This window comes from Nipponia nippon, unplaced genomic scaffold (genome assembly GCF_047370975.1).
Source record: "Nipponia nippon isolate SJK-2023a ecotype South Korea unplaced genomic scaffold, ASM4737097v1 scaffold_1, whole genome shotgun sequence".
Lineage (NCBI taxonomy): Eukaryota > Metazoa > Chordata > Aves > Pelecaniformes > Threskiornithidae > Nipponia > Nipponia nippon.
In genome coordinates, this window is record NW_028262290.1 from 148,486,608 (window position 1) to 148,774,965 (window position 288,358).

The following is a 288,358-nucleotide window of genomic DNA, read 5'->3' on the forward strand; positions in this document are numbered from 1 at the left end:
CATCCCATCTCCTTTGAATCAGAACTTTTATTTTACTTTTTCTTCATTTCTTCTCTAATGATTATTTATTAATTAAATTATGCACATTACAGCTTATATGAAAATAATAAATGTTCTGGGATAATTACTGTGCCAAACTGTCTGGGTCATAAGCCCTAAAAATTGCTGAGAAACTGCCAAAACAGTTCATTGTATAGGTACCACAAACTGGGAGCGTGAAGTTGCTGTGACTTATTATTGATCTCATTAGCTAATCAGTCTGTGGATGTAAAGACTACAGTTAAAAGTAACTCTCTGGCGTTTCTGACTTTTTGTCAGAAATGATAAAACCATTGCTGATAATTGGCCACTTTTAAGGGTGGGATTAGCTGGCTGCCAGTTTTCTAATAAGAAAATACCTGTAACAAACCTGACCTTATTACTCACGAGCAGTCGTTATCCTCGCACAGCAGCCTGGGACTGAACAGGACAGACAGTGATTTCCCCAGAACTGAAGCCACTGCTCTGCCACTGACACACTCTTTTAAAAAATTGGACGAGGTAATGGAGCTCCCCCTAATGTTGTTTCGATATTATACATCGCCCGGGCTGCGAGCTCCTGCGGGCCCTGGCTGGGGAGGCCAGGCCAGGGTGGGCGGCCAGCTGGGTGCTGCTATGGGTGCCCTGCGTACTTGCCCCCACAGACGCAGGCTCTGCCCGCAGAGCCCTCGTGTCTCTAGGGATGGATGCTCAGGGTACCGTAGCTGAATAAGGAGCCTTTGTTAGCCCACCCCAAAGGTGTTAGCTGGTTCCACTCTTAAAACTGGGCCATATCAGAGTTTAATGACTATTCCTGCTCCTAAGCCTCCTAGGAAACGCTCTTCATAGCTATTCAGGTTGCTAACTCTAAAGTAAGCAGAAAACGAACACTAAATTTCTAGCCTGCCTTTAAGGATTAAAGGCAAATTCCACTCAGTGACATGTTAGAGGATTGCCTTTTACCACTGCAGGTCCCAGGGTATTGGCTCAGGTAGAATTATTCAGCTGCTCTGTTAGTCATTGAATACAGCTTTATGTAATGTTTCTTTAATCAGCCTTGAGGATCTCAGGCATGACAGCTGCTTTTATTATAGCCACAGATCCCCATGGCAGATCCTGGGAATTATGTAGTAAAGAGAAGCTTTTTTTTTTTTCTTTTTTTTTAATTTTTAAACCTGCTTCCACAAGAAGAAATTAAAAGATTGCTGTTTATGGAGAGTAAAATCCACCCTATTTTACATATACTCAAGCATCTCATCTCTAAAGCCCAATGAAGAGCTCTGAAGTGCACAAGCGTTTCACAGATAAAGATTATCTTATGAAACACCAACAGGTAAGGGTTATCGTATGGAATATTCCTGTTTCCATTCAGAGGTCCAGAAGCCTGCAAAAGTCTGTAAGCTATACACAGCACAGATGGATTTAAGAAATTAGTGTGACTGGGAGGGGGTCGCGTTCTGGGTGAGGTTTGTGGCTGGGTTAGGTAAATGATCTGAATTATGCTGCCTGCTGGCAGAGCTTGATCTGAAATATTGTCATGTGGTGAGAAATATTGCAGAGACTTTAAGGAAAGCCCAAAGAAATGCCTTGGGACAGGAACACTACACACCAGACTAGCGTCACTACTGCATGGAAGCCCCGTGTAGGTAAAGGTATCTGGAATAGACACAAGGCTAAAAAAGTCCCCCCCCTCAAGTTCTGACCTTGGCAACACAACTGAACACCTTCAAAAAATATGTAGGCAGGGCAGGTACAGCATGTAAAGACTGGAGTATTATTTAGCGCCCTTCACTCAAGCACAGTGCATTGACAGAAACCAAGAGGCAAAATAAAGCTGCTGGGGGAATTGCCGGTTAACGTGTCAGCTGTGGCTGGCCATTGGCAGGGCGATACACATTTGAGAAGAGATGCTGTCAGGCCCATTTACTGCAATCCACCTACCAGGACAGAGCATTCGCAGCTGTAGAAAGAGCATAACAAATTCTGGATGCTAATCTTAGCATTAATGGCTTGAGTAAATACAGAATCATAGACTCATAGAATCATTTAGGTTGGAAAAGACCTTTAAGACCATCAAGTCCAACCGTTAACCTAACACTGCCAAGTCCACCACTAAACATGCCCCTAAGCACCACGTTTACACCTCTTTTAAATACCTCTAGGGACTGGGACTCAACCACTGCCCTGGGCAGCCTGCTCCAGAGCTTGACAACTCTTTTGGTGAAGAAATTTTTCCTAATATTTAATCTAAACCTCCCCTGGCGCAGCTTGAGGTCATTTCCTCTCATCCTATCACTTGTTACTTTGGAGAAGAGACCGACCCCCACCTTGCCACAACCTCCTTTCAGGTAGCTATAGAGAGCGATAAGGTCTCCTCTCAGCCTCCTCTTCTCCAGACTGAACAACTCCAGCTCCCTCAGCCGCTCCTCATAGGACTTGTGCTCCAGACCCTTCACCAGCCTCATTGCCCTTCTTTGGACACGCTCCAGCACCTCGATGTCCTTCTTGTACTGAGGGGCCCAAAACTGAACACAGCATTTGAGGTGTGGCCTCATCAGTGCCGAGTACAGGGGGATGATCACTTCCCAGGTCCTGCTGGCCACACTATTTCTGATACAAGCCAGGATGCCATTGGTCTTCTTGGTCACCTGGGCACACTGCTGGCTCATGTTCAGCCGGCTGTCAACCAACACCCCCAGGTCCTTTTCCGTCAGGCAGCTCTCCAGCCACCCTTCCCCCAGCCTGTAGCATTGCATGGGGTTGTTGTGAGCCAAGTGCAGGACCCAGCACTGAGCCTTGTTGAACCTCATACAATTGGCCTCGGCCCATCGATCCAGCCTGCCCAGGTCCCTCTGTAGGGCCTTCCTACCCTCCAGCAGATCAACACTCCCTCCCAACTTGATGTCGTCTGCAAACTTACTGGGAGTGCACTTGATCCCCTCATCCAGATCTTTGATAAAGACATTGAACAGAACTGGCCCCAGTACTGAGCCCTGGGGAACACCACTTGTGACTGACCGCCAGCTGGATTTAACTCTATTTACCACAACCCTTTGGGCCCAGCCATTCAGCCAGTTTTTTACCCAGCGAAGAATATGCACATCCAAGCCGTGAGCAGCCAGCTTCTCCAGGAGAATGCTGTGGGAAATGGTGTCAAAGGCTTTACTAAAGTCTAGGTAGACAACATCCACAGCCTATATAAGGTTATTTGAACTACTTAAAGAAGGGGACCAGACAAGTTTTAGAAAGACTTATTTGGCTTTGTGTGACTTGAGAGCAAAACTTGAACCAAAACTATGAATGAAGGAATCTTGGGTGAAAGAACTGGTGTTGCTTATTCTCTTGGATGTGTTTATCATAAAAAGTGGTATTTCAGCATTTATAGTTCTTTCAGATTAACGTTTAAACTAGTTTTAAAAAGTAGAAAAGTCTCTCTGGTGAGATTTGTAATAAACATCAGTGCAAAAGTTCATATTGTGACCTTAACACGTTGTGTGTGTGTCTGTGCATGTCTGTGGATGGACATCCACCTCCGATAGGTCTTACCTATCACTCAGAGCAAATTCTCACCATTCATTTTACTATGTTGCCCTTTGGGGCATCCTCATTTCCTACAGCATTGTCAGGAGCCACGAAGTTATTGTAAGGAAATTACAGGCTTAACATTAGCTGCAACCTTTGTCACAGGAAAAAACTTAGACAGGACTCTCAGAAAAAACTACCACAGGCAACCAGCATCTCATTAGAGGAAAAATCTGGCCAAACGTGAATTTATTATGGAGAAGTTTGAGCAGTTTGGCCTGAGGGTAGATGCAAAAGATGTGAATAAATCAAAGGGTAAAATAACTGCTATAAAATCTTTTCTTGCAAACATTATACCAGGGATCCCAGATATTACTTTTGCCTAACGCTTATATTTGTCATCTGTCAAGAGTTTTTTCCATGTGATCTAATGCTGCAAATCCTGAAAGGTCACTGGTTGTAGGTGGATTTATATCCTTCTGTTATTTCAAATAGAAATACAGCACTGAACTTTGTGTGTTTGGCCCTTTATATGTCTTCAGGAAATTCTAGAAATGAAATACTGATGGATAACACAAATCCTGTAATTAACCCCTGCTATTTTAGGGAGAAAGAAAACTGCTAGTGAAAATGCAATGAGCTACTTCGAAGTAAAATCTTGTAGACTAGAGGAATTGACAGTGAAACCAAGGGTACCCTCAGCCCAAAGACACTATTAAGGGAATTAAGAGCAGAATTATTAGGAAAAAGTGACATACCCTGGGGAGCAAGGATGACAGAGGAGTGAAGCAAGCATGTTCTATCAGAATTATTTCAAATGCTTCTATATGTATTAACAAGCATTCACACTTATGTTTAGATCATATATAAACCACAGACCTGAGCACTGAGACCTCCTCTCCAATACAGAAGAGTGTAAGTATAAACTTTACTGGGGGATGACCAGACTAATGGGGAGGCAAATGCTTCTCTTCAGTAAAGCAGGGTTAGTGTGTTAGCATGAGTAATCTGGCAGGGAGAGAGATCCTGAGGGACCTGAGGAGAGAACACAAGAATGGTCAGAGCTCTAGAAAATATGACCCAAGAAAAAAAGATTGAAATCCCTGTGGTAGCTCAGTCCAGAGAAGGGAAGGCTGAAAGCAGATATGTGCAAAATCTAAATGGTACCTGCAAAGAGGAAGGAGTGAATAGTTCCCCATGTTCACTGCGTTGGCACGACAAAGATAGGCTGACATTGCACCAGGGACAAGCAAGGACAGGGAGCAAGGCTAGTGGGGCAGGGCTCAGCTTGCTTGGGAAGGCTGCGGGAGCTCCACCACTATGGAATTTTGAGAAATTATTTAATCCTAGAACAAGAAGTATACTTTCAGTGTGCATTCTAGTGGCAAAAGTGAGTGACTGAGAACAGCAGGGCAAGGTTTTAGGGAAATGATGATTTTCAAAACTGACGTAGAGGTACAGACATGGAAAAAGAGATAAACTGAGTGCCAAAACCTCTGGGCCACACAAAATTGATTGGCACTAAAACCAAGGATGAATAAGAAATCTTGGGGCATAAATCTTTTTCCAGTGCTATAACTCACCAGGATCTAGCGAGCTGTGCACTAATTTTAACAGTGTTTGCAATCTGGTATTCTTTGATGTTGAAAGAAAATTTCCTATGAAACAGAACTAGCTAACAGGGCCCTTCTGCCTCTGGGATAAAAAGGAAGGGAGAAGCAGCACAGAAAAGATTAAAAATGATGTGGGGAAAGCTATGAAAGGCACCAGGAAAGCCAGCTGAAGACTAGACTATGCAAATGCAGACCAGATGTAAAATGAGAAGCTGGGGCACGAAAGATGACAGGTGTTGCAGAGAGATGAATAGTTCCTGCAAAGATTAAGAGTGGCCGCTGTCTATAAATAAGAAAAAGGGAAAAAAGAGAGGGAAAAAAAAGCTTGCAAAGCTGCAGAGGGAATAGCAGGGTGCTGGTGAATTCTAAAGATGTGGGAAATGAATATGAAATGACATGGAGAGAAAGTCAATGGAGAAGATAACCAAGAGAAAAAAGGAATGAGAGAGAAAAGGAAGGACTATGAAATTTAAAACCTTTACTACCATGGTATTGCTTCCCAATAAAAAGCGCTATTACCAGGGTGCTGCCACCAGACTCAACGGAAGAAAGGAGAAGAAGGGAGATAGCCAAGATGGAAGAGCACCAGGAATTTACAGATTTGAAGGACAGAGTGTTCAGATGACAAGAAATGGAAGACAGTAAGAAGTGGTGGACTGGCAAAACTGAATGCAGGAAAGGGATCAAAGAGGAAACATCGAAGAGTTGGTGGCAAATGAGAATGCAGAGAGGGAGAGAGAGCGAGCGTGTCTTTTTAGAGAGGTGCAACTGCACTTGAAATGGCTGAATCTATGGGGTGAAAATAGGAAAGACAGCAGCAAAGTCAGATTAGAGTGGTAGGCTATGTCTGCAAAATGGCCCAGGGACCACTCAGAGGCTGACTGGCCCTGGTGCAGCTCACACCTCTAGGACTAAATGCTTTCAGACCACTGAACAGGGTGGCTGTGTCCAGAAAGCCTGTTGGGAATGCTCCCAGGTTGGCATTAATGCCCAAACACTACCACGGAAGTGGTGCTGGGCAAGGCCAGCAGCCTCCCAGGGTCCGCACTACCTGTGCAGGCTGGCTGCTGCTGCTCAGGACTGTGCCCTTGCTCCCCCTGTCACAGATGGCCCCCCACAGGGGCCAAAACTCCAAGGGATGGGGAAGATTAAAGGGCTACGGGGGGTTCTCTACCATTGCTACTGACAGGACCACGACAACTTCCACATCCTCATTCAAAATAAGGTGGCTCGAAGCAGAATATGTTAAGCTGGTGATTGGAGTCATGAGTTAAAATCCTGTTCAGGTAAATACAGCATCATCACACCACTGCCAAAAACAAAGGTAATCATTTCAGCTAACAGGAAGATGCAGAATTGAGTCCAACTGGCATAAATGTAAAATATATGCATAATGCATATTCCTGGGGCAGCAGAAATGAAAATAGACTTGGTATCATTCCACTTTGCTAAACATGGAGCTTATCTTCTGTTTGCAATAGGAATTTATCAAGTCTGATGGCCTAGAGCAAAGTGACAGGTGAACATCTGCAGCGTAGTGAACAGTGGTGGAAAGCACAGCAGAGCTGGCTAGCAGCTACACAGCTTTGTGGCACTCACAGGCTGCAGAAAAAATAAAAGTACTGCAAGGTTCAGTCAGAATATATGCCTTGGACCTCAGCTGACTTAACCCTTACCTCTCAGCACTGCTGTCTTTGTTATAGCCAGCAGGCACTAGTCCTGGGCATAATGGGAACGCTGAAAGAGCTCTTCCACCTGTCATGTCCCCTGCTCCTTCCCAGCTGTGCAAGCCAGCTGCACCTCCCTCTTCTCGTCCTCACAAACGGTTGCTGTGACATTGCCTCAGCTGAGCAAGTGAGTCTTTCAGGGTTAAAAATGTAGGTGGGATAAGGGGGTTGGAGTAGAAAAGGAACATGGTTAGGACAATGTCATAGGGTTCAAAGTGTGTCGGAGTGTGTGTGTGTGTGTACACACATAGATGAATACATAGGAGTGCAATGGAAGAGACGAAAGCAGAGAACTTAATTAGTTTCAGAAGATCAGAGCTATTAAACAGAATATGAAGATAAGGGCATGGGAAAGGGATTTTTTTTTCAGTGTTGGATTATTTTTGCAGTATTGGATAGTTTAATGGAGGTACCCGGAGTGTTTGGTATGTGGCATTTCATTAGTACGAAAGCATTGTCATTCATAGCAAAGAAAAAGGCAGGAGGAGCACCACTCCCAGACATAAGTCGAGTGGTGTTCCCTGTTCCTTTAACAGTGCCTGGGTCTTGGGCAGATCTCGGTGAACCCTAGCCAACAGTACACAACAGTACACAAGAGTACACTATCGTGTCCCTGGGTCAGGGTGGGACTGCTGGGATATATGGTCCTAAAAGACAGGTCTTTCCCTGGCTGAGCCTGTGGGAAGTTCACAGGTAACCCTGAAACTGGGACACTGAGAGCCTGCAGAGAGCAGGTATGATGGGTTCTAAGCAGATGATGTGAATTTTACCCAACAGGTACATCAAAATGACAAGTGAAAATTTTTCATTTGGGCAGAGGTGGAGAAAGGAGACTCCTACTGCCTTAAATCGCAGAGATGGTGGGACGCAAGCCAGCTGCAGGCAGCTGAGTTTTTCATCTTTGTGTAGCATAAGCTACAGTACTTTTCATGCTCTGAAGACATCCTTCCTTTCTCTTCCCATTTTTAGTGTAATGGGGCCCTAAAGCCAGCTTGTCTTCACCCTTCAATCTTCATTTGTTGTGATTGTTTCTATACGGCCTTTGTGGAGATTAAAGTGCCACGGTTACAGAATGTTTTTTTCTAGAGTTAGGAGGAAAGCTATTACAGTTGATTTTAGCTTTAGGGAAAGAATGAACTCACCAAGTATCGCAGCTGATTTTTACAGAGAAATGTTTCTTCACAAACTAATTGAGCATATTTAATTAAAAAAAGCATTAAACCCCCTTATGTACAATATTTCTGCCTTAAATAAAATCACAGAAATTCAGATGGAATGGCTGGAAGAGGAAAAAATTATCAAGTCTCATATTTGATTTCCCTTACTGCTTCTTGTTAGCTCACTGAGCACATTCACTTTTTCATCAAAATGGTCACCAGAATTTTGTTCTGCTCTGTTTGTTACAGAGCATCACAGACACTGCAGATCTTAGGAAAAATCTATTCTCCCTCTTTCTCCTGATGTATTAAACTGCCATCTTGTAAAATGAACTAACCTTGCAATTTGGTATTAAAATAAACTGCTATACGAGTCATTTTTACAGCAGGAACAAAATTTAAGAAATGAATGCTGATACGCCCACACAAATACACATACATGCACACACTCCCACACACAGCCATCCAAAGTGAAGATTGAGTTCCAGCTTCTGTATAAATTTGATCTGGGTTGTGCTCATTTCGGATGTGGAAATCTGTAGGTTTAGTGGAAAATGCCTTAGAACAGTGTGCAGGGCAGTGATAACACATTTGCAGAAGGGCAGTATAAATAGCAGGTCTGAGATAAGATGGCTGATAAGTTCTGGCTTATCAAACAGAAGATGCCTCTCCTCTTTGTGGAAGAGAACGGATGCTTTACATATCTTTTAACATAACTCTTTGAGATATGTGAGGAAAAAAAGTAATGTGTTGTGAATTGCCCAAGTCTAAAGAGTCCAAGTCTCATTTTCCAAAATGATTTTTAGCTAAAACATTGTGATTCAAAAGAATCAGTGGCATGCAGGCTGCTTACACTTGCTGAAAATATTAGCTGCAAATGATTGATGCTGAGAGCAAAGCTGAAGGTTATGTATCTTCTAATCACAGCAGCGTAAAACTAGAAGACATTCTCTTGCAAGTAAGTAAAAAAAGGTATTGACTGGAATTGTCCTCAGCATAGTTATACATGAAGGGTGCCTACTTTCCACAAATCCTCCTGTCCAGCAGCATGGGATGGATGTACTTGAGCTGTCTTTACAGTACTATCCAGCTGCTGTTTCAACCTACGTAACATGCCCCAAGGGCGGACAGAGTGAGGGACTTAGGACTTACAGTGTTGGAAGCTATGTTATCCATATCTTCCACTCCCTTTCATTAAATGTTTGCAAGGGACAACATCAGCTCGGTAGAGAGCTTGATGGTGTGTCTCCTTTGCCAATGTATGCTAAAATACCAACTCTGGAAAAATCTGTGGGTGGTTTACTATTGATTGCAGTGTAGATAGATTTTAGCCTTTGCATCCACTTGAAAATAAAGATGGAGTTTGAACAGAGCAACTGAAAAAAAGTAAATTTTGAATAGGGAAGCAACACTAACAACAGTGCACTTGTGAAAATAGGTCCCCGGATTATCTTACTACCACCAGTCACTGTATTTTTACCTCTCTGAAAGCTGTAATTCATGTTTGAATGAATTATCTGGACCTGGCTGGTTTCTCTTATAGCTACTGAAAGTCTATTTTATATGAAGAACTGTATGTCCTTATGTAGGTTGCCCAGAATCTGTAAATTTACTGTACCTCAGTAAAGGAAAAGGAAACTTATGCTTGGTAAAAATATTGTATGTCTATGAAAGCTGGCGGACTGCCTTTCACACCAGGTAGAGCAGCATAGGGGACACGAGTGTTTTGCAAGTCCTCTTGCAAGTCCTGTTACCTATGTATTGCTACAGTCACAGTGGCCCATTACTTACAGTCTTGGAAAAGGACACACTGATATGGCTTCTGATGTTGTCCCTTGCAAACATTTAATGAAAGAGAGTGGAAGAAACGGATAACATATAACGGACAACGGATAACTTCCAACACTGTAAGTCCTAAGTCCCTCACTGTGTCCGCCCTTGGGGCATGTTACATAGATTGAAACAGCAGCTGGATAATACTGTAAAGACAGCTCAAGTACATCCATCCCATGCTGCTGGGCAGGATTTGTGGAAAACAGGCACCCTTTACAAATTATGACTTGTATTAAGCAAATATCAACAGTCTATTAGCTGAAAACTGTATATGAGCAAAAATGTCCTTGAATCTATAACTTAACATGTAACTCACATACCTTTGTTTTGACTTTATTATTTGAATTGCCTTAGGAAAGGAATTGAGATAATCAATGTAAAAACTGAGCCACTGACTATAATATGTCTTAGGGAGCGGGACTGCTGAATGAGGTTAGGTGTAGAAAACGAGTTATCCTTCTTTTCTGTTTCTGTGAAGTAGTTCTTTTTTCTCCTCACGGGAAATCATCACTCTTTCTACAGAAGGTAAATTGAAATGTTCCTCTGAAATAGCTTTCCTCTTGACAATAATGGTTGAATTCTCCCTCTACCTCATCCGCATTAGCTTCCAGTCCTTTTGGAAACCACCAATTTGTAGAATCAGTGGGGAACAAGCACCTTCTCCTAAGTGTCATCCTTGCTCAGTTGAACCATAGATTCGAGTGTCTCCAATTTTAGAGAAATGTACAGAAATTCTCTTCTGCTTTTGAGCTGACATTAATTTTTAAGAGGATTCTAGGGGAATGCTGGATTGGCTGAAGAGATTTCTTCATCTATAGGGATTTTTTTCTGAGTTCAAAGACCAAAAGCTCTTATCCCCACAAGACCTCTTTACCATTTGTATGAAGGATGTAGCTCTGTGCATCGTTATTCATTACAGGTCCTAGTGACCAGTGATCCACATCAGGAAATATGAACACCGCAGTTGAAAATAAAGGGCATTAATGATGACAGTCTCAGTGGAGACCTGAAAGTGTATTTGCTAGTCTGCTCCTATCCATTGTCTGCCTTAGTTCCTCATGTCATGCCTCCCTCTTCAATGCCAGAGGAATCTTGAGCCTGGATCAACCCTACAGAGTTCCCACCCCAACACTGCTGTGGCAAATGGCTGTGTAATCTTCCTTGTCTGTTGTCCTTGCTTTATTGGTTTTGTATGACTATCGAAGATTTGCCCTAGGGTTATCCAGCCATGTGCCCTCTTGTCCATTAAAACTACTTTTGTAAATCAAAAAGATGGGTGTTTTGGTGTTTTGGAGCCTTGTACATATGGCAAGAGGCTGTATTCTTATTCTTATTCTTATTCTTATTCTTATTCTTATTCTTATTCTTATTCTTATTCTTATTCTTATTCTTATTCTTATTTACTATTATAATAATATATAATATAATAATAATAATAATAATAATTTCACTGTACTGCCTTCCAACACATTACCTTTCTTCTCCAGAGTGCAGTCTAGATGACATATAGTCAAGCAGAGCCTCTCTTTTTACACATTATTAAAAAAAAAAGAGTCAGAAACTGAAATGTCCTTGGCTTCTCTTTCTCATTCCCTCTCTAATATTGTTGGTATTTCCCTCTCATTCACTGGTAATAGGAGTCAGAGTATCTACCGTATCTCTTATCTCATGGCTTCACTGTTGAATGTGGCAGGGGCAGCAGGACAGGAATAGAGAGAGGGTAATCTCATTTTCTTGGGGAAATCTTGTTTTTTCCAAGAAGAAAAATAAAAAGCAGCATCTTAGAGTTTATTTTGAATACTTTATCAGCATGGAAGCAAGGGCTGCCTCAGACCTCGAGGTCCACGATCAGTAGCTTCTGCTATTTACTTCTTATTTCAAGTGGACAGCTCCGCATCAAACAGAAGAGCTGTTAAAAGGCTAATACGCACTTAACAACACAGTATAAAGCAGCCAGTTCCAAACAGAACTTATTTTGAGATTGTGATTTAGCTCCCAATTAATTCCTCCCTTGAAGTTTATTTTCATTAGCTGACATCTGCAGATTCTTAGAACAAAATGTAACAGGATGTAGGTTTTTGAACCATTTTAATAGGAGTTCTGGATTTTGCCTTCTGTATGTAAGGCGAGTGGGCAAATACTTATCTATATAAATTCATATAATTTCATTGGCTTCAGTAAAGATATGCTAATCTACATCAGATGACAATTTGTTCTACTTTATGTAACTGAAAGCAAATACAAGATGATTTTAGTTTTGAAAAGTATTTGAAAAAAAGTAATGGTAGAATAATTGGGAGGAAGAACATTGAATCCAGACATACAGTTAAATCCAAAGTAGTTACCATGTCATCATATTGTGGGTCACACCTTTGAAAGTTCAAAAAAGTTTACAATGCCCTAAATCCCAAGCAGGGAGAAAGCAAGGAAGAAAATAACAGAGAGCATTTTACTGCTGTACAAACTCGATTAGGATAGGAGGGTAAGACTTTGGCAGGATAGTGTGCATTCATGATTTATGGCTTGATAAAAGAATTACTTTTGTTGAGATATTGTTGGATACTATGATATCCAACCATTATGATATTATGAATGTTATTCTTGTCATAAGAGAACAAAGAAACCCACCTTGCCTGTGCTCTTATCCAGCAGATTATTCTTCCCTTGTAGTTCTGAAGGATGTATATTAAGCTGTTAAAAAGCACTGTATTGATTAGGATGCTCATTGTAATCAACTGGTTCATTACTGAAGGCAAGGTGCTCAAAGGAAACTTAGCTACCCCATATAACATGTGCTAGTTGAGATTTAATTTTCCCGATGCTTATAATTTTTTTTAAACTTTACTTTTCAGGTGATTCCTCCTTTATCTTGTCTTAGTGCATTTACCTTTTATTCATTTCTTGCCTGCTCCATTCTGGCCCTGACCAGCTGCCAGCCTGCTGTTGGGATGTCTTCTCAAAGTTGTGGTTTTGAAGCTCTTCTTGAGAAGGGCCTCCATCTCTCACTTGCCCCAGAAATGTTCTAGGCGCTGGCTATGAATCCGAAGGTGAGCAATACCACCACCTCTGGCTGGGCTTTAGTGGACATCCATTAATCTGTACCCAAATATATGACTGAAGTGGCTAAGCGCAAGAAGTATTTTTACTCCCTGAATGAGAGGCTGCAGTTAAATGCTGTTCTTGCTGCAGCTAAAACAGATTAACAGGGGAGCAAGCACTCCTGCTCCACGTGTGTTACTGCTCTCCCAGGGATGGCTGAGGGGCTGAGCTCAGCTGTTCATTCTGCCGGAGAGGCCAGGGATTTAGGCTAGCTTTTAAGCTTCATAACAGTGACTTAAACACTAATATCTCCTTTTGGATACAGCACTGGGTCTTCTTCTACCATTATTAAGAGTGTTGCCCACTTTATGTCCTTATTTAGACAACATTTATTCTGGAAATTAGGGGGAAGTGGGGTTCACTCTGTGAAGGCAGCCCTGGTACTATGCTAGTAATTTATTCCATTTGCTGTACTCTGCCTTTATTGCCACAGTCGTTTCTGATTTACTTTTGTTTTAATTTAAAATAAAGAAATTTATGGAAACTGGCTCAGGGATCTGACTGCTGTTGGTATGTGTCCTGAGTTACAATTTTGCTTTCCTTAGTGTAAGTAAGTGCATTACACTGTGTGTCCTTGCAACAGAGTCTGAAGGCACCAACAGCTCTCAGTATATGTGGGCAGTGTCTCCCAGCATTGAAATAATTTCTGTAAAGTACAGGCAGAATGGACTGTGTTTGCAACCTTAACTTCAGCATCCCCTTATCTTTTCCCAACTGTGAATAAGCTTACAAAGCTCTTCAATAGTGTTTATTTAAAATGCAGAGTCTGCATCTGCATATTAGATACATCTGCATATCACATGCAAGTTCTCCATAAACAATTAGGAGTCAAAGCCATTGATATGTTGTCTGACAGACAATATTCTCCTAATCTGGAATAACATTTTCTGTTGGAGATAAGACGTGATCTTCCAAACATATACTACCACTTGCCATTTCAAGTGTTTGGGAGGAAGATTCTAAAGTTGGAAAAAAATCATACTGTCTATTTTCAGAAAAAGAGAAGAGATTATAAAGAAGCTCATGAAATAAATATCACCAGGAAGACTGAGAACAGAACTATTAAACTACTTTTTAGTAATCACCTAGAAAATAATAAATGGATTAAAATTAGCCAATGTGGGATCGTCGAGAAAACTCCATATGAAACAAACTGGATTTTCTTCTTTGACCATAACTGACCTCGTGGACAGCGATGAAGCAGTAGATGTGCTATATGTCTGCAGCAGCAACATTCATTACATACTTAGCATAAGGTTCTCATCAGTAAGCTAAGGAAATATTGTGTAGGTGGGTCAGGAGTGGGTAAGCAACTGCCTCTGAAGTCATTCTCAAAAACTAAGTATCAGTTGTGTACTATCAAACCAGGAGGATATTTCAGGTAGGTTCCCGAAGGGTTCTGATCTCAGCTACATTCTATTAAATAGGTTAATGAACAAATTGGATAAGGAAATAAAAGGTCATAAAATTAGCAAGTGACTACAAAAACCAAGGAGATAGTTAAAAGCATTTTGAAGATCAGAATAGGAATTAAAGATAATCTTGAAAAATCAGAGAGATGGCCTAAAATCAGCAAGGTAAAATTCAACAAAGACAAGTGCAAAGTACTACCCAGAGGAAGCAGAGCTCAAATCCTCAAATAAAAATAGATAACTAGGAAGCAATATGCTTTGAAAGGTTATGAGGATTACATAGCATTACAGACTCAAGTAGTGGTCAATACTGTGGTGAAGGTGAAAAAGCAGGCAGACCTCAATGTGGGGTGTATTAAAAGAGAATTTTACATAGCCTGTGGAAGATGCATAGCAGGAGGCCTTGTCTGGGACACCTAGAGAAACAGGCTAACAAAATGGGCAGTCAAGAAGAGAAGAGCAGGGCCAACAACAGTTTTAGAAAGCATAGCCTGTTAAGAAATTTGATTAATTTAGCCCAGAGAAAAGAAAAAAAGAGTAAGTCAGAGTGGTCTTTTGCAGACAGATACTAACTTATGGTGATTGCACTCTCAGAAGAAGAAAGCAAAGAACCAAAGAAAGTAAAGAAGACTTTGGTGTATTAGGGAACCCCCTCACCCTACACTTGGTGCTAAGGTGATGAAACCTGGAAGAAGGTAGGTAGGGTGGCTGTGGAGGCTACCTGACTGGAAGTTCTCTGAGAGAAAGGCAGCTAAACTTCTGCCAGAGACAGTCATGCTGTACATAATCCTGCCGCAGTGCAGGAGTGCTGTACTGGGTAACCTCTGAGTGATTCCTTCTGTCTCAGTGTTTCTAAAAAAATATCCAGTGGGTTTGAACTTCTCACTATAAGTGAACATTAATTGACAGGTAAGCTCTTGCTGCTTCTTCCATCAGCTTCTAAGTAAGAACTTTTATACTCTGCATTTTGGCTATTTCATATTTTTTTTTCTCCCTGCAATATTTAGGTGATGGTTTTAATTCATTTGTGAGAGGAAACAAGAGAAGCAATGAAGCCTGGTTTCCAACGGATTTGTGTTCACTCTCTCTCTCACCCTCTGCTGCAATAAACCCAGCATCTCTCCCAGCCCCTGTGTACTCTTTGCATTGTACATTAAAGCCTCGTGGCACTGTGTCCACCATCAACAGTGCCACCAGCTCCCCCCTGGCTTTTTGAGTTGCCCTCCACTAGCCCCCTCCACTGTTCCCTGTCTATTGGGTAGGGAGGTAGCAGCACATGCTCCTGTTGTTTTGGGGTGTATTTACACTTCTTGACCAATATGAGCGGCCAAATGAAAGACCAAAGAGACGATCTAACGCTCGAACTCACTCTGCAGCTCTTCCCCCAGCATGAAAATGAACATGGGTTACTTTCTTTGATCCAGCTGTGTTTCACCACATTTGTAGAAGTTTGCAGAAACTTTGAGACCTTCATACTACTGTCAAACTTAGCTGAAATGAACTAATGGGATCAGAAGTTATGGGCAGACAGAAGGGACTCATCGGACAGACAAAAAGTATGATTGCAAGAACATTATTTCTTTAGGTAATGAAGCTAAGAGTACTCTTATTTTAAAAACACTATTTTTCATGTGCTTTTTAATACTATAAGCAATGATTTTGATAAACATTTTCCTTCTGTTTTGTAAGAGAAATAAAACGCATCATTCTCAAAGTTTTAGCCCTTACTCTTAGTGAGTATACTCTGTATATCACCTCATCACCTTAGGAAAAAAAATAATAAGGAACTGAGTTTTTAAATACATCTCACAGCTACAGTAGTCTTTCCTTCATTCCAATTGGTTTTAATAATGCAATAATTCTGATGCTTCTAGCATTTCAAATAGTTCAGATAAACCAAGATCTTTTTGTATAGGCTGTACTTGGAGAAAGTAGGTTACACTTACTCCAGTCTGTAAAAAACTGCTAACATTTTGCACTGCTATTTTTTCTACTCTGTAATTAGACTCAGGTTGAGCTCACGTGACATCTAATGCAGCCTTCTAGCCTGATAGGTAATACAATCAATCAAGACCCCTCGTGTACAGGCACTTTGCACACAGCAATTGCGATAGCTGTAACAACTCAGAAATATGCAGGACAGTGGAGAGATGCCTCCTGATTCCTCGCTGGTGGATGGCTTGAAGCAGCACCTCTGGCAGAACTGAGGCAGAAGCAGAGGAGACATTATTCAGTCACAGTAATCTTGTGTCTCAGGGACTCCCAGTCCATTTTTACATTGTACTGGTCACAGCTGAACGGATTTCTGACACGGTCAACTCATTACAGATGACAGGCCAGAATCATTAGTGCATTTTATTATTAAAATAAAAATACTATCATCAAAGGTTCCTACATCTCTTCCAATCCCTACTAACACCATGTAAATAAAATATTTGACGGACTTCTTTAATCTAAGAGGATACTATCTTTCCATATTGCCAGCTCCCTGGATCTGGGCAATGAATGGTAGGCTTTGGGTCCCGCAGCATAGTTTTTAGAAAGCCGTAAGGAGATGCACATTTGCAATGGCTTAAAATCTGTTTATGTCTCATTTTGGCTGTAACACAACAGCTGTCCGGGAGCAGGTCTGAACTGACTGCAGGAGGAAGCCCTAAAGGATAAAGAAAGGCTCTTTGAACCCTCTGCAACGCAGCTGCACAAGACTGAACAACGAACCTGGCACCCTTAATGGGAAAGTCCTCCAGCTAACCTCTCATCCTCTCCCTCTGACTCGGTGGCGCAGAGAGCACAAACACAGAGCAAACCGATGAGACAAGAAAAAGAGAGCCTCCTCACCCTGAGATAAGGGAGAGACTTCCAGCAGCTGGAGTTGTGCCCTAACCCCTTTGCGTCTTTGCTCCTGGCAAACCTTTGGGTTAAGAACAAGAGCTTCTGGGGGTGTTAGTGAAGGACAAGGGTGCGGGGCAGCGGTGGGTGCTTCTGGAGAAGGGTATTTGGAAGGACTATGAGGAGATCTGGAAACAGAAGGAACTTGCTATGCAAGTACATTAAAGGGATTTTTTATTACCCTGAGAACGTGTGAATGTGGCCATTTAGCAGGCCTAGTGCAACCTAGATAGGTATTAACAGTCAGGCTACAGTAGGGGAAGCGAATTCCCATCAGGGACTGACCTTTCCTTTAGAGCAGCCTGTGACAGTCAGTAAAGAAAATCAGCGCAGGCACACTGTTAAAAAAAATGCTTGTTTATTTATGTTGCCATTGATATCTCCCCATGTAACTGATCCCATGCTCGCTTAGCTCAGTCCTGACAGCTGCTCCTGTCAAAAGCCCCGCTTCTCACTTATCCACAGCAAATGATGCATCTTTAGGTATTTGTTCAGTGCAGACTTGGAAGCACAGACTCTCTGTGCTGTGCTAACCTGTAAATGCGAGCTTCTGAGTTGCTCAGTATATGCAGTTTCTAAATAATCTCACAGGCTATTCACTTGAGGGAAAGTTCATTCCAAGTAAATTACTCTTAAGCAGCGAATATCCTCTTCAACCGCATGCAACTTTCTCTCTTATCCACATGTGATATTGTAACTATTAAAGGTGACCATAGGCAAAGATAAAGTGCATTAAATCACTAGGATATATGGACTGCAAATGTAATTTACACTTAGCTATATTAGAACAACTTTTCCTTTAAATATAGTTTCAAATAATCCTAAATAAGAGTATGCTTTAAGGAGCAGATATATCTTGTCAGTGGTTTAAAATTAGATCATATACTCTGCATGACTGAAATCTGCTCCTTATAGGATGTGCATGCACATGTGTGTGGGAGAAAGAAAAAAAAAAGATCCTCTTTTTACTACTCTCTTCATCTGCACTTTTGAATTCCAAAAGGGAGTTTTATACTAAACCAGAAGGGAATGAATTGTAATTAGATTTCGTTGTGGACCATCTTCTCTGAAATTCACCCTTTGCTAACTGCCTCCTGTCGCAAACCCTTCACCCAACAGTAAGATACTGAGCAGGCGAATACTTCTGCCAAAGAAAATGCACAAAGGTAAAGGCGTTTAAAGGCTTTGCTGAACTAGGTTGGCTATTACTGATCATCATGGCCCCACAACTGACGGCTTATCCGGAAAATCGTAACTACATCTTCAGCGCACTTGGGTGTTTCCACAGGCGGTTTCGGCAGAGCAGGAGGAAAGCCAGGTGATTAGCCAGCGCTGCTTCGGCTCCACGCAAGTGCTCCACCGGTCAGCGTTGAAAGCCACTGGATTAACGGCTTAGTTTTGAAGGCAGCAGTAGGAATTAGCATCTTGGAGTTAAAAGACAGGTGATGGACAAAACACCAAGGAAAAAAGGGAAGAAAGATTATGGCTACACAAGCATAACCAAGCAGCCACTGCAGCTGGAGGGAGGGGGAAGCGGGACGCGCTCTGTCCGGGCCGTTCCGGGCCCCGCGCGCGGGGCGGGGGAGGCGCGGGGCAGGCCGCGCCAGCAGCCCGGGGAGGGCGGCAGCACCTGCGGACGACGCAGATCTTGGCCGTGGGCCCCGAGGCCCCAGAAGCCAAAGTTGTCCGTTCCCGCCCAAACGCCGTGCCCTCCGCCAAGCACCGCCCTCCTCCCTGCCGGGGCAGCCCGGCTGGCCCCACGCCTCCCGCGGGGAGCCGGCCTGGGCCCCCCCGCCGCCCGCCCCCAGAGCCGCCCGAGGCAGGAGCGCCTTCCTCACAGCGGCACGCAGCCCTGACAGGCGTCAGCCCACACTCTGCGGATCCGGCTGCAGCTGCCCTCCCCCGGAGCGCCGGGCCTCTCCCGTCCCCCGCCGGCGGCGTGGGAGGCGGGGATACTTTTAACAGCCGGCACCCCCTCCTCCCCTCGGCCCCGCCGGCCGCTGCCCGCCGGCGCCCAGGCGCAGAGAGCGGCGGCGCCGCTCCGCGCCCGGCCAGCGGGTGTCGCTGCCGCACTCCGCGGGCAAGCCCTGCGCACCGCCCGGGCGCGGCGGGGTCCCCCCGCGGGCCGGTTCCCCGCCCGCCGCTCCCGCCCCTCGGCCGCGGAGGCGAAGCGGAGCGGCTGCCGGCGCGGCGGGCGGCTCCCCCGCCTCCACCCCGAGCCGAGCCGGCGGCAGGTGAAGCGAGGTGCCTCGACGCCTCTCCGCGGCGGCGGCACCGCCTCCCTCAGCGCCGCACGGCGCCGTCCTCCTGCCCCGTGAATGGCTGCCGGCTGACTGACAGGCGAGGCGGCCACACAGGGCGGCAGCTGCCTGGGCTACACCTATAAGGGCCGGCGGGGAAGGGGCGCTGGGTGGTGAGGGGCTGCCCGTGGCGGAGCCGCCCGGTGAGCAGCCTCCCACAGCCGGGGGCGGGGGTCCTCCCTCGGGGAGCCGAGCGCCCGCGAAGGAGGGCGCCCGCCCGCCGGCTCCTCAGCAGCAGCCCCGCCCGCCCGCCCGCCGATCCCCGCAGCAAGTGGCAGTCCCGCGCCGCGGGCCCCCCTCCTCTGGCAGCGGCGCCCGAAGGATGCGGAGCGGCGGAGCGCGGGCGGCGGCGGGGCGCCGCGGAGGGACCCGCCGCTGCGCCGGGCGCGGGCGCCGCCGCCCCTGCGCGCTGCGCTGGGCAGCAGCTCAGTGAGCGCGGTGGCCGCGGCGGGAGGAGGCACCGGCGGGCTCGCTGCAGCCGCTGCCGTCGCCGGAGGGGCTGGGAGCCGCTCCGCGCCGGCGGTGGGGCTGCGCGGCGCCCCGCGCTGGGGAAGGCGCGGGCGGCGCCGCCACAGGTGACTCGCGAGCCGGGGGCCGCTTTCCGTCCCGCTGCCGCTCGGCCGCCCCTGCGCGTTCGTCGTGCCCCTGCGCCGCGGCCGCCTGCGCGGAGCCCGTCTTCAGCCGCTTCGCCGTGCCTGCGCGACCGGCAGCGCCGGGGGACATGGCTTTGCTCCGGCTCCTTCTCCTCCTGCTCCTCGCCCCGCGGGGGCTCGGGGCCGCCGCCGGCCAAGGGCAGGCGGTGCGCGGCCGGGAGCGGGCGCTCAGAGGGAGGCAGCCTATTTTCGACCACATCAAGAGCCGGGAGCCTCCGCCGGCCCCGCGGAGCCGCTCTACGGAGAGCACCATCTTGGCGCAGCGGCTCGCCGAGGAGGTGCCCCAGGACGTGGCCTCGTTCCTCTACACGGGCGACTCCCGGGAGCTGCGGCGCGCCAACTGCTCCGGGCGGTACGAGCTGGCCAGCCTCGCCGGCAAGTCGCGCTTCACCTCGCACCCCTCCCTGCACGGGGCCCTGGACACCCTCACCCACGCCACCAACTTCCTCAACATGATCCTCCAGAGCAATAAGTCGCGGGAGCAGAACTTGCCGGAGGACCTGGAGTGGTACCGCGCCTTGATCAGGAGCCTCCTGGAGGGGGACCCCAACATCTCCAGGGCAGCTATCACTTTCAGCACAGAGCCTTTCTCCCCCACCCCCCAGGTTTTCCTCCAGGCCAGCAGGCACGAGAGCCAGGTCCTCCTGCAGGACTTGTCCTCCTCGGCTCACCGCCTGGCCAACGCCTCTGTGGAGACAGAGTGGTTCCACAGCTTGAGGCGCAAGTGGAGGCCACATCTGCACAGGAAGGTCTTAAACACGGGCTCCAAAACTTTGGAGAACAGCTGGAAGAGGAGGGAGAGCTTCACTACTGATAAGAACCACATCAGGTGGTCGTCGCCTTACCTGGAGTGTGAGAATGGGAATTACAAACCCGGCTGGCTAGTGACCCTCTCGGCGGCTTTCTACGGGCTGCGGCCGAACCTCCTCCCCGAGTTCAGGTAGGAGGAGTGTTCCCCTGCTTGCTTTCTGTTGAGAGGGGTGTAGGATGGGGTTTTGGTTCTGCCCCACCGCCCTGGGGAAGGGCACGCTGTGTCTCTAGAGTGACCTGGTCACCCCTTGCAGATGGGCTGCTCAGCCACACCGCAGAGCAACCTCAGGCCTTCCTGTTGAGCTCTACCTCCGCGTGCCTCAGGGAGCTGTTGCTCGGTAAAAGAATCGCTTCCACCTCTGTCTGTAAGGCAGCATTTGCTTTACCTGCTCCCATTGAAACAGGTGTGCACGGGCTTCCTGGCATCCTTCGGGGCGGGAGAGGAGAGCAGCAGTTGCCAGTTGTAGCTTACTTCTGACTGCAAGAGGAAGATATTTACTCAGGTGTTATTTCTTACTATACTGCATAATTAAAACCAGCTTGACCCCAGCTATGATTTTAACCAGCTGGGAAACAATGTTGTTATACAGGTAAACTGCCATTTCTGGTCTCCAGAGCACATCCACTGTGGGGTGCTCGAGCCTGGTCAGTGTGCTTGTAGGTAAATAAGTGTTTGTGACTGCAGTTCTGTCATAGTGCATGTGGCTACAGCCTGAGCTGGCAGTGGGAAAGCTTTTCTTAGGATACTCCCCTGTAACATAGCTGTGTAGCTGATACCTGGCATATGTAAAGAATTGCTTATTTTTTTTATTGCTGTTACCCCCAGGACTTTGCAGCTGGGCTGTGATTAGCAGAGAGGAGGGTAAAAAAAGGCCCATTCTTGTGTCTTCCTATTTTGACAGCAGAGAGGGATGTGCCTGAGGAATGATAGCAACGTATGGGGCATGGGATGTCAGACTTTTCCCACTGGCATTTCTGTGGTGGGGTTCATGGGTAACTCTGTTCCTCAGGGAACACCCACTGCCCAGAAGCAGCTGGCATTTGTCAGGGGTTGAGAGAGCACAGAACTTGCTTTCAGCTCTGATTCAGTAGTAGTTAATGATAGACAAGAACACAAGACACCAAAGAGATTTTGCCACACCTAGGTGGCCAGGCAATTGTGTATGTGAACACTGGTTGTCTTGGCTTAGTCTGAAATCCAGTGGGATCAAACAGGTATGAATGCAGTTGTGCATCCTTGGGGGAAAAAAATAAAAAATCTGCTGAATAGAGAACGGCTGATTATTTCTCTGTGGAATTATGTTTTGCCCTGAAATCCTCACACTTATGAGGCTGGTAGGGTTAAGGTAAAGTGAGCTCACCTGCAGGCTGTTTGTTGCTGAATTCCTCTCAAGACCAAAACCCAAGAATAGCTCTGCTGCAGAGCTCTTCTGGACCCTAGTGGGGGGTGTGTGATGTATGTCCAGAAAAGTTCGGGAAACTTCTTGTATTTCATTGAAATGCAGTGTTTCACGCTTGATGAACTTCAGGATGCAGACGAAAGCTAGTGTAGGCTCATATTTTCTTGTTAGGGATAGAGGTTCATATAACCTAAAGAACCACCAGGCTGGGGGTGAGGTGGCAGCCACTAACCAGCTGTCTGAGGACTTAGTTCTTGATATAAAGCTTAATGCAAAGAAGCTTTGATCTTGATTTCAGTTAAGAGAAAAACAGGTCTCTTAAACAGAGTCTAAAGCTTCACCCTTAGTTCTGTGCCAAGATCCTGTGATGTCAGGAAGCATCTCAGTGGTGCCGGTTTCTGCTGTGGTAGCTCTGGTGTGCAGAACACACCAGGTCCATTTTGGAGTAGCCCTGGCCAACCAAGGCAACCAGTAGAGGTCCTCCTGGGTGCAGTACGAAGCCCTGCCTTCACTTCCTCATCTTCCCAGCCTCTGCTTACCATGTGGGAGTCACTTCAGTTGAAGAAATAGAATAACCTGTTGTAACTCTGATACTTCAAAGGGCATCCGTTCAGTACATCTAAGCTTGGAGATCCTCTTCGTATTTAGAAGACCTTGCGATGGGGTGTGCTGTGCAAGTTCAAAGCGTTGTATTGCTGTTGTACTGAACAGTTAGGACAAAACTAACAAAGCTTTGTTGTATCAAAACCAGAGATGGTAAGCATTTCTAAGAAAATGGGTCACTATGTTTTTGGTGACTATATAAGGAAGCAGGTGGAAGAAGTACATATATATGTACATATTCTGGCAAGGCTAAATGATGGTTCCTGCGTGCCTAGTATGAGGTATGTTATGTGAAAGACGGGATTCTGTTGAAAGCTTAATATTTGGGATATTGAAAAAGTAACTGCAGCTACATAAGACATAGTATAAAAAAAATACACTTCTCACAAGACTTGTGGGATGTCTTAATATTTGCACAATATTTTCTATACTTGATAGGCACACTGCCTCAGTGTGCGTTCATAAGAGAAGAAATGGTTTAAAGTGTAAGCAAGTAATATAAAAATGTAAAATCTAATTTAGTTATTAGAACATTAGTATTAATTATTATACGGTACCTCTTGAAATAAGCTCTGTTTCCCCTCACCATCTGTCTTTGAGTGACACAATGATTTAACTTCAAATTCCTGTTTAAGGCCCATATGGTAAAAAGCAGTATGTATTAACCTCCATCTTTTGAGAACACTACATTGGTTCTCCCAACAAAGTACCTCTGAACCATGTTAGGAACATGTTAATGGATCAGTTTACATGCTCCTGCCATTTAATAGTCTGGCATGAGGTCATTGATGGTAATTTAGTGCATGCCCCTTTAATATTCTTCGAACTGTTTATGCACTTTCTTCTTTGCTGACATTAGGTTTATGGCATGGTACATTAGGGCAAGAGACATTCAGGAACACAATATCTTCATGGAAGAGAGTTCTTTTGGATTACAGAAGGAAAAGCCAGTGCTCCTGCTTCTTGGTATCTCTTCTGTTGCGGTAACAGATGGATATGTTGTGTGGTGTAGCAATGGAAAGAGTTTAATGAAGGCAATACTAATGATTACTACTGGTTATGTTCAGTACGTGCTACTACTGCAATGCTGTTGTCAATGACATTCTGGAAGCGCAGCAAAAAAAAAAAAAGCTTTGTTCTTCATGTCGTGAAGGCTTAGAGTGCCTCCTGCCAGAGGAAGCGAAGGGGGCTCTTGCAAGCAGCTTGCTGTCTGTCTTTAATTTCACATCCCGCCCTCTCCCTCCCCTTCCCAAGAGATGACAGCCAAACTGTCCAAAGTGAAGGCCAAGAAAGGTGAGAGAATATGGTTAAGTTGTCTTGCCAAGGCTAGCACTGTAGGCCAATACTGAGATGAGGTGGAGAAACCAAAGACAACTTGACTGTGCTGATAAATGTGCCAGAAACTGTTCAGGCCCCATGGAACCACATTAGCCCGGCACAGTGCTAAGCCAGTGGTGCTGACTGTCTGCCGCTTCTTAGCAGTGCTTGCTGGTGGTGGTGTCTGCATTCATCGGCCTTTGGTCCGCCCAAAGTGCAGGGAGGGAACGTTCCCACTTGCTTACAGAACACAGCGTAAGCTCTTATTCAGGAATGAGGAGCCACAGAGACTAGAAGTAATCACTTGGTGATATTAACCATTCCCTTTCACCTTTCTTAAAAAGTCTAAGCTGATGCAGTTTGCAGCTGGAATTCACCATCTAATGTGTCTAATCACTCTGCAACTCTAGTGCTGCAGAGGATAGAGCATGATAGCATTTGTCACTGATCTTCTGTGACCTTCCTCTGCTACTCCCTATTACATGATGAGATTGAACCATATTACGTGGTACATGGTGATCCAGCTGGTCTCTTTGCAGCCCTACTGTGGAAGTGGAAAGGTGTGAGAAGCTGCATGTCGTGAGTACATTTCCCCTCTAAAAGTACTCGCTTGGCCTCTGGAGAGGAAATGGGAGCTTTTCATTGCTTCAGCAGTCTAGGAGGCCAGCGGGGAGGGTTACTCCTTGATCTGGAAGAAAGATGTGCAAGGAGTCAGCTACTAGGAGCATATGAGTTTTTTTTAAAAAAAAAAAAAAAAAGTCCTCCGGGGTCACTATGTCCAATCTCTTGCTGTTACATGCCCACTTAATGTCACCAGCTGACCAAACTCCATCTTAAAAGTAGGTGGGTTTCCCTCTTGGCTGTCCAGTCCACTGGCATGCCAGGCCTAATGTTTGGATAGCTTCTTCTGATTTCTGATCTAAATTTATTCCCAGTCAGTTCTCATCCATTTATTCCTGTTCCAGAACTGCCTTCTATCTGAAATAGCACTCTTTGCTGATGTTTACTGCCCTGACCTATTTATAGGCAGCAGTCCCTTCTCCACCTTTGTTTACTAGACTGCACATTCTTTAGTCTCCTGTCAGAAGCTCTCTGTTGCCATGGTCCCTCTTCCCAAGTCTTATTCCAGTATTTCTTGAATGTGGTTAGTCAGATTCATGTGCAGTGTTTCAGCCTTGTGCAATGACATCAATTATCCCCAAAGTCTGATGAATGAATTGCTGCTTTTGCAGTTCAAAATGTTCTCTTGCATGCTGTTCTCATTTTCTTTAATGTTGTGTTGTAATAGTTCAACATTTTGGAAACTGGTCATTGCTCTCACACTGTTTTTCATCTAAGAGGTCAGAATATCTTTAGGGTACAGTGACACGTTTTTTTTTTTACCACCCGCCACTCCGTTCCAGCGAGGCCAGGTGAATTGTTGTGTTCCCCCGCCCAACAAATCCAGGGCAGTATTTGCAATCTTTTTTAAGGACTGTTGGGAGAATGCAATGGAATAATGGTTGTTTTGGCAGAAAAGAGAAAGGTCCACAATCAGCAAGCTGAGTAAGTTTGTGCGTTTTTTTTTTTTGTTTTTTTCTTTAATGATGTGTTCTGGAGCATTTGCAGATAACTTCATTCTGAAGTTTGGCTGAATCAAATGTTACCACTTAATATTTTTTGTCTCCTTGACATTTGTTCCTTATCTCTTAATTATTAGAAAGGTATTCCGTGGTGCAAAGATTAATCCTTATTGCACAGTTAAATGTAGCTGGTTTTCCCTAAAGGCAGTGTAATGTAGTGATTTCCACTGTACTATTAACAGTGACTTGGGCCACACCAGTGTTGGGCCATAATGGGGCTCTTAGTTGAGGAAACATTATTGAAGGCAAATTAAACCATGGACATAGAATTACATATGACAAATAAGTAATTTCTTAGGGAATATATGTGACTTCCTCTTCTGCCAAATATTTCACAGATATTAAATTGTTTGGTAAAATAACCATAAAAGTAGACATAAAAAAGAGAGATTATAAGAATTAGTAACTTTTTTCTTTTAAATATGGTTTAATTTCTTTCTTTAGCCACTATTTTTAGCTTCCACCCTAATCTCTCTTTAATCTAGTCTCAGTACAGAACTAAGAAAGAAAATTCATTTTTATTGTTTAAGGAGGCTTTCTAATTTTTTGTGACATGATACATTAGTTGTATAATCCTGAAAATACTTTAAAATGGTGAGGCTGACATTTTTTCTATAACGCGCCCTGGCCCATATAACATGATTGAAGGTGTGGGTGGATTTAGAACAGGTTGTAAAATTGAGAAAGAATAATTTATTTCCTGGAACTTCTGAAAGTTTGGGATTTATGTTCCTGAAAAGAGGTGAGAACAAAGAAATGTCTTCCTATGATTTACTGTCTGCTTATAGAAACCCCCAGTATGTTATGAGTATTCTCTAGACAATCAATTATGTCTGTGCCTTTTTTGTACGAGGTCATGGATAAGGACAGAAAACTGGATGGTGGTGAAACAAGAGGAACAATAAATAGGGATTTCTTTTTTAGAAATGTGATTCAGCTTTCTTCACTATTGGAGAAACAGAAGCGTGTCTTTGAAGAAAGATGTTAAACATGGCCAGAAGAGGACTGAAACACATACTGCATTTATGTCAATAATTATGTAGCACATGGTAAGCTGCAATAAAAGGAACTAGCTTTTTGGGTCAAACTGCTGTTTCCACTCCTCTGTTCTCTACCCTCATCCCCCTTGGGCAAGGCTTCCAGCACAGCAGGTTATCAAAGCTCTTTTGAAGGGAACAGACATGTGACAATCCTTACTATCTGAGATGCAACTCCAGGACTGTCACCTTCTGTTCTGTCTATTCATGAACCTGGGCTGAGATAGAGAAATGTTACTAAAGGTAAGAACAAAAGCATTGCTGTGTTAGGTCAGATGCAAGGCTTACCTAGCCTTGTCTCCAAAAGCAGCTTCTGGCAGGTACTTAAGGAAAACGTAAGAGCAATGGAAGTGCTGAATTCTCTTATCTTGGTTATATCCCATTTGCAGATAATAAGCAATAACAAAAAAAAAAGTTTTTCAGACTGTCTCTGAATGAGTGTTGATAGTAAGTATAGATTAAATTGACCTCCATGATTTTAATTTCCTTTTTAACCCATTTTTGTCTTCTGCAATGTAGTTTGGCATTGGGTTCCATAATATAATTAAGAACTGTTAGGAGAAAATAAATTATTTTCTGTTTTTAAATTTGTTCCATGAATCTAAATTCATTGGGAGATCCCAGATTGTTCTGATAAAAAAAACACTTTGGAAAGTGTTCATTCATCTTCTCTGTGTCAGTCAGATTTAGTTGTGGGTTATACTAAGTATTTTTATCAACTGCAAACTTTGTCACTGGTCACCCATTTGGGTCATCTGTGAATGCGTTGAACAAAGCAGGGATAGTTGTGGTGCCCAGCTTGTTAACATCCCTGCATGTGAAAGCTGACTTTTGTCACATTGAGACTCTCAAGAGCGGCTCAGAGGTTGGAGCCTTCCTGGCTCTAAAGTGTGCAGTGATGAAAAGAATTAATTTTCTGCAAAGGCTGTCTCTACTCTGAGCAGTTTTTATATCTTGGTTGGCTATTGGCCTTACAGATTCTATTTCAGGCTTCCTTTTTGAGGCATTTGAAAAGTTTTTAATTTGTAGAGCCTATGCTTTTAACATGCTGCTTCTAAAAATGTCTTTTAGTTTTGTCTTACATTCTTGTAGTTTTGTATGTTCCTTGCCCAGATTTATGCTTCTCCATTTTCCTTTTTTTAATGTTGGCTTCCACTTATTTTTCAGCTTTAAAATTCCCTTATTACCTTTAAATAAATCTTCAGTGTCAGAAGATTGGGTATAGTTAGGCTGGGGCCATCTCTTGTGTGTAGGATCCTTCTAATTCAAAAGCTTTTCTTATTCATAACCTTTTTTTTCCTTATATCACTTTCTATACTGTTCCTTGAGACCCTTTCTTTCCACCTGTCTCCGACGCCATGGATAGTAATGGGAGCATTAAAAAAAATATGCTGGTTTCTTACTAAATAGCTTGAATTTGGCTCCAAGACATTTTTTTCATAGGGAGAATCTAATGCAAGTGGTACCCCACCATCACTGACACCTCAGTGTTCCTGTATAAGGTAATGCTTTGTGACAGAGTTAAGATGCTAGCAGCAACTTAGACATCCTCAAGCAAAAAAAATACCACCACCCCTCCAAGTATCTAGGAAGCTCTCTGATGAAACTGTGGGGAAATTCCCAGAGAGGCGCAGCACTGCATGCCATAAATCTGAAGGCAGATTTAAATCTGAAATAATTCTTCAGACAATAGAGGATTCAGCTTTAAGTATTCCACCCTTGTAGTACTGTTCCAAATGGCCTAGAGGGATTCTCTTTGCAGGTGAATCTTGATTCATGTGCCCACACTCCTATACCTTACTCTGCAGTTAAGTTTATTTTTAGTGAAAGCTGGTTCTCCTGTGAAAATGTGTGCTGAAAAGCAGCAGTCATGCTATGGCTGAGGAATTAGGTAAGTCTGTCTCTGTCCTATTAGTAAGGAATTAGTGGTAACTGTGTGACCAGATCAAAATTACGTTGTATGTAACATCCCAGTAGCCTGTTGTCAGTCTGGCTGGGTGTGCAAAGGTAGTAGTTTTAAAAATGTCTAAGTGATGCAGAATCCTAAATCTTAACTTTCAAAAGCAACTTGAACCTGCAAAAGCTGTTGATTACCAGTAAGACTCATGGCTGAAAGTCACTTGTGAATTTAACACCAGGATTATTTTAGGATGCTCAGTTGACAGTATATTGAAGGAGCCTCAAGTGTCAGGTAGTGTGCACTGTTTGAAGATTAATATTCTTGAAAGTGCCAGCCTCCAAAATGAGAATGGTCAGAAAAGGTATCTGCCCTGAAAACATTGGCTATACTAATTACGGTATGCATTTATCTAGAGGTGTGGGCATTTGCAGATTTGGGACGGCTGTAGAGAATTTTTTTCCTATCTCCTTGTTTTGTGGTAAAAAGGACTTAGGAAGGACAGCATGCAGGGGTGAATGAATATGGCAGCAAGAATCTAGGCAGGCATTTAGATTTGAGGGATGATGTCTGCTTTAGCATGTGATATCCATGTCTTACATCTTAATTATGGCTGCTTGCAATGCTTATAGGTACAAAAATAAGTGTACAAACTCAGAAGGCAAGCTTTGAATGCCTGTTTAGCTGAGCTGTGATGACCTCTGTGCCAAAAAGCTTCTGAAGATCTAGAGGACAAAGATATTGTTTATCACCATTTAAATGTTGGCAGGCTATTATTCTGTGCAGCTCTAGCTTAAGCTGTCTGGGAGAAAGAGAACATGCTCCTGCTTTTTTTATGAAGTAACAGTACAGGCAAAAAAATTCTTCTGTAGATATAGGTTTTACAACACGTTGTTACAATGAAATATTATAACTACTGAAACTATCAAGATAGCTAGTAGGTTGGGAAAATAAGCTTAAATCAATTTCTGGCACAGATTTCAAGGCAAACAGCATGCCAACAAACAGTGGTACTGGAAATTAAGACAGACATGAAAGCCTCTTAAATCAAACCTCTGGCCTGACAGAAAATCCTTGATGACATCATTGTTCAGTGATTATCTATTATGTACAATTCAACTAATTCTTTCTTATCTACATGTTAAACATAAATGTGTCCATTGCGGTTTAACCTGTCAGGCAGCTAAGCACCACGCAGCCGCTCGCTCACTCCCCCCACAATGGGATGGGGAAGAGAATCGGAAGGGTAAAAGTGAGAAAACTCGTGGGATGAGATAAAGACAGTTTAATAGGTAAAACAAAAGCTGCGCATGCAAGCAAAGCAAGGAATTCATTCACTACTTCCCATCGGCAGGCAGGTGCTTAGCCATCTCTAGGAAAGCAGGGCTCCATCATGTATAATGGTTACTTGGGAAGACAAACACCATAACTCCAAATGTCCGTCTGTGTCCTGTCCCCCCACCCCCCTTCCTTCTTCCCCCAGCTTTATATGCTGAGCATGATCGCCATATGGTACGGAATATCCCTTTGGTCAGTTGGGGTCAGTTGTCCCAAATGTGTCCCCTCCTAACTTCGTGTGCACCCCCAGCCTATTCGCTGGTGGGGTGGTGCGAGAAGCAGAAAAGGCCTTGACTCTGTGCAAGCACTGCTCAGCAATAACTAAAACATCCCTGTGTTATCAACACTGTTTCCAGCACAAATCCAAAACCTAGCCCCATACTGGCTACTATGTGGAAAATTAACTCTATCCCAGCCAAAACCAGCACAAATCCTTAAGTATCTTTTTTTGTGTAAGGACTGTAAAATTGTGGCAGAAAACAAATATTTATTGTTATAAGGAGATTAACAAAATATACTTAATTGCCAGATGGTCCACAATTACTAGTAATATTGTTATTAACTTATCACTGTGGCTTGGGTTCAGCCAGGCAGCGTTGTCATATGGATGAATGTGTTATGCTGACAAGCTGAGTCTACTCTTACACAGTTGGTATTTGTCTTGATCACTTCTATCAAGATAGCAGAGCTGCAATTATTCCCAGTTAGTTCAATAAATATAACACAGGTAGTTGGTCTGTATACCTTCTAGGAGGATGTGTTCTTCCATATGTTCCATTTTCTGAATGCTGAATCAAAAATAACTGAAAATGTGGGTGGCGAACCAGGCTGTGCCAGCTACTGTATTAATCACAGATGAATTTCAGAAATATATCATGTATACTTTGGTGTACTTTATGTGTAATAATGGTGGGGTGCATGTCTGAGATGGTGTTTTAAAATGGCAAAGCATCCCAAATGAATGCAGTAAAAGTCTTGTACAATCATGATGCTTTCTGTAAATGCCACATAGAATCATAGAATGGTTTGGGTTGGAAGGCACCTGAAAGATCACTTAGTTCCAACCCCCCCTGCCATGGGTAGTGACACCTTCCACTAGACCAGGTTGCTCAAAGCCCCATCCAACCTGGCCTTGAACACTTCCAGGGAGGGGGCATCCACAGCTTCTTTGGGCAACCTGTTCCAGTGCCTCACCTCCCTCATAGTGAAGAATTTCTTCCTTATATCTAATCTAAATCTACCCTCTTTCCATTTGAAGCCACTACCCCTTGTCCCATGACTATGTGCCCTTGTGGAAAGTCCCTCTCCAGCTTTCTTGTAGGCCCCCTTCAGGTACTGGAAGCCTGCGAGAAGGTCTCCCTGGAGCCTTCTCTTCTCCAGACTGAACAACTGCAACTCTCTCAGCCTGTCTTTGTAGGAGAGGTGTTCCAGCCCTCCATTCATCTTTGTGGTCCTCCTCTGGACTCGCTCCAACATGTATGCTTAAAGAAATTTTTCTTTTGAAAGCATTATATCCTCAAGTAGTTGCAGACTCTGTTACTACCTCAGCAGAACTGTGATGTTACCATGAAGCATGAGCATACATTGCAGAGGTCTAGTGAAAAAAGAATAATATGTACCATGGGGGGAAAAAAAATGGAAAGCCTATGGTAGATTGTAACTGCCAGGAGAGATTGTTTTCATATGCCGGCTTCTGGACTGTACTCTTTTTCCTTACTGTAGATTTTCACCCCAGAAATTCATAAAGCTCTGAGAAAAAGCAGAACAACTTAATCATATCAGAAGTTCAGGCTGTGCTACAGAAGAGCTGCAGACAGAAGAGTGTAGGTAGAAATGTTTGGATTGAGTTCATGAAGACTGGGTTTTGTGAAAGGCAAATGTTCTTGTAAGAAAAGTTTTAACACAAGACAAGCAAGAGGAAAATGCATTCAGTTTCAAATTGAAGAATTTTGTAGTGTTTCTGGAAAAAGTATTATGAAAATATTTTTAAATGAGGTAATTTTCAGGCCTGCATGGCTTAATAGGGAGCTCCTGACAAAACTCAAGCATAGAATGAAAGTGCACAAGAGGTGGAAGCAGGATCAATTAACCTGGGAGGAATATGGAGATACAGTCTGAGCATTCATGGGAGGAGTTAGGGAAACCAAAGCCCATGTGGGGCTCAGTCTGTTGAGGGACATGAAGGGCAACAAGAAGTAAGTACACTGACAAGAAAATTGGGACAAGGGAGAATGTGGGCCTGTTGCTGAATGGGGCAGTGGACTTTGTGACAGAGGACATGGAAAAGGCCAAGGTACTGGATGTCTTCCAAGAACTACAGGCTGGGCAGCCTCACATCAATTCCTGGGAAGGTGATGGAGCAAATCTTCCTGAAAACCACTTCCAAAACACATGAAGGAGAAGAATGTGATGGGGAGTAGTCACCATGGATTTATGAAGGGGAAATAGTGTTTAACCAACCGAATAGCCTTCTGCATATAGATGACTCTGTGTCCACATCTGGGCTCCTCAGCACAAGAGATGTGGCTGTGCTGGAGTGAGCTTATTGAAGGGCCACAAAGATGATTCTGGAGCTTCTGACAGACAAGAAGGGCTGAGCGAGCTGGGACTGTTCAGCCTGGATAAGAAAAGGCTCCAGGGGGATCTTACATAGGCATGTAAGTGCCTGATGGAAAAGTGTAAAGGAGACAGAGGGGTAGGGGTACTATTCTCAGGGGTAGCCAGTGAAAGGACAGAAAGTACAAGAGACACAAATTGAAGTACAAGAAATTCCATTTCAACATCAGAAGACTATTTTTTTGGCACTGTGAGGGTGGTCAGACACTAGATCAAGTTTCCCAGAGCTGGTGAAGTCTCCATTATTGGAGGTATTAAAAAACCCAACTGAAGTGAGCCTGCTTTGAGCAGGTGGTTGGACTGGATGATCAGAAGAGGTTCCTTCCAATGACAGCTGCTGTATGAATCTATGATTTTCACATCTGTTTTGAACAAAATAATTGTATCAAAGAGTTTTCAAAGGATACAAGTTATTTAATCAATTCTGATGTGAAAAATCCAGAAGTACATTTCCTTTCTTTCCAGTACGTGGCTCTGAGCGGTAGGATGCTGTCCTGCCTCTTGGCCCACTAGAACATGCCACTAATTCTTGAAATTGCAGCATGTCTGATACAAGCCTGTACTCAAATGCTTGCTCAGTGCGCTTACTGTCCCTAATTCCTCTGGCTTGGGTGTGTTGTCTTTCTCACAAGTAACCTCTAGGTAAGGTTTGGTTTTGTTTTGTTTTGTTTTAAATGTTTATAGCCCTTTGTACCGACTGTGCTTCTACAGGGCCTGCTCATGATACCACACAGCAAACTCTTAAAGTGTTTCTCCTCTCCTAGCAGTAATTAGTTTACCCTTAATTTTCAATCTGTACCTCTCTCTTCACAGAAGTGTTTGTAGAGGTAAAGTGGAGTTTCCTCTCCTATCAGTTAAAAACGAAATGTGCATGAGGGAAAAGCTTTCCATGCAAAGGAAATAAAGACCTGCCTCCCTAAGGTGCTTAGAGAGTCTCCCAGGTGAATCTGATGCAGTCCGAATAAGGATGAATCATTACTGGTTTTCCTACTGTATAAACTGATTTCTTTAGAGTAGTCAGAATGATGCTAATGCTTGAGAGACCTTTGCCAAAGTGTCTGGTATATAACATGAACTAGGAGAGCAAGGAGTAGCGTTGGTCCTGGTCCTGCTGCCTGCTTCATGCCTGTATGCAGCCACAGTGCACTCTATGAGCAATGGAGACAGATACCTTGTTATCAGGTTAAGATAAGCTTGTAATCCACTGACATCAACATCTTATAAAGAGTTAGTCTGTACAGTACAGCAGTTTTTCCCTTAAGATTATTGGTCACCTGCAACATGGAAATAACAGTTCATTGGAGCAGAAGTGTAGTTTTAGCAGTCCCTGAAGAAGCTTTTGTCCAAAACAAGAGTGGAAAGGCATAAAGCTGTAAATTAAAAATATTTCTGAATATTCTAGAAGCGTGGTGTGTGCTATTTCAAGTTGAGCTTGCTAGAGCCAGCACTTAAACATTTCAGGTCATTTCTAAGTGTGCCTAGTGTCAGGTATTTAGGTTCTAGGCAGGAGACGGAGGGGGATGAAGCGATCAGATCATTTAAATGACATGCTTGTGTTTCTCTGATGACTATAAAGCATGTCTGAAGATAAATGTCCAAATATAGCTGTTGTGGACACTTTGCACTTGGTTGTACTGGGACCGGGTATGAGGGAGCAGTATTGTCCTGGTTTTGATCAAGCTCATTTCTTAGACCTGTTCTGACTTTGTTCATAAGCGGCCTCCCAGATGCATGGCTCTGTAGCTCTGTTATTAGTAGAGTTCTTACTTATGTATACTGAGCTTTAACTAAGAGAGTCAATATGCTTTGAGGTGAGTGAGGTATTCTTGACATAAAGGTTGGGTCGTGCCCTTGGTAGTCTACAGCCTGAAAGGGTGATGGTGTTTGTAGTCATGGAAATCAAAACTTTTGTCTAAAGTGGCTGAAACAGTTGACTTAAAATAAGTGGTACTCTAGATTTAAGAAATCAGTACAAAGCACTCATCAGTTATGAGTGAGTCCGTGTAATGATCTAACTACCAGAAGTTGCATACTGACATTTTTGCTAAGTCCGGACAGCAGTGAAGCAGCCACAGATACGTGCTCTCATGAGGTGATGCTATAAATGTTCTATGTCCAAAGCCATTCTGGACATTATTTTAGAGAGAATAAGGAAATTTTTAAAGGCTTTTTTTTTAAGATAAGCAACTACAATCTTATAGCTTTTCTTTTTCTGGTGATTTCCAAGTTGTTTATAAAATGGAGCGTTGGCTTTCAAATGGGGTTGTTAGCTTTTCATTCAAAAAAATTTCTGAGGGAAGCAGTTGATGACGAAAACTTGAGTGTTCTTGGCATGGGACTACTACAGTTCAGACAGTCCTTGAAGACCTGTTTGTGTAGGGAACATTTGTTTTAGTTTCACAGACATCAGTGGCCTACTCCTGGCTCACGCTGCCCTTCTGATGTTGTATCAAGTATTATACCAGCACCGGCTGGCAGAGATGGGGAGAGAGGGGTTTGGACCACCCTGCCTGCTGGAGGAGGTGCTGAGCCACGGAGGAGAGGCCTGAAGTCACTGGAGGCTGGGGTGTCTCTGGGGAGAGTATGGAAAAAGACTTTTCCCGGTTGTTTTGGCAAATTGCGTTCCCTGGAACAAAGGGAAGGATGTTGTCGTCACTGGGCATGGGGGTGAGGTGTGGCACCTGGTGCTGTACTCAGGGTCAGCCGGGGAGGTTGCTGGCCTCGGGAAAAGTAGTGCAGGTCATTCATTGTATTTATTTTAGTTCTTTGCTGCATTGTAAAATGTGAAGGGCATTAAATTGTTTGAGTATATAACTTATTTTTACCTGCCGCCTTACACTTAGTGCATTAGATTTACCGAGCCCTTGTTGTAATACATCTCAGTAAGGTCTAACATAAAAATGTGTCTCTGCAGTCATGGCTTCGGGAACACAAAAATTCTCTGTTTTCAGACATTTAATCAAATGCCGTATTTAGAAGAAAGATGTAGTTCCTCTTTGCAGGCTACAGCATCATAAAGAAGTTTAACCTATTTCTGTAGTCACTGTATTCAAGGCTGTTTTTCTCTTATTTTCAGAGGTGTTGTCAAAGTCGACATCAATCTGCAGAAGGTGGACATTGACCAGTGTTCGAGTGAGGGGTGGTTCTCGGGCACGCACAGATGTCATCTCAACAATTCCGAGGTACGTCTGTCCCTAAGGGACCGAGCTACACTTCAATAGCAAGTCTTTCCACCATGAGTAATTTTCCGTAGTATAAATGCTATCTATTTTATAGACTTTAAATGTGGTTTGTAGGCTGAAAAAATCTTTCCGTGCAAAGCGTTACGGTATGCATGAGTTTCAGGAGTGACTGCATTTCAGGAATATTGGCCTTAAATAAAACAGAAGCTAAGTTATTGTGCAGAAATAACAGCTATATGGAAGAAGAATATTACCAGATTTATGAAGTTCTGCTTGCAAGTCAAACAATTATTTTACACTCAAAATCAAAATAGGCTTTTAATGTCAGTGTGAATTTTGACTGGACAGCCTTGCAAAATAGAGTAAAAGTAGCTCAAATGCTAATAATAATTATTCAGAAAAACATGGGCTTTTGGTGGAATGATGCAGAATAACAGGCAGAATTGGATACTGTAATTCTTTCTTAATAGCAGTGCCAACATTTTGACAGAGCTGACTAAATGTTTCTGTTCAGCTCCTTCCTGCTTCCCCTTTCTTTTGAAGGTCTGTGTCTGGCTCTGTCTGTCAGTATATCATAGATCGTTCAGCCTGGCCAGTCATATGTGTTCAATGAAACTTTAAACCAAAATACATTCAATGATTTTTCTTTTTATTATGGCATACTACGTTGTTTTCAAAGGCACCCATTTGTTTTCTGTGAGAGTAGGCACCTCATGCACTTCTGTGCTTTCAGAAAGGACAATTAAAATGTAGGGAAAGTTGACGGTTGTCTGCCAGAAGTCAGGAGATGTTTGCCTAATTTGTTAAAAAAACGCCAATTTCTCAAAGCCAAATCTAAATTTAGGAAAAGAGTTGGTTTTGATGAATTCATTTACTAACATTTTTGAGCAAGAAAAAACTCAGGATTTTGTAAACATCCTTTTTGGTATTTTTCACTTGAATTTTTTTTTCTTAAAATAAACTTGAAATGAGAAATCAAGTAGTCTTTGATAAAGACTAATTTTAAATGAAAAATTTCTGCAAATGGAAAAAAAAAAGATTTTTTTTTTTTTTTTTCCTTTGTCAAGTACTCTTTGACTTCTGAATTCAAGGGAACACTTTTTCAATATCTGATGTTTCTTCCTAGAAGAAAATATTGTTTGCCATGAGGTCTGGTAAACCTTGTTTTTTAATATATGCTAATTATCCTGAATGTGATTATATATTTTGTCAAGTGCTCCTCCTTTTCCTAATATCTTATGACCAAAATTGTCAGCAGAGGGATGGGATTGTAAGTTGCATCTCTTTGTGCAACCAAGAAGAAAAGTGGAAGCAAAAAACCCCTATAAGATGACTAAGAAAAACGAAGGCAAAAATGGAATGTAGAAAACGAAGAAAGGTCAATGGTGGGCTTTAACACACATCTGGTCTGGTTCAAAACCCATTGCTCACTGTAATGGGCTCTGCATCATGCTCTGTATTCTTAATATATAGGAAAACAGAATCTGAGTCAAACCAAACTGGATATAATTCTACAATTACACTTCCCTTCTAAATCTAGGTCCTTCAGAGTATGTCCTGGAGAGCACAATGCAAAAAGCTACTCTCTCTGGAAGAATTTGTTGGAGAAGGGGTGGAAATAAAAGGATTTTTTTAACTTTTCACAAGTCATTTTCATGGGAGTAAAAAGTAGGTTTTATTTTTCTGTAGAACTCACTTTGATTATGAAAAGGGGTTTTCTTCATGAATATGACATTCAGTAAAATCTACCTTCCATTTTATTATCGCACATGAGGCAAGCGTAGCATCATTTAGGAAACTGAGTGCAGAAAGAAATTCTGCATGAAAGACAACCTTGAGGGTTACAGAAAGTTTTCTATGACTTGCAAAAAACATTTTAATTCCACAGTCTTTAGTGTCTCAGTGGGCAAGCTGGAAAATCTCACCGCTATGATTTCATCTCTTACTGTGCATGAGAAACCAAGGTGGCTGTCATGGACCACTGATGCAGAGAAGGTGTCTCCACCAGCTTTGAGCCAGGACTGGGTTCTTGGCATTCTGGGCTTCATTCTCCTGCTGAGAGGGTGGTGGCCGTTTCCTATCTGCTGAAGGAGGGAATAACATTTCTTTCACTTAAAAAGTACGTTACAGATCAGTTCTTCATGTTGGGATTCTGGGGTGTGTTGTTGTAAAGCTGGCTGTGGTCAAGTAAGTTTCTTTGCAGAGCTTTTATTTACCAGACTCACTCCCACTGTTGTTTTTACTTCCTTTTTTCCTGTCCCTGTTTATTCTGCATAGTGTTTTCCTTGTTCTTTAGAGCTAACAAAGACTGCTGTACATAGTTTACTGTAATCTCTTTTTATACAGCACTTCTGCTACTGTTGAGTCCAACCTGATGTATCAGTGTAATACCAGAGCTGCTTTGTGCTGTTTTGACAATAGGAAGCACTACGTTTGCTGATGTTACAAAGGATGTTTTATTTTTCGTACTGGATAGTTGCATGTTTTTGTATAGTTGCATGTTTTCATACTGGATAGTTGCATGTTTTTTTTAGTAAGCCTGCTGCAATGCTGTAGTTCATAAGTGAGTTCCTGTGATGCAAAAAGACATTAAAATATACATTCTAGGGCAGAAGTTCTTTAATGAGTGTTGCTGTATCTGTGAGAGTGGCTCATGTTCACACCTTAAGTTGTTAATAACACGGGTAAGGAGATGAATGTCACTTCATGAATGGCTTTTCAACTTGTATATAGAGCAAAAACCTCCCAGCTGTTCTTCCTTCTCCATGGCTCTTATTAGAGTGTTAAATCAACGAGGCTCTCATGGCTAAGAGAAGGATATATAGGTAATACGAACTTCCCCCGAAATGAAACTTGGAAGCAGGGAGTGCCTTTCCTTATTGCGCCTGAAGAGGATGAGACTCCTTGCTTAATAACAGTGACCCTGGGGATGGGGAGTTGCTGGGAACAATCTATAGAGAAGATTTCTCTCCTTTTGCTCTATGGTCACCACTTCAGGAGAGTTCAGTCTGATGGGGACTTCTTTCTTTATAAGCAGGCCCCATATGCTGCTTTTCACACTTTGTTTAATTGGAATCTACCCCGTGGAATAAGGGTAAACTACATAGATGTGCAACAATGCTTTCTGCACAGTTTGCCTTATAAATGCTAATGAAATGATATTCCCCATCCTCACTTTTCACTTCTTAGAGGCAGATACAGAAATACCTGCTGACGCTGGAATGCTCTGCCCCAGATTACAAAGTCTGTCTCCAGCAGAGTAAGGAAGAGAACGGAGATCTCTGGGTTTCCAGTTCTGCTTAAGTTAGACCCTCCTTCCTCTTGTCAGCTTTGTTAGGTGACTTGCATATTTAGTGCAGCATAGCCTTTCCGCAGACCGTTTGGTAAGGCTTTGCCATAGTGAATTTCTGATTTGGCTCTGAAAGTCTGTTTACTGCATAGCCCATACTACGTGGCTGGGCTACCAGTGCCATTAAATCTAAGGCATAAAGCTCAGTATTTCAGAGATACAACTTTCCTCTTCCCTAACACTATGAAAATATAGCAAGTGACGGAGAAGGGGAAGGGAGTGACTTAGGGAATGGACAAGAGGAGGAAAAAAAGAACGTACAGGTTACTAAAATGCTTCTTTACTTTGTCTTATGTTTCAGTTAATTTTATAGTGGCTAAAATCTGCTAGACACATTGCAGACAAATTTTCCTACTTTCTGTGCTGTCCTGAAGTGTTCATGTTCTAAATAAAAATCACTTGAAAGGAGGGAGATGGAGGTGCACTACAGTGAATGTAAACATACGGTAAACCAGTGGTCTGTATGTGCTAGACAGAAAAAAGGAAGGAATGGATGGCACCCAACTTCTACCAGAAAATAAAGATATTGTCGTTGAAAGTACTGTGTTGCCTTCACGTGCTCTGGCACAGAATCACTAGGAGATGATGCTAACTGACATTGGGATTTGGCTTTGGAAGGTCATCAAGAGTAACCTGATTATGTGATGGAATAGTTGTAGTGCTAGTCCTTGCTTGAAAGAAAAATAGTGTGTGGTTGGGGAATTAAAGAATATTACAACTTAAATACACAAAATGCTTAGACTTAGACATACTATTCCTCCTTTAACTGCCATCTGTCCTTAGATTTAGGTGTTCCGCAGGAGGTGGATTGGTGACTCTTAAATATCTTGCTTTATGTATGGTGCTCTCAAATTGAATACAAAATGAAAGCAAGCACTGTGAACTTTAGATTCCCCATTTTTAAACTGACTGCCTAAATTCCTAATATATAGTCATATTTTTCCCTGATTTGTTCTCTTTTGTGCACAGGACCCATATATCCCTGATTTCATAGCAGCCTTGATGAACTGGGAGAACAAGAGTGCCCTCCTTCAACCTCAGGATGACTGGAAACTGCCCAGTCTAATTAGGCAGGAAGTTAGGTGAGACTTTACACAGGAAAGCCAAACGGCAGCAGTGGCTAAAGTCTATTTCATTTGTGATCCCCCCCTGCCCCCCCCCCCCCTTTTTTTTTAATTGTATTGGCCAAAAAGAGGCTGATGACCAGGTGTTCTTTTCTTGACCTGGAGGAAGAAGAAGGGACAACTCATGGTAAAGCAGAGGGTGCTACATTCTCTTTCCTGCCCTCTACCCTGACACCCAAATAGGCAACCGTTTCCTTGAAAAAATACATGGACATGAGATTTGGATTCTGTGGGGCTGCGACAGACGAGGCAGGTAGTATCTGCAGGGTTCGAAATAATTAAAATTAATTGGGTAGAGAACAAAGTGATGCAGATAATTCTGAAATTAACGAATGTACAAAAAATATTGTTACCTAATAACAAATCCAAAGTAATTTCATTGTACAGGCAAGGCTGGTTATGGGGGTAAGAAAACATGCCTTTTACCCTGTTTGAAACCTTTGAAGATTTTTCTTTTAATATATTAGATTCTTTCCCCATACATGCTGTCAGCAGCTGCTGGCACTTCTAGTAACAACTCTAGAGTCCTTGTTGAGACACCAACAATAAAATCAAGGCTGAGGAGCGTCTGAAGAAATCAGCTGGCATAGCCCGTTGAGCTCGGCCAAACGCTTCCAACCAGCAGCATCAGTCTGTGAAAAATGGCAGTGGACTCCACGCTGTTCCCCCATCTTTAATGAGACTGCCAACAGCTTGCAATACGAGGCAGGCTCAGCTGACATCCCTTTGGGTTTCAACAGTATTCCACAAATGACAGCGTGCAAAAATATCTAGAGGGAATGAGAGAGGCAGAGTAAACAAAAAAGCTGCATTGCTGTCTGTATACAGTGTGTGTATTTCTGTGTTTGTAGAAAGATGCATAGGCCTACTGTGTGTGTATTTACTCTGCACAAACACAAAACCAACTGAGAAAGGAAAACAAATGAGCAGTACAGCCAAAATCTTTTTTCTATTGTTTAGCAAAGCGTTTGGGACCATCATACTTATTATACTGTATGTAGTGTTACAGACAACTAGCTGAAAAAGGGGGAGGCAGGGGCTGATTAAAAATAAAATTGTAATGTGGACTGAGTTGAGAGAGAGGAAAAAACCCAGTGCTTTCCAGGTTTCTCAAACATGCTTTCCAGTGCCCTTGTCAAACTGGGAAAAGGCTATTAACGCACATACTCTCTGGGAGGGGAAGCATGACAAGAGATTAGTATCCAAAGTCATAATGCAGTGGGTCATATCCAGTATCATCAATTTTATTTATTATTTGCATGTATTTTCTGTCCCATCCATTAGGAAAAATGCAGTCAGAATGAGAAAGATTTGAAAAGAAAGCTGTTTTTTGGTGATTCAATCTGAGTGAACAGGGTTTACAGAACATAGTTAACTTCTAATTTGGAAATAATCATCATCCTTGGAGCTACAGATTGCATCCAAGATAGGGCAAGAGAAGCGTAGAGAGCATATGTCAGGATATATTTCCTCTTAGAAGAAAACAAGATCTTTAGTGGTAGAATACAAATACCAAATGCTGTTATCAAATCCTGGGCTAAAAGGGCAATCTAAGACAGAAAGGGGAGCGGCTCGGTTCAGTACACAGATAAAGAAAACATAGCCAGCACTTATTGGATCCAAAAGCAGAAAGGCATATCTGTTCTCTCAGGCTGATGGCTGCTCACACAGCTCAGTGTATTTGAAGAGCATGCAGTAGACACAAAGAACATTTTGGATGCTATTTTAAAAATAACTTTGCATCATCTGCATTCATGGGAAAAGTCCCTTTATGACAGTGTACCAGATCTAATCTGGCACTCCCCCAGACATGATTACATAAAATAAGGTGGAAGTTTGTCAGAGCTTTTGGTGATAAACAAGGTGCTATGAAAACCAACTTTCAGTTTAAGGAAGAGCCAGGTTGCTTAGCTACAGCATCTTTGCCTTTTTAGAAAAAATTTTACATGACTCTGTGTTTTGCAGGAGCTAATCTTGGTTAGCAATGCTTTCTTCAAAAGAAGAAAACCTTTGCAACAATTCCTTTCATCCTAGTTAGCAGTGTTTACTTCAGCATTTAAATTCATCTGAGTCAGTTCTATTTGCTGCTGTTTTCCTTCCCTCCAAGTTAAAAAGTGAAAAGCAGTAGATGACTGCTTGAATGATGCTCTCTGACAAAAATGAAAGTAGCAGGGAGGTATTTGGTTTCTCTTGCAGTTGAGAGGCAATGATAGCATTGCATCAATTACCAGTTCTTTCAGACCTATTGCTACAGCTTTCAGGTCTTTCTCTGCTGGACAGAGCATCCTATTAGGCAACGCCAGTTATCTGAACTGGTGGTTCTCCCCATTGTGTTCGGGAAGGAAAGAGGTGAGGCCCAGAAGTTTAGGTAGCTGGGGGGACATGGACAAAATATACCTGGTGGGAGCAAAGGGGAAGTTGGAAAGAGGGGGACGGGTGCAGGGAAGAGCTGTTCCCTGGAAAGAGACTGAGAAACTGACTGTGTGGCTGAGGCAAGAGATGAAAGATCAGGGTTTATTGGGAGCCACAGAAAACCTTGCAGCAAGGAGCCTGGGGATTGTAGCCAGGCTGGACCCTTCTCCTTTGGCAGGCTGGCTGTGAGTTACCTTTCACAGATGTGAAGTGGCAGTAGGTGTATCAGATCTAGGTATAAACAGAGCACAGCTTCATTCAGGGCTCTCATTTGTTATCACTACATTCAGAGGACTGTACAATAACTGAAAAATGTCTCTAGTAGCATTAACCACAATTAGATATATGAAATTAGATAAATATACAGCATTTTGGTATCAAAGCATCTGCTCCATCCTTTGTGAGATTTGATATGCTTATCTTGGAAGATACACAAGTACTCCCATATCATGTGAGATAATATAAAGACTGTTACCCCCATCTTACAGCTGGGACGCAGAGGCAAAATGATTATCTCTAACCTGATAGACACCCTCACTCAAATTGAGGTGTGATCTCCAGGTGTGCGAATTACCCTTTCCACAGTTAGGTTTCTGCAGAAAGGTATGCTGAGCACATGAGCATAAAGGGAGTCCTGATGTGCTTCAGCCAGGGACCAGGCTGGATCATCCTGAGAGTGGGATTTTGGGGTGCGTTACAGCATGCATCCACCCCACACTTCAGATACTTCCAGGAAGAGTTAAGCATCCTGATATATTTTTGAAACCTGTGTCTGACCAGCTTTGTAGTTTTCTTAGTAATCTTGATTTGTGATAGCATTCTGATCAAAAATGAAGCCACCCAACCTCCTCTTAGCTAAACACACTGTTGCTACACTTGCTGTCATTGCAAAGGACGCCAGCTTCCTATGAACTGTGCAGACTCTGTTCCTGACTTGCATACTTAGCTATTGGCTTACTCAGGCAATATACTGCAGAGGGTTTTTTGGTTGTTAAAATACAAAAATATTATGCTCATGCACATATTCTACAGTTAATTATTTTTGTTGAAAAAACGTGGACTTGTGAAACAGTAAACTAACGGAAAAAACTTGTCTGCCTTTTTTTTAAAAAGCTTTTATTAAATGTAGCAACTGTTTCTCCTTTTTTATACTTTGTGATACTGCACAAGAGACAAGTTTAATTTAGCCTTGAGAAGAAAGTTCATTTCTCTTTTTCTACAACAAATTAAAATTAGATTGAAAACATATTAAAGATCCCAGGATGAAAAACTAGAGAGAATAGCTGCTGAATCTTCATATTCAAAGCAATGTACTGAGCCATAGTAATAGCCTTAATGGAAACAAACTCATTTAGTTTTATTTTTGGAGCACAATTTTATAGCACTAGACATTTAAATACCATCATTTTTGTTGGTGACTTCTGTTAGGAGGTGAATGTTTTTTTTGCAAATGAAAGAGCTGCTTTTGGTTTGCTTATGCTTTTGTTTAGATCTCAGTAATTCATATGATTTGTTCTTCTAGTTTGTATTTGACAGTACTGTAAACTGATGGCTATCAGGTCATCCATTCACTGAGCAGGGGCCGGTCTCCCTAGAAATTTCTCAGTCTTTACTAACTTGCTTAATATCATAGAATCATAGAATGGTGTGTGTTGGAAGGCACCTGAAAGATCACTTAGTTCCAACCCCCCCTGCCATGGGTAGCGACACCTTCCACTAGACCAGGTTGCTCAAAGCCCCATCCAACCTGGCCTTGAACACTTCCAGGGAGGGGGCATCCACAGCTTCTCTGGGCAACCTGTTCCAGTGCCTCACCTCCCTCATAGTGAAGAATTTCTTTCTTATATCTAATCTAAATCTACCCTCTTTCCATTTGAAGCCACTACCCCTTGTCCCATGACTATGTGCCATTGTGGAAAGTCCCTCTCCAGCTTTCTTGTAGGCCCCCTTCAGGTACTGGAAGCCTGCGAGAAGGTCTCCCTGGAGCCTTCTCTTCTCCAGACTGAACAACTGCAACTCTCTCAGCCTGTCTTTGTAGGAGAGGTGTTCAGCCCTCCATTCGTCTTTGTGGTCCTCCCCTGGACTCGCTCCAACAGATCCATGTCTGTCTTATGTTGGCGGCCCCAGAGCTGAACTCTGTACTGCAGATGGGGTCTCATGAGAGCGGAGTAGAGGGAGAGAATCGCCTCCCTTGACCTGCTGGTCATGCTTCTTTTGATGCAGCTGAGGATACCGTTGGCTTTCTGTGCTGCAAGCACACGTTGCCCAGGTCATGTTGAGTTTCTCATCAATGAACACCTCTGAGTCCTTCTCCTCAGGGCTGCTCTCAATCCATTCTCTGCCCAGCCTGTATTTGTGCTTGGGATTGCCCTGACCCATGTGCAGGACCTTGCACTTGGCCTTGTTGAATTTCATGAGGTTCACACGGGTCCACCTCTCCAGCCTGTCAAGGTCCCCCTGGATGGCATCCCTGCCCTCCAGCATGTCAACTGTACCATGCAGCTTGGTGTCATCGGCAAACTTGCTGAGGGTGCACTCAATCCCACTGTCCATATCCGCACCAAAGTTGTTCAACAGTGCCAGTCCCAATACTGACCCCTGAGGAACGCCACTCGTCACTGATCTCCACTTGGACATCGAGCTGTTGACTGCAGCTCTTTGAGTGCGACCTTCCAGCCAATTCCTTATCCACTGGGTGGTCCATCCATCAAAGCCATGTCTCTCCAATTAAGAGACAAGGATGTCATGTGGGACAGTGTCAAATGCTTTGCACAAGTTCAGGTAGATGACGTCACTTGCTCTTCCAATATCCACCAATGCTGTAACCCCGTCGTAGAAGGGGTTGCATATATCTTCTTGAACTGAGATATATAGTGTCTTCTTTTGTGTTTCTTCATTGCTTTGTCGCCCTGTGCTGTTTTAGATCATGAATATATTAAGCACCAGTACTAACATGGGAATGCAGAACATTTGATTTTTAATCTTTATCTTTTTGAGTATTTCTTCTCTTCTTTTTTTTATGTTTTGGCTAGTTCATAAGCCATTACTGAGCTTCATGGTATTACTGCCTTTCTTTCTCATTCATCTCCTTTAAGGGTTTTACTCTTCTTTCTGACGGTGAATAAGTAATGAAAGGAAAAACACTTCTTCCCAACATCTTATGCATGTAAACTTCTTAAGATAAATAAGATATTTACTGTCTTTGATTCCTCCTTTACTTGGAAGAGATGGTGAGGAAAAGTAGGTATTACTGTAGAGACAAATAAGACAATTTTATATTTGTAGTACTGCACTGTTTTCTTCTTGCAGCAGGATCAGAATTCCTCTGCAGTTAAATTTAGTCCCTAGATTTACCACAACTGTTGTTTGCAGGGCAATCAGTTTCCATTTACTTGCATAAAATAGTAGGATTTGCTTACTGAGCTCCACTCTTTCTGCCAGAATATAGTAGTTACTTTTTTTTACACAACCAATTCCATCTAATCATTCTATTAATTTTTTCGTCTTTCAGATATGGTTGGCTAGGGAAAAAAAATTCATGGAGTGGTATAACTATGCATTCTAGTTTAGGCAAAGTGAGTCCTGTAACTTTCATCTAAAACAGTTATGGTCTTACTCTTCTATTTGAAAATAAAGCTAACTAGGTTGGCCTGACCTGAGAAACAATATAGCTGATAAATTGAATTATTTGCAAGCCTTAAATATTTTTTGTGTGTATGTTTTTATATATACATTTATTTACAGCTAATCTATGTATGTGTGCACGTATGTATGAATATCATATAAATGCACACGCATGCATGCCTGTATATACATATACAGGGAACTGAATGACTTGGTCGTTTGCACATAGGCATTTTGCTAGAACTGTTCTGTGATGAGGTGTTACAGAGGTTGGGGAGATACTGGTCCTTGTCTTGCACCTAACCCCGTAGAATCATAGAATCATTAAGGCTGGAAAAGACCTCTGAGATCATTGAGCCCAACCTGTTAACCTAACTGCCTGGTCCACCTCCAAACCATGTCCCTAAGCACCACATCCACATGTTTTTTGAATACTTCCAGGGACTGTGATTGCACGACTTCCCTGGGCAGTCTGTTCCAATGCCTAACCGCTCCCTCTGTAAAGAAATTTTTCCTAATATCTAATTTAAATCTCCCCTGGCACAACTTGAGGCTGTTTCCTCTTGTCCTATCACTTGTTACTTGGGAAAAGAGACTGACACCCCCCCACCCCACCCCCCAACCTCCTTTCAGGTAGTTGTAGAGAGCAATAAGGTCTCCCCTCAGCTTTCTCTTCTCCAGACTAAACAACCCCAGTTCCCTCAGCTGCTCCTCATAAGGCTCGTTCTCCAGACCCTTCACCAGCTTCATTGCCCTTCTTTGGACACGCTCCAGCGCCTCGATGTCCTTCTTGTAGTGAGGGGCCCAAAACTGAACACAGTACTCAAGGTGTGGCCTCACCAGTGCCGAGTACAGGGGCACGATCACTTCCCTGCTCCTGCTGGCCTGATTCCTGATTCCATGCACCAGTACAGGCTGTGGGGCTGAATGGCTGGAAAGCAGCTTTGCAGAAAAGGCTCAGGGGGTCCTGGTGGACATCAAGTTGACCATGAGCCAGCAAAGTGTCCTTGTGGCAAAGAAGGCCAACAGCCTCCTGGGCTGTGTTAGGCAGAGTATTGCCAGCTGGTCGAGGGAGATGATCTTTCCTCTCTACCCAGCCTGGTGAGGCAGCATCTGGAGGGCTGTGTCTAGTTCTGGGCTCCCCAGTTCAAGAGACATGGATGTACTGGAGCGAGTTCAGCGAAGGGCCACCAGAATGATGAAGGGTTTGGAGCACCTGTTGAATGAGCAGAGGCTGAGCGAGCTGGGACGGTTCAGCCTGAAGAAGAGAAGGTTCGGGGGATTTTATCTGTGTCTGTAAATACCTGATGGAAAGGCATAAAGGAGACGGACTCTTCTCAGGGGTAGTCAGTGACAGGAGAAGAGGCAATGGGCACAAACTGAAACAGAAAAAGAAAACTTTTTTTTTTTTTTTTTTTTTTTACAGTGTGAGGGTGGTCAGACACTAGAACAGGTTGCCCAGAGATATGGTGGAGTCTCCATTGTTGGAGGTATTCAGAACCTGAATGTATGTGGCCCTGGGTCAGCCTGTTCTAGCTGAGCCTGCTCTGAGCAGGGGTTGGGACTGGATGATCTCCAGAGGTGCCTTCCAGCCTCAGCTGCTGTGTGATTCTGCAGTCAGCTCTTCTTTCATCTTTCTCATGATTTGTTTTTCCTGTCTGATTTATATCTGGAGAATATGGTATCCCTTATGAGCTTTGTATTTCCACTCTGTTTTATTCATGCTTATGTCAAGGCTCTCTTCCATTGCCAACTGCTTTTGCTCGCCAGTTGTTTCTTTTAAACTCCTCGTAAGTTTGTGAAGATGTGTATGGGAGTTTTTTGAGAAATCGTTTACTTCCGATACTTTTTCTATAACAAGTTCAACACTTCTTTCTCCTACTATGATAGAAGAAATGAAGTAAGTATATTCAGATTGTTATTTTTTAGTTAATAGCTGCAAACGTATCTACTTATTTACTTTCAGAACTTCAAAAGCTGATCTAGCAGGGATAACACTAAGATTTTGAGTGATGATACTGGCTTGCTGCTTGGGCTAGGGTTGAAATATTTTTGTCCCTTCGTATATATTATCTAAGGATATAATGGTTAAAGCTCTGAAAGGGGGGAAGATCTTTAACATAGATATGGTAGTGGGATTTATTTGGATAATATACACTGCATTATAAAATGTGAGTTTTCTAAACAGAGTAAATTAGTCTACAATGTATAGGATACTGTCATAGAGATAGAGGAGAATTGCTAGGGTTATTCAGTAAATTGTTATTGGCTTGTTTGAAATTAGGATGTTTTGATACTTTTTTTCATCCTGAAATGGAGTGAAACTGACACCAGCAGTGCATTTTCCTGAATTAACATTTTAAAAAGTATTAATTTGAAAATATGAAAATATGTATTTCAGGGAGCTGCTCTAGGAAATCGTATATCTTGAAAGACTGATAAAACTTGATTAAGAATGTGCATTAGTTTTAATCCTCTCTTATGGGAAAAAAATGAGAAAAAGACATTTTGAGAAAGTCCTGTTGTATGATAGTGGAAAATGGCTTGATCATAAAATTTTGAGAAATTCTGGAAACCTGTCTACCAGTCAAAGCCCCACCAAAAACATGTCCTTTATTCCTCTTGAAAGGCTGAGAAACTTTTGATACCATTTGTCCAGTTCCATCACTAATCCCATCTGTCTTACGCTGTTGGACAGTCATTGTGGTTTTTAGCTCAGCCAAAACAGCTTGTCTCTCTTCCAAGAAAGGAAGTCAAATAAAGCAGTGCTCCAGAACGTGTAAACTTTTACAAGACATGATAAAACATCTTTATATTCCAGTATGTACAAGACATGGCACAAATTGGTTTTAAGCATGTGAGAGCAACCATTTGCCCTGGAGAGCTTAAACTCCTGAATTCGTATTGCTCCAGAGCCCTTCAAAGTGAGTAATGCATTACACTAACTCAAGGAGGCATTTCTTGTAGTTCAATTATACAGAATTTTTATATGGATAACTAATAGGATGCTTGTTTGAAATAAAAGTCTAAATAAAATGCTCCAATCATCCTGATATGAATCTTCTGGAATATTTTTGTGAAAAAGTCCAAGACTGATTTTTTTTATCTTGCTAATGGAATGAAGTTTAATTTTGAAGTTTGTGTTTTCTTGCAGGATAGGACTCCATAACAGTGATTGCTTTCTAAGGGGCCACTTTATTGCTATATAGTCTGTGTAATTATAAAAAGCAATTTTTATGAAGTATTACTCAGTAAGCCACTTGAAGAGTTATTTTTACAGGTTTAATACATATTTCAGTTACGTTTCATTTCCATAGGTGATTGAGAGTTGCTTTTAATTATGCATCAGTGGACTATTCTAGCTGATTTCTAACATTGCTTAACAAAAATGTTACAATGATACAGTATAACAGTCATTTTTGTTACAAGTGTAACCTAAAAATATTTTCTTCAGTGATTACATTGTTATAATGAGCCACATTTTGCATCTTTATCATTGTATTGTACTGCACCAAATTTAAAAGTATTTTCCCTATTTGTATATCTTTGTTATTACACTGCTAAATGGTGAAAATGTTTGCACACCTGGAATAGTTAAGAGGTGCATCAATTTTGAAGTCTTCACTTCTCACTGAATTTTCCATAGCTCTTGAGTTAATTCTAAGTTTAAATGTATATGTACATTACACAAGAAATGACTGCCATGTCTCACAGATGTATGACAGAAAGCAAAGTTCATGTGTATGTGAAGCACCATGTATGTCAGTGGGATCCTGTGGCCGCAGAAGGCTCCCCTTAAGCTAGAGCTACAAGCTTCAACGTCCTGTCAAGAAAAGAGCGATGGAAGAAGAGGAGGGCTTGAAAAGGATAAATTCTATACAACGGCTGAATACTTACCTTCTTAGGAAGAGTTACATGACAAGAATAACACTGTTAACATTGTTAACATTAGCTCTTATTTACAATGAAATAGCATCTCACCTGTTGGTTGTAAACATCAAACATTTGACTTTGTCTGCGCTCTTATTCCACTTCATTTGTTTTCTCCAAAGATATAAACACTATTACAAAGAACAGGCCTGTTTCCCCCCCCCTATTATTTCTTGTCTTGATTAAGTCCCAAATAATTTTGGGTTGCAAGTGTGAGTATGTTTATAGTTATCTATTCAGATGTTCCATAGCTGTATGATTTCATAGCAATAGCTTTACACTGGGAACTGGTGTTTCAGTCTGGAGCATGCAGACAGTTCTCACTAATATGATTTTAATCCTTTTTTGATCCTGAATAACAGAGGCAGTAGTCTGTGATCTCCGCAAAGGTGAGCGGAGCTGCTGACCTGTTGCGCTGGCCCTCAGAGCCCCTGTTGTGCTTTGTTCTATGACCAGCTTTTTCGAGTATTCTCTGTAGCGAAGCATTTTAGATCTTGGAGGGAGAATGAAAGCAAATGGGATATGTTCTTCCCTCTTGCAACAAAGGCTAATCAGCTCACCATTCAGTGGATCATTCTCCTTTTATCACCTTCTCAGGTACTATTGGTCGTCTTGTTCAATTTAGCCATCAGTACAAGCAACATACTCTTAGTAAGTATAGCTCTGTGGACATGGTCCAAATCGTTGAGGTCAGACTGGTTTCTGGCAGGCATTCATTCTGAGTTCTGGAGCACCTCTGTGCAGGTTAAAAAAAGTCTTTCGTTTCTGCTTCCTCTTTTGGAAAGGAGAACCCTTTTATTTTCTGAAATAAAATAACCACTTACCTTACTAGTGGCATTTCTCTTCATTTTTGGAATGACTGCAGACATCACAGTGGTCATATTTTACCTTTCAAGAATCAGCTTTGTATTGATAGCCACTGTAGTGATGTGTTTTTAATGTTTTCTTTCATTGCCAATTTATTTGAGCGGAGGTGAAATCTGACTCTGTCTAGCGCCTGGTACAATGGGACCCTGGGGCTGTTTGGCCATCTTGGATGTTACCAATAACTATTTTTGCCTTTTGATACAGTGTCATAATTGGGACAATCAGACCTTTTCCCTTTTACCTTCTCCTGCCACCAAATCCCACACTGCACTTTGCCTTTTTGGAAAAAAAAAACAATCCCAAACAACTGTATAAATTTGTGCTCTTGAGTCTGCAGTCTTATTTTACATGGGAGTCTCTAGCTTAGCCTAGCCTTAGTTTTAGATTGTATTCCTGGTTTTGGGAAGTATGCAGATGTAAATGAAGCTATTTGTGTGCAACTGTTTGCCTTAAATCTGTTTTTGCTTTTCTCCTCTCTAGATTGACTATCCAGTGAAATGCTTTGGAGTTTCAGCTTTTCTTTCTAACTTATTTCTGATCTCTTCTATTATTCTCTTCATATTATTTTTGTTTTCTTACCAGCTTCGGTAGCGCCTCTAGTAAATATGCTGGAATGCTTTGGGTTGGAGCGAGTTTTGAAACTAGCAGAACCTTGTGTATTGTACAAGTGTGCAAGTGTTTAGGCATGCGGGGAGCAGCAAGCTGCTGCACCCTCCCGTGGGCCTGGGCCTTCCGCTTCCCCGATCTATGTGAAATCCCTTCTGCTGGCTGATAGCCGGGCCACTGTGGGGGGTGTGTGTGAAGGTATAATTATGCATTTGTTTGTGGTGTTTATTTTGCCATGATGACCATGAGCGCAAATGCATTGTAGGCTGGTGATGTTTGCGGAAAATCAAATCCAAATACGCTCCAACCTCTTCTCTCTCTGGTTTTCAAATGCAGACCAGATACCTTTCTGGAAGACCCTTATTAGCCATTCATATGCTGTTGAGATCCGGGCAGAGGTGTTTTGTTTGAAGCGGTGTGGTCTCTGTTATATAGTTGGTCAGATTATATTATCTAATGCTCCCCTTTGGCTTAAAATATAGTCAATAAAGTCACAGAAATGCTGAATCCGTTCATCACATGTACCTTTGGTCCTGTTACTCTTTCAGCTGCTGAGAGTTTTTGAAGTATAGTAAATATCTCCCCCTTTTGATGTCTTTTCTGAACTAAATTTGCTGAGAGTCTTCCAAACCGAGACAATTATACAACAGTCTGGTACAATTTTATTTAGTCTAACCCCATTAGAGAGCTTGCTACTGCAGAGCTGATTTGCTTTTTGCTTCAGCCACTCACATTTGTGAAGATTTTGCCATTTAACAGCATAATGCATGTGAAAAAACCCTAAAACTTCTTTAAAACTCTAAAATGTTACTACTCTGTAATGAATTTCAAGAAGAGAGGATTTAACGTGGTTGCTGTAAAACTCCTGGTTGCGGGACTGTGGAGCAAAGGCCGGTGCGTGCCCAGGGCTGTGCAGGATGGAGTGGCTGCAGGTGGGTACCACAAAGGTCTCTGCCTCTCCTGGGAGAGGTGAAAATGCAGAAATGGCAGCATCTGGCTCACCGAGTCGGCCGCTTGTCTCTATTTTGAGCCAGTTCTGCTCATATATGTGAAAACTCTTCTTAGCACAGCTGAACAAAAATAGAGCAATAGTAGAAGAAACTTTTTTTCTTCCTTCATGCATCCTCCTCAGACTTGTTAACTTGGGGGACAGTTAAGAGCCTAATTCTTATTAGGCTTATCTCTGTAATGAAAATCAAGGAAAGACGTCCAGTGAACCTCTGACAGTTTTCTTTGTGCCTTCTTAAATATCCCTGCTGCATTTTGATTACAGACTTAGTCTTGTTTATTTGTTGCGTTGCATCTTGTTGAGAGAAATGAGGCAATGCATTGGGGTGCTGTGGCAGCCTGAGAGCCTCGTGGGGAGCACCATTGGACTGGTCACGTCTCTCTCTCCCTGAACATAGTCTGTAATAAGAAAAATGACAACTAGATTTTGGATGCTTGCCTGAGACTGTCAGTTTGGCTTTCGGAGAGGAAAAGCTACAGACATGTACTGGGTGAATCTTGTTCAGGATAGACACAAGAAGTGTGGAGCCTCATAATAACAGTCTTAGGCAATCTTTATGCAGAAGACAACGGGTTTTTAAAGAAACAGCACAGCTTTTTTAAAGCAACTTGCACAGTTTGCACATTCATCTCAAAACACTGTGGCCAGACATCTGTAAGGAAAAAGTCCAGGTTCAGACCAGTGGACATTAGACTTCTTTAGCTTTGTCTTTTTCTCTTTTTCTCCCTACTTGTATAAAGTAGGTTCTCCCTTAAACCACTGCTAACGCTGATCTTGTGAGAGTTGACTCAAGAAACTGCGCTCTGACTGAAAGGTAAAGATTACGTATTGGAGGGATGGTGAGTGGTCAAAACATCTAAAGATATTTACAGTGCGTTTACTCCAAAATGAGTATTTTTTCAGCACTGCAAAATAGTGTTGTGTTTATCTATTTCCCTTTCTCACAAAGAATTGCTTTTTCTTATCTCTGTCAAAATGCCATTAACTGACATTTCAGATCTGATGGTCCTGAATGTTGGGGCACAATTTGATCTTCACAGGAAGGGCCCCTGGTATAGCTTCTTCAGGAGGGCCGATGATGAGGATGTGTTCTGTAATGTGGTACCGTGTGCCAGAGTTGCTCTGGTTCTTATGGAGACAAATGTTAAGAACTTTCCCCCAAAAAGCCTACTTGTACTGGGAAAATGTGTGATGGGTTCTATATCACAGATATAAGGAATACAGACATGTTTATTGTCATGTAAAATACTCCTAAAAGCAAATGTAAATCAGACTTGAAGAGTTTGCAATCAAGTAGACTGTGTTCCATTCTAGGAAATGGGATAGGATGATAGGGAAAACATGCCGCTTAGTGGGAAAGGCCTATGGTTTTCCTGTTTTTCTTCCTTCTGGGTATTTTTTTATGTTTTGTAATGAATCAGTTTATCAATAACAAGGCAAGTCATTAGGGCAGTAATTAACAATACTGGGATGGATTTAGGCCTGGCTGGGCAATTTTTGATGATCCCTTTCCTCATGCTGGATCAGAAGTCAGGGATGCTGGATAGGAAGCTTGGAAACAAGCTGCTCTTTCTTACGACTTGCACTGGAAATGTTTATGACTAAAGCTAACGTTTGTTGAACTACTTTGTCAACCTCTGTCAGTGAAAGTCATGCCATTAAGTTAGTTGTTGTATAAGGACAGTAATTTAAAAGCGGGGTTGTATTTGGCTGTATACAGTCACATTTGAAGTGATTAAAGCATTAACGCCCAGTTTGTCAGTACACCCAAGCGAATTCTGGCTGAGGAGCCATGTGCTCCTGCCGTATTGCCAGTGCACCTTGCTGTGTGCTATTGCTCTGTAAAAGACAGGTCAGCTCTTCTAGGTCACAATGAGAAGATCCTTTCTTAGTTATTTTTTTTCTCCTAGAGCTTAAAAATTACAACAATATTCTGTTCATAAAATAAAAGGTGCTTTCAGGTGTGAGAAGTAATGAGGAAAAGAGATCAGCAGGCTTCTTAGGGAAAAAAAAATAAGTGTAATGAAAGATAAATAACAGGAGCCTCTTACTTGAGGATGTAATTATCTGAGAGAGCATAGTGAGGATATTAACTAAACAAATCAGATGGGGAAAAAGCCATTTTATTAAATTTCAAATATGTAAACACTGAGAAAAATGCAGTCCTATTATTTTAATTGTTTTCATTAAGGTGAGCAAACCATTTTTATTCAGTTGAGTACTATGTAGGAAGCTGTTATAACATAAGTGAGAACTAACTTATATTTTAAACTCTAAATTTAGCCTTCTTCTGTATATAAATTTCTATCAGGCAGGTTTTTTATTGGAAAATCCCTGGGTTTAATGTTAATTTTGGATTATCCAGAATGAAAGTAATGCCAAAGCTGTTCTGTAATAAGACATTCTTTTACCCAGTATAGTTCTGCCATTACAAGAGACAAGGAATCCTAAGAAATTTTCAGAAAAAGCAGAGCAAGAAGCTGTTTCCATAGAGATGATAATGAACACCTATAAAGTTAGTTTGCCCACAGGTGATTTCAGGGTTTTCAAGTACACCATATCTGCCCACACGCTGAATTCCTACATGAGAGCCACGGTAACACTTTGGGCAGGCCAGGCAGTCCTCTTCAGGTGCTGGACCAAACCTTCTGAGGGATCTGGTACTGACTTTAAGCACGATTTGAAGGACCACAGAAATTTGGCAACTGTTAACTTACATTTTGGGATGAAATGCGGAGAAAAATATCTGCTGTGGTTGAAGAGTTGTGTCTTGTTTTACTCCTTTCTCACTGATGTTTGGCTGTAAAAGTTCGTATTACTAAGTCATTTATAAATCTCGGTGTTCATGGCTGAAGATGCTGGGAGCAAGGAATTAACTGTATGAGCCTAAACGAATGCAAAAAACTATTATTAGTGTGTAAACCTGGCGTTATTACTCAGAGTATGAGATATTTTATCTTAAGGGCACTTTGAATTGTAAACCATTGAAAACGATTTTTTATTTCTGGGCATTAATTTTAACAGTAATCTAAAAAAAAAAAACCAGGGGGAATAGTTGCCACAACTATCATGTAGGGAGTTCCAGAAAAAAAGTGATATTGAAGTGAGTGTGGGTAGAAAAACTGGTTGCAATTTCAGAGGAAATTCCTCTTATCAAAAAGGGTCTTACTGTGTTCAGAAGTGCCTTTGTTTTCCTGACAGATTTCTGCATAAATACTATGTTACTTTATATGAAAGTGGAGTAACTTCAGTTGAGAAACTGAAAATCCCTTCCCCTCTGCAGAATGTCCTCGCAGACTATTACTGCAGAAGAGCCACAGAGGAAGTGTGTCTCTTGGTTTTGAGGTGAATGTCATCCTTTCAAGAGTAGTTTAAAAGATTTAAAAGAAAAAAAAAAAAAGCAAACCAAACAAAAAATCCCAGACATAACAATCTTTGTGATTATTTTTGTGGATAGTGCTTTGCTTTCATTTTTGATGTTTCAAACAAAAGTAACACATTTTATTTATCTTGTGGTGGTGGTGGAAACTGGGAAAGCTTTTTTTCAGCAAGAAAATCAGTGTTCCCCATCCTCCTTTAGCCCTCCACAGCCCAAAGAAGATTTCAAGCCAATCCAAGCAAAATACTTTTGGTTCGGACACTTGAGTCAAAAAGTATTTGGAGAGGTCTAAATGCAGGAGCTCCAAGACCTGTAGCTTTAAAACCATTGCAATTGTGTAAAAGTTGCACTAAGACCATAGGAGCTGGCAGTGCCATGCGTACCTGCATAAGAATGGCTACTACGTGTAAAGTCACCAGAAGCTGGTCTGGTGTAGGTCTTAGAGATGTTCAGCTTCGCTCCTCATTGGACAGTGCTGCCGTTGACTTCAGTTTAGGACTGAACTTCTCGCTGCAGAGCTTTGCCCTGCAAATGATTGAATGTTATCAGTTGGCCTTCAAATTCAGAAAGTAATGACTAAGGCTTTTGAAAGCATTTAGAAGTTTGCAAAGCTTTCTAAAATGCTTATCTGGGGAGAAACTACTGTATTAAAAGTTCACAAGAGTATGGGTTGTTTATGGGTAAAAGGACACTAAATCCATTAAAATAACCTCTCTGAAATACCTTTGTTCTTTACTCCCCTGTGCAAATTCTTTCTTTTTGCCATCTGAGCACACATGGACATTTGTCTGCCACCTTCTGCATGAGTGCTTGAGCTTCTCTCATTAAATCAGGCAGATGCCCAGTGGTTGGTATCTTTCCAATGCAAGTGGCAAAATCTGCATGAGTTGCTGAGGACTTTCTTGGAAGAAGGTGGGAAAACCATTACTCTTTACTTTTGCTCTGCCTGAGAAGTCAAAGTAGATCAAATAACACCATTATGCAAACAAGTAACAGATAGATTATTCATCTCTGTCGCTCCCAGTTCATGCATTTTGTATATGATCTATTTCCTTCCATTTAATGAAGAAGCTAAAAACGCCTTGATCCTGTACTAAGTAGCTCTTTTTTTTATTATTTTTTATTTTAACAATGTTCTTGCCAGTGCTGGCTTATAAGAAGCCAGATCAGGGTCGCGGTGTCCAGTTTACCCAAAGTGAAAAGGCTGGACCTAGTTTTAAAATTGGAAACTCCAGCAGTGGACATCATTTTTGAGAATTTTTTTACTGCTACAGTTAGTAACTGAGTTTGCTTTTATATAACTGCATGCCTGGATGGGATGAGAAAAACTTCTGATTTGAGAACTAGGTATTGTAAGAAAGAGCCCAACTGAAATGTTGTGTGGTAGGGAGCATATCTTGCTGCTTTTTTCATGTCTTACTCTTACCCTGACAGGAGGAAATAGAATACTTGAAGATTATTGAAGATTAGTACTGACAGGTTAATAAAGGGTTACTTTTTCCTCGTGCTTACACAGGGTTTACTTGAATGTGATTGCATAGACTCCAAGGAACTGCTTCTGAGTTAGGCTGTCAAGTCATCAGTGAGCCTTGAGTATCTGAGCAATTTCAACCTGGGGCATTGCTCTAGCAACTGTCACATGTAAGGTGTTTAGCTCCCCCAGAAGTCCCAAAATATGACTCAGAGTTTTTTTTTAATTATTATTTCTTCCCTTCCTTTCTGTTTTGTACTTGTGGCTACTACCTAATTTCTGTATTCATGATTTTTTACAGATGTTTTCACTTTAACTTCCACCCATACAAACTCAATTTGAAATCTCAAAATTAATATGTGCTCTTGCTTCTTTTTATGAGACAAAATCAGGTTCATGTTTGTCCGACTGTATTAGTGTATCATATAGATGCAAATGGTTGAATTCAGAAATAAGAATGAAATTCGTTTATCCATTTGAAAATAAGTTACTTGGTCTTGAAGGTACTTGAGGAGCACCTTTCTCCAAAGCGCTGTGTGTTTGTTACTGCTAAAATTAGGGGAAAAAAAATTCCTGGGTAAGAAAGTGCCATCTTTCTTCCCCTCTAGGTCTGTAGCAGGACCAAACTTCTGAATAATTTGAACAATTCTGTATTGTGTCTAACAATGAGTGTTAAATGCAAGTATGTATCTAAACAATTTCCAGTTCAGTGTTTTAATGTTTCAGGTTTAAATATTATTTTGACCTTGCTTTTCCCAAGTATTTTTATGCACTTTGTCTACAATATTTGTCAATTAATTGGTAGGTAGCAATGCCAATAATGAAACGTAAGCAAACTAGTATGCATGTGTAGTCTGTGAAAAGACTTCCAGAGCTTACCCTGTCAGGTTGAGTGTACCAAAATGGAATTTTTATTTATGAACCATTACTATAATTAAATTCCAGTTTTTTTAGGTTGTGTATTCCCACTGGAAAATAAGAAAAGTAGGTCAAAAAGCATGACTGTAAATACACAAGCTGTTTTTGGAAGCAGAGCTCAGCTCTTGGAGACTTTGAAAGTTCAGTTTTCTTGTGACTGATAGGTGCTGAGCACTTTAAAGGTTTTTTTGCTAAGAATGTAGTGAAAATACATTTGGGCCCCTCACTACAAGAAGGACATCGAGGTGCTGGAGCATGTCCAAAGAAGGGCAACGAAGCTGGTGAAGGGTCTGGAGAACGAGTCTTATGAGGAGCAGCTGAGAGAGCTGGGGTTGTTTAGTCTGGAGAAGAGGAGGCTGAGGGGAGACCTTATGGCTCTCTACAACTACCTGGAAGGAGGGTGTAGCGAGGTGGGGGTCGGTCTCTTCTCCCTAGTAACAAGTGATAGGATGAGAGGAAACAGCCTCAAGCTGCGCCAGGGGAGGTTTAGGTTGGATATTAGGAAAAACTTCTTCACCGAAAGGGTAGTCAGGCACTGGAACAGGCTGCCCGGGGAAGTGGTTGAGTCTCCATCCCTGGAGATATTTAAAAGATGGGTAGCCGTGGTGCTTGAGGACATGGTTTAGTGGTGGACTTGGTAGTGATAGATTAAAGGTTGGACTCGATGATCTTAAGGGTCTTTTCCAACCTTAACGATTCTATGATTCTGTAAAATTGAGGAATTACATTTCTCAGGAATTTAATGACAATACCTGTGTTGTCTTTAGTGGCTATGGGGTCGTTAGACCTTAATAACCTTATTTTGAAAAAACAATGCTAGGAAGAAAGGCTTGAGAGCCTTGTTTCTCTATAACAGTGCAAACAACAATAAGAGAACCAGCAATAAAGGAGCTAACTATAAGTCTTTTGCCCTCAAATGAAGACACTGACCTTGAATCTGTTCGCATATTGGTTCAAGGTCCTAGTTCAGGAAAACATCAGGAACAGGATTGAAGGACTTAAACCTCAATGGTACTGAAATGCCACCTTAATTTTCAGCAGAAGCTTAAGTGCATTCCTGATATGAAGTCTGGCTTGGAAGTGATTGAAGAAATGAGGTCAGTACATTGTAAAACTTGTCTTCAATCAGAAAAGGGTACAAGACCACTCTCTTTGGATGTGTAGGCTACCTATCTTTTGTAGTGAATTTTTTATACTCCTCTGGGAGATGACTTGCAGTACTGAAAAGGATTGTTTGATAGGTCCATCTTGTGTCACTCTTTTCTGGCAAAGGTATTTTCACACTTAAAGGATAAAAGTGACAAAAGTTGGTTCATAAGACAACTTTCATCTACCTAGCCCAGGCAGCAGTAGTAGCAGAGAGATAGGTTACACAGAGTTTGGGACAGATCACACCAATTTACAGATGCCTGTATGTTGCCTGAGTTGTTTCCTCTTCATGCTGAAGACATGATTTCCCAAGTGTTGCATAAATACTTAAGGGACACCATACCTCGTAAGTAATATCAAGAAAGTATGAACTATATGATGAGAAAAAAAGCTGAGGAAAATGCCATGACGGATGGCATAATCTTGCCTGTGGTAATCAAAAGGATGTGTCAGCATTTGTCCACGTAATTGAACACTAGAAACCTTTCTGGTCTGACAGACACAAAGCAAGCCATTTTTATTTGAAGACTGATAAAGGCATACAAAGAATGCTAAGAGTGCTTATGAATCATCTAGTGAGCTTGGTGAGACTCCCCAGGCAAGGAAAACAGTGGGTGTTTGGGGTTCATATCATGGTGGGGAGGGACAACAACAGAGGTTTGGGGAATCAAACAGATGGGTTAAGCCCTGTGGATCTCATTTATTACCTACTGAGAATCTCTTCAGTCTCAGTTTTCTTGCAAAAATGATAATTTTCCTACTGAGTAAAATTCACATTTTTTAACTTGTCAGCATTGTCACAGCAGTAGAACTGATTATTAGTTTTAATAGACTGGAATTTTCTTGTTGATGTGGACTGCTGTGTAGGTCCCTACCAGTGCTTAGTAGAAATAGGGAAATCTTTTTATGTCAGTAGAAAGATGAAATGATGTGCAAATTGTATCACAACTCTGTTAGAGGCATGATGAATATAAATTTAATGAAATGCAGGACCATTCCCATTGCATTCTCTGAGAAATAATTGCCCTTCTCTACTTCAGTTACACCTCAGTTCACAGGCAGCTCTACTGAGTATAGTGAGGTGATGTTAGGAAAAAAAGTGCTATTTAATGTAAGAGTCGCAGAATCTAGGAATCCTCACTTCTTTGTCACCCACTATAAAGTATATTTTAAAACATCCATTTTTATTTAATCAGAAATTATTAAAAGCTGTTTTCAAGCATTTTTTTCTTTTGTCCTTCCACCTTCAGTCTCCATCTCGGCAGTCTCCAGCTTTCTTGCAATGTAGAAACATTTGAGTCTCGACAGTCCTTCTTGCAAGGTCTGGTATTAGCTGATTCCAAGGGATTCCTTGCTTAAAAGGGAAAGAGGAATGTTTTTACTGGGTGGTTAACACAGGTAAGAGCCATCACCCTCTGCATCCACAGCTTGTTCTGATTAAGATCATTTGGCTCGCCACTGGATAAAGACACATTTTTCATTAAGGCTTCATAAAAGCAAGAAAAATACATAGTTTTATGCTTGTCTTTTTGGCATCTAAAATAATTTATTTCTTTCCTTTTTTCTTTTAATGAATAGTGATGCTGAATAATTCATTACTTCTTAGGAGAAATGATTCTTGTTGTCACCCTAGTCCCAACTAGCCCTACCTACCATGAACATTAAAAGCAGAGTCATGTTTTTAACTCAAAAAAAGCTAAGGGATTCTGTCATCCATTTTTATAGAAGGAACAGCCATATTCCATCAGTCTGCTGTTACTTTTATTTCAGATCATTTTTTCTCTTGCTTTCAGAAAAGTCTTCATGGTTGTGTTCACTGTATTATCATTGTAATAGACTGCAGCTACTCTTTCACAGTCTTCTACCTTTGCAGAATGCCAGGCTTCTAAGTATTTCAAGGTGAAGCAAACAAAAATCAAAGGCACCAGCTGAATTACTAACTGACAGAGTTAAAAATCATGCAGTGGTAGCAGGGGTAGGGACTGAACAAGAAGCCTTCTGGTCTTATGTTATTACCCAAAGAGAGTACCCCAGGCTTTCTTTGCTACATCTTTTGTGAAACAATTCTGTGCCGTAATTTCTTGAGAAAATAAATCAAAAGACCAAGCCCTTGTGCAGCACAGGTTACCTGGAGTTACCTATGAATTCCTGCATGAAATTGGTAGACCACAAGGCAATGACTTGGAGAGGGAGATCCCTTCTTGTTTTTGCATTTCAAATGGTAAATCATCTGTTTGGTAGCATGATAGGTTTTCCAGTGAAAATAAGTATCTTATTCCATATTTGCATTTGTCTAGCTTCGTTTGTTTTTCATCATAAATGTCATACACAGATTCAGAGATAACATGTAAATATCAGCCTCATCATGCCATGTGTCTAAAGATCATCTTTACTATTGATTAACTTCTTCCACTATAGATACTTGGTTGGTAATCAAAATTTGCCTTCTTTGTGAAAATGTGTTTCAATGTGAACAACTCGGGCTTTTTTATCGTGAAGAATTGTGTCTGTAAAGCCCATTTTCTGGTGTTCAGCTCATTTTTATGGATCTTTTCCTGAATTTACTCCAGTGTACCACTGATCCTTCACAAAATGTATATACCAGGAATGGGCACACATCCCAGAATGTGCTTCACCATTGCTGAATTCAGAGATTATATAAACACCTTATTTCACTATTTTTGATATTTTTCCTGGTATTCTATTCAAAGATTATGTTCTCTTTTAGTCTTTCAGGAGGCTGGAATGTTTACCTTTGTTCTTTTAACATGTTTAGACTTCTGAGTGGATCAAAACTTCTGGGAAGAAAAAATTGGTTGGTGTCTTTACCCAAACTGTGAACTGAGTGTAGCCTTTAGTGAAATAGGAAGTGATTTTTGTGAATTTTGTATGCATCGATATTTTTACTAATTCTTTTGCTGCTGTTGAGAATTTGAAATGTGAAATACATGCAAGTAGCATGTTTGCATATCTGTAACTAATATGAAAAACAAAAATAATTGGAAATTTGAAGTGAACTGAGTTTGCAGATCTGTGCTGCTTCAGTATTTACTGAGGATGCTTCCCTAAGTGAGTTACTTACTAGAATCAACAATGATTATTTTTTTGGTTGGCCTGTTGCTGGTATGTCTATTACGTCTTGCTGCACTTAAAACGTGCCACTGAAAATAGCAGATGGCATAATACCAAGTGGTTTTCATTAACACTCTTCGGAGGCAATATTCAACAATATAGCATGCCTAGGTATCAGTTTTCCTTAAAACTTTCCAAATACGTTTACTTCAGTTTGAACTGGATGTTGTAATCTTTGGTGTGTTACTGAGAGTCACTGTGCCAGTGCTTGATGTCAGCTGTGTTGAAGTGAGTCTTGGATAAATGATCTGAAATCAGTGGAGTTGCCCTGACGCACTGAAATCTGAAACTTTAAAAATAGCTTTGTCAGCTAGGGGTGGGAGGAACCACTGTCTTTGTATAATTCTGGCTAAACAATTTCATTTGTCTTTACAGCATGTTTGTAATTACTCATTCAGTTTCAACAAGGTTTCTATAAAGATATTTGATCTTGGTGGAATTTCTTCCAGTGATCTATAACCAACCACATGAGATGGCAGGCTGTTCCAAAAGTTTGTGACTTTAATTGGCAAAAATAATAAACTTATTTCCATTTTGAGGTTATGTAACTTCAGTTTCTGTTAATTAGAATGAGACAGGCCATTTTGTTGGATAAAGAGGCAACTAGTGCTAGAAGTCTGCCTGGCAGGGAAGTTTATTTATGAAACTAATAGATTATTATTTTATTTTTTAATAAATTAGACTATCATTGTGCATATTTCCTAACCTTTGACTCATTCCTATAGCTGTTTTTGACTTCTTCCTTTTATTTGTCCGTATCTTTTCTGAAATTTGGATGCTAAGACAGGACACTGCCTTTTAATTACGGCCTCTTGAATGCCATAGTATGATATTAACGTTGTGTCTTTGCTCTTGCAATATTCCCCTCCTGATATATGCCAGGATCAGCTCTGCTGTCTTAGCAGTCAAGAGTAATTGGTGATTAATTCCGATCACTAATTTCTAATCCTTCAGAAATCCTTGAGAGTTTCCTTTCCCCGATTTCAAGTTCAGTGGTTATCAGATTCCTAAGTATTTTCTGAAGCTTTGAACTTCAGTCATGTTCTGCGTAACTGCTTTCCCTAGCACTGTCCTTCATCTACCTTAGCTCTTCGCTCCTTTAGGTATAAAATTTCAGGTAGAGCTACGTTAAATTTTGTGTTCTGTGAACCTCCTTAACTGTCTGTGAAATTCCTATTTTTTCTGTGTAATCTTAGTAGCATATGTTCTTGATTATGCCTTCCTTTTAAACAGTGGTTTTCCAAGTTTGGCTTTCCATTTCCCAGGACATCAGGAGGAGTTTCCCATATATTAAAAAGGGAGAAAATGTCTCTGCTCTTCTTTCAAACTGAATGCTTTTTTACATTAACTACTTATGCATTTGATATTAGGTGAAGAAGGTGACTGAATTTATTCATTCAACTTAGGTATCTTCGGCATATTATCTGCATTACCTGCCCAAGCCTGTTTTTAGTTTAGGTGTCAGAAGACTCAAGTAACCCTACCCAGACTGTTGGCCCTGGATTTCTTGCTTCTAAGAGTTAATGCTTTTTGTTATTCAGAACTGAAGCATTTTACATCATCATTTTGGGTAAAATTTTGTTCTGCTCATATAAATGAGAAATTTTTGCAGATGTTTCTGTAGCAGAAGGGCAGTGTAGCCTATTGGACATACACTCTTTGTAGTTTCAGCAGTAGCTTGGCAGCACGGGCAACTGGGATGAAATTTCACGTTTGTAGTAGCTACATAATGTGTCTAGACATCCCTGGGTGGCTGGGACAGTTCTGAAAACAGCATGTCCTGGCATCCTAATGGAAATGGTCAGGATAATTTTGTCCTAATGTTTTCTCAGGGCAAGAGATTTTCTTTCTACAAACTCTGGCCCCCCGTCTGCAGCTGTAGGAGTTAAGCTGTTTCTGAGCCTCGGCTGGGAAATGTGATCACTGCGTTGGGTTATGGAACCTGACACAGAGCAGGTCCCTGTCACATGCACTAAGTGCCCATATAGGATATAGAAAAAAAAAATTTACAAAAATCCCAAACGGAAAAAAAAAGCTTATGTATTTAGAAACAGAAGAAATGACTTTGAATTCCTATTGCAAATTCCTGAAGTTATTCATCAAAGGCTTGAATTGCCTCTAAATGTTAGCTGTTACTGTTCATTATAAATCTTTCTTGATAAAACTGATTATCACATGTTCTGTGGCCTTTTAAAATTGACAGCACTTAATTTTTGAAGACCTGCAAATTAGTAAGGTCCAGCCAAATGAATGACCAATTAAAGAGATGCAGCGTCACAGCAAGGCTGAGCTGTCTTGTTCCTCTGTCTGCTTTGTAGCCTGTATCACAACCCTTTGCTTCTGCATTAACACACCCATAGGCACTGCTGTGCAGTGCCTGCGTTTTTCTGCAGTCAGCGTTTTGGAGAGTGGAGATCACAATAAGTGGTTAAAACTCCCATCAGCTTGAATCGTTCATGGTCAGCAGTGGGAACGATTCACAGGGTGGTTAGAAGTACATCTTTTCCAGTGACTTTTCTGGGTATCTTGGCCCAGTACACTACAAATAGAGTAGCTGGATCGCCGTTACCCTGAAGATGCTGATCTGCTTCTGCCCTGAGCTACTGTTGTCATCCAAATAGAAAGTAAAATGCTTCTCTCTCTTCTCTGTGATACAGTTAAATATTACCAAAGGGCTCACTTGGTGGGTGAAAATAAATCCTGTAATAAACTTCAAACTGAAGACTTTATGAAAAATGGTGAATCCTTTTCAGGCTGTACAGTTAGGACGGTTCTTCGTGCTGACGTGACTGTTGGCCTGGGAGAAGCAGATCTTCCTCTCTTAGCACAGAAAAAGTAGATCTACAATCTTCATAAGTATTCTTAGCTTTTTCAACCAAGCTCTGAGAGTTTGCTCTGTTCATATATAGTGTAATATTTCGCTTCAAGTTAGTGACCGTTGCCCATCTAGAGCAAGCATCAGCATTTGTTGGGAGCTGGATGTGTTGCCTATGACTGTATTTCAGTTATATCTGGAAACTTGCTCACTGATATTTTTAGCCTGTTCTTGTCTTAGCGCATTTCTAATTTTTGATCTTTTTTCTTGCTTGTGTCTGAACAGTTTTGCTGTTTCCTGCTAGCTAATGGCTTCTAGTAGGAATGGCTGCTGCTGATAGACACATTTCAAAGCTTCAGGAAAGCAAAATATGATCTTCTTAGGTGGTCACTAACATAACAGAAGAAAGATAATTCTGTAGAACAAATGAAAGCCCTTTAATCTTGTGAAGTTTTGTTTCTGCTCTTCTGCAGAAGTCTTCCTAGAATTGATTGATACTCTGCTATCTTGAAAACAACAAAACCACTAACTTTACTTATTAAGATTCATGTCCGTGATTTCTCTGTGAGAGCCAACGCACACAAAATCCTACAAGGCTAATCAGACTTAAATGCTCACTCACCTGGGGTGAAATGTCTCAGCTCCCTGCCCCTGCTTAGTATAGCATATTTTGCGGGGAAAAAGTAGTTTTCTTCTGCCTCTAGCTGTGTTATAAGAAATTGTGAATAGTCCCTCCCTGTTCACTTTCTCCGTGGCGGTCATTTTATAAACTTTGATCGTGCCTCTAGTGAAGCATGTCTTTTCCAAGCTGGAGAGTCCCACTCCGTTCAGTTCCTCGCACTCATATACTTTTTCTCCTTAATTTCTTTTTTGCTTGGTCAGCGTTGCTTTTGGTGCTGTCAGCTGAAGGTCCCATGAGAAGTACAGGTCAGAAGCACTCAGCTTTCTCCGTCAGGAGCGCTGCCTAGAGGCGGCAGGGCCACAGGGGTCAAAATGTTTCCATCCCTTTCTTCTTTGGACTTGGATGCACAGTTGTGCCTCACCTAAGAAGACACCAGGAGCCTGTGCTGACCACTTGGCTTCCATGAGGTGTTGGCTCTGTGTTTACAGAGGCCAGGAACTGTAGAGGTTCAGCTGCAAATGGCAGCAGTTTCCTTGATGACTGTGGTATAATTCAGGGTATACATTGATACACTGTATTCTGCTGTAAGAATATAGACTACAGCATAGAGAACAATGCCTATCTGTATGGCAGCTGTTTTTCTTTTAAATTAAAGTAGCTATCCCATAGTTCATTTTAATCTTGAAAATATAATCTGAGCTATTAAGTATTTCTAATTTTAGGGCAGATGTTAGCATCCTTACCCAAGTAGCAGATCATGGACGTACATGAGAACTAAGATTAAAAGGGTTGTAGCCTCCTCCCTTTGCCTCCTCGAAAGCATTGCCTGGAGTGGTAGGTGCATCAGGTGGTGTGGTGGTGGCTGGCTGGCGTTGAAGTCCACTGTGACCCTTACACCCCAGTCCACTGTGGCAGTATACAGCACTGAGTGTATAGAATGGAATCACAGAATCATTGAATGGTTTGGGTTGCAAGGGACCTTAAAGATCCCTTCCAACCCCCCTGCCCTTGTTTGTCTTTAAACTAATGTTTAAAAGGACTTACAATATAAAGGCTGGTACTTTAGCATTGTTTTTTAAATACATTTTTTCAGTTAATGATCTTTCTAGTTTAAAAATAAGTCAATGGAAACACTACTGGGAACACACATCTGGTATGGTAAACACCAGCAGAACCCACTGGATAATGTTTGAAAAGCAGAATGTACAATTTGTCAGCAAGCATCGTTCCCAAATTCAATCAGCTACTAAAAAAGTAAACAGTAATAGGAACTAGATCAAATGGAAAAAAAATTCAGAATGAAAAATCTGAAATTATTCTAGTTATGAATGTCTGGTTATTATTATTTTTATTTAAGCATTAAATTGAATTTCGTGTTGGTGAAGCACATAGTGTGATGTGCTCAATAAATTAATAGCTAAGTGAGATGGTGTGTAAGAGGAAAAGGAAGAGATCTTGGATTCCTTAGTAAATATATCTGTGTTCTTGTTTGTATTAGTGAAAACAGCCTGATTTTTCATTAAATGGATAGGGTGTTGAAAATCAGCTTGAGAATATTGTTAATTTTGATTGAGGGCTGTCTTTAAAACAGTGGATGTGAAAAGGCATGGCTTGGTGTGTGTATGTATGTATACATAACATAGCTGTTGAAGATCTAAATTTTATTTTGGAGAAACAGTTGTTCAAAGAAAGGTTAACAGAAAAGGACATTTACTCCTTTCCCCAAATAATGAAACAGAAAAATGCAAAAACATTAAAACTTAAAACATGATACGTAGCAGAATCAAAGTGGAGCTTTCTGTTTAAAATAAGTGAATATCTCTTAAATTCAGAGTTTTTTAAAAATAGTTCTGTACAGTATGGACTAGATGTCTAATAGGGATTTTGTGTACGAGTGTGTAAGAAGTGCAGCCAGGCTGCACTCCTTGTTGGCATGGGGGAGGAACGCATGTGACGGCAGACATCTGCCTCCGAGCCCAAAGCGTGTTATCTGTCACCAGTGCCATCAGACAAGACTGTGCCTTTCCTAGGCTCTCTGGTACAGATCATCTCTGCTTATCGTGTGTTCATAACAGTAGTTACTTTTAAGAAGGGTCTATTGTCTGTCTCCCAGCATTATACACCATTATATGACCATACTGGAAGCCTGTGGTGACAAAACCTCTGCAATTTTGCTTCTTGTTGTAGAGTGGTTAGGCCCGCTGGACTGCTCAGTCTGGGGCTGTGCTGCAGGTGATACAGGCTCTTTCATACAACTCTGGTTTTCCAGGTGAACCAGTGAGAAGATGAGAGTTTCTTGTTTTCTCTTTGCATTTTTGTTGAGCTGGCTGTCCTGAGCTAGTAACTCCTGTCGACAAAGGGCCTTACTAACTTGTCTGCGACACTTAACTACATGCAGATACTCTCTTTGTGGAGCTGAGTAGTAACTCTGCATGATACAGCTTTCTACGGCAAGGGGTGAGCTTTCTCTTGTCTTAAAGCCTCTACAATTTCAGAGCCGTTAAGCCATGAACATGATTCAATAGCAGAATTACCACTCACACCCAGTAGCACCTCAAGCAGCCCACACAGGTCCCGTTTAGCTGTCTAGCAGCTTGATTTATAGCTCCCCTTTTACCGCGTACACATCCCAGTATATCGCATCGTGCATTTGCTACTTCTTTTTAACTAAGGTTTTCATACACTACATGCATATCTGTGCATGGTGTAAAAAGGTGCCAAATTAGCTCCTTTTATTCCTTCATGTTTTGTGTACACCTAAAGTACACAAGTCTGTAGCTGTTTCAAATTATTATGGTATGCAAATAATATGTACTCTGATTCCAGATATAGTTATTTTCAGTTAAAACCACAAATATAGCAATTTAATTGAAAGCCTCCTATTCATTGTTAGCTTTGTTAGTTCTACCTGCTTACTCAACCCTGTCAGTACTACTGGGATCATCATTATTAGTGATTAACTCATCTACAGGTTTGTGCAATTAGCATAGTCCCTTTTCAGTGCAAAGCAATTTTGCCTCTTGGCAGATGTACTGTATGTTATTCTAATGCATGTAATATCAAGGTGCCTGAGACCTTGCTGAGCTATCATAATAACACAGCCAAAAATCCCACTGCTTGATATCCATATTCTCAGCTGGCAACATCCCACAGTCATTCTAAGTGGTTTCTTTTGATGAAAATGGTCAAGAGATCGCAAGACCTTTGATGGTCCTTGCAGTAATGTAAAAGTGGTGACAAATCCTTTTTCTGCTATGGAGAGGTGCTCTGGGTTCTCCTATGGTGTTGCATTTGCGCTGTGTTTGAAAGGAGACTTGAGCATAGTTACTCACAGTAGCTTGGATTGGACAGTAGCACTACAAAATTCAGAATATCATTCTAGACCATTGGTGGAACAAAATGAGACTGTTAAAGTCAAGGTGTTAAATGAAAAAATTTTTTAAAATCTCTGTGTAGGTACTGAAACACTAGAGACTTCAAATTTTCTATGTAGTGGTATCACTGGAAGTTTGCTAGAACTTCTGTATTGGTTCTATGAAATTTTTAAAAAGTTTGTAATCTTTTTTTGTCAATTTTGAGAATCCTTTAGAGTGGGACAGAAAGTAGGAAGATTTTATTTAACTCCACTGACTTCAATTTCCTCTAGATCAGACCCAAATAGAGCCTCATATTTATCCCCTTTTGCTGCTACTGGAGTGTGATACTCACAGAAGGGCTGAGTTTGGTCCCTGTTTACTTCCCCTGGTCAAATTCAGCCTTAATGAGATTTTTTTTCATTGCACTGGTTACTGCAGTGTAAAAAGCAATGAGACAAGGAATACATTGCAGCCAGTTGCATCATGCTTTATGGTGCTGCTACTGAAAAAGATTATAGAGTACAAATAATGCTTGGAAATTCTTATGTAACCTTGTATTATTTATGCCTTTGCCAAAGTATTTACTGTGAATTGTGAGATGTGACCCTTGATATCTGATTCTAATCTTGCCTCCTCCCATTTCAGATATGACTTAAGGATCCAATATATAATACTTCTTTTGAAGAGTTAAAAGAGAAGGTTAATGCTTCAGAGCCTTTGAAGTGTTTTTTAAGCTATTCTTGGATAGTACAAGGATCTGATTTCTATTTCTGGCTGCTCTTGAATTATTGGTTGCTAATATCACATCCAAATTGAAATGAGGGGGAAAGAAAGTAAAAATGTTAGAAAAATGAAATTATGTGATTTTAATGTCTGATATTGTGCCACTTGCCAGGAATAGAATAAAATGCTTTCTACCATTTGGTAATTGAGAATTGCTGTATTGCATTAGTGCAAGGGACGTTCTGCTGCTGATGGCCTGTGAGATATTAACTTCCTCAGCCTTGACTGATTTTCTGTGGGGAGCTGTGGAAATTTGAATTCACTGAGTCTTTCACTGGTATAATTTTTATTCTTTGAGTTCTTCAAAGACATAAAAAGAATACAGTAAAGATTACAAAATCACTTAGTATTCCTCTATCTCAAAATAACTGCAAGTTAGCAGTGATAAAAATTAATGTATTAAAGTTATTGAAATAAAATATAGGTGGGTTTTGTTTTCTTTCCCCCATACAATCTAAACCTGATTATTACTTTACTTTAGGGCTATGGCTTGTGCGTACATGAAACGTTTCCTAATTTTGGACTTGAATTAAACCAAAGCTGAGAAACATGTTCCTGTCCAAGAATAATAAGAGTTGGAATCAGTCAGGACCTGGTAACTTGATGAACTGTGCAACCTTACAATTGTTTTAGGCAGAGACTGGTCTGTAAAGTGAAATATTCATTTGGAAAGTCCAGGCCACATCAAATCAGATATCGTAGCTTCAGCCATGACTCACCAATTTTAAGGCCATATAGAGAAGATATGAATAACTGGTCTGATCACCTGCATAATTCAAAGCACAAAATGTCACTCGGTAATTCCTGCTGTGGAGGAAATTCATCTTTCTAGGATGTAAGTAAAAGCTGTCAAGTCTGATAAATTGTAGCTGAAGTATGTCTTTGAGAGAAACCTACAATCTGAAATTAAAGACTCTAATCAATGAGAAATTCCTTAGTTCCTTTGGTAATCTATCTCACTGTGTTACTCATGGCTGTGACTAGCTCACACTCTGCTGTTGGACTGAAGGGAGGTGTGATTTGAGTGGATTAAATGTATGCTAATGCTAGCCTTTCTCCATTTCTGCCTTTCTCCTCGTGCACTTTTTTCAAACTGTAATTCTCAACTTGATGAAAAATGTGCAAAGTGAAATGAAATTACTAAATTATAGTAGACCGAAGACTAGTGGGAAACAAAATTACCAGTGAAGAGACAATGAAAGGAGAGAATTTCAACTGCAGAAAGCACCTCATCCTGTAATATAGTGAATATTGCAGCTTCTTTGCCAACGGGCAGAAGTGATGCACATCAACCGGGATAATTAGGGTAGTAGTGTTGAAATCACTGAAGTTGTTTAAGTTTGATTGAGAACAGAATTTGGCCACTTATGATCCATTTTTAGCATATTACTCATATAAAACCACAAAGATTGGTTCAGTTTTCAGAACAGATGTCCTTAGTGTTTATTTGAGCAGTCCCGTCCAAATGTTCTAGAACTTCTGCTTGTCGTGCAGGGTATTTCTTGAAGCTGTATTTGCAAAACTCTCGGATAGGGAGGAAGATGTTAGTTCTTGCAGAGTAAGTGGGAATTTAAGACTGCACAACCAATCTATATTTTGACCTGGAAATTGTGGAAAAGGTGATAGGAAGGTATGTAGCTCATCTCTTTATTAATTCAGGAAGGCTTAGCAAGGCTGAATTTTGAAAGGCACATCTCTGACTTCTGGGTCTAGCAGGATTCTTCCTTGTGTGCTGTGCTCAGTAATTTGTGCTTTCTCCCTAATTCTTACTTGCCTGTTTGGTAACTCTTTGGAACAAGTGGTTACAATTTCTGGGTACTGAACTCAAGAATGCTTTGCAATAGAAAATACTTTGGGGGAGTTTGTTTTTCCTAATGTCATCCATCTCTCTCACACCTCTCTCTTTATATATATATGTGAAAATCTGATTTCAAATTAGTATCATGCTGTAATTCCAGCCTGCAATATGGCAGCGTTTTTGGTACACCCAACTTTGTCAGAACTAATAAACTGTACAGGTGGTTTTATAGAGATAATTTCTGAATTTTACATACTGCTGGTTTCCACGGGTCCTTCCAGTTGCAGTGCAGCCCTATGTCTAGGATGTTGAGAGGTAAATTCAAATATGTTGCTCCTTTATCCGCATAACTTTGCATTGTTTCAGCTGGCTGTGTACACAACAAAAAGCACAATACAATCTACTTATGCATCTTTATTCTTGTAGTGAACAGCATTTTGTAAAAAGTATTACTTTTAATTTTCTTTAGATCGGAACAAACGGTTACAATTATGTATATGTTATGTTTACAACTGTTGTACCAACTGTTGTATTCTCAGCTGCATTCGTAGCCAGTGAAAACTGAACAATTTACTTTCATTTCCAATTTAACATTATACTGCTCTAGTACTTTAAGGTGTAGGCAGTTGTCCCTAACAGCATGCATTTATTTATTTATTTATTTATTTATTTATTTATTTATTTATTTATATTCAAACATGATCGCAAGCACAAAGTCAACACTTCTGAACTTAGTTTTGAGAGCAATGTTATATTGGAGAAGATGAGTTATCCTGATCCCTGAATGCAAGCGGGATCCTTAACGTCCATGTGCTCAGCAACCAGGCCTAGGCAGAAGGGACTTAGTTTTATCCTCTTATCAAGGCTATAAATAACTTTATAATTAAAATATATAGCCTTTGTGAGTTGAAGTTCTGAAGTAATTTCAATGTCCAATAGTATCAGTACCTTATCATTAGACATACGGTCTGCTCGTTATGTCTGATTTGGGCTGTGTCTGGAGTCTCCTGTAAGCGATGACTGTGAATTTTGGCCTTAGTTTCATGGAGGCTGTGAATTAATAGAGGCATTAGCGCTGCTGTGCAGCAACGCCCATTTCTGTTGTTGATGTAATTCAGGATCTTATCAATTGCCTGCAGAAGCAGCTTGTAAAGGTGGGGTGTGGCGCAGGGGATAAGAAGTGTCCTCGCTGTTCATTCAGCATCTCTGAGTGATTTTTCCCAAGAGCTAAGGGAAAAGCAAAGGTGCTTGGGCACTGGGAAACAGGGGGGCTCATGGACTGAGCCAAGAGGATGGACAAGCCTGAGCCTAATCCAGGTTTTAGCTCCTGGAGTCACTGAAGTTCCCTTTATCGATACTCCTTAAGAATATGCGTGTACCTGTCTAAGGTGTAAATATGTTTTCTAAGCTACAGTGACTACATTGTTCCCACATCCAGTCTTACCTTGTGATAGCTCCTGAAGTCTCATGTAATCATTCTGGGTGAGCAAGAGAAATAGCAGCAGCAAGACATGCAGTGGCACTGGAGACGCTTAAATATAAGGGCACCTGATTTAGGGAAGAGTCACTCTGGCTTGGGAAACTTTTGTGCTTTCTTGGAGCAGCCTGGACTTCAGTCCTGGGTGTGCTGCCTGGCTGCTCTGCAGAGAGCCTGGGTGGGCAGCTCCCTGCCTCTGCCACTGCTCAAACCCTCTCTGAGCCCCTCCGCAGGGCTTGCACGCCAGCTGAGAACAGCACCATTGCAACCTGCTTCAGCCTGCTCCCATCACATTCGCTTTGACTTTTAACACTACAGTCAGGGAGCCAGGGACCAAAGAAAAAATTTTTTGAAAGTGTTAAGGAGTTAACGTGCAAACCTGGGTGGATATGCTGGTCCAAACCAGCGCTCCGTGCTGCTGCGGCAGCGCAGTTTTCCAGTGTGCAAACCAGCCTGTTTAAAGATGGTATCTCTATGCTGCACTGCGTCCTGCAGCATCAACACACCCACTGTCTCCTGCTGTTTGATTCCTCCTGTGCTCAGGGAAATACGACTTTTATAAATATAAACGCAATTGTGTCAGAGGAATTTGTGGATCTCTAATCAATTGCTTCTCTTTCTGAAGGCAGCTCCCAAACCACTGACTCTAATAGCATACGTCAGAAAAAGTAGCAATACCGTATAATCACGTATATACACACAGATTAGCAAGTCCCTTTGTCTTGGTTTGTACTTCTATTTTATGTTTATTCTTCTAAGCTGCCTTTACTTGCTGCTTCAAGATAAGTACTCTGTGGTGTGACCTCAAGTTTGTTTCTGAGAGGTGACAAAAAATATGGAAAACTGAGAGAAAACTGAAGGGCAATATGTCTGTGACAACTGAAGTAGAAAACCTGTAAGAAGATGGTACTAAAATTTCTATGAGCCAGCAGGAGTTTTGCTGATTCATGCCTGCCACAGATCTTGCCTGACGAAAAGAAAGAGTCAGGGAGACGGATCAAGTGTTTTGGCTGTGCGAAGGGACCAGGGAGCTCAGCCTCCTCAGCATGACCTGCTTCTGGAGAGAGCTGGCACTCGGTGCGTTTGGTAACCGGGCCTTTTCAGGTGAATCGAGCTGAGGCGTCCTGAAATCAGAATATACACAAGAGCTGGCCGCTGTGGAAAATGTTGCCAAGATCTATAAATACCTTTGAGGCAGTAATAGAAATGTGGGTGGGGAGCATTGCTCCACCTGCATCTATAGAAAGACAAACAATTATCTGAATTTAAGTCCAGGGAAATTCCAGGCTCTGGCAGATGTTTGCTGGCAAACCTACACATGGTAGATTGAAACACTGCTGCCCCCAGCCCTCTCCGTGTCCCGGCTGTCGGAGACCTGCACCCCTGCGGCAGGTGCCAACAAGGGATCATGGGCAGGTAAATTACCTGCATCAGTTCTCCATCCTGAGCTTTAATGCAAACCCACCCTTACCAGCTGATGATGGTAAGGCCAGAGTGTAAGCTGAGTAATTCAGCTGTGGCCAGGGCAGAATAAACACCCAGGGCAGCAATGACCTCAGCAGCAGCAGGTAGAGCCAGCCCTGCTGGCTGTCAGGCTAAATATTCAAAATAATTTACAACAAGTGGGTTCTCTGGGGAACATCTGCGAAACCTGTCTGTTTTGCATGTGTACGTGCTGCTTCTCCTTTTGAAGTATCTGAACACTGACAGCCTTTTAAAGCGGTTCTTTGTGTGACTGCCTGTATGGTAGGTATACGCTCTAAGCTGTGTCTTCAAACGGCAATGTGGTCTCAGACAAATAGGTAAGTTATGGTGGGGTAACAAACTGCTGCTCTTTATTTAAGGCACTGTAACTATCAATCTGATAGACTCGCAGAGAAATTCAGATTGGAAGGGACCTCAGGAGTTCATTTGCATGTTCCTGGTCTTCCCAAATAAAATATATTAACTTAAACCTTTTTGCTGATGTTTTAAATGAAGCTGCATTACTACATAACTCTAAGACAAATACAAGGAATCAAAATACAAAAAGAAATTCGAGGGAATGGAAAGCGGGTTGAAGAGAAGATATTTAGAGACAGCCATTGATTAGTCTAGTCCATGCAACTGTACTTAAAGGACATGGCCAGAACAGCCATGGGTAGGATGGTCAATTTGAAGCAAGAAAAATAAGATTTCTGAAGCCAAATCTGGCAGCAAGGGCTGAAACTTGAAGAATAAAGTGATTCTAACACTGAAAGCACTCAAAAGACAGTTTACTCAACAGTAGTGCAGATCCTATTGGCAGCAGTAAAAAAAAAAAATGAATGAGACTGTCTTCACAGATTTTAGAAAAGGAAACCAAAAACTTTGAAGGTGAGATCACAGAAGAGACTACCTAGAGAAGTGTTTAAGGACATATGGAAGGAAGACAAGACAGACAAAAAAGACAGATAAAGAGCATGAGGGAGCAGAGTGTGTTAATCAGGCAACAAAATGAACGATGAACAATTGCATGATGTGGTTTAGTGTGCCCTCAGCTTTGGCATAGAGCTATTCATCCTGGCAGTGAGGTCCTGGGTATGAGAGACCATTTTGAGGTGGATAGGTTAGCTGAAATTTGATGGATCAAACCAGATAACTAGATGGAGTTTTCTAACTTACCTGTCTCTGTAGCCACCGAATTTTTCTATTTCATGAATTTTCTTCCTTCTGTAGCTCTATGTAAGATCCTGACAGAAAAGCCTCATAACCTCTGTAGACAAAGACATTGTGGTTGACATAGCCTGGACCACATGTGGTCCATAGATGGAAATTTGCTTGACTTGCCATCACATTTGGGTGCTTGCTAATTTAGCTCTTTGCACAATTTCTGATAAGCAGAGTTATAATTTATAGTTTATATAAAAATTATGACAAGCAGACTTATAAGTTCATCCTGTTTGTTTCAGATGATTCAGTCTGGTATTTCTGCTACCATCAAGTGAAGTATGATGGATAAATGCCTTATCACGTTTACATCCCAAAACATTACAATTTGTTATTCAGTGTGTCATATTTATCCACTTCTGCTGACAGCTTTAATGAACTGTAGGTCTTCTAAGTTTTATTTTCTCTGTGGTCACTCATTAAATCATTATTGAATGGTCAATGAAGTCAGGCAATCAAGCTCTTCAACAAAAAGCCTAACACAATTTAATTTGCCAGAACAAGAAAAGAAGGATATTATTTATTAAATAGGAGGTCTAATAATGAAATTATGGTGAGTCACAATGTAAGTGGTGGTTTTCTTTTATGCTATTAATATACATGTTGTCCCTTTACTTTTCGATGAAGTAATTCCCCCTCACTCCTTGCCCCCCAAATCTACCCCTATGGGAAGCTCCTCTCTGAGTTATATATTTGGAAAAGTAGGACAGTTTCAATTCTTCCTCCCAGAAAGGTGCTGTCTCCTCAGGCTTCTGAGTCATCATGGATGTGACTCACATGGCTTGCTTTCATGAAGATGAGTCACTCCAAATTTTCTGGCATTAAGACTATCCTACTGTCTATCAGTGTGTTATCTGCCATACACTGAGAAATGTTCTGAGCCACACAGTTTTAAGTAGACATTAGAGAGGGGTAACAAAAGAGAGGGAAGATCTTTAAGCAGGTGATGGTTAGTTTGATTTATCCTTTTGGGGGAGAGGGGAAGGTGGAAGAAGGTGATGGTGATAAAGTATAGATTATTCTGGTGACATTAGCAGATATTATTCCTTTGACTGCCAAGTTCCATGGGCAGCAATTTCGGAGACAGTGTTAAAAGAGAGACTCTGCTGGTTAACTGCGAGAAAGAGAAGTCTTTAAGAAGCTGAAATAGCTGATGTCTGAAAATAAGAAGCCTTTCCCCCGTCCAATAGCTGTAGGAAGTGTGTCAGCAGCTGTAGCAAAAGCCAAAGAAGCTGGATAGCGATCACGTGCTATGTAAACTGCAAGAGTAAATATTCGCTTTTTTTGTGAGCTGTTATTTCTTTTCTTCAAAGGACCCAGAGAAGAGTGGTAACAGCAAAAATGGGTTTGCTTTGATCATTTGACCGTAGACATGCACTCTGAGAAGGCTCCCCAGAGGCTAGGCAGGTTGTCTCTCAAAATCTTCCCCCATTTGGCTTTTTCTCAGCTTTGTACTTTTCTTCAAAGTAGGGGAATGGCACCTAGACATAAAACCAGCAGGGGAGGAATAATGTGTGTATGTCTTCTTAGATTTGTCCAAGAGGAAATGTGCTGAAGGACTTCAGCACTCTGCTAGGCAAACTCATGTAAAGTTGGGGAATCTTGGGTGGCTGAGGTCTACTTCAATGCCAGAAGCTGGGAGCTCAGAAGATGCAGCAGAAGGGGCACTGGGTTAGGAGGCAGATTTGGATTCAGTTCCCCACTCTGCTGCTGACCCATTGTATGACTTCTGGCAAGTGACCGAAGGCAGCAGAGAGGTTTCTTTACATGCTGCTGAGCCCCCCTTTCATTATGGGCAGCCTTTCTTATCTTTTCCCATGGAACTCACCATGCCCTCACTCTTTTAATTTAAAACACAGCTGGAGGAAGAGCTGCTGCTAGTGTCCTCGTTCTGCAATGGCTCAGTAATTAAAGCTCTCACCCAGGATAAAGGAGACCAGATTCCAGTATTCTTCTTTCTGAGTGAATACAAACCCACTCAGATCAGAGGAGTAACATGCCACCAGGCTAATGCTGTTCTTAGCTGGGACACTCACCTCTTCTTGTTGACTTGATGCCACTGTGTAACCAAGGATTCAAGGTGAATCGGACAGGAGAAAAGGGTTGAGGAAAGTACTATTCTGTAGCCAACTGGTCAGGGACCTCACTAGATATGGAGGAGACTTACTTTCTTCCTGACACATATGTAATTTCTTTGTCTTGTACAATGAATCTTTAATTCGGTTTGATAATGCTTCAGCTACATGGCTGAGGAGCACTCCCCACCACCTCCTGCCCTTCGTCTCCTTTCACATGCACAGAGTCCAGAGTCTGGTGGTTAATGCTCTTTCTTGGGATTTACAAGGTGTGGATTTGAACCTTGTTCAGACAAGAGGGACCTAAACCTGTGTCTTTCCACGTCCCGTGCAACTGCTGCAACCCAAAAACTATGGGGGAGAGGGGCAGATGCAACTGCAGCAGCTGCCTTCTGCAGGGAGCCTGCTTCTGTCGGTACTTGCGTGCCTGCCAGACTGCACACCAGGTACGGGGGGAGTGAGGTCAGGAGTACTTGGCTTCTGCACCTTCCTCAGATGTCAGCATCTGTTCAAAGAGTGTAAAAGCCTAGTTAGTTCTTGTTAAGGGACACTGTCAACAGGCTTAGGGCCTTCAGTATTGTATGACCCAAGTTCTGCACTTTTTTTGCAGGGGATGGGTGGGTGGGTCATCAAGGCTAGTAATGGAAGACATGTTAAGGCTGAAGTCCACCTGCCAATTTTGGATGTGTTCCTGAGTGGACTGAGGTAATGGATACTCAGAGCTGAAGGTGGGGGTCACCTTCTCTGAAGGTTTTGTCACCGAGACTGAAAAGCTTTCAGACTTAACCAAGATGCTTGAACTTTCCTGCAGTATTATCTTTACTTTAGAGCCATCTTTTCAGAAGATAGCAACAGCAGAATAGACAAAGATCTTTGCTTGGGGATGTTTCTGCAAAAATAGAGAAACATTTAAAGTAATTTTTAAAAATTACATCATTTTGATTATATTACAGAGTTTGCAGGGTTCTTTCTCCTATATTCTCATTTTGGCACAGTCATGTTTTGGAAGGGGCTTCACAACTTTATGGAAGATAATTTGAAAGAATTCAAATTATTCTGAATTAAAGTTTAAGATATTTGTTGCCACATGCATTTCTGTAGTTATTAGACTTGTTTAACACCCAGCACCTCCAAACACACATGCTGAATTTGAGTCAAACCATTTTTAAGGCCTCAAACCAGTTGGCAGTGTCCCTTTAAATTTGCCATTGCATTGCTTTCATCAAGCTAACTAGCACAATAGTCAGTGCCACGAAGAAGCTTACAACATGCATATTTTATGAGTATTTCAGAGAACTGCCACACAAAAGCAGAAGTAGGCTATGTCTACAGTATTATCACTTCACCTATTGTAACCTTCTCAAGGATTCTTTTAGATAAAAGAAAAGCTGCAGCGTATGATCGCTGCAGAGCCGGGTCAGAGATCATAGGAAGGGGGAGGAAAACAACGACTCATGGTGTCTGAGGACACTTCTTGTCACCTTGCTGCATGCCATCTGACCATCAAACTCTGAACAGAGCTTTATTCTAAGGTTATTATTGGAGTCATTCAGAGCATATTAACCCCCAACACTTGTTTCTGATTTTTTTGGCTAAATTATATGAAATGTTGGCTGGGTGTTTCCCATTTTTTGTTAACTCTGAAGGCTTGTGAAATCTGGGAATTACATAGAGGTCATAAGACATATCTATCAACCCCTGTGAAAACAGCTTTTCCCTTTAATGAGAACAAAGAGAAATGTTTGCTAAAATGAAATGCAGTAGTTGCCTGTTTAAAAATAAAGCAGCACAGTCTGCATCCTTTTAGTGTTTTGACTCCTAGAATATTTACAGGTTAATTCAACTATAAAACACCATTGGGAATACTAGTTTAGATGTAGCATTATGCAAGTAAAACTAAGTGTGCAACACCCCTTGTGTTTGCTAGGCCATGCAGAAATATGTGGAGCAGTATTGTTGCATGTAGATATATAGGAAGAACTGCAGCAGATATTATCCATTGACAAAGGTGGCAGCCAGGGACAGAGGTGGCCTCCACGCAAGATGTAGATGATGTGTGCAGGTGCTTTGGGACCGGGTGGGTGTGCAATGAAGCCAGCAGAGCCTGCTCCTGCTGCCTGGGCCAAGTGGTGTCAGGATCTGTGCCTCTTGCTGTGCAGCTGGGAGGGCGAACAAGCACCCTGGGAGGCTGTAAGCCCCAGTGCTCGGCGCGCAGGATGCTTCCAACCTGCAAATAGCTGCAGGCTGCTGAGCACTCTGACTCTAGCATTTATTTCAGATTTCTTGTGAGGCGGCCTTTGGAGGACTGTTTACACAGAAGTTTTAGAGGCACTGTTAAGGCAGCTCTTGCTGGAATTATTTTCCATTATTTTCTGTGGCACCTTTTCTTCTTCCTGCTCCCATCTGGCTAACCATTGAAGCTGCTGATCGTACCACATGTGGTTATCAGACTGCTTCAGCTGCCTTCCCTCCCCAGCAGCAAAAATGTATGAGTCCAATGTCACCTGCTGGGCGCTTGTTTCTTTCTTCTGATCTCTGCCGCTTTGCTGCTTTTGATTTTGGTTTAACCAAAGTCCACTGTGCCCCGGCTTGAGCAGATCTCTGCCTCTTGGAAAACTTTTTTGCTTCTTGTCTTGATAGGATAGCTGTCAGAACTCAGGAGAACTGCCCTGAGCAGTGCACCTTCCTCCTGGCAGCTGTTGAGACAGGACACGAGCTATCCCTCGGTATGATGGGGTTCAACTAAATGGACCTCAGTAGAAAAACTCACATTCTTAGTAAATACTTCACTCTGCTGACTTTGGGCACCTTACATGCAGCCGAGTGCCTGACTTCCTGCGCAGGGCATATGAGCCTGGGCTTTGTGCTATGGTTGTACATGGTCTTGGACCAGCTCACCGGCAGGGTGAGCTCATGTTGACTTGGAGAAAGAATCATAGAATCGTTAAGGTTGGAGAAGACCCTTAAGATCATCGAGTCCAACTGTTAACCTAGCACTGCCAAGTCCACCGCTAAACCATGTCACTAAGCACCACATCTACCTGTCTTTTAAATACCTTCAGGGATAGGGAAAGGGCAGGGTGAGCTCAAGTCTGCCAGAGCAACTACACATACCCTTTGCAGCTTGGGCAGGGATAGAAACAGGATCTTCAGGGAAGTATGTAGTTATCTGAATCATGAAATCATCTTGCAAGTCCTCTAATGCTTTGCCTCGTTTTCAGTGCACTGCTCAACTACTGCAACAAATGAAGCAAGGGTTACTCAGGCAGCAGGCACTGTCAGTAAGCACCAGGATTTGTCCCAAGTCGAGATCTAGCCTGTGCCCTGAATGAAGAAGGGGTGACAGCCTTGGATTGTACAATTACAGATAGTATCCTGTGATTCTCTTCTTTGTCTCAGTGTTTGCTGGCCCATCCTAAGTTCCTCTCCTTGCTTCTGGTGTCAGATAAAGCAGTGCTGCAAGGGTCACAGAAATATGAATTTCAGGACCATGGGGTGGAGGTAGAATACAAAGTCAGACAAGTCATCCCAGAAAGTCTATTGCTATGTTCAAAAATAAATGAAAAGAAGGCCAGGTGGTTTAGCTGGAAATGGCACCAGGATAGAGCTGGATGTGATTTGTAAAATGGAACAATCAGTCACATCAATTCAGAGGCAAGTAGATGTGTAATATTTATGGTGCACGGCTTGGTAAAATGGTAGAGAAAGGAGCCAGTGCAGGGCATTCAGAAATGCAGCTAATGACATGGCCATGAAAGGACAGTCCAGGGAGCCTGCAACGGAGAGGTGCATGTGGCTCATCAAGGCTGGAGTGCCACCAGGAATGTCACAGGGCGGTGATCAGGAATGGCCCCCACCCCCTGGCGTGATGTTGGTCTTGGTGAGCTGTGTTGGAAAAGTCAGAAAGCCAAGGGAACCACAAGGGAGCAGCGAGGCTGCAATTTGCTCTCCCCAGCTTTACCAGGAGGCGCTTTTCTGAGTGATGTCCCCCGTAGGAAGGAGCTGTGACTGAGCAAGCGGGCTCCTGGGAGCCACGGTACAGTGCAGCACCAGGGCTGAAAACACATCCTGAATTGTTGCCCCTTCCCATCAGTCAGAAGCTGCGGCAGAGCTGCTCAGAACTTGGAGCAGACAGTTTACAGTTTATGCGGTAGTCCTTTGAAATACAACCTGTGAGGTATATATGGCTTTTGAGACAGACTTCTGTCTTCTTCAAGTAAAGTGTGAGCAAAGATTCAAAGTGTGGGAAGAAGATTTTCTTTAGTCTAGAAGTGGGAGCATAGAGACCACTGGTCTCTCCTTCCATGGTCCTCTCCTAACAGTGGATAGACCTGGATCTCACTACAGCCTCTCCTTCCTTGAATTGCTGTGGGTAAAGGTAAAGGTCATTTGGCTGTTCTCTGGAGAGAAAGTCAGGTTTCTTTTTCCTACAGAAGGTAAGTCAGGTTTCCACACTCCAGGATCAGCTAGTTACAGGGAAGCAATGTCATTGCCCAGTTTCACCATGCTGAACACTTGCATATTTGTACCAGTGAAACTTAAAAAAAAGCCTTTTCTTTCATTATTTATTACTGTTATTAGAGTTGTAAACACTGACCTCTTTTCAACCTAGTCTTTGCTGTCAAATAAAATACAGAATGGTTTATATACATAATGCCACTCCTGACAGCCTAATAATACAGTTAGTCGAATTACATGAGTTACGTCTATGAGCGAGATCGCTAGGTTTGCACCATCTGTTGAACGAGCAGAGGAGCTGCCTCTGCAAACTTTCTAAGAGTGGTGGTGTTCTTGTTGCTGCCACAAACTGCTCAAATGGCAGGAGGCAAACCCTGTCATCCCTGTGATGCAGGGAATAGATAATACAGGATTTCATTTTTATGTTGAGTAACAGGATGGGTAACAGCTTCTAATGGGAATGAATAGCCAATAATGACAGAAATGGACCTGGGGCAGATTGAAATTATTCCCATATGGTCTGGGGAAGATTTGTGGTAATATATGAATATGCAATTAATCTTGGGAGGGAAGGAAAAAAGAAAAACAAAAAAAAGGAATCTACCACTACTCGAGTAACCTTAGCCTAGTGGTGTAAAGGAGTGATGAAATGGGGAAGGAGTAAGCGACAAACAGCAAAGATGCTGTGTAAGCAGGTTATCTACTAAAGCAAAAAGAAAACACAGTTAGAATGCTATGGACTATATTTCTTCAGAAAACTATGTAGTGTCTTCATGTTGATATTTATTTAAAGCTTGATTCAAACACCATAATAAGGCAAGAGGAATTTTTCCACTTTGACTGTATTTGACTTAAATTCTTTGTTGCACAACTTTGGTATTTTTGGTTTTTTTCTTTTATTTCATGTATAGTAGTTAGAACTGAGAAAAACTGAAAAACACACGTTTGTTTTAGAAATTGACTTCTTAGGTATGTTTTTTTCAGAGACATTCATGAAATATCTTGGTGGGTAATTCTTGGTTTACCTTAGCTTTTCTGCACAATTTAATATTCCAAATTCAAGCAATCTCTTTTGGTTTTCTTAGAACATGTTTGTCACATATGTTCTGTACCCTTATTTGTATTACAAATGTCTAGCTATTAGGCATTTGTCATACAGTTTTTGCTGTTTGCACCATTATTTCTGTTGCTAAACTGCTTGGCTGATTATATGTGGGAGTTTGGATAAGGGAAGATTCATTGAAACTTTTAATCATTCCAGAGTATTATGTGAAAAATATAATGAAAAGATATGAAAATGTGCATTTAATGGTTTAAAACCATTCTTATGAACAATAAAGATAATGCATATTTGGAATGACATCTATTTATATTGATAGATAGTTAAAGAAAGCATGAGTTCTTCTTTATGAAAGCAATACAATGATCCTAATATAAACACTTCATTAGTTTCTAGATAATTGTGTTTTTGAACTGAACAACTGCAAATGAAAAAGGAATATAAAATTTAAATCCTTCTAAGGAAAGTCACTTTGAGAGAAGTATCAGCATTGTGTGCTTTCAGTCCACAGCCAGTGAGAAATGAAATGAAAAATCATGTAATTCCCAGACAAAAACCACGTCCTTAATTTAGCTGAAAGTGTAAATACATATCTGCTAATTAAAAATCTTATTAGAGTGTTATTAGAATTTCCCAGCACACCAAAAAGCAAATCTTAAATTCAAACAGAAGGCTAAGCGCAAATGCAAATGTGTACCCATATCTTCACTGGAAAGAGTAGCAGCACACAAATCAAAGACATTTTCATCTGTCAGTAACGATAATGGCAAAACTCAATAGTGGTTTATTCAACCTTGAACTTGATTTTATTTTTTTAAATGAAAAAATGACCTTAGTGACTTGACACTTCGAGTCCTCCATTTTCTTGCTATTTATATGTTTCTGTTCTGACACTGAAACTCCTTCTTAGCGAAGGCATCTAATAATTATTAAAACACTGGAGACTTACTAATGGGAAAAAGAAAATAGATGTTGCCTGTGTGCTAGACTCTGACTCCTGTTTCTCCTAGGAATCTTTTCACGCTGTTGTTGCACTGCTTAGGGAACAGCAAAGACATATTCCTGGTGTGTGGGGAAAGAGTATAGGTTTCTTGCTGTGTGCTTGCTTTTAAACATAGCAAATCAGAATGTCTTGAATTGAATCCATTGGGACAACAGGATTAGAAAGTATATATATATATATTTTTTTTCATAAGCAGTTCTCTGTAGTCCATCTTCGTATTATATCTGTAAAGTTTCAACTGCAGCCTTGGTTAAGATTAAGGACAGTCTGATTAACAATGTCTGTCTCAAAAAGGTGCAGCAGCCCCCCAGCTGTGAGGAAATTTCCACTGATTCTCAAATTGAAATGATGCAGGTCAAGGCTGCCCAGCTTGCTATCAAGGCTACAAATGTGGCAAATGATGGATCGAATGCTACTGTGTTTTCTGGCTGGGTGTAGGTCAGTGGTGTTTGCCGAATTGTTGAGGCAGCTTTGTATTATCTTCGGACCTTCGGATTTTGGGGCAGATTCTTTTAGGCTGCAGACAAGTGACCTCCCTGCTTGGGAAATATCCATGAAGAAACTGTTATACTCTTGCTTATGGTGATTATTAATGCTTTTTTTTTAGGAGGGAAGGATAGAGTATCTGATGGTGAGACCACTGGGTAAATTTTGCTCAGGAAGCTGTTTTCTGCTGATGGTAATCAAGTTAATTATTGATCAATAAGCAGTTAGGATTATATCATTATCCTTGCTTAGCTGCTGCTTTGAGCGGGACAGGAGCCATACTGGGAAGGACAAGTCATGGCAGCGGTGGTGGGCATGACTACCTCAGAGTGCTATCAAACAGCGCAGCTGACGGTTAGCTGCGCGGGGTCAGTGGTCAGCTGGTGCCGTTGACTTCCTTGTAGCTGACTGAGAAGTGGATGGAACTGATTGGCAATGATATTATACTCCCCTTGCTCAGAAAGCATGAAGTGTTGGGCGGTTCTCTGTCTTCTCAAGACACCATCATTCAGCAGGAGCCCATCTTCTTTCTGCTGTTGGATGGCTACAGAGGCTATTGGCATGCTAATGTCATGATTTTTATCTGTTGTACTTGACTGAAATAGCGGTACCGGACACAAGAGACATGCTTTTGAATAGCTATAGTGAGATTAACCTATCTGCAGCTGTGGCAGTGCTTGTAGAAATGTGGAAGCTATGGTGGAGATAAATGAACAAGAATGTTTTTTTTTTTCTGGATGATTTCTACTTTTAATTGGTAAAGTGTCAAATATATTGGAAACTCCTGTGTTTCTACAGTCACCTCTCTATTCAGGTCATACAGTTGCAGTTGTGATTGCAGAGATGTGCAAGCTCAACAGCAGAAAAGTGCTGAAATGGAGCAATCTCTAATGGTGTTTAGTCCTGCCCCGGGATAAAGAGAGTCGAATCTTGGCAGACTTGTGGGCACACTCTCATACCCCAGTGTTGCTAAACAGGAGTCTGCTTGGAAGTGTTTTGGAGGCCAGCCATCCAGGTTAAGTAGGGACAGTCTTGCAGCTCGGTGAGTAATGATCACAGAATCTAAGGTCTGCAAGTGATGGGAGTGGGGGGAAACTGTGTTACTGTTAGATAAGTTTCTATTGTAATTTTAGCCTGGCTTCCCATGGAAGAGATGCATTCGCGACTGTGTTGTGTGATGTCAGGTCATCTCACGCAGAAAATTTTGAGCCAATTGGCTAATATGATAGTGGGGTGGATGTCAAAAATATGTTCTGGTCCTGCATGTTTTGTGAAGAGAAAGGAGCGGAGGAGAGTGAAAACTCTCCATGAGGTGAAAGAAGTGGGGTGACTTACTCTGTTTCAGACAGGGGAAGTTGCACAAGTGCAGGAGATGTTGTAAGTGTCCCAGCCATGTGAGATGATTTAAGTAGAGCTCACAATGAAACATGAGGTACATCTATTAAGAAACCTGACTTCCTTCATTGTACTGCCTATAGAAGTTTTTTTTGGATGGTAACAAAGGCATCCAGAGTAGCAAAAGAGATGTTAAATCCTATTGTCACCCACCCTTTATATAGTCTAAGGTCTAAAAGCAAGGACTTTATATTCTGTCAATACTACAAAGCACTGCACAGTCTGGGCAGGCATTTTTGAGAAAACTAGTTTCTAACACAATTCAAGGGACAAAGCCTTGCACCAACCCACGAGCTTGCTGAATTCTTGCCTACTAACCACAAAGGGTACCTCTGCAGATTGCTTTGATGGCGCTCTGTTCCCCTGTGGCCTTTTAACTATTTGCTATTCCAATAGCACACAAATGGGTAGTAAAGTGTTATACAAAGCAGCATTTCACTTGTCAGCTGCACCCCTGCTGTTGATGCTTCCCACTAGGGAGCCATTGAGTTAAATGGTACATAGTCAGCTGGCTGTATTTTTCTTCTCTCCAATGCAATGACTTCACCTCATTACCTCCCAGGTGAAACTGGAGCCGCCTGCATCAGCAACCTGCTTCTGATTTCAAAGAATGAGTTAGGATTTATGACTGTTGACTGTGGAAGGCAGGGACATTGGAGCACTAGCCTATTTTAAATCTATTATACCAACCTTTTGTTGCAATCACTGCTTCTGGAATTAATTGTTGGGCTGTCTTGGTCAGTTTTGTTTTCAAATACTGCAGTAGAAAGTTGAAAAACATAGGAAAGGCACGGAGAGCAACACTACAGAAAAAAATATGCATTAAAAATCTTCCCTGTGACTCCTGAGAAATGGCACAGTAATCCTAGATGTAACATTCAAATAGTGTTTGCAGCTCTCCATTTGTCAATTTAAAAAGTATATAGCTAGCTATCTAAGTATGCAGAACATAAAAATGCATTAGTAAAAGAAGGGGGAATAATACTGGTTTGTTTGCTTCTCTGCTCTAGCAGCTTTTTAGATAACACAGACTGAATGGTTTTAATTGTCTTTGTAAGACACATTTGAAAATTCATCAAACCCTTACCTATTATTCTAAACCAGTTATTTAAAAAGATGTAAATCCTTTCATTTCTATGGAGATGAGCAGTTACAAATAATTACAAGTGTAAGCTAGGATCAAGTGTATCTGCAAGTAAAAGCCTGTGCTCTCCCAGGGCATCTGCAGTTTGAGAGTGCCTGAATCCAGGCTGCCCAGTGAGAGGTTCCTTGGCATTCATCTCCTAGTAGGCTAATCCTATGCTGACAACACTTAAGAAGAAGAAATCTTTTTTCTTTATTCTCCTTCAGCATTCAGCATAACCTATTTAATACAGAGCCAACAACTAAAGCAAAAACTCACAAGCTCAGCTTGTTCTGTTACTCTAAAACCCAATGCAGAAACTGAGGAAGTTGGATCACGTGGAGCAATTTCACGTGTATTTAAGGCAGCTGCAGGCAAAGAATGAGCAGAGTGAAAAAACGTTCTCAAATTCTGTCCCCAAGCATAGTTTCATACTTCTGCACATGGTGCTATTTGCAGCGCTGTTTCTCATGGGCCCCAGGTGGGAGAAGTGCTTCCCACAGAGCCCTTGGGAGCTCTTAATGTGATGGTGCTCTACCAGGTTGCATGCCTCATTTCTAATCCTCTTGGAGGTTACCAGCTTTCCATGAGCAACTGCTCTGAAGACAGAAAAAGTGCTGAAAATGTGGTAATACAGATCGCTTGAGAGGAAGTGCCTTGAGAAGCTGACAGAAGGGGTTGTAGGGAGCTGGTTCGTCTTGACTGAGGATGCCCAGCTTCTCCAGCCAACCTAAAGGTGCTTCAGAGTTAGTGTCCTTTTCTGATTGCATAGGTTTCTCTGGAAAAATGGTTAACTCACATAGACCTGCTTGATGACTTCTTAATTCCTAAGCATTTCGTGTGTCCTGTGTTACAGGGAAGAACAGTGTGATCATATTAAAAGTGATAATAGGTTTGATTTTAGTCATATCAAACTGAGCTAACAAAGGAACAGAAAAAGAGAGAAAAACAAGAAGCAGAAAAAGGCACTGAAAGAAAGTTAAAAAAAAAGGAAAAAAAAAAAAAAGCCCAACAGCAGAGCAATTCCTGCAGGCGCAGCTCAGGGCTGTAAAGATGCCTCCCGGAAGGCGAGGGCTGGGGAGGGCAGATAGGAGAGGAGCCAGGACTAGGTGGGAAAGCCCAGGAAGAGCATCTCCCAGAGCTCAGTAACTGCAACACCGAACTCCCTCGCCCTTGCCCGCTGCTCTGGGCTGTACGTTCCTTGGGCAGGGATCATGTGTCTCTGCCATCCGGCACTCCTGTGAGTGCTGTAAAATATTTCAGTGCTCAAGTGTAACATGTGAAAACCTAGAGGGCACCTTGAACAGGAGAGAAGTTTGTGGAAAAAAAATGTAAGGGGGGTGTTTTGGTGTGAGGAAATAGGAAGTAAATTTTACGCTTTGACTCTACCCCACTAGTGTCACTAAATAAATCACTTAAATAAAGTGCTGACATGAGGCATGGAAGCACTGAGGAGGTGTGAATGGATCAGTAGCCTGGTAGCTAAAGGGTGCATCTGAGAGCTGAGATACTGTTTCTAAGGCACATTCAGAGACCTCAGCTAAAATGCCCAGAGATCAGTATCTTGCAATGTTCTGGCTGAGTCTGAGAGAAACCACTCCCGGAACAATTTTGAGTGCCAGAGCAGTCTCTGGGGATGCAAGATGCCAGTTTGGGTCCTTCGACACAAGGGAAGGACTTTGACCTGTGATGCCTGCTGCACCACAGTAAGTGTAGGTGCTCCTGGTTTTTCAGTGCCCAGTGGGAGATGACCGTTTCTGCAAGCATTATTGAACCCGTGTTTTAATCATGCAGTATTTAAGCTCTCCCTCTCCTCACCAGTGTTTTTCACTGAAGTGGATTCAGATATTTAAGTAGTTTAAATATGACCCAAACAATTCTTATTTTGTAAATAATAGTTGAAATGTATTTGCTCAGCCCTGCCTGTGGTAGTGCTAGAGCTTTCTTTCAGCCCACATCTCATTGCTGTAAGTTAGCAAAATAGGAACGACCGCAATTTTTCGACGGAGGCACTAGATATGTGCTCCTCAGTTGGTAGAATTCAAGTCTTTGTGATATATTCATCACATGACATAAGTTTGTTAGGGGGAAAAAGTGGTGTCACAGCTGTGTAGCTGCCGGCAGTGCTCACGGGCAGAGCTGGTGGACTTCCCCAGGATAGGGCAGGCGGCAGCTGAGCAAGGCAAGGGGTGTGGGAGGGGTCCTCTGTTGGATGTGCTGGTTAAACTGACTGCAAAAACCACGCGTGAATAGCTGGAGATGGTCCTTGCCTCTCAGAGAAGGATGGCTGTGGTCTATGTGTGGTCAGTGGGGACGCCCACGCGGCTAGCAGCTGGGGCGTGAGGGCAGGCGCCCGAAACCTCCATCAGGCCAGAGGGGAGGGGGAGCAGAGGAGAGGTCGGGAGCAGCCGTGGCTTTGGCTCCCTGCGTACAGGCTTGGCTTCTCTTTGAAACGGAACATTCTCCTCTTGCTCCTGTTGAAGCAAATAGTACTCATGTCTCCCAGGCATGCTTTTTAGCCAGGATTTTGTCTGATTAAAAGTGGGGAGGACACTGAACCACAGCCTTTGCCACTGGGTGGGACCGATGCTTTCAGGCAACTTACTACCTCCTTGTGATCCATATTAAGTAGGGCAGAAAGTAACATTGTGCTGTGCTAGGTATTTTTTGACAGAAAAATTGCGATTCGCTAATGGCCTTTCCCCAGTTAAATGCTGTACAACTACATTCTTGTAATTAATATTTAATCAGACACTAATAGCACTTCATGCAGAATTCAGATGTGCTGGTGAGACCTTGCTGCACCTCGGAGCTTCGGGCTGTTGTGCTGCTTAGAGAACGGTTGTGCGCGTATTTTAAAATGATACACCGACAGATAGCTCTGCTTACATTTCTGCAGTCGGTGTAGAGGAAATATGTTATAACATAGGTAAACATGACTGCAAGTTGTTTCACTCTATGAAATTTTACAACACTGACAGCAAAACAAGACCTTTTGAGGCCACAGTTCCTTCAGAAGACTGGACACTATATTTAGGAAAATATGATTGGAGTGGAACTGGCACTTACATTTCTTTTTAAAATTTTACCTACCAAATTGAAGGTTTGTAAAAATTACAGTAAGTTTTTCTTTTTCTTTTCTCTCCTCTCTGACCATCGGATCTCTTAACTATGCCATCAGGCGCCGTGGCTTGATCTCTTGTGTTCCTGAGTATAAAAGTTTGGACTGCACTGCTAAACAGAAAACCTTAAAGCCAAGGCGCGATTAAAATCCTGAGTGAAATTAAATTGAAAGCTACATGTGTACAATTAAGAATAATAATGGAGAAAATCAATCTTCCTGGTGAAGCGAGTGTTGACATACTAGATATTACCTTTCAGGTTTGAATGAAGCCACTTATAATGTTTTTCTTCAGTTGTCATTCAACCCAATGTTAATTACACTGTAGGGTTTCCCCAATGACATGTTCGTTGAGCTGTATGTAAGTGACAAGATGATTATGTCTAAATGATTGGTAAATGTGTTGGCTTTGAGGACTTAAATATTTGTATAAATGATTCTTCCAAAAGCTGAGGAACGCTTGACATCTCCACAGATAACAGGATAACAGCTTTGTTATGCACCTTATTTTAGGGCTATATTTTGATTGTCTTGCTCATTTTGGTAATTTCTCACTCCAGCAAAGCAACCATGAAAACCTGAGGGGCTGTTTCAGAGTAAGAAGCAAACCATTATAGAGAAGACGACAGAATCTCCCATGCAAAGAAGGAATTTTTGTTGTAGCTTTAACACGTATGCAGCTAGGGCACCTGCTTCTCTGAGAGTAAATGAGGAGAAAATAGAGATGAAGTTAGTGTCTTCAAGTGGGGAGTGCCTCTTACCTCTGTGAAAGAGGTAACTTGTTTGGACAGTAAGTTGAATAGAATTCTGCAAAGTTATTTTAAAGGATGAAATTTCATAATAAACATCCTGATTGAAATCTACGTGATCTTAATAGGAATAATATTCTAATGATTTTCATTTCTAAAGAGCTGCTGACACATTCAGTTAAGGAGATGTTTGTAATGAATGTGAATGCCAGGATGATGGCCTAAAACCATTTAGCAACTTTCCCCCAATTTTTCTATAAATCAAGAAGCATGTCTTAGACCAGAAAGAAAAGTGGAATAAAGGAATATGTGAAGCAGGGCAGAGAAGAGCGAGCTTTAACTGGCACTGTTTCAGGTTGCTCAGGCAGAGGAATCTCCCAAGGAAGCAAAAGGGGCTGCAGGCGGGAGGGGGGAAAGGGCAAACCCAACCTGTGCGTTGGGGAGACGGCCTTTCCAATCCAGCAGGCAGTTTGCATGAAAGGTAAGTTAGGACATGAAACGTATGGGGGTTTTACACAATAAAGGGAGAGGATGCTGTCTATAGAGAGATCTGGGTGATTATGGAAACGGTGAAATTCTCATAGGTCAGCTACGGGTTACTGCTGTGTAAAAATCAGCTAATTCACTGAAAGTGAAAAGGTGTCTGGGCTGTCAGAAGTTCTGCCAGTGGAACTGCTTTTTTGAGACAGGGGCTTTTTGCAACCTAGTAACTATTTCGTAACTTTGTTTAATAAAGATGTGAATCAGTTAGTCCATAGTACAGCATTGTGTTTGGAGCCAGCTTTTTCTGTAATCTCAAGTGATGCTACAAATAGGTATTCCAGAGGATCTTCAGTTTTCTTGGAAGGAGCCTCTTTGTTAGTCCTACCAGTGAAGTTCAGGCTGTGTCCATAATCTCTCTGGCATTGATTATGGTGAGTGGGGTGTTCAGTAAAAATAATAAAAGTCCTGTTAACAATCATACAATCGTATAACTCTCTTCCTTCATCAAAGATCCCACAGTGCACTTTATTGACTTCAAGAATAGCTCAGGGATTTTTTCCACCTGCTAACACTGAAATCCAGCTGTTTCAGTGGTAAAACTTGGCAATCGGTTGGCATCTCAAGGCAAGTTTACTCTGCACTTTACAGCAAAGAGAGAGGCTTGCTGAAACTGGATTGAAAAACAGAATTTGAGGATTAAACAGTTTTAGGAAAGTATTCACTGATAAAGCTGGAATTTGATGAGGACCTGGGAAATCACGTGGCTAAATGAGTGTTATTTTCTAATTGGCAATACCTTTTGGTCCTTCTGGAATCTGCTGGAAGCTGGCATTGTGGGTGGCACTTGAGGCTACACTGGTCTTCATTCTTAGGTTTTATAACTTCGTAGTAGTCTCAACAAATGAATTTATATTAAAGGAATTGAGTATAAATTAAAGTATAAAAGTAGAATGAAGCGAAGTGGATTTGATTCTAGTATCATTAGCCAGTAATTTCAATGAGGTGACTGGAACCACGGAAGCACTGGAGTCCCTGGAATTTTGTTTTATTTAAAATCAAGGTAAATGAAAACAGAATTGGATCCTTCTCATTTTGTCTTCCAAGTGTCTGTTACAATAAACTTCATGTGACAGAGACCATGTATGTCTTTTGTTCTGTGCAACTCTGAGCATGTTATTGTGATTCTGAAAATAACCACTAACCATTTCCTGAAGAATTGTCCTTTTTGATGAACCGCTGTGTATTTTCAGCTGCTTTTGACATTATGCCACTAAAAGCTGGTTTGCCTTTCAAATGTGTTTCCTCAGCTATAGTTTAAGGTTCAGCAGCACAACTGCCTGTGAGGATAAATGGCTTTGGAAGATTTAGGTTACAAAGTTGGGGAAGGAGTATGAGGGAGGAAGATAGTGGATGGGGTCCTTGGGATAATAAGATATACTAAATTTTCCCGCCTTCCTCTGTATTGTTAATTTTGACATGAGAGAAACTAAAATAAGAGGAGCTTAGCTACAGTTTTCTGATGGAAGGAGGTTTTCATAAAAATGCTAGTTCAAGTGATGTGATTTTTTTGAGGGCACATGTCAGCTCTGTTCAACTTGGTGCAGAAGGGCAAGGAGACCACCCCAGTACATGGCTGGGCTGCAGCCCCTGTCTGATCCTCTAGCGGGCTGCCTTCTGGCTGCAGACTTGTTGCTGTCTTCTCCACCCCAGATTACATGTTTATATTAGATTGTATCTACATTTTGTTGGAATTTTGCTTCATATTGTTCTATATTACACTCTTACAGTTAAAAATTTCTCATTGCCAAACCATCCTTTAATCCAAATTCTGACCTGAGTATAAGAAGTAATCCATGAGGGTACTGACTGAGCAAGTCAGCAGTTACTGATTACAACAACCATTTTGAAATTTGCTGATTTATAACCTAGAGATATTAAATGAAAAATACATAGACTATATACACTTAAGGTATGATTCAGTGAGGACATATGTTGCAAAGTGACTGCTGTAGTACATTGCAATATAGACTTGTTACTAAAATCAAAATGAAATTTTGCAAAAAAAGTGTTCATTATTATTAATGTCATTAATAGATCTGATAACTTCTGCTGTAAAGTATTTTAAATTCCTTGTAGTTCAAACAGAGACACATTGTTGCTTTAGCTATAGCTAACTGATGGTGATCTTAAAGATCCACTCTACTTGTTATTTCTGTTATTTTCAATGCAGATTTACGTGCAAACACATTTGGTGGCTGAGAGTTATGTATTCTTTTTGTATATTAACTTCATTCGGTTGGTATTTATGTAAATTTATATAATTCATATTTACTATTCTAAATTAACAGTAGCATTTACTTTTATTACTAAGAGATTACTGCAAGATAAGATGTCTCTTTTTTTTCCACTCTCTGTGTACTTATTTCAGTCTTATAATAGGAGTTAGTTATGAGATGTGGCTGAGGAGCCTGTAAGGTATCTCTAGGGAGGGAGACAGTTTTCAGGATACTAATAGTTTCCATGAATATCTGGGTAAAATTTTGTAAGGGGCTAAAGAGTGCCACTGAAAGTAGTGTTTCTGTGTTCAGTAATATGTCTTGCAGCTGTAGAAACTGTAATGAGAAAAAGCATGATGGGTGCAGTATATAAATGCCCCTCCTTCCCCTCTCTCACATGTTACAGCTGGAGGTGGATGAAGGGGCACTGGCACTCACCTGGCTGCTGGTGGAAGGATGCGTTCTGTAGGTGGAGGTGTTTAATTGCCCACTCCTTTACATTTGGTCCCTACCGAGGAAACTTTTCCGTCACAAAACTGCTAATTAGAATCATAGAATCATAGAATTGTTTAGGTTGGAAAAGACCTTTAAGATAACCAAGTCCAACCGTTAACCTAGCACTGCCAAGTCCACCACTAAACCATGTCCTTAAGCACCACATCTACACCTCTCTTAAATACCTCCAGGGATGGGGACTCAACCACTGCCCTGGGCAGCCTGTTCCAGTGCCTGACTACCCTTTCACTGAAGAAGTTTTTCCTAATATCCAACCTAAACCTCCCCTGGTGCAACCTGAGGCCATTTCCTCTCGTCCTATTGCTTGTTACTTGGGAGAGGAGACCGACCCCCACCTCGCTACAACCTCCTTTCAGGTAGCTGCAGAGAGCGATAAGGTCTCCCCTCAGCCTCCTCTTCTCCAGAATAAACAACCCCAGCTCCCTCAGCCGCTCCTCACCAGACTTGTGCTCCAGACCCTTCACCTGCCTCATTGCCCTTCTTTGGACACGCTCCAGCACCTCCATGTCCTTCTTGTAGTGAGGGGCCCAAAACTGAACAATTGTCATAACAGAAGCCTATAAAAGTTCACTGGGGAAATGTTCTGCGTTTACAGTAGATTGTAATTTGAAAGGTAGCCAAATGCTGAGTGCATCCAAATATATTTCTCAAATTTACTTTAGTTTGAATATAATTAACTTCAGTGTCTATAACTTGCTCTGCCAGTACCAGCATCACTGCCAATATTAATAGGGTTTTTTTACAGGTCAGGATAGTCAAGAGCAACGTACCAGTCTCCAATGAGCTAATAAGGACAGCAAAGAGTTATAGCAAAATCTAAGTACAATTTAACTTGTCAGGTAACTTTCTCTATGTCGCGGGAATAATAGTATTTGCATTATAGCGAGCAAGTTATTACATTTTAGAGCAAGGATTCTTTTTTTTTTTTCTTTTTTTCTCTGTATTTTCTTATGGGTGTCATACTGACTAAATATCCTGGTATTTATACGAGTTCACCAAAACACTTCTCATGGTACAAAGCTGTATGAAATGCCTCATCTTGAGATGCTTTGAGGATTTGCAAGTGGGATCAAAAAAACAAAGTCCCCCACGCCCAAGAAGTCCATAGATAAGAAAAAGATGTATCATTTACAAGACAAGCAAAAAAGAAGCCTGTAGATAAGTAAAGGACCCATCTTCCTAGTGAGAGATGGGTAAGAATTGTTAGTAGGTAAGTCACATTGACAGTCTGCTGAAGTATTTGTCCTGGAGTGACCATGCAGATACCTATGAACTTCTGATCTTTTTGAATCTTATCAAGAACCTCCAAACTTGACCTGGAAGCATGTGGGCTCTGCAGGCTGGCAAGGCTGTCATGCTGCTTACAGAGAGTGATTTGCTTCTTCAAATGTTTCTGACTTTTTTGAGCTTTCAAGACATTGCTTCTGGGTTTTAGGCTTTTCATTACATTTTCTGCAGCTGACTCTCTGGGAGGTTGATGTGGGTGGGAGTAGGATTACACCGTAAGCTTCTGCCATGGTCCATTCATGTGGCTTTATTTCTATAATATAGTGAATGCAATTCTGTAATATGATAACTATATAAAAAAAACCTTTTGGATATAGTTATCGTATTATAGGGTTATATTCACGATATTATAGAATTACAACTTTTGGATACAGAATCCAGAAACTTCCTGGAAACTCTGAAGCAGTGACAGTACTTGGGAAAGTTTGCCTCAGACTCGAGAAAACTCAGTAGAAACTCTTGTCTTCAAACTTGGCTGATTTATAATTCACTTACCATACAGAAACATGTTAATACAACTTACCTTCAGGAGGGTTTTTTTGTTTGTTTTAATGAAGTCAATGGTCGAGATGGAATTTTAGAAGTCTCAGAATAGAAATTTGGAAGACCCAATCTGTGTCCCATTTGTGCTGTTAGAAGATTTGGAAAAGTACTGGTCGATGTATTTGAACTGGGAGGCTCTTCAGACTACTGAATAAGCTGGTGCCTGGATTTGCCTTCTGCTTCATAAGCATTGGGAATAAGTCTGTTGGAGTGAGGTGAACCCCATGTCGTTCCTGGGGGTGAGATGGGAGACTTTTCTGGGGAGATGGGTCACAAGTCTCATGTCCTTGGTGAGGTGGTGTGTTCTGCAGCAGAATAAGAGTAGAAAGGACAGAGATGGGAGAGGAATAACACAAAACACAACAGTAAGTTAATTTTACAAGACTGTGTGCTATAATGTTTTTGTTCTTGTGGAATTGTTAGACCAGGAAAACAGGTGAGCGTTGTTTATTTATAAATATGAAACAAAATCTGATGCTATGAGCTGCAGGTTAATGAAGTTACTAACCAAACTTTTTTTTCTTAACCTGAAAGTTGTTTCCTTTTCCATTGTCACCTGTATAATATCTACATGTTACCAACTAAAATCTATGTATGTGTGACAGGACCTGGTTCTGCCTTCATTTGTTCTGGCTTTAGCTTCACTGGTCTCAGGGATTTTGCCACTTGATAGAAGTGAAAACTGTGTTGTAGCCTCTTCAAGTGATTTCAAAGTGAGAGTTAAAAAGTGGGATGATGTGGAGCAAGGGTGGGCTTTTGCATGTGCGTGCGTGTGTCATGTTAAGGCTGGCAGGTCTTTGGTGCTATTTCTGTAGTGGCTTCCAATAAAATGCGTTTGCTCTGTCAGATGGAAAGTAAACCTGACATTTTGTTGAGTCTGAGGCAAACTCTTCCAAGCATCTTATTGTCTGCTGAGGTTTATATGTCTACAACGTACTGCTACCAGCTGCTGTTTCACCACTTATGAGAGCTCTGAGAACAAGAGGTACACTTCTATAATTAATAATAGAAAACAATTTCCTTTTTAATTTTAATGATGTCAAAAAAGATCCAGTCCATCATGCTTTGTGAACCAGCTCCTGGCAGCTGCTGAATAATAGAGAGAAAACTCCAGCTTGCTTTCTCTTCACTGGCTCTACCATGTTACTTGTTATTCAGTAGTCCCTGTTTTCATGCAAGTTCATGAAATAGAATTGGTGGGTGATAGGTACCTTACTGCCTGAAGGCCACTTTGATTCCCGTGTTTTAGTGTTACCCTTCTGCCACCGTATACTTGCAAGTACCAGAGGAAGAAATAATTACAGTGCAGATAAACTTGCTGAATTTTCTGACATTCTTAATGATCCCTATGAAATTGGCTTCCAAATTTGCAGTCACATGCTTTTCAAAGAGTGTTATCAGTAGTTACCCTGCCAGGAGAAGGAATACAAAGTTCCAGAGTTTCTGCTTCCAGAGATTGTTTGATGCTTTGCTTTGGCTTCCCGCTGCAAGCTGGAACAACTTCATCTTTCTTGTCTCTCTGTGGTGTTGCCATCTGCCATTGGGGTTAGCAGGGAACTCATTTTAGAATTGGTTAAGCCGTCTGCCAGTTTGGGCCCTTGGCTCAAAAACGGTGCATTGCTGAACCGAGGGAAAGCAGAGTACTCAACAAATTAAAACTAGAAGTGTATTTCATCCTTCCAGCTTAGATTTGAACTTAACCTTCATTTTGGTGTGTGTGTTGTTATACATCTTGGAGGATTAATTAAATGTGGCTATACTTCTGTGGTGAAGATTAGTTATACTTCAGATTTATACAAGAGGAAAGCTGTCCTGCTTGAAGCTCTCACAATGGAGGAGAGCTGCTACCAAGACTTTAAGCCACCTTGGCACAGTTGTGAGTCTGGGCTGCTCCATGGAGGTCCCTGGCATAACACTGACACAGAGTCCTGGCAGGGCTCTGGGACCCGTTAGGCTATGGGCAATGTGCTCTAGCTGACACCCAGCTAAAATTTCTGTGGGTACAAGAGGACTCTGTAACACACGGGCTCCCTACTGGAGTCAGGACAAGGGAATAATAGCTTTCATATACATGTCTAGACACAATAGTTTATTCTCAGTCTGTTAAAATAAGAATGCTTCTTATAGGTCTGTATCAAAGCTGGTGTTATACCATGAGCTTCAGAGAACATCTTTATAATGGGTGGCTTTTGTAATGTTAAACTGAGGGTGGCTGTAGCTTTGTATAAAGGAGGAGTTCAGCTTGGGCAGGAAATTGCAGTCAAGCAGAACAGGGAAAAGTGGCTTTTAATCACCAGGGCACAAGAATAGCCTTGTTGGATTAAGTGCAAACCTGAGGGAAAAATAATGATCGGCAGAGAGAAGCGTCATTAAATATCAAAAGTGGTCATTTAGAGAGAGCCTTCCAAGGAATTTACATTCACGGCGAAACCTTCAAGCTCCAGAAGGCAATGGAGGAGTGAGATATGAGTCATCAAGGCTACATTGGCTTTGGATAAAAAGTAAGAATCTGGATTTGAGATAAGGGAAGCAGAAGAACAAAGGAAAGATTTTCAAGGTGTCTGTCTAGAATATGGTGGCTCCATAGAGGGAGCTGGGTCACTAGCCTTCTGGCTAGCCTTAGACCTAGATGTGAGGGCTTACCTATAGGACAGTTACTACTCAAAATTAGGGCTTTTTTCCTCAAAGCTGATAAAGGTTGCAAGATGAAAGCAAGTGTTCAAACCAAAAAATGGGATTACATGGTATACCCTCATGGCCGATCTCTCTTTGGTGTCCTGGATGAGAAGGCACAAGCAACTAGGCAGGTATTCATTTATTAAGTATATTGCTGTTTCATATTCGTTTTAGTTATAACCTTTTGTTTCTGATTTATTACCCAAAAGTATAACTATATGTCTTGCCCAAGTGCATATTTTAAAACTCTTATGCTTGCCTAGTGCTAAAGAAGAGGCTGAATGAACTAGCAAATATTTGGCAAATAGCACGTGCTGTATTTTCATGGTTCTAGCAGGACATGCAGCACCTCTGTGGGACTTGTACCTTGTAATGAGTGAGTGTACGGCGCCAAGCTGTGAAAATGAGTGTGAAGCTGGTATTGTCAAGTAATAGGAGTTTGGGGGGAATTTTTTTCTAACAGCAATAATATGGTGGTGCTTCTGACTGTGATGTGACCCTTACGAGGGTGCTTAAACAGCAGTCTGACAGACTGTGGTCTGCAGTCCTCTTGGGCAAGAGGAGGAATGATGGCTTTGTCACAAAATCGTTGTTTCCTTTGACAGATGAAATTGTGAAAGAAGCCAGGTGATGAGATTGAAAGCAATCAAGAAGGATCTGTGGTTTAACAGAGCTCAGATCATAGGTTAAACCTAGAAACTCTGCTCTGAACGTCAGTTCTGAGAGACATCCCAACCTTGAGGCTGGGAGACTTGTGGCTGGAACATGGAGATACGTTTGACAAGTAGAAAAACTCAAATTCTGATACTATCTTGTAAACAAGATTAACTTTCTTGATGAGTTGACACATTGTCAAACTGTAGAGGCTACAATCCAGAATAAAGCAAAATTAATGAAAGGATATTGAGCAAGTTGTGGACAGAGCAGTCACTCTGCTGCAGGACTTGTCTGTCTTCTTGCATGAAAGAAATATGCTTTTAAAATGCATGCTGCTGATGGACAGAATCTAGCTGGGAGTTTTGTTTTACCAATGACCACAAAGTAAACACAAGGACTCATTTAATAGACTGTGTTTGACTTGGTTTTGTGATAAATAATGCTGTGTCTTCATTCCATTACCAGCGAGGTGGGTATTTTCCTTCAATTGCTGTCTAATGTTGCACTAATATAAAAGTAAAGAATGCTGCAAAATTGAGCAAAGATACTAAAATCCGGATCCTTTATGCAGCCATCTTCTCAATCATGTTTCACACAAAATACTCAAGTAGAATTTCAGTAAGAAATGATTTTCTGACTAGGAGCATCTTTTATCCAACTTCGCATAGTTGGACTCAACTCAAAACTCCTCCTAGCAGTCCTGAGTAGTAAAAACCTCTGGAAAAATGGGCCAACTTGTCCTAAAACAACTGAATGCCAAGGAACAGGAACAGCAGATTATTGTAGCCTGGTTTCCTAACGCATTTTCTTATGCTGTTAGCTGATGTCTAAGAGGGCACCAGTGGCAGCTAAAGCTTTTCTTGTGACTGTGGCGTTTCAGAGAGCATTCTTTAGTGTCCAATAAAAGATATGTCCTCATGATGTAGTCTATCCCTCAGCAGGGACGCTGATAAGGTATCTCTTCTCTACCAGATGTTATTTTCATGAAGCTTGTGGGAACTCGGCAAGTTTCTCACTCCTACTGCACTGCCTGGAACCAGCCAGTAGGTCCAAAAAGTTACTGTGGGTTGGGAAAACACACACAAGCTGTTACACACCTTTTCCAATGTGATCACATATGTCTTGCTAGTATGTGAAATCAGCCTAAAAATAATGTTTAAGAGTCAAGAAGTAACTACATTAATGGTTGCTGGGAAATGCAATAGAAATTACATAGCAGCTGGCTAGAAAATGTTGGTTTAGCAATGTTGTCCATGTTAACTTATTAAAATATTGTGCACTGCTTTCCACCACTTTATTCCCCTCTTTGAATTATGCATCTAAATTACCCATTGATTATAGCATCTATTTGTTAGCTTTTGGGTGAACTAGAGGAAATTTTTCCCTTTCCACACAGCAGGGCCAGCAGGCTATCCATGCTGGCAGTACTGTAATAGTCAAGCTCTTTCTAAAGAACGGTGCAGTCTACAAGATGTTCAGCCATGCTCTTCGATGAGATGAGCTGTGCAATTCCCGTGCGCCCTCTATTGCTCTTTCCTATTCTGAGTGAGTTTTCTTTGCTTAAACTCCACAATTGTCTTGATTGAAGAAAATGTGAATGGCCAACTGTGAAAATTCAGTTAAAAAAATTAGCATAAGTAACATGAAATTGATTTTTTTCGCATTTTTTAAAACATAACAAAATTCTGCTAGTTTGTTAATAATTCAGGGAAATGTGAATAGGTGAGAAAGACTACTCCACTACTCGGAACTGCATCCTTCATGGGGATCAGGAATAGATCCAGCCTTTCTTCCCACCAAATGTTTTTGGAAATGCCTCACATTCTTGCAGGTTTCGGCAAGCTTTCTTAATCCCCTGTCTTACTGTGTGGCCCATTTTCTAGGCCAACTTTTGCAACACTTGCTGCCAGGTCACAGATGAATGCAGAAGTAGTTGGCAGAACCAGATGTCCAGAGGTAAAGGACCTATGTGTATTTTAGCATATTCCTTGACAGCTTCTGGAAGGTCTTCTGCAGATAACGTTTGGTATTTTCTGTATTGCCCATGTGTAAAGCACAAAATTGTCCTGGTGATAGGAAAAAAGGGGTAGAGATTCGGTGTGAAGAGAATTCTCTCTAAAGTAGGTAAGACACTAAGGAAATGAATTAGACTTCGCTCTAAATGCAGTTTAACCTGTGCTAATAGTAAAAAAATTATCCTCAAAGCCAAGGAAATCTGGCCCTGAGAAAGTGCCTTCAAATTAATCACACTGCATTATTTAATGGCTATAAAATTATCAGTCCCTTTGGTGTTCCCCTGTAATTGCTGCACAGTTTTCTAGGAGAGGAGAAATTGTAATTTTGTTTATCACGTTAATCAGAAGCAAAGTTTGATGTGTTCTAAAATGATATTCAGGTTACCAATGACAATTCCAGTCTGCCATATAATTTTTTTTAAAGCAAGCTGATTGTAGCCTGCACAGGTATTTTCAGCAGTAATGAAAAATCTGTCTTCAACACTGTCATTGCTGAGAACTTTTGAGTGTCCACGCTACCCATCCTCTGAAAATTGCTGTAATTGTGCTTTCATCCTTCGGTAAAGGGTCCGGACTGTGGGGAGCACTTTGTAAGCTGAGCTTAGGTTCTCCATATGCATGACAACAGCTGATTATGAGGTTTTTTGCTGCTTAGCCCCCCCACCCCAAGTAACCTGCTTTCAAACACTGCTAAATTCACCTTTTTTCCTCTCTCACTGTCTTCTAAGCAAGTACTGTGATTTGTATATATTTCTGATCTTCTCTCTTCCACTTCTTTGCAAAACGCTCCATTTCCACCAAAGTTATTTATTTTTTTTTTCCCTAGCACTTGAATTTTTGTCACTTTTGTCCAGGAATGTGCTGATAATGTTGGCATCTTGGGAGTGATGGAGAACCAGAAGGGGATCCTTTAGGGTTCCTCAGACATACAGCCTGGTAACCAAAGTGATTCACGTTGCAAAAGGGGTTAATTAGAAGTTAATAAAAAAAATCAGACATTTGAACTTGAACAATCACATGTGGTTTATAATTATCTGTGTGAATGAGCTGAGACTCCTTACCATCAGTGTTTCTCTGGTCCCATAGCATAACAAGACCAGAATAATGAAAAGTCACATTAAAAAGCAGTGGGAAGTTTTTAGCAAAGCTTCAGACTATTGAGACAGATACTGTCCTGATGGCTACCTTTGCTCTGAGCTGAATCAGATCAGCTATTGCTGTGCTTTGTCTGACTCAGAATTTAAACAATTCAGTGTCATTTCAAGTGCATTGTTGTTGGAAAACACATTTTTAGACTTGAATTTAAACAAGAATTAACTCCACCGATGAACTCAGAAGGGAGGAGAAAAGCTTCGGGGGCCTAACAAGTAACGCTGCGGTGTAAATTATCGAGTAGCCAGCCCTGTCCTGTCCTTTTGAAACGAAATGTTGTGTTTGAAGGGAAGAAGCTTATGAGTAGCGTTGTTGGCAGGCTGGCTGCCTCCCGAGCTGGCCGGAGACAACCGGGGGCTCCCAGGTGATGCACCAGGACCTTGGATGCGTGGATGTGCTTGCTGTTCACTTCTGAGGCTGCAAACACACTTAACACAAAACTCTGCTCTTGAAGGAGAAATTAAATGAGAAAATATAACAGGGAAAGCCTTTTCAATGACAGAGCTGTCATCGACTTCGGCGGGCAGAATTTTTCTCTGACTTTTATCTTCTTTCATGTATTTTTATGAGTGAGTGTTCTTGACAACATGGTAAACAGGACCAGAAAGGACCTCTTGGGGTCTCGCAGGACACCAACCTGCTCCAGCTGCCACCATGTGCCAGGCACAAAATGACTCATCTGTACGTAGTGTTTTCTAAAAATTCCCTACATGCTGCCCCAAACCAGAGCAAAGAAATGTGGGCTTATTTGTATTATTTGTGCTAAGCTGCTTCTATCATGACTTTGCTCTTATTCCATCCTTTGAACAAGGAGTCAGCTTTAGAAACGGGAGACATCCCCATCACTCTATGCATGTGGAAATATGGATTTTGAAAGATGCTCTTTGAAAAATTTGAAAAACCCAGGTAAAGGCTGACTGCATTTTTAGTCTTTTTTCTTTTCTTTTTTTAATTCTAAAATTCCTGTTTTAACCCCTCTGCTCCAGAATGCCATGGGCCAGATTTATTTGGTTGTTTATCTAAGTTCCTAAATTACATGTAGGACATGATGCCACATGCTTTCTCTTTTAAACTACTAGTTTCTTTTTGCCTTTTTCTTCTCTTCTATTTTCTGGTGTTGATGTAACTCCTGCTTTGTGTATCTGCTGAATACTTTGTCACTTGGGTTCTGGCTAATCAGATCTGATGAAGGGCTTTGCCTCTCTTAGGCCAGAAGATTTGGCTCAGACTTCCAAAGCAATTGCACAGGTTATTTGAAGGATTTATTTTCTTTCCAACAGATCTATTCTTTATCACAATAGATTTTTCCAAATGCATCCTTTACAACAAGCAGCATAAAAATGAAATCAATACAAACTTCTTTAACTGGTTTAAGTGATGTGTCTGTGTTTATGCAGGACCTGTTTATTTATAAATAATTTCAAGATAAATATTCATTGAATATCTTATTTTTTGAGCTGACTGTATAATTTAAAGTATACTATGTTAAACTTGGGAGTCATTACCTTATACAAATATTGTAAAACTGAAAGTATAAACTTGCAAAGCAGGGAACAGACAGCTGGAATAAATGTGCTGTGTGAATTGTACAGATGCCTATTCTCTTTTTAGCAAAGATTATGATACAGCTGTTCTGAATTGTAACCAAGCCATCTATAAGTACTAATGGCTGGAAGTTAAAGCAATGCAAATTCCATTTAGGAGTATGATGTTCTGAAGGGCACATCAGAGGAAGGCTCACTCGATAGCCACCCTGCATCTTTCACTGTTTGCCTCGGCACTTGCGGCTGGGCACGTAAGAGATGTGATACAAGCCTAAATGGAGCTTCTGGTCTAACCTAAGGTAGCCAGAATTAAATAAAGCATGATTTTTAAAAAGCTGATAGCCACTAATGAAGAAAAAAATACTCGGGAATATGGTGGGTTTATTCCCACAGCTTTGCTTTCTCATTTATAATGAAATCTGAAACCAGGTCAGTTTTATGCTTCCTTTTTTTGCTTATGTGAAGGTGGATATTTTTCACACATTTGCTTTTTTCAGTGCTAAGTTCTAGATGGATCAAATCTTAAGTAACTTAGCAGCAGATTAATATTTTACTGGCTGTGCCTGCACGGTCTGTTGTGGGCCGCTCAGTCTCTGTGCTCCTGGCGGTCTGGAGCCCATGACCGATCCCGTGTGCTGCCGCGGCAGAGCTCCTACAGCTTTGCAGGGCTCGGGCTCTGGGGGTGCCACTGGGGTCACTGGAACCAGGGTGCCACTTGCCAGGGCCAGGACAAAAGTTGATTGCATGTGCCTGCCATGTATTGTGCGGATTCACCCGCAGACAGCCAGGAAAAGCCTCTCTATCTGATAAAAGAACTTTGATTAAATAAATCTGGACTTTGTTTGCTAAACTCCTTCTGTACACCAGCAAACTCTTACTCAGTTTATTTATTACCTTTTTCACCATAATATTTACCACCATTTGTTAATATGACTGTTAAATCGTTAGTAAAAAGAGGGGAATTTTTTCTTCCCAGGAAAAGTATTTTCCCCATTTTTGGCCACATGATATTTAGTGTTCTTCCCTGCCTCACTGCTGCAATTTCTTAAAAAAAGTGAGGCTGTAAATAGTTCTGTTTCCATGCAGTGTTGAGCACGGTGGAATTTCAGAGTTTGAAGCTGCATCTAGAGGGATCTAGGCTTGCTTTCTCTCCTTCCCTCCTTTCAACAGACTGATGTTCTGATCCTTGTTACACCTTTGCATGGGATTATACGGACTGCAGGAAACAGAATTTGACTGATGGTTTTTAAGGTGTGCATTACAGCTGCCAAAGACTGGAAACAAGGATAATATCCTAGACCAAGGAAAGATAACAGCGTTTGAAATATTTTGTTTATTTTCAAGTTCTAGACTCGTCAGTGAAATAAAATAAAAGTTATGGACTTTTATTTGGTGTGAATATTGGATGTGTGTGAAAGGATCATCAGTAAAGCATTTATTTTAATGCAGAACAGATTAATGAGCCTGTGACACATTTTATATGAATTTGTTCAGTGGCAATGGATATGGTTCTAGGGGTACTGTGGTGTTTGCAGAATTCAGTTGAAGCTGCTTCTTTTTTTCCTTGCCTTCAGAAAGAAAATGCAGTCTTAATAGCAGCGTGTACCTTCCCATTACAAAGCAAGAGGCCAAAAAGGCAGAACAGAATTTTCCCCTGAAAAATTCTTTTTACTACTTTAACTGCTTTTCTGTGCTTGGTTAAAGAGGTTTTGCTGTCAATGGACTTGCACACACACTCATCCCACTTCGATTTCTTCTGTCCTCCACCTTGTCAACAGCCACATTTCTGCAGGGCGAAGATGAAGTGTGAAGAAAAATGATTTGTGCCTTCTCTTCCCGTTTTTTTTCTTGCTTTCATGTTTATACAAAGGCTGAATGAATTTTCAGTGTTCTCGCATGCCGGTTTCCTGCTTCTTAGTTGTTTTCCAATAGCACCTGCAGGCCCACGCTGCGTGCACGGACATCAGATCAGCAAAGGGTGCGAGACAAGACGATGCCATCTGGGAGGCGTTTGTCATTTGCCATTTGAGGCATTTGCCGTTCTTTGCCAACTGAGGCACGGAAAAGCAAAGTGGCTTTCCCAACATCAGGCAGAATTATGTCACAAAGCTGAAATTTGAGATTAAATGAGTTTTTCTTAAGTGTCAGTGCAGACTGTCCTTTCTTGGTTTGCATTTGATTTTTGAAACTGAGATCTTTTTTATTAAACCCTGTCCTCTGCATCTTGCTCCCAGTTGCAGGCAGTTAGAGATTAAAGCATATTCTAAAGGTACAGTCACAAACAAGTGAAACGTAAGGAAATGAGAGAACAGAGGGTGTTCTAGTTAAATCCTTCAGTTGCTCACTGAGGAACTACTAATGTCTAGTTCCTATTCATGGAGGCATGTTGGTATAGGTACACCTCTACTGATGGGAAGGGCATCTAGTACAGTAGCCTACTTTGATCTGATAAAGTGAAATAAGCTATACTGGGGAAAATAATTTCACCAGTGTTTCTACCCTTATGTTGCTGAACTATTTCTTCCCTCTGTACTAGGCAGTCTATTTGTTGTACAGAAATGGTCTGACAGTAGATTTTCTGTCACTGTAATAAATTTGCTGTGGTTGTTCTGATGTCAAAATCAAGCAAAAGCGAAGTTGAACTAAAAACTTGTTTCATATATTACATCCTTGAAAAGGGACAAGAGAGCTTAGAAGTATGGGCTCCCATTGGCGTAGGTTTGCTCTCTTTCACCTAGGTTCTCTGATTTAGGTCTGCAGCCATTTTCTCTAACCAGTTGTTGGCTTTGTTTTGGTTGGGTCAATCTCCACTCCGGTATGGTTGTTGGTGCGGCGGGGGCACCAGCACCAGCACGTGCTGCCTGCAGAAGGTTGGTGGCTTGGCTGCAGGTGTCCATGTTCTCCCTCACGTAGCGTGAGCTCCAGCCATCTGAACCCCACCTGCCCTGCTGGGGAATAGTGCTGGAAACTCTGCAGGAAAAAACACAGCCGTCTCATGTCCTACCTAGAGCCGAAGTACAAGAATCAAATTTGGCACTTGCTTGGTTTATCAGTAGAGCAGGCTTGATTTATAGCTGTCTTTGCTAGTGATGGGCAACAAAAAAAAAAAAAATTGGAGTGATAGATGACTATGGGAAAAGTCGCTGAGAAAATACTGTCAGACTGGAAGGGGTGCCTGTTTATTCTTAGAAGCCTGCTGACGGTGCCTTGTAATGTGTTTATGCTTGAACGTACATCTGAGGATATCGTTGTATGATCATCTGCGTGACTTTTCTTTTTTTCTTTTCTCACAGTGCATGCCAATTAAAGGCCTTGGATTTGTGCTCGGAGCCTACAAATGTATTTGCAAGGCTGGATTCTATCATCCCAACATCTTCCCAGTGAACAGCTTTCAGAGTAAGTGCCTTTGCTTGAGTTTAAAAAAAGAAAAAAAAAAAGAAAACAGAGCTAGCATTAATAATGCAGGGCTCCTTTTTATCCTCGTCAGGGTTATACAGTAAAATCCCAGTGGTTTGCAACTCTTGGATTATATAATCACTTAAGGAGTTCTAGCCCTTTGGTTTGTCATTCGCGATACTCTTGAGGATCCTGTAAAACATACCCACTTGAAGAATATTTGATTTGTAAATAAATTTAAAAACATGAAAAGAAGTCTTGCTATGGGGAAGTAGAGATTTCTGGCATCTGTGCTCAAGCACAAGTATTGAGAAAATTAATCCAGTAATTTTCTCTTTGGTCAGGGAAAACTAGAATGCCCTAGCCTCTGGCTTTCTACGGACTTTAATTGTTTTCATTTTACTTCATTTGCAAAGGAGAATCCAAAAGAGCACCCAAACTCTAATACTTGCTGATGAGGTATTAGAGATGGGTCAGGCCTGAGAGTCTGGTTGGCTGTATGATATACTTGCCCAGGACACACGTTGTATGGTACTTAGATGGAGTTGCCCACAGTAAGGGAAACAGAACTCAGTTGATACTCAGCAGGGAAAATATATAAACTGCATGCCCAAAGTTGATGTCTGTTATTTTCATCATATGACCGAAGCGTAATCTCTGCGCAGATTTTGTGCTGAAATCGTTGCGGTTATACTAGTAGAACTCGTGCTGCAGTCACAGGTGTAAATGTGTTGCTTGAAACTGTAACAGGGCATCCTTCTCTGCCTCCTGCTGTCGAGTGAATACCATCCCAGCTTCTTCGCACCATCCTTTAGCCAAAGGTTCGTGTTGTCAGCTCTCTGCTGCAGGAGCAGTTTGTATGAGATGCCCAGGGAGTGGTGATGAGTAGCTTTCACCCAGCTTGGTCCAGGGCTGCATGTATTATCTACTGCTCTGTGTGAACACAGCTGTTCCCGTTCCACTATAGAAGTACGTCTGGTAGTATTCAACACTTAACATGCACCTCTGTGATACTCAGAGATACAGATTCAGGTGTTTTGTACTGGTAAATCATGTGCAGGATTATATGACATGGTACTTGTAAAAGCATGCCCCCGTGCTACAGAGTACCTCATAATTGGGTTAAATAAATTATTCAGTGTGGACTCAAGAGCTTCAGATAAAGCTTCCAAGTTCCTTCCTATATTAGTTACTCATGAGCTCTGCTTTCTTACATAAAAAGTGACAGGGGTTATAGATGAAGGGTAGGTAACTTTTAATATTAGGAAAGCTTTAGAATTCTCTGTTTGTTCACAGCCCTGAGTTCCAGATATTAAATACTTTGATCTGTGTCATGGGTTGGCCTGTTTTTTATTGATTTGATGTGATTTGGATATAGATTGGCCAAGATATCTTACCCCTGACTCAGTATATCTCATACTTATATATATACATATATATATGTATGAGATAAATATATATGTATGTCGTCTCCTGTATGTATATGTGGCATAAATAGCACAGCGTGTTTGTTCAACAGTTTACCTGCTGAGTGTTTGTTTCCCTTCTCTTCTCATGTTGTGGAGTGTCGCAGAAGGCAGCCTTCTGATAGCACTTTTTCTCTGGGCTCTGTGCAAATTTTTTGAGAAAGTAAGGATGATGTTTGCTTGCTCCTGCAGTGCAGTGAGTTACGATGGAGTTGGGATTTAACTCCTTCAATGAGCATATAAAAAAAAATAATTCTTAGATTTTTGTCATGCCAAATGCCACAGAACACACAAAAATAATGTGGATAGAGATTGTAACAGCATTGATCATTAGAGATGAGATTCATTTTATCTCACATCAGCTGTCTAAAATGTATGTGCTTGGTATGTATTAGTCACCTAGGTTTCAACTGCAGTCAGCAGCAAGAGCATGGCTGCCCTGGAGGGTAATTCTGCTGCTTTAGAAAGGCAGTATTTGTCTTTAGATGGGAAAAGTAACTCTTCAGGCAAATAACCTTTTTTCTCCATTTACTATAGGAGGAGGAGCCTATATAGCTACCTAAGATTGGATATTTAGCTTCTAAATATGAAATTTGTCACATGAAAGTGTTTGCATATGCTGATATTTTAGGGGGAGTAATTACGTGATCTGGGGCCACTTTAATTTGAGCATGTGTTACTGTGAGTTAACATAAACATGAGTTTTCAAACAGTCAGTAATAAAGAACTGCTTTAATTCATCCAGATGCAGCTCAATCTGCGAAGCTCAATAGGTGAGTTCAAAAAGTGAATGGTGAGACAGCTAGTGTGAGACTGGAAATGACTGTGAAGCAGTGGGAGGAAAAACCAGTGGTTCAAGGGAACTTGGCCCGGTCACCCAGCTGCATTCTGTAAAAAGAAAAAAGGAAAAGATGATATGGTTAAAATAGCTGTAGTATGTGGATTGAAAAATTGGATTGAATGTGTTGTGTCTTGAAATCGGAACATTTCTCAATGGTACTGGGATTCTGCACCACAGCAGAATATGATTAACTACAGTTGCACATGGTGCCTGAAGTGTCAGAGTTTTAAGTGGGGGCAAGGTTCTGCTTTAGGTCCAGATTAATGTTTTGGTTTGAGTCTGAAACATGGCTGTATAAAATGGCTTCGCAGGGATGTTGGACGTTCTACACGCTTTGCTGGTGGAAAGGCTTAAAAGATTCCTTATCTGCCTCCTCTGCAAACTCAGCTGGGGCCCTGAACGCCAAGATGCAATGTTGCATAAACAGTGTCCTCCATAGGAAAGATTCAGCAAATCTTGTTGTTCTTCTGATTTAAAGCAGCACGGTGTTGCTACTCACAGGGAGGTTGCAGAGGTTCCCAAAGTGGGTGTGGGACAGGGGCACGGCTGAAATTTAGGCTGTTCTCGTACTGCGTAGTAAGCTGGGTAAGAGAGCATTTCCCTCCCAAGGCTGAGTTTGTTCTTCAGAACGGACAGTGCCAAAATACATAAAACCTTTCTATTTTTTCTGCTTTAGTTAATGAGGACCCTGGGTACTAGTGGGGCGCAGAGTTATTGCCATATTTCCACGGTCTCTTTTGAGGATAGAAATTGATTTTAGAAAAAGATTTATTTCATGTATGCAAGTTGCATTAACCTGTAAGTGCTTGAGTACATGATTATGCACTTTCTCCTAACGGCTCATTTTTAGGTAGCACTATTGGTACAGGTAGAATAGACTAACTGCTGACTACATACGTTTTAACATTTTTGTAACACCTTTCTCCAAAACACTTAACATTCTCTGCCTCATGGGGTAATCAGGATTGCATTGGAAGATCCTTAGTAGAACAGCAGTGCTTTGTTCAACCTAAAAGTTGATTCTTTAGCAATGCATCATCCATATATTGCAGAGATTCTGCTCAGCTCTTGCTGTTTGGATGTGGAACCTGCCCTGTGCAAAAAGGTGCTTGCACCAGGCTCTTTTGTCTGGATAAAGACTTTACTGTCTATAACAGTGCTACGATCACATAAAAAGTCCCAAGAGGGGTTTCCAGTTCAATGGGAATTCCCATTTTTCACACCTGCCCTTTGGCTTTGGTTCTTCAACAGAACTCACGCGTGCAGATCTTTGCTCTTATGAAGACTGTCACTGACTTCAGTGATCCCTTTCTGAGGTGAGGATTATGACCATGGATGATCACCAGGTTTTGATGCTAACAGGTCCAGTTACATACACACACACTGAGTTACTGCAGCATTGCTGATGCTACTGGTGTTGTTCCTAATTTATGCTATAATAGAACAGGAGCAGAATCAGTCTTTTGTTCTGCTCAGCACTCAGCATGCACTGTGCTCTCTGTGTTCATCTGCTGAGTTTTGACTGGGGTCTGGAATGATTTTGTTTGGGATGGTAGCAGTCCCTGCCCTGGCACTTAGCGGTCTGTGGTGCCACTCTTACTTTGCAGGAAGGTCTAAGCTGGCAAGGTCGCAGCTGCCGAGGCACCCCTTGCGTAGCAGAGTGTGCTTAGGAGAACCAAAGCTGATGAAGAGTTACCCTCAGGAGACCATTTCAAAAACAAATGGGCCAGTCAGACAGCAAAATAAGACTGGGATAGAAGAGAGAAGAACTAGGAAAAAAATATAGTAGAGGGGAAATAGCTGAAGCATTTAAGCTTTTTGTTTTATTTTTCCAGTACTCAAGCATTTTCCTTATTATACTTCATAATAGTTTGTGTCCCTATTCCTACTTTCCACCAATTCTTTGTTCTTTTCTCCTTCCATATTATCCTTTTTTTTGTTACTGCATTTTATTTTTTTTCCTTTTCTTTTTTGCTTGAGGACATAACTTTTTTACACCTTCCTCATCTTCAGTTTGAACTCCTGCAGCACAGTCAGTCTTTCAGTGTTTGCTTCCGTCTCATTTGTGTCAGTGCTAAAACCACTGCTGTCTTACATGGAGCAGAATTGACTTCTTGTCCACCTACCTTACCAGTGTCTAAAATCTTTTGCCATCTTTTGGGGAGGAAAAACTGATTTTCTTCACTGGAGGAGGCATGTGTAATCTCAAAGAGCTGCTGAGATAGGAGAAGGCATGGCACAGTGAAATCTCTAGCAGTGCTGTAAGAGGCAGTAACTTCATGCTTGGCTTGGACTGTCTATGGTTTGAATTGACGTTACTTTGACTTTGGTGAGGGGACAGGGTTGGACATAAAGGGCAGAAATGTTCAACTATGCAGTGGGCAGCGGTGCTCTGAGCCATATAGTCAGGCCAAGGGTGTAGGTGGACAAACAAGTTTCCACTCAATGGTAAATACAATGATCAGTTCTTTCCCAAACACTTCTTTTAGAGGATCTGAAAAATGTTCCTTCTTTTTGGCAAGGAGAAAAAAAAAAAAAAAAAGATGGGGATTGTTAATAATTCCTTATCACATTATGTAAAATCTCAAGTAGATCCAATTTTTTGTATCTTTCTTATATCAACTATAATGAAGAATCATTTCAAAGTCAAAAGATATTCACCAGATAATCAGTCATAGCTGGCAGTGCAGGATATGCATATCGATGGTCTTCCTTTGTGTACAGCAGACAGCATGACACCAGACGCATCTAAGCAAAGGCTTGGTGTTGCATTATGAAGTCATATCCTTGGGATATTTACTGCAACATGCAACTGTTTATTGGCTGTTATCCCTGTAGTATGTGACGAGCATACACATGAAGAAACTTCCATGCATGACTCGGATAAGAAAATGCTTGATAAAATGGATTCTAATGTATTTGCAACAACTTTCAAGGTTGAACATTTCAGAATTAAAGTAAGAATATCAAGTTTAGGACCATGCAAAATTATCAAGCCATATTCATATAATATTTGTGACTTAAGTAATCTCATAACTTTAGGTTTTAAATGATACTTTTTCAGTAGTTAAGTTTTTACGCTGAAAATAATTTATTTAGTTACCACAATAAAAACTTATTAAGCAATGGCTCATGTGGCTCAGAAATGTGAGATTTTAAAGAGAGTAAATAATCTCTTTGGAGATGGGCTAATTGAAGGGTGACTCTTTACAGAAATTATAAAGGAACAGGTGGGTGGTGGAAAAGCAGGTTGACTTGAGTGCAAATGTTGAGGAAACAAAGTGGAAAACTCAGACAGTAGGGAGTGCACTCTTAATTTGGGTATGGAGATGGGAGGCTGTGACTTCTGTCTCTGACAGAGGACAGTGTGGGTCTATTGCTCTAGCTGTAATTTAGAAAACAGAGAGATAATGTTAGATATGGAGAAGGTGGTTTCTGGCAAAGCTCTTGGAATGATAATGGGCTGCGGTCCATGGGCGTTTGCTCTGAAAAGAATTTCCAGTCCTAGGATATCTTCAGGACTAGTGTTCCTTAGAGGTTCTCCTCCTTCTTGGGATGCCCAAGCGTGGTTATTTTCCAACATTTCCATTCCTGCCTCCCACAGTCTGGGTCAAAATGACACAAGATCTCTTCTTGCTGTCTGCTTGTATCTAAGAAAATCTGGCTACCAGCATGAGTCAGCACTACTCTGCTATATTCAGGTTTCCAACATCTTTGTTTAGAATAAAGCTCCAAAGAGAAATCCACAATCTTCATGAGAAATACCAGCCTGTTCTTTGCTCACTGCGGGATGCAGGAGCAAAGCATCCTACACTGAAGACGAGGAGCCACAGGGCTGCTGGAACAGCATGCCAAATAAACAGAGTTGGGTATACAGCCTTTCCCAGGCTTTGCCTGTCAGAAGATGTGTGCTCATGCACGTTCGTAAGTAGATTTGAGAAAGCAAGAAATAATTACCCTTGTAGATAACCTTCTGCTTCATATGTTTCAAGCTAAAAGTCTGAAGAGAGTTTCATGAGCCAATATGCATGTGCAACACCAGTGGAATAGGCTCTCTCTTGAATTAAGACTAAACAATGCATGATTTACCACTTTCACTGAAAGAGGAGGAGAATTTTGATCAAAGATATTTGGGCAATTCTCTAGTCTTGTGAAAAGTGAGAGAGGTTATCACACATTTTAACACACCATTGATTTGACTTCAGCCACATTCTCTTGTTTCTCGAAGCTCCTAAGCCTGTCTTGCTTATATTAAACATTTTCAGTAAATTCAGTTTTCCTTCTTATTTAACAATACTCTTTTTTGCCCCCTTTTTCTTTCACCTTTTTATTCCATTAATTGCCTGTAAGGTAAGCAGTCTTACAGGGGGTTACAGGCAAGTGTTCATGGATCAGAAAAAGTAGGAATCCTGTGTGCTCTGTTGGTGGGTTCACTTTGATGGACGAGATGTCAGCTCAAGAATCACTGATTTTCATAGAGAAAATATTAACTTGCCAATAGGTTTTCCAGATTTTCTGGTGTGCTTGTGTGAACAATGGAAGATTATACTTAGTGTACATGCACTGGTTTTGCTTTGCGGACAGAGGAGTGCAATCATGCAACAGCATGCTGAACAAATGTTAATTAAGAAGGGTTTTATCTAATTTGAAGCTAATTAATTCACTAGATAGCATCTTTATGAAATTGAGGAACAATCTGAAATAGGATCAGAGCTTGTACTGTGAACATTAAGTAGTTAATGCATCTGCTCTTCATGTGTCTGTGTAAAATCCTTTCCTTATTCCCAAATTTTTGATGTAATTTTTTCCCCATTCAGAATACTCCTTCAAAGAATTTCCCATGCAGATTTAGCCCCCAGATTTAGCTTTAAATACAATGGGAAAGCATTTGGCATTTTATAAGCTCACTAAGCATATTGTATAAATTGGTCTGCATTTTCTGAACGTGACAAAGGAGGGTGAAATGAGAAAAGCAGCCCTGGCAAGCCATTTTGTAATTTAATGAAAGAAGCCAACAGGGAGGGAAAGGGAGTCAGCAGAGGACTGGTTTGCACCTGTATGGATGAAATGCCCATCCTGTACAACTGAAGTTGTCTCCCCTTACCCTTCTGATACTTTCAGGAAAGGATGCAGAAAATCGCTTTTCAGGTGGCGAATTGTCAGAGGAAGACTACACCTGCCTACCCTGCAGGGAAGGATGTTCTTACTGTACAGATGATACTCCCTGCTATGCACAGGAGGACAAGTATTTACGGCTGGCTATCATCTCATTCCAAACGCTCTGTATGCTGCTGGACTTCATAAGCATGCTGGTAGTCTACCATTTTCGCAAGGCAAAGGTAAGCAGACATGTTTTACTTTGATATTCCTGCTCATTGTGTGGTACAGACTCATTCATGTTAGGTGTATAGCTTCTCATTCTGACAGTCAATGTCTCAGGTAAGGAGCTTAACTCAAGGCAAGGGTGGGATTTCCAAACAGGAATGCTTTGCTTTAGGCGTGGAAGTACCTAAATTGTTTATGTAGTTTTTGAAAAAAATACTGAGCAATTTGTGTCTCCCAGTGAAATCTGCTTACATTTATAGATGGTCAGCAAAAATCAAGGAAACCTATTATGTTCAAAGTAATTTTGGAAAATCAGGCCAGTTACACAGGTATCTAAGGAGATGGGGGTATTTATGGTATCGGGATCTTGAAAGTCTCTGTTCTACCACTGCTGGGAATGATGTTTGGTTTCAATGTATTGGAGAGACTAGCTGGAAAATAATTATATCAAAGAGAAATCTTTCCAAATAATTGTAGTTCTTGGAGAGTTTAAACTTGATTCTATGGTTAAAGATTTTTTTTTATTCTCTAAAATATGAATATATTAAGGAGTGTCTGTAAATTGCTGATGCAGGCTATGGTTACGTTTTATGTGCTAACCTAATGAACTTTCTGCTTTTATCTCACTCAAAATCTTTTAACATGTAAGATCTCATGAAATCTCACTGTTGCCTCAGTAAATTCAGAATATTCTCTGCAACTTCCAATTTACAAAAAAAAAAAAAAAAGAATTGAAGCTGGCGTATATTCACTACCTACATTTGGGAGACGTAGGTGTGCACACAGCATGCTACATTGTTGAAATTAATAGCTTCATCCACTTCCCATAACTAGATAAGCATTTCCATTTTGTTTTTTGGAAGACTTGATCCCCCAGTCTTCCTAATCCTACAGTGTCTGTGTTACAAATGTGTGGCTTATTTTGAAAGACTTTAATATCCTGGCAGGAAATCACAGAACGAGCAGTTACGTTCTTTTTTTTCCCCCTTCTGTTTCTGACATAGTCTTTGTATTTAATGATATTGCATAAAATGATTCAAATTACAGACTTAATTGTATTTATAAAGTTTTTCATTATGAAAAGTCTGTTGTAGGCATCTGGTTAGTTGCCTAACATGAACTTAGCAGAAGAATTTCATTCCAGTTTTGGGAGGTTTTAGTCGGCGTTGTAATGTTACTTGCTTTTAATGTCATAGACAGCATCATGAAAGAAGCATTCTTTGCGGGTAAAAAATGTACTCTCTATACCTACAAAGTGAACAGAGTAGATTACTTCGTATGCAGCGATTGCAAGTTTGGCTTGATTTTTTTTTCTCCCACACTGAAATATTGATTGTTTTATAAGATATTTCTGTATTTTCTCATAAACAGCTTGAGATCAGAGATGAGTAAAATTGCATACACTCTTGCACTTGTACACTTACATATGTTCTGATATACATATCCGCTACAGTAAACAAAAGAGACATCTTTATTAAACATACTGCAGAAATCTTGTATTTCACAAAACCTGCTAGTAACGAAAGGTGCATTTGTACTTTTGTGATAATTAGCCATTTCTCCAAAGTAGGCTATGAATAAAGAACCAGACGTGATCTGAATATTTAATATCAAAGCAATATCAAAGAGGCATATACTCACCTTTCCTTGTTTCTAAAGAACTTTTCAGTCTTTATAAGAAAATTTGAGCTTATTTTTCTCCAGATTACCTCTTACCATTAAAGATTCATCATGACATCTGAACGAGTAGGAACCAGACATAATACAAAACATTCTTTTGTCCAGACAGAAAAGTGATGCCTTTGAGACATTGCATTTCATTCAGTTGGACAGAGATGGATTCAATTATAATTTTGCTACCTTAGAAGAGAGTTGACTTTGCTCTAAATGTATATCTCACAAGGAAAAGAGGAGGAAAAAAGAGACAAAAAAGTAATACGGTGATTAACGATCCTTTCCTGTATGATCAATGTTTTCAAGGAATAGAAACTGACAAATAGATGTTCCATTGCTTTTTATGTCATTCAGCTGAGCTTTTTCTTGGATTCCTTTTATGTTCTTTATCTTGTTGGTACAGCATGATTTTAAAAAGAAAAAGATCTTGTGTGATTACCATGAAATGAGAAGCTGTGTGAAGGGCAAACATACTGAGAACAATGAGTATTTGCATAAGAAAACTGCTGGTTACATTGGATAATGACAGAAATTTGGAGGGAATGAAGAAAACTAGTAACTGACTGTGTACTCTCCGCCAACGGGGGAAAGTCATGAAAATGAAAGAACAGCTATTGAAATATATTCACCCTATCTGCATTTTGAGAATTTCCAACTGTTAGTGAAACAAACCTCAATTAGGTTAGTATATCTGTCTGTGATTAAAGTTACTGTGTTAAACTGCTCATTTCCATTGTGCTGGGTGGGTGTCAGAGAAGAGCATTTTTGGGATTCTCTCCCACGTATGGCACTACAATGTTCAAATAGATACAAAAAGTAATTTTTAATACAGCATGTTAACAGAAAGAACCATGTACTGCTACCATATCAGGAAACGATCTTCAAAGTCTTTAAAAGAGCAAAAGACGGGGGTTAAGAATTAAAAAATGCTAAATTAAGGCCCCAGTGCTGAAAAGAGTGAAGAGTAGATATGTGGCATTTTGGTACAGTTGTTGATCAGTACAATGAGCTCAGTAAAATGGGAAGGCAAATGGGATCAGGTTACCACTCTAGTAAAAGTGACTGTGCAAAACACTACTTAATGCTTGTACTTTATGGAGGCTCCTCGTAAATATTAACTTCAAAAAGCTAAGGTCCTGAAAAGTTTCAGTCTGCCAACAGAAATCCCCTTGGGAAGATACACCCCTGGCACCTTGACTGTCATATTATGAGTGCAATAATCCAGACCTTACATAAGGACCCTTTAGATCGTGATGGAGGTGACCGCCTTGGTCTCAAAAAAATCAGCATATCACTAAGAGCAGATGCGGATCAGAAGTATTTTAGAGAAGAAATATCTCAGCTATTCAGATCATAGTGGTTACACAGATTGTGACCAAGCAGTACTTATAATGGAAACTGCTGTGGAAGAGTCACTCATTGGCTTAGTTTCATCAACAGTGCAGAATATATGCTAGATCTAAGCCGGTTACTGAAAGAACAACCATTGGTAAAAGATCTACTGCTCCACAGCCAAAGAACACAGCAATGAGAACACAGATGTTTTTGACAATTAATTCCAAAGTATTATGGGCAGATTGTGAGGATATGACTTTCATTTTGACATCTTTATTACTGACCTAGGTTGTAATAATAATGATCTACAGGGAAACCTGGTAAATATCAACAAAAGTGGTTCCACGAGTGAAAGATCTTGAAAAATGAATGGTAATAAATAGGCAAAACCTACAGCAAAGCGAGATGACTGGCTTCTAAAAGCCAGGCTTCTCTTTAGAGGAACTTTTAGAAGTCTCTGAAGTTTTGAGTCTCCTCTTCTAGAACTTCTAAAGGTTCCTCTAAAGAGTCCTTTTCAGACTTCTGAAAGAACTTAACAGTTGGACTTGATGATCTTAAAGGTCTTTTCCAACTGACCTGATTCTATGATTCTATGAACTCTACAAAACTGATGAATTATTTACTGTGGAGTAAGCTACTGTTTACATTAAAAACAGTAGAGGAGGAATGGAGGATAAGAAGTGTGACTCCTGTGCTTATAAAGACTTCACGTAATAGTGACAAGAACTAGAGATCAGTAGGTCCAACTTACATGCTTGCAAATTCATAGAAACGGTAATAAAAAATACAACTACTGGGTCCATGGGTAAGTGTGGGAAGTGGGCTTTTGTGAGAATGTGATGCCCTACAAATGTACAGCTCTGTGAAAGTGGATTATGAGTATGTGGATCTGAGAGTACTTTTTCCAAGGTCTTCCACTAAAAGCTCTTAAAAATCATGATCTCAAGGGACTAGATGAGCTACACGTCTTGTAGGTAACCAAGAGATGACAGAGGAAAAGACAGTGCAGGAAATATGGTATAAAATTGTGTAAGGCAGGGAGACATTGACATGTGACCAAATATTCATGGTTCCTCTTAAGATATCATTAGAGGGTGTTCAAGTGATGTCTCAAGTAGTTAAAAGAAATCAAATATGTGTTTTACACAGCTTCTAGTTGCTTTATGTCCCTCATTGGGAAAGAATGTCATGAATCCCAAAGTATGAATCAATTCAAATAGAGTTTAGAAGGAATCATGAAGGATATTTCCATTACTGGCCGTTTAAACACAGTGTTTTTGGTGAAATATCTGGTACAGGAAGTCCATAATTTTTATTGTTGGAAACTGGGAGGATAGACCAGGAAGGATCACTCTGCTGTCCTCCTTCTTTAATAATGCAGGCTAATGACCTGAGGTGGGACACTAGAGTCTGAATTAGAAAGCCATTCTTTTGTTCTCTTGGCAAAAAGTCATTAAGTTAGATTTCATGTCTCTTGAAAGCATTCTAGTTACTCATACAGACTTGCACGTTTGATAGGTGGCAAAACAAAATTCAACTCATTTGCTCAAGACACAGTTACTCCAAACTATCACTGGTACTACTGACCAAAATCTTGGCATTGCCAACCTGTAAATGAAACTGCAAATTAGTGACTTCAAGCAGTAGTCAGCATTGGCAAACAGTACAAAATGGAACTGCAGAAAGATACTGTGAGAAAGCTCAGATCGATGCTGAGGAATTCATTTGAGGGTTTGCCAAACACAGGTGAAAGTGATTCAGCAGCCTCAAGACTAGCTCAGCAGCAATGTTATTAAACTGCAACAGTCATAACTAGAGAAAATCACAGGCAGAAAATGTGGTCTTTTGCCGAGAGAAGGGAGTATGCCAAAATGCTAAGAATAAAAAAAAATTTGGAAGAAGGCACAGAAGGAGTAGCAGAAGCTAAACCATTAGTGAAAAGCATTGTAGGGAAAGACAGAAAAAGATGAAAAATGTAACAGATAAAGCAAATGCTGCTGCTATAATGGGAAAAGACAAAGTATTTCAGCAGGAGAGTAAATGGAGGAAATGTGCCAAACAAAGAAAAAAAGGAAAAAATATTCACAGCTAATACAGAAGGAGAAGCAGATGTGTGGGTCACTTCAAAGAAATCTTTAACCACTCTAGACAACCCTCATGCAAAGCAGCAGTGAAAGCTGGAAACCCTGAGCCTGGCATTGACACAAGCTGCAAGAGGCTGAAAAACCCCTGGGAGATGGAAAAGGATGAAATCCCATCAGAAAAGCTGACGGCACCTGACAGCACCAGTTTAATGACACTGAGGGAGTTGTGCAATGAAGCCTGGGAAAAAGAGATTTTTCCTCAGTAGTGGAAACATTGGAGTTTTATGAGACTGCCCCAACAGGGTGATCTTGCTGAATCGTGCAGCTGGAGAGATGTTGAGGCTTCTGCGGTGTGATAGTAAGAGGGGACACTGGATGCAAAACAAGGAACAGGCTCAACTGAGGCTCTCAGCACTTTGGATGGACTAGATATGTGTCCTAGCAATTGTAGAGGAGTGTATAAAGGAATAGGCTCCTCTTATTTCTTTGGTTTTGAAAGTGCTTTGACAGACTATGAGAGGATCTTGCAGAACAACTTTCAGCCCTACGGAGTCAGATCTTCATGGCTGTATACAGCGCTGCAAAACATTCTCGAAGTTGAACAACAAAGAAACAAATCAGGTAAAGGTGAACACTAGGAAACATCCTTGTGTGCTGTGACATTATTATTGATTGGATAATGCAAACATTACTACTAAACACACGTCCAAAAAGTATGAGGCTAAGCTAACAAAAGTAGCTGGCTAGGCAAGGACAGAAATCATTGATGCTAAAACAAATATTCTCAAAGATGAGAAGCTGAACAGTGATTTTGTAAGAGAAAGCATCAACAAAATAGGAGAATTCATCTGTGTGAGTAGTGTTATATGAACCAATGGAGAGCTCAAACAGGGAGTGACCAACTGCATGATTACATGCAGCGTAAGGGTAGCACAGCTATATGGCACCAGAAAGAAACAATGTTTAAATAAATATAAATAAAAAACTTTTTTTTTTGTTTCAAAGTTAACATAGGATTTCAAGGGCTAAAGATCTACCAAAGCATTAGAGAGGAAACCAGCTGCGTTGTAAACAAGTTCTTGCAAGAGTACTGGACCGTTGAAGGACATTACCTGCAAAGAAGCTAAAGAGCTCATCAGTTATCAGGCTGCCGTTTCAAATGAATCAGAAAGAAGAGCTGAAAATAACTGACCCTTGCATAGCAGCATACCAACTCAAACATGGAGCTATCAGGTAGAATACAACTGCTGTGAGGAATTGTAAGTGCCCTTAAGAAATGCTAAAAACCACCACTGGCAAAGAGACCAGAGAAGCTGATACCAGCCGCAGTGTGGAAAAGGCTAATTGCTACTTCAGTGATGAAGGAGAGCTGAGAATCTGATGCTAGCCTTGACTCACACTAGACCTATTCCAAAGGATTTTGCTTGCTGTGAATTCTCATTCAGATCAACGCTGAAGGCCTCAGAGGAGTTGCACTAAAGCCAAGTTACTTTCCCATCATCTTTCCTTGTCATGCACTGCGGTGCTGCCAGGTTCTGAGCGGGTAGGGGAACCGTGGGCGTGCGGGAGGAAACCTTTGGGGGCTCTGGGTTTTCCGTCTTCCTAATGTATCTGTGGCCAGCTTCTCTGGATGTAAATCCAGCACATCAAGGTAAAATTGACAGCAACCAGAACACTCGGAAAAGGTTGTTTTCAGCTGAAAAATAATGGAAAAAATGCTTAGAGGAGAGTCTTCAGAACAGCAGTTCAGAATGGTGTTGTCATATGACATTAACAATGATGAAGGACCGTGATAGAGCCCATTGAAATGATGGGCTTTGCTGCATTCAAGTCCATTTCCAATCCCAAATATTAGAAATTTATAACTAAATGCCCTTTTATTGTACTGGTCTTCCCCCCCCGCCCCCCCCATTTATGAACACTCAAGAATTGTTGGAAATACAGAAACACAAATACTTTGAATGAGAGGAGAAAAATACATATCTGGAACACTGATCAAGGAAAAAACTCAGAGTGAACAAGACCACATGACTAATCATGATCAAGAATAAATCATTTTACCTCTCTCGAGGGAACGGTGGCAATAACAGCAACTGACTTTTTATATGGTTTTTATTCTCTGTTGAATACAGATTTCCAGTGTTTGGAGATCAGAGTGGCCAGATATTCTATGCCACCACTTTCCTATTTTTCCATTTAGTGTAAATACATTTAAGTGTTCTGCTAAATATGGTTTCAAAACTGCTTGAAGATAGTCCCTAAACAATGCAATTTTAAACACTGCGCAAAACTGCACATAGATGGAAAGGCAACATGCAAATTCATGCTGTAGTTCCCCTTTCTAATACTGAGAAATCAAGAATGTCTTTTCTCCTTTACTGCAGCCGTGATAGGATGCAGTAATTCAGAGTGAGATAATCACAGGCTATTGATGTGTGATACATCTTTAAATATTAAAGCATGCTGGCTTTGCAAACATACCTTTTTTGCTAATGTAAATCAGCCAATCCTTTCTTTTTTTTAACTCTACAGTGACATCTTGATGTGCTTATGCCTGCATGCCTTTCATCTTTGGTGCACATTATGCTTTTTTCTCCCTAGACACCAATTTCTGACATTTCAGCTGAAGTGGAAACTTGATAGAGGGAAGAGATCTTGCACAGATGGAGCAGCTGCCTTTACATGCTGTGCTGGTGGGCATACCTGACAGTTCACTCGGCACATACACATTCTGTGCAGTGCTTTATACACCCTTTCTTCATCATATCCTAGAGCGAGAACCTAGTTTCTTGTGATTTCTCAGGGAAGTTTATTGTAGTCTCGAGGTGTGCAGCTTTAAAGACATTGGTGATGTTGTTTTTAAAACTGTTGTTGTTTTTAGTGGAATTCTCATTTCCTGTATTCATAAAACAGAACTCATAAAATGTCCTTTCCCATTTTTCTGCGCATTTAAGATACGCCTTTAGGGATGGTGTACTTTTTCAACTCGCACATAAATAATTGCAGAGTGCCGTACTGAAAAGATAGGAAGTGCAGGGGCTGTTAGCCTGCAGCAGCACTTGAGAATGGGAGATGGCGTACTGGCTGCTGGAGTTCCCCAAGACAGCAGGCATTGGTAGGCAGAGCTGCAACAGTGGTATTGCCCTGTGCTTGTAGGGTGTTGTGGCATTCACTTCATAAGCCCAGAGGTTTCACATCTGTATATTTGCATTCTAATACATGGTTTAGAGGAATTAAGTACTTGTGAATAGAGGAATAAACCTGGTTCCACTACAGACAGCTTAGGCCTAAGGAAAAACTGAAGTGTGAAGAAAATAAAGATCTAGATATAAAATATGTCTGTTGATTTCAGTTCAATTTCGTGAAGAAGAGATAATGAGAAGAGCAGGGCAGTAGGAAGCACAAAAAGGCTATGTAAGTGTTCACTAGAGATAGTCTACCCCTAACGGACAAGGTAGATCTTAAAAATTACTTTTCATCAGTATTCAACGGTAGTGCTAAGGATCCAAAAGCTACAATCTTCTCTATATATCTTTATATTAGAGCCAACATTTGTCTCCACAAAGTTGAATTACACAGCACCGTAGGGCCCATCTAGAAAACATACATGGTTGATCGGGGAGTGTAGTGCCTTTGAAGTGATGTGACTCAGCTGTGGACTATGACACGTTTGCTCCACTTCGGTGTTCAGACTGATTCCTGGCCTTTACTTTGTTAACCTTAATGTCTTGTTATTGAAGACCTTGCAGTCTATGAATCATTGTCATCTTCTGTTCCACCAATACTCCATAAAACTCTACAACATAGAGACCCAACATTCAAATTAATGGAGCTGATAGTAAGGCACTTTCAGGGTAGGGAGCTGGCCCGGAAGATAGCTGTCACCAGAGACAAGTCTGTAGTAGCCTTGAAGGCATATGTAAGTTTAATTGTATTACACTATGATTTTGCTTTTAAAATAAATTGTGTAAAATAAAGGTAATTGAATCCTTGAATTTCAGCATATATTTTCCAACAATGAGAACTATTACAGCATAGAATAATTTTTCCAAAGCTGTTTCAGAGCTAGAAATTAAACTGAGCAAACTGCTAAGATTTTTGGTTGTGTTTTACTCTCTGTCTTTGATTCTTGCTGAGTCTTGTATTTGTGGCCCTTGTAGGGAAGCTGAGTAGACCAAATGGTGTGTCACATGATAATAAGCTTTTCCCCCTGATTCTTTGATGCGGTAACTTCAGGACAGTTGCATTTACCTGAAATTTAATTTGGGTTTGTGAATGGGCATTTACAGATTTGCTGGGAAGGGACTTCTAGGATGTCAGCAGAATAATGGCGACATTATTTATTTATCCTGCTATTTGTCTTGGAGTTGTATGCTGCTGTGAACCTTCCTTGTACAATCAATAGCAATAGCAAAGTCCCCGGTGGCTTGCACAAGGTCTTTGGCGTGCCTTCCTTTCCAAGAGCAGACTTCTGTCTGAAGCAGGCCTTTCTTTTTGTTTTAAGGGTCTAAGTGTAGGCTCAGAAGAACTATTCCAAGTGTGAGCCAGGTTTGTAGTGGAGGAACTTTTCAACCAGGAACGCTTGCAGAATTTCATAGTGACAATCATTTGCTTGATGAGCTCTTTGTCTGAAAAGTATTGGCCAATAGACAGGGCCAAGGTCTGGGGACTGAAACGTGGTTTTTGATGCAGCTGGGATTTGCATTCCAGTGTGCCCCTGTCTGGACCCCGTTTTGATGCTGAAAACCAGTATACCTAAGGAGAAACACATTTGAAGATGAGAAAATAATTTTTTTTAAAAGTTCCACTCAACGAGAAGGAAGAAATAAATTAAATTAAGAAAGTGGGAAAACAAACAATATCAGAAAAAATGTGGCATGAGAACTTTCAAATAATAGAAATAAAACTGTATTGGAAACCTTATTCTAGGAAAAGTCTTGCATTTTTTACTAATTTTTTTTTAATTGTAAAACTTCTGTTTAATGGTAGCATCCTCAGAAACTTTATGTGCTGCTTTTTATGTGTTTTCTGGGCTGTATTATGTGGTGGAAGCTTAACACAGATCATTCAGACTAAAACATATGCCTGTTCTTCATTTTTTTCTTCATTTCCTTGGGCAAAACTTGAAGGTTTATAGCTCACAAGCAGCAGCCTTATGCTGTCAGCTTCTCTTTAGGACTTTGTGCTGTGAACACAGTCAGATTGCTTTCTGCCTTCCCTGTCCCAGACATGCCTCCCTCTGTCTGGAATAAAATCTTGACATTTTTCTCTGACATCTTGTCATCAATATCAATATAGCTGAAGAGAAACCTTGATCTGCTCCTGCTTCCCTCTAAGACATCCCAGCTACTGCTTTCTTAGTTACTGTAGCAACCTGCTTGTTATCTAACATCACTTTGGACTCTGGAGCTCACTTTGCCTCCGGCTATGTCTAAGCCTTACTGAACTTCCTCTGAGTTCCCTTTTAATACATGTTTTCTGCCGGTCCACAGACCTAAAATTCCTGTCTCAGCTTGTTATCTTGTGTCTTGACTACTGCAATGTCCTTTCAGCTGGCCTTGGCAAATGCAGTCATGGCCTGCTCCTAACTATTCAAAATGATGCTGCAAATGACTTTCTGTCCTGCCACTTTGTGTTGTCCTCATTGCATCTCCCTGTTGACATCGTATATGAGCTATACCTCTTAGATTTTGAACTCCCACATGAGCTTTTCTCTATCTCCTGATGCCATTTCTTCGGCAGAACACCAGCCTCCATCATCATCATCATCATCATCATCATTATCATCATCATCTTGTTACATTTTTCAGAAAACACCCCTTGTTCCCTTCATACTTTCCTCATGCTTGGTAGAGGCTTTTTGAGAGCATCCCCTGCTCTCCATATTATGTCTTCAGATTCTAGTGCTGACAAAGTATGTGACTACGGTAGACTGGCACTACTGACTGCTTGTTATGATACGTGATATTGCCTTGTTGTTCCATTGTTCTTCCCATCTGTTCTTATCCATCTGTTGTCCCTTATCTTAAACTCTTAACTTTGTGGAGGGAGGACAGTCTTTTTTACTTTCTCCTTGTGCAGGGTCCCCAATAACTTGAGGCTGACCTGAGGCTGGGGCTTTCAGCAATACAGTGGTAGGAAGAAAATTAAGTTATACATAGCAATCTTTCCTTCAAAGGCAAATGTGTTTTTATTTCCAGTGAAACATACAATCCATGATGAAACTTAATTAGAGATTACTTAGTGTAATAAATATTGAAGAGCTGAAAAATCTCACCATTTTTGGGATTAGCATTTCTCAGATCCAATCATAAGCTATTAGTTTGGAGCAGTTTAGCCACTTGGCTCTTGTAAAGTAGAAGTGAATAAAATAAACTGCAGTTGGATTTAAAATCTTCAGAATTATGAGGTTTTTGTTTAATTTGAAATTAGTATAATGATCTTCATCTATAGTTCATTTGCCTTCTCAATCATGTGAATAATGAGGGGTTTTTTTATCTTTATCAGATTTATTCTAACCGTTCTCTTCTTACATCATTCTCAGTTTGTTTCCTCTGAGATCTTGAGCTTTGCAGTCAAGTTGTTTTTTTCTGCTATAATTTACCATAAACTATTTCTTTCTACATGATTGAACTACCATTTATACAGACTGTTCTAGCGAGCTGTGGTATTTTCTCCTGTAATAGGTGATGCCATGTTGAATAAGAAAGCTGAAATTCAGTTCAGGTGTTCTGAAGCTATTTGTAAACTAAATCAGGGGAACATGCTAACTGAGCTCCACCTCCTGCTCATGAAATTTGGGGTTGTATTCCATCAGATTTTTTGTATATTCCATTTGATCTCTTGCTGATTAAACAACTGTTGATATTAAAGTGCATTTTATTCTTGAAGACCATAATTCCTTTGCATCTTCCTTTCATTTCATTTCTGCGTTACTTAAATCATAACCTAGTGAAACAGGCACTTTAAGTGATCCAGAATTTTGATGATCATCATTTTACATATTCAGCTTTTAAATTAACCATAAGAATGTGAATAGACTGAAACTGAACTTAGGCATTATTTACCTCATTACTGATTTTCCTTCATCTACATATTCATCACTATTTGGTGAGAACCGTGTATCTCAATCTAAGCAGTATGTCCCCAAGGAAGGAATTCCTGCTCTTATAAGAAAAGAAGTTCCTGGGACATTAACCATTTTCACTGTGAGGGTTCTTTACCACCAAATGCTGGTTTTTCAACTATCTGTCTTGTAGGTGGTGTAGTGCAATTTATATGCAGCAGGACCCGTGCAGAAGACCTTATCTTCATCATGATATATCGTAACAGGTTTTATTACTTGTATAACAGAAAGGATCAAGAGCCACATGAATTGAAAAAGAAAGTGTTTGGGGATTTCTTGGGTCCCTGACATCTTGTGCACTTTTAATGAAATTGATTTATGATTGACGGCTGCTTGACCTTTGCTTTTCCTGATTTTTTTCCGAGTAAAAAGTAAATTTAATAATTATATTCTATTTGAGTTCAGCTATAACTAGTAATAGAAAAAAAATTGACCTTTGTGTAAGTATTCTTCAAAGGGAAATGAAAAAACATGAGGATTATATTTATTTGATTTAGGAATACTGCACAAAACCTGCAAATGCCAGAAAATTCTGACAATTTGCCAATGTAGCTTAAGTGGCAGCATGTAACTGTAGGCCTATCTTTGGAAAATTGGCCTTTGCTATGAAATTTGCTGTATTTGCAATCCATATTCTATTAGGAGGCTATTATTCAAATAGAACAATTATCATTAAAAGTATTTATCAGTGTGGTAAGAGGTTGAACAGGGCCAGAATTTCATCTTGAATATTTTACAAAGAAATTTTCAAAAGGGGCACAACCATTTCTGTCTTGAAGTGAAGAGTGTTTCCTGCAGTTAGTTGGGAATGAGTTGCTTGAATTCTGTACGTCAGCCAGCAATAATAAAATGAAAACATAGCCTTGTTATGGCATTTGAAATTTCCCTTTTCCCAGTTAGCAGTCCTAATCAGTCCCTGAATTTATTATTGAGAAAATAAAAAAATTATGACAGCACCATTTCAGGGTACCTAACTGAGGCTTCAGGGGACTCCTTCCAGTTGCTTTTGTAACTATTCTTTAGTCGCTAGCAGTCCTCGTTCAGGTGTGAACAGTATTAAGATAACCGCGACAACTAAATGCATTTCCACTCTTTTCTGCTCTTTTTAATGTCGGTGGCTGTCTGGGAACTGGCAGGTCCAGCTTTTGTCTCTTAACAGAGGAGCCAAACATCTTGCTTGCTGTAGTTCAGCCTCAGGTACAGAAAGAAGGATCTCTATATTCTATTTCTTAAAGGTAAATTTCAAGTGAAATAATATTTCTGAAAATTAGCACTTTAGTTTTTCCATACAGCTTCTTCACTGAAAAAGATAACAATGTGTTTGTAATTGGGAAAAGTTCTATGGGATGAGAGGCAGGGAAAAGGTTCAATGGGCTTTAGAAAAACAGCGCATGGAAATCAAAGCAAAAATATAGTCATACTGAAAAAATTGTTTGCTGGGAAGGCGTATTTTAGTAAGAAAAGGAACTGGTAGTAAAACATTTCAACCAGCTCCACTTCAGACCAAATATTTTCAACTTGACAAAATCTCCTCTCCCTTTTGTCGTTTGATAGAAGAACCACCTGTACCAGGAGACAAGAATTTGAGCAGGGAGGGTTTTCAGAGAAGTAAGAGACAGATTTAGGAATACCATCCAGTAACTTCTCATCCCATCTCCTGTGTCCTCATGTGCAGAGTAGGATGGATCTGCCAGACCTGCACCACGAGGGTCACGCCAAAGCTACTCCACCTGGGAGCACCGGAGAGCGAGCACGCTGCCATCACATGTACCTTTAGCTAAGCTTTTTGTTTCACTTGTTTTGAGACAGTTTTACATCGTAATTTATCTAGTCACTTCAAATACATTAGCTTAGCACAGCAGAGCAAACCTGTATCTGTTCCCTCTTTCCTTGCTTCTGCACCATTCTGTCATGTATCCGTATGTCCTTTCCAGCTGTACGTTGAGTGGTGGACACCCTTTACAGTTTAATAAGTACAAATGTATCGTATTCAAAGTTGAGATCAAAGACAAAATCTCTCTTCGCTTTTTTTGTAATAATTTCTTGTAGGCCTCATTTATCTGTAAGGCAAGTTTACTTTCTGGTGGTAAGCCACCTGTGCAAAAGGAAATTTTCTTTAAATCACAGTTCCACTTGGCCATTCTTTATATTGTAAAAATGGCAGAACTGTTTAATTAAAGTGAAAGAAAATCAAAATATGCCAACCTTTTCCCCTCGGTAGGTTTCCATGGTACCATGTTCATATACTACTCAGTGACATGTGGCCCTGGAGAAATCTGCAGTCTTCTGGACTGACACCAAAAGTGTACAGTTCTGTTAATTCAGTAATATACAATGTAGCAGATACAGAATGACTTTAATTTTATTTTGGCTTTTAATTTCTTATTTTTTCTCCTCTCTGAAAATACTTTGATACTCGTATCACTGACTTTGTGTGATGACATTCAGAAATTCAATGCTAATTAATGCTGCTGTATTTCCTGGATTGCTTAGACCACAGAGAATTGAAATGCAATATCTTCTATGCTTGTTTATCCATCATTTTAGCTTTTTGTTTTGTTACATTTGATGCAACTTGGCCGGCTACGTTTTTTTTTTTTATTTCCCTCATGCAAATAATTGTTAAGCATTTATTTATGACCCTTTAGCAGTGCCCAAGAGGCGCATATGACTTTCCTTTCCTAATGTGATTTGCCACAGAAATGGTGTTACTTTCTGAGATCCAGGGATAAGGAATGACTGTTGATCTCAAAGGCTACTAATGTGGTCTAGATGGTATGGGTAGACTGAAGTCTGAGCAAATCCCAAGGCATAAAGCAGCCCTTCACAAACAGTATTTTTTGCAGGCCTAGTTAAGTAAATGTGCTCTGCTAAGGCAATTGGAAGGGGGAAACAGAAGGTAAGATGGGGGATACTTGGCCTGCGCTACCTAGGAACTCCCTGCCCCCTCATTAGTTTCACAGACAATCGACAGTAAAGCTCTAAGTTGAGAGGTGGACTGCCAATAGCATGGATGGAGCTGACAAATAGTTCCTTCCCGCCACGGAGAAAGCCTCAGGAGCAAACCAAACAGTGCAGTAGCACTGAAATCCCGCTTTTGAAGTGTTGTCACATGAACGTGATCTGGCTTTACCTGTTCTTTGCCAGTGACATCTGAGAGCTAGACTACAAATGCTTGTTCCTCAGCTTTTGTAGTCACCATTTCAGTTTTTCTCCAGGAGCTGCCCTCTTGTTTTGGTCAGTTTCTTTATGAAGTAGCTGAAGGTAGTACCAAGACTAGAGAATGAAATTCCATTTTTATGCTCCAGACACATGCGGTTCCAGCTCCCTCAGATCCAAAACTGGAACCAGTAGTCAGATAGATAAAAAATTCTGGCTGAAATGCAGTTTTGGAATGAGATGGATGAGGAAGCTTGATGAAAACCCCTTGCCTTGATACCATCGTCTTAACAAAGGCATCTGTTCATATGTTGTATGTATAAGTCTTTATCCTGATCTTTTCATTAATTGAATGCCCTGATTAGCAGCCTGGCTGACGAAGAGCAGGAAGCTCCAGTGGAATCAGGCTGAATACAAGCCAACAGTGAGCTCTCATCACAATCCAGGAAAACTGTGTACTGGCAACAGGAGGATGGCTAGCAGGCAAAGGAAAGCTGTTATTCCTCTCTACTCAGTGCTAGTGAGGCTGCTCCTGAAATACTGGGTCCAGTTTTGAGCTCCGTGTTTCAAAAAGAGTGTGGAGAAACTTGAGAGAGTCCAGTGGATGATTGCTAGTGGGGACTAGAGCATATAACCTACTGGTAGAGCTTGAGGGAGCTACGCTTCGATAGGATGGCAAAGAGGAAGCTAAGGGGCAATCTAGTAGCAGCCTACTTGAAGAGTGGTTGCAAAGACAGATCCAAACTCTCCTTAGCAGTGGCAAGTGATGGAAGTAACAAGGGACAACAGTAACAAATATGGCTTTGGAGGTTTAAGCTGGGCATTAGGAAAAACTTTCTCACTAGGAGAGAAGTGCCAGACCAGAGTCAGCTGGGTAAGACATCAGCTCCATTCTTGGAGTTTTTTAAGACTTGTATAGACAAAGCCGTGGCTGACCTGATCTTGTGGTGGCAGTACTCGCGCTTTGACCAGGGGATGAAACTAGATGACCTGTAGAAGTCCTTTCCAACAAACGTTTCTATGAGTCAGTGATTCTGAGACTAGTTAAATTTTATTATGCACATTGTGGCATATGAGAGTGTTTATTGATTAGATACAAAGCATGCATGATAACAGAAACTGTGAAAAGAAAAGAGCATCTCAGTCTTCTTTCAGCTGATGATTACTTGTTTGTAAGGTTCATTAGGGTATCCTGGAGAATATCAAGACTTGGAACTTACCTTATTTGCTTTCCTGTGGATAAAGTAGATTAGAACAAGAAACCTTTATTTGTAAGAATATTTCTGGTAACTTTCTTCGACATCATTTTAATCCATTGTAGTGAATAATATTGGTTTATATCAGCTAGCTAATTGATGTTTTACCTTTGTCAGTAGTTACAGCTTTACCTGTCTGTGCAGTATTACTTCATCTTCTTTCAGTTTCTCCAAATCCATTCTGTAGATTAGTAGGCATTTTTGCTCTGTCACCCTATCCAGACACCTCCTTTTCTAATATATTCAAGAGAATAAGCGGTGGTGATCTTGCTATGAAAAGTTGTGCAAATCTCAAGTTTCACTGGTCATTTTTCCTGTCACAAGACTTTGCAAATGAATGTTTGTTTGCAGATGTGATCCCTAGGACCCATATTACTTCTAGCTTTACCTGCCCATTCCACCTCACTTTTTTTTTTCTTTTCAGATGAATAAATCTGTGTTTTCTCTCCGTATATTTGTAACATGCTAGCTGCTTGCTTAGAAAAGCTACACACATCAAACTCATAACGGAATCAGGATGATCTACATGTTAAACACCTGCATGGTATTGAAGCAGCTGCACCTCAGTCATGTTACTTTTGTTCGGGCACTGACGAGTGGTCACAGTCTTCTGTATTTTGTGGAGCAGGCATTAGCTCCAGTCCTGCTGGTTTGGATGAGTCCCATGAGTTACTCTGTGTTAAAAGGGTGCTTCTCTCTCAGCTGGGCTGCCATTCACAGAACAGCACGGACCTATGGTGAATGGCTTCCCTCCTGTAATAGTGTTTTTGGGTTTTTTTAATTAATAAGAAAAGACATATGAGAAAGAAAATAGCTGTATTTCTGTAATAAACAGTGAATGAGGCTTTCGGTAAAGGAATTGCTCCAGAGACACTGCTATGTTTGCTTCACAGAAGAGCAGCAGTAATGAACCAGCCTCTGCTTCTTTGTCTTCCTAATTCAGAATATTTGTACATGATGAACTGAGATTTCAGTATTGAAAACATAGTTAATAAGAAAAATGCCTCTGACTGTCTATGTGTTTGGACCACACCAAAGTCTGGCAAGCTCTCCTTTCTCACAGGGCTCCCTTGGACCCCAGCACCCTGATTTTGCTTTCCCTGCCGTTACCCCAAGGCTCTGTCTCCTCTCCATCAGTGCATCTTGCTTGACTGATCAAAAGAATCTGCCATGGGGTTACCGTGATCCACTATTATGTCTTGTCTTCCAAGGAGAAGCCTACAAAGGCAATTTCACTGTAGCTGCTCCTCAACTTGTTTATGAACTGAACATGCCACATCATGTAGCATGATGTCATGTGCCATGAATCTGACCCTATACCTGGATGCAGAGTTGCAATCAAATCCTGAATCTCACACGGAGGTTATATCTAACCTCTGTAGTTTTAGCAGTTTACTTTAGATCACCAACACTCATTTAACTTTGAGTAGTCACTAAAATGCAAAACAGTCAGTAGCATCTCACAACTGTTAGTAGCTACATCCCAGCTGAGAGGAGCTGCTGTGAATATTTCTAATGTCTTCCTCCTTGAGTTGGAGTGCTGGTCCAGTCTGTAGTGGCTGTATAACATCAGAATGTGTGCTCAGCTATGAGTCCTGTGCCAGTGCCTAAGTCACACTAGTTTACTTGAACTCACTTTTTCCATAAAAGCTTCTCGATGTACATTACATACAGATGCAAGACATTTTACTGTTCTAGTATGCTAATTTTTCTGTGTAGGTGTAGCATTACATACCCAGTGATTCAGAAGTTACCAAGCCTACCAAACAGGGGCCTTGATGTCCTGTGTCCTCACACTACTTCATTATTTGCATTTGCTACCAGGTACCTAAACCTATCTTGCATTTTGCCAGCTGGCCCTTTTGATAGCTTCCTATGGAACACCTCATTGCAATTCACTTGAATTTCTCTCATGGCTGGCAACTTGCATCAAATTTGCTAGAATTGTCTTAGTGGACCTTATTGTTCACTGCAGAACTGCAGGATGGTAGCTACTCTTTAAAAAAACTCTGGCTCAGGGTGAAGAAGATGGTAGAGACCAGTACACACCTGGTCTTGACCTTTAGTGTAACACATGCCATACTATTTTAATTGCTTCCTTTCGGTTTGATTCCAGTATTTCTGAATGGAGGCTGGGTTCAACCATTATTTTTCCTCCTTTGAAATAATAATAATAATAATAATAATAATAATAATAATAATAATAATAACAATAATAATAACAATAATAATAATAAATATTTAAACCAAGATCTCAGTTAATTAAAAAGCAAACAAACCTAGTCAATGTGGAAAATGTATGGTAGACGTAGCTACGCTAAGTACGACAGTTAGTATGATGCTAGAAGCAAAATAAATTGCAGTATCACTTAGGTGTCAGCAATGTGTAACCATTAAGTGAGACAGGGAAAACCAGAAAGGACAGTTTTACTGACACAAATAAGTAAACATAGAAATAAAACCCTGAAAGGGAAATGAGCACACAGAGGAAGCAGCAATAAACAAACTGTACACAAGATGAACAGCCAGAGAAATAAATAAGCAAAAGCCAAAATAAATGCCAACAAGCAAGGCAGATGCAAAAAACCATGCAGCTGTTAAGGAAGAGAAAAAGAAATTGAGCAAATGTTACATGCAAGTGGAAGAAAATCCCACTGCATTGAATTTCAGGGCTCTATCCTAAAATGCCCTGATTTCTGTGAATTCCATCAGAGAACTTTAATTGTGCAGCCACTATAGGTGGACAGCAGTTGGTGGAGGCTTTGGGTTATCATTTGTTTCCATTCTTTCATTTGTTTTCTTAAAAGAGCAAAGTTTTTTTTTCCTGAGGTATGTGAGCATATTCACTGCTATGTATGTTGGAGATTCCATACAGTCAAGCATTTGTGATGCTGCCCACAGCCATGCCTTAGGGGCCTGTATTTGCAGTCTGTACAGTGAAGGATTCAACTTTTGGTGGAAAAAGTGGTGCTCAGAGACTGGCGGAAATACCGTCTATCAAATATAGAATATCTTCATCTAATAAATTAATTTAAAAACGTCCTGCTATAGTTTTGGTTTTCCCCTCTTTAGCTATTCCTTGTTATTAAAGCTTCAGTGCTGAATGGAGACTTTACTTCCTGGACCGGACCTCTTGGGCTATCATGGGGGTTGTTGAAAGAAAAAAGTCATATATATTTTTTAAATCAATGTATGTGTGTTTTCTAAACCAAAAACTTTCAGGTTACTTTTTTGTTATTAAAATATCTCCTTTTCTTTGCAGTAGAAAAAATTAACAATTAGAGTTTCAAAAATGTAGTTTGGGAGAATTCTGATGCTTCCATTTCCATCTCATTTTTTTCTTTTCTCTACACTTATGCAAAAATAGTTCCTTGGTTGTACTGTTTCTTATTTGAAGTTTTGTGCTTTTCATCATCACTGTGGGTGGCATTCATCTCTGCCAGAATGTCTACTCCATTTGCTGAAAAATCCTATTAAGAAGAGCTGTGGTATCTGTAAACATTGGGTTAAACCCCCCATTCTTCAGGTATCAAAGACTAAGATAAAAGCACAGTCAAAACCTGGATTCAAGCTCATTTTGAATTCCAGTGTTGCTCTGTAAGGCATGCTTCTTTTGGGGCAGGAAACAGAAGTGCATAGACAGGATTCACAGAGAATGGTTCCTACTGGAACACAGGTGAGAAGAAAATCGTGGGTTCATTCATTGTTTTGGAAGAAGAGCTGGAAACACTGAAGTTCTTTGCCCCTGCAGGTTATCTTATGATCACGCCTCCCAGTAAAAAGCTTGATAAGAAAAGACTGAATAGGATGCGAAACAGTTGTTTAGAAAAGCATGTTCACACAGAAGCTGTTTGAAGACCAGCTTTTTTAGATCATTTCCATCTTCCCTATGATACCTATTTCAGCTGCTTTCTCAGCCATTCTGTCATACCCAGATACATTGTGCAAAATAAGAAAAAAAAGCTTCTTCAGTGGTTTGAGTATTGATCGACAGCGGGAGACTTGAGTCCACTGACCTCTGTCAGTGTCTTGTGTGGTATTGGGCAAGACCCCTCTGCATTAATTCCCGGTGAGTCAAGTGCCGTTGTCTTACTAAGATGTTGTGAAGTAAAACTGTATCAAAACATGTGGAGCTCCCAGCTATGGCAGAGTCAGGGCCATATAAGGAATGTTGTGGACATGGTCCTATAGTGCTTTTTTCAAATTTATGATATAGTGCTGGGAACTTTACATCACAAAGTGTGAAACCTGGGTAATAACAGGCAGATTTTAACCTTTTCTAAGCTTTCTAAGCTTTTCTTTTTCATCTGCTGCACACAAGATTTACGTCTCACTCAGGCTAAATTTATGTGTTCATTAGAAATGTGAACTAACTCACACTGCCATTTATAGTTTGTAAAAATATTTGCACTTTCTATTATACATGTCAAAGCAGTGTGCATGATCCATAGCTTCAAATGTTTAAGCTATAAAATAATTGGGATTCTAGTCACTTCTTAATTAAAATAACCTGGAAGCATTCCATTTAATGACTTTATAACTGGCATCTAAACATTTACTTCCAGCTTTTTGATGTTATCAGAACAGAAGCGTCTGCAGAAAGCAGTCTTGAAAAGGTGTCTATATGTATTGATTTTTATAGTGCTATTTGAAAAAGTTGAATGCATCTGAATACAGAAATATGGGTACATCAACAATTTTATTATAGCAGCCATAAAAGATAGTATCAGCCCTTCAGGTCTTTGTTTATTGTTTAGGGATGCCTATAACAAATGAGTGTCTCACAAATACAGAATCAATGTGTTTTGGGCAATTTTTTTTTTCTCTTGATATATATGCTTTGTGAGTGTCTCTCCGGAGCATCCTTCTAGATTAAGTGAAGCCGGGCTGTTACATGGGGAAATGCAGTATGGGAGCGCTGGACCATCTTTATATTAGCATAGTAGTGGGTGAGGCTGCCCATCTATTCAAGTAACAGAAATAAATTATATAAAGTACCGACTCAGTTGAATTTGATATGTCATTGAACAATGGGATCACTTGAGCCTAAAAATCTGACACTGGCATTTCAGTTACCAGTTTCCCAGCTTTTTGCATTTGGGATTGTGTTTATACTTTACCCAACATCATAATAGAGAAAAAAAAACCCAAAAAAACCCCGCTTTATTTTGGTTTCTTGAAACAAATGCCTTGCATTGCAAGAACCCAGTGTAAGTATAAGCCGCACTTGTGGGTCAGTATTCAAGTTTCAGCAGTTGCTAAGGCAGGCATTGCATTCTATTCGGAAAGATAGTTACAGTATTTTAGCTATTTGTTGGTGTTTTGTTTTGTTTTGCTTTGCTTTGCTTTGCTTTGCTTTGCTTTGCTTTGCTTTGCTTTGCTTTGCTTTTTAAGAAACATTTCATGGAAGTGTATCAGTTCCATGAAAATTTTGCTAGAAATATATGTCTCAGTTTCAGGGCGCAATTTTAGAGACTGGTAGCAGCACAGTTTTGCAATCCTTCATATGAAAGTCTAAGGTTAAGATCCACAAAGAAAAGTGAAAGAATTGGAAAAGTCTAGAAAAGAGGAGCCACACTAATGATTCTCAAATACATGAAAAATTCCAGCCAAAAAATAAGGAAATCAGGTGTGGTCTCAAGATTTTCCTGGGAAAAAAATAATATAGGAAATCTAAGATTATAGATTCACTGAAAAGCTGAATTTTTATCTAGAAAATTCCACTAATCTTTTGCAAGCAGAAACTGGACCCCAGGGCACCAAAAATTTGTCTGTCATTCCATTCAGATAGAGATTCTTTTTTTATGATTGCCTTACTTCTGAAAGATAAACTTCTCCCATCTAAAACCATTAGAGAGATTACCACAAGTCATTGATTCCGGCCCACAAGAGGATTTTATGATGTGAAAGAAGCGGATTTTTCAAAAGATTTTTGGCAAAGCCTCTTCTGCTGTCCTATCTGGCTGCATTGCTTGCCGCTGGGAAAGCACTGCCTTCTTCCAGAACAGCGTGTGAAACAATATCTCAAGGGAAGGAGATGGTTAAAGGAATGGGAAACAGTGTTCATGTTTTGTCTTTAAGATAAGGCACAGATGCACTATACATAAATCATCAAACTTACTGGAATACACTTTGTATTAGGAAAAAGAATTGATTTTTTTTTTTTATTTTAAAATGTAAGAAAACTGTGATGGAGCGACTGCATTAGAATCAGTGAGAAAATGTCATGATATTTTACAATCCTGACAAGTTAATGTCTGAATCAACATCTTTGCACAGAATTTCAGGAAAAATAAAGGCGCTTTCAATTTTAGAGCACACTCTGTATTCAGTAAAATTGTAGATTATTCATGCGTATTATAGAAGCCAAGTCATTAATATTAAATAATTCAAAATGTTCGAAGGACTTCTTGAAATTTAAATAGTACAGAACAAATTCTACAGTTAAATTCATATCTGTAATTCCCATGATCCGTAATTCTTCACACTTGAGAGCAATTTTAGCAGTTTCAAAATGTATCCAGGTAACGTGTGTTGAATAGTATTTAACATAGGAAAGAGTGATTTTTTAAATTGGATTTTGTAAAACACAACCATTGTAATGGGCCTGTGAATTAAAGAATGTGGAGCACGCCAATATGACAGACAGCTTAATATTGTGCTTTAATAAGCATTACTGTGGAGGCATTATACTGACAAAAGTGAAGGTACCTTCTGCAAAGAACTCAGCATCTAAATGGCACAGAGAGAGAGAGAATTTTCTAATATTTTGTATTGTGTTTTGTCTTCTAGAGTATCAGAGCTTCAGGGCTGGTGCTGTTGGAAACCATTCTTTTTGGATCACTTCTTCTGTACTTCCCAGTAAGTCAAACTATAACACTTTGGAAAAATGATATCCTTGCTGACATGAATCACATTGGTGAAAATATAAATGTCAAAACTATTTATGTAATGATTAGCTTAATCTGACTATAAAATGTGCTGTGTTCTGTAAATATTCTTAAGAACACTTGAATGTTTTGCTATATTTGTAATAATTCTTCATTTTCAGTTTAGGGAACTTTCCAGTGTTTTTTACTTGGAAGTTTTTAGGTGTTCTGGGTTAAGCTGAGTTTTTGCTTTGAAAGACGATACCTCTCTAATCTATGCTATGGGAAAAATATGCAAGGTGTGTAAAAGGAAGACACTGATTATACCAAGTATTTCTCTGGAATGTTGTACAAAGGAGAGTAATCATTTCAATGTATTAGTGGCATATATTTTGATGTTTCTGAAGCTATGTGACATCTGCAATACCATGTATTTGGCAAAATGAGATGGTATTATCCCTACGCTGTAAGTGGAAAAAAAAGTAATTTCACAGTCGCCTGAGGAATATATCACAAAACTCATAGAAGTATAGATCCTTTCTCTTTTCAAAAATCCCAGAAAACCCGAGTTTGTTGATTGCCACGTAAACCCAATATAATGACTCGATAAAGCAAGACATCAAAGTGTAAGTTGAATTAAGTTGATAGAAAGCATGCAGATCAGGAGATAGAAAGAAGGATGGAGTTATGGATTATTTTAAAATACCTTTACCTTCTCTTTTCCTCAGTAGTCACAATCTTCTGTGCTTTTACAGACCATCGTGTAGTTACTGAGAGACTAGCTGGAAAACAAAACTCCTCAGCAGTTGCAGAACAAGTAGCAAGCAAGCTGTAGTAGAATGTGGTGTGAATACGATAATAAACACAAATCCTGATGGAATTTTTATACATTATTTTTTGAATCATATGGGCCTTTCAAGTTCTAAAGAAAACATGTGTGCATTTCTAGGATAGTTTTATGTGGTTTTTCGTCTTTCACTTTGCAGATGTCAGGAAAAAAGAAGTTTTGTGTTTTTCCATATTGTACAAATGCTTTTTACAACTTGCAATACGTCTCCCTGGGATTTTCAGAGCTTCTTTCATATTCTTTTCCAGTGAGCAGAACAGAAAGCCCATGCACTGCTTCCTCAACGGGTGTAGAAATGCTGTGAAACCTTTACAGAAATTCATAGCACAAAGCATAGCACGAGCGGTTTCCTTTCCATGGCTGTCTCCTCTTTGCTTTCCTGGAGAGCCCTGGAGCCATATAGTGGCTTCCCCAGGTAGAGGCTCCATAAGAACCAGTCAGTGTTTGTACAACCTCAACTCGAAAGTATGCCAGAAGCCTCATCATAGCTCTTGCTGTGTCTGCAGTCTTCTCAGCTGTCACTAATTCTTCAGTTTCTTTCCCAGTTCTTGTCTTGATCTGCTAATTGTTGTATTTCACAAAGGACGAATGTCCTTTGGTGGCTGTTTATCTTCAGGCTTCAGGTGCTTAGTGTCAGGGATACTTAGATAGTGTTGGTGGAAAAAGACTTCTCTCTCAGCAGTTGACTTGAAGAAGAACCATCCTGTATAGAGGCAAGAGATGGCCATCCACAACCTTTAAATGCAGAGGGAGAAGAGAGGAAAGGAAATGGAGCTGGGAGGGAGGGGTTCGGTAACCGAAGCATCCCCTCAACTTTTTTTGCCGATGTTTAAACATTTCCCCCTTTTTTTTTCACTGACATTAACTATGTTAAATGTACAGCAGTTACCAAACGACAATTTGGCATATTCTGAGGAAAAATCTGTTGCTGAAAATTCCTGATTAGCCTGTCTCCCAGTTGGGGTGTAGATACTTGACTGGAGCTTGTACTTCTCTGCACATCTCGTTCTCATACTATATAAAACTGTCCACAGAGAACACACTCTGTTAGAAACTAATATGGAAAGTTTATGACCTGACTTCTCTCTTATAGCAGTTTTATGCTCCCACACTCTTTGCTGGGGCTCTCTTTCTTTCTTACACAGGTAATTACTAATCAGGCTGTTCCTCCTACAGGCTGAAACAAAACAGAGAGAAATATTATCATTTCTATTTTCAAGGTCTTAGGGGAGGCATGTAGAGAATGTGGTAGTGGGAGGCCATATTAATGTTCACACAGAGAAATTAATCCTGGTTTCACCAGCCGCAAGAATATGGTTTTGTAAAAAACGAAGAAGACTGGGACTGATACAGAAATATCAGCATTTCAATATCCCTGTCCCTCAATTAACTTCAAGGAAGATTTCATCCATTTCTGATCCAGGACAAGACAGTGGAACAATAAATGTGTGAGGGCTATAAAGCATAGCCAGAGAGGTCTATTTTATAATCTTTAAGAAAGAAAAGCCTGTGTTTCTGCAAGGTGTGAATTATGGGGTGTGAGTCCTTGGAATGTGAACTCTTGAAATTTTGCTGTACGTGGAAAGTATCTAAATATGTTCACCCGCTTCTTTTCTGGAAGAGGAGTACAAAGCAGAGCAGGATGGCGTGAGAGAAAGAAAATCCAAGCTCTAAACGGAGGGTCTCGTTTGCACCAGCTGACATTCACACATGGTCATTCATAGCAAGGTGTAGGGCATAGATTATCAATTATTATATTGTTTATAAGTCACATACAGGCAAAGCAGATCTTCCTTTTCCTGGGTCATATCCATTGTTTATTTACTTCTTCTTGTTATTTGGTGTTTTTATTTGTTTCTGAGAAGAACTGGGAATATTCTGTAACTCAGTGAGGTAGTTAAAGACTTAGTAATGTGCACAGAGGTAGAGTTGTTTCAATGATTTAAAACTTGTTTTACTATAGAGGAGTACATTAGAGCTTTAAGACCAATTAATATAGATCTCACCTCTTATACACCCAATTTAGGTTATGTTTTCCACAGCTAGCACAAAATGCAAGTTAAAATACGGAATGGAGTTCACCAGTTTGGTCCAGACAAGCATCACTGCAGTAAGGTGTTCTCCTTTAACATAAGGCTGTTTTCCTTTTTTGTATCATCTCTTCTTTTGTGATTTGGAAGGTAAAACCAAAAAGCTTTACTTTCACGCTCAACTAAGTGCAGAATTACACAGCTTGCCTTAGTGCATATACAATGTAACAGGATAAAATGACAGCATTTCAGTTCTAAATCAAATCTAAAACTCAAATCTCTGTTTGTTGAAGGATTACATTCTTATTTAAAAATCAAAATCTCCTTAGATTTTCTCAACACTGCTTTAAGTCTTTTGCACCTTTACTCTCCGCTCCTCTACACTTTCCTAATTCTCGCTTTTTCTGAATCCATTCACCCTGTCTGTCTTGGATTGTTTTGAGAGCCTTCAGCATACAAATTTTGCTGTGTCCAGAAGGGCTTTATTGCATCTCTGACTTTCCTTACCCTCCAATTAAATGGAAACCAAAACCTACTTTGTTACATTGCTTAATTTCTTTCACTAATTGTCATTGTTTTCATGTCTGCATGCAGTAATCTATTCATAGTGTAGCATCATTAATTGAAAAATAATATCACCAGCCAGCTGCTTTTGGTGAGAAAAACAGCTGTTACAATGCCCTTCTAACCAAACGGGAAGTGCAAATGATGGTCTCCACCAAAATTTATTATTCAAATTCTGCTGTATTGATAACAACACACTGATCTTCCCTGAATTATAAGCAGGCAGATGAGCTTTGTCTATTACAAATACATAGATTTTACCCAGCAGTTGCTGGGCAGCTCTGATTTCTGAGGCTCTTACTTCTTATGTTATCTGTAGTTCTCACAGTGACATCTCTGATTTCCCTTTACTTAGTCTTTCCAGTTATTGATGGACCTCCTCTAAATGAACGCTGGGCTTTCTAATTGATTCACTTATATTTCTTTGTTCTTAGATTTTGAAGAGAGGGGCAAAACCTGACACCCATCATTTTCTTGTTTCACAGTAGCTAAAGAACATGCCTGTCTTCAGTATAGTATTCATGTCACTGAAGTCCAAGGACACTGTAACTACCTGTTCTGAGATAATCACTACAGATTTCCCTAGTACTCTAGAAAAGGGTCTTTCCATTTTATTTGGATCATAGTGGATGAGATGTCAAGCCAATAGGAAAGGCAGATTTTAAAAGCCATGTTGCCAGGATTTTACATGTGCCTTGTCTTGCTTGGACAGAGAAGTGAGGGAACCAGGCAGAAGATTTGTCTCTCTCAATGTCCTTGTCAGATGAACATGCTTTTTGAAGTTAACATGCAACCAGTAAACCAATAGCTTTTTTTTGAGAGTCAGCTTGCTTTGAATGCAAAAGCCAAAACTAAGATGATGTAGCCTCTGCATTACAAGCTTTTTCTTCAAAGTACAGAAACCTCATAGGCACTGGGAACACTTATGTCCTTGCCCTGAACCTCACTAAGAAAAATGTTTATGACTGTTTTTATTAACAGGAAGCAGGCACTGAAGAATTTCTGCTTTTTGAATAAGTGTATTTGAAATAGCAGAAAAACAAGATACACAGTGTAATAGTTTCTCATAGTTCTGTTGTTACTAGTCTACATAGCTGTCCTAAAAAATCTAGTGGCTACTATCAAGGAGATATCTAGAATCTGTTGTATATATCCACATCTAGAACTGTGATTAGCCACAGCTGTATGTCTCATGACCTTGATTTGATACTGGTATCTCTGTGTAAATGACAAATGTTTGGGATATTGGAAACTCAGTAGAGCTATGATACCATAAATTCTAAGAAATTATAGAAGTGGAATTTGGTAAAGAGATTGTTCTGTGTGTTTGTGTATGTCTGCATGCTGTGTTCACAGGGTACCTCAGGCTGGAAGGGACCTCAGGAGGCCTCTAGTCTGACTTCCTGCGCAAAGGAGGGTCAGCTATAAGACTAGCTATAAGACAGGGTTACTAAGGGCTTTATCCAGATACTATAAGACTAGCTATAAGACAGGGTTACTAAGGGCTTTATCCAGATAGGTCTTAAAAACCTGCAAGGATAGAGACTACCCAACTGGGCAGTGTGCAGGCACATAATAAAGTCACATGGTTGTAGATTTTGAATCTTGTGATGAAATATGTGATGTTGGAACATATAGTGGGATGTTGGAACATATAGGGGGTTTTATAAATGACAGGCTGTAGATAGATCAGTGAAGGTACAGGTACTGATGTTACTATTCTTTCACGTCTTGGACTCCCACGCTCATACTTGTGACACGACTTGCAATACCAAGACAAAACCCGATCTCCTCCTTCCACAGATCCAAAGGTGCAGTACAGGATTGTAGGAGGGCAGTGTTATTTTTGCTACTCAGAAAGCTTTTTTGAGAACTGAGTTTGAAGGACACATTTATTAGAATTTAGGTTCACTGAATAGCCAAGTATATGCATGCACGCAGGGCTTGAGAGCTGGAGAGAAAAAGCAGTCGGTGACCTGAACCAACTGCTGCATTGGGTTTTCATTGACCTTTTTATTTTAAATTGCTGTCTTGCACTGCTGGCTTGGAGGGACTTACGTGATACAGTCTTGTCAGCCCTTCATTCAGTGAAATTAATCTCATGGTGAGGGAAGCAGGACAAGATCTTGTGGTCTTTCCTCTTTGCTGATAATTCCACTGCAGTAACTTGCACAAATACACTACTTGTATATGTAAGGATTTGTAGGTAAAGACCCTATATTAACATCTTCTTTTCAAAGTAGTATTATAAAACCAGACCACAATCCTGAAAAACAATGCACAATATTTAGCCAGGGCTTTTAAACTTTTTTGATACAGTGTGAGCAATAATGTGCACAAGTTAAAGATCTGCTACATGTGAAAAATAAAAGCTGTGGGGAGCTCTGTTCTGATCATAGAAAGTATTGACACACAAAAATTACCGAAGGCTAAAATGTGGGTAAATTCATATGGAGGAAAATAGTGCTGGAAATATTCATGGTATGCTCCTTACTGATGCCTGGAACCATGCTATAATAATCCATCTTCTTGCTCAGCTCTCTAAGGCTAAACCATTAGGGGCTTGGCTAGCAATTGGGTGGGAGACCACAGCAGTGCTGTAGGCAAGCCAAGGAATTACTGAGGAACACCTGGTAGAAAAAAAATCTAATTAGTGAAAGTCTTCACTTGTCCCCCCTGTTTCTCCTGAATTAGAGTAATAAAACAGGAAAAAAGTCTTACTGAATGATTATGTACTTTATTTTTTATAACTCTTGTTGGATCTCAGTGGCATATAAGTTAGAAAGTATAGGAATATTTTTCTCAGCCAAACGTGTTTTGATGATCACATTGACCACTGCGCAAGTGAACTGAGTTGATACACTTTTAGAATATATTCGAATTTTACTGTAGTGACTTAAGTTTATGAAAAAATCAACACATGAAAAAAGGCACTCTCATGTATTAGTTCAAAATATAAATGTGATAGAACTTTTACAGGAAAGATAATGAAAAACAATGATGTCCCACATTTTTATTAAACTGTAAAACTAAAGGCAAGAGGTTTTGATAGTATAGATGAGCCAGGATTGAACTATGTCAGAAAGAAAAATATTAAAAGTTGTAGTCAACATTTGACATATACTCAGTAGGGCACAGTCCTAACGTCAGTGATTTACCTTCACTAATTAGTTTAGCACCTGAGAGACTGCAAGTTGGTGGGAGATAAATTTCAGTCATTCTTATTCACTTTCCCAGGTGTCTTTCAATGAAAGCTAGGGGTATGTTCATATTTTTCCACCAAATGTCTTTTCTCATTGTTTATTCATGCTTTCATACCCGAGACCCGAGGAGCAACAACTGTAGTCAAGTGAAAGGCCTGTAGCTTGTCGTTAAATTTTGCTGAACTTGCTAGACTCAGCTGTTGCTTGCTTCTGTAGCTCAGGGTTGTTGTGATCTGCATCAACAAGAATCAGAAGCAAAATGAAGGCAGAAGCAGTTCATGCCTAAGGAAGACTTGACTTAGATAATCTGGTGCTACCAAGCTGTTTCTGATATGAAATTGAGTGCAATTGTAAACCCATGCTGCCAGAGTGAAACAGGCGGTATGATAACTCACCATGCCTTGGATACGAGGTTGAGATATTAAAGGTAAGACACAGACTGGTAGAATATGTACAACTGAGTGATAAAACATGATATCTTACCTATCAACTTGACAGAGTACTCTGCATCAACACAGAGGAAAAGGGAAAGACAATCTCTATCTCAAAGTCTGTTCACTGTTAATAATACAGGAGCCGAAATATTCTTCTTTGCTCACTCGGTTTTTCTTCTCAGTCCTTCTTTTATGTATGAATGCATTAAGTATTTCCTAACCATCTACTTAGAGTTTAAGTGTCACACCATGGAGGATGATTAATGGTTAATGATTAGGAGGGATGAGAAAGTCAATGCATTACAATGGAGAAAGAGAAAAGTTGATGTTTTTGGAAGAGGTCATTAAGAAAGGAGATTTCATCCATCAGAGATAAGACTGCCCTTATTCGGTCATTCTACATGCTGAGAACCAAGAATATGCAGGCAATGATATCTTTATGGTTTTTAATACCAACTGCTAGATGTTGGTAAGCAGTTTTCAGTTTACAGGCAAAATGATATGGTAACTACTGAAATCTTTGCACTGGAAAAGTCTTATAGAATTATAATAGTGATAGTGGAATGTATCATACTATGTAGCACTTTTAAACTTCTCATTTCTAAACTCTGGTAAGAGATTAATGGGATGTAAATCAATGCTTTTACCCAAAACCACTTATCACCTGATGTAAATAAGAAATCAGCTTTTTACTTGTAGAGAGGAACTGGAAAAAGTAATATAAATACTTATGAGAGCAGAGACAAGTTTACAACATAAAATATAAGTTGCAATATAAAATTATCCAAACACATCAACAAGTACTAGTGTATAAGATATGCTGTATTTCCTCTATTATTGATAATAATAGAGTCATCTGGCAGAAATATTCAAAATTTTAGTTTGCCGGGGTTAAAAAAATGAAGAGTTAGGGGCCAGCAGGTAAAAAGTTCGCTATGAAACTAGCCAGCTTGATTTCTGAAAGTGAAACATTTGAAAGAGTAGTGCCTGGGTCTAAATCTATATGACATCAAGTAGGGAGAGATGAGATTTCTGTTCTTAGAAGTACCAGTAGTACTGGGGATGGAATAGAAGATGTTCACTAGAGCAAGCAATTAGTCTTTACAAAGAACAGCTTTTTCCTAGGTGATATAAACCTGATTTATTGCACACATCTCCCTATGTCAGGACCACATAGAAAAAGTAATATTATTTTCAGCAAACAGTGTTTTATACAAACTATTTGATTTCGAGATCCTCTGCTTTTGTAGGACTAAGCACGGGTCTGCAAATATATGCAGGTTTTGAGGAAGCTATTAAGGAATATTGTGTCCTTCATAGCCAATACACAGCATCCATGTGCTGATCTCTCTTTGAAATCTGAATCCAAAGTAGATTTCTAATAGTGGCATGATACAGTTCAGTAAGTTCTGTGCATTCTTGAAAAAAAAAAAAAGAAGAGCAAAGAGAGAAATATGTCAATTCAATCAAAACTCTTACTGGAAATGGATGGGAGGATTTCAAAGCTAATAAAAATTTTAAGCAATTCCAAGGTAATATATATGGGCAAACCCCATAGAAAATAAGAGGATGAAATGAGACTTTCTTTCATCACACAAAAAGTTGCAAGTGGAAGAAAATAACATTTTTATACAGTTCTCTTACAGTGTATCATTTATCAAATTTATATTAAATTATTTAAGTTATCCACAATTTTCATTATTCTTTGATGTTAATCTTTTAAATAAGCCGGGGCGCTAAAGCCTTATTGCATATTGTTTAGTTGCTGAAAGCGATGTAAAGAGAAAAAGGAAAGGATGATAGTGAGAAAAAAGAATAGAGAACTTTGCCACTGGGAATTAAAACACAGCAAAAAGTCTAATATAGCAACAGGAAAATTAATCCAAAATTGAACAACCAAACAGTATAGAAATGAAAACAAGACAGAAGTGACATCTTGTACCTTGATACAGTGCCGACTTTTCTCTCATCGTCACGATTACATGATATGGAAGATATCTGTAAAACCACGGATTGGACATTCAGTGTTTGTTCTTTGCTTGCATACAGTTATTTCTCACTACTCCTTGCAAGCTTTCTTCTCCTTTCCTAGACCACCACTTACATAATTGTAGAAGATAAATCTTTTATTCTTTCCTTGTGCTTCCTCTGTATTGACATGTGGTTTCTCATCTCATATTTAAATTATGAACTCTCTGGTACAGGGATGTTTGGCATAGCTGTGCTGTGCACAGCAGGGTCCTGATCAATGAGTGAGAATCACATTACAAATGGCTGTTACTAATAATAACAATGAAAGTGTTTAAAAATATTTTATTAAAGGTGTGAGCAAGGACACATTTGATGGTGAATTTTTCATCTTCTCAAAGGTTTGGTAGCATGCAACTGTTTTTATACTGCTAGAAGTGATAGGTACTCTGTGAGAATAATCTGAGAATATTTGATTTAGTCTTGAAAAGATTAAGCCATAAAAATACTAACAGGTAAAAGCCTGATTCCAGTCCCACACGGACTGTATTTCAGAGCTACTCTACTAATTTCTATGGAGCTGCACCCAACTTGCATGACTAGACATTAGATGACAAACAAAGCAGCGGGGAATAGTAAGAAGAAAATCCATCACTCCCACTAGATAGCCTCAAACTGCAGGATTTAATATAATGGGGAACAGTGGGAATGCTTGCAATGTCAAGGGGCAAGAGCAAGAAGAAGTCCGAGTTTTACTCACATGAATATTTCAGTCTTCTGCTGAATAGTCACGGAACCATGAATTTGCAACTCAGGTTTGTCCGTTTTTAGGGGACTGACCTGAACTCATAAGGTACTGACTGTCCTGGTGAATGCATTCAAGCATTCCATGTAAACTGGAGCAGCTCTGCTAGCATGGGTTGAGAACAGGCCAGCTTCAGACCACTGAGCTGCCTCACAGTTGGCATGCTGTTACAGATAAGGGTCTTTGAACTCTCTCAGACTAATCAGGGATTTAAAACTGCTTTTCCATGGCTTGAGTGAGGTCACTCAGTCTCCTGGTCTGGCCTTGCCAGCAAGCCTGGCTCCTACATGCTAGCAGCTGAAGAGGGCTCAGAAGGCAGTTAGACATTACATAGTTTGGCAATGGCATGAGTCAAATGGGTTTGTTTGTGTGGAGTGGTAGTGCTGGAGGGGGTTCAGATGCATGCTAGGTTAGGCAAGGTTTTTGTGACTAACAGCAATGCATAAGTCTTGAAGTTAACGTAATCCTTTAGATGCCTTAGTCCCCTTGGCAAGTAAGGACTGCCAGTTACTTGTCTTCTTCCCCTCTTAGATATTGCAGACAATAGAAAGTCCTTGCTTTGTATGTCCAGTGTGAGACTGAATCAAGGGTAGAGAGAAAGGCAGTAAGCCAAAAAGCAGGCAAAAGTAAGCCTAAGCAGTCATTTGCAATACCTGGAAACTTTATTAGTGTCAGGGTCATTGGTTTTAAAAGTAATCTGAAAGGCCAAATCCACTGGAAAATGCAAAACCATAGTCATAGTGCACATACACATTAATTCTGACATATTCTGAATGTGTCGGACTGGTGCACATGGGCAGATCCACTGTGAAGGCAGAGCGTGTTCCCTGGGTGTGCTGAAATCTCGGTGCTTTGTGATGGAGTAAAGTTGTGTTATGAATTTCTTGTGGGAAAGCGTGCCCTCTGCTGCTGCCGTGGCCGGGCTCCATTCAGGCGGCAGCACATCGCCGCTGTGGGCATTTGCTGTCTGAGAGCATATTGCAAAGAGGTTTGGTTCTGCTCCGTGGTGTGTGTACAAAGTTTGGTGAAGAAACATTTTTGGATAAAGGGAAAACTTAGTAGTCCTTTGTTTAACTTTTTTCCTGTTAAATGCATATTGATACTGCTTTTCCTGTGTAATCAAAACTTTTTTGGTCATTTTCACTGAAAGAAATGTTTAATCCTGTTACATGTATATCCAACAGGTATATGTTGTATAGCATATGCTGGTACTTATGCAGACTATAATGACATTCAGGAAGAAAAATAGAGGAAGCTTTGTTAGCATAAGGAAGTTCTTTCCACTTTTCGTTCAAATATTGTATCTTGTTCAGAGTTTTCTCTTCCTTTCAAATATGGGAATTTTCTATAGGAAATAGTTAAAATAAGCACTGTTTTTAAACATTGGAGCTGTGATTTACTCTTCAGATCTCTTCTTCCATGTCAATCCAAGTGTGCAAGTTGTCACATTAGTCAGAGTCCAAAATAATTTTGTATATTCCAGTAGTATGTTGTTAAATCTACTAATCCTGCTTAATTTGTTAACTAGCCTAATTCTCTCAAATACAGCATGTATTTGGGTACAGAGCAAGTGTTCTCAATGTTCAGCTCACTCTCTTAAACTCCTAATCCAAAAACACCAGCATGCTGAACCATTGAAATGTTTTGAAACTCTGGCAGAGCTTCCTGGCCCGTGGAGTCAGCTCATCCTTTTTTCTGTCTTTATTGATGGCATTGCCTTGAAATCTCTACAAAACTAATCTGTAGAAGTCTGTGTGCTGGGTTATTTAGTCAGCTATTTATATCCATATTTATTAAACTTGTATCTACTTTCCAAGCCTCGAGGCATATTTACATCTTTGAAATCATAATCCAAATAAGTTACTGCCATAGTAGCAGTCATTCTGTGTTCAAGTAATCACCAGTCATTGCTACAAGAGAAGGCAAAATGCTGTCATAACAAGTCTTTTAAAACCCTAAGGAACATCTGTATTAACGATTAATTCAACATAAGGCTCTGTTAGACAATCATATGCTCTAAGAATTTTGGAATATAGCTGAATCAGAACATACCCTAAACACCTACAAATGTGAGTCTTAAGCAAGATTAATAGATTTAGTAACATTAAGTTATTTGCCAATTATATTGGTAACAATAAGGTATCTGCCAATTTCAGATGTCACCAAGAATATTAAAAAAATCTAAATTTAATTTTTAGCTGCTCTTTATATAACTTTTCTGGAACCAAAAGACATGCCACACTACTAGGTTTACAGGAAAAGAAACTTGCTCTGTTTTGAGCCTGAGCTGAGATGACTTTCTATATGCTGTACTTACTGCTGTTGGTTATGGGAGTAGCAAATAATACGGAGCACTTATTTTCTCAGGCAGGATGTCCTCTCTGTTTAGGATAAGTGCCTTCAGTGCTTACTACATTTGGAAAAGAAACCTCTAGTATATTAGGCTTTCCTCAAGTGTCTATAAACTGGGCTAACCTGATAACATCAAAAGCCTTTCACATCAAGTGATGTAGCTGTGAAAGGCACTCACTTCTGTTTTGACTCTCCAGTGTGTATAGCAGACATCAGAGGTGATCAAGAATTTGTAGACATGAAATTAATTTCATAATAGATAACTAATCATATTTTTATACCATAATTAGCATGTGTTCTTGTTTATATTAATAACAAGGCCCCAGATATGGATCAGATGAAACAAACAAGCAAGTTGACAGAGAATGAATTATTGAGAAGACACTAAAGTTGGGAAAAGTCATTCTCTATTATTTTCAACAAATGCAAAAAAAAGTTAGGAACCTTGATCTAACTTCAAGTAATGTTTAGTCTTAACTGATTAAGAAATAGGTTAGAGAACAGGAAAAAAAAGAAAGTTGAAACCACTCAGAGTGAAAGAGAGAAAAAGAAATAGAGGACAGAGAAGTCCCTTTTGCTAAACACTATCTGAGTACTCTGTTGGTCTAGAGAGCATGGCAGACATTCTTGAGATTTTGTAGTTACCCAAGCAAGTTCAAAGAAATGTGTGGGTTTTTTTTCCCTCCATATGTTTCTTTCATAAAGTAGATGAAATTTTGTAGCATGATATAGTGAATCTGCTAGGTTCATTTCCTTAGATCATCTGAAGTAATGCGTTTTTCTCAGACATGTCACAAGCAATCCTGTCAAAATTTGCCTGAATGGGTTTGTTTTAAATCATAAATAGTTGTGATATATATAGTAAGTGTTCAAGAACATTGAAGAAACGAAGGTCATGGCCTTCTGAGTGCTCTCAGCTCCGCATCTAAATGTGGGTCTTGAAGTGTTTGTTTTGGCCAGTCTCAGATATAGGGTCTCACCACTTGGGTGTTTTATCTCATTGCTATCTGTCTTTCTATCTATCTTACCAACCTGACTTCTCTTTTTAAAAAATGCTGTGTGTCTCCCTGGCCTCTTGGAGTTCGGTTATTTTTGGTTTCTGGTTACTATCTAATTTTTAGTTCTGGTGACAACTGCTCATTTTGCTCTTAAATATTTTGTCCTTCTGCTTTTATGCTGTTTTTATTGTACAGTTGTTTCTCCAACACCCCAAGCAGCTTGGTAGGGAGGATGGAGAAGGAAGTTCATAAAAATAAATAATTGTTAAATGCAGAGGACTGCCTAGCAACAAAATGCAGTAGAATATGTCTCGCCTTGTAGAGGGTGGGCTTTTTCTTTGATAAATTGGTAGAATGTTTGGAGGACTCCCCCTGTGCTCAGAAAGGAGTGGAACATTTGAAGGAAGCCTCCTTCTGCTCTTTTGTCGCTCTGTTAATGAACGCATTTTGTGGACCATGCAAGTGAGATGTGTCGGGACTGCAAATGAGAGATCTTGCCCTGAAAGACTGGTATTTCTAATGCTTTATTTTTACAGCCGCAGCAGCAGGAGGGAAGGAGCAGGTACTGGTTATAGCTATTTTGGTCAGTGTCTCTGAAAGGAGGAGACCAAAGATGGTTGAATAGTTAGGCCATTAGCAGGGAATGTGTTTCCTAACATAGCTTTTATGTTAGGAAAAAAGCATTTTTTATCATGGCAAGTCTTTTAAGGACTCAACTTACCATAGGGTTAGGCATCGCAACTCCAGATTGCAGTGCCTAAATTTGGTGCCTTGAGGTCAAGTAAGATAGTCTTTACGTTAGAGGGCTGTGTACTCACAGTCAGGGACACAGAAACCAGCATGCCTGCTTTGGCTAGCTTGGAGAGTTGGACGTGCTGAAGACAGAGAAATTTGTGGTTTATGATCTGCCTAGTTTTTGTGCGTGGAAAAATGCCTGCCTTCACAAAGGGCTGCAGATTTGAACCCTGTCTTCAGGTGCACCATGGAAGCCTTACTTTCCTACCAAGTGTAGGTGATAAAAAAACCAACCTATACATAGGTTTTTTTATCCAGTGTCCCACTTATTAATGTTTTCATTCTGGATGTGACACTCAGGTTCAGTTCTGGCTCAGAATATACAAACTTGTACCACCTTGAAGAAAGTTTTAGTGCTTTGTCTCTAAGATGCTGTTGCATGAGAACTGTTCAGCCTCTTGTGCTCCTATTGTTCCATTTCACATTGCTTCGTTAAGCAGTAGTAAATGGGTATAAGCACAAATATTAATCTAACTCTACAGTGTAGTAGGGAAGGTATTTTACCTATTGGTTAGGTTACCTATTGGGTAGAAGGGGGAGACCTGGCATCTAATACCTGCTTCAATGAATGCTTAAGTTATTTTTAGGTATGAGCATACGGACCTCAACTGTTATCACTGGAAGAACATAGCTTGAAGTTGGTTGTTTTCCAGGTTAAAGCATTAACTGTCAAGAACTTTCCTCAGAAACCTGCTAATTGTTGCACTAAGGACAGGTGTGGTTTTTTTGTCTAATCCCACTAAATTGTCAAAAGAAGAAAAAATTGACTCCTCTGAGTTTCTTTTTCTTATCCACAATTTATTTCTCTATAGTTATTTTACATGTTTGAAATAAAACGCAATTTTGATCACAAAACCCCAAGCCCTAAGTTACAGAGAAAGCATAGTTCAGCAAAACAAACTGCAAGTTCTAATGCTGTTCTGGGTGTTTGAGTTCAAATCTTTAGGACCTGAAAAGACTGATATGCCCATCAAATACAACCTTACATCTCAAATGTTTTTGTGGTTTATCTGTTTCTTTTTGAAAAAGAAATTGCCCATGTCAGACAATTAAGAATTCATCAGTATGTTTACTTGTGCATTTGCCAATGCAGTTTTATGGAAAACCAGAATGTATGCAAAGGTTAGGAAATGCGATATTTGGAAGATGAGATGTGCCTATTATTGCTTAGGGATTTTACTGTTACTGATTTTTCAGGTGATGAGCAGCAATACAAATTGCTGAGGTGTCATGAATCTTTGTTTTCCAGGAGAAGAGAATTCATCAGCCTTGGTTTTCCCCAGTAAATGATTTCACAGTTTGTAACTCTCCTTTGATCTGACTCCTCTCTTTCCTGCACCATTGTACTCCAAACTTCTCACCGACTCCTCAGTGACCTCCACAGACTCTTAAAAGTTTTTCAAGTCCACACTCAATTTCTTGAAGATCTGCTCTGAGATCCATCCCTCCTACTTTCCACTTCCATGCAGCATTTCCAAAGGGAGATTTCTGTTCTGAATTGTTGTACTGTTTAGTTGGTTGCCACCTACATGTGTTGAAGCTTTTGAAGACTGCTCTTTCCGAGTTGAGTCTGTTGTTCTTGTACTATTACAGAAATATTCCTCCTCAGGTCTGTAAAGAAGAATTCTTCTCAAGCTTCTCTGAGTTCACCCAGCTATGTTGCTGATGTATTGCTTCTTGATAGCTTGTGTTCAACATGGCTAGTCTGAGATCATTGCTTTTCATTTTAAGGCTTTTGCATTTTTCTTCTGTAATGGAACTGACACCTGTCCATTCAGAACATAGCCCTCAATGGGCTAATGTCTGCGTTACTTTCATTGCCATCTTATTTCTGTGTTTCTGCATTCCCTGATGGTTACCTTAAAATTCATGAAACATACCTTGTGTTCTAGGCCCATTTCTTTCCTCAGCTGGATTCTTCTAAAGTTTTGTTTTGTTGTTTTTTTTTTCCTTTGAGATCCCCAGTTTAAAATAGTAGTAAATATTAAATTAGGCTAAGTAGTTCTGAAGACTTTTCCAGCTTGTTCTCTGTAGTATTTCAGAGTTGAAGGATGGGCTTTACGTGGTCTGCCAGGTTACTAGCTGCATGTGAACTGTAGAAAAGTCTTTCTCATTTGAGAAGGAGAGCATGCTGAGAGTGCTGAGAACTGTGAGTAAAACTTTGGAGCAGTAATTTACAGTGCAGGGTTTTTTTTAATTGATTTTAACTCTGAACATCACATTTTACCTTTAGGCTCCCTTTATAGCCTGTGGAGAAAAGACTCTGGAGGCTGTCCTCTGGAGGACAGCGCTTGTAACCCGCCTTAGGTGCCTGTAGAAGGATGCTGTGCATTGCCCTCTGCCTATGATGCTATCCATTGAATACAGAGGGAGCTTAGGCTGCCTGTCTTGGACTTAGGTGTTTTACTTGTCTTCCCTAGCTCAGGTGTGTAGAAGTTCCACTCCAGATGTCTATTTCCTATAGAATTATAGGGATTATAGAATAAAATCACGCTAGTTGAATGTGGTGAAGGAGAGTGAATATAGAGAATATGACTTTCTCACATACTGTGTGAAGGAGTATTTTGTGGCTCATGGAGATGCTGTGCGAACCCTTTTGCACTAAAAGTCCATTTCAGGGTTGCTTAGGATTGCAGCAGACTGAACTTGATGAAGTTCTGTGTTGCTTTTCATAAAGAAGAAAACATCAGCACGGATATACTTAAATTGAATTATTCTGCTATTTTGGAATCACTGTGCTGTAGAATTGGTATGTAAAGTAGCTAACTTTTGAAAGAGAATCATGATTTTGCAGGCAAAAAAGAAATCACAAGGAAAGCACCATATCTATTTCTGTATATAAATGTATAGATATATAAACATTCATACAAGCAAGTGATTAATTTTATATGTACAAACACACATATGCACACACATCAACTGGAGAAGGGATTAGGAAATGTCTGTGTATGTAGTACTTACACTCAAAAAAAAAAGATTTGATGTTTTATTTACAACTATCCCCTCATATGCACATGCATACCCATAAACACAGAATCAAATTCTGCAGCACCATGATATCAATATATATCTATAGTCTACAGGATCTTGAAGTTTGTGAAAGCATTCATTTTTGCACCATCGAAGTATCTATTCTGTACTGCTTTTATTTATTTAAGAATATTTTCCTCCTCTGAAGCTCCATGACAGGTGGAGAAGTAGAGCTCATGTCTCCTGATGTCTATTTGTTCACCTTAACACAAGAACTTGAAAGGCTGGTGAGTCAGACTTCTCCGGTTAAGGGTTAAGTGTGCTGGTTAAACTCCATGAGCGGTATGAAATCCTATCTCTAAAAGGCTAAGAATGCTATTAATTAATTGATCTGGCAGTATCTTGCATGTGCATGGCAAGGAATGTAAGGGCCCAGCTACCTTTGAATTCAAACTGAGATGCCAAGAGCTGGGAGCTCCTACATGAAAGAGATGCTTTTCTAAGGAGTCTTCAACTCCCAGCACTTCTTAGGTAGCAAGAGCAGTGGTCAGAAATGTGCTGGATCCTTTACAAACCTAGACAAATGGCAGCTCTTGTGACAACAAATGTGCGGTAGCAGAATTTGTGTCTAGTATGTTTTCAATGGCTGACTGACAATGAAAACAGGAAGACAGGCATTGTGCTGTAGTCTTCATTTGCCTGCATCTTGGAACCTAAATGCAGTGAGGAAATAAGAAACATGTTTCCTTGAAAATGCTCTGTCTATAGTCCTTCCAGTAATCTCAGCTCTTCTCTAACTATAGAGCTGATTGAGTTCATTCTTTTCCGTCCATGCTTAAGAATCAGAATGGCAGAAATACATCAGAGAATATAAGTTCTGTGAAGAAAAAGTTGCTAATGAAAATCTGGAAGCAAAGAATTGTCTTAGGAACATATAAGAAAGGTCTCCTCCTTCACTGAGATCAGTCCCCTGCTCTTCCAGGCAACCATTGTAGTAATCCCACTCATACATTTATCACGTTCACTTCTTCTTTATTAGGCCATTATTGAACTACTACTTTGCAGCATCTCTGAGCCCCCTGTAGGTAAGTAGTGGCTTACCCATGGATGAGTCTGGGTTTCCAGAGAAGAGGACCCATAGTGCATGTGCCTATGCTCTGCACAGAGGAGGGCTGGTTCTGCAGGCTGCTCTGCTCCAGTGCTGCAGGGAGGAGTGGAGCTGATTTATGCTGTTCTTTAAAAATCACCTAGAGGTCATACATGACTGAGAGAAAATTTCTGAAGAGCCTGATTGCTTTGAATCTAGAAATTTCTTTTTTCATTTCTCAGTCATAATAATTTATCAATATCTGATCAACACTGGATAAATATTTTTCTTGTCTGGATTTATATTAAAAAATAATTTTCTTTTGACTAGAACGAAAGCACGTGAGCACTCTGGCCCTCTTAGCCAAGAAAACTGTTCACAATCTTTTGGAAGGGAGCAACTTTCATATCCGTGTGATACGAGAACTGTAAGAATGTCAATAGGAAGAGAAATAGTATTTCTTTCCTATTGCTATAGTTTCCACTATGGAGTGAATTTTGAGTTTGCAGCTGTGGCTGGTTTCTTCTGGACTTTGTTAATTACCCATAATTAATTATTTATATTAATGACATAATGTGTTTAGTATGGTTAATACAGATTTAAAACCAGTGGGATCATAGATCATGTCATCAGAGTATGTCACTCATTTTCACAACTCACCCAGTTACCTCTCTACTGAAGCCAATAGCTTCACCTTACCTGAAGCAGATTTCCCAGACGGGCATCCGTTCTTGATTTGGGAACATTATGAGGTGGAGCGTTCCCACCACTTCCTCTGGAGGTTTGTCACACCGTGGCCTTTGGCTTGTCCCCACTGCTGTTGTTGCTACAGGTACATAGCTGAAAATGAAAAGTCGATAGTTCCAGCAGTGATGTCTGCAGTAAACTAATCAGCACTGGCTGGATTGAGATGTCCGGCTGGTATTTTGTGGAGAGGTTTTCTAAATTACTGGTTGTCAAAATAAATACCAACAAAAACTTTCCCGCAGACGGTAACAGCCAGTTTTGTGTCCTACTCTTTGCTGTGGTTTAACAGGATATTTCAAAGACCTGCTCTGTCCCTACTGTCTTTTCCAAGTAACCACCTTAAAAGGTGGTGTCAATAAATTTCCTGCCTTAGCTCGTGAACCTGCCTAACATGTAGTTCAGAGAGAGCATGCAACCAGGAAGGAGGTATTCCTGAAAAACCTAAACCAGCGGGTAGTTTTTTCTCACAAACTTAGTGTTAAATACTTCACTGGCTTTGTTAGATTAAGACCAGGAGATACTGTGGTTTTGGAACTCTAAATAGCTGCATGTTTTCTTTTTCCCAGGTAGAAGTCACTATTTGAAAATACTCACATAAAACCCTTCTCTGCACTGTATATTTGTAGGGATTTCAGCCCTATTGTAATGAAATGCAAAGGTCTATGTGAGTGCTTTATGACCTGTGTCTTGCATTAAGTATACTTGGCAAGTTACTCTGAATAATTTAGTCTATTATGTCTTGATTTAGCTGCAGCTCTTGCAAGATTTATTTTAATATAGACTACTTTGCCATTATGTTTTTAAAAGGTTCCTTTTTCTTAAAATCACAGACAAGGTCTTAAAATGAATTGGTAGATTTTCATTGTTTTTAACAAAATACTGTGTTGCGTAGTGTCCTTCTTTATTCATAAAATGAAATTAGCATATTCTTAACCCTGTTGTTAAAATGTGTCAAGTATTTGGCAAATGTCTGGCCTGAATAGATATCTTTTTCATTTTAGATATTTCAGCTCCTTAAAATGATTATTTTTCTGCTGCTGGGGTGACCACAGCTTTGTTAAGAAAAGATGATAACAGTGCATCCAATAAGAAAGTTTTTTATTGTTTCCACATCTGGAGTAGGTAAACTAGACATTCGGTTGAATGCTGTCATCTACCCAATGCCATGTCACACTGAAGAAAATCTATTTGAACTGATGAAATAAGTAGCTGGATTGAAAAAGTTAACTGGTGGAGGAAGCAAATATTTTAGAAGATATTCTGTCTTTACAATTTCCTTTGATTTCCCACTTTCATAATTTTGCATTGGTGTGAACAATTTTTGAAATGTGCCTATGCATATATACCTGTTGCCTAGATAAAACGTTCTGATGAAATTACTTCTATTAATTTTAGATTACATTTTTTGAATGAAACGATGAAAATAGAAGCATTGAATGGTTAAGGAGCTCAGTTTCTCCTCTACACTTCACTTGTGCTTCTTTTCTCATCCTTAGCGTGCATGTGGCTGGAGCCCTGAATGTCCCACCTGCTTATCTTTGCTTTTAGTGTTGCTGCTAGCAGAGCATGTCTAATAATCTCCACTCAAAACCTGACCGTTTGCTTCATCAGGAAACCCACATTTTCACATATTTTTCAATATTTAACTGGAAAAGTAATCCAAGGCCTTTGTGTATAAGTTTAGGAAGAAGAAACATCAAAAGAGTGCAGAGCATCAACGTGATCTACACTGCTCTTAACATTTGCAGGTCTTTTTGAACACAGAGAGCCAGATACTTTTTTAAATATTTGGGTGGTTGCCTTTTAGTGAAGTCAAAGGCTTCTAGTTCCCTGGCTAGTTCCTAAGTATCTTTAAAATCAGGTCAATGACTAGACATTAATTTTGTGCTTCAAGGCTGCGGCTGGTGACCTACGTGAGTCAGGAAAAACATTTTTCCCCCGTGCACAGTTAGCTACATGGATTCTGGTGGGCTTTAAATTTTCAAACACAACAGTTGTTTCTGTTTTTAAAAATCTTGTTTAAATAGATTTTAAACCTTCTGTGGTAATGTGTTGATTCCAGTGGAAACTTCTGACTTTCAGCCAAGTCCACATCTGGCCAACTTGAAGTCTCTGAACTGCTGAGATCAGCCAACTCTCAAGTCATCAGGGACTGACTTCTGAGGCTGTTCAGGCTGCTGTTAGGGTAACTGTATTAAAGAATGTGAGGCTGTCAGAAGTGAGCCAATATATGTATGAGGGATACTTACAGACCAAAGACAGAGAAATAACTGGCACATCAAAGCAGATGGATAAGAACATCCATTGGGCCAATCAAGCCCATTTCTCTTTGGATTCCCTGAAAAGTATTTTTTTTGTGGCTTTTGCTTTATAGTGGTGGTGGAGCAGAAATATATTTGAATGAGAACAAGGAAAGAGTAGTATACAATTCCGACTTTATTTTCTCTTCTCTCTTAAGATGGAATGTGACTAGAGCTATTGTATAGATTTTTATTTTGTTTCAGTGTTGGGTTTTTCAGTGTTAGGTGTTTTATTCATTGTGCTACACCTTGTCATGGTCTCAAGGGAACTTCTGAGCTTCAGAGCTTCTCCCTGTCTTGTATTGAGTGCTGCAGAAGCATCCAATAACTCACAGTGGTCAGGAAGACACCTTTCCTGGGCAAACATTTGCCACTGCCAGCAGCTCAGTGCCTATAGCCCCTTAGGCTGGGAGACCTAATACTTCCTGAATGACCATGTTTTACTGTTTTAGGATCACCACTCCCTGGGCCAGTGCCGTTGAAATCTCTCTTTGTATTTGAGAAGTTTACAGTTAAAGATAAATAGTTTATTCTGTTAAAGTGAAAAGCTAGGCATTAATTTCTGTGTTTGGAGATAGATACAGAGAACGTATGTGATAACCCGTCTCTTGATTTAGCTTGGTTTCAAGGTGCTTTCTGTTTCTCAGTTCCCCAGATGATTCCCAGAGCTGCCTGGGGCAGGGGTCTAGTCCTTTTGGTAATACTGGTTCTTACATTTTTCTTTCCCCGAAGAGGATACAGACTTAGTGTGTTGTCTTTCTTTTTATCCCCTTTTTCTTCTTGGTTGTGAATTCACCCTTGGGGAACCCTACAACCCTTAACATTTATAACTGATTCAGCCAAGGCATCAATTTATGTCTCTCATAAGCTAAGGAAGTGTTTTCTGACAAAGTTTTAGACATTATTAGAAAAAAAAACTGGAATGCCCTTCTCTACTGCGTGGGCCTTGTTAGGCGAAACACTTCATTTGTTGTGAACAAATCTGTTTACAGAGTGCAAGCATGTCTCTCTTTAGAGACATTGTGGATTATATGTTAACATTTTATTACTTGACTTTAGAATAGTATTCATTAGGCCAATGTAAATAGGAATAGTGAAGCTGGATCATTAGTAACTCTAAGTAGAAGCTAGAATTTATGGCAAATAAATGCGTTTGTAGGCCATGTGTTCAGGTCACTTATAAATGAGTATTTCCAAAGCTGGTAGGATCTGTGACATATAACTTTTTCACTTCAAATTGCAGGAAAGACATGACGGCATCTTGGAAGTCATGTGGACATCTATTTTCTGCAAAATAACCTATTCAGAGATGCCCTGTCAAGCATTAGCTGAGATCTGCCTCATGAACAGGAAAAAAAAAGAGGGAAAATAGTTGAAGACGTATCAATAAAAAGACATTCTAAGTATGCAGTCTTGTGTCAAACTAGAATGATCTCGAAGGTTCTGTTTGCTTAATCACCAGATAAATCTCTCAGGAGGCTAAATGAGCTCCACTGTAAAAAATACGTTCCATAAAGAGCTTTAGAGATCCGCTGTTACTGCCTGATGGGGATGAATCCAAAGTATAATAACACTTAGTGATAGCAAAGCATTTTGATGAATCAAGTTCTAGAAGTCTGTCCTTGTATTTTACACCAGTGCTGGTGGTTATGCGCTTATACTGCATCGTGGACTTGCAAAAGACTTTACAGGCAAGACATCTCTTTGCTGAAATACAGCCAGAGGCTTAATATATGTTTTAAGACAGGTGATGGAGAAAACCTATCTACAGTTGAAAGTATAGTGGGAGGGAAAAGAGGAGTTCAGTAGGCAGAGTTTCAAGCTGGACTTTGTGTGGGCGGCTAGGAAGAACTTACCTTCTTTTACGAAGAAACCCAAAAGATCATAAATGGCCGTAAGTATTTTGACTTTGACATACATCTTATCTGAAATGCATTGCCCCCAGCAGCAGAGTGCCTCCAACGCTGTGTACTGGGGAGTTGATTCAGTTCCAATTCAGAGGCAAGAATAAACCCTACTGCAGCGACTGTGTGCTTTATAAGGCATTGAGCTAATGATCCAGCACAACTCTGCTTTAAAATTGTGAGATTTGCAAGGGTAACAGGGTTTGATGGTACTGTGTGTCCATAGGCCCATTAGAGTAAAATGTTATGGCTTAAAAAGCACATGTGGTTTAAAAACAATGGGATGGAGATGGAAGGAAGTGTTCTTATATAATTAGCCTAAGTACATATTCAGCTGTTATCATACCTCTAAAATGTTTTGTGTAGTTGCACCGGAAATATTTGTTGGTAGTACAGGATTGGATAATGAGTTGTGCATTCACTAATATTTAAGCAGATGCTCTGAGCTGTGAATCATGTTTCGAACAGTGGTATGTGGTGCCCGTAGTGTACACAGGCTCATGAATGCCTTCATTCATGCCCATCTGTTAAGATGGCAGCATGCCCACCTACAAGTGGATTGGTCCCTTTTCTAGAAAGCATAGTGCCAGACTGTTATGAGTTTGGATGGCAAGCTTATCTAACATTGCAAACAGCATCTCTGTTGCGGGAAATCCCTCCTCAGTATTAGGACTGAAGCATTATTAGGTGACTTGATGTACTAGGTTACCCTGGAGGATATTTTGTGTGTTGAAAGAAACTACTGAAACATGGCAGAAGAAAGAAGAGTGCCCATCTCAAAGCACAGCAGGATACCGAGAGGAAGCATCTGACGGCTTGTTCTGTAGCGGAATTGCCTAGAGACAGCCCAAGACAGGCTATTGCAGTCAGGCAAGGGCAGATGGTGTTGGGCAGTGGAACAGATCGGATGGATCTCTTCACAATATCTCCTAGATGCTTGTTAATGGAATTAGCCCAAAAGGCATTATCTTAAATGCCTGCGTCATGTCCTGCATTGAACTGTGCAGAGTACTTGCAGCAAATTCTGAAGTTAAATAAAAAAAGTAGGTACTTTTCCTGTAAAGCTTTTTGCGTTAACTGGGCACAATTTTAAGAGAATTTTAGTTGTTTGAAAATGAGAAAAAAATTAATACTTTTGCATGGCTTTTATCTAAAGTAGGTGACTTTCACCTCAGATCCATAACCAGATGATGCTGATGCTCAAATTTTAAGCCCTGTATCTCATTTCCATGTATTTAACATGGATAACATCCCTACCCATGGCACTGGGAACTAAATGATCTTTAAAGGTCCCTTCCAACCCAAATTGTTCTGTGATTCTACAACTGAGGGCAAAAATAAGAAGAGTTCAAAAGTGAACACTTTGGGTTTTTTTGAGTTAAGGTCCTGCTCAAAATTTTTCATGCTTAGGTTTAGGATTTGTAGGACTGACAATTCCATGTATTTTTTAAAATATTTGTTCTTTGACTTCTGATCTTTTGAGACATTATAACATTACCCGTTCCCTCTCAAGGTGGAGTATAGAAATTTGATGACTGAAAAGGAAAATGAGTTTTTGATCTATTCATATGATTTTTATGGTTTAAGAATCGAAGTAAAAAGCAACTTGTCTTAAATACATTACAAAATTGTTAGAGCTGGCTACAGAGTGTGTGGCTTAGTCATTCTAGTGCAAATTATTAATTGACATATAGTGAAGCAACTTCCCTAAAATAAATCCGAAGTACCTTCCTAGTCAGTGAAGATGTGTATGTGAAGCCTTTAGGCCAAGATTCTGTCCAAGTAGCTGAAGTCCTGAACTTCTTCAGGGTTCTTCAAGGCACCTGCCTTTATCCATGGGTTATCTATGGAACTCGCATTAGTAGGACTGATTTACTAGACCCCTACAATGTAGGTGGAAATTGTATGCCTGATCTAGGCAGACTGAATCCCAGTCAATGCACCTTGGAGAACTGCACAGTATTAATTAAAATATTTTCGCCTGGATCTGGTACCCAAGGTGAAGGGCAAAATTAATCATCTTATAATGCGCACAGTAAAGTTAATCTGAAAAACAAAAGAATATTTTGTGTTGTGTGGAAGTATTGCTCACTATTAACATTATAAAGCTCTGATTTCTTTTTCCTTTTGAACATTAAATTGTTCAATGTTAGTTCTCTTTGCACTTTTACTGTCCTACCTGTCCTGATAACAAAAATTTGCCGTAGTGGGCGAGGTGCCTGTATTGACTTTAGCCATTGTCTTTAGAGAGCGTGTGTGCCTGTTCATCATGTCAGCTGAATAACTGAGCTGGCTGAACGCTGTGTCAGCAAGCTAAGTCTCTCTTCTGTGTCTGTAATTCTCCAGCTCTAAACATACTTGACAGTTGTTTCTGTCTGCTCATGACCTTAGAAAGTCTTTTCATCTCTGACTCCACAAGTGGTAGCATGACTACTGGGGCAATGTTTTGGCAAGGGTAATAATAGCTTAAAACATGTTGAGGTTAAAAGCAAACATCTAAATGCGTTTGTCCAAATGACAAAGAGGAGCCACAGTTTATGAAGTCTCACACACAGCTGCAGTAACTGCTACATGAACAGGCACTGTCTGACTTCTCTTCTTCTGGTTTCCAAATATTTTTTCCCCAGATCTTTGTTGTTTGAGGAATAGAAACTGGTGTCTAGTATTTAAATGGATTTCAGGAGCTGGTGAAACAGAGGATATCACATTTCCTTAGGTACAGTAAATAGGTTTTGTGACATGCATCAGCAAAAAACTACAGGCCAGTCAGCCTCACCTCCATCCCTGGAAAGGTGATGGAACAGCTCATTCTGGATGTCATCTTTAAGCATGTGGAGGAAAAGAAGGTTATCAGGAGTAGTCAACATGGATTCACCAAGGGGAGAAATCATGCTTCACCAATCTGCTAGCCTTCTATGATGGCATGACTGGCTGGGTAGACGAGGGGAGAGCAGTGGATGTTGTCTACCTTGACTCCAGCAAGGCTTTTGACACTGTCTCCCATAACATCCTCATAGGTAAGCTCAGGAAGTGTGGGTGAGTGGACAGTGAAATGGATTGAGAACTGGCTGAATGGCAGAGCTCCGAGGGTTGTGATCAGTGTCACAGTCTAGTTGGAGGCCTGTAGCTAGCGATGTTCCCCAGGGGTCAGTATTGGGTCCAGTCTTGTTCAACTTATTCATCAATGATCTGGATGAAGGGACAGAGTGTACCCTTAGCAAGTTTGCTGATGATACAAAACTGGGAGGAGTGGCTGATACACCAGAAGGCTGTGCTGCCATTCAGCGAGACCTGGACAGGCTAGAGAGCTGGGCGGAGAGGAACCTAATAAAGTTCAACAAAGGCAAGTGTAGGGTCCTGCACCTAGGGAGGAATAACCCCTTGCACCAGTACAGGTTAGGGGTTGACCTGCTGGAAAGCAGCTCTGCGGAGAAGGACCTGGGAGTCCTGGTGGACAAGAAGTTAACCATGAGCCAGCAGTGTGCCCTTGCAGCCAAGAAGGCCAGTGGTATCCTGGGGTGCATAAGGCAGAGTGTGGCCAGCAGGTCAAGGGGGGTTATCCTCCCTCTCTACTCTGCCCCGGTGAGGCCACATCTGAAGCACTGTGTCCAGTTCTGGGCTCCCCAGTTCAAGACGGACAAGGAACTACTGGAGAGAGGCCAGTAGAGGGCTACGAAGATGATTAGGGGACTGGAGCTTCTCCTATGAGGAAAGGCTGAGAGAGCTGAGTCTGTTTAGCCTGGAGAAGAGGAGACTGAGAGGGGATCTTATCAATGCTTACAAATATCTTAAGAGTGGGTGTCAGCAGGATGGGGTCAAACTCTTTTCAGTGGTGTCCAGCAACAGGATAAGGGGCAACAGGCACAAACTGAAACACAGGAACTTCCATCTGAATATGAGGAAAAACTACTTTACTTTGCGGGTGACAGAGCACTGGAACAGGCTGCTGAGAGAAGTTGTAGAATCTCCTTCTCTGGACATACTCAAAACCCACCTGGATGTGACCCTGTGCAACCTGCTCTAGGTGAACCTGCTTTAGCAGGGGGGTTGGACTAGGTGATTTCCAGAAGTCCCTTCCAACCCCAACCATTCTGTCATTCTGTGAAAACCTCCAAGCATTTTTAATGAGATTTATACTGCTGTCATGGTCTAATGCATTATGAAAGCAAAAAGGGAAAATGAATTCTTGTCAGATTTTTGATGGGCAAAGTAGTCTTGTAGAACTGCAGAGGGATTCCCTTGTTCTCTTCAGAGAAGCCTGGGTATGTGGGTGAATCCTGTGCTCATCCTACGCTCTTAGCTCAGAGCTCAGCAACCTATTGCTGCATATTGTGTATCACTTTAAGGAAGGCTTATCTCCGGGAAGAACAGTAGGGAATGGGGGTTTTGGTAACCAGAAGGTAGAAGAGTCTGATATGAAACAAAACCAAGACTTCTCTGTGTTATTTTTCTTTTTTTTGTGTGTTCTTTAGCTAGGGAGAGTGAGGGATGGAGTGCAGCAGCCGTACTTTTCACCAGATATATATTCTTTGCAAGAATGTGATTCCACTAAGATGAAAAACTTGAGCATGGCGTACTGAGCTTCCAGGTGTACTGAGCTTCCAGGGCAGTGTTTCTGTAGCCCCTTGGCTCCAATCCATTAAAGATTATTCAATTTAAAAATTGTGTCCCTAAAATTCACTGTGGTTATAAGAGACTTAATGCTGACAAAGGCTTAGAGAGGGCAGTCAACTGAACATCCTGCCTAGCCCTGATGGGAGGGACATACTCTTTGAATAATCTTCTGGAAAGCCTAAAAAGCAAGGAAAACATAAGTATAGCAATTCTTGCTGTTCAAAGACTTGGTCCATGCCAGACCACATGCAAGTTATTGAAGAATAGGTAGAAATGGATGTTGACCCTTGGGAGGGCATTGCAACTGTTCTCTATTGTACAAACATAGGAAGAGATTTTCGAAAGACCCAAAAGGGAATCAAACTTGGATCAAGTCTTTGACAGCTTATGCAATGTACTTGACCACTGGGAAAAGGAGTAGTTCAAATGTGTCTGCATTCAAATGGGGAAATGAGAACAGTTTTCGCCAACAGAGCCTGCCTCTGCAGCCTTCCCGGTGAGCTGCCACATGCCAGCTCACACCATGCTGCATTGGAAGTGGTGTTTTCTTGGTTGATAGCTAGCCAAATGCCTCAGCTGCTCATACAAATGGTTCAATGCAAATCAATGAGATTTTCTAGACACAAGCAGTTAATATTTCAACAAGCAACTGCAGATAAAATTGCTGTGTCAGATTTCATGGCAAAGAGAACTGTTGCCCTTGTTCAGAAAATTCTGTGCCTGGAAAGTTTTCAGACCTTCCCATTTCAATCATCTGAAAAATTCTGCTTTCAGATCAACTTTGAAATGTTTGGAGCCTCTGCATGCTAGTCTTTTTTGGCATTGTTTTTCTAGTTTGGAAGAATCGAAGATGAAACGGTGTTTTTTACCCCCTGGCAAACCTCAGGAGGCAGGTTAAAGCTACAGACTTTGCTCTGGTTCTGCAGCTGTCTTAATGTGTATAGCTGTGTATTAGGATAAGAGGTCACTACTATCATTCAGGTCTTTCTGAGAAATTTCTTGCTGGATGCTCTATTTACACAAGCATGTTCATGCGTGTGTGGATGCATTTTGGTTTTCCAGCTGATTTTCGAAGAAGTGGGCCTTTTGCTGCCCGCTGTTCCCTTCCCTACATGCAGAATTTGTCAGATTACCAGAAAATGTCTACCTTGAAACGTCAGTCCAATAACAGTGAAAAAACTGGATTAAATTTTGCACCATGGTTTGATTCAACAAGCCATATTTTTTAAAGAAATAGCTTGATTTTGCTGTAAAAAAACATGCTAGCGAAGCACAGCAGTTTCTTCTATCTCTCTCAGCCCACGTCTGCCATTTTTGTCCCCACTCTCCTAAATATGTCTATGTCACCCAAAGGACATAGTCCTGGGCTTTTGGCCAATATCCTGGGCTTGAATTCCCACATAGAAAAGCATTTACTTAGGAAAATAATATCATGTGGCAGCCGGTAGGCACAATACTACCTCTACTGCCAGAATGCACTGACTCTAAATGAAGCTGTGGCAGATGGCCTGAAATGTTTCGGTGTTTTCTTCCTCTAGACCAGGATTACCCAATTGATTTGTACTACAGTGCATTGGGTCGTTTTACCAGGTTCTGGTCAGATGGGTGGGATGCACTGGATCTAGCTTTGCTGGACCAAGCAGGGTCTCCAGGTGGGGTGAGGGCAGTGTACAGCCAAATCCCTGGGGCAGCAGGCTCCTGGTGGGGCCAGGCAAGTGGGAAGGAGTATGAGATCATCCTTCAGGACACCAGCGACAACATCTGTTGGAATGAGAAGAAATGGCCTCCTGGTTCAGATCATGACTGAGTCTACCATTTGAGCAGCTCTGTTTTAGATAAGGGTGGCATTTTACTTGGTAATGATGCTTTTATATGCACCATACCTGCAGAAGTAGCTTTATGTCACTGTTCATTGAGTGTTGTCCTCATGCATGGTGCTTGGTAGATAGAGCAAAAGGCCAGTAGGACCTTTCTGTTGTGATCAGAGAAAGCCATAAGTGAACAAAAAGGTTATTTTCACTAAGAAAGTGGTGATACCTAGGGTGATTTGGTATAGCTTAGAGAAAATATATGGGGAAGAATAAGAAATATGACATCAAGATTTTGGGGGTTTGGACAGAGAGAGGCTAGTGCAATCATTTTTAGTGTGGCAGGATAGTTGGCAGAGAAGAATGAGCAGCTGTCATTTTGCTAGGTTTATTAGAAGGAGTGACTTTGAAGTGTAACCTAGTAAATACAGTCCATCAAACAAGAATTAGGCCAGCTGCATATTACTGGAATAGCTCAAGGAAAATGTCCTTGTCTGTTCTATCCTCTTCTCTGGGTACATGTTTTCACTCAGTTAAGAAAAGTCAGTGGAATTGCATTTAAAAGTGTTGTCACTTCACAGTCTGTCACAGGGCTTTTGCCAGCTCCCTTCAAAAGAAGTTGGTGCCTAGAACTGTGCCAGCTGGTTGATCTGATCATCCCGTCACTTTACTAGAAAATCTAAATATACAGCAGTATGAGTTGAAATATGTCTGCTGTCCTGTTTTGCAACTATTCTGCATTTGAATGAATAACTACTTTCACATTAAAGCGGTACTGAAGCTCTCTCTGTCTTTCTGTTCTATAGGTTGTCATTTTGTATTTTGAGCCAAGTGTATTTCGCTGTGTTCTCCTAAGATGGGTTCGTCTTCTGGGCTTTGCTACTGTTTATGGAACTGTGACGCTCAAACTGCACAGGTATTTCACATATTATTAATTTCCATCTCTGTGGGAGTATGTGCAATCTGTGTGGGTACTTAGATGGAAGAGCTGCAAACATTATGATAAACAAGCACCATCTCTGATTTTTAAAACCACTGTGTATTTCTCCTCACTGTTCCTGCTCAAATTATATGCTTCTAATCCCAGTACAGAACTATGACTACAGACAGGTTTTGATGAAAAATGTATGTCAGCTGTAAAATTGTGCAATAACCCCTTTTCGCAGAAGGTGAATATTATCTTACTTGAATATAGGAAAATACAAAAGTGTTTGCAGAGTGTTCAGAAGTGTTCAGAAGTTTCCCTGTAAAGTGTTCATAGAGAGATTTTTTCTAAGTGTTTAGATGCAGCAGTGGTGGGTAAAACAGTACACTATGGTGTATATACTTACTCTGTTTTCTTACGCCTCATAAGATGATTTGCAGATCATCTTGAGTGCCATTACGTGGCACGTGCAGGACAACCAGGGGACCAGGCTCAGCCAGCATGGGTTTATGAAAGGGAGATCCTCTTTCACTAACCTGGTCTCCTTCTATGACAAGGTGACCTGCTTAGTGGATGAGGGGAAGGCTGTAGATGTTGTCTACCTGGACTTTAGTAAGGCCTTTGACACTGTCTCCCACAGCATTCTCCTGGAGAAGCTGGCTGCTCACGGCTTGGATAAGTGCACTCTGCACTGGGTTAAAAACTGGCTGGACGGCCGAGCCCAGAGAGTGGTGGTGAATGGAGTCAAATCCAGTTGGCGGCCAGTCATGAGTGGTGTTCCCCAGGGCTCAGTACTGGGGCCAGTTCTGTTCAATATCTTCATTGATGATCTGGATGAGGGGATTGAGTGCACTCCCAGTAAGTTTGCAGATGACACCAAGTTGGGTGGAAGTGTTGATCAGGTGGAGGGTAGGAAGGCCCTACAGAGGGACCTGGCCAGGCTGGATCGTTGGGCCGGGGCCAATTGTATGAGATTCAACAAGGCTCAGTGCTGGGTCCTGCACTTGGGTCACAACAACCCCATGCAACGCTACGGGCTGGGGGAGGAGTGGCTGGAGAGCTGCCTGCCGGAAAAGGACCTGGGGTGCTGGTCGACTGCTGGCTGAACATGAGCCAGCAGTGTGCCCAGGTGGCCAAGAAGACCAATGGCATCCTGGCTTGTATCAGAAATAGTGTGGCCAGCAGGACGAGGGAGGTGATAGTGCCCCTGTACTCGGCACTGGTGAGGCTGCACCTCGAGTACTGTGTTCAGTTTTGGGCCCCTCACTACAAGAAGGACATCGAGGCGCTGGAGCGTGTCCAGAGAAGGGCAACGAGGCTGGTGAAGGGTTTAGAGAACAAGTCTTATGAGGAGTGGCTGAGGGAGCTGGGGTTGTTTATCCTGGAGAAGAGGAGGCTGAGGGGAGACCTTATTGCTCTCTACAACTACCTGAAAGGAGGTTGTAGCAAGGTGAAGGTGAAGGTCAGTCTCTTCTCCCAAGTAACAAGTGATAGGACAAGAGGAAACAGCCTCAAGCTGCGCCAGGGGAGGTTTAGGTTGGATATTAGGAAAAACTTCTTCATCGAAAGGGTAGTCAGGCATTGGAACAGACTGCCCAAGGAAGTGGTTGAGTCTCCATCCCTGGAGGTATTTAAAAGAAGGGTAGAGGTGGTGCTCGAGGACATGGTTTAGCGGTGGACTTCGCAGTGAGAGGTTAACAGTTGGACTCGATGATCTTAAGGGTCTTTTCCAACCTTAACGATCCTATGATTCTGTAAGTCAAAGGCTGCTTTCTGCGGGCAATCAGAGCAGACAGGCTGCATACTCATGAGCCTGCCAGCAAAAATGTGTGGGAAATTCTGGGTTCTACGGGGTTCGCAGTGCATTCACGTGCAATTCAGACTTTAAGATTCAGAGACCCAACTTCAAATTCCACTTCTACAGTCCCCTTTAAAGTTGAAGCCTTTTCTGGCTATGCTCGATAAAATCCTAATGATTTTTCCTCTCTAAACTTTAGTGAAAAAAAATTACTGATACATTCTGTATTTTTAGTGAAGCCAAGAGAAATGCAGTATGTGTTTATTGGTACTTAGACATCTTGAGTGAAGTAGGCTTGCTGATCTTCTTATCCTAGTTTCATTATGGTGTTGGCATGTTAGATAAGGAAAGTTTTGATATTGTGCTCGTAAACTGAATGAGGACTGATGGTATCTTGTGTTTCATGTTGCATTATTGGCTTGTCACATTTCAGGTGGGAAACCCTGCTTTCCCATTGAAATAGAGCCTCTTCGTGCAGCTCTCTTTTGTTTGTGTCCCTGGTTACAAGTGTACACTTTGGCTGGTAAACTCTTGACTGTATAATGCTATGTCTGGCCACATCTGCATATTGAAATTCATCCAGAAAATCCCACACCCTCATGGTATTTTCTGGGTTGAACAATTTCTGATGCAAAAAGAATAACAACTAGAGCACTATAGAAAAGATGTAACACAACTGGTGATTTTGCTTGTGTGGTTTGTTATCTATAGCTCAGATATATAGAGAAACAGCCTAAGACTATGGAAGACTCACATCATTGTTGCAGTTTTGCTACCCTAACAGGTTGTTTATGATTTTACATGGTGAGAGGAAGCAATATCGTGACAGGGGAGATGATCTTCCATTTATATGAAGTGAGGACAGGCTGCAAAATTGGGCAGAAAATCTTGCACTTCTGCTTTGCTCATTCAGCTCTTTGGTGTTACTTGGCACCCGTGCTGACAGGCTCAGCAAATGAGACCAAGATTGAACAAGAAACCAAGAATGAACTACATCCTCATCCTTGATCAGCACAATACAATGAAGGCTAGCAGCAGACTGGACTGTATCAATAGGACCGCAGCCAGAAGATTGAGGGAAGTGATAATTCTCCTTTACTCAGCATGCCTTAGGCCATACCCACAATGCTGTGTCCAGTTTGGACTCTCCCAAGACACCAGTGAACTTGAGTGAGTTCAGTGAAAGGCCATCAAGATGGTCAGGGATTGGAGCACTTGCTCTGCAAGGAGAGGTTGAGGGAACAGGGCTTATTCAGCCTGGAGAAGAGATGGCATTGGAGGGACATAACAGCAGCTATCCAACACCTACAAGGAGGTTACTGAGAAGATGGAGGCATGCTCTTTACAGCGATGTATATTGGGAGGACAGAAGACAATGACAAATTGAAATGGGAGATTTCAACTTTATACAATATAAATTAACATCAGGGTCAATGTTACACAAGGAAGACATTTTCACTATCAGGGTAATTAAGCAGTGGAGTGGGGTGGCCCATGAGGTTGTGAATTTCCATCCTTAGAGGTTTTCAAGACCCAGCTGGTTAAAGCCCTGAGCAACTTGGTCTAGATTCAATGTTAAGCCTGCTTTGAGCACTGGATGGCCTTTTGAGGTAATTCCAGCCTGAATAATTCTATATTTCTTTGTGAAACATGAAGAGAAAAAAAACTATTTTGAATATTAATCTAGAATTACTTTCTCTAGGAATCTATCTTTGTTTTCCATCCAGGTTTCCTGCCCATTCATTTCCTTCATTCATTATATTGTGGTCTTTTTTTAGTACTGAATATTTCAGACAGGGAGTGTGCCTTGCAAAAGACTGAGTCAAGTTAGATGTATGTTTTATTATATACATTTGCAACAGTTATGCTAATTAAGAATAATATGACGTTAGTAGAAATTCGGTAGAAATTTTTGGCAGATCTAATTTTATCCACAGTCACTGCAGGGCTGAAGAATGGCTTGCTGCAGACACCACAAATACTCATGACAACCACTGGTTCCCTCCTGCAGGTAGCCTATGTCTTGCCTGGGGGAAGAACTGATTGCTAGCAAGGAACTTGTGATTTTTCTAAGTTTAATGGGAAAACCAATATTGTGTAAAAGCAGCTATTAATGATAACCAGGAAGTCTAAACCTGTATTTTTCAACAAATGAGGTGCTTTGAGTAGCACTGGAGCATGAAGGTTATCCAAAGCCAGGTAGGAGGCACTGGAAACACTTGTTTTCTTTGTGGCTTTTTTTTCCCTTAGCTCCCCACTTCCCGAGGAGGTCTTTGAGGTTTCGTTAGGGTCAAGCATCAAGGAGAAATCAGAAAAGGAGCCAAAAGCAGATGCTTAAGGAAGAGTAAAAGAACAGGGAAGTCATGTACTGATTCATTCTTTGAACACCCGTCACAGTCAATTTCTACAGTGCCTCATCTTAAATTGCCTCTTTCTTATTCACTGTGCATTTTTAAAATAATGAGCTGATGTTTATGGGGGTGGAAGGATGGGGGTAAGGAAATGAGCTTAATTTAAGAAATCTAGCTGTAGAGCCATGAACATAAAACTCAGTACTTTCCTCAACAATGAATTCTTCAAAATAATTCTCTCAAGAAATAATGATGTTTCAAATTTAACCTTTTGGGTTTAAAAGAGCTGCTGATGTTGCATCTTTCAGTATATTTCTGTGACTGAAGACATTCTGTGTCCCTTTTCAAGTCCTGTATTTTCTGAACAGGTTATCTCGTTATTTTTAATATTTTGTGAACTTCTACCATCTTGGTGTCAGGATTAAAACAGAATCCTTAATTCTGGATTAAAGCATAAGAATGGAAGAAAGCTATAGGTATATACATACAGACATATGTATATGTGTATGTGTATACACAGGATAGCTTACAGACATTTTAGGAGAATGAAACCCAGGAATGGCATCTCTAGTTTGTGGGAGTCCCCATTTCTTACATTACTAAGAGAAAAAGAGGAGAGTGGGGAAGTGAGGAGAATGAGAAGGTATGGAGAAGGTAGCGTTCCAGGTATGGAAAACAAGACAATGACACACTGGCTTTTTTGTAAGTAGTGATGGTAGATGAATGGGTTAATGAGGGGACAAGAAGATGTTAACCCTGTGAGGCAATTCTGCACTTCATCTAAATGCTATGCTAAGATTACATTGCCGTGCCTTGCCATCTGGTACAGTCAGAGCAAGTAGTGGCCCTTCCTACTGATCTTTGTAGGTGATAAAGAAAGGAGGAGAAGAGCAGGGTGGGTAGCGTTCATGTTGTGAACACATGCATGTTGTGGTTCAGTATCTTACAGAAGAGGAGATTCATGCTAGCAGAGAAACCAAAGAAGATGTCCATTTGCTTCTTGAAGCACTTGGGTGGACATGTGCATTGATGGCAAGAACATGAAAGGGGGGGACATGGTGTAACCTCCTCTTGTAGCTAGGGGAGGGGAAGAACATACAGATGATCCTGTCTAGAATTGGCTGGTGGGAACATGGTGCAGAAAGGTACAGAAGGTACCTCGGCAGCTGGAGCTGGTACAGCTGGGTGGTCCCTAGGCCAATATTTCACAGTTCCGAGTACCAATAGATCATAGTTCCATAGTACCAATACGCTACTACCCAATGTTTCCATGAGACGGGGGCTTGTGATGAAGCACTGCAGAGAGAAGTTTTGTCTTGGAGTAGTGGTTACTGTATAACCTCAGCTTAGGTGGGCAAGAAAAGTGAGATGGGCATCGGCTGTAGTGGTGAGCTACTCTTTGTTTTTGAAACAAGTCAGGCCCTTGTGGTCATTTTGGTTGAACACTCCAGAAAAGTGGGAGATTTAATTTCTATCAAATTATTTGCTTTTTTCTTATGGAAGGCAAGTGTGAAGTGGCTTCAGGTAGATGCACACAATGTTGGATTTTGCCATTGGATGTGGTCTTTAATGGTTGTTGTCCCATGTGAAGCAAAAGGGGGAAAAATTGTTTTGGAGACAGATGTTGCTGTTGCAGAAATGCAGTGTCCTGAGCTCTGGTCTCATTCTGCCTTGTGGACTTGTTTGGGTTTTTACTGCTTTAACCTGACTGGCCCCTGTACTCAGCCCCCGTAGGGGCTTGCTGTAATCATTCTGGCCATTTGTCTTTCTCTTCCCTGGAAGTAGTGTGTTTTAGCACCTGAGAAGTTTGATCTTTGTTATATTTATGCAGCTCTCTTCATTTTGTAAATCCAGTTCCTGTGATCTTATGGTAAATGCTCTGGGGCAGCTATTCCTGTTTATTATATTCCCATGAAATAAATCACAGCATCAGCTGCAAGAAAGCCAAGTGACCTGTCACTGTGAACTCCCCTCTAAAGACCAACCATCCTGAGACAAACTTGCTGCGAACAATATAGGGGTGTGTTATAGGATATATTCCATGGTTCTTTGTGCTGAAACTTGCTATAAATCTCCCTCAGGCCCTGGAAGGAGATGTTATCTGCCTCTCCTTCCAAGGGATTTGTGGAACTGTCCATGAATGTGTGATTTTCCCTTTTCTCCACCTGAAAGCGGGCAAGCTGCAACTGCAGTTAGATTTGACCCCAAGACTCATAAACTTAAAAGTACTCCTCTCTTGAGTGAGATAGTTTTTTGTAGTAATCTTATATGAATTAAACCAGATAAAAACTCATGTTAGTTTTGTGCAGTTACATAACAAAGGTGTAATCTCAAGTTTCCTTATTAACTTTAATTCCTGATAATGCAAATGAAGGTCTGATACCATGTTTCTGTGTCTTCCATGCAACATCACGGAAGGAGGTTTGATGTGCAGTTTCCTTGGTCTCTGACTGCATTGTCTTAAGCAAGAGAAGGGAAGGGGTATGTGGTCAGACATGAAGTTGCAATCAGTTGTTCCTGCATAGAAGCAGTAAGTGCTGTCTGGCTCACAAGTCTGTGCCTCCCTGCTGAGAGGCAGATGAAGATGTGAAGACATTTTTCTGGAGAGGGGAGAGACACCCAGTCTGAAGCCTTGGCTGAACAGAGTTGCCCGAGCACTGCTTGTTATTGTTCTGGCTTTGGGAAGAAGGGCATCTGGACTTCTGAAAATAAACATCCTGCACTGAGAAGATAGTTGTTTTGTACTGCCAGTTTCTCTTCTACAAGGAAAATTAACTCAAGAAGCTTCCAAAACTTTCCAGTGCTTGGCAGAGAAGGGCTCACAGCCATATACCTTTTGCTGTGGGCTGCTGGAGCTCCATGCCTCATGTCACGAATGAGTGATTCAGGTCGCTTAAAGAACCACTGTCAAAGGTATTAGCGAAAGTGGTATTAATATGATGTTGTAGAAGTGTGACTTAACCAAGTTCAATGCCAAGGTTCACTCTGTTACTGTACGGCTCAATCATTTGAATGATGATTCAAAGTTACCAAGATACAAATCAAAGTTACCAAGACACAAATCAAAGTTACCAAGACACAAATCAGTTACCATACTGCAAGGTTATGCGCAATATCAGTCGCTTACCAAAGATCTGCCGTTGGTAAAAGGTCTCTCTGCCTCGAGGAGCAACCTTGAGAGGCGTCCCAGTTCAAGGGGAGATCACTGCCATGCAGCCATGCTGCCCAGCAGGGAGAGCTCAAAGAAGGCTCACTTAGGCTGTCATATTTATGGGATAAAGTGGTTGGCTCGTAGTCAAATCACACGAGTTGGAAAGGTAGGCATGAGACTCCTTGTACCCACAACTTTCTTTGTTCCTTGATAAATGAGTCTGGGAAAAGCCACCTGCTATTCATGTGTCAATCTCATGATTGGTGTTCCAAGCTCATATGCATGGATGCTCACTGTGTCACTCTGCTCCTTTGTGGGTTTTCAGAGAAAAGATTGGAACTAGAAGAGTTCTTGGCCTGGCTACAGCTGAGGCCTTTACCTTCTTTGGAGCCTGCACCAAACTACCGCTAGTTTGGTTAAGGGGTCGAGTACATCCATCACACCTCTCTGATGCTCTTGTAGCCATAGCTCCCTGTTCTGCCTCTTGTCTTTAATTTGTGTTCATGTGAGAGCTCCATGATGCTGCTTTGAATATCAGAGCCAGCAGCAGTGCAGAAACTGTAAGGACTAAAAAAGAGCCTTCCTGCATTACTGTCACCTCGCTATCAGCTTTATTTTCTTGTAGTGATGACTCAGATGAGAGGGAGGTACCTAGTTTCAGTTAAAAGAGAAACACGGTGAAAAAAGAGGCAGCAGGTACTTTTTGCATTTATTATGAACTTAACTTAGTTAGGAAAAAGTAAGTCTTCTGTGAAAGCGGGGCATCTCTGTCCTCTTCCACTGCTTTTTCCACATGTAGCAGTTTGTTGCCATACACACATACCCATCTTTGTTTAAACAAGTAAAGCAGTAAATGGAAAATGCATGTGGATTCTTATGTCATTTGCATTATTTCAAGCTCACATCACTGATGCTTCTTTTTTATGAAAAGAGATAGTTCAAAGATAGCAGTGAAGAAGAGGTTGTACGCACTAAGTCCTACAGAGCTTTGTGAAAAACAGTGTTGGGGCGGAAAACAGACCTTATGAATGTTCCCGCAGAGCAAAGGCTGAAACCCGCAGCATCAGCAGGTCCCTCTCTGCCTGATGTGCCCCAGGTGGTCGGCGGGCACGAGCTGCTGGTGGTGCCCATGCTGTGCCTCGTGCCTGGTTGCTGGGGGAAACAGCAGAGAAACGGGGTTTTTAAGGGCTGGGGGAGACTGAAAGGCTGGGAGATGCAGTTTAGGGAGGAAGGGAGTTGGACTTGCTGCAAAAATGTATTCACATACAGTAGGAGTTCATAAGGAACCAAGTTTCACTAATTAGGCTGGTCATGGAAAAATCTGTTTTCTTGTTAGCATGTCTTAACCTAATTCATTCATTTCCTGAGTATAATTCATTTCTCTTGCCTGCTGCAAACCTTTGCTAGTTTGTTTATTCTTATAGGCCTTAGACAACAACTTAGAGAGTTTAGTAATTCCTGCGTGATGCACATTCAAGATGAAATTCTCATTTTGGTAGTTCTAGATTAAATAACAGAGTCACATTCTGTTTTATTGTGGCTTTTTTCCCAATAAAATCTGCATTATTAAAATCCTATTTAGCTCCTTTGTATCCCTGCCATGCTCAAGCAATAACTAGCCTTAACTAGACAGCATAATGGTTCTGTTTCATATTTCTGAATAAAATATCTACTTCCATATGTATAAACTAATAAAATGTAGCACAACTGTTATAAAGACACTCAGTGCAGAATTAATCTTGATGGAGCACAGTGTAGAAGTGGGACTAATAAACATTATCTTTAAGCAAAAAAATCAGCGGCACATAAAGTACATAAGATTATTAGAGCACTGTGATCCTGAAAATATTCTCATCCATATTCCTATTAATATTTAATTTATATAAAAATATTGTAGATACAGCTGTACAGTTCCGTGGGGTGTTTTTTTTTAATCACCTTAATATAGCACGCATCCTGCTTTATCATAGTAGACGGAGTTTGGCTAGAAAAGTTCAAAGAAAAGATAAAGAAAGTATCTGGTGTTTTAATATTAAATTATATACCCATCATGATTAGGAAAAAACCCAGTGGGTTGGAAGGCCCTCTACAATGATCCACGGGTATTACAAGACCTTTGAGATCTCTTTTGTGTTGATGGCATACAAGAGCACCATGGCAGATAATGGCAGAAAGGACTGGTTTTGCACATCAGATTACATGATAGTAGAAGGGCTTCAGAATTGGAGCTGGAAGGTCTCTTCTCAGAGACCTTATCCAAGCCCAGGACCCCATCAGCTGGCAAAACTTTGTGCTGTGGTGCAATACAGCAGCATCTTCCTTCCAGGTAGGCATGCATTTGTGCATGCATTTGTGATACAAGTAATGTAGCTCTACAGACTGGTTTTTTCCTCATTCCATGGGAAGGACAAAATTGGTCGGTGGAACAAGGTATCTGCTGCCCAGCTGTCTGCTGGGTGGGATTATGGCATGAAAGAGAAATGAGGCATTGCACTGCAATACATGAGTTATAGGCTATTTGTGGAGGAGTGTGAAGAGGGAGTTAAGTGTGTGACTCACACTCCACGCACAGGGGCTGATCACAGTTAAGTGGAAGCAGAGATCTGCAGATCACATACGCTGATTGTCAGTGAAAAATCATGACTGGAGGGGAGGCTTCTGGTGGGCTACTGTGAAGGATCAGGAGTAAGCCTGATAGTATTTAGCATTTTCAGTTGCAATGAAGAACCAAGCACAAAGTGATTACTCATAAGATTTGTGGATAACACAAAGCTTGGTGAAATGGTAAATTTTGTTTCAGAAAGGATAGTAATGAAAAGTAATCTTTATTGCTTGGTAACTTGGGCTTAGTCAAAGAGATATACTTGAATACAGCCAAAAGGCAAATGATAGTGAGGGACTAGTTAAAGACACAAAATTGAGGAGAAGAGGAGTTTTAAAGGTTATCAGTAGAGAATTGATTTTGCAGCAGGAGGTGACATTTTTGAGACTAATACAAATGCATTATGTCCTGTTCCTGAGATGCATTTTTAAAGGAGGTACACAATAGATGGATGTGGTTCAGAAAGTATTTGAGGGCTGGGAAAAGTGCTTGATACTGTGAAACCTAATCTGGTTTTTAGATCAGCAAGAAGACTGAGAGAGGACTTCTTGTGTGGTGTATGAACAAGCAGGGAGATGAAAAAGTAGTCACAAAAGACTCTTTAATCTATTGGACTGAGGTTTAATAAGATCTGGTAGCTGGAACCCAAAGCCAGAGAAATTCAAATGAGCAATCTGGCACAAATTTTTCTCAGAAGGGTGCTTAGCTATAGAAAAACCTAACAAGGAAAATGAGGAATTTTTTGTGCTGCTTTCAGATCAAGACTGAATCCCTTCTTGGAACATATTCTATAGTTAAATACTACTACAACTTACAGGAGTTTCTATAGAAAAATGTAATGGTCTGTGTTATACAACTGATCAAGCTATATAGTTTAGGGGTTAGTCCTATATTTGGCCTTATTTTACAAACATGCAGTAGAAATGATAGCATTCGTGTTAGTATGGGTCTGTTGAGAAATTAAGGATATTTATAAACTGAAATGACATATTTATAGTTGTACTGTTTAATGGGACACACCAGCTGCTTTGAAATTAGTCCTGATCACTTACCCTTATGCAGATCTTTAGTACTGGGAAAACCGGTGCTTGGACCAAATATTGTCAGATATTAGTTGCTCTTCTCTGGATTTTTGTGAAAGCCAAAAATTGCCATTATGTTCTTGAAAAATTGAGTCTTTATCTGGCCAGTGGTAACCAACCACGGGTGACACAAAATGCTGTGTTGCCATGCTGTAACATACAGAGGGGTAAAGCTTGTCAGCATTGTACTAGTCTGCACATCGGTGAGTTATCCTCATATATGCTTTTCTGAAAGATGCCCAAGGTGCTCTAACAATTTTAGATGCAATGTATTAGATCCATGATCTGAACTGGAAAGGCCAAGACAATGCTGCCTTGGCTGCTAGAAGTTCAGGAACACATAGACAGTAGGTCCTGAAGAAAGCTTCAGTATTTATTAATTCAGTTGCAAGTATCAAGCTATTCCTTTTAGAGCTAATCTGTAATATTTTCAATTAAAAATTACCACCAAAAAATTGTAGTAAAAATTAAAACTCTTTTGCTATTGCAGAGTACTACAGTACAGTGCACTGGCAGGTTTTACATGCAGCTGAGTTTTGGATTTTCTTGACTTGAGTCCTACCTCTTTCATGTGCCCAGTGTGAGCCTCTGCACATAATTGCAGTCAGTTGTACACAATTCAAGCTGGAGCCTCTGTTTCTGGGCAAATCTAAAAATACTAGCGGTTAATAATCAGTGTAAAATTTTGAGTGCCTGTTTCTAATGTGTGAATTAAGTTAGCTAGCAGTGCTGAGTTAGTCAAGGGCCTCTGGGTCTCTTCCCAGCCATCAGCACGGTTATGCTCTGGCAGTTCATAGCAGCGCAGTCATTCTGGTGGAGCCATATTCTTCACTTGGCCTCTGCAACAGCAGCATCTATTATTTTTCCAAGATCTTCTTCAGCAAAACGATCTCTCTCCCCCTCACTGGGATTTCAGGGAGATGCCGCCTGTTCCTCCCGGGTGTGCGTAGGGGAGGTTACAATTCTGCATGTGTGCAGGGCTGCTGGTAGTGAAGCCCCTGCTGTTGGCAGCCTCTGCCTTAAGCATTGGCTTGCACAGAGTTGTTGAGAACTGGCAGTCACTCTTGTGACCACAAATCTTCCTAAGCTTTTTGTTTCTCCTTGCCTATCTTTTTATATATCCATTAGGCCGCTCTGACTCTGGCATCAATTTTCTCCAGTGCAGGCATTCTTGGTTTTGGCTTTCTGTTCTACAAAATAAGCAACCAGGGATTCATTGGTGCTGCCTTGTTGCTATATGTGGACCAAGGTCTTTCTCCGATATGTTTTTCAGCATTACTTTGACATCATTTTCTACTGTTCAGTTGTGGATAATGCAAATTGGCATTACCTGTCTGAAATCATACTTCAGTTCAAACTATGTAAATTCACAGCCTCCAATCAAGAGCCGATGTCAGAAGGCACTGTGGCAGTTTCACCAAGGCTAGTAAAAAGAGAGTTGATAGCTCTAAGTGTGGAATTGTTTGGTACCATTGCCTCACTGAAATAAGGCTAAAAATCTATGAGCTGTTTTTTCCAGATGCTGCAAACAAATTTGTGCTCACAGTTTTTCAGGAGATCTTCTGTTCTTCTGCTTGAATTGTCTTTCTAGTTTTGGCATATGTGACAATCTTTTAGAACCTTTTTCATGCCACTGTTTGTATTTTTTTCATAAAGTTCTGTATTGAAATTTGTATTTGATACTAGTTTTTATTAAACCGTGTATTTTCTAGCTCTCCTGTGGTTTCCTTCAGTCCCTAAATGACCATCATATATTCCTTCTGACATATTTCTCTAGAACTTCAGAAATTACTCTCTTGTTGGCTTTGAACAGAACTCCATATAGTGCTGAGAGCCTTGAAACTGATAAAAGGGCTGGAATTACACTGTCCCAGCCATCCCTTAGTAACAGCCTTAATTACTTTATGCAGGATCTTTCCTCAGCAGTAAGTCTGTCTTCTCTCCTAGACTGGACAGACTTTTTTTTTCTTTTAAATCGGATTAACATAATCCAGCTCTGGACTTTGCTCCTCTGCACTTTTTCAAATGCTTTGGAGAATGTGGCTGCAATGACCAAATCTCTTCCAAGTTTTTATTCAATTTGCAAATCATACTTTGCTAGTTGAGAAAATAACCTATGTATGCTCTGGGAACCTGTCATGTTTTAACCCCAGCCAGCAACTAAGCACCATGCAGCCGCTCGCTCATTCCCCTCACAATGGAATGGGGGAGAGAATCGGAAGAGTAAAAGTGAGAAAATTCATGGGTTGAGATAAAGACAGTTTAATAGGTAAAACAAAAGCTGCGCATGCAAGCAAAGCAAGGAATTCATTCACTACTTCCCATCGGCAGGCAGATGTTCAGCCATCTCCAGGAAAGCAGGGCTCCATCATGTGTAACAGTTACTTGTGAAGACAAATGCCATAACTCTGAACGTCCTGCCCTTCCTTCTTCTTCCCCCAGCTCTATATGCTGAGCATGACATCATACAGTATGGAATAGCCCTTTGGTCAGTTGAGGTCAGCTGTCCCAGCTGTGTCCCCTCCCAACTTCTTGTGCACCCCCAGCCTACTCGCTGGTGGGGTGATTTGAGAAGCAGAAAAGGCCTTGACTCTGGGTAAGCACTGCACAGCAATAATGAAAACATCCCTGTATTATCAAACACTGTTTTCAGCACAAATCCAAAACCTAGCCCCATACTGGCTACTATGAAGAAAATTAACTCTATCCCAGCCAAAACCAGCACAGAACCTTGTAGGTGATGATAGTCAAACTCTTTTTAGCAGTAGCAGTTGATGGCTTCTGGTGAGTATCAGCTAGCATTGGCCTCTGATGAATAAAAACCTATTATACCCATGAAAAAGAGACATTGACCATTTTACCGTTTGAATGTATTAAAATGTAGGGTTTTGCAAAGACATATATTATGTAATGTTCAGTTTTGTCTGTGGCTCAGTCTCTTGTAAGGGAACTTTGTCAGTGTGCCTCCTCAGAAATATTGGCTGGCGCTCAATTAAATTTGTTTACTTCCTACGGTGATACCTCAGGGCTGGAAGCACCATGACCAAACTCATACTGTTTTTCACATTCTTTATTGAGATTTGCACTCACATCTGCTGCACAGCTGCACCATCAGGATCGCTGATACGGGCAAGACACAAAATCCTTGTTCTATGTGTTTTCATATCCTTGTCTCATCTAGGGAGGAAACATGATGGTGATGGCCACTGTCTATTTATACTCCTCTTTGAACTTTGTTCCTGTGCTTGCTGTTTCTCTCATGGGGCATTCTGGTATTCATTTATCCTTGCCCAGAACCCCTAGATCTCATCAAAGATACTTAGATCCTTGGGCAACTGTTCTAGAGTTCTTCCTGTACCAAAATGACACCTACATAGATTAATGGTTTTTGTGCTAACAAATGGCTTTTGTGTTTCTGACTGAAAATTTAAGCATGCCCAAGATAACCTATATCTCACCCAGAGGAGACAGTGGGCCTGTACCATGCATTGAAGCATGGTGCAGGAGTACCAAACAGGTGCTGACACTTGATTTTCTCCCACAAGGTACAATGTCATGCAGATACCTGAAAGCAGTAGAGCCCTGCAACAGTGTGCCAAACATAGAATCATAGAATCATTAAGGTTGGAAAAGACCCTTAAGATCATCGAGTCCAACCGTTAACCTAACACTGCCAGGTTCACCACTAAACCATGTCCCTAAGTGCCACATCTACCCGTCATTTAAATACCTCCAGGGATGGAGACTCAACCACTTCCCTGGGCAGCCTGTTCCAGTGCTTGATAACCTTTTCAGTGAAGAAACTTGTCCTTAATATCCAATCTAAACCTCCCCTGGTGCAACCTGAGGCCAACTTGAGGAAAAAAAATAACTCCTAACAAATAGCTGAGGTGTGCACCTCACTAACATAGTCATGGTGCTTCCAGTCCTGATACTGGTGTGCTTTGTACTAATACAGCATCTCTGTGCCATGTCCCATAATGTCTCCTGAAGATGAGAGTATTGCACAGTTGCCTCAGCATTTGGCCTAGTCCATTCCCTCCGGGTTTTCCCTGGTTAGGGCATCCAAACGTTTCTTTCAGATTCTTACTTATATTGTAGCCTTAAAGGGGCAGGGTTGCACTTTTAGCTAGTCTGCATTTCCCTTCTGGAGAACCGGAACTACTTAATCCCTTGCTTGTTTGTCAGAACAGCAAGTGACTCTCACTCCACTTAAGCTGTTGCCATGTGGTAAGCACCATAAATCACTGACGTCATGAAACTATAGGTCATTTGGACTCTTACGATGCTGCTACGTTCTGCCAGGATGTTCCTCAGTTGACTGTTCTTTGCATCTCCAAAGAAAGGTATAGCTGAGCGAGACCAAGAGTGAGGCACGCTTTTATCCTCTTAATTTATACACGTTTTGTTGGTAAAAGCTATAAACTGTCTTTTCCAATTATCTGTTTATCCATATGTATATTTAACTTAACAGCTTACAGGATGTTTGCTCACCACTTAGGTCCAAAACTACACTTGTTTTTCATTAGCTGTGCATTTACTTGGAGCACTAGACATTATTTCAAATGCCATTTTGGCTTGTGTGCCTTGGACCGCCTTAAGGTTAATGGTATGATACATTGTTGGTTCATTCATCATTGAGTTGCTGGTTTAGTCCTGTGCGGGGTGTGAGTGCTCAGCTGGAGTGGGCAGACTTGCATCGTTCTTCAGCCTTCCTTCGAACACCGGGCATGGCACTAGACAAGGCATCTGAGTTCTTCAGACACCATGCCTGGTGTTTAAAGAACACAGACGCCTTGTCTAGTGCCATCAGGTGCAATGCAGTGTTTATTGTAGATTCCTCCACATGCCTTTTTGTCCCACAGGTCTTCTGATCCCAAGTTCTCTTTAGGTAATTTATTTGCTAGACAAATCCTAGTGGCTTTTCACAGGGCTAATTCTGGGTTCCCAGTAATTCCCTTCTGAGTTTTTTCGATCAGATGTCATCCACAACCAGGTCTGTTACTCAGCTGCTCCACCTCAAATATCATTTGACATTTGACAAAATGTCATTTGTCATTTGACAAAAACTTGTCAAGACCAGTTTTTCACTGTAGATATGTTACAAACTCTCTTGTTCCCACCTTCTTTTGGGTGTCTGTTTAAAACACCGCTTTTATGAAGAAAGTCCTGCACTTTCAAATTTCAGTGTAGCAGTTTCATACCTAGCTGCCTCTGCCTGCTGCTCACTCCTCAGTGCTCCTGGTCATGTGCGGACAGCTTGCCTGGGTTTGAAGGGTTTGCCAGTTGCAACTCCAGGCACCATGAAACACCTAAACTGCTTCTTGAGCTGAGAAAGATAGGTTGACCGCAAGAGAACTAAGGGTTGTATTTTGCTTGTTTTCCTTCTGTAGTGTTCAGAAATCATGCAGAGCCCATGCTTTATCCAGTGGGCACAATCCAGTCAGCGCTGCACGACAGGAGGGGCACAGCCACCAGCTGCAGTCACTTTCTGCCAGATCTTCCTAAAGGCGCAGTTCCCCGCAGCTGGCAAGCACGTTCTTGTACAGAGTCACATAGTGGCCAGAATGCGATGTGCCTGTTAAACCTGCACTCCAGCCAGAGTGCACAGGCTTTCTGGAAAAAACAAACAAAAAAAAAACCCAACCCGAAGCTCTTTAGACTTCAGCTGTGAGTCTTTTTGTAAGAAAAAAGGTAGAATTTATAAATGAAGTCAGTGAACTTTGTAGTTGTTTTCTGCACCTTGTTACTAGAAGCGTAGTGACTGTATTAAAGCCACTGACAGAGATCATCCTGCAAACCCAAACAATACTATTTATCCTAAATCCCAAAAGTGTTTCCTGAGTGGGCTCCCCAGCTTCTGGAATGAACCCAAGACTGTCGAGAATAGCAAAACTGAGTACCCTGAAAGATATTTGAAATCAAAATTAGTGAGATGGGTTTTGTAGCTATCTTCTCAGAAGGCAATGAGCATTTAAGCTTAGCTCTTTCCTAGTTTATTGCAGCCTGGATGCAGCCCTAGCAGGCTGGGATGTCTGAAGAGCTGGCAGCACGCCCTGCCCTGGGAAGCCTCAGGTCTATCATCATGCATCTGCATTACCATGCAAAGGCAGAGTCATCTATGTCATTTGCAAGACTTGTCAGATAGAATACAGAAACCAAATGATGGTTCTCAAGACTATTTTTAGTCAAAACAAAATAAACCGTTTTCTGTTCCCTTTTGTCTCCATTTTCAGTTAGACTGGGCTGATTTGTTTTATTTTCCTCTTCATGCTATATGAAACACCACATTTAAGCTGCTTGCTATATTCAAGAGTCCAAATCTCTTTCTTGTATGATTAGCTCTTGTTGCATGGATGTCACCAAGTCTGAATTTGGGTCAATGTCTGACTATTAATAAGAAAGGAGTCTTTTTAATTTCCCCTTTTTCCCTATTTGTTTCTTTGGGTCATTTGGTTTTGAAGCAAGGTCATTGCCACTGCATTTCTTAGCGCTATTTGATGTCTCTCTGATTGGAATATTTCTGTTTAAACAACTACTCTTTAACAAAAACTCATGGCTATCAACACTTTTCTAATGTGCAAGTGACCTCAGAGTGGAGGTGGGACTCTTCCTCCTTACTTCATCTTTGCAGATTTTATGGAGCTTTGAGTTTATTGCATTTTCCTCTCATTCTGTTCAGTCCATTTTGTTGTCAGTATGGTCTCATTGCTGTATGTGGGTAGATTGCCTGGGTCTGCATCTTTTACATCTTTTACATTTGATTTCAGTGAGAATCTCTGACTGTTTTATCTCTCTCATAGCAAGAAAATTTTCCTCTTTCTTCCTGAAAATTGTGGAATTCAGATTAGCTCTCCTGTATCCTTGCTTAATGCTCCTTCAGAATGGCAGAATAATTTTAATTCAGTTTATCTTTAAATAGACACATTATTCTTTTTTTCTAGATTGACTTAGAACCCTCAACAGCTAAACCTTTGACCGTAATTTAAATTTTTTTCATTATTTTATGGTGAACACACAAAGCAACACTTCTCAGAACTCAGACAACTTGTCAGATGATGCTATTTCTTCTTGTGCATCTGAGAGGAAACGTAGAAGATGAGAGTTAGTGTTTCTTGCAGTTGACTTTTAAAACTTGAATATTTTATTGCAGAATGACAAATGAACAGAATGTTTCATTTATTTATTGAAATTATATGTTGCATTTATATATATAACCTTGCAGGGGATTATGAGTATTGCATTACGCTCTTCATTAGAATGGATGACAGTGTTGTCTAGTAATAAATTTGGAAATTAAATGGTGTACTTTAGTGGGCCCCTGAGAACAGAATTTGTGATACTTTGTGGAATATTCAGTCAAAGCTCTGAAGAATTTCATAGAACAAGTTATACAAAAAAGCTTCTAATGCTAACTATACCTTTAATGCTAGTACACTTCTATTCTAAGAAGTGTAATTCTAAGTGTATTAAATCTTAAGATTTAAGGTCTGAATAAAAAGCTTGTTGCAGAAAGCATACTAGGAAAATAGTAGTGACTTCTGAGTTTCTTCCATCTATCTGTATATCTGTATACTGACTGCACAGAGATTACAGAATCACAGAAGAGTTGAGGTTGACAAGGACCTCTGGAGATCATATAGTCCAACCCACCTGCTCAGAGCAGGCTCAGCCAGAGCAGGATGCTCAGAGCCATGTACAGTCAGGTTCTGAATTTCTCCAAGGATGGAGATCCACAACCTCTCTTGGCAACCTATTGCAGTGTCTGACCACATTCACAGGAAAAAAGGTTTTTCTTAAGTTTAAATGGAATTTTCTGGATTTCAATTTGCGTGGATTACCTCTCATCTTGCCACAGGGAACCACTGAGAAGAGTCTGGCTCCATCTTCTTTACTCCCTCCCATTAGATATTTATATACATTGATAAGATTCTCCCTGAGCCTTCTCTTCTCCAGGCTGAACAGTCCCAGCCCTCTCAGCCTCTCCCCTTATGAGAGATGCTCAAGTCTTTTAATCATCTTTGTGGCCCCTCACTGGGCTCAGCTCCAGCATGTCCGTGTCTCTCTTGTACCAGGGAGCCCAGAACTGGACACAGCACTCCAGGTGTGGCCTCAACAATCCTGAGCAGAGGGATAGGACTACCTCCCTCAAATTGCTGAACATACTCTGCCTCATATCATCCACAAGGCTGCTGGCAACCTTTGCCACAAGGGTACATTGCTGGCTCGTGGTCAATTTGGTGTCCACCAGTATTCCCAAGTTGTCTTCTGCAAAGCTGCTTTCCAGCCAGTTGGCCCCCCTACAGGTGCATGGGTTTATTCTTGCCCAGCCGCAGGACTCAGCATTTCCCTTTGTTGAACTTTGAGATTACTCTTTGCTCATTTCTCCAGCCTGTTTCGGTCCCCCCAAATGGCAGCAAAACCATCTGGTCTCTCAGCCACTCCTCCCAGTTTTGTACCATCTGCAAACTTGAGGGTGTGCTCTGCTCCATTGTCTAGGTCGTCAATGAAGAGGTTAAACAGTGTTGGCCCCAGTATTCACCTGTGGGGTACACAACTAGTGACTGGCCTCCAAATCAACTTCTTGCTGCTAATCCACAACCCTCTGAGCCTGGTAGTTCAGCCAGTTTTCGGTCCAGCTCACTGTCCATTTATCTCACCTGTATTTCATCAGCTTGTGTATGAGGATTTTATAGAAAACAGTGTCAAAAGTCTTCCTGAGTCAAGGTAAACAACATCGACTGTTCTTCCCTCAGCAAGCCAGTCATCTCCTTGCAGGAGACTATCAGGTCAGTCAGGCATGATTTCATCTTTATAAATCCATGCTGACTACTCCTAGTCACCTTGTCCTTCATGTGTTTGGAAAAGGTTTCCTGGAGGATTTCTTTCTATCACCTTCCCAAGGACTGAGATGAGTTTGACCAGCCTGTAACTCCTGGGATCCTCCTTCTTGCCTTTCTTGAAGGTCAGAGTGACATGTGCTTTCTTCCAGTCAATAGGAACCTCCCCTGATCACCATGATCTTTCAAAGAGTATTGAGAGTGGCCTCGCCATGACATCGGCCACATCCTGTCACGCCCCATGCATGGACTTCTGTATATCCAGTTCACTTAAGTGTTCCCTAACCCGATTACCCGATTCTTCTCCCTCAAGGTTAAATCTTCTTTGCTCTAGACTTTCCCACTGGTCTTGGACACCTGAGATTCCTGAAAGCAAGTCCTACTAGTGAAGACTGAGGTGAAGAAGGCATTGAATATTTCAGTCCTTTCTGTGTCATTTGCCACCAGGTCCCTGCATCATTCAGCAGTGGGCCTGTATTTTCCCTAAGCTTTTTTTTTTTTTTTTTCTGCTGTTATACCTGTAGAAGCCTTTCTTGTTGCCAGCTGAATCTGCCCTCACCACGTTGAACCCCAGGTGGGTTTTGTCTTCCCTAAATCCAGTGCTGTATGCTCAGACAATGTCTCTATATCCCTCCTGGGTCACCTGGGTCCTCCTTCCACTTATTGTACACTTCCTTTTTATGTCTAAGTTTAGTCAGGAGCTCCTTGTTCATCCATGCATGCCTCCTGCCACCTTTGCTTGATTTCCTGCACATTGGTATGGTCCGTTTCTGAGCTTGGAGGAGCTTGAAACTTTTTTCCCTTCTCAGTATCCTGAACTCCACCATTCATGGTCACTGCAGCCAAGGTTGTCCCTCACCTTCACGGCCACAGCAGTTCTTCCTTCTCTGTAAGCATGAGGTCCAGCAGAGTGTCTCCCTTCCTTGGCTCCTCAGTCATCTGCGTGAAGAAGTTATCATCAGCATGTTGCAGAAACCTGGACTACCTGTGCCCTGCTGTGTTGCACTTCCAGCAGATATTTGGGTTGCTGAAAACCCTCATGAGGACCAGGACCTGCGAGCAAAAGGCTTCCACCAGTTGTCTAAAGAAGGCCTACCTCAGGACCTACTGTCTTTGTATTCCTGGTCAGGCAATCTGTAGCAGACAGCCACCACAGTGTCACGATAAGCTCTCAGCTGGCTCAGCCAGTGTCCCAAGGCAGAGCTCCATGTATCCCAGCTGCCCTCTCAAAAACAGAGCAACTTGCCCTTCCAGTCTGTCCTTCCCAAAGTGCCTGTACCCATCCATGGAGCACTCTAGTCCTGTTAGCAGCAGTTATTTTTAGGGACACCATTAGTGCTGTTGCTTCAGGAGGGAGGCCTGGCTGTTGAGGCAGATTCCTAGCAGTGTGGTATTATGCAATGCAGGGGAGGGAAGAGCAAGTATTTGTCAAAACACACAACTTTTAATTATTTTCACAAAATTTAAATTCAGACAGACATTCAGAAACTGGTTTCCAGGAAACTGCAGCTTCCTCAGAAGTGCTCATGATTAACCTAATTAGCAGGTTTTTTTCTGATTGCTACACATGCTTACACATATTGAGAGTAAACATAGTTGAATGAGCATTTACCTGGCAATAGAACATGGAAGAAAGGATTCATTTTATTTGGATATTGCTGATACTATACAATGATTCTGGACTGCGATTCTTGAAATTTACTTTAACTGTATGTTGTATTTTATATGAAACATTGGAAAAAGAACACACAGAATGCAATTTATCTCCTCCAGAGCACGACTGTAACTGATCTGTTTCAATAACAATAGTCAGTAGCATGCCAGATTCGTGCAGAAATAGCATATGGAAAAACACAGGGCTAGTCTGCACTGCTGCACTGCTGTGTACCGTGCTGCTTGCACGAGCCAAGCTGAGGCTAATCAGAGCAGAAGAATCCACGCTTCTTCAACAGTTTATCAGATGTCGATTTTATACAGCTGGGGCTTTTTGGTTGCTGGGTTTTTTAGTTTTTTGTTCCTTTATTACAGTATTATAGAAGAGATGCATTCTTCTCATTCTTCCCTATTTGACTTTGCTCTGGCCAGAATTTGTTTTCTGCTTTAGCTGAGAAACTGCTGTGCACACACTGGTGTTCATTTTCTTACACGGTTCTTGTTCACCTTGTTCTTCCTTCAGGAGGGGTGTTTGACATACTGGAGTGTGAGTAAGATTGGACCTAAAAAATTCTATTTTGATCTGTTTACAGTAAAATTTCCTTTCTTCTGTGTCAGGGAATTTATGTGACTAGCAGCTTGGTTACCAACTAATGTCTGTTTGTCCTCTGCATCATCTGCATTGAGAAGAACAAACAGGGGTTTTGGAAATATGAAGGCTTAGAACCTTTTGTCATTGTTGGTTTTGAGACTGGAGAACTTGAAAATGTAGAATAAGAAGACTACCAAAGCAAGGGGAGGTTTGAAGTACTACTACTACAACATTTAATAGCCATATCTGCACCTCTATATTGATAGAGTAGAGGTGTATTAACATGTGATTTTGTTCCTGCATCTTAAGTATCTCCTGTGAGCCTGGAAATTGCACCAAAGGACATGAAGCTGTTGTGGAAGCCTTTGGTATTTAACTTGCATGTTGGGCTTTTTGTTCTATGAGAAGGTCGCTGCTCCTCCACACCAGCAACTGGCCTCTTCCTTTCCCCACTGCAGGAGATGCTTAACATAGACCAGTAACTCAAAACTCGACTGTACAAGGTCCTGAGCAACCTGCTGTTGTTGATCCAGCTTTGATCAGTAGAGTTGGATTAGGCGATTTCTTAATCTCTCCCTTCCAACCTTGACTATTCTGGCATTCTGTGAATTAATTGACCAGAGCCACAATAACTCCCCAGATGCCTGATGAGCTTTAATACCCTTGCCAGGATTTTCATTCCCTTCAGTGTAATCTACTCCAGGCATGCATTTGCAGAGGAATATTTTTAATAATAACAATATTTTATCACATGGAAATTTTATCCAAAGAATTTAGCATTGTTTATGGTCTCAATTTCTATTGGTGGTAACACTGCTGTATCTCGTGACAGGTGAAGATGTTCCTGATTTTATCTGTTGTAAGAGTGGTTTGAATCTTATCTTTTGCAGACAAGTTGAAAAATAAACTTTCCTTTCAAATACACATGAAGGTCTTAGCCATGATACCTGCATGCACAACCACGAGATAAAGTTAATATTTATTCCACAAGTGGAAGGAGAACACAATGCTGATAAAGAGCTTTGTTTTCAGTAGAGCTGATATAAAATGCTGTTGCCTGTCAATCACATTATAAAGTGGTTAACATTTATTTTATTAAAGTGGGCATGAAGCCCTCAACAAATATAACTAAATATTACAGTTATGTGTCTTTCTGCAGTTTTCTGTTCCACATTTCATTAACCCCTGTCAGCTTTGTATCATGTAATAAGGGTGCTGGCAACCCAGTATCTCTTCTTGAGCTCTGCTGAAGTATGGAAGTCTGCATTGTGGATCTGAGAGGAGGATTGTGTCCAGTGGGTGTGATTACTTTTTCTTACACCTAAAAGAAGTAAAATAGTAGGACAAGTTCTTTCTGTTACATCTGTGCTGTTTGATTATCTGCCATGGTTATACATGCATGTAAATGAGAGCAGAACACATCAAAGACTGGACCTTTCAGTGCATCCTCCTCCTCAGTGCCCCTGTGGTTGAAAAGAAATGCAGATTTGGATTGTTCTTGTTCATGATTACTTAACTCTTATTTTGTTAGGAAAAGGTAGATAACTTCGAGGGCTGATATGTAAGAACTCTGCATGGTTAGTTTATATGGACTAGTAGAAAAAGAGATTTTTCCACATATTAACTGTAGTAATTTGAGGGAAAAGCATGAATCTTGGAAATTCCACTATGTAAATTTCATCAATGTTAGATGCAATTCAGGATTTTTTTTTTTAAATAAGGTTTCCATGTCTGCATGCGATAAGCAATGAAGTGGTAAGATTGGGAGAACGACGTGATAAAAAAATGTGAACATTTCTATGGCTCTGTTTGGATATGTAAAGGTGTACATCCCTCTGGTCATCCAGTATTGAAGCAGCTGTATGAACCTCTCAGCCAATTCACTGTAACTTCCAGCACTGAAACATTCTGTCAGAAGGAAAGTGAAAGGAAAAAAATACCCTCCAAAAGATATGGAAGAAATAGAAGGGCATTAAAACGGTGATGTGTTACACTTTATAAAGATGGGAGAAGTTCCTGTCCTTTCAATTGCTGATGTTTGCTTCCTGCATCTTTAATAATGGATTGCTATTTTAAAGTAGTGTGTAGGAACATCATTTCACAGCAGAAAAGGAAACAAGTGCTTGCAAGTAAGTTGGTGAGGAGATACTTTTGTGCCAAAAGATTTTGTGTATAGCACTTTAGCGAGTGCTCCACAGATACAGTACTTCTTCTGGTCTCTTTCTTTTCACTGGAATTTTTCAAGGCAGTGTACTTAAACCAGTTTATTTTGAAAAATACTTCTCTTGAATCTTCTCTGACAGTCTTTTCTAGACCCACAGTCAGCAACAGCTTTGAGCTGTATGCACCTTCTCCTGCAGGAACCCCCTCCAAAAAGGCAAAGAGAAAACTCTGAAAATTAGGGATCTGTTTGACCAGCCGAAGTGATTGTTTTTTTTTAATGGAAAAAACTCAAGGCAACTAGATATATCAGACTAGAAATAGCAGTGTTTATGCCTAATACTTCACTTGTGTATCGTGCCCTTGCAGGGCAGGTCTTGATTTGATCCAACTCTAGTGAATTTTGAAATTGCATCAAGCGCTCCACAGTCTTCTCTGGTTCTTGGGAATTTTGTTTCCAGGCTCCTGGACCTGCTCTAGCTCTCCTACTGTCACCCACTACTGTCTCCCAGATCTCTTCCTGAGCTTGCTCAGCAGTCCATTGACAGACAGGGCAATATCACTTCTGTCAGAGAAGTCTACTGACCCCATCATTGTTTAAAGAATTGTATCTTTAGTATCTTGGAAATAAAGCTAATACCAGATGTCACATGGAGCTTGACGATCCTCAAGTAAATCTCATCAGCATGAGAAGCTGTCTAAGGAGAACACAATTCAACTCCTAAGGACAAACAAATTTTGCTCTGTTTTTCATCTCCTCATACCAGTGGAGTGTTCAGAGAAATTGTTTGGTCCCTGAAGCTCCTGTGATGACAAATCCAAACTGAAACTCTGTGATTAGACCTTGTGAATCAACTGATCTGTTCCTTTAGAGAAGGGATGGGGAACCTTCTCATTGCTGGGACCCGGGAGACCCTGCCAACACCTGTACTGGTCTGTGCATTAACAGGGTCCCAGGGTTGTCAGCCAGTAACTGCCCAGCCTGAGTGAAATGAAGAGATACATCTGGCCTTCAAGCTGCAGGATCTCAGATCCTGCTCTAGAAAATTCAGTAACAGAATTGTATGATATTATTAGAAGAGCACCATTAGTAGTTTTTAATGTTGTTAAAGCAGCTAATAAGATGAAAGGGATCACATAACAGCACATTTCATTACTTGCTATGTAATAAGAAATAAAAAAAGAAGTAAATTAATGAGATCTTTTTATTGAAATCTGTTTATCTTGTTCAATCCACAATATAGCACACATGAACTAACAGTTACAGTATCATGTTAACCACATGTGTAATGGGATACAAAGGGGAAAACAATGAAGCATCCGTCTATGAACACTAAGATATTTATCTATGAAATTATGGTTATGTTATGTCTCTTCAGTTGCTGACTACTCTTTACTGTATTTCTCAAAAAACAAAGTATAGTGACCTGTAAATATGCTATGGATATATAGTTCAGTCCTCACAATAAACAACTGCTAGCAGAGTGAATTGTAATTCATTCAAGTTCACTAGATTTTTCTTCACTGCTTTTTGATCCAGAGAAAAGCCTTGCATTCTTCTTATATAGTACCTTAATAAATTTAATAGCTTAAATTTATAACAGTGCTGAAACACGTAGTGCAGCTGCTATTGACTGCTAAATCTTACGGTCCTGTTGAAAATTTCATATGCATTTTGTTTCTTAAAGCTGCAACTTTTCACATCATGCAAATGGATCAGAGTATCTACTGTCTTTAGCTTAAAAGTAAGGAGGTATTTTGGTTTTCTGGCCACATGAAAAATGCTGAAAAGATACTGTCTTTTTTAAGTGGGGCTTATCATGCTCACCAGTGAACTAAGGAGAAGCAGAAAGGAAAGAAAATCTTTGTGTATCAAGATATATAGCCACCCCCAAATTTACTTTGGCCTGGATTTGGGCTTTATCCGTGGCAAGATTTTTTGCTTTCTGTAGTGTGACTATTTTAAGAACAAAAATACAAGCTTTGGCATAAGGTTTTGACCAGCTACCTTATGGCTGATCACTAGAAAATGCCTCTGACATTCAAAAAGCTTGTTGAAATTGTCTGTGTATGTTTTCAGCGGGAGAGGATGCATGTATGGAGCAGCACTAACAAGGAGGGGAATTTGTGTCGTCCCCGCTGGTTTTACTCATCAGCCTTTGTTAAATGAAACGTTGTGAGCTGGGCTCGCGAGGGGAGTTGGCTTTTGTACGTTCAACTCCACAGCGCTCTGTGAAGCAAATTTTGTAATGAAAGCCTTGAAAATGTTCTTGACCTGTTGTAGGAAAGGATTACCAGGAGACAGTTCTTGCATCTATTTTCACAGTGGAAGCTCCTGATAAATAGTGACCTTGAGACCATTTGTACTGCCTGTTCTGAAAGTCTTTGATAAGGGTGAAGAATTGAATGGCTTTAGATTTACAAAAAGATAATAATCACCTGATGATTTTTAAGAAGCAAATAATTAGCTTAGCCAAAACTTGTAAAGGCCGATGGATTTATAATCTTCAGTCTATACTACTAGCAGCAGGAGTCTCAAGGATTTATGAATTAAGGTTTCTGCCTCAAAACCACCTCAAATTTGAATGAAGAAAAGAGCTTAACAAGATTGGTTTGCTTATGGAGAAAAATGTCTGAGGAGCTGACCTCATTTTTACTGTGTGAGGGATGTAGTTATTTAAACATATCTATCAGAAGGAAATTATTAAAATGGCTATGTTAACCATTTGGTAGCAGACTCAGAATGAGATGGTCTTGTGCCTATCCCAGTGCCCGGGGATTTTCAGAATTTTAGAAATCTTCTGTAGGATTCTGTGGTGATGAGCTCTCGATTTTGGTGCCACCAAAGCAACCATGTGGTGTAACCTTAAACGTGAATAGGTGACAAACAGAAGACATGTCATTGCTAGTTGTCTGGGGGCAGATCGATGGGCTTTTTGTTTCACAGCTTACACAGTCACAATGTGCTCTGTAAGAGCTCTGCCTGGTCAGTTTGACAGTGGAGGGTCAGATGTTTCACTGACACTCTGTGTAGTTCTGCTAATCTCAGCAGGATTCATGGGGGTATTAGTGCAGTAAGTGGTTTATTAGAAGAGATAATTAGCACAAAGCAGATGAGGATTTCATAAATACGGAGACTGGGTCTGCATCACTGAAACCTAGTTACGTGACATGGCAAGTCCCCTTGTTGAGCCTTCTTACCTCTCAGCTCCCTGGTGCTTGGTACATCCATCAGCACACATCCAGGGTGGGCAAATCCAGTTGAGGAACAGGCATTTCTGATGAGACCTGCCTGGACGATACGGTAATATGAACAAAAGCACTTCAAAAAGCAACACGTGCGCAGTTTCAGTGTCTCCTGCAATGGGAGCTAGCAGGCAGCCAGAACAGACGTGGGCAGCAGGGCAGTGAGCTGGGGAGTGAGGAGGCACTGGGGAAAAGCAAACCTCAGCTGATCTGTCAAAAGACTCCAGCTACAGTCCTTGGAATTGGCTGCAGACAGAGAAGGCTTTTTGATCTGTAGTCCACCAGGAAATTGAGCTTTCCTCAGGTGGGAATTTAGACTTGCAGGTGAAAGGAGAAAATAAAGCATATTTATAGCATGAAAAATGTCAGAATCTAGGCTACATTTAAAAAAATAAAAAATCATCTTGATTGCTCATTTCAGGCTTACCTACAGATTAACAGGCAAACGCTACTTCAAATCAATACATTTTCATCAAAGCAAGTCATATTTTTAGACTCTTTCCATGTTATTAAATATGCGTGAGACTGAGAGTTCAGTGCTGCTCAATGGGAATGAGTGAGTGGTTCTGATTGCAGCGGGAGACCTATTGGACTCCTATTGTCTCCCAATACCCGGAGCGTTCCCTTGAATGGCATGTGATTTCCCTCCTAACTTCCTCAGTCTGGTCAAACTCTTGGAAATTGTGGCAGCACAGTTTATCTCCTATACTTTGATCCAGAAGGGAGACTCTCATCGAAGCACTGTAGATTACATTTATACATGTAGTACTAAAGCTAATCTAGGAAACTACTGTACTGAGTAGGTTAGCATTGTCATGACCCATGTGTGTTTGCTTACTAATGGTATTTTTTACCAGGCACTGAGATGAAATACATTTTTAAACTCCTCTTCACAGCTTGCTTTTCTAGCCATACATCTGATAAAATTGTGTTACATTAGTTTCCCACGAGAGGAAATCACTTCAAAACTCTGGGGAAGGTATCAAGGAAACTGTACTTTCAAAATCACATTTTTGAAACTAAATATAATTTGTTAAGGAAAAAAGACACCACTGTTTCCCTGATCACTCAGTACACAGGACTATCGGATCAGTAATTTGTTAATGTACTGCCAGGATATCCTCAGATATGACTATTGCCATTTATTGACCACAGACCCCCAGAAGAGGATTTGAAGCGAGGCTTGCTTCCAGTACAGAGGAAACAATCCTGCAGCACAATCTCCCTCTCCATGTTTCTGGTACCATGGGTACCTAGGGTTTACCTTGTAACTATCTAGCAAGCTTATCATAGAATCATAGAATCATTAAGGTTGGAAAAGACCCTTAAGATCATCGAGTCCAACCGTTAACCTATCACTGCCAAGTCCACCACTAAACCATGTCCTCAAGCACCACGTTTACCTGTTATGATACCATAGTTGTCTCACTGTGCAGACTAGCCTTCAGCCAACTTGTGCTGTGTTACCAATGGCAAAATCCAGTGCATTTGGAAGGGTTAGTCAGTTCTTCTAAGAATTTATTGCCTTTCATGGCAATGGTCTTCTTGACAGTGTATTTGCTATTAGAAAATTCTTTCCTGAATTGGAAATTGTGGGAGATATCCTATTATCTACACCTTGATTTGTTCCAAGTGTGGTGTGAAGGAATTGAGATATTTTGATGGCTATCAGTGATATGTGGCCAAGTTTGTTGACTACACATAGGATGGGGACTCTCAGAAGTATTCATACACCCAAATAATTGCCAGAACTTCTTTTTCTAGTTGTTGTACCTTTTCAGTGGACAAGATGTGACGTGTATGATGCAGGTCTCGCCATGCCATTGTCATACTGTTGACATGGCATGGCCCTCAGCCCAGGTTTGCTCAGGTTCAAGATGGTCAGACTCAGTAAAACAAAAGATCATCCTGATTTCAGTGAGTATCTTCTGAACTTCACATCTATTCCATGCTGAGGTCTTGAGAAATCACTTGGGAAGTAGATAATGACTAATTTGGAGACTTTCATCTGGGATGTGGTTTAGAAAGCTGTTCATTTCTCTCTCTCAGTTGGGTTTTATCCTTTCCAGCTGAGAGCCAGTAACTAGTGGTATGAGTGCATCTAAATATGAATTGAAAGGTCTTGGGCCTTAAGTGTTGATGTTCCTTCTTCAGTCATCTTTCCTGATGTGGAAGTAAAACCTGCGCTCAGTGTTTGTGTGTGTGCCTGCGTGTCAAGTGTGAAGGCTAGTCTCTCATTTGTATTGGAATGGTGCCATACAAGTGCCATTGGTACATTTTTACTGGTTTTAGTAGAATCACATCAGTTTACAAACTCAAAGTAACTAGTGGCATGTTTGCTGTTACTCCAGAAAAAACAGTAAGACGTAATCCCTGCACCATAGAGGGCAATATACTTCATAAGAGCTTGACCCGTTATCTTTCTGATGTAGCTTTCATATCACAATAAAAATCATCAGTCTGGAACAGAACAGTTTGACAGGATGACTCAGTAGAGCCAGAAAATGATGGATGCTAGAAATAAAAAAATAAACAAACCGTGCCAGGTCATTGCTGTCAAAGCATGATCCTTCACCTGTTGTTCCTGCCACTTATGCAGTCAGCTGATAATTTGGGAGCCCTGTTTTCTGTTGACAGGACAGATTATTGATATGACATGAAAATTTAGTATGGTTTTATTTATTTTCTAAGATTACACATTACATCTCAGGATGTAACTTCTACAGCAGCAGACACATGCTTTGCTTGTGAACCAGCATGCTCTGTCCCTCTGCTTCAGATCCACTTGCAGCATCCCTTCTCTTCCTGGCTGCTGGGCTTCCCTTGGCTCTCAGCTCTCAGTGTTTGTAACCAAGTTCTCCCCTCATCCATTTATATGGAGCCATGCCTCGCAAAAAACACCCTCAGACCATATAGCTCAATTCTCCCCAGACTTGGCGGTACAGCCAGCAGAGTTGGGAGTTACCGGCAGTGGTCTCTAGGCAGTTCATTCAGCCTGAACTGTGCCTTCTGTTTACTCTGTAAAAAGGATGGCTGTTGCATATCAGCTTTAATGCTGTCTGCAGGTCAAAGCTGTGCTTGAAGGCAGCTGTCTTACAGCAAAGCAGGTAGAACACATTGCAGTGTTCTGTTGGATCTGCCTGTAAACAGAGCTGATGACATTTCACTGAAAATGATGGTTTGATTATCCAACAACGGCACATAAAAGTGGATTGCATATGCTGAATGGTTTTAGTTGGGAGGAGAGCTAGAAGATGCTGAGGAAGATGGTTAACTTTCCTCTCCCGCCTTAGATCAGAGGCCATACATCTCAAACAGTGCCCTAAGCTTCTACCAGGGCACTGCCTAGCACTACCAGGCATTTGGGGGTTACACAGGACAGGAGGAGGAGTCTTTCTAGTTGGTATTGCCTTACTTGATACTCATAATTAAACATTAATTTGCTCAGGGATTTCAATCCAGAGCTACATCTATATTCATAAATTAAGTAGCATCAGAGAACATTCCTGGGTGCTGGAACTCCATCATCTGTCCTGCTGAACTGTTCTAGTGGTCCTTGGCCTGCCCTTGGCCTGTGCTAACCTGAATGCTCCCAAGCCGTTTCCCCGCGTGGTTCAGGAGTTGGCACAGGCCACTGCAGTGGGTAGTTTGCATGCAGCCGCCCTGTGCTGGACAGGAATAGTATGGATGCTGTCTGTTCTGTGTCCGTTGGCATCACTGCCAGGGACAACCCTGGATGTACTTATTTTCCCGGTATAGATGCAGCCCACCAGCTCCAATGCTTACCTCCCTGTGAGAAATCTCTCTCATTTGTTCAACAGGTATTTCAACCCAATATATAAATATAGAACAGTACGAAAAAGGGGGATTAAGCATTGTCTACCCAGAAGTCAGGGCAGGGATTTGAATCGAGAACTCCCCAGTTTTCTGTTGGAGGGTACCAGTCATCAGACAATACATGTTTGCTGAGGCAATTTGGTCTCATGTTCTGGTTGAGTACTTTTGTGCCACAGCCTCTGGAAAGGAGATTTTCAACACTACACATCTTACCCAGCTTTTCTTACAGCTTCTCAGAAAAAGGATTTTTGAAAAAAAAAAAAAAAAGTGTAAAGATTGGGTTACATGTAGGCCTACATGTTCAAGGTAGAAACAGTGGTGGTGGTGGACACTTACTTTTGTGAAAAAGATGAAAAAAAATAATGTGGTTTGATCCAAATTGGAGGGTTTTTGACTGCTGTACTGCTAAATGTTACGTTTCACTGTGCTTAGATCAATAATGTGATAGCAGCCCACCCCTCTCCCTTAGAAAGCTGTCTCACAGCAGTTAATGAGCTAGTACTGGAAAAAACGTAATGCGTCCTGCCTTGTTACGTCCAGAAAAGGCTCACATGTTGGCTTTCAGTAGAATCACCAGGAATTGACCTTGGAGAGCCAAAATACAAAGAAAAGTTTCTAGTTGTTCTCAGTTGGTTTGTACTATTTCTGCAGTTCTTAAAGCTTCATAAACATATGTGATATTTTTCCCAAATGGCAAACTATATCTGTGAAAAGATGGTGTTTTCCAGTGCATTACAAAAAGAATACCTTTTCCTTCCCTTCAAAGAAGCTAAGTATTGATCGGCATTCACAACAGGGAGGAGGAAAGCCTTCGCTTATTGATTTTTAGTGTTCTAAAAATGAGGATTTACTGGTGCTGCCCTGGAACAGTAGTGGTGTGGCTGAGCAATGTGGAGGGAGTCGCCTACCTTGTCACTGTGGAGTTGTCTGTCTGTCCTGCCTGAAGTCTTTGGAAAGCTCCTTCCAACATAAAACACTTAGCATCTGTAAAGGGAGAGCAGAACATCTATCAAACACGGAAAGATCAAAAACTGTGACTCCCTGTGGAGTAACTGTTGGGAGGGAAACAGCTGAATAATGTTGAACATATTCAGATCTCTGACTTCACCTAATGCACACTGTGAAGGCTGTGTTTGTAGTCAAACGATGATTCATTTTTATGGATGTGGAAAAGCTTTTGTGCTTCTGCTTTAAAAGACAGTGCCCTATTATTTGTTTGCGAGGCAGCGCCAGTTGCTTCTGCCTTCTCTTAGACAAATATAAGCATAAATATTAATCTGGAGTGTGATTTTTTTTTTTTTGCTGAAAAGGCGGGCCTGGCCATGGAACGGCCTGGGAGGTGGCTTGGTGCTTGGTACGCTGAAAAGACTTGAGAACAGACGAGGGCATTTAAAAATTCAACTCTCTGGAAAAATTCAAGTTTCCTAAACCTCAGTGATAATTTGTCCCTTCATGGATACCAAGAGTATTCACTAGACATGCTCATGCTCAGGAATCAGGAACCACCAGGGTTTTGAGGACAAAATCACTGAAACAGCTCACCTTTTCACTTCGAAAGGCTCCTAACCCCAATCTCTAAAAAAGCCTTTCAGCTTCAGCCCATCTGCTTCTAACCGTTTGGGTACATGAAAACTTCAGTGATAACCTTTCCTCACTGCCCAGCCTTAGTAACTTGGCAGGGCCAAGGCAGGAGCACTGCAATGGCAGCAGCAGCCCCTGCAGCTCCTTATGATGGTTCTGTCCCAGCTTGAAAAACATGTTGTTGCCTCTAAATGAGTTAGAAAACACTTAATTAGCAAAGTGCCTTCCACAGTTATTTCTACTAGGAGTAAGGTATTGTCTCAGAAGCATCAAACTCAATGGGGAAAACATCCAAGAAGAGCTAATTTTTTCTCTGGAAATAGTATGATTGGGGATGAGCAGACAGACAGCCTCAAAACAAAATGAAATCTCACACACGTGGTTGCTATTTTATGGAAATGACCTTCCCTTTTCCAAAGACAGAAGTCTTCCACGGGGAGCTAGAAGGTACAAAACAGCTTGCGAACACAGCATGCGAATCCATGTCTCTAACATAAGCATAGCTAATATTTTCTGTTATTGCTGTGTAGCACTCTCTGGGCAGCAATCAGTTCCATTTAAATACGATGAATGTGAAAGTAATAATGTTTCAAATTTCACTCTTGTACATACTGTCAGGGGAAAGAATGTTGATAATTTTTTTCAATAATCTGATAGTGAAGTAAAATGAAAGTCTAATTCCTGCAGCACAGCTAGTGCTCTTTTTAATTCTGCAATGTCTGAATTTTGCAGGGTTTTGAAGGTATTCCTGTCCCGAACTGCTCAGCGTATTCCATACATGACAGGTGGGCGAGTGATGAGGATGCTGGCTGTTATTCTCCTGATAGTCTTTTGGTTTCTCGTTGGCTGGACTTCTGCAATAACCCAAAATCTGGAGAGAAACATTCCACTTATTGGCCAAGGGCAAACATCTGACCACCTGATCTTCAATATGTGCCTCATAGACCGCTGGGATTACATGATGGCTGTTGGTATGTTCATCTTCTAGTTTATCTTTTAATTTCTAAAATAAAGCTTGGTTGCCTTTTCATTTTTCTTCTTTTAGAATATCTTAAAGTTTTGTCAGACTGCATAACATCACGTGAAAAGCTTCTAAGGGATGAAATATTGGTATATATGTTTCTTAAAGGGGCTGAGAAGTAAAACATATTTAAAATATACTGAGACTTTTATGACTTTCAAAGGTTTGTAACTTGGACTGTAGTAACAAAGTGATGGGTGCTCAAGAAATTTCGTCTTTGAAGGCAGAAGATATCGTGCTCTCCTACACTATTAAAGTGATAAATTGTGGCTAAAATAACAGAAGCTTTTTGCTTCTGCACCACAGAACTGGGCAGAGCTCTTGTGTGTGAGGAGGGAAAGAACCTGCGGGACCACTCTTTCATAACCTTGCAGAAATTAGTATCAAAGTAATGGGAATAGGAAATGCACATCAAACGTCCCGACTTAACGCATTTGTTAGATGTGCTCTCGATGCATGGGATAGGCAGGAGCTAAAAAATGACGCCCTGCAGAACTCATATCGAGGAGAAAAATGACACATTTTGTTTCCTTAATTTTATAACAAAGAGTGGATTCCCCATGCCAGTGTTCAGTTACACAGTATAATGTGCTTCCTCCTGATGGCTGGGCAGCTTTGATGCTTCTGCACCTAGAGCTGGTCTTTCTAGTACAGCCCAGGTGTGCCACCCACTATCCCAAATACATCAGTGTTTTGAAGTCTGAAATACATTCTTACCTTTCTGCCTTTTCCCTGCTCTTAATGTTTTTCAAAATGCACCCAAGGGCAGTAGAGGCAAAGCCAGCTCCCAAGCCTGAACAAATCTGGGCAAAATTTCTTATGTTCTGTCATTTTGCCTTCTTACCCAAACTAGCTTATAAGCAAAGTTATGTTTGTGCAAGTCTTCAGTAAACTATGCAGCCACATTAGTGGTACCAGGAGATGTATGCCTACAAGTCTGTACTAACGTGTGTGTCTATATATATAGACACATATATATGTGTGCGTGTATATGTGTGTGTATATGCACTTCAAGATTTTTATTGTTAATAGCAGTCTGAAAAGCTTACAGCCAGTAGGAACTAGTTCCAAAATTAGATACTAAGTCTCAGACATATGTCAGGAGAATTACCCATAAGGCAGAACCCCTTTTATTCCTATAGTTGACTGGGAGCAGCCTTGCAAAAGATTCTATGTGATAAATTAATTGATAGATTATGATATTTGATTTAAAATGCGAAAATAAAAATGCTGAATGATAATTTATGAAAGGCTTGTTATTTCATTTAATTTAGTCAGGCACAGTATTTTATATAAAACTGGTGAGTGTTTTGGAATATATTCTGTCACCTGTAGCCGTTGCTGGAATACCTCCCTGTTTCATTCAGCTGTCAACGCTTTACTGAAATGTGGAGAGGGAATTTTCAAGGTCGCAGATTAGTGAAGTGAGAATTAAGAAGGCTCTGTTAGAAAGTCGTAATGAGATGAATCCTTTATGCTACCAGAGATTACTGGAGTTAGGATTCATGAAGCATTTTCCATACTAATCATGCTACTTAGGCTCTATCTCCGGAGACTTTTGTTGCAGTGAATGTTTTATATTTACATTTCCATTAAGTTTAAGAGGATGCTCTCTGTGAGAGAAGTAGGGACTTAGACACAAAGGTTGTCACCATTTCTAGCATTGCCTCTGTACTCTGTGATATGCTGATGAGAAAAATTAGCATTCAGTAAATCTTATTTTATCTACATAACATAATGGAAGTTAGTGTGCATTTTCCTTGAGGTTGGATACTCGTGGGTAGCTTATTTGTCACTTGCCTAGATTCTTTTATTTCCTTTGTGTTCATTTCTGCATCACTTTCAAGGTTGGGGCATCTGTCTCATTGACAAGCTGTGGCATGGTTGACAATTTGAGATTTTAGAGAAAGACCTGAGGACTTGAAAATACTCACCCACAAAGCCTTTTTCCTATGGCCTGAATATATTCTATACCTCTACCTGTCAAAGTCAGATTCCAAGTTAGAAAAAAACCCAAGCAATAAACTTTTGGTACCTAAGGGCTTGCAGTGTCACAAATCAAACTATTATTCTTTATCCTGAGGGAAAAAACCTATAAGTGAAACAGATGTCAGCACAGGATTTAAAAGAAATTCCCACAAACTGGGAAAAAAAGCAAAATAGTAAGTTTAATGAACAAAGCCCCAGGCAGGAGAGAAAGGCAGGCAGAGAGATAAACAAGCATACAGAAACACAAATAGAAAGCAGAGGTGAAATCTTGGCAGGTGGATGTTCCTGACTTCAGCAGGGCCAGGGTTTCACCCAGCACAGATAGGATTTGATCTGTAGTTTTTAAAACTCCCCATGCATTCTGTTTTTTTTCAATGTTTTATTTAAACCAGAAGCGAATGGCAGGTATTAACTAGGCGCAGGAGGTATTTTTCCCCAGCGCCTCTTTGATTCGCGGCTGGCAGGAGCTGGGCTGCTCCCACGCAGCTGGCCTGAGCTGCTGCCATAGCCCGCTAATCGGTGGGTCATGCTCTGGCTCCTGGGCATCCAGACGATTTCAAACACAAGGCTGCGCCATGGTTACTGCATGCCTTCAGCCAGGAAAAGGAACAAAGTATTTCAGGCTGTTCCCAAAAGAACTCCCTCCCACTCGTTATTTGTTGATATTTAAGGTATATAATCTTTGTATCCAAAGAGGGTATGAGTTGCCAGGACAGGCTCTGACAGATTGGGCATTAAGACTGCCTGTACAGTTTTGAGCTAGGGCATTGTAATACAGCCTTACGAGGCCCTTTATTAAATTTTCTACAGGCCCTCTGCTGCATTCAGCAGATGAGTGATTATTATTTCTTTTTGTTATGCCCATTTGATGTGGCCCTATGCCATATTCAGGGTGTGTTGTTCAGAGCATGCAATGAATAAAGAACTGTTTGTTTCCAAATGGACGTTTTTAAGCCATGTTCTCCTTAGCATCGACGTACAAAGATTGAAGCCAAAATTGTCAATAGTAGCTATCCATTTTGGGTGTCTGTCTTGAGACATCTAGGGACTGGTTTTTCAGAGTACTGTTTATAGCCTCCTCTGTGTGGAAAGCACAACCAGGAGGCACTTGTTAGGATTCAGCACTGATGAAGATCTGGCTTTAGTTCTCACATTAGATACTCAGAAAATGTATCATGTAAAAATAGTGATCACTTGTGAAAAGCTTACTCTAAGTGATAAGACCAGGGCTGTATAAAATGTTTGCAGCAAAAATAGGAAAAGAATCCTGGTTTATGAAGGAGCCTTCAGCTCTGTCCCTTTCCTGCTTGTAACCCACTCCTCCCGCTACCATGTACACCTCTTTCACAGTCCACATCACCAGCACTGTGTGTGGTTTATGTCCCTTATCTCTAGGATATAGTAAATCTGGAAAAGGTATGGGGAAGAGCAACAAAGATGATGAGTGGTGCCGGAATGCCCAGGCTGAGCAGTTGGGGTTGCGTTACCCTCTGCAATAATGTTGTTTTTTCTTGGTATCTGTTACATCACAGGTGAGATCCCATAGCCTTTATTTAGACACCATTCCTGAGAAGTTTTTCTGCTAAGGAAATCATTTGAGTTGCCTGAGCCGCATGTGTATTTATTGGTAAATGCCATATTCAGATGCTTCTGCAAGCCACCCAGGGAGGAGATGGCGCTGGGAGAGGCTGGAAGATGCTCTGACTTCCTCTTGTCTTTGCACCACCCTTTTTGGAATCTACTTCTTATACTGCTCCAAGTCTTTCCAGCCCTTCAAGTACTTTGGATACCATTGGCATTTGCTTGCATCCTCTTTAAGAAGTGAGAGAAGAGGTTCCACATTCAGCTTGCTTTCAGCTGCTGGTGGTAGATCTTTCTGATCCTATTCTCCCTCTTTCATCCATGCACAAGTGAAGAGGGTGATGGGGCACATGGAGACAGAAGAGTGGCCAGGCGGCTTTAATAACAACAGTGGGCTATGGAAAGAGTGAGGCAGGACAGCACATCTGTGTAGAGGAAGAAATAAAATGCATGTGTGTAAGGGCTGAGAGAAGTGCAGAAATGAGGGGAGTTCCTGGAGATTGTAGACCTGGGCACTGGCATATGTTTTGTGCAGTGAGACTCCTAGGCATGTTGCTCACACTCAAGTCAGTAGATATGTCCCCATTGCCAGCAAAAGCTGGTCACCCTCAAGCCATGGGGCCCGCAGACCGTATGTCAGCATGTCCCTTGCATTACATCGAGTGGACCTGCAAGGCAGAATTGTGACTGTGTGGGTGGCAGAGCATGCTGTTCCCCCCGCCAGCCCATGGACCCCTGCTCTTCTTTCAGCCTTGCACAGCCACAGGCCATGGAAGTTCTGGTAGAAAAAAAGTCAGGATTTGGTACCATTGGTTCCTACTCCACGCATAGGTTTCTGTATTACTGTGCCTAGCTAATTAAAATGATGCTGAGATATGGTAAGAGAGACAGATAAACCTCTGGTAATTTATACTTTGCTAGGAATAACTCAGCACTAAAGACTTATACATGTAATCACAGTTCATTGAAATAGATTAAAATCCTTTCAGTTGAAGAAAAAAACTTGTCCTATGACATGGTGCAACTCTCCAGGTGGGATATTGGACGCAGTGAGGCAGAAAGAGACTGTGCTGGCTGGCAACATGGAAGCAATTGAGGACACAATTTTATTCGTATTTCAAAATGGTGCATGCTTGGCTCCAGCCAGCACCCTGAGTGAATGAACGGATGGAAAAGCCGAGCTTCCAGATCCATAGCTCACTTCGTTTCAATAAAGGGGATTTAAAATGTAAACATTAGTCTGACAAAATGAAGTGTGATGGAGAAGCAGATAGTTGTAGCTGTGTTACGGATGTAAGTAGAGTTGTAATCAGTAATTTGTGTCCAAAACCTGAGGAAAAAAATTGCATGTCTGTGGGAACAGTACTGTTTTGCCAAGAGTGCAAAGTTCGGAATACCAAATGAACTTAGTCAAGTCTCAGCTGTAATGGGCTCTCCCTTATTAGTGTAAGGAAAGGACGCAGAGCACATCACAGTCTCTGGAGAGCAGCGGCCTGTTCTTGGCCTACGACAGTGCTTTTTAAGCAAGTGAGTGTGGTCAGACACAGAGTCGTACACAGTCATGAAAATGGGCTTTAATCCTTCAGGGGTGTCTTCTTTTTTCAGGTAGCTTTTGGACAGCAGAGTGCAAGCGAGCGCAGGGATGGGTATCCTGGCTCCAGGGAGCTCCTTTCAGCAGCTTTAGCCCACTGCCCTCTTCACCCAGAGGCCATCCTGAAGAAGCACAAGAGAAAGGCATTTCTGCCAGGTTAGGAGAGCTGAGAAGCAACCAGGACAGCCTACAGTAACTCACTTTCCTTTCCCGACCATGGCGGGAAGGAAACTCACAGTTTAGGATTTAAGCTCTTCACAAATACGGGTAAATTTATTTCCACTGTCATCTTGCAGTGACAGGGTGGCATTATCCCCATTTTACACAGCCAGAGCTGAAGCACAATAAGATTAAGGTTATATGGTCCATTTAATCTGGGTGCCCATTTTGCAATGCCTTTGGCTCAGTTACAGAGCTTAGTCAAATCTATATATAACATGTTATATATGGTCTCACTGGCTACAAATACAGCCCTGTGTGCTTAGTTCTGCTGCAAATTGCAGCAAAAATGCCTAGGTTGGCACCCAAATAGCAAGAGAAATCCTCTCCGTGATCACCTCTGCAAAGTTTGGCTTGAGTAGGGACTTCTTTCATATGCACAGGAGCCTGAGGTACAGACAAAGTTAGAATTCAGTTGCGCATGTGCACAAGACCACTTTTTTCCCCCTGCGATATTTTCTGTCATTCCCTAGACATCTGAATGTCACTTGCAACAAATTACAGAGCTTTCTTCATTAGCCAACCTTGATTTATCTCTGGAATTTCTCTGTCACATGCATTAAATGAGTCTGGTCTCTTAAGAAATTATATAGTTAACTGAAGATTATATATGCAAAAGAGACCAAGTTAAGGCTGCATATGTGGTATTTTTATTTTAGTGCTGTCCAATTCTTAGAGACAGCAAAGCTGTAGAAGTAAGGATGAAGTACTTTCCTAAGGCTTCTAAGAAGAGGGGGTACTGATAGACGAAAAGCTGGACATGAGCAGGCAATGTGCGCTCGCAGCCCAGAAAGCCAACTGTATCCTGGGCTGCATCAAAAGCAGCGTGGCCAGCAGGTCGAGGGAGGTGATTCTGCCCCTCTACTCCGCTCTGGTGAGACCCCACCTGCAGTACTGCATCCAGCTCTGGGGTCCTCAGTACAAGAAGGACATGGACCTGTTGGAGCGGGTCCAGAGGAGGGCCACAAAAATGATCAGAGGGATGGAACACCTCTGCTGTGAGGAAAGGCTGAAAGAGCTGGGGTTGTTCAGCCTGGAGAAGAGAAGGCTGCGGGGAGACCTTATTGCAGCCTTTCAGTACTTAAAGGGGGCTTATAAGAAAGATGGGGGCAGACTTTTTAGCAGGGCCTGTTGCGATAGGACAAGGGGTAATGGTTTTAAACTAAAAGAGGGTAGATTTAGACTAGATATAAGGAGAACATTTTTCACAATGGGGGTAGTGAAACACTGGAACAGGTTGCCCAGAGAGGTGGTAGATGCCCCATCCCTGGCAACATTCAAGGCCAGGCTGGGCAGGGCTCTGAGCAACCTGATCGAGTTGTAGATGTCCCTGCCACTTGCAGGGGGGATGGACTAGATGACCTTTAAAGGTCCCTTCCATCCCGAAGCATTCTGTGATTCTAAGAGTTGGTGTGTAAGCCATATTCAAAAATCCAGCTTCACATTTCTTGATTTTTCATGTTTCTTTATATGATCTTTGCTTTTCTGAATCCATTCTTTCTTACCTCTCCTGAAGTCATGCCCTTACTGCCTTTACTCCATTTGCCATCTGTGGGTGTTCTCTTCCCATACCCACTCAAGCGTAAGGAGGCTCTCCATGACTTTTCCAAATCTTGAAAGAGAGAAAAGTGACTTTGATCACTGCTTTCAGTTCATCATATTTTGCTCTGCAGTTTTGTGCAGTCGGGTGAAGTACAGACATCTGCAGAGCAGGCTATGAGAGAGGATACGGGTTAACGCAGGAATTTACTTGTGCTGGGGGCTGGACAGGCAGGAGCAGGTCAGTCTGCATTTGCTGTGCTGTGCAAGGCATGGCACAACTTGGCTAATGGACACTGAAAGAAAATGTCAGAGAGACTGTCTCTGGACACAGCTTTGCCTTGTGCTGGCTTTAAATATGAAAGAATAATTTGCAACACAGACAACTGCATGTTTAGCAAAACCTAGTAGATATATTAACCCAGATCTTCTGAGGAAGTTTGATTAAGTCAATAATGCCAACACTGAGTTTGCCCTTTTCTATAGAGCAGATACACGTCACATACTGTGAACGTATATCATTGACCTTCGTTATCAGAAGATGCAGAGTATGAGCAGTGGCTCGCACAAATCCCAAGTGAGCAGGCATGGCGCAGTCTTAGTTGTAACAGGCTGGTGGCATCGGGCATGAGTCTGGTCCAGTGTATTGGATGACCGAGCTAAGAGTTCCAAAATGCTCCCTTTTCTACAAACATGATGGGCATTGCAAACAAAATGAACAATCATGTTTTTTAAACACCAAAGAATATCACTAAGCAGGTTGATTAGATAGTGCAAAGACCAGATAAAAGGTTATGTAGATAAGAAATATGTAGTGACCTGGAAGAGATGTATTTAAGGATTAATTAATTTGTGCACATGACATATTGAGGCCACATTTTCATCTCTTACCTTCCCTTCATATCTACATCCATTTATGCCTTTTAAGCAATTGTGCCTTTTCTTACTCTCTTATCTATGAGAGATTTGCACCTGAAATCCAAATGCATAGTTTGGACAGTTATAGAGTAGCTACTGCAAGTTTTTTCAGAGCTCTTTTATGCTTTATTTTTTTGGCTTCACATTTTCTGTCCAGATAGCTGTTGACAGCTCTCTCTCCTAGGAATTTCCATCATTTTTCAGAAGGGGAAAAGGAGGTATTTCTTGTTCTTGTGCTTAATATGTGAAATGGGCTAATTTATAAGCCTTATGATAAATACTTAAAGGAACAAGCTCATGTGTTTTCAGCTTTGAGTTTGGTCTTGGCAGGTTTGCAATATGCTAAGATATTCCTTTAGTGGTCAAGAAGTCACTCATCTACACCAGGCTTGTAGTGGAAAATTATTCAGCAAGTCAAATAGGAATTTCATATCACATCTCACAGATTTTAATCATTAAAGATATTTGGCGCAAAACAGTCACTAGTGTGCCATAGACAGAACTAATAAGACTTGAGAGATGAGTGGTACATAAGAACCTTGCTGCTTGGTGGCCAGATGTGCTCCATCATCTCTCTCTCTCTCTCTCTCTCTCTCTCTAATCTGTCTATTTGAAGTTAGCTATATATGTGTTTTTCATCAGTATAATAAATACATGAAAATGTCACCTTATTTTATATTGAGAAACCAAAAAGGCCATATAGAAAAACAATACAGCAAAATTTTATAACACCTTCAGATTTTTGTTACAAATTGCACCTGTAGTCTGTAGCTAATTATATGAACTTGATTCCCTCCCTTAAGCATAGCTTCTACGTGATACATTTAAGCTGTGTAATTAGTGGTTTAGATAATAAATTGGTTTTCTATCAGTCTGTTTTGTTTGTTATTGCTAATGAAATTATTGTAGTTCTGGACTTAGCAAGTACAGGAACTCTGTTATTTTACCTTGTGTTTTAGAAGCTATTACCTATTTGTGTTGCATAGCAGATGTCACACTAATTATTATCTGCAGACAGGAATGCCAGCTCTGCTCTAAATGTAAAGCTTTTATAAAAGCATTATGCATTAAATGGTGCTAACTACTGTTATGCTCCAGTATATTAATGTTTTGAAATCTCTTGATGTCTTAGGAACTCCTTGTAACTATGATTGTGAAACTGAAAACTGTGAAATTTTCAGAATTAATCAGATGTGGAGATCAAATGCTACCTTCATTCCTACTTAGCCCAGCTCATTGAAATTGGTTTTTATTATGGAGGTGTGGCTTTTTCACTTTCACTTGCTTTCTGAGATACTTATATACAAATCTGTATACAAAAAAAAAAAAAATCTTGTAAAAATTCAAATTTAGAGGAGATTTTTTTTTTCTTCTAAAAATAAGAAAAATTTGGCCCACACTCTTTAGTTTAAGCAGGAATACTTTCAGCACATGGAGTTTTATACATGTATTTTCACCTCTTTAAAAGCCAAACTTTTTCAAACTCCCAGCCTCTGTTAGCACTTGTAACTGATCTTTTCAATCAGTAAGAGACTTGGGGCTCTTCTCACTTCAGTTGAGGAAGAGAAAGAAGAATGGACCATGGGTAGTTTTGTGGAGTATGCCTGTTATTTCACAATTAGCTCATCTGTTCAGTTCTGCTACTAATGTTGGGTTTTTTACTGCAGGGGGACTTTGGATGAAAGGCAAAATGAGAGGAAATAGGCTCTCTGGCATGTTCTGGGGAATACCTGCTGAACTGTATTAATAGGAAGAGTTTCCATAGAACATAGGACAGTAAGATACAATGATTTGGCTTTAGCAACCTAATTCTAACCATTTTCTCCTTTTCAATTTCTTCTAAGTCAATACAGAGCAATTAAAGCAATAAATTCCAGTACTTTGAAGAGCAATACATTTCAGTGCCATGATTCTGCATATGTGAGGCAAGTGTACTTAAAGAGAAAAACCAAAACCACTAACATTTGTGAAGGATCCTTTAATCTTATTTCATTAAAGCAAAATTTGTATTTCACTTGCTCAGAGAGGACTTCAGGAGCAAGATGGCTTGGTAGGTCATTCCTGTGTAGGTGTTTTTAAGAAACCAGAGTAACAGACTTCACTGGTAGCATAGCTAATTATCTAGGAATGAAATGGAAGTAGCAGCCAGTTTGCCCAAATGGTGAGTGTATGGGGGATGTGGGAAAGACATACCTGCGTACGTGCTGTAGTAAAGCTCAAAACCAGGCTGGGACGCATAGTCTCAGAAGGTTCATACCATGCCTTTTTCATTTTAACACTCAATAAGTTCCCAAGTCAAACTATTACTTAGTCAAAAGGTTTATTATTGGGATTTTGGTTAAGGAAGAACACAAAAATAGCAGCATGTGTGGATTATGCCTTTTCAGATGTAACTGGTAAAACTGGCAGGTTTGTGTAGGATATGTTCTAGTAAAAATGATGGTCTTAAAGCTAGGCCATCTATTTTTGATAAGAAACATGCAAAGTGTTTTTCAGAGTTTAAACTGAACTCTTATCAGAGCACAGAGAGATCTATGTAACTGAATTAATTTTCATTTTATCCAGACTTGTCTCTTATCGATTTTAGCTGAGATTCATAGCAAAATTAGAAGTTTCAAAATGCTATAGCAATATAATATAGGTAATTTACAACAGTTGTAGACTATTAAAAGTGGAGGAACCAGAGGACCTGTTCTCATGAGATATCCAGTGCAGATGTTTTATTTCAATCTGTTGCTAATGGCAGGGTCCACAAGCATTTGTGTCCTTATTCAAACCAGACCAGTAACGATTTGCTGATCACTACCATAGGGTGATGTCACTGATCAGCAGTTCTAGTTACAGTATAATAGCATGTATTGGCAAAAGTAAGTATGAAAAAGAACTAATCTTCTATGGTACTACATTTGACTGTAGTTTTTACTGCAAAAATTCAACAAGGCAAAAGCAGTGTACGAGTAACAATGGGATCACACTCAATTTCTGAAGCTGGTCTGGAGCAGTGCCGGCATTGCAGGGGTCTAACATGGGACAGCACATTGCTGGATAACGCTCAGACACTTCCAGCCATCCGCAACCCAGACTGCAAGGCAAGAGGCGCAGGTGCCAGCTCTACGCATAGCTACATGGGAGAGCTGTGGGGTTTTTTTTCTGGAAGGAGAGGTTTTGCAAGATGGATATGAAATTATTTCATTTGTATCAAAATCAAAATGATGTCACAGCAGACTGTCCACTGGAAACTGAAGTCAGAGTACTGCTGGGTGCAGATGAGTTAGCTCTAACAGGATAGTTTAAGCTGATTGTGACCCTTTACTCCTTCTCCTTTCTCCCTTTACTCATTTTTCTCCTAACAGAGAGAAACATGTCATTCGTTATGATTACATTAGACCCTCAGAAATGACTCATCATATCATAGGCACCAGCAGAATTAACTCTCATGAACAGAGGAATTTTTTTTAACCCAAACTATATTGTTATATCTGAGTTATAAACCTTTGAAATGAAACTGTTATCTTAAAAAGCTTGTAGTCTAGTAGTAGCACCGGTATCTGCCTCTATAACAAGAACCAGAGCTACAAATAAAAATACTTGTTATTTTAAGTGATGTCAAACTTCTGCAGTATCAATTTGTAAAGCAAGCAAGACATTATTAGACATTGCCTTAAAGTTTGCCAGTTGAAAAACTGAAAAACCATGAATGCAAAGGTGGAAAAAAGAAGTGCGTAAAATTAAAACCAAATGTATCATGTACAGTGACAGTATCTGAAAGAGTTTGAATGCCTATGTGTGTACATATATACATGTATGAGCGTATATTGTCTTTGCATAGATACTCACACATACAGAAGATACTATAGTACTTCAAATTTCCTTCCTTTTTCATCTGTAAAACTAATTGCAAATTATTTCTTTTTGTTCTTCTCACAGCTGAATTTTTATTCCTCTTGTGGGGTGTTTATCTCTGCTATGCAGTGCGGACAGTCCCATCAGCATTTCATGAGCCACGTTATATGGCTGTTGCAGTTCACAATGAGCTCATTATCTCTGCTATATTCCATACAATTAGGCAAGTGATCTGTAGATCTAGTAATTAACTATTTATCTTTCAGGTTTCACATGGTGCAACTTAAAATGGGTGAATGGGATGGGGTGCATAATGGAAGGTCTCATAAATATTTAATTCTGCAAATTAAGTGATTACTAAACTTAAAACTGTTCCCATAGGATTCAAGAATATGTACAATCAACTTGTTAATTGTATAATTAGGGGTTTTTTCAGTATAGTGAGCTGATATGTTCTTGGATCAAAGTTCAGTATATATGATAAATTAGATATAGCAAAACTACTGTCTGCAGTCATCTGCATACTGCTCACTGGTTTGTATCCGTAGAAAAACAGCAGGTAAGAATGTTGGTTTATATGAACTTTTCCTGGTGTGTAACAGATTGGCAAGCTGCAGCTCTATGTTAAGATAATTGTACTGGTTTGTGCATGAAGCAGAGTGTTTTATATGCTGACATAAAAAACTGTTATGCATATGATGCTGTAACAGTAATATAAAGCACATGTTTCTTATAAAGTTTATAATGAGCTCTACATTTCATACTTGTAAATTATGAGAGTAGTAAGAAATAAATAAGGGTCTTTGCCAGAGCTACGTCAAAATTACTATATATGCCTTCCCTACAGAGTACCCTGTAAAAATTAATTGGTCCTAGAAAATTCAAAATAGCAAGATAGCATGAATTTCATCTCATGCTTTAAGAGATTCTTATAACTTTCTTATGACATTCTCACGCCTTCTTTGCCTCCTGACAGACCTTCTCTACTAAGATTTTCTTTTTTTTTTTACATCTCTCCATTGACAGTCTTCAAATACTCTTCTCTGTTCCTTAGTCTATCTTGGAACTCACGTTTCTCTCTGCTTTCCTGATGTTTGCTTCCATGAGGCATCATTTTGTCTGAGTAAACATCAGCAAAGCAAATCTTTCATCTCTGCTCCTTCCAGGTGCTCTTTTCCCCTATCATTGTTATAAAATTTGCTGCACTTTTCAGGCTTGCAACTTTTTGTTTCCTTGACCTTCTCCTAACCCCATATCTCAACATCCACATACTCTCAGAATCTTCTTCTTTACTCCCTAACACAAACATCTGCAAAAATACTGTTTGAAATTTGTATTTGATGGAAGCATTTTTCTTTTCATTCCTAATAGATATAAAATTCAGTTACAATACTTTTGAATTGATTATAACTAATATGACAGCTTCTCAGTCAAAATTCTCCCCCATTAGTTTATGTTCCTAAACCATATTTTGGGCCATGTTCGAAGATACAGTTCAGTGTATTGGGAGAGCTATTATGTGGGCTGCAAGTTTCTTTTAAGGACAGGATGAAAGTGATCTTGGATTAAAGAGAGGGGAGAAGGAGAAAACGTGGCATTTTAATGCATGCCTTGTGAAAGAGACACAAAAGGATTAGGTCTTTCAGTTTATCATATTGAGGATCCTGTCCCCTCAGCCTAAGGTCTGCTGATTTTGTCTTCTTTCTTTTTAAAAAAAAAATGTACATTTTGTATTGATTCTTTACCCTCTACATGCTGGTTTGTTGAAGAAATATCATGTACTGTTTATGAATAGGAATTCATAAAATGCACTGGAGGTACATGATCCCTCCTGAGATTATGTCCATTTCTGTATACACAAGTCTTAATCCGGTCTCTTTGAAGTTCACATTTCCTTACTTTTTTTTTTTTTTTGCTTCCATCTTCCCTGCCAAGTTCCAGGTGTAACTGAAAGAGTGGAAATGTAAGACTCAGATTTATATGACATATCTGAGTCGTCATGAAGTTGAAAGCACTGGAGCCTTGAAGGCCACCTACTATTACAGTCTGAAAACTACCGAAGCTCATATAAGATTGATGTAAACACTAAATGAAACCTTGAACTGTTTGCATTTTGTTTTTCTTTAGAAGTATTAGTCCCATTTCAGAAACAGAGGATTCTTGATTATCTTCAGATCGACATAACATTAAATTCCTGCATTGCTCTTTCTCTTGTATTACTGAGAAAAACAAAATTTGTGTGGAAAAAATCTCAATCGAATAGAAACCCCACCTCTGCTAGGTCCGAATGGCTATAGAAATGCTATTTTGCTTTCAGGGTTATGGCATGGAGACATTAATCAGTCAAGGTTTTACACATAAAACAAGCAAAAAGCCTTCACAGAATTTGAGGATTGGAGCTGTTAAGGGTTAGCCAAATCTGGTGGGCATCAGGACCTGGGAGCTTTCTCCTATCTCTGTCTGATGGATGTGGCTGCTGCTGTTTTTATTTGCAGGCCTAGCAAGGTTGAGCACATCCACTACAGTGCAGTCACATGCAACACATGGCTGGCCACATGGACCAGTGCAGGTCCAACACATACAGCCTGGTCCTGTTCCTCCTCTGCAGCTGATCATGTTCACTAATGAAACATGCACCCTATGTAGATTCACAAGCACACTACATTCACAGGTCCTTCAAATACAGAAATATCAGAAATTGTGTGGCCAACAGGACTAGGGAAGTGATCGTCCCCCTGTACTCGGCACTGGTGAGGCCACACCTCAAGTACTGTGTTCAGTTTTGGGCCCCTCCCTACAAGAAAGACAGGGAGGTGCTGGAGCGTATCCAAAGGGCAATGAGGCTGGTGAAGGGTCTGGAGCACAAGTCTTATGAGGAGAGGCTGAAGGAGCTGGGGTTGTTTAGTTTGGAGAAGAGGAGGCTGAGGGGAGACCTTATTGCTCTCTATAGCTACCTGAAAGGAGGTTGTAGCAAGCTCCAGGGGGTTGGTCTCTTCTGCCAAGTAACAAGCGATAGGATGAGAGGAAATGGCCTCAGGTTGCACCAGGGGAGGTTTAGGTTGGATATCAGGAAAAATTTCTTCACTGAAAGGGTTGTCAAGCATTGGAACAGGCTGCCCAGGGCAGTGGTTGAGTCCCCATCCCTGGAGGCATTTAAAAGAGGTGTAGATGTTGTGCTTAGGGACATGGTTTAGTGGTGGACTTGGCAGTGGTAGGGTAATGGTTGGACTTGATGGTCTTAAAGGTCTTTACCAACCTAAACGATTCTATGAGTCTATGATTCTATGAAATACAAGCACAGTCCTTAAGCCAGTCTAATATCCATCTTTGGGCTTGGGGCCCCATAACCAGTCATGGGCTGAGACCTTGGGTCTTCCCCAGTGTGGGTCTCCCACGTGCTGGCTAGTCCAGCCTGAAGTTTGCTCATGAATTGCACATACACACATGCACAGTGTAAAGAATGAGATCACACAGACATTAGGAGAATGATTTGTTGAGAAGATAGGAGATATTGCAGTGATCAGGTACAGGGCTCAGTCAGTGACAACTTGCTTATATGTCACTGGCCCCTTTTATACCCCCTTCTTTCCATGCTTGTTCTTCCCCCATCTACCTTAGCCCATCTCTGTCCTTGTCTTCTCCCAAATAAACAGCCCACCCCTTGTTACTTTTTTCCTATTGGTCCCAGTTTTGCTACATCTGTACTCAAATTTGGTATTTCTGATATCATTAGCTAGGTAATCACAGCCTTATATGCTGTTATTGGTATGGTTGCGTAGGTACCGCTCACCTTGCAAGTTCTACTCCCCCAAAGGCCCCCAGTGCTCCCTTCAGTTACCTGTGAAGTTTGGCCATCTTTCAAATGACTCCCTGTTAACTACCTGTGAAATCTTGCCATCCCTTACAGCACTGTCTGTAACTTTTGTTCACTTTTCACTCTGTTATTTGTTACATCCAGCAGTTTCTCATGTCATCTTCAATAGTTCTCATGTTGTGTTCAGTTAGCTAAACCTCAGGCCTGAGCCTCCTCATATCCCTGCACACCTCAAGAGCAACATCTCTGTAAGAAATAATTATAATATTTTTTTGTGTTCATGAAACATTTCATTTACAAAGTATTAAACAAGAAATGATGACTGTATTATTATGGCATATAAGCCAGTGTTTCATGCCAGACTATTTCTGTTAACAAAAGCTTCTGCAAAATGTGCATCTGTGGACTTGGATAAGTTGCAAATGTAATTTCTATCTGAATGATTTTTGTAAACCTGCAAATTACAAGCCAGTGGTACATCCATTCATCCATTGCACTGCTTACCACTTCTATCTTTGGGAGCTCACTAAAGCAGATAAGCCAAGCATGCTCCAGCTAGCTTTAACTGCAGCACTTGGTCTGCCACTCTTTTAGAAAGCTCAGCAAGGAATTGCTTCATTTGGGAGGTTCGCCACTCATTTCCTAGCATTCGCAAGGCTCTTGGGCCCTGCAGTATTGAGCCGGGCGGCCCTGCAATCAAGACCATTTCTCTGCTCCCCACTAAAATGCATTTCAGTTCAGTTCTTTCTTCGATGGCTTATCAGCCGCACTCTGTAGCTGCGATCTATGGACATCCTGTATTTATGAAGTGCACTGCAATTTATCATAGTACATGTGCATACTTAACCTAAAATCATCCGTTCAGATCTTTAATGTATGTAAACTGCCATAACTCAGTTCAGGCCAAAGAAGCTGTGACAATAGAAACCATCCCAAAAACCAGCTAAATAGAGTGAGAATGATGGAATAAGCAATATCCTTTAAGGTCTGTTGTTTCTTTTTATATTTTGTTTTGGCTTGTTGGTTGGGGTTGTTTTCTGAGTTGTTTTGGAATTGTGGTGTATAAGTAAAGCATGTGGATATAATTTTTAGTCTGTATGAAAGCAGTACAGAACAAAACCAGTTATGTTTGGCCTTTCAATGCAAAGAGACCTAAGGAACATTAAAAATGTTAAATCTAATGCCCTGGAGAAAAGGCAGTGAATTACAACCCTGAATTCTATTTTCAGATTCATTCTTGCTTCAAGACTTCAGTCTGACTGGATGCTGATGCTGTTCTTTGCACACACACACCTGACTGTGACAGTCACTGTTGGGCTACTCCTGATCCCTAAGGTATTCGAGTCTCCTGTCTCTTTTCTTTTGCTAAGACCAAGGAAGATAAATGTTGTCATGCAGAAGCAATGCTGTACAAAATTAGCAAGCAACTGGTAGAAAAGGAACATGTAAAATTTGGCTATGTTACCTAGAAAGCTGTATATTTTTTTATTTTAAAAACTCCTATATGTTTTCAAAGATGCTTTCTTTCAGCTTTCAAAATTCCAGGGGTTTAAAGTATTTAAAGTTTTGATGTGATTAATACAAGAAGGAAAGAATCCCGCCTAATGATGCTTATTTCAGGTATTTGGGTGACCGTGCTGCTGCCAGAGTTAGCTGAGACCAGACAAAGAGTTTAGGGAGGACAGAAAGACTAGGATGGACTGCTAAATAAAACTAGAATGAGGAGCTTGGACTGGCCGTGAGATAGAGAGGTTGGGACTGAAACCAGGCAGTTGTTCCAGGCTGAAAAAGGAGAGCCCTTTGCAAGTCAGAGCCTGGGGCGGACAGATGCTGCATACCGAGAGGAGCCGTGGCCTATGATATGGAGCCAGCGCTGGGTAGGAGGATGAGCGTGTGTGGGACACGAGAAGATGGAGGATGACAGGAGGCAGGGAAGAGACGAGAAAGCGCTCTGAGCACTGCGGCACACCTCCCGTCAGGCGCTGGGAGCAAAGCGACAATATGTCAGTCTCACCAGGGGCAGGAGAACCGCAGACAGCTCCACCTGTCTCTAGCACCACTCCTTGGGATTCGAATGGAGCTTTCTTCTTAGTACCCCAGCAAAGCAAATGGATTTATAATGGCTTTTGAAATGACCAATAATATTAATCAAAAGGTCAAGAGTCAAAGAGAACAGTAAATGTGAAGGCTACATATGAAAGAAGAACATTAAGCAGTTCCAGTTGATGTAATTATCAGTTTAATGAAGCTGCTATTCCCATCTTTTGCCTGTGTGTCAGAACAGGGTATGCTGGTAACTGTCAAATGTACATACATTAAGCAGTCATAACAAGGGGACACATTAATGCAGCCTATACTGAATAACCTTGTTTTATTTGAAATTACTTTTCTGGTCTTTAGCAATAGTCTTCTTATTTTCTATTTTATATTTATATACTTTATTACATATCTTCAGAGATGTCTTTCTAGAGTAACCTAGAAAATTTGTTAACCTTTCTGAAGCTGACTCATAGCTACTGATCAACATTTCCATTTTTAGCTTATTATCTGTGCACCATGGCACAGACTTTTCTTAAAGTACACCAAAGAATTCAGGGAATTAAGAGAAGATTCACAAGGTTTAGTTCCATTCATAAAGTCCTGAGGCCAGATGACTGTATGGACAATAGTGACTACAGATGAATGAACCAAAAAAAAAGCTGACAACCTCTCTCCAACTCTTGAACCAAGCATTTGCTAAAACTTAGAAGAGAGAAATTAACTTGTCTGGTTTTTTATTTGTTTCCTTCTTTTTTTCTCCCTTTTTTTTTGCCACCCCATCTCTTCCTTTTCAGGGTCAGGATCTAAAGTGGGAGAATTGCTTTCTGCAGGATTATTAAACTGTATGAAATATAAAATACAGTCTTATGGTTTTAGCAGCCTAATTGGAAATACTGGCTGAAAGTCTATTTCCATACTAGCTTAATTTAAATTCAATTTAAAGAGGTTCACATAAGCATCAAAATAAGTGTTTTTTTTTCCTTATGCAAATCTCTCAAGATTTATCAAGTTAAGCCATCATTAATAAGATTTCCTTCCATACAGTACTGATATTCTATGGGACATTACTTATGCCAGTGATGCCTATAGCTAGTGTTTTGAGTTCAGAAAATCACATGAAATCCATAGAAGGATCATTGTGCCATAAAAACTGTTGATGTAAACTCTTACAGTAATGTTGAAGTAAACTTTTGCACTGATGGCAACATCTTTTTTATAAATACTTATTGCAGTTTTCACATTCAAGCAATAACCCAAGAGATGATATAGCTACAGAAGCTTATGAAGATGAGCTTGATATGGGTCGATCTGGATCCTATCTGAACAGCAGTATCAATTCAGCATGGAGCGAACATAGTTTGGATCCTGAAGATATTCGGGTATATATAACTCATTTAAATAGCATTTATTTTCAAGAACAACACTTTTTCCTATGAGTAAACTCTGAATTGCATCCATTTGACTTTTTTTGCAGATATCAGCTGAAACAGGCCAGCTTAGGTCTCTCAGTGATTGTGGTATCATGTCATGTAAAATGTCATGGAAAATATTCACTGGTGTAAAGAGAAGCCGCATTACTAGTTGTAGTAAAAGTCATACTGGAGGCTAAAGAGGAGGAATCATCCACAGCAAGAGCTGTTTATCAGTTTACATAGGCTATTTGAATTATCTTGAAGTGCAAACAGCATTTGGTGTCAGTGTGATTAGTCATTTGTATGTAACATATACCTAACTATACATAACTATTTAACATAAAATTTTAAAAACACATGATTACCAGAAAAAAATACTTTATTCCTATCTTACATGATAAAAGGGCTTATGTTCCCAGAATAAAGAATAGCTATGGAGTTCAGTAGGAAAGCATGCACCACAGCATTGCACAATCTGAAACATACAGCATGAATGTATATGAATTGTGCATGTTGTATGATGCACAGCTGTGGAAGGTAACTGGTTTGTGCACGAGGGTTGAACTTATTGTTACAGTGGAAAAAAATGGGATTCAAGTTGATGGAGAAATTACATATCAATAATTAGAAAAAACAGTGAAATAAGTTTAATGCTGTTTTTAGAGCAATGGGGAATGCATTCATCAGGCTGCTTATTTGACTGGACTTGCTCTGTACGTACTAGTTTTGCCATTCACTTTGCTTTGCAGGATGAGTTGAAGAAACTATATGCCCAGCTTGAAATCTATAAAAGGAAAAAGATGATTGCTAATAACCCACATCTCCAGAAAAAAAGGTGCTCTAAAAAGGGCTTGGGGCGCTCGATAATGCGACGTATTACAGAAATCCCTGAGACGGTGACCAGGCAGTGCTCCAGGGACGAGAAGGACCTGATGGAGCACAGTGCTGTGAAGAACATGTCCACGCTGAGAAAAAACCCACAGGATTCCACAAGTTCTGCAAAGCCAAAAGAAGAGACTTTGAAAAACCGAGTCTTTTCATTAAAAAAGTCCCACAGCACTTATGATCATGTTAGGGATCAAACAGAAGAACCGAATAGCTTAACTACAGAAAGCACAGAAGTTATAGCTGCTGAGAATTCACTGCTGGATTCCATGAACGGTAACAAATTAACCAAAAATGCTCCAGAAAAAGTTGAAGCTGTCTCCACTGAATCAGTCCCTTTAGTGTGCAAATCAGTAAGTGCACATAATTTAAGTGCTGATAAGAAGCCTCTGCATCCAAGAACATCTGTGTTACAAAAATCCCTCAGTGTTATTGCTAGTGCCAAGGAAAAGACTCTGGGACTAACGGGTAAAACACAAAGTCTAGAAGAAAGCACTAAATCTCATAAATCTCAGCAGAAGGGTAAGGAGGCCAGCAAAAAGCACTCAGCCTCCGATAAAGGGGAGCATAAGGATTCCCACCGGAAGAACTCTACCCACTCTGAGGAAACAAAGAAAACCCATAAATCTGGAATTATGAAGCAACAAAGGGTTAGTCAAACACCTGCAAATCCAGACACAGGCCCAGGTAAGTCTCTGCACAAGGACAATTTCGACATAGGAGAAGTTTGTCCTTGGGAGATATATGACCAAACTCCTGGTCCTGTGCCTTCTGACTCTAAAGTTCAAAAACATGTGTCTATTGCTTCCTCAGAGCCAGAGAAAAACCACCCTTCCCAGCCAAAGGGGAAGTCTCATCATAAGCTGAAGACACCTGAAGGATATCAACAATCAAATCAAAAGAGCTCAGAGAAGGTGGACACAGCCACTCAGGAGACACAAGAGCAGCAGGTCTTTGAAAATGAGAAAAAACAGTTGAATTCCAAGGTTTCCCCTGGGCTGAAGTGTGAGAATGTTAATAGATATGCACCTAATACCTGTACTGGGGAGCGGGAGGAGCTACCCCAGAAAGCAGCAGAAAAGGAAAACCTCAATAAATTGGCAGAACAGAAAAAAAATGCCTCTTCCGAGGGAAACGTGCTTTCATCTGACTCCCATAAGCCAAGTAGTTACTTACAGCAACCTTTAGCATCTCGAGCTGAAGTCTGCCCTTGGGAGTATGATACACCAGATTTACCAAATGCTGAAAGAAGTGTAGCTTTATCGAACACCTCTGCTATAAGTGCAAATAAAACAGCAACACCTCGAAAATAAGAGGCTTTTGGACTGAGGAGAGTAGCAACATTGAGAAGAAAGACAACAGGAAAGACAGAGGGGACTTAGGCCAAAAGGATCTGAAAGTTCCTAAGGAGCATCACTTAAATCAAGGGAATCAGCACTACAAATAAGTAGGAGTTAAGCAAAGTAAATTATCATTAATGTTGTTATTATTTATTTGTTGAGTGCCAACAATGTGATTAGCAGTGCCCAGAATATGGTCCCTGCTCCAAGGATTTTACTGTGTCAATGAAAGAAACCTGCCTTTGTGAAATCACTTCTCTTTTAAAAGAAAAAAAATATGGTGGTAACAAACGCACAGTGTAGATCTTAACCGAATTATTTCTGAATGCCGCAACTGGCTTTAACTTGCCCTTGGGACTTTAAAGATCCAGCAGAAGTAGGGCACAGGAAATGTCCTGATGGCAAAAAGGGGTATCAATGAGCAGCTTATTAAAATGACGACTTTTCACTTTACGTGTTTAATCTAGATAGCACTGCTAACTCAATGCATCCCAAAAATACATTTTATATAATGATTGCTCTCATTTTCTTATTACTGTGTGTTTAAGTACATTGTTGTGTCTCATATTAAAGCATTCCAGATTGTATAATTTTTGCAAATAACTTTGATATTATGTGACACAACAACACATTTATGCAATCTGCAGATACTTTCTTCTAATTGCAAATTAAAATACCTGCTGTAGACTTTTTTGTTTATATATAGAATTGCAGTAACCTTTCACTGGCTATGGAAGCCGTAATTCATATCGGGAAATTCCATTGGGCTTTGGAGATTTTTTTTTCCTTTCCTGTGATTTATATAGTGAATTTTTTTGTTTACTCTCTGTTATTTAAATTTATAGTTTGATACTGTATTATTCAGGGGTTTTATACGCAGTAAGTTACTTGTTATGCACTTCCCTGTTAATGCTCATAGACTTTGTTAATAGTGGGAATTCAGTCGTCTTAGCTGCATATTCTGGTAAGTCTTAGGACAACTTATCTGTTGTTTGTTACTAATTGGAAAATATCATCTAACAAACCAGAATTCTTAAACACCCATGGTGATGATCTTGTTCAGTATTTCATACTGAGCATATACTGCTAAATAAGACAAGCAAGAATGACAACAAATATACCCCAGAAATTATCACCTGTTTCACTAAAAACAGACAACTCTGGGAAATTTATTAGCTAGCTCATATAGAACAACAGTGTACTGTTTATCCCTGTTGGCAAATCTCCAAAAACTGGCCTTTGGAGTGAGGAGAGAAGTCCAAAATATTACTGTTCCCCCATATATGCAATTGTAAGAGATAGTGGGAATGGAAATGATGGCATCTCTCTCCCACTCTCCAAAATGCTTTGATTTTTTTTTTTTAATTTAGACATACATTTACAGTAAAAGCTAGTGTTTGATACAGTGCTAATTTTCAGTAATAGCTACAGTCCTCATCATGCATATGAGCTTAATTCATAGATGGACCGTTCACTACTATGAGTCTTAGTGATGGTATACCATCAGGGCCTGAGGACATATTGTAAAGATTCTGAGGAGTATCACTAATAATAAAAAACCCTCACTCATCTAAATGCAGTACCAGTAAAGTGCTAATCACTAGAATTGGCTATACATACAGTACTCCAAAACAAAGACAGCTCAGTCAGTCCTAAAGAACTTGTGCAATTTGAGAGAAGTGATGGGATTCAGTGGAAGAACATGAAATGAGGATGATTGAATAGAATGTGTTGTTTAATATATATATAATATATATAAAAATAGATATTTATATATGTTTAATATATATATAAAATGTCATATCTAATACACACATGCACATAACACGTATGTAGTATAAACTGATTTTTGTGGCATCATAGAAAAAGTGGCTTAAGATAAAATGCAGTGAGCAGAGGGACTTAGACAAGCTGGGCATGAGAAGGACTTTTTTTTGTCCTTTAAAAAGGACAGGAGACTATGGGCACATCTACACTGACAGATCAAGATGGATCTGATCTTGCTCTGCTAAGCCCTAACCTGGAACGTGCCGACACCTGAGCCAGCTGGGGACAAGTCAGCTCAGGTCTCAGTGCTGTCTAAACACATTGGCCTCACTCGTAAATTCTGCTCATTAGCTCCAGATTAAAGTGGCCAAACTGCCCCAACCAACCTGGTTAGCCTGGACGGTGCTTGATTCCACCATGGAGACATGCTAACTTAGGTCTTTGCTACCCTGCGCTTGTCTGATTCTCCCACCCCTCTTTTGTAGGGTGTAGTTAGGGCCTAGGAGATCTGGTCTTTGCCTTCAACACGCATCTTCTGGACGGGACCCTTGCAGCCCAGAATCTCTGTTCACCTGTGAAAGGGCATCAGGCATCTGAGTCTGGGTGCTTTGGACATCTGTGCACCCACTTTGCACATACACTGCCAGTGGCATCCCACATGCGGCCCAAATCCAGCTCTCTGCTTAGTGTGGAAAAGAGCTGAGGTTAGACCCAGTGTGCCCAGATTCTCCCTTCCCAGTCCCAGACACTCACAGGATTTGGCAGTAACTTTTCCGTCAACTTCAGTGAGATTTGATCAGCTCTTCAGAGAGAAAGTAACCCTGAATTTCCCTGCATGGGAAGAAGTCCGTCCTGGGAACATAGCTTTCTGGGAGTCCTCCAGGAGCACACTGACCCTGTGTGCAGAGAGATGCACAACTTTAAACCTGTTGAGTGTGGTGACCACCTCATGCCTCTCCTACCCCTGAAGGGAGGCTTTGCAGCCCATCTCAGCGGTGGTTTGTGTGAACGGGGGGGGCGGGGGGGACAGCTTATGGCAGGTTGCCCTGACTCACCTAATGGGAGACAGTGCTTTGTTGGAGCCCAGTGCTGAGGTTAGAAGTGGGCATCCATGGAGGAGTCATGAAAGGAGATGTTTGTAGATACTGACTGCCTCTTGGAGACAGACGGTCACAAGGAGCATGCGCCAGCTCTGGTGCCCTGGCTCGTCCTGCCCTCCCTCCTTTACCTCGGGGCTGAGCAAGGACATGCTGCCCCTGTGCTGCGGCAGCCGTGTTGGGGTGCAACATGCACCAAGGGTGAGGGGATCCACGTTGGCAAAGCATCCGCACAGTACCACTGCCCCTTGCATCACTGGCAGGATCAAGCCCTTCATGCACAACCGTATCTGTGCCATCACTACCTATCTACAATTCCTTGCTCATTTTCTTTTCCCTTTCTTTCTTTTTTAAAAGATAACTTCATTAGAAACACAGAAACAAAGCCCATTCCTTGGCTGGTGTAAAACAGCTCAGCTGCATGGCAAGCAAAAGAACAATGGCTGATTTACCAGGGAAGGCACTGGCTTGTATATTCTTGTTTGGTTTTGTTTTCTTTCATCTTGACCCTTTCCCTCACTTCTTAAAAAATGTCTGTTATGGTTCTTTAGGCTTGTTGTAGTCACATCTCCTAAGACTGATACCATTGGAGAACTTTCCTTTAGAAAGCTACAAAGCTTTCCCCAGCTTATTTAGCAACTGATATTTGGGCTACAGAGTCAATTGGGACTTTAAATTATTTCGCACTTAAGAAAATGAGGGGCCAAACTGCACTCAACTATTCTATTTCACTATGATGCTGCTAGAAACATTGCTTAATGAAGACATACTAAGTTAGACATAAATAATGTTCTGTATTTCATAGATTTTTCTCCACCAGCATATATTGGCTAGATTGCTTAGTTGTCTTTTTCTGGAGTTTCATTGTCATTGTTCAGCCAAGAGAAGTGCAACTCTAGAATTAAGATGTTTTCTAGCAGACCTGTTAAGAGAAAAGATAATAAACACTGAGGTCACAAACATTTGCTAGGTTGTCCTTTTAAATGCATGTGCAAGCTGCATTTCTCCTTTATTTCTAAGCCATGGTTTATAAATAATTAGATTTATACCGATCTTATTAGACTTGTATAATTTATGCAAGATTTAGATATACGCTTTAAAATATCAATCACTGCACACCTATCATCAGCTTTGGTGGCATCATAGACCTGAAACCGGACAATACTTTTATATTTGCTCTCCTTAGGCTTTTGCATGCATATGACAACAGGCAGGCCTGAGAAAACACTGCCTTTTGACTTTTAACATTTTAGCTACTCCAAGTTGTAGAGTATATAAAGCTGTAAGTCTCTTCACTTTATAATGTGGTTCTTCTAACAATGTTATCTGGCAACCAACAGCATCCACCATGAAATACTTGATAGATTTATGTTGTAATGTGTTGCAGCATGTAAATAATGTAACTTCTCTGCAATAAAGCACATTTATATGAAATCTGTCTGCAGGCTTTTGTGTTGTGATTTCCTGAAGTCATTACCGATCCAAACTAAACAGGTTTCTCATCAAACCTGTAAAATAACTAACAATGAGTTTTACAGCTTATACGGTCTGATCACATCATTAGCATTTTCCAGATTTTCCTCCTATTTTCTTGACATCAACCTTTAGACTAGCTGTGTATTGTGTTCAGGTTAAATAAATAGCATGATCAGCAGCTCTCTTTTCTCAGTGGCTGCAATTTTGAGAGCAAAATTGTACGGTCCACGCTATATTCTCCCGAGTTTAATGGCAAATAGAATGTTAGAAAATATTAGGAGATAAATAGATAGCATTCTATGATGTCATTGTAAAATCCTATAACTCATCTGTACTATATGTGTGCATGCCTGGATTCCTCATCTAAAGTATATGTCTAATAGATATAGAAAAGCTACAAAGAATGGTAGCAAAGATGATCAGAGACAGAGAACGGCTGCTGTGTGAGGAGCGACTAAATCAGCTGCAAAGTTGTTTAACTTGGGAGAGAGATGACTGAGAGAGGGAGGAGACCTATATAAAATTAAAAATGGTCCAGAGGTAATTAGGAAACTGGTATTTGCTGGGTTTTGTCATGCAGAAGCTACAGAACACCCAGAGCGGCCATCATGCAGCAGTTTATAACAAATGAAGTTTTCTTCTACATATGGCATAAATAACTCATGGAGCTCATTTTCACAGATTGCTGTGGATATCATGAGTTCAAAAAACACTGGAGAGGTCACGGAAGAGAAATTCATCAAGATCCCTGAAAATGGTGGATACAAAACTCTTAAATCCCTAATCTGTAGATGGCTGATAAGTAGGAGAATTGTCTTTGCATAATCACCCAGTTTTCTTTCCATAATTACCCACTGGATATGGTGCTAGATGAGCATTTCATCCAGCACAACCTTTGTACGTTCTTATGTCTGCATAAATACAGATAGTTAGGTTCAATTCATTTATTTTCTGTAGTCATCCCTGGTTTTTAATGACCCATTATTGATGTAGGAGTTCTGGTAGGTTCTTGCACGGATATATATATATATTCATTTGTACCTTTCCCAGTGCCTCCTGGGTTGAAAAGCTGCCATTTGGGTAACCAGTCTGAGTCATGGTATCAGGCATAATGGGGACATGAGGGGGAGAGAAGGAAAAGGAGAAGTAAAGGAACTGTGTACAAGCCCTTTGCAAGCAAGAAGTCCAGATATCAGAAAAATAAGGCCTGAAGATTTTCCTCTGAACCACTTCATGGGGCTCAGCTCAAACCGAGGGCAGCTTTGCTCTCACAGGCACAGGATGTCAAAACGAATAGTGGCCTCCTGAGCTCCACTTCTGACATTTTCACAGCTTTTAAGAAGTAAGGGAATGATTTCCAAAGTTTTGTGGCTTTGGAAATCATCCACAGATGTATTTTCTAGGACCCTTCTTCCTTCTCCTGTTATATATTTCATCTGAGAGGAAACCTGCTGGCACCCGTGGGGAGGGTATGGAGAGGACAGAGATGGGCTCTTCACAGTGGTGCATAGTAGTGGGAGGAAGAGAGAGACAATGGGCGTAAATTCAAGCAAGAGAGGCTCAGACTGAATATACAGAAAAATTTTTCACCATGAGAGAAGTCAAGCAGTGGAGCAGGTTACCCAGAGGTTGTGCAGTTCCCATCCTTGGAGCTTTTAATGAACCAACTGGATAAAGCCCTGATCCTGCAGCTGACCTGGAGCACTCCCGCGGTCCTACCTGAATGATCCTATCATTCTATGAACAGCGTTCACTACTAAAACATGTTCTTCACATCATCCTTTTGAAAGCCTGCAGATGGATACCCCAGGCAGCTTTGGCTCCTGCCTAACGGTACAGGACACGTAGCCATTTATGCAATACGTAACTGTGGGCAAGCCCCCTTCACAAACACCAGCTGCTGTAATAGAAAGGCGTTCTGCTTTTTTTCTGATCCCCACAGCCCAGAGTGATCACGGTGACAAAGTGAAGAAGGAAATGATTTTGTTTAGAGCTGGTTGAGAAGAACAGTTTTAGCTTAGTTTATGTTCAGTAAGTGCTTGAGCTGGTACACAGTTGAAAGAATGTCTTCCACAAAAAAAATCCAAACCCTATAAAAAGGATAACGTTTTTCTGTAACACTCTGAGGAATTTTTTTAAATCAGTACTGGATTCTGAAGGAACCATTAAAGAAATTCTTTGTTTTGGGGGGTTTTGTGAATGCAGTTCTTCAAAATGGCAGTTGATGTGGTTCAGGGTTACAGGGCTGCATGCCTGCCTGCAGAGAAGTTATTTCAAGCTGAATACTCTGTTTTTTCTTAATAAAATAGTATTTCTGACAGGTTGGAGCAAACTTTTTCCAATTCTAAAGGAGCTTTTTTCATCAACTGGGAAATTAGCTTTAGCAATGCTAGAAATTTAGTAAAAGATATTGATTGTTTCACTTGGTTTGGCAGGCTGCCATCATGTTGCAGTATTCAATCTTCTGGTTCTTCAATACTTGGAAAATTGAACATTATCTCTCCACTTATGCAGGTGATTTTTCTTTTTTTTTCATTTATTTATGAGTTAGCTGTTTTAGTCACTGAAAGTGTACAAACAAATCAAACACTGGACATTTTACCATCAAATTACTGGATTTTAGATTTCTGGATATATGAGTTGGGTCCCATTTTTCATTGTGTCAAAGCATGGAAAAACATTACATTGTATCCAAAATAGCCATGTATTTTTAAAATGTGCATTTATCTTCTGTATAATACAGATATACATCTTCTATACACAAGTGTACAGAATCATTATTACATATTTGTAGCTGCAGAAGGCAAGGTTTTCCAGTAGATGGGTGGCAGCCTTTAGAAGCAATTAAAAGAGAAGATTGTTAAGCCTGCTCATAGGAAAGTCTCCTAATGAAATTCAAACCACTGGGTGTCTTTCGGGTCTACCAGCATAAAATGTGTGCTGAATTAGGGCTTGCCGGCATGTTTGCTTCTTGGCTGTTGGAGAGATGTTCTGAGGCAGAGCAAATGCAGACGCCTCTCCAGTCCCACCACGGCATGGGCTGTCATACCCACGTGTGTGACCTCTTGCTTTCCTGCTTGCTGTTGGCCTGCTGTGCCCTTACTTCATGATGGGGAATCATGGAATAAACTTCAAAACCTGTATTTGGTTGATCTGCTTGGCAAACACCCATAATGGCGGCTTTCTGTTGTACCTTTTCCTCTGCTGCTGCACAGAAGTTGACGAGAGCAGTGGCGATGAGCTGGGTTGGTGTGTTGTGGGCATGCAGGGATGCCGGAGCGGGGCAGCGTAAGTCTTTTGGAGGCTGCCTGGATCTGTCTGAAGTTGAATGCTATTAGCTGTACTGCTTGATAGATGATGTTGACGGGGAGTTTAGACTGTCTGCAGTACTACAGAGGAGAAGCAGGTTGATTTGACATACTTCAGTGCTAAAAATAGTATCATATAATGATGTCTTTGTTCCATGAAGATTTTTTTGAAGCTGCAAAGTGGTAAGAACCATGTGGTTCCAAGCAGTCATCCTGGAGACTTCACCAAGGGGAAATCACAGGAGCACTGGAGAAGACACCTGTCCAACTCTCTTCCCACATCACATTTTATGAGGTACTTGGCAAATGCACAGGATTTGTGTAAGCTAGGAAAATTGGCTAGTGCTCCTCTGTAGGCAGTGTATTTTAATAGTTAGGTTTCTACTCATTTTAATGCTTTTATAATATATTGGTTTCCCTTTGTTGACAGCAGTTTTGTTATCTCTATGTTTTTTTTTTTTCATTTGTTTTACAGGAACTTGCTACAAAACTTTGATTTGCATCTCAGCTGCTCTATTGCAAGGCCAGCATTATCCTCACAAATTTCCTTGTGTTTGAAGTCAGAAGACAATAGGTTCTCAATTTATGGAATTTTCCTTCAGAAATAGTTAAATATTTTAAAATACAACTTTGACAATTTTTATTCTGATTACTTTAACGATGCATACTGTTTTAATGACCAATAAAATTGCAATCTGTAAAAACTGCTAGCAAAATGCTACATCCGTTACTTTCTAAGTGGTATTTAAATGTATTCTTGCTTCCAGAATTTATGATTAATTGTAGATTTCAGTTGTGCACTGCATGACCTTTCCGTTCAACTGTTTGTTGTCTGCTTTACAACTGGAATTGCAAAATCATAATATGAAGAAAATCCAGTGCCCAGGGAGGGTTTAGGGTTTTTTTGGATTTGCCATCTCGCCGGTGTATGACAAGCATTTTTACACACAAGCTAAACTACTTGCTAAACCACTTGCCTTGGTGTTTTATCCATTACCTTGTAAAATTTAGATGTTGTTCTTAATTCCTTGGGAACAACATTATAATTCAATATAATGGGCTAGCAGATAATAATAGAAAATCAATGAGTAAAACTGCATATTCTTTTTCTTTGTTAAACATGTGATAGTGAAAATGTGAAAACCCTGGCGTTTCTGGGGAAGAAAACAAAACAAAACAAAACAATGATGATTTTGTTTATTACTTTCCCATTCAGAACCGATTATTTTTAAGTAAGCTTAGAGAAAATGTCACTATGTTTCTGATTGATCAAATACTGCCTTGTACATTCTGTCTATTTAAATTACTTGTGATTTCAGCTGAAACAAGTATGTATCTTGTAGTTCTTGCCCCAAACTCAATTTTTACTAAGGGTGCATTTGACCCAGTGGGGATGGATTTCAACAGAAGGTGCAGAAACCACGTCTGCACACATTAAAGGTCCATGCCTGTGTACGATTGTGTTTATATTAAGGCACAGTTTTATGCTGTTCCTGCTTTTACCTCACAGTAAATTGCCTTTCTGTGGAAGTAAATTATTTGGATATTGTTACTTCAAAAGCGTGTGCCTGTTTAGAGTACCAAACAGGTAGGTTATAAAAGGAAATAGATTTACACAAAACAAACAATGCAGCTTTTAGGGGCTATTCACACAGAGTTCCTGCTTTCCTCTGCTTGTTTTTTGTTTCCTCCATGGGAAACACATTTTTTAATGTAACTTAGTAAGGCCCTAAAGAAGACTTAGAGGACAGGAGGTATCAAGTTACTGAATGAGAGGCAAACCATTAGTTGGTTAATTCTTAGCATAGAAATTACTGATTTTCAAGGCCACCAGAAAAGGAATTTAGCCTCCAGTCCTCTTTGAATTCAATTACTTCTTTGAAAACTCCAGTCTGGAAGGCTAGATTATTGTTTTTGATGGTGTGATGAATCTTTACAAATGGCAATCGCAAATCTGCAAAGTCAGCAAAAGAGTCCATGCCCTCATACAACCACTGGAGAAACAGGCTGATGCTAAGCCAAGTGGACTCTTGGTGTGGGAAACCGTTTTGAACAGCACACAGGACCACACATTGACTATATCCAGAATTAATGCATTTTGGACTACCAGGAATGAGTTATTAGAGCCGAAAAGGAGAGGGAACGTGTTTGACAGCATAGACACCTTTTCACCAAGACTGGGATGGAGAGACCACAAGCTCATTTTAACTAGGCCACCAAAAGAGCTGGCCTGTGTTAAGTCAGGATCTGGTTCACATTCATACCAGGGAAAGAGAAACCTGCTGTCAGCAATCTGCCTGATACAAAACCCTTAAGGAACAAAAAAGCATTCATCATCCCAAGAACTGCCACTGCCCATTCATATCCCTGCTTTCCAGCTGGTGGACCCACCAGGTGCTTACTGCCCTTTGCCACCCTGCAGGTAGTACAAAAGGTTCGCCTTTTCATTGGAAATGTCGCAGTCGCTTATGCTTAGTTTTGCTCTCTTTTCAGCCAGAGGCCAGAAGCATTGTGCTGCAAACTAAAGCTCTTTTCAGATTTTTCTCCTGGCTGTTCAGCTGCCTTTGATCCCCCGGAGTTACTTTCCCAAGCTCAAGTCCTGGGCAGATGGCAGCGCCATTGTCCTCATCTTCTCAAAACATCCCTCTTTATTTTTAAATCACATGCTACCATACAGACTAGAGCTGCCCTGCTAAAATACCTCCCCCCTGCCCCAAACCAGAGACAGCTAGGATAAAGCCACACTCATTCACTTTTCTGCCTAGATGTAAACCTCCAGTGTAATATTTGGCAAATCATTTAGGGGCAGATTTTTTACATAGATACTGGCCTGGCTCCCAGGCTCCCTGTGCCTTAACTTTCCATCATTGCGTGAGGATGACCTGGCTACTTCCAAAAGATGGTAGGAAGAAGGATGGAGTCAAAATCTTACAGTCTTCAGATACTCCTGGTAGCACTAAAAAACACAAACATGATACTGCTCCTCACCTTTTATATGACAATGGATTATATAGTGTTCAATGGCAGTAAAATGCATATTGATTCACAAAGTAGGTGATTATCAACTTGCAAGTTATGGAAGCTTGGTTAATATGTAAGCAATTTTATACTACGTGAAATTTCCTCTTGGCTCTTTTATAATTTGCGGGTTTTCTTAGCAGAACAGATAAAACCCAAACAAACTCGAAGCTGAAATGGCCTGACCTTTTCCTACATTAAAGTTCTTATAGTCTCCTGAGCTGTTCAGATGTAGGAAATGAATACTTGCTGGCTTTTAGCACCGGCGCCAGGAGTTCCCCAGAATTTCCCTTGCCCACCTGCACAGCTTGCTGGTGCTATCATGGCATTCCTGTGTACACATGAAAAGCAAATCAAAAATCCTCCTTGCTTCTCCAAATACTATCCAAATGTCACAGGGACGGTCTTGGGTATTTGCGTCTCTGGTACATCTGGCACAGTTTTGTAAGTCTGTTTAATTTCAGCAGCTCCTCATCTCTGTTCAATTCCATGGAGCCAGGTAAATTCAAAGAAAAAACATCAAAGTCTGTTCTTCTTTACATTCTTAACCAAAATAGCTGGGCTCTGCAAACAGAGCTGACTCTGCTCAGAAGAAAGGTAAGTTGTGGCACAATGTGGAGATCAAATCTGTCATGAGCATCCAGTTTATTTGTATTTAATGTCACTGTCACAACCTTCATGCAAAGTAAACCCAGATCTCGAAGAAAGCTTTAAGTACCTTTCCTGATCCTCCTTTCTAGTGTTCTCTACTGACCTCCTCCAAGGACTGCATTTTCTCCCCCGCTATTCTCTTACAAAGAGTGATCAAAATGAGCTCATTTACTAACATAGGCTCAGATGCACAGATGTTTCCTAGACTTGACGCTCTATGTCTATAACCCGTGGCTGCAGATTTCTTTACAACCCCTTTTGCATGCCTGATGTCCAGCTCTTGCTCAGCCTGATCAGAGCTCTTCTCCTTTAGTGGGATTTTTCAGCTCTATCTGTTGCTTCCGAGTAGGACGCTGACAACAAGAGAGCACTGAGACTTTAAGTGTTGTCAAGAATCCTATTTACCCTGTCTGTCCCGCATGTTTCCTTGTCTTTGATTCTTAGCTTCTCCATCTTTATCTCAGACATGGGAACACTGTGTTACAGTTTTCCTACGCCTTTTCCACTAGGCCTGGGCTTGTGCCTTTGCTAAACCCTACTGTTTTTCCTATTCTTGCAGCTTCCAAATCATTTCAGTTAGCACGGACCTCCTGCTCTATCCTCACCTCCCAAACATTCATCACCCCTCACCTTGACTTCTGCTCTGAGTTCTCTCCTCCCCACTGACACATGCGTTTTGCTCCAGACCCTGCTTCCCACTGGACTCAACCCCCGCCTCTGCCTCATCCCCCCCAGCCTTCCTGGATTCTCTGAGTAGCACAAGGCAGGAGGGGCAGCGTCATTGCGTCAATCTAGGTTGTCCTAGGCACGGTACAAAAGCGCACATAAATAAATAAGTGCTGATTATTATTTTTTTTTACTCCTTGAAGCCTAGGCTTACGGGAAGACAAAGTCAAAAGCAGAAGAGGAAGAGGGATAACTATCACGTGAGTATAATGGACACATCACTGACAATAAAAAAATTTATTCACCACTTTTTCAGCTAGATTTGTCTATTAAGATATTTTTTAAGATTAGTTAAGAGTATTTTCAGGCAAAAATAAAAGATAAAAGAGATCAAAATAATTTTAAGAGATGAAAATAATTCTGTTGGCTGAACTAAAGTCTGTGTGTACCCATACTGTATCATGAACCGCATACTCTACATTAATGTAGGAAGACTCCATGCTTGTTTACATAAACTGCAAATTCTTAAGAGAATTTTATAGCTGCATTTTACAGCTGCTTTGCCAATAGCAATCTAACCATGTGCCCAGACTGCTGCTTCTTGCTGGTCCCTCTCCCAAAACCTTGATTTTCCTTTCTTAGGACCATGCTGGGTTAGGATTTGCTTTGTTTAGAAAAAGCTGTTTCAGTGGGCAGCTGGCTGTAGCAGGGGCTGTAGTGCTAATAAATGAATCGCACTAAAAGGCACAGTTTTGCTGCCGTTCTGTTTTACCTTCTGGATACATCTTTCAAGTGTCTTGGATTTTGAATTAAATGCTCCCTTATTATTATCCTACTGGGAGGAGGAGTCCTTTCACCTTGCTGCTGTTGTCCCTCTGGTGTGTGACACTGATGATACTGTTCATACACTCTGTTTTTTCCAGCTCCCTTTAATGATAAAGACTTCGCTGTCCTGCTGATCCTAACCAGATCAGGTTTTGGGCTGAGGTGCTACCTATCCCCCACTACTTCCCAGGATATTTAATCCCTCACTCTCTGGAATCTGTAACCACGTTATACACACATTGTGTAAGTATGTTTCCATTTAGCAAGGTGTCCATTTAACTGGACATTTTCTCTTGTATGCAGGCCCTTGCTTCTACATGGGACTGCAGTGGACAGTCTCCTCATGTGGCAGTCTCCTCTCTGTGGCAGACTCTGCTTCCTAAGGGGTGCATCGCAGTGGGCCGGTATGGCCAGGGAGGGATTCTGCCCGTTTTGGTGGCAATGTGTACTGGCAACTTGGTCTTTCTGCTGCCTTGTGGTACCTAGCGGCAGATGCTTTGGGTTGGACTGTCTTGAATGAATCTCACCACGTGGAAACCTACATATAAGTGGGTCTTCTTAGGACCCTTGTATGGTCAATGGAGATGTATTCCATATACTCACTGGAGTCTATGGCGTAATTCATGTCACACTAAAGACAATGCCTACAGGAGGTCATCTAAATGGCACCCTAAAGTTGCCATCTTTCCCTTTCCCAAGGGAGATTAGGATGACTAGCTCAGATTTAGAAGTATCTAAGATATCTCATACAGGTGAGATGTGAGATCCCACACAGGACGTGATTCATCCTATATTATACATATTGGCACTGACAATGCCTTAGTCTTCTTTCCAGCCTCCCAACTTTTCATCTGGCCAGGATCATTCAAATACCTAATCTTACAGCATGGGTGACTGTCTGAGTAAGGCAGAGCAGACACAGGCCAGACAAAATCATTCACTTTTAAACAGAATACATAGTACTCATTAGTATTCAGTATAGAGTGGTAATGTATACAGAAATAATGTACTCCTTATCACAAAAAGGGAGCTGATCTGTTTTGATCTCTCCCAGGAGCTGAGTGGGGATTTCATTAAACTGAAGTGTCTCCGTTTGGTTATCGATCACTGTTTATTGCACACTTTGTATGGTTGCATGTTGCATGTGTACTTCCATTTGGTCCCTTCCACCCAGCAAACAAATAACAGCCCACCACTGGGGCATCAACAAACACCCGGCAAGTCCAAACAATAATTATTCCATGCTTTCTGCAGCAGGGAAATTCTGGGCTTTCTGCAGTAAGAGATGTCTGAAGGACTAAAACGTAATCACAGTTCCACCTAGAGCTTGGTCAAGCTCCAGCTGTTTTGCTGAGACGAACGTTACAGCTACGAACTGTGCCAGGAGCTGGTATGTAGGAGTCTGCCCAAGTTATCAACCTGTTGTCTGCTCCTTTCGTGAGTGTGGTTCTGTTATTTTGTGGCAGTCTGATATGAAGCCACAGGGAGTTTTCCCACTGACTTAAGTAAGTTTAAATCAGGCCCCAAAATAAAAATTCTCTCTTTAAGAGGCAGGATGTAACAGAGCGGTGAGGAACTGTGAGTGGCTTAATCATTGCATTTACTCAGCTTTATGACTAATGCCTGTGTCAGTTAACAAGTTTTATTAACAATATAGTGACCTTGAAAACTCTGTACATCTGACTAACTCATTCTCTTTTATGAGTAAGTGCTCTATATATTGAGCAAAGATGTAATTGAAATGATGTCATATAAAGTGACTTGAAGCTTAAAATGACTTAGTATATGGATTGCAATTTCCCTTGAAACTGATATAGTTTTTAAACATTGAACAAATACCTTAAATTACTGAAATTAAGGGTGGCAGTATAGTATCAGTATCAGGTAAAATATATGTATATAGTGAGGTGAATATTAAGGCTATTAATCATAGGTGTGAAGTGCTAGATAGTACAGAATTATTGCAGCACTGGAAACTATTAAATGTGGATATGATGAATTTGGGGTCCATAATTTGCCAAGTCTGAAAATCTGTATGACAGTGAAAATGGATATCTATGAAGTGTATGGATCATAATGCTGATGTTGTGGCAGGTCATGCTTAATATGAAGTGAGGCTTAAAAGATGCTCCATGCACAAACAAATGCAGAGAGCTGGACAATTCCTGTACAGTTAGGGGGAGCGGCTGTGATTCGCCATATCAATGGTGAGGGTGCAAATGGTACATCTCACTCCAGCCCACTCAGAAATCTAACCACCCCTTCTTTCTGCCCCCAAAATGTCACTTACCACTGAGCTAAATCAGCACATCTACTTAGCCATTTAAGTTCTTTCTCTTCCTCAAAAACTGTTATATGCCATGGCACAGGTGTGATATATGCAGCGTGATCACACCTCCCGAGATACATAGCTGGCCTGCCTGCTGTTGAAGCCAATCTTTTATACCACTCAGCTAAATATCATACCCTTTCTTTGTGAAATGAATATCCATACATTTCTCTGCACATGCATGTTGTATTTTGCTGCATTATAACTCTGCAGTCCATAGCAACCATCAGTGTAGTAAACTACATGCATCAATAATGCACCGTGGTTGAGCACCATGACTCCATATCCCCCTTGATGGCTTCATTAACTCAAGAAACAAATACCAGGCCCAAGTGCAGGTGAGACTTGACCTCCTTCCAAATGCTTTGTTAGTTAAACCCTTTATTTAACCCCACTTAAATGTGCAAGGACAGTACTCCTGCGTTTCCCTCATCCAGGAGCACAGTAATGGCACAGCATTTCCAAATGGCAACACGACTCCACAGCCTTGGGGCAAGCTTTTTCGCCACACTGCTCAGCAGCAACTGCACACGCTTCTCTTGTGTCTTTTGGAGATCTATCACAGGGCTGTTGCCATCAAGTCCTGGTGAAAGGGCTGAGCCCAGGTGCAGGCAGGTGAAATAGTCCCTGTGAGCACCAGAGCCTGCTGTCAAACCTTCTGTACACATCACGATGGTTCAGCAAGATGACTGCCCTTCACACCACATTCCAGCCAAATCCCATACTGGGAACTGAGTGAAGCCACGATTCTCTGGTGCTGCAGAGGTTGGGGAAAAAAAAGCAGCGAGAGAACTCCACCATGAAAGGTGTGTGGGAGGAATGAGGGAGGGAACTAAGGAAACCTGGGAAGTATCAGCAACTTTCTTTGCAAAGACTACCCAAAATAGTATCCATCTGAGTAAGAGCCAACATCTCTATCTGTAAGTCTCCTTAGGTCCCCTTTACAAACAGAGATTGAATCAATATTATTGATGGAGACTGGGATACAATTAGTCTCCTGCTAAACTCCACATCTAAGAGATCAAATGAAAAGCACCCCAAAATATCTTGTCAAACATTGGAACAGGCTGCTCAGGGAAGTGGTTGAGTCCCCATCCCTGGAGGCATTTAAAAGAGGTGTAGATGTGGTGCTTAGGGACATGATTTAGTGGTGGACTTGGTAGCATTAGGTTAACAGTTGGACTCGATGGTCTTAAGGGTCTTTTCCAACCTAAATGATTCTATGATTCTATGATTCTGTATTAATTTCTCTCCCTTGAACATGAAGAAAGTTAGGTTACTAGTTCAGACATCAATGCTGACCTTGTACATGTCTAAAGTATAACTGGAGTAAGAGCCACCACTGTCGCTTTACTGAGAAAGCCACATTTCCTTCCAAGAATACTGTTAAGCAGGATTACTACCTAATTATAAGTAACAAAACTTGTGTATATTGGGTTTGTCAATAATTATAATTGTTAAGCTTTCATTTAACTTCTATGGCTATACTGTAGTTTTTCCCTCCTAATATTCCATAATTATAATTATCCATTTTAAACTTCTTATCTTGAATAAGCTTGAAACACTTAATAGAAGGTTGGAAGAGTCTGAAGTTTGCACCAATTCAATTAGTTTGCTGTCATGATGTGAGTGAAGTCTTTATTCTTAATTCTGCCCCTGTGACTACAGTTCCTGCACCGCCTGCCTGCCGGCCACCCTGGACTCTTTTCTACGACATGCTCTCTTGCCCCATGAAAGCTGCTTTAACTTCAGCCGGAATCCCTCTGGGAACACCGATGGCGCGCGGCCGGCAGTGTACCACGACTCTCTGCTACAAGTCTTCAAGCTCTCTCTTGTACCATACTTTCATGAATAGCCAACCAAAGTAATTTATGTAGGAAAATAGTTTGTGTGTGTGTATGTATATATATAATGTATATGTGTATATATGTATGTATGTATGTGTATATGTGTGTGTGTGAGGGGTGTGTGCATATATATATAATGCGTTTAAATACACACATAGGTACACATACACAACTATATCTGACTGTCCCTGATTTATTCCCTAGGTGCTGCTAGACACCCTGACATATAAAAACAGGTATTTTAAAAACACAAACAAGAGCTCTGAAAGCAGGAGACTAGTACTGTATGTTAACTTTATTGTTATGCAGATGTATTCAATCACCATTGTAGTTGCAAATCCATTAGGCTATACCTTTCCTCCAGTAATGTTTATGTAAAGCTCCAGATTTTAATTGATCAAGTAAAGTGACAGTCAGTCCATGTACATCGAATAGATGCTACTTTGGAGAAATGTGACTCAGAATAAAGTGCCGCTGGGAAGGTTTTCTGTGTTATATCTACTAAAGTGAGTCACTATGGAGTGAACTGCTGCTTTTTGCAAGCAGACCTTTAGACAAGAGACTGTGAAACATCAAGAAGCTCTGAAATATCAGCCTTGTTCTAGAAACCCTTTTATATAAAAAGAAGCCAATCTACTCCAACCTACTCTCACATGAGATGCTAATCCAGACTTCTTCTGTCTCGGTTTATCAGGGTTTACTATCCGGCAATGTTTTTCCCAGAGTAGAGGAATGCTCTGGTGGTGTTAATATTCCCATTCAGATGTTTCTGATGTACAAAAAGCTTCTACCTTCTGTACGTGAGTGTTATAGATTACTGTGCTATTGCAGCTGTAGTCTTGATTGATGCTGGCAATATACTATGTTCTCAAGATCTTATTGAACACGGTTAATGTTCATCATATATGGCAGCAGCCTGAAGAGAACTAAAATGTTTAAGTTACAAGAAAACCTGTAGCAACTGATGAATTCAGCCTCAATTTTAAATCTAAAAGAAATATAAGCATTTTTGAAAGTAAGGAAATGCATAGCTAAAATACCTTGGAAACCCCGGCTCTGCCCCTCTAGCAACAGCAATCCAACTTCCTTCCTCCTGGCAGAGCTTCTCCGAGACATATGTTCTTTGAGCCGACACACAGTGTGTTGCCATTAGGGGAGGGCTAAGGAGAGCTGGAAAAATAAAAACCCTGTTCCACAGAGAGTATCATTGCTTGCTTATGTGGTTTTTTGCAAGTTTAATTAAAAAATCTAGGAAGAGTAACTAGCTTGGCGATCATGGCAACGTTGGTGCATCAGGGAGAGTTATCTTCTCTTTGTTTGACCAGGTGGCCGTTATGAATTAAAGAAGGAAAGGCACATGGGTACATTACCATGAAAAGTTTCAATGGGCTGGCATTTTCCGACAGCAATATAAAAGGCTTCATGAAAAAAAATCTTAACTGGCTCCAGTGAGGGTATCATCTGTGCTATTGTCCTGGCACAATAAGCATCCTCTACAGCTTAACTTTTGCCCTTTGATACGTTGCTTTCAGAAAGGCTTAAGAAAGCTTCCTGTAGATATTGCTGCTATCTCCCACTAAGCCAGACCACTGCACAGCATTACTTCTCTTCCTCAAAGTTAATGCCGAGGAAGTCAACAGCAAGATGAAAAAGTGATCTTAAGCTGTGTCTAAGAACCATTGTTTCCTAGGAAGGGAGCTGGAGGAGCAGCTTCACTCATGGTTTGCACCTCTATGGTTGAATCAGAGAGAAACACATTTCTTCCCTCTCCCCCTCCTCCTACACCCTCAAATAATAATTCAGGAAAACATTTGAAATAAGTAGTTAGTTCTTTGGTAGCAACGTGTGTCTTTAGTTTCCTTACTTAAATGCAGGGACTCTATTAGGTGGAAAAAATCAGCTTTCATTTATATGAATTTATAAGAATTAAACAGCTGCAAGGAGGATCATAAAAACATGAATCCTAAAGGCTCAAACATCAGAAGGCAATTAAAACTTGAGGCTTTGCACATACTGAGAGAAAGAGCGGCTATACAAAAATAACTTTGAGGAGGATACTTTCATGGCAGAGGAGCAGCTAACTCCTACATGCAGCAACACATACATGCAGCCTACTTTTTGTCAGGAATGCATTCAAGGGTCCCCAGGGGTCCCGTGTGAATACTGTCACTCTGCAGTCACAGCTTCAGGTGCAAGGAAACCCACTGCAATGTGCACTTAATCCTTCAGAGGAGCCGGGGAAACCCAGCCTGGACTTTGTTACACTCTTCATTTCAGAAATCTTCTTACAAATCCATACCCACCCCACTGCAGGTTTCATAGCGAGCCCTTCACTGGGCAGGTGAGTTAATCCTCCTCATCTCCTCTTTTTCCAGCAGCACTGGTCTCTGGGGAATAAGGACCCAGGCAATCATTACAATTTCTCCTTCACGCAGAGGTGGTTATACCTGAGTGAGTATCGAGGCCACCTAATGATACAAAACTGCACTGTCCCAGCCCTTCCCCACACAGCTGGGACATTGCTGGCATTGGCTGCTGAATTTCCAGGGTCTCTAAAATACTCTTTTTACAACATTGCTTCAGGAAAAAACACAATAAGCACTTCACATTCCCTGTCTGATTTAAGTATTCCTTGAATGCTATTTAAATCAGGTGCAAAACAACAACATCTCCAACACCAGTGGCTGTATCAATTAGTAAAAGATAGTATTTTAAGCAGAATTCTCTGTGGGAGGCTCCATTTTCCCATTAGAGACTTCCTTCTTCTTGATTATTTCTCCATCATCACTGGTGTTTGTAATTCTTCTCATTTGCTGGGAATATCATTAATATTATGCATCAGATATGTAATGAAGTGACTAAAAAGGGGTAAACTAGTTCACAATGGGAAGCCAGAAGAGTACCAGGCTGGGGATTAGCCTGTAAAAAGGAGCTCTCAGTATGAGGCCAGAACCTCACAGCTATATATGTGGATGTATATTTCATACAGCTGCCTCTTACTAATTTATTTATTCTTTCTCTGAGCCTCAAGTAATGTTACTCCACTGGGAGGCTGTGAATGCATCATGTGGGCATAGACGAGGAAAAAAAATTGGGCCCAGCATGTTTCCATCCGAAGATGTGGAAAACTTTGATCATTCCTTAGGCAAGAAAGAGCAATATTAAAATCCTTTTCCTTGTACTAAAAGTAAATCAAAAGTGCAGCAGCTAGTTCTGCAGCCTGCCACCGGGCTGATCCTTCGGAGGGCTGCAGTTTAGGCTAACATTTTAGCAACTGTATTTACCTAATCCTGTTAGGAGAGTGTTGGTCCCTCGGGGCTTGAGAAGTCGGTCTCCTCCGCATTGTGTTTTCTTTTTTTTTCTGTAAATTTTGTCACATTCAGGTTTAAACCTGAAAGCTTTTTCTGTCTCTGTGTTGTGTCGGTTTCAGAAGGTGATTTTGTTAAAAGAATCTTCCTGGAGTACCCTGATACTTACAGCATTACAAAGAAGTGCTTGCTGCTGTGAGAAATTTGGGGTAAAAGCAGATGCTTCTTATCCTTGGGCTTTCCACCTCGGTGTTATTGCATCCTTCCTCCCCTGCAATAGAGAGCACGGAAATCCTGTGAATACCGTGTTTGGGGCATTTGCTAGAGAAACATAACCTGGAAATGCCAAGTATCCCTTTACTGCGGCAACTTCCATAAGCCACAACATGACTGGTAAAAGATGTGAAAGACCATATTTCTGACTAAAGGCAAATATAAATCTTAATAGCTAAAAAGGGTTCACAGACAGGAATAAAAATATAATGCATCTCTGATTTGCAATTTTCTCTTTAAGTCCTCCTAAATAAACTACCTGTATAGACAAAGTATATTGCATACGTGAGGTCGGTGAAAACATACAAAACACGTTGGTGAAGTTTGGTGAAGTTCCTTCTATTTTGTGATTCCCTGAGAGTTAACATGGATATTATCTTCAGAAAACAGAACATAAGACATATATCAGACAAAACTATAACAGTGTTTGGAATAATGTTGTTAAACGTGTGAGTGAATCTTAATATAGAAGCACAAGTATTGTCATACTGGCTTCCATATATCTCTGGCTCCCCTATACCTCTCACCCAGTAGCCTGGCTCAGTAAAGAAGCAAGTGGAGGATCCTCAAGGGAGGGTGCAAATATTGCTTTAATAGGTCATTCTAGGATAAGCAGCCTATTGGGAGGTAGCCCACTCACTCAGAATGACTGTATCACTGATGTTTGCCCTCCATTCTTAAATCCTGTTTTGTTGTGGTGACCAGATTTTAAATCCGTTTTCTGGTCACAGACAGATTGCTGATTTATCATCTGCAACAGCGAACCCTCGGTGTAATCTCTTATGCCATTTCTTCTTAAGCTAATTCTCCCTGCTCCTTTTCGTGCTGCTGGTGCGTGCTGAGCGATGGGGAGGGCGCGGGTGGTGGCTCAACCCAACAACGGCAAGCTCGGGGCCGTGGAGCTCTGGGGGCCGCTCGGAGCACACAGGAGAGGACCTACTGCAGGTCACCGACCATCCACCGCAGGCATCTGAATTACGTAGCTATTTTTTAACTGGCGGTACTAATTTAGACTGCCATTATCTCTAATTATTCCTGCCAGCAGCACTCTGCATGCCACCTCCCACCTCACTGCTCACCCAGCTTTGCTGTAGTAAGTCTTCCTGAAGTCTTCTCCGTTTCTCATATTTTAATGCAAATTGGGGGGGGGGGGGAGGGGGGTGGTTAGCTGCAAATTTTACTGGACTTTCCCCACAGTAATTAGTAAGCAGATTACATATCATTCCTGTAGTGACTATTCTGTCCATCAGGCTCACCATGTGCCATGCTGAAAACTGGTATTTATCCTGGTTTTCTGTTTCATTAACTGTGCAATTGATTCTGGAAAAAAAAAAAACAACAAACCTCAAGTAAGAGATTAATGAGGCACCATTTTTCTTTGGCAAAGTTCTGGCAAGAATCTCATGATATTATGACTATCTAAGAGTTTCACCGTTTCACATTTAAAAATATTGGTTGTTACAGCCAGTTATATACTACTGAAAGTAATCCTGGGTGATGTATGTTCTTCCTGAGTTATCCCTAATTTTTAATAACATGAGGAGAAACACCTATTGCTTTCTGTTTCTCTCTTACAGCTATTGCATTTTCAGAGCTGAAAAAAGCAGACTGTGAGAAGTAGGAAATCCCAACAGCATGGAGGTGTTTAAGCCAACAGCCCATTGCAACTGAGCAGTATCCAAAGTGAGTCTGTGAGAGCACATCTGGGGCAGAAGTTACAGATGATGATTCACACCTTGGTGACGCAGGTTACAGAAGTGGGCATAAGTATAAAGGAACCAGCACAATGCCATAGATTTATCCCTACCCCTACTAGGTACAGCATTACCTTAATCTTAGGCTACATAAAATGAGCTGGCTACACTTGATTAAAAACATGGCAAGATTTACAAAATGGGACTTTTTCATCCTTCTTTTTGTTCTGCACTTATTGCTAGTTGAATGAAGCAAGCCTAAGTGGATATCCTACCTGGAAAAGGCTTGTTTTCTTGAAGGTTAAGTTCATTAAATCAAATTCTGACCTTTTAGAGTTTACACTGGCTGAGTCTCTCTGCTCCCTGGACCTCCAAGCAAAATTGTCAGTCCGCAGATCTCACTTTTCCACAAACATTCCCCACCTTCCCAACCCATTAGAAGCCCCTCCTTGTTCTTAAAGTGTTTGCTGCCATTCATCAAAATGCAAACAACTCAAGAGCATCTATGAAGCAACTGTTAAAACAACATGGCTTCAGTTCTAAAGGAAATACTTTGCAAAATAAAACCATTTCTGCAATCACAGTTTTCCCAAATCAGCACAAATGTAGACTCATAAGAACATCTGCACGCTTTTATACACACACATATAATATTTATAAATATATATGTACACACATGCACACTTAAGCAGGTAAAACACTTATTAGCTTGCTGTGATGGCTGTACTGTGGCCCTCACCTGAATACATCATGTTCCTTTAACTCCAGCCCGAGATGAATAGATTGCCGGCTGAATGGAGTCTTTTTATAGCGCTAGTCCATGGGGAAATTCTTCAACAAAAATGCTTTTCTGATCACATTTGCAATTCATATATGCTATGAACAGGATTCTATTAATTGAGCACTGAAAAAAAATCCTAATTATTGCATATATTATTAATGACCTTCATGCCTCTACAATAAGCAAAACAGCAACGTTCAGTACCAATGCACATTCTGAGAGTTTTCTCACTGCGGTTTCTGTACAACTGCTCTTCAAATGGTTATTTTTTCCTAAGGATTTCTACATTTAGATGACAAATCAAGCTTCTCTAATTGCCAAATTGTATCTGCTCCTTCATCAAGAGACACCTTACAGAGCTTCTGAGTCAGAGTAACCAGGCAACCCTAAGCCTCTAGACTAGGAGGCAAAGAAAAACATGTACTCCCACAGTAAGAAGAAAAATGATCACTTCAATCTCTATTCAAAAATTTGTCATAATAGATATAATGTTTGCTGTGACTCAAATATTTTAAAGGGTGATATAAATCCTCAAGCTCCCAAGATGTCCCAGACAGAAGCTGAGGGGTTTCTTGCCAGTTCTCCCAATGTACCGGCAAACCAGAGCCCTGGCGAGAGCTGGTCAGGCAGCGCTGGGCCTCTGTGCTCTCGCATGGTAATACATTTTGATTCCTGTCAACTGTGTAAAGTCATACCAGGGAGATACCAAATGCCAATCTATTGTTTTTCCTGGGCAGAAATCCCCTGGTGCTCCGGTCAAAGCCAAGCCTTTACAGTACAAATGCCTGCGAATCCCAATGATGACCTTCCACCAAGGGCAGCTGCATAAGCTCAGCTGTGCAGCTGTGCTTTGAGTCTCTGAGGTTTACCCAATCACCTGCCAAAGACCACAAAATCATATTTATTACTAAAAAACAACCTTACAAATAACTATTTATATGCATATCTTGGACTACCAAGTGCTCTGTGTGGTCTCCATGATCTCAAAAAACAAATCTCGTTACAGGTCTCATGTTTGTCACGTCCCATCCTGGGACTATCTCTGTTCTCATCTTAGTGGACAACATTTTCAACAACTATCAATCAGATGCATTCTTCCAGAAACCCTTTGCTCTACCAGGCCAGAACAGACTGGGTTTCCTCTGCAGATGAGTTGGGAACACATCTGCTATCAGGCCCTTGAGGAGGTATCCTGTGGACTCTGAGAAAGCCAGCTTTCCAAGGCTTGGTATCTGTCCCACAATTTGCCAAAGGCATGGGTCCCATGGTAATACAGGGCAGTTAAAAAATAGCTAAAATGCTGTTAGGCATAATTCATGTCTAAACTACGATGTGAAAGGGTAGAGGTGAGAAACTGAGTGTCAAAACAGTCAGTGATGCCAAAAAAAAAAAAAAAAAAAAAAGAAGAGGCCAAAAGAAAGGGCCATCAGCACTGGTCATAATTTGGGAGGTAGCTAAAATGGGGGCTCAGGGCATGTCTTGGGGTGCTCCTCCATCCTGGGGAGTGCTACCCTGTGTTGTGGGCTGTGCCGAGGAGGAGTGCTGCCACGGCTTCAGCAAGGAAAGCAGCAGGCTGGAGGGCCAAATATTCAATGGTGATTATGTGCTTGTCCCTCTCTCAGAGGCAGGCATCTCACACAACTAGGCAGCCAGCAGGCAAAGATGAAACCCACTTTCCACAGAAGCAGTTTAGGCCATCAAATCCCTGTCCTGATTGCTTTTGGTCAGCTTGGCTTCTGCGTGAAGAGTGCTAAAATAGCAGCAAAGTGACAGATACTCCTCCTCCGAGCTCTCTAACCTTCTCTTCTCTTAAAGGACACATCTGTTTACTGATGCCCAGCCTCCTCCCTGCTCACTTTGTGGAGCTTTTGTCCCACTTGTGGTTGTTAGTGGGTGACCTGGGAGCTAGCCAGTCTCTTTTCCATGGGTGGCTGTGGTTTAGAGACTCTCATCACAGGCCAGAGGGATGCTCTCCTGCCTTGAAAAAGCTGACATGACACCCCCAAATTATTTAGCAGCACTCAGGCACCATGAGGTGCTTCAGGCTCAATTACACAAGACCATGAAGGTCCCAGCTACACTGTGGGTACACAGTTCCCAGGGGAGCGATGATTCCTGCAGGTCAATATCAGGACTTCCTGGTGTTTAACTAGGAAGAAAAATGAAATCTAAATACTTGAATCAACTTTGCATGTATGTGTTGCATTTATGCTCCTGTTTTCAATGCTAGAGAGTCACCTTATGGCAGATACTTCTAACAAAATCCTCTGGGACTATTGCTCCTCACATGTATTTGCTTCCCTGTTCTCTCCTTGGGGGCTGCAGCATCGGGAGCAGCAGACCTCAGCTTTGCTGGTCCCTCTGGCTTCCTCTGACAAGGCTCTTTGAGGACATACTCAGCATCTTGAAAGAGCAGGACTTTTTCTTTTCTTTTCTTTTCTTTTCTTTTCTTTTCTTTTCTCTTTTCTTTTCTTTTCTTTTCTTTTCTTTTCTTTTCTTTTCTTTTCTTTTCTTTTCTTTTCTTTTCTTTTCTTTTCTTTTCTTTTCTTTTCTTTTCTTTTCTTTTCTTTTCTTTTCTTTTCTTTTCTTTTCTTTTCTTTTCTTTCTCTCTTCCCCTCCTCCTCTCCTCTCCTCTCCTCTCCTCTCCTCTCCTCTCCTTTCCTCTCCTCTCCTCTCCTCTCTCTTGTCTTCTCTCTCTTCTTTTTTCTTTCTCTCGCCAGTCCATTGGTTTCTTCCAGCCACTTGCACTTTGGGCACTGGCCCTAGGGACTGACACGAGGACCTCTGCCACAGAATTCAACAGCCTCACAAAGCAAAATGCTTCTGCTCAGAGCATTTCCCCTTGGCCCCATTGAGTGAGGAGGAAGAGGAAGAGGAGAAGGAGGAGGCAAAGGGGGACAGGGCAGTGTTCACTGGCCCCAGTCCTGGACAGCAACCAGCCACATGCTGAACCTCAGCTGTGGACCTGGGCTCCATTGGTTTCACTGGAACATACATCGATGTTTCCATGATTTGCCACAGGTAAAGGGATTTAGATATTTGTTCAAATGCATAAATTAAGGCCTTAATAGTCCATTTGTTTTAAGTAAAGCTGCTCCTGGAGGTAGGTGTAGTTTGAGGCATTAAGGGATGTGACTGGGCCCCATACTGGGTAATTTTTCACTTCTGCCGTTCTTAGAAGCATATTGGATTACTCTGTTGGTGTTCTGTGAAAAATCACAGCATGAAAAATGCTGTCATCCTGGTATCTGAAGTGCTCTGGGCAGCCTGGCCAGAGAAGGCTGCACAGAGCAGCAGGGCAGGCGGGAGAGGGGGGAGCATCCAAGGGGCAAAACTGATTAATGGGCAATAGGCATCAGGGCAGTACTCAGTGCTGGGCTGGAAACGAGTTCAGTGGTGAAACCAGGAACAGTCGGCAAAGTCACAGCGCTATAGGTGAGAGGGGCACAGGGCCCTTCCCCAGGGCCTCGTCCCTTCTCTCAGCACTGTCTGGATGTGGTGCTGTGTCTCCCAGCCCCCAGGAAACCACCAGTACTGGTGGCTCCCCCACAGCTGGGGCTGCCATGTGCCTGTGCTGGGATGGGACCACTGAATCAGCCCACTGAAAACGTCCACTGCAGATCATGAAAGTGTCTAATGAAATCTACGGCTCCTTCAGGGAAAGAGAGACCCACATGCAAACCCCCGGTGCCCATCGCAGGTGTCCCTGTGCCTCCCGCCCATGAGCTTCCCCCAAAAGCCTCCCTGCAAACTCTCCCTCTCGCCAGCCCCGTACAACTCACTGCGCATCCTGCACACAGGCACTACAGCACCGCACAGCAACACAGTGTTATTTATCATTCAAAATTAAATTCGAAGGATATTCCTTAAAAACTCTATTTTGTAAAATGTATGCCCTTACACATGGAAGACGTATGGCCTTAGATTTACAGGGAGGATTTTCGAGGCGAACGGAGGGGCAGAGCTCCACCTGGTGATGCTGCTGCGTCTCTGCCATGCCTGGGGGGGACTCGGAAACGCTGTTCTGCAGCAGTCTGCTGTGGATGAAGGCTCTTGGTGCTCATTCCAGCTTCCACTCGTAGCTTCTGCTCATGAGGGCTCAAGCAATATTTTAAATGAAGGATTTTTAAGGAGACAAAGCCCTACAAGATTTATACTGGTTTGTGTTGAACCATTTCTAGCATGGCATCAATCTAACTGTTCACAATAGTTATCTTACAGCACTACAAAACCCTATTTAGCAACTAAATAACATTTCCCCATTTTTGTAGGTCAGGATACAGTCTGAGACAAAAAAAGTCTTTCAGTGCCAGTTTGCTGCTTAATTAGAAATTCACTCAAATCCAAACTTTCCCAAACTATACACTCAGAGTAGGGAATCTCAAGAGTGCTTTATTTTCAAGTGTCCTAAGCATTTGACATTTCTCAGTAAAATCAGCTGGATTTCTATGATATTCAGTGCTCATAAAAGCAGCTGAGTCAGATCAATAAGTATTTGTGACAACACAATTTCTTTATCTATAATTAACTGCAATGGAAAAAGTTCCCCTAAGTGGTTTCTAAGCCCATTGCAACATAAACTAAAAGGTGTGGACAGCTGTGGAAGGAAAAATGCCTTTATTTATATGATGGTTACAAAATAACAGAAAAGAGAGGTGCAGGCTAAGTGAGTGAATATATAAGGATGCTACGCAGTATTTATGCCTCTTTACTATACTGCCCATTTTCTCCTTTCCAGGTAGCATTTTGGTAATCAGAATAAAAGGAGCTGCCTGTGCTTCCAGCAAGGTGTTTTACACCTCGGTTTTAAGAGACAAGTGTGCAATGGAAACGTCTTGCACCGCGGGGCTGTCCCTTGGCCCAGGCTGCAGCGGGTAGGCACAGGCACGAAAGCCAAGCGCTCAGCCCCCATGCAGAGCACTGCGTGGACAAGCACTTCGTCACACCCGTGTGGCAGCCTCCTCCGAGCAGGCGTGGGAGGGCAAGAGGAAATCTCCACTGCCTCCTCCTGGGTTTGTAAGCACTGAAGAGCAAAGGATAAAGAACAGAGCAAAAAATGAAGGTGGGGCCTAAAAGACTTTTACTAACTTCAGCATGCTTTGCTGCAGGTGCTGCCCGCTGCTTCTTTTGCTCCTGTGAGCAACTCCATGGACTTCCCAGGCCCTGCCTGGGTGCGAGGCACATGAGGCTGGAGGGAGCTCATCACACTGAGCAAAACAGCAGCATCTACAGCTCATGTCCCGGTGCTTTTTGAGTCCCTGCAAGCAAAGAATGCTAGCAAAAAGTTTGACATCCATGATAACATGTCTGCAAACAGCCATAAAGTCACATTGGTTGTAGGCAGTGGGAGGAAGGGGCAATTTAATCACATCTGTTTAAGTAATGGGCTAATGAGCACCACATTTCCCACCCCCATAAAATCATCTTCCCAATCAAGGGCGGATGCAGAGAGAAAAGGAAAAGCATCTATCTGAGCATCGCATACAGCTCTGGCGGTCTCATCACAAAAGCAAAAGATGGTCTTTGGCAAAGGAATGAAAAGTAGAGCAGAGACAGCAAGGATCTCACACCTGGAACACATCAGCTCATCATGATTTCAATGCCACCTTATCATTTTATGCCAGAGGGTGGTTAGCCTACAAGTTAGTGAGGGCAAATGTGGGATTGAAAAATGAAGGATTTAATTTTCAACAAATAGTCGAACTTGTGATGCCAAAGATGGTTGCATATTGACGGTCCCGATAGCAGTAAGGTGCCAGACCTCACAGGGGTCTCTGTAATCCTCTCAGATGGTGCAGGTAGACATATGCTACCCATGCAGCAGGGATGGAAGATGAGCAGGAGACAAAATACAAGTTGCAAATGTAAAATGTCCCCTAAATAAATGAGAAAAAGGTCCTGGAGTCCTAGAAAAAACTCAGCCCTTCTCTTGATAGCAGCCAAAGAGAAAAAATGAATTTTCAGGAATTAACAGTGGGAGAGTAGTGACTACTGTGAGCAACGCCATGTGCCACAGTGCAAGTACTGTAATTATTTGGAGCCACCTTTTTTCTCCACACTATACAAGCATAAAATAGGCCTAAAAAAGTAGTGTTTAAGATGATCAGAGTATCTAACAGCTACTGTTTGAAGAGAGAGTAAACAGCCTGAAAAAGTGATGACCAAAGGGAGATGAGATACACTAGAAATATTTTAAATTACAAACAGTTTCTAGAAGGCAAGCAGTTACTCAGCATGGCTCCCTCTACAAGGGCTGGGAGTCAGCCTGCAAAATTTGTGCACAAAGGACTTAAAACAAAATGAAGGCTTTTTTTAAATTTCTTTTTTATTCCCTCACTGTGGGGACAGCAGCGCAAGTGAGCGGAGAAGCAGCCGTCGTTCCTTCCCGTGGCCAAAGACCTCAGAGCCACACACATTTTCTTTCTATTTGAAATTCAACCCATGGATTTGGCGCCGTGTCTTCCACAGTGGCTCCTGTTACTCTCATAGCTATTGCATCCTCTTTCCGTACCAGTTTTTAAAACTGCACTTTATAGGAAATTACCAAAATGAGATTTTTTTTTTAATGCTGTATAGATGCAGATGGATAGATTTGGGTGGCAGAGGTGGCCATGGCAGAGCCATGCAAAAGGAACAACTGAAAAGCGTGGTGCACAGGGATGGCGTGGGAGGTGATGGGGAAGCCCACGGCCCTGCTGGTGTGGGTTTCAGTCCCCCCAGGAGGCAAAGGGAGCCAGAGGGGCCGTGAGGTTTCAGACAACCAGGGGATGATATTGGTTTGGACTTCAAGGTTTTGTCTTTGAGCAAAGAGCATGAGACTGTGTGTGTTTTGGTCATGTTTTGAGGGAGATGTGGGCTTAGGACGAGAACATTCAGTCAGCTCTGAAGCTGGGTTTCCACAGAAAATTTGTGGAGAATATTCACTTTCCTTCAGTCTGCCTTCAAAGTCATACTCCAAATCTGCTTCGTTGCGAAACAAAATGTTCTCAGCAGATCAATTCTCCTTTCTCAGTGGGATCACTGAGGGAATACTATTATTTAATGCTGGCACAGTGAGAACTGCCTGCTGCTGTGAAAAAAAAAATGTTTATTCCCAACCAAATGCTAGCAAAGAGCTAGCTGCTCTGTGACACTGTCCTAATTTCTACTTTTTTCAACTCTCTATTTATGAATAGCTCCAGTTTGCTTGATTTACTTCAGTGTCTGTGGTTTATTGAGTAGCATTTGCAGCATGGTTTGTTTGGTTGATTATTTCTAAGTATCTAAATTATTATGACTTGCAATTAATTGTGCGTTACTTTCTATTCCTTTCTCAGAACAGGCTTAAAAAAATGTCTTGTCTTTTTGTAAAACTGGTTTATTAACCAGTGAAGCCCACACAGTACAGAGAGTTTTAGAAATTCATGGCTATGCAAAGGCTGATATTTACTCTGGGAATATTTCCGTTGCTGTCTGACGGCGGGATGGAGACGTGGGGCTGGCCTCCTTCTCTCTCCCACAGCCCAGAGGAGGAAGCAGGAAGGCACAGGTATGTGAAGTGGGGCTGGAGCATATTTTCTGCAGAGTCCCTTCCTCCAAGGGAAATTTGTACCTTTGGGAGATACCTGGGCCAGCCAGAGCCAGCAGGTTCCCTTCTCTGCTCTGAGATGTCACAGCGGCCTGGGGGGCTCCAATCCAGCATGCAGGTAGCAGCTCTTCACGGAGATCACTGCCTTTCTTCATTGAGATAAATAATATTCCCTGAAGGACTAATGTTTGGAAAATGCATCGGAGATCTCACCTATGATACTCTTTAGAAGGGAGAAAAATTAGGAACGGTTTTCCCACAAGAACAAGGTTTTGAACAGAATTTTTCAACATATATGCTGAATAACTTGCATATCGTCATTTGCTTCTGAAATCAAACTTCTGACTTAAAATGTCTTTATTTGTTGAAATGACTCAAGAGCATTTGGTGTCAGCCCATTGCCTCCTGGGATGTGTGGTTCTGGCATGCTATGGGGCTGGCTGCTTGGCAGGGCAGCGGCTGCCATGGGGCACCCGCACCCATGTCACTCCCACCAGGTACCACGGTGGCTGGGGCCAACAAATTCCTCATGACTAATTTCTTATTTATCTACAAATGTGTGAACTTTTCTCTTAGGAAACAGACATTTGCTCGAGCCTACTTCCTCCAGTGGAAATGCATCCCTGTGGAAAATTTCCCTCCAGAGATGATGTAAACCTTATAAAGAAAAAGAGGCACTAAAAATATAGTTAAAGTTACACTAGTTATTTCCTTATATAGGGGAAAGAGCAATGGAAATACCCAAGATATGTTAGTTTCCAGAAAGAAAGGAAGGAAGGCACTAATAGGGGCGGAGGAGGTCTCTACATTTTCCATGCACATATAATTTAGAAGGTAACACGGCAATAAATTTAATATAAAATACTTTTTGATTTAATTTCAATATACATAAGAGGAAACATATTAAGCATTGCTCCTCCTTTTCCCATACAGAATGCCTCTCTTCACTTATCTCAGAAAAAGACAGGCATAAATCTTTTATGTGATTAGAATAAAGGTTGCTGGATGTTTTATTCACGGAAACATCTATGAAAAGAAATCTAAAAGCATCAACATACCTCAGAAGGACATGATGTTTAACAAATGCCCTCATTACGAGTAACTCAGTTCAAGCTGCAGAGCCATGTATAAAAGCCTGTGCTTGAGCAGCCATAAAATCAGAGCCTCACTCAGGCTGGAAGGGACCTCCAGAGGTGCAACATGCTGTGGCAGGAGGGCTGGAGTGAGCAAATGTACACTTACAGCACGGACATGGAAATTGCAGCATGGCTGTTGATCTTAATCATTTCTATCTTGTTCCTGGCATTCTCATAAGGTGTTGCCAAGGCAGATCACAGAATCTTTAAATAAGTTTAAACAAAGATTTCACTAAGAGATGTTCAGCTGAGTTCAGTGAGAAGCCACAGTGAGAATAACCCCAAAACCAATTTCTGGTCTTCATCTTTCACCCTTATTCTGATGCCAAGCAAGAATACTTGGAAGAAAGAAGTTTTAAATGACCACTAAAAAAACCAGCTCATAGCAGCCACAGAGACAAGCAGTTACGTGACAGGGCAAGTGCTGGAAATGTGTGTGACTGCCCAAGGAGGTGTGAGATGTTTCCCTAAAGCCCATCTCCATCGGTCCATGGGGCGAAAGGTGAGTAAAACAAGTTGTGCTCTGAAGCATATGCCACACAGCAAATGCTGGCTGGGGTGCCCAGTGCAGGTTTCCTCTCTCCTCTGGCTGCGGGACAGCATTGCAGAGTGTCCCCCAGGGAAGGAGTGCGGACACCAGGACTGGTTCCACTTTGGCAGCTGCTGCCTCTCCCTGTTCCCCCTTTGGTGTATATTTGACATTTGAATTGTCTCTGATCTGAATCTGGAGAAAATTATTCCCCCCACAGTTACATGCCCATCTTCTGCCCCTTCCCAATTCAGTGGTCAAGAAAAGTCGGAAGTCAAATAGCAACAAATTCTACTTTAGAAGGTGAAGTCTGGCCAAATCTGACATCGTTTTGCCGTAATAACACATGAACTTGCCTCATTTACTCTTCTGTCATCACCAGTGGACGTCACGCTCATAAGGTGAGAGCAATGAGCTGTGGTAGCACATCCTCCACCTTCTTTCTCCCCAGGAGAAGATTAACTTTGCCTCCTGCTGCTGTGAATGAAGCAGTTTAAATGACGGAGTGGCTGTCCACGCCATGGCTCTGAGATTACCACCCCAAGGTGGCACACGGCCATGGGTCTCCCAGCAGCCAAGGGTGACTGGTGGGGAGCAGCCCCCTGCCTTCCCCCTTCCCTCCCTGGAGCTGCTCCTAAGGAATTAAAATTCAGGTGCAATTGCACTCCCTGCTTTCTGCTTTTTGCAGGGGGAGGACATTTTCTTTGTGAGTGGGTTAGCAGAGAAAGTTGTGGAGGAGAGGGCGAACCTCATTTGAACAGCGAGTGGCATCTCACCTGATGCTAGTCCTCAAACCATGAAACCTCTGTATTGAGGGGTTAGCTACCTGTCCTCTGCAAATGCCTACCTTAGGTGGGAGTGAATTGCCTCTGAGAAGTCCTGTCTTGATCCACTGACTTTCACTTAGGTGATTATTTCAGATGAAATGTTTGCATTTTGATTTTCCTAAGTTAGACAGGAGAAATCTCAGGGAAAGGCTGAGAACGGCATAGACACGGACACAGACGCAGAAACACCGAGGATGACTGGACAGATACGGACAACATCTTAAGGCAGACATGAGTCTAGAATATTTCCTGCCTTCCTCTAATGTAGGTTTCTAAATACCGGTTAGAGTATTACTGTAACTGGAGCAGTGCAGGAATACTCTTTACTGACACTGACTCGATTCTATTTATTTAATTTTTTTAAATCCCTGAAAAGATTAACACTGGACCCATCAGAAACCGGACTTTCTCAAAAGGATGCAGTCTTTCACATTTCCATCTACACAAAGAAAGGCCCATCCTAAATGGTTTGACAAGACATAAATAACCCTTTATGCAAGAGACAGGGGCAGAGCAGGGAGGGACCCTGGTGCCCAGGGAGGGGGACCAGGGCTTGGGGCATTCTGCCTGCCATGGCTGCCCGTGCTGCTGATCCACAGAGCTAGTCCTGCCAGGGATTCGAAGGAAAACTCAGCCAGTTCCCTCACCTGCATAGCAAACCCTATCAAATCCAACTCCCAGGTTTTCCCAGAGGATCTAACAAACCGATGGCAACATAAGCTTTGAAAGGCATAGAACAAGTGGATCGTGATGCATCCATGAGCCACTGGCATTTGCTATCGCTGCTTCAGCTCACTGGTAGCCCCAGCACAGAAACTCTTCCTACATCCACGCTGTTGTCAGCAGGTTTAAAGATCTCAAGCTTCTGCATATTTTCTGAATTAATCTTTCTGAGGTGTAAATGTCGATGCATGTGCAAGGTTATCTTTTTGTTTGAAGAGCAGCCCTTTGTGAGTGCATCCATCTGAGATACTTATCACGTCTCTCTCTTTCTTTTTTGATTAGCCCAGCAATTTCTGCACCTGAGACCTAAATCTCAGAGCCAAAATCTATCACTAAATGTTAAAAATCTTCAAGGAGACTGGTAAAATGACTCCAGTTTTCCAGCGGAGTAAATGAGACCAGAATTTATTCCCCTTTCTGCTGAAAACTGTCGTGACTGTTGAGCTGAAGTGCACATCAAGACAGACGCCTGCTTTAGCCTCCATGCCCTCCTGAAGGCTGCTCTCTGTGAAGTGGGTTGCTACGGTGTGTCCGAGTGCTTGGGGGCATCTTTGGCCAAGCACTAGTGGAAAGCTCCTGGCGCTAATAAGGTTGACATGGTCCTGTTTGGGGAAGCGCAAGGGTAATAAGTTAACAGAGTTTGACTTTGCTATAATGGATACAACTGGAAAGGGACAGAATAAACTCGGAAATTGTTCCACTGTTTATTCAGAAGGGTTTTATTACAGCTAAGGAAAACAGAAAAGTTAAATTTAAGAAATTATCTCTGGAATTGCTCTGTGGAAAAAAAAAAAAATCCAAACTTTTCGCATAGTTTCTGTCTGAGTTAGTGAAAAGGAGCAATAGTGTCAACTGTAGATTATATTGTTCATTCACTTCTTCCAGGCAGTCATATCTACCTTGACATGGGCAGTAGTGACAGTGGATTTACTCACCTCCCACAACTTTCTTCTTCCCTCTAGCCCTCCCCCAAGCCTGCCTCTTGCCAGCCCACACGCTGCAGGATGCTTGGCAGCACCGCAGCAGCTGCCTTCCGCCTTGCTGGGTGTCTGTTGCAGAAAATGCACTGCTGAACAGGAGTGTATTGAATGCGTAAAGGCAGTCACCTGAGTTAACACCTCAGCTTTGCTCTGCTGTGGCAGAGCTTCATGCCCTGCCTGTTCGCATTTCACTGTGAACACTGAGGTCCCAGGCTCCTGTCAGTTCCAGGTCACTTCCTTCAGAGTCCTCTCTTTGTTGTCATCTTCTTTTCTGGCACGTATTTTGATGCCCAGTTGAAGTTGAGTGTTCAGGTAGGGATGCCTGGCCCGTTGTGCATGGGACATGCATTTCCTTGTGTTAATACCTGGACTGTGGATATCTGCAGCACCCACTGATCTAGCCATGCTTTCATAATATGTAGGAGAATCATGTAGGGTACCTGGTGATGGCTAAAATCTTTGCTCTCTAGTTGCCTCCAGAGCAATAAAGTGAAATCTCTCTCTGCTGACACAATCATATCCCGGGCAGGCCCTGTGTGAACACACGGTTTCCATGATGGCTCCCACACAGCAGGGAAACTGTGTCATCTGAAGTGGTAGATGGCATGGTGTTGTGGGTTAGCCCCGGCTGGCAGCTCAGCCCCACCCAGCCGCTCGCTCGCTCCCCTGCAGCGGGACATGGAGAGAATTGGAAGGGTAAAGGTGAGAAAACTCATGGGCTGAGATAGAGACACTTTAATGGGTAAAGTAAAAACTGTGCGTGCAAGCAAAGCAAAATAAGAAATTCATTCACTATGTCCCATCGGCAGGCAGGTGTTTAGCCATTTCCAGGAAAGGAGGACTCCATCACAGGTAATGGTTACTTGGGAAGACAAAAGCCATCACTCCAAATGTCCCCCCTTCCTCTTTTTTCCCCCCAACTTTTATTGCTGAGCACGATGTCATTCAGTATGGGATAGCCCTTTGGTCAGGTGGAGTCAGCTGTCCCAGCTGTGTCCCCTCCCAGCCTCTTGGCCACCCTCAGCTTACTTGCTGAGGGGGGAGCGTGAGAAAAAGAGAAGGTATCAACGCTTTGCAAGCACTGCTTAGCAACAGCTAAAACATTGGTATGTTATCAACACTGTTTTGGTCACATATCCAAAACACAGCACCATACAGGCTGCTATGAAGAAAATTAACTCCATCCCAGCCCAAGCCAGTACACACAGAGATGACATTTGTGATACCTGCAGTGCCCATTTATGGATGACCATCCACACTTCTATTACCATCACCCAGCACAAATTTTCAAAGTGGTCCTTCACGTCCTAAAGTTGTACTCCTGTGGCTTTCTGTAACAGACAGGCAATGAGATTGCTCCATTGGTTGCTCCATCTTCCAAAACTGGCATTCAGTTGATGCCAGTATTATTAGATATTCTGCTTGCTCTGAAAATTTAGTATGAGCATTGAGAACTCAACAAGACCACATCTCCCTACGTTGACAGTTCTGAAGGGTCACAAGTGGAGAAGTATATGGGTCTGGATTTGTATCCAAAAAAGACAGTCTGGCTAGCCCAGCATTGCTTCCTCAAAAGTGTAGTCAACTTTACTGATAGAATAAACCAAACCAGCTGGGAGGCATTTAGCCTGGTCTGGTACTAAGCATAAATTGCCCGGAAAGCTGACACTCATCCCAGGTAGGCAGAGTAGATATAAAGTCATGCATACTTGAAGCTGTCTGTCATCAGGTGCAATTCATAAAGCCTTTTTGGAAACAACATTCATACTTTACATCTCTTCTCAGAGCCAGATAGGTATTTATGCCATCGCAGCCACGTCTACACCATTGGTAACCAGTGGCAGGCGATGGCTGGTGCTCCAGAGGTGAGGAGCAGTGAGCGGACAGTAGCTCAGCAAACGCACTCTTAGCCTGGCTGTGTTTGTACCGGGAGCCCTTTGCTGGTGAGTGAGCAGCACTGCTCTGCCGTGAGTACGCTGGCAGTGCACTGGGAGTTTCCTAGGGTGCCAGATGGAGGCTTGAACTGGTGTCAATCAAGTATTTTCAGTTGGAGTACTTAGAAATTGAGCCGAAGCCATTTCACTGCCAGTTGGTTACTGACAAAAGAGCTAAACAAACATCAGGGAAACAAAAGAGAAAAATAATGTTAACTACCAGCTTTTGAGGGCTCCTAACAAAATATAATATTCTACAAAAGCCATGAGTCAGGGGGGTGTCTCCCTGGGAAAGCATCACTGTAGGTAGCAAAGTTCATTAAAAGACTGAAAATAATATACTTTTGCTTAAGCAGCATTTTCTATGCTTAGTGTTTAAATCATTCCATTTAACTGTGTCTCTTCAGCAGAAGATTTTGTTTGCTAAATGTGAAAGCTACCCAGCTTATCATGTATATGTGCACAGTACAAAGATAACTGCACTTCAGGCTCAGATGCAACCTCTTGCAAGTACAAAGCCTACGTTCAACTAATGCAATGACAGCAGTCCTCACTGACTGCAATTGCAGCATGACTCGGTGAGTTAGCGGGAATGGCCAGGAGTGCCTCATCCTCAGGAGTGCTGGTCACTCACAGCCCCAGGTAAAGGCATGATAGTTCTTTGTTTGTGATAGCCAGGCCCTGCAAGGTTTCCAGAAGAGGGAGAACCGTAAACATCATCCAGGATGGGATTCAGTTTAGGTCTGAGACATCTCAGTGTGGATGCCAGTGAGCTGTGGGCTCCACTGACTTCAGCTGCATCAGGCTGAGTGGGAACATAGGTACCTGACCCAGTCCCACAACCATAGTCCCAAATAGCCAACACGGTTGTGGGTAGTATGGCCCGTGAAGCCAGAGAGTGGTGCAGCCCAGTCTACCAGAGAAACCAACTCTATGACAGCCTCAGTCACACCCTACGCTTCATCAACATTACGGACTCCATCCGCTATAATGCAGCTTACACACTTAGCTCGCACATATATGTGTATGTAGGTATCTAGGTTTGCATCTGCATTAATCTCATGCTGAATTCCACACCCCCAAAGGCACATGTAGTCAAAGCCAACCAAGCCACTGACTTCCAGCTTAACTATAGGGCTACGTGTGAATTTAGGAGAGGATAAGTGGAACAGCTTAACTTAACCCCATGCTAAAGGATGGGGAAGCTCTTCTTAGAGCTGTAAAGGCTTCTTTCTTTTCCCTCAAACTAAGAATAAATAAAAGCAGTTTCTTTCTGCATTGAGGACATCTAGCAGACTATGCCACGTGCTTTCTCCATTGCCTAAAATAAGCCAGATCATGATTGCTTCATCTGTCACTGGGATATCATGACAGTGCAGCATATTAGTGCCGCACAGTGCATACTAACCTACTTCCAGATGGTGCATGGCCATCAGAAGACAGTGGGATGAGCCCTTCTCCTTGGCTGACCTCGGCAATGCTCCTGCACTCACGTGGCAATACTGCAATTTGTTTCCTCACTGAAGGGCTGCAGCAAAAAAGGAAACCAAGGCAGGCTGCCAGCCCGAGGAGATGCCAGCGTGGCCAGAATACAGTTGCCAAGAGAGTCCAAGTGATCCCAGCTGCAAAATATACTGGAAATCTCCTATGACAGGAAATGCTAAACAAACAACAAGGCTGGATTCTGAAGGGCTGCACAGGGCTAATGGGACAGAGAGGGAGTCCTCAGGGATGATGTAATTTGGCTTCCAAAGGGGATTGTGCTAGCTGTTAAATCTTCATTTTAAAGTAGCCCTCACAGATATTAAATTCCATCTCATATCTTAAATATTTTCTTTGCTACCGGTAAGATGGAGCCAGCCTCGTTAGCTTTTCCTTTTGACAGCCCATGCCCTTTCCTGCAATGCTTAAAACAGAAATACAGTCTGCTGTGCTGTACCTTGTATAAAAATAATAATAAAAAAACCCTCCACCTTAAATGTTTGCTCCTAAAAATGGTGTATCTCTGTACAAGTGTAAAGTAGGTGACTAAATGTTCTAGGACATGTGGAATGGTGACAGTGTAAATCAGATGCTGTAATCACCAATTTGCTTATCCTTATGGGTATTCAATATAAGCTGAAATGTGCCAGCTGCAAGCATGGGTGTCTTGCAGCTCTAAAATATGGATTTATGATGCATTTGTGTTTCCTTCCTGTATTATACCACCCAGGTGCACAAGTGCTGCCCTTGCTGGCTGCCTTCTCAGTATTCTGATACCATTTACCCGTTTACTCTTCAGCTGAAGATAAACCACAGCAAAGGTGTCAGAGCTCTGTCAGATTACACTTGTGTGTTTGGATTCCTGAGCAGGTGAAATTGGTGATAAAATTGCAAAGCTCACAAACCTCCTGTTCTTACACCAGGCAGCATCTACTGATATTTAAGCAGCATCTACCTGTCCATTAAATCCAGGACATCTTGCTTCAGGTTTTATGTATGTAAAAGGAGGAAAGCAGAGCCATCAGCAGATGTAACTGCTCATGAAGATGCCAGTTCCCCTTCCCCTCCAGGTAGGGAAGAGATGTGCACTGTGAGGTCTGAAAGAACAGACATGATGGGCAGTTCCCGTGCCTCAGACCTAGATGGCTCCATATAAGCATTATACTTCTTCTGTCATCTGTTTTAAGCTGGATAATGTAAGTTCTTCTGTTCAACCATATCTACCTCAACTGAGTTGGAGTTACCTAAGCCTCTCTGTGTAAACTGGTGTGTGCTTCTGAAAGGTGGCCCTGGGTGGGGAGAAGCAGGGCAGGGGGTGATGGAGCGGGGTAGGGGGTGATGGAGCGGGGTAGGGGGTGATGGAGCAGGGCAGGGGGTGATGGAGCGGGGCAGGGGGTGATGGAGCAGTGCAGGGAAGCAGGACTTGCTGTCGCACCTGCCGCAGCAACTGGCAGAGCCAGCAATGATGCTGTCCCCCCTGCTCCGAGCTATGGCCGTGCCCCCCAGGGCGAGGGGTGGCACTGCCCCTGGGCAGCGGTGAGACCATCTGGCCAGAGCAGGGGCACTTATAGTTATGGGGTAACTTATAGTTACCTAATGACGTGGGTTTTATAAGTGGTGGATTTCCTCTCAGCTACTGCTACAGGCTGGTCCTGACTTACTGAAAATTTCATTTCGCTTTGGCTAAGAAATAAAAATTGTCAGTTATTGGTGTAGTTGAGTGTACTCTCAGATTTATCAGCTTCATTCAAGTGCTGAATAGACTTAATGAACGTCTTCATAATGAACAGAACTTTATGATAATTAAAAACTGCAAAGGGAGGGAAGTTATCAATCAATCAGTGGTATCACAAATGTTTAGAGCAGACTAGCTAGGTACAGACTACTATTTGCACAGGGCTCGGTATGCCATCCAGTGCAAAAAACTCATACTTGGCAGGAAAGTCATAGTGTGTAAGCATTTCAGTCCTTTCTGCAGCATCAATATAATATTTTGAAAGTCAAGTATTGGAAAATAAGGCATCATCCTCCAAATGATGAGAATGCATTCCAAATATTGCTGTTGAGGATTTTTGAAATTATTTTTTGATAAGATTTTTAAAATAAAGCAGAAACTAAAATGCTGAGGATGTCCCTTATCTCCAGTAACTGAGATTTTAGAACACAAAATATTAAAAGAAGCTTGAAAAACTTGTGAGAGTTGACAGCGTACAGGTAGGACACCATATAAACAACCACATAAAGTTGTACTAACTTTGTCAGGCCAAGCAAAGTGCTGTTTTGACAAGATAAGCAGTTAAAATAAATTGCATAAAGCAGTTTAAAATCTTTTCTTTTAGGCTGCCATATCACTCTCGCGTCCTGGAAATGTAAAAATGAGGTCATCTCATGAGCTCACCACACACTGACATCAGTTTCCTGTTCCTACCACCAGCTCCAGCATCCCACGCGTCTCTCCCTGTCAGCCTTTTACTGCTCTCAGACACTTCACTCTTGACAATATTTCTCATAACTGTCAATTTATTACATAGTTGCCATGGAAATTTGTGCTGAAATACCAGTTTCTGCTTGAAGATGTTGGGGGTTCGGTTTGTCCCCCTGCTCTGCAGTGGTCTGGTAGCCCCCATAGGGACCTCCCAGGATCATGCACTGCCAAAGCCAAGTACTTTGTGGAGGCAAAGCTGCTTGGATAACATGGCATCTCCCTCTGGGAAGCTTCCTTCTAGTCAGCAGTGTAAAGAAAAGCCCTGTTGGTGTCATTCCATGTGGCACATCATTTGTCTATCAATTGAATGGATTCATAATGTCAAAAGTGCTGTTTCTGTGTGTTTTGAGGCAGGTGGACAGGGAAGAGGAGCTCCCACCCCAGGCTTTTGCATCTGTAAGTGGTAATAGCAGCATATCCCCTCTGTTGTGTGCCTAGGTGAGGGTGATGTGCTGGTATCTTACACTTTAATTAAAGACAAAGTCCTAGAAGACTTAAGCTGCAAGGTCTGACCCACTTTTCTTCTAAGAACACTGAAGGGATACTTTGAAGACTTACTTGCACTGCCAGTCGCTTACAGCCACAGCTCTGCAAGGAAATCTGCCTGCCACTAAATTTTTCCTAGCAGGTTGTCCTGGTTTCAGCTGGGATAATTTTCGGCTTGGTAGCCGGTATGGGGCTGTGTTTTGGGTTTAGGATGAGAACAATGTCGATGATACACTGATGCTTTGGCTCTTGCTAGGTAGTGCTAAGCTGTTGCTAAATAGGTGCTAAGTGGCGCTCACACTGGTCAAGGACTTTTCAGCTTCCCCTGCTCTGCCGGGTGCACAAGAAGCTGGGAGCGGGCACAGCCCGGGGGGTGCTGACCCAGACTGGCCCAAGCGCTATGCCATACCGTATGACGTCATGCTCAGTATATAAGCTGGGGGAAGAAGAAGGAAGGGGGGACATTCGGCGTGATGGCGTTTGTCTTCCCAAGTAACCGTTACGCGTGATGGAGCCCTGCTTCCCTGGGGATGGCTGAACACCTGCCCGCCGATGGGAAGTAGGGAATGAATTCCTTCTTTTGCTTTGTTTGCGTGCACGGTTTTTGCTTTGCCTATTTAACTGTTCTAATTTATTTTACTTCAATTATTGAACTGTTCTTATCTCAACCCACGAGTTTTCTCCCTTTTACCCTTCTGATTCTCTCCCCCATCCCACTAAGGGGGGAGTGAGCGAGCGGCTGCGTGGTGCTTAGTTGCTGGCTGGGGTTAAACCACGACACAGGTATTTATGATAAGTAAATTGTAAGCGAATACCAGAGGTGGGACACGCAGAGGCAGATTTTGTCGCAGAGCTACAGTTGTTTATGAGTAGAGAGGCTGCCCATGCGGTCTGTGGTGCAGATGAAACCCAAACTTCCCAAGGCTGGCTCTCCCACTGAGGGTGGTTCCTGGAGGCACTCAGGCAAACGAGGTGATGGAGAAAACATGTTCTGGGATGGAGAAAACATGAGCTGGGATGTGACTTTGGTGGCAGGGTGTGCACTGCCCACCCACCCACCTGGTTGTGATCCCCTGTCCCACACCAGGTCTGGTGGCCTGGATGAGTGAATAGCGAAGCTTGGAGCATCCTCCCACCCCAAACTTACCACTCACAACAGCTGAAGTAATTTTGGCTGGAGGGGGTTGCATGAAATGTCTTCATTTTCTGCTAATGCTATTCAACACCCCCTGACATGAGTTTGGAAGGAATTGTATCTTTCAATCATCTCTTTGAAATGTCTGGGAGAGGTGTGATCTATTTAGCACTGCTTCCTTAGCGGTGTAATGGCATGCACACCCCTATAGCTGTGTGACCTGTCTTTGCCATGAGCCTTGTGACATGCAGGGTGCTTCTGCCAGCTCTTGGAGCCGTAGGATATACAAACATCTCAGCTTTCACCTTTTAAAAAATGACTACAGTTGTGAAGACAGACATGAAAACATGATGCAAGAGCAGTCTGTAGGTACAAAATTGAAAATACCTATCATGCTTCCATTGTAAAGGGAATAAGTTGGTTCATTTTAATTTTTGTCTGTTAATGAGATGGTTTGGCAACTTGGCAGCATTTTTAGGCTTGGAACAGATGAGGGGGGGACTCTGTTCCAGGAAAGCCTGGGCTGCTGGAGTGATGCTGGTGAATTCGGTGGTACAAATGAAGGTGAAAGTTTGCAAAATCAAACTTTTAAAATGCATATAATCAAAACAAGTGAGATTTGTCAATCCTTCAAGGTCTCTCTAAGTGGTTGCCCTTTCTGTGGTGAATGTCATCTATCCTGAAATCTGCTTTCTTTCTATGACAAACAACTGATTTTTTGACTCTTGCCTTTTCCCTGCTGGCATCTGATCATACTGCTTTCTTTACAGATCAGCAGCTCTGCTGTAGGTAATAGCATTCACTGTACCTCATGTAGTTTCTGAGCCAGACAAAGACAATAATTAAAGTGAATACAGAGCATGAAGCCTATTTCTCTTGGCACTGCTATCAAAATTGAGTGACTTTATTTTATTTCACCTTAGTTGCATTGATTGAAATGTGAAATTGTGTTAGTAAGTGGCTCTCTTCTGCCTGTTTATTAGGGTTCATTTGTTCATTCAGGCAGGCGATGGCTCATATCTAATGCTGAATCCTCTGTTGCTTCATACAAGCTCATATTTTTACCCCTAGAAATCATTTTGAGAACTGAAGTAAAGCGGTGTGGTACAATGAAAAATCCGATTAAGCTAATTAAATACTACGATTAGATTACTATCTTCACCTTAATGCAGGAGGCCACCATGACTATGACATCTTGACTTTCGCACAGCTTCTGGGCCACATTTTTCAAATTGCCAAGTTCATTTTGTGCTGCGCAAAAGGTGCAAAATTCATCTGACACCAGCTGACATGTGGGCATGAGAACTTGCCTGCACGCATTAGGTTCACTGCAGGGGGGGAACGAGCTTATGCCAAGGGACAAAGAGCTGTATCAGAGGTAGGAATGGGAAAGAAGGTGAGTGACTTTCTACCTGGATCCCTTCAGCTAAGGAGAGAGTATGCCACTAAAGACATTGCAATAGAGTATCTGCTAGATAAGCCTCTATGAGGTCCAGGAAGCCCTGAAGACACAGCCCCAGGTGGCAGGCAGCAGTGTCAGCTCGATGCTGCAGCCTGTGCTGTTCCTGAAATGAGGACGACCACTGACCGTGTTGTGTCAGCACCTAACAGCAAAACCCATGCAGAGCTGCTTTCATGTCCCACAGCTGGACCTTTGAAGTAAAAGACCTCCCAGATGTTTTTGGCTACAGTTGAGAAAGAGCTGTAGTGGATCTCTGGTGGCTTCCTGAGCTGAGGAGACAGAACACTAAAAGTCTAAGCACCCAACAGGACACTACCAGTTTCTGTGTGTTATGGACTTCAGGGATGTGTGGCTGCAATGAGGCAGTGCTGCCAGCATAAGCAACTGCCTGCTTCCACCAGGACTCCAAATCCAGCTTCTGAGAAACTTCAGCTGTGTGAAATGGCGGTGTGTGTTTTGGGAGCCCTGGGACCGCACATCACAAGTTCCACCCCAGCATTGCTCTTCTCTGTTTGAGTGTAGAGATGGAGTTTCTACATACTGTAACCTTTTGGAACCAAATGTCACCTTGCCTACATTAAGCTGAAAATTACGGATTACTTCTAATAATGACTGCACATACAGACACTTGTGATGCAGAGCAGTCGGTGTGCAGCTGGCATATGGATGCACAGGGCTCCCATCTGCACCAGGAGCGCCCACCGCGGTGCTGCCCATCCCCATAGCCGGAGTCCCCATCCCCACCCGCCCATCAGAGCTGATGCAGTTGCAACTTTGGCTCACTCTGTACTTATAGCTTGTACTTTTAGAAAGTTATTTTGCTTTTGTAGCAACTGGTTTTGAGGTGGATTGCCTGCATTTCCATGATAATAACTACTATCAATTGTTTGTGTACTGCTGTATCCCGTTTCTAACGCAGAACCCAATTATATTTATGAAAACGAGCGTGTCAGAAAGTACCAGCAAATTATACCAAAGAAATCTCAAGATGGTTTCACAAATCGTTATTATCATCATATGAGGTCAGGAGGAAACCGGTTTGTTTAGTGACACATTGTTTGATTTAGCAGCTGAGTGACTCACACCAAATTGAAGATTTGTTGCTACACTGAATGCCTAATTGCAAAGATAAGCCGTGCTGTTAGTTCAAAGATAGTGTGTAGGCTGGGACGAGCAGATGCCAAAATTGTGAAGACAATTACTGAAGTTTAAATTATGAAGTCTGAAAGCTGTGATTAAATATGGACTGTTCTTCATTAATCACTATTTAGGTTTTTCCCTCTTTGTTTCATTCTTCACTTTGACAGAAGCAATCCTATAGAGAGGACCTGAAGCGGAGCTAAATACCAGTGTCTGATTTGAATCTTGCTTACACGGATCCTCCATTTCTACCACTTAATTAACACCAGCGAAGCTACCCAGATGCAAAAGTAATCAGAATTTTGGCCTTATCCATTCTGTCTAAGATGGGATGACAGCACACAGACCTCTCCCATCACCTCTGTTCCCTGTTCTTGTCCCAAAAGGCACGTACATGAGCCTCCTGTAAACTGTTCCATGTAATTACTGATGCTCACTCCTTCTTCAGTTGCTGTCTCCGGTGCAATCAGGAGTGCCTCAGCTGAGTGCCTGGTGTGAGCGCAGGCTCGATGGCAGCAGAGGGTCTGGGGGGCCCAGGAAAACAGTGTGCTGAGGCACAGGGTGCTGCTGCAGCCCCTCTCCCTGGGGCTGCCTGGGGCTGGGCAAGGGGAGAGCTGGGAGGTGGGAGAGCCACTTTTAATCTCCAAGCTGTCAGTTTTAAAAGTGGTGGCAGGGGCACTACCTGTTTCTTAACTGGGAGCTGGAAGTCTTGTCTCAGTGCCCAGATGTCCTTGGGGGATTTAGAAAGGAGGCACCAGAGATGACGTTCTCTCTGAGTGGAGAATCAACTGTGTATATTTAATCTGATAATCTTAACTTTTCATTTGGTAAGGCCATGAATGCCATAAACCACGGGGGCCGGAAAAGTGTATTTGCTTAAAACTGAAGCTCCTGGCCTCGTCCTCCCCGCAGCCGAGGGGTGAGCACCAGCTGTAGCCCAGCATTGCTGCTACAACACCCCATGAAGAGCAGCCTCTTCTCCCACCACATCCCCTGCAAGGGCCACCTCTCCCAGGTCACCTGCCCACCCTCCTCCTGTGGTGTCTTCCCCAACTCTTCGCTTCGGGATCTCGCAGCAAGGCCATCGCACTGGCATCACGGTGCCTTCATTGCATGGAACTGCGCACACTCTGGGGTGCATTTGGGTTTGGCCCCTCTCCAGTGCAGTGGGTGGAGGCGCAGGGATCCCCTGCAGTGGGCTGGCAGGGCGAGGGGCTCCCAGTGCCTGTGGGGAGCCCCGGGCACCAGAAATGGCCAAGACACCCCTGCAACACCTCCTTCCCACGGGAGGGATACGGTAGCAGAAATCCTCCCTCGCTGCTGTGAGCTCCTTTGCTCAGCTCACCAGCAGATGGTGCAGTCTCTGACACCAGCAGCCGCTCAAAGTATAAAAGAGGAAAAGCTTAATTATTCCCGCAAGAGAGCCCGTATGCTCCCCGCTTCCCCCCTGCTTCGAAGGATTGCTGCTGGCTGCTGCCCTCTCAGGCGCAGGCAAGCGTATTCGTTGTGCATGCACGTATCAGAAATGACTGTGGCTGACAGAAGCAAAGGTAGAAAGTGTGATGCAATGATGCGGTAACTCCCGTCGCTGCAAGCAGTGCCGTGTGCGCCAGTGACGCTGCTTGTGCTCATTACTGGAGCATAAAGTCCAGCAGGGGTGGCAGCTCCACAGCCAGGTGCCTCCATCACGCCACTGCCCTTGTGTGATGGCAGTGGGATAACCCCGTCCTGCGCATGGGGAAGAAACGCGTCTGCCAGAGCAATGCCCACTTGATTTCCTAGGTGGAGACCAGCTTAAAAATGCCCTCCACGCTTTCCCCAGCCCAAGGGAGAGGGTACGAGCTGTTAATTCCCGTGACTCCCCAAGGAGCTACAGCAGGGCCGTCTGGCTGCCTGGGGGCCTTCGGCGGGACAGCTCACCTGCTGAACCCACAGCACAAGTTTGTGTGTTTTGCTGGGGGAAGATACAGGATGTATTTGAAGAGGGTAAGCACACAGTGAAAGCTAAGAACAGAAATCGTCAATAAAATAAAGCCCAAAGCTGTTGGCTGAAATCCCACAAAATGGGCACCGTGAAAGGTGCAGGCGGGGATTTGTGATGCTCTTGGCAGGGCACTCCGTGGTTCATGCCACGAGCCAGGACAGCACACCGCAGGGAGGCGAGGCGGTGCTCAGCGTGCCTGCGCAGCTCCCCTGGCTGGGATCAGAGCCAAACCTGCACGGAGGAGACGACAGAGCCCTTCATCTGCAGAGGACACCCGGAGCACACCCCCATTGCTCTCATCACGCCCCACATTCAGAAGCCAACACCTGCAATAGTTTTACGGAAGTTACAGAAAAAAATATTTATTATCAACACGAAGCTGACAATCATCTTTTCCCATTGCTTTGGGGAAGATTAACTAAGGACCCAAGAGTTTTGGAGGTAAAGAAGCAAAGCGATAATTGATTTGATTCAGAAATCGTGGGTTTTGGGGGGAAGATACGCAAAGCTTTTCCTTCTTCTGAGAGGGGGTAGAACTGCACCGGGTGAATCATCACTCCCAGGGGAAAAATAGCTGGGTGAAAGCCTCCCCACCGTGCCTATGAAAGTGCTGTCTGTGCCCAATTGTTCCCGTGGAATAACAATGTTGGCTGCAGGGCTTGTTCTCTCCTGCTGCCTCTTAAGCTTATTGGAGATATTGCCCCTCAGCCTGCAGGATTACTTTATCAGCAGCAACCAGATGGAGTGTATCAGGGCCGTGCCAGTCATTCCACACCTGTTGATCCTACATGAGAGCCAAAAAATTAATTGCTTAGAAATGTAAAAGCAAAAGTCTAAAATCATGAAAAAAAAAGATTAAAGGGAAAAAGCGGGGAGGGCTGGGAACTTCTTGCCTGATATCGGTATTGGTGTCAGCACATTTTGGAGGATGACTTATGTGGCATCTGATGCAGTTTGCAAACACAAGAGAGGTGGAGACCCCAGAGAGCAGCTATTTTTGGCAAGAAATACCTGTTTAGCAGCTACCAGCCATGTTTAATTTGCATACATTTAACTCATGGAGATAACAGCAAATGCAAAAAGCTTTCTGAAAGGATGCCGCACAGCGGTGCTGTTAGCTTCCCACTCCCGCTCAGCGTGCCGCTCCCCCCCGAAATGCTCCCAGCAGGGCCGGGGCTCCCTGGCGCGTGGCTCTTGGCATGCTCCGAGCTGCAAGGAGGAGCTCCCATGTTGGCGTGAGTCCTCACACCAGGGTGGGCTGTATCTGTCTCCAAGCCTCCCTGCGCTGTGGAGCATGAAGGAACGTCTCTCAGCTCCCTGCCCATGACAATCTCCAAGTGCCCGAGCCATGAGCGTGAAGCGGATCAGATCTCCACGGCCGCCATGGGGATGCATACCATGAAACAGCTTGGGAAGCTAACACATGCGAGCTCTCCCGCACAGGATCGGGCTTGCTCCATCTTCTGTAAATCACTGGGCAGCTATCGGTGATGGGAATAATGGCAACAAATTAGGGAAAAAATGCATATAAAGATGCATATGGAAAACCTGATGTTTTTAGCCTTGCCTTCTGCCCTGAGGAGCCCCAAACCTGGGGAAGAAGTAAGGGTGTGGGGATGTTACTCAGCTCCCTGCACCCGTGGGGTCTCATGCAACCACCGCGGCGCTGGAAGAGGCAGAGGGCTGTAATCTCACCCTGCCCCGCACCTTGCAGCATCTCTCTGAGTGCTCTGCATGCTGCTTAATTTTATACACATAATTTATATGCAGCTCTGCCTGTCAGGCACATGGGCTGCGGCTGGGCAGGCAGCACAGCAGTCTTGGCTTGACGGCAGACACCGATTGGCAATGTGCCTGCGGGGCGAGCCGGGTGCGCTCAGCTGCCTGGCCTGCCCGCGGCTATGGGGAACACGGGCTGGAGCCCCGGGGCACTGCACACCTCCAAGGAGTGCCCTAGGCCGCCTGGCAGATACAAGCCTACTGATGGCAATCAAAATAAGACCCAGAAGATGCAACGAGGGTGTCTGTCTCCCACACACACTGGGGAGAAAAGTTTCCTTTCTCTATCTCTGCAGGTACCAGTAGCCCAAAGACACAGGTGATGGCAGAGGTTTGCGCTGTGGAGAAATGGGGGGATCACCTGTCACACCCCAGAGGAGTCCCACTCCAAGCAGTTACTCCCGGAAGCCTCATTTTTGTTTTATCGTTTTGATTCCCTGAAATTAACTTTGCATAATTCACACATTTTGCTGTGCCCTATTAAATGACGGCAGTCATTCCACAATCCTTTATTTACGGACATAGAATGAAAATAACACTGCTAAAAACAGCAGGGACTGAGGAGTGCTCCTATTCAATTTGCACAGCACGCATTATTCCACCTAGTGGTTTTGGCATCATTTTTAATTAAAATTGTCAAATCTCTTAGGCCAGCCTGCATTCATGACCTTTAGCCCCAAATTTATTAACTCCTTTCCGGAATAATTAGGCTTTAATTCTCAAGCTTTGCCTCTTCTCTTAGTTCTTTCCCATGAAGTGATTCAGGCAACTCTCTGAAATTTCTTATTCTCCTTATTTACGCTGTTCAGATTTGCCTGACCGCTTAAGAGGAGCTGGACTCTGGTACTCTGCTTCTGTACAGAAGGCCACAGCTGCTGTCTCCTTGCATGGACCATTCATGCTGGGTGAGGTCACAGGAGTTTTAAAGAAGTCTATAACAGCCTTGCTTGAAATTCATATGGGTGTGAGATGGAGAACAGCTAACAGAGCCAGCCTGTTTTCATGCAAATAGAGGACCACTTCCTTAGCATTGTATTTCATGTCCTGTTGTAGGTAATAACAGTTTTGTTGTCCTCAATATACCAGATAAACCTTTGGGATCTGGGGACGGTGCTGAAACTGCGTTTTATGTACCTACCACCAGCAGGAAATATTTTTTTACACCTAGGCAGCAGCACTGATAATGAAATGGCACTGGGAGCCTTGCTGGGCACGGGAATGCCACTGTCCGTACTACCAAATTGTCAGATCAGCTCCTGGTGTGTTTTCAACGTGTGTTTTTGAACCACTCTCAGTCCCGGGGCGGGGGGACAGCACAGGCCAGGGCTGTCCCTGGTGGGCAGTTTGGGGTGGCTCACTCGGCAGCGTGTGCCTTTTCTGACATGTTTAGCATTAAGGAAATGTGTAGAAAGTTGGCTCAAGATTGTTACTAGTGGAGCGAAGTTTATGTAGGAAAGACCTGCACGCTGTTTCAAAGAAACCCCTGCTGCAGAGGCGCCTATGCCAGGTAAAATGGGTAGCATTCTTCTTGTCTGACTGGTCTAGCCTTCAGCTGGTCACTGAAGGCTCCTGCAGTGTCAGCTGGCAGAAAGAGGTGCCTGTAAGCCTTCACCTACCTGACCTATCTGCTAGAAGTGTTCTTTCAGACGGGATGAATCACTTTCCTGGAATTGCCTGTTCCCCTCCACTGACTTTAAAGGGAGTTCTGTGTCTTCATTTGGCCGGCTGAATACCACTTCAGGCAACCGGCGGTGGAAAAAAAGCTTTTCCCTTTTTAAGAAATGGGGTCTGAGTTTCTTACTGCCTCTTAGTACAGGAGGTGCCTGATTTAGGGGCAGTGTCCCTGCGCACTCCTGTAATGGTGGAGACAAGCAGACACCTCCAGGGTAACCCTGATTTATGGGCAGCGCTGCTCTCCGGCAATGCCTGGCTCTCCAGGGCTGCAGACAGATGCCAGCGGAGGATGCTGGTCCCGCAGGCAGCTCACTCCTCCACCCTAACACAGCTGCAATCGGGCCAGCTGAGGTGAGTTAAAATATTTCCCAGGAAGTAATACAAATAATGGAAGCAAAAAAATCAAAAATACAATTGAAATTCATTATGGCAGCTCTGCCACACTCTACATCTAGCACAGCAGAAAGCAATCCTTTACGGAAAAGATGCCTCTTAGAGTGCCACAAAAGGACCCATAAACACAATCACTGTAAAACAGTCATCAAAAATGTGAGTGAGAGCTAGGGGGTTGCACAGTCGTTCTGTAATTTCGATCCTTGTGCAGAACAGTTGGGGGGAAGGAAATACAAATACGTATCTATTTATTTACTAAACATTAACTGTCAAAAAGCTGTCAGTAAGATTTTGTCTTTCATGAAACAACAGTGACATCCAGTGGTACTGTGGGTGCAGCCAAGGAAAGGTAAAGGCTTCCCTGGGACGGGCTCCGCCACCCTGGGCAGGCTCCCTGCGCCCCGGCCCTTGGCGGGGGCCGGCAGGACGCAGGCAGCTCCAGCTGCCCGCAGCCTGGGGCAGCACTTCTCCAATGGATGAACCTGTAAAAGAGAAGAGAGAAAAAGAAAAAGGCGTTTTTTCAGAGCATGGAGTGAGAACACGTGCATTTCAGAGGCTTGGTAACTGCACATACAAGGCAAAAAAAAATCAGCCTGTTTTCTGAAAAACAACATCTGCATGTCAATCAAAGTCTACTTCTATGTAAACAAATGCATGGTATAAAAAATTATTCCCAGGCACTTAGTTTCACTTGCTCTAAGACATAATCAAAATTGCCTTTCTTTTCTTTTATTTTTTGCCCCATTTTCTGTTTTGCATACTGATTTATAACCGTCTCAAAATTATTTTCTTGGGCTTTCTCTCTAATGTCTTTCAATTTCCCTTTATTTTTCTACCATTTAGAATTGGATTGGCTCAGTTAAATTTTCTTCTCTACTTCTGACCGGTTCTCTTGAATAAGCCCTCAGAGAGCATCTGCCTCATTCTGCTGTCATTTTGACTTACTTTCTTATCGCTTTCCATTGATTTTCTTGTAGGACTTAATTTTAATCCAATTTACAATGTCGGTAATCTGGGTAGCTTCTTTTAGTTAGATTTAGATTCCAACTCATTTCCTTTCCATTGACAACTGTCTGACTTTCTCCATTTAAATCATCGTACTCACTCTGTCTCGGCCAGGCTGTTCCCTTTCCGGCTGGGGCTTGCTGGCTCTCGCCTGCTGCTGGCTGGAAAGCGGAGTGAGGAAAGGCTGGGAGATCAGGTGGCAGGAGGCAGAGCGTCGGAGACAGACACCCTCCCCACCGTGGGTTTCAGTTATTTAGTTGTGGCAAGAGCAAGCAGAGGGAATGCAAATCTTTCCTCTGTGCCAGCGTCCCCAGCAATCACGGCACAGAGTCCCCGCTGGATGCGGGAGCACGGTGCCAGAGGTGATCCATTCTGCAAGGTCCCAAGGGACGTCAGTTCCAGCTTCCCAAGGACCCACGGACATCAATGGGAGTCGGGCTCCATCTGCACGGGTGTACTGCTCCCTGGGTTTGTTGAGGAAGAGCTGTTCGCCAGGGGCACATGCAAAGAGGCATTAACTAGCCGTGTGAAGCCAACCCTCAGTAATTAAAGCATTTGAAACCCTCCCCCTCAGCCCCTGAACACATGATGCACACTCTTGTTCCTACAGTAATTTTGACCATTTGGTCAAAATTTGTCACATTTTAATTGCCATTTGTCAGACATGAAGCTACAGCGAGCTGTGGACACTCTTCTTCCCAGGGTAAATCTAGGAGGTATTTGTAGCTGTATGATGCTCTTCTTTCTTTGGTGTCTTTCTATATCTTCTGTCTTATTTTCTTTCCTTGCATGATTCACACGTCCAATTCCTTCTTTGAAATGTAAATGAAAAAGCTATTCCATCAGATCTATGTAGAAAATCATCAATGCTCTTATCTCCAATAGCCTAACCACACACTGGGGGAAAAATACCCCACACTATAAAATGAGCACATTTTTCTCTCAGAAATGTACTCCTTTACAATATTTAATTAAAGGTAGAAAAATAATCTTTCCAGTTATTTTCCGATAGATGTCTTTCATTTCTTCTGTAGGAATAGTGGGCAAACTCTTAAAAAGGAATTAAAAAGTAGCTGTGCTTGACTGGAAAGGAGCAAAACCGCCCTATTTTCTGCTGCTTACATTGAATAATGATAACAGAAACTCGGCTGAATCTATTAGGACACATTATGTGTTCTTTCACTGCCATACACCCATCTTTTGTCCAGTTGCCAACTGGCTTAATCTCTCATCAGCAAATTATTTTCACTTAATGAGAATTTACTCTTAAGTGCCTTCTCCCTCAGGAGCACACGTTTCCTTTTTGTCCAGCACAAGTCTTTCTATGCAGATTGGAGTAGTTATTGGAGCATGATGAGCCTTATTACAGGTATTGATTTGTCTTAGGCTGCTGCCTAGACAACTATTTGCATTGAACCATCACACACACACAAAGGCCTGCCTTCATTTTTCAGTGGCTACTTGTTTTACTTGTCAGGGCATAGGCAGGCTTACTCTGATTAGCTCAGGTGATCCTCTGAGGCTGTGCTGCTCCATAACTTGCGAGGACGCAGTGAGCAAAGGCAAGGTGGAAGCTGTAATGGACTGTCACATCTCACAGACTGCACGGGTTTATTTTTAGACCAGTACATCAGACACGCATTTGAGTGATGGGAACTTGCTCTCAGCTGCTCCTTCTCTGAGTGACTTTTTGAAGCAGCTCAGTTCTCCTCCCCACAGCGCCCGCTCGAGGCTTCTCACCCCGGAGAGGCAGAAGAAGGGTGGCTGCCTGAGCACTGCAGGGGGAAACGAGGGAGGTACAAGAAGGGTACTGAAGACAGTGAGGGTAGCACCTAGCCATAAACATGGGCAGGCTTGAAAGTCATTACAAATGTCTTCGAGATGCCTCATAATATTCTTATCTTGACATGGGCCCACTTCTTGCTATACTCCTTGCACTTGCTTAACTTTTAGCAAATTAAAAGTCACACCAGGGTCTTGGAGCCCAAATTTTCTTCTCTCGCAACATGTAAAAATGCTTGAAGGAAGCTGCACGAGCAACATCCTATCATTGTCTTGCATCTCTGCATTAATGCTTGCTGTGTTGCGTACTGAATGTGTAAACACTTGCTTTCAAACTATGCTTCACTTCTGAGGAAAACGCTGCCATGATACCCTGAGTACTACTGCTGCACGCAGGCCTAGTCAAAACTTTCCAAGGATCAATTTGCAAACATAAAGAGATTAATTTCCTTCAAAGAAATTCTCTGAAAAAGATTAATCCCGTTTCTTTACTGTCTCCAATATTATGCTGGGGCTAGTTTTCCTGTACTTGAAGATCTTTACTGAAGTGCTGTTCATCTGTTCAATGTTTATGTCTTCATTTTTTTAAGGGCCATAGTGTTATTTGCACAGTCTCCATTTGGCTTCTTTTAGAGGGGAAAGATGAGTACCACAATCATTACCTTGTCTGGCAAAAGATGAAAGAAGGCTTGCTCTAGAGCAATTTTAAAATCATGAGGCTCTAAGTTTCTCTTTAACAAGGTGAGTTAAAACAATGATAAAGTTATACTTTATCCCCTGCTCACCTCTGCTGGGCTTCTGCTCCCAGCTTCCCAGGCTGTGTGGGACCGTGAATGAATGAAAAACAAGCGAGGCTGGGAAGAGGGCCCCAGCCGCCTGCCTCAGGCAGTAGATGTCCTCAGTCAGGCGTCCTCCTCTGCGGGCTTCATTGGGCTGCGTGGCTCATGGGTTCCCGTGCAGGGGATCACACTCAAAAGAAAAGTCATTTCATCAGTGCATCCCTTGTGCTGGTGGGTTCAATGCTCTCCTAAAATGTGGGAGACAGAGTTTGATCCCTCCCAAGCTGAGCAAGTCCTGCAGCCCTGGAGAGGTGCCCTAACTAGCACACAGCCCTCACAAGAGGTCCAGGCAGACCAAACCCATGTGGGGTTATGGCACCTACCATATCCCTCCAGCTATTTATGTCAGAGGAAGGGGCCATCACCCCACTGCAAGGCCTGGAGTACCCCTGCGGTCATTCAGAGCTCCCCAACCAGTTGGTGCAGGGACCGAGGCTCCCACATGGAGTGGGCTGGTTCTCTGCCTACAGCACCTTTCTCCACGGGTATACAGAAGTTAGGAAGAGTCAGCAATGCCTCCCCTAAAAGTCTGGGAGTGCAGCATCAGAATTAAATTCCTAAAGTAAAGGCTAAGTTTACCTCACCCTAGAAACATTGAGCTGCCAGATATGCTTCCACTTCTCTGCCGTGACTCATTTATTGAGTTACGACATTAGGCATAATTAGCTGTACTGCTGCATTTGCAAGCAATTTAAAATCAGCAACTTCGGTTTGTTTGTTTTCAGTAAAATTATCTCAGGGTCTGAAAGTACATGCAGATTGAGAAATAATTGACAAGATTTATAGTTCAAGTCAGGCAATCTCCTTAAGGATTTGGGAGCTGTTCAGAAGATATCTGTTGTCAGTCACCACTGGACCCTGATCCCACCAGCACTTCCACGCACGCAGTCAGCAGCTTCCATTTTCAGAAATGACTAGTCATCATTGAAGTTTCATATTAAGGAATTGCTATCTGCCTGTACACACCTATTATGGTGCCCGAAATCGGACCCTGAAAATGCAGACTCAGGAGGCCACTTGGTAAATACGGGCAAGGTGTGTATGGCTTTTTCAGATCTTTGGCATATATATTTACATGGACTTACATTTCATGGACTATTTGCAAAGTAAGATAATAGGAACATGAGTAAAGCTAAGATGCAACTGAAGCATAGGTATCTGGGTGCTCAATCCTGAATAAATGAAGTCTTTTCAAAGAAGTCAATTTAATATATATCATTTGTATGCATGCTCCCTTAAAAATTTTATCTTGAAGGGAAATTATCTGGAGAAAGACTATCCCGCATTGATGTAGAAACAAAAGGAGTGATTTCATGACACTTGAAATCACGGAGGCTTTTCCCATTGCACTCGATGGGAGCAAAGCTGGTGTTTCACAGCTCTTGCATCAGTGTGGCTCATGCAGGCGTGCAGCTCTGTTACCATAGCATCTGGGCTCCTCTTGCAGCACATTTCCCAGCAAGTGCTGGTTAAGATTTTTTTTCTTAAATCCAAGAATCCAAAGCCAGTAACATGTTAATGAAATGTCTTTAAAAGAAAAAAATATGCTCTGCTATTATTATATTGTAATAAGGATGCTGAATCTGCAAGTTTCCCTTTGATTTTTCTGTCTCCTCTATCGCAAGATGTTGAATTATCATCTTCCACCATTACACTATAATTTCCACTAGCTGGAATGGAAATTTGCTGTGAACTGTGGGATATGGATGGGTGAATAAATGTAGGTACTCTATCTTAGCACAGCACTCTGGATTTTGTTTCTTATCATTACGTGTGTTATAGATACTGCACAAACAGACAGATAGTAAGGGAAAATCCCTGCCCAGCCTTGGTTCAAGACCCAATTAAACAGACAAAATAATGAAGGAATGGCAGGATGGCAGTAATGCCTCCTCATATTTTCAGCCTATGGCCTGGATTTAGGAACCTCAGGTACTTTTCTGGGTTGCAGAAATTGGAAGCCTCATCACCCAGGATCCCTCAGTCCTGCCTAAAGATATAATCACCTTCAGAGCACTTTTTATCCCATTGTTCCAAAAAGGCCGACGATGGTGAGTCAGTTGTCATAATTAAATAGGATAACTGCAGCCCCATGTTCACAGTTTGTAAATATGGAGAGATTTTTAAAAGTACTCAATTTGTGTCTCTAGGTCCAGGATGTAGTTCATCATTTACCAATATCTAACATCATATTTTTCAGCTCTATCAAAGTACTTTTGACTCAACCTATACATTTTTATTGGCTTTTCTGCTCTAATAAAACACTGTGCTCTCATTAACTGACAGGAAGGCCTACCACTGCTGTCTTCCTATAAATCTAGTACCTTTTAATTAAAGAAGGAAGCTTTGTATTGCAGCAGGCAGCTTATAAAGTGGCTTTTACCAAGCTGAGCCACTTATTTGTAAGCCTCTGTATTAGGGAGCTACAGATAAGCCATTCCTGAACTGAGCAAAGTCTGAGGGCTGGGGACCAGAGTCTGCTCTCAGCGACACTGATGCAGATTTGGAGCAACCTCCCTGAAGTCAATAGCCGGATGTATAAAAGCTGAAAAGCCCTCCAGCCACACTCTCGTCCACCCCAATGTGCAGGCATTTCTTATCTAGAGCTTCCTGTTCCTATTGAATGAAATATTTCTTTCAGAGGGAGACAGGAACACCACTTTGTTTTTCAGCACCCTTTTAATCTTGCAGCAGGATTAAAATGTTTTTCAGTTTAATGCTAATCATATGCCCCCTGATCTTAGAGTGGCCTGGAGTTCCTCTAAATTGTTCATGTGGCGTGACGAGGGTGCTTCTGAGAGGATTAGAGACTTGTGCATGTTGTTTAAGGTCAAAAAGGCCTCCTGTTTATTTTCAAAATACCAAAATGTATTTTCCTAAGAATTCAGTTTCTCTGCAAATACAACCATACACGTAATGCTGAAAATTAAGATCTCTTTTGTCCACTTCAGAGGCCAGTCTGGTAAGGGAAGCATCCACTATGCGATCAGCGGTGATTACTCTGTGCTTTCACTTCCAGAGGGATGCCCTGAGGTACCCCCAGCCTTCAGCTCATGAGTGAAAATCCCCTTCAGGACCTTGGCCTCACACCAGAGGGGCATACCCCAGGCATGTGGCTGGTTTCTTACTAGACTTCTTTTGCCAAGATGGGATAAAGGTGTTTCTTTGTAGTATTACTATTTCCTTTACCTTATTTTCCCCCTCAGGCAAGGCCACTGGGAAGCTTGGGTTCAGAATTATACAAACATGGTTTAAACTCTCCTTGAGGGTCAAAACATCTGTCTGCAGATCTGCTGCGCATTTTGAAAAGAGCTATCGCACTTATGTAGCCTGCTAAGTTCTTAGACGCAGTGATAAAAGGCAGAGATACTAAATCACCTTGGAGAATTAAATTATTTTCTTATAAATTAGACATTGCCACTTTTCTAGTCGATAAATTTAGCAATGTTTTACAATATCTCTTCCTAACCCTGTGTTAAATTTAAGTGAGATTTTTAGTTCGTGTAAGAGCGTGATGCAAGCTATTTGAAGGTTTGGGGTCTTTGTTAGCAGAATTGATTGGCAGCCTGAGGCAAAAATAACTCATTATAGTGGGAAATATATAGAACAGATTAATTTCTTATTGCATTCAAATGATTTTGGGGAGGGAATTTTCTATGCTAGCTTAAACTCCTTCTCCTTTTCCTCCTGCCTCCTCTCACCTCTCCCACACGTACTTAGGTGGTTCCTGCTGATATTTTTACTGCTTCTTTATTGCAATACATATATATTTTCAAATTTTTGAGTGCTTGAATTTGTTCCAAGAGCAGAGAACTAAATAGTGAAAATAATCTTACCCATCTCAGCACTATCTGAACTGATCTCCATCTTCAAATAGTTATTCTTCTTAGGCATATTATCTTTATTTAAAAACATTTCATTAAGTTACTTGATTTGCAAATCAGTCATTTAACATTCAAATCTTGTCTATGGGAATACATTCCATATAAGATCAGCTTAAAAAACTTGACTACTTGACTTGGGAGAGAGAAGATAGAAGTATGGAGAAGGTGAAAAATTAGTGACTCTTTCTCACATGCAGCAACTAAAGGGCACTAAATGACATTTCCAGCAAGTCTCAAAAAATGAAGCAATTTGACACAGAATGCATCATTAAACTGTGGAACTCTGTTGCTGCCACAAAATGCCAGATGTGGATACCCATGCAATGCTGGGCACTGGAGATACGATAATGAGCTAACCTGAGCTTTTGTCCAGCTCAGCCTGTTGGGTCTTCCTCTCTCAGGTTCTTGTTGTGTTTCTTACCTTGCATCTAGAAAATTTAGAAATTCATCTAGTTTCAGAATATTAGATAACAAGTAAGTCCATCCTAAAACCATGGATGTAGTGGGAATTCTTACTGTATACACTGAAGGCGTAACTCCCTCACCCCATGGGGCAGGACTCATATGCTTCAGGATGACATCCCAGCCCTAGCTTCATGGACCATTCAGCATGTGGAACAGATGCACCGTTTTGTTTCTTAGCCCTCAAGAAGACTGATCACATTCAGATGGTAGATGGCTTTTTGAAAATAAGAAAATAATAGAATTTGAATAGACATGACGAGCTGTGATGCACCAACACTTTGGCAGGGAAAAACATTTCCTTTCTGTGCCAGTCCTTCATTGTTCTCTCAGGTAAACACATTGCCTGCCAAGGAGATCTACTGTTTGCATATACACAGAAACATGGAAATCTTCAGCACCGCGTTTCAGAGAAGGCAATAGGAATGAGGCAGCCTGGACTCAAAAAGTCTAATCATGGTCTGACTTCAGCTCCACGTGTATTTCTCTCCTTTTAAAAAAGAAATAATACATCTGTATTGCTTGGAAAGTTCTGCCTGAAAGTTGCTGGCATCAAGCTTTTTGTATCATCCACTGCCACAAGCAAGCCAAAACCTTGGCAAGGGTAGCATTGCACAGCCCTGGGACGTGGCCCAGCGCAGAAGCCCAGCTCGGGGCTGCTACCCCCCAGGGTCTCTGCTCCGGTGCTCTGGGGGCAGGGGGCCTCCTGATGCTGCCAGCTGGCACTTTTTGGAAGAAATTCAATGCATTTAAATACCACTGTCTATTCTTGAGCGTCAGCTACGAAAGGCACATCAGGAGGCTCTGCATTCTATTACATAACTTATGCCTTGTTTTTCTTTCGCAAGCTGTGCACCTCTGGATTAGCTAAACTGAGGACCTGACCTGAGCTCCATGGTCATGAACTCCATGGTCCTGACCTGAACTCCATGGTCAAGCTGACCTGATCTCCTCCATGGTCCTGACCTGAACTCCATGGTCAAGCTAGGCTAGCAAAGACAAATGGCATTTTCTGTAAAACAAGGGAAATTATGTGGTTTGGTGGCCTGTTTTAAGAGAAGGAGAAATTTGATGTAACTCTGAGTCCTTGTGCCCTAATGATTTAGAAGTATCTGCCTTTTCAGGTGGGCCCCTCTTTCTTTGGAGCCAGAGTGTGCTGTGATCCTCCCCTCTCTCCTAATTACAACTGAGGTTAAAAAAACATATTGATAGCTTTTTGTATCTATAGCTTATTTGCGCATGTGTGTTTTGCAAGGCTGGAATAGCATTTGAGAGCTCACAGGATGAAGCACCGCTGTCGCTCTATGGCTGCCCATGTTGCACAGCAAGCGGGCAGGACCCCCTCCTGCAGAAAAGAAGGCCAGAAGATGCAGCGTAGAAGCTCCACAGCATTTCCCCAACCCTTTGGCCTGTAGGACTCCCCGAAGGATCAGTATGCACCTGTTTGGTGTGGCACTGGGGAAGATACGATCCTCCTTTATGGTCACCCTAACACTGTTTTTCTAGGCTGATGCAATATTTCAAAACCATGCCGCTTCACGTGGCAGCACTGTGGGTCCTTTACTACTTCTGCTCAAGTTTTTTGTTTCCTCCATCTTTGCAGCTCAACAGATCAGCTCCATTTGATTTGAAATAAACACAATGGATCTCAGCACTGAAAATTTCCACTCTTCAAGAGGAGAAGGAGTCAATAAGCAGCTGCCACGTGCATGAGCCTTCTGTGAGGGCTTTTCTCAGACTCAGCAGGGGAAATGAGATTCAGGCAGACTGTGTAATCAGTGATTCTCTCCAGCTCCTGACAAAGGGCAAATAGACTTAAACATCCAAATTAAAAAATGCAGCTGAATGGGCCATGAAATCCAGTATCTACAAAACTAGCCTTCTTTGAACAGTGCTCTCTGCTTTGCAGAGAATGCTGCTCCTGCGTATGAGTAGCTGTGGGGAGAAAAGGAAGAAAATAGAAGACAGCTATGCGAAATAAATATTGTTTTGCTTCTGTTTTAAGCATAAAATATCTCTAAGCTCATCAGGGTTTGTAATAGAGGGGTATTATTTTTCGTAAATGAAAATGTCAGAAGTCCAATGTACAGGTTCGTGAGTTTAATAGAAATGGTCTCTGTTGTAACGGTGTGCTTTATATTCTAGTCACGATGCATCAGCAGTTTATTCTGGAGTTCATTCTGAGGAGGTAATGACTAGGAAAATGACAAAGAAAACTGTTACTGACCATTAGTGAGCAATCACTCTGTCATATTACCAAGATAATTTAGATAAATGTGGGGTTTAGCTGTCTCCAAGGGAGACGGGATGCTGATATCTTAGATACTGCTGCTTTTTAAAGCTTTTCCATTTGATGAATATATATTTTCGCCTCAAAGACACAGACTAGTTCCCCATATCTTCCTGATGGAAATAGTAATAGCTCATTTCAGTGCTGTCATCTTTGCTCGGTTGTGGAGAGCATGAAGCTACAGAGTTTTGCGGCAAATATGGAAAGCTCTGTTTGGAAACATAAGGTATTTAATAAATGAATGTAGAGCATACCATGTTTTTCTTCAATTGGCTTCCATTATTTTAGCAGCTGCTAATTATGCAGTGTTGATATTTAGAGAAAGAGTAACAGATTTATCTGTTCCATCTGGATAATCAGGCTTTTAGAGCATGTCCTTCTACCAACATTGGACTTAACTCTTCCTGTTTTTTTTTTCCCGAGGCCATATCAGCTTAAATTAAAAGGTGTAGAATTTCAGTTGAGATTACTAGAGAATTTTGTTCCAGTTTTTAAAAGTCATTTCACTGCAGTCATCACTGGCATGAGATGGCTTACAAGGAGCTGCATTGGATCAGCTTGGTGTTAAGAAGTGGATTCATAGCACGCCGGCAAAAGACTTTCAAGATGCATCTGCCAACACTAGGTTTAGGCATCCTGTATAATATGGGCTTTTCCATGTTATACATCAAACACCACATCCTTCTCCAAAAGTATATAGTTTTGCAGGAAGGTTTTGCAGCAGTCAGATGATTGCCCAGATCTAAGAACAGATATTCAGGTGCAGGGTATCCAGAAAAGCAGTATTTGCATTGTACATACAGTTGAACTATACATGCACAGGGCAATCCTGCATCACATGTGGAAGTGCTATAAAGCCACTTCTATAAAGAACGCAGTTACAGTTATACCCACAGTCTCCATATGCCCATGAACAGCCCTAAAATGGATGCGCATCTACTCATCTTGCTTGGCAGGAGCCACTCAGCTCTTGTTCCGCAACCTGAACTTTCATCTTTAAATTGACTCCACATTCTTGAGCATTGCCAAAGTGTTGAGATCTACCTGAAATGGAAAACCTGAAATGGAAAACCTGGAATGGAACCCTGAGCCAGGACCAGAGAGAGGTGCTGATTCATCTCCAAGGCACCAATTCCAGGCACAAATGACGATTTATATCTTCAACTTCAGTAATCTTTTAACTAAGGATCAAACTAAACAAAAGGAGGGCTATTATAGTCTCAAGAACTTAGACTTAGGATTAGACCCTGTTACTCCTGAACTTGTGGTCAATTTTTGCAGTACAGCATGATACTTTTGCCTCAATTTAAGTGGCATAGCAGTTAAATATTAGGAGGCCAAAATTAAGTGAATGGATGGGATGTGGGGGAGCAGAAAGGACAAAACTGGTGCAGGGGACTTGTCAGCCAGGCGGGCTGGAGATGCAGGCTACTGTGTCTTGGACTTTGATGGGATAGAAATGGTACCTGGACACTGCATCCAGATTAATTTGGGATGTAGAATAAACTGCCATAGGCTTTCTGCGGGGCTCATAGGCAGCCTGTGTGCACACAGTCCCCTGGAGCAGGGTTCCTTTGGTCTCCAAAAACTACTTAATTTTTGCAGAGTTAAGTCATGATTTCTCAACCCTTGGTGTCAGCACTGCTGAGTGAGAGCAGATACAAGCACCCCAACTAAACATATACTCAACAAAATATTAAACTCATTTTGGGTGCTTGGGTGCAAGTAATTCCTCTCTGCTGCAATCCCCCTGCCTGGGGGGGAGGCAGTCCCTCTGCCTGCAGGCAAAAAAGGCCAATGAAAGCATAATTAATAAATTTTTACCATTAATGTATCGTTGCTAAAATTCACTGAATTTGTTTACTCTGTTGATTTATTTTACTCAGGCCAGAGTTTTCTGTTTTTTTTCAGCCCACTTTTTAACGCAGCAGAAGTCGTATTGAACCCATGATGCCACAGCTATTTCCATAGCAACAGGCTCTTCTAAATCTTGATTAGGATTTCTTGGCAGTGCTGTTTTCTCAATGCCTGGTTTTTGAAGGAGAAAGCTTTAGTCAAACACAAACCTTTAAAGAAGACATATACAAAGAAAACAACTGGGAAAGGAAGATATTTATTTTATGGAAAAACTCTTCAGAATTTAGTAGGATGTGTTTCTATAGGGTTTTTGAACCCACAACAATTGTGAGATAAGATATAT

The 288,358-nt window shown here is 41.4% G+C and overlaps 1 protein-coding gene across 2 annotated transcripts; it reads left to right on the plus strand.

Annotated features, from left to right (window-relative positions):
• Positions 1-20,152: 20,152 nt before the first annotated feature.
• On the plus strand, positions 20,153-229,432 carry GPR158 (G protein-coupled receptor 158). 2 transcript variants are annotated; one of them, XM_087777028.1, is made up of 12 exons: positions 20,153-21,163; positions 35,940-36,045; positions 108,467-108,569; positions 115,998-116,215; positions 139,628-139,696; positions 169,937-170,046; positions 203,681-203,919; positions 215,734-215,872; positions 220,693-220,798; positions 222,736-222,882; positions 223,665-224,487; positions 224,614-229,432. In XM_087777028.1, the coding sequence occupies exons 1-12, from the start codon at positions 20,292-20,294 to the stop codon at positions 225,111-225,113; spliced, it is 3,432 nt and encodes a 1,143-aa protein (XP_087633154.1). In that variant the 5' UTR covers positions 20,153-20,291; the 3' UTR covers positions 225,114-229,432. The 2 variants fall into 2 exon arrangements, with proteins under 2 accessions (XP_087633154.1, XP_009467340.2); XM_009469065.2 differs by having other exon boundaries at positions 223,665-229,432.
• The last annotated feature ends 58,926 nt before the right edge of the window (positions 229,433-288,358 follow it).

What these genes read in the sequence shown, in the direction of transcription:
- GPR158 (XM_009469065.2), top strand. Translation starts at nt 20,292, where the DNA reads ATGGCTTTGCTCCGGCTCCTTCTCCTCCTGCTCCTCGCCCCGCGGGGG. An exon ending in GTCATCTCAACAATTCCGAG is followed by an intron (nt 36,046 to 108,466) that starts GTACGTCTGTCC and finishes CTTTTCTCACAG; the next exon opens with TGCATGCCAATTAAAGGCCT. An exon ending in GCTATATTCCATACAATTAG is followed by an intron (nt 215,873 to 220,692) that starts GCAAGTGATCTG and finishes TTCTATTTTCAG; the next exon opens with ATTCATTCTTGCTTCAAGAC.